Here is a 226,014-nt window from a genome sequence, read left to right as displayed (position 1 = left end):
AACAAAGACGTCTATGTGGTTATTTATTACTTTTTAAAGGGTGCAATAAAATATGCCGTGGGAAGAGAAATTTGCCTAGGTTGCGTCCTGGCTGCCAATTCTGCTTCTCCCTTTTAGTTGCTGGTGAACAAAATTCTCCCTCCTGGTCTCTCTCAATTTTTTTCTGTGGCTGCATGTATATGTATATACAAAACACACAAGAGCAGAATGAGGGGACTGACATATACAAAAACCACCTCTGGGGAGCTAACGTAGAACTAGAAACAGATGCCTACAAAAAAAAGTAACACAAAACTAAAGTTTTAGAGGCAACCCAGAAGAGCAGCTGCTGGAGTCAAGAAAAGGACAGCATATTCAGCCAGCCAGACCTGCATAGGGGATGGATGTGCTGTGTGTTTGTGGTGGGGGAGGGGCTTGGTTTCTTTGCATCTACATCTGCTAGTTGGATGATATAATATCCTCTTACTAGGCAGGGCTATCAGGAGGATTTTTCCGGCCAAGATATTTCTCTTATCTGGGGATGAGTATCAGTTAATGGTCTGGGAATCTGAAAGGGTCTAGTCCAAATTGGGGGGGGGGGGAGCGGGGAAGCACATTAACCTCTAAATGGCCCTAAATCCTGTCAAGGAAAATTTGATTTCCCATCCAGTGACAGATACTTTGTTAAGACTAGATTTTTTTTAAATCTTACCTGTTAATTGTGGCTCTATTTCTTCTCTCAACATCTCGTTGTGTCCTTCATTTGTGAAGGTTCTGGAACCTCTGCATTAGCTTCTGAGGAGGCTGATGCTACCTGACCTACAGGAAGAATTTGTTCCTTATCAAAAATTCCCACATTCACAGAAGTGCAAGTTCTTTTCCACTAAAATATTCAGGTTGGTCTATCGTTTTGTGCGTAGTGGAAGCAGTGCTTGACAGGTATTGAAAATCCTGGATAAACAACTAGAGGAGGTTTCTGCCAGTGGATCATCTTAAACTACCCAAAAATGTAAGGGAAGGGGAAAAATGAATCAATTAAAAAGCAATCTTCTGTCATGCTAATGGTGTGAGACATGGGTGGCCCACAGCTGCTGTGACACCAAAATAGCAGAGAGCATTTAGAGACTGTGAATGGCAAGACCACCACCAAAATACTTTCTGGATTTGTGGAGGCAGAAAGCCATGAGAAAATGGGGTTTGCGGGTACCAGGGTTCTCAGTGTATTTATAAAATATATTCCATACTGAAGTATGTTTGATACTGCTCTTGGGATCCCTGGCTGTATAACTCTTCCTCCTGGCACACCCTTTTGCAGTGATTTTCTCCAGCTAGTTTGGATGCACCCAAAGTTAGAGTGGCATGAGAAATTTGGAAAGCGGTGCCTTTTTCATGAACCTGCTGTTGCAGATCTCCACTTCAGAAGTTGTATATCCTGCTTTGAAAGCTATGAAATGTCAATTTCTAAGCTGTGTCATGTGACAGATTCTCTATGAGAAAGCTCTCAGGATTTTTTTACATTCTAAAATATTTTTTAAACCTGTGCTTTTTTCTGTCTCCATAAACTAAATGATCTAAAATAACATCAAGATCCAGATATACTGGTCTACCCGAGCTCATCTTTATTCAAGATTGGACCATGAACTGCAAATGTAGCTTTAAATCACATATATGTTCTCCTGATCCCAGGGCTGGCTGCCCATATCCCAAAGGGTCATTCTGGCAGCTAGGACATATTGGTTCCCCAGTCTCCTTTGCTTTATGCCAAGACTTGAGCAGAGTGAGGAGCACAGGAACCACTATTCCACCTATGGATTGCCCTACACATGTGGACTCCCCATGTAGACAATTATGCCAGCTTACCAGTTCCTTTACACTGCCAGAGCAGTGGAAAGTAGCTGAATTAGGAGCCAAGATCTAGCCCACAGACTCTACTCACTATCTTGTATTTAACATAGTGGGTCAAATTAAACTCTGATGTTAATTGAGTAAATCCAGGGGTTCGTTTTATTAAGCAGGACTAGGAATTTTAAAAATATTATTCAGCGATAAAGTCCCAGCTTTGTACCATTGAGAGTTGGTGCATGGATGTATTATCGTCAGAAAAAGCTCAACCAACCAATCAGAACATTGCTTTGCACAATCCAGAGCCTTGTTTAGAGAAAACAAGTGCATAATTGCGTGTCTAATTGGCATAATCAGTTACTGAGAGTGCATACACCTCTAGCCCAAGTGGGCTTGATTTTTTTAAAATTACTCCTCAATGTTCAGAGTTGTACTCTAATCAGATTGACATTTGGCCCTATTCTAAGGTAATGACAAGTAAAGTAGTCAATATATTCTTAATGCTAATGGGCCAGACTTTGCAAGATAGAGAATGACCAGGAAGGATTTCAGCCTTTTTCTCCTTTGCCTCCCACCCTGAATTTGTGACAATAGCCTGATGCAGATTTTGCATTTGACTCTGTAACTACCTCCCTCAAAGAATATGATGCATAAAGGAAGGACATTGTTCAATAGCCTCTTCAGCACAGAAACAGAGAACATGAGGATGGAACCAACTGAGGTTCACCCATTTACTCAAGTTAAACCTAGATTTAACCCTTAATTGATAGGCTGGAGAAGGAAAAGGCATGAAAAAAGAAAACTTTCCATGGCTGGCAACTGAAGGAGGAAAACCAAAAATATTTTCCCTCAGTTGATGCATTCTTATCCACTCTCTTTTCTTATTAAAAATTTACTTTATTAAAAAAAGAATTATCTTCTCCAAATGCCACCATCACAATATTAGTCACAACCACCACTTCCTTACATTCAGTTTCAATTATATCTGTGTATTCACTACTCTAAACTACATCTTACCTGAAATGTGTGCTGCTTTAAGATTTTATAACAATTAATTATTCCGTATCCTTCCCTGTACCATGTAAAGTCCACTGTTGATGAATTATTTTTGTTTTCCTTTCCAGTTTTCTTGGAAGTTTGCTGAGAGCAGGAAATCATGGCCTATATTACAGCTGACAGATTTTAATACGTCAGTACAGAAGAATACAACTTTGGGATCATTCCGGCATACGGATTACGAGAGAGACACTCCAAAAACTAACTTTCCAGACGGGGATGTACTTATAAAACCTTTTATGTCAAAGTCAGGATTTCACAACATGACACGCCAATGCAAAATCCAGTAGCACCTGAAGGATTAAGGTAACTGCTGCCATCACTTGCACACTTTTTAATACTTGAAAAAGTTTTAAGAAAAAAATAAAGAGAAAAAGTACATTCTCCAGAGAACAGCAAGTGTATTTCAAAATAAAAATTATATTTTTTTTTCTTTTTCTTGTTGGGGTTTTTTTTCCATCTTTTTTTTAAACAAGACTCCATAGTTGTCATATAACAAGTTATACACAATGTGATTGCTCTCCTCTCCTGTGTAGGTTCTTGTTCACATTTTCAGGCTACAGTACCCAACATTGTTTTCTGGCATACATATTCCCACAGTTTTATCTAAAGTTAGATACAATGTATAATACCTGTCTCTAGGGAAAAATTAATGTTTCAAATATCTTAATACAGAAGTGGAGAGGCTACAGTAGGTATCACCACCTAATTATGAACTTTAGATTACAATTTCTATACACTCACCTACTGAAAATGAACATTTAAAATATTCTTACAATAAGATTTTATTTATATGTGCACTTATGTCCACCTTATCCCATATCCATGTTTAACGACTATTTTGGGAATTCAAAGGTGCAGCCCTCAATAGATTGCATTATTTTAAAAAATGAAATCAAGCATCTCTACTTTATGAGAAAAGAAATTTTCAAATATTATTTTCCAATTTTAAATTTCATTTCACTAGGAAAATATTAAAAATGTGCACATCTAAATTTTTTCCATGTACTATATATACATATGTGTATGTATGCATACATAAAAATACTCATGTAACACACATATACAAAAAAGTAAGTGGAAATATTTTTGTAAGTTATTTTCCCACATGTAAAGGATGACATTTTAAAAAATTCTGATAATATAATTTAAAATAATATCACATTTATTATCCTATCAACTTGCTATTGTTTCACCTTTTACTTCCTCCTAATTAAGCCCATCCAGTTTTAATGGCCTTAATTCTCCTGGCACATAAACCAGTTTTAACCAGAGTAACTCCATTGACATCACTGAAGATTCTTCTGTTTAGACTGGTGTAAATCACAAGAGAATCAGGCCCAAATAGCTTAATATAAATTAAAACCTGGTGATTTCTGCTCACCTGATGAAGTTACCCATATCATCATCATTTAACATCCACCAAATAAAATATTTGTAACTCGCCACAGCAAGCTTTCAGCCATATGCACACTGAACTAAGTTTTTTTTCCCCTCTTAATAAATAAAATAGGTGAGAAAATACCCTAAAAATATGGAGGAAATGTAAATGGTGTGTACAGTACATACGATATAATATATGATGGTTTAGTATTTGAACTTAACTGTTCTCCTGACTTGTCAGGGGAACCTGATAAATCACTTGTAAAGAAAAAATGATGATATTTTATAAACAAACCATGTATTTTCTCTCTTTCTAATGTAAATTAGAATGCGTGTATTATACATACAGTACACACACACAAACTAGACCTACATTTTCTAGTTTTGAATAGCACTCTGTAAAAGTGGAGAAAATTGTCTGTTATACAAATTTAGTAATCATCTGGATTTTGTATTTAACATTCAAATTAATTTTGGGCACAAACAAAAACTCAGTGCATCTTGAGACTCTTGAGTCTGATACCCATTCATACATTTTTTTTAAAAAAACCCTCTCCAACATTGCAGGCAATTTATGGCAACAACATACTTTGATGCACTTTCCATTCAATAAGCAAACATATGACACTTGGCTTACCTTTCAATTACTTTTCTTAAAATCAATATATTATATAGAGAAATGCATGTTTGCCAAAAGTCTGTTAAAATTACATCAAAACAACTTTAAAACCCATTCACTGAGGATAAGTGAATTCAATTCCTCTTTTTAAACAACTATGTAACAGTTCAGTTGCCTGGTGTGGTTTCGATAAAATGTGGTGTGAAGAACTATACAGAGAAAACATGTCTCCATTTCAATTTGCTATGACTACACAGCTTCTAGAAACATTTCTCTTGGCTGGGCAGGTTCAATGCAAAGGTAATCCCCTTGTAATAGCTCTATATCCCTAACATGATCAATAAACAGTGTTCTCCACTAGGCATTATTCCACAAAACTGAAATGCACTGATCATTCAGAAAAGATTTCTTGCAAAATAGGCTAATAAAACATCTTCAAGTAACTGCACATTCTAATTATATTTGATGTTTAATAAGGCCAGACAATAAATGACTGGCTACCTATATTTATCTGTGCATGTCAAATTTTAAATTTAAAAGTATTTTTTTCTGAGGAACTCACCTGCCTTCATTGGTTGACTTTAAAATGTATAATAAAATGGGAGACAGGATCTCATTGTAAATACATGGAAATAATATGGAAAGTAAACCATACACTGGACAATATTATAGAACACCAGAGTGAACTTCATAAAGAAATACAGTATCTTCCAGTATAAAAAAAAGGAAGAACTCTATACAAGCAGTTCTATTAACTATGTTTCAATTAAAGATGCAATTCTCTCTCACTCCTGGCAAGAATTAATTGGTAATGGCACTGTTTCTCAACAGTGCAAAGTATCCTGAGAAATTATTAAGATTACAACAAAAGACAGGGCTGTCATCACTAAGTTTTTGCACAAAACACATCAATTAGATATCTTAAACAAAAAAAGCAGATAATCTACATTGTGTCTAACACAAAAAGGGGATGTGACCTGGGACACTGCTAATTCTTCCACTGGCTAATAATCAGAAAATCACTGCATTCAATTACTGTTAATATCTTTCTTCAAGTTATTTATGGCCAATAATATACATGGAGGTAATTTGTAATTCAAGTGTTTTCTTTTTCAACTAGCTACAAGATGATTTCTAAATTTTACATTGAAATATACTATTCAAATTTAAAATAGGCCCTCTTGGAGGAGCATTTTTCTAATTTTGTGCAACTTTGATGCAGAGCCCAACAAAGTCCTATGAAGAGAGACAGTGCATCTTTAAGATGATTGGCACTGAAATCCCATTTCTTTAGCTGCATTCTATTAGCTTGGCCAGGTTATCTCGTAATTCTGTTAGTTCAAAGATTTTTCCGTCAAGAATTTCTAAAAGTGTCTTCAAGTTATTGCGAAAAGCTTCTTGCTCATTCTGACTTTTCTCCAGACGTTGCTCTAGGTCAGACAGCTGCCCTTCCAGGTCCTTGTTTCGAATTTCTACTTCCTTCAGAGAAAACATGTAATATGTTAATGTACTGTTTATAAATAGAATGTAGTTTTCTCTTTCTGCTGTCATTCATGTATGTCTTAGTTAATATGTTTAAAAGACCACAATTAAATTATTTGCAATCTTTCAGTTACAGCTAACTAAAAAACCAGTTTTTTGTAAAAGGACAATGAGGAGTTTGAAAAAACACTATCTTTCTTTTATCTTCTCAGTAAAACATCCAAGGGACAGGACATTTGGAATGGAGTGATAAAATTATATAGCCACTGAGTGCCATATTGAATGCAAGACATTAACTGAAGTAAATTATTGTTTCGGATATATAAATATGCTACTTACTAAAAGTGGCTTCTCAAGGGATTATTTTAATCTTAGCCATTCTCCATTTTAGAATACATAGGACACACTCCCCACTAAATAAAAAGAATGATCTTATATCTTAGACATTACTTCATGTGTGATTGAATACTATCCCACTATAAACCCACTGTATATGCTATTTCACACTACACACTGACCTATATAGAGTAAGACTAATATCAAGGTCAAGGTAACTGTAAGAATGTATAAACAATAACAAAATACTAATTACGTCTTTTATTTTACTGAAATATACGTTTCAGAGCTTATCTCTGTTCCTGGGTGCTATGTGAGTACAGTTTCTGAGCTGCCATACATAGAAGCTGTTCCAATATAACAGTGGGTAGGAGGGGAGACAATGTACCTGCATGTCAAATGCAGCTCAAGGGGAATTACACCATGGCAAATGTCTTTTCTCATCTTTAAGGCAGAGGAGCAGCCCACAGTTGCTATAGGCCACAGAACATGATGCTGCTCAAATCCAGGCTATTGGATCAAGATGCAGAACTGTATGCTTGGACCTCTAATCTCTGTGGGTCACGTATTAAAGAGGAGGGCAGCTATAATAAGCTCCATTTTATGCAAATTGCATGCTGCCCTTGGGCTCCTGACAAGTTATCAACATGAGCCTCATTTGTGTCTGGTGTAGCTTATTGTTATTTGAGTATGTCTCAATTTTAAATTTCAATTATTTAAAAACTGCATGGGGAGGGTTTATATAATATACAGTCTACAATGAAAAACAGTTTTCAGGAAACAGACAAGAAACATTATTTATATATTTATTTATAAACATTTTTTCATCATTTTGTGGGCTACTTGGACTTTCCCGTTTCTCCCTTCTCCCAGAAACCCAGCTGCCCTTCCAGTAGAACTCTGTGACATAACAGTCACTTTCAACTCAGTCGCATTTTATCAAATTAAATTTGAAACATTTAATAGTTCCAATATTAGGTTTTATGATGACTGGTTTCAAGCTGCTGCTGAAAAGCACTTGGAGAATGGGTCAATTTACAGTGGTGACTTTTTCTCCTTCTGTGTGTCCTTCTCTCCCCTGCAGCTGCCTGCATTCACCACCTCCCCTCTGCACTGCCTGTTACCATTTCCCCCGCAACTACTTAACCTAATGACTGTAAATAAATTGGTTAGTCTCTAAGGTGCCACAAGTACTCCTTTTCTTTTTGCGAATACAGACTAACACGGCTGTTACTCTGAAACCTGACTGTACTAATGTTTTCCATTGACATGGGCCCAGCCATATCAGTGGGAGCTGGACAAGGACAATAAGAACCCATTTATGATGGGGCAGCTTTATGCTGACCGAGTGGCTCAAAGCTACCATAAAGTCAATGTAATCAGTTTCTCACTGCACAGGGAAATCCTTGTGTGGTACAGATAACTGTATTAGCTCCTACACCATCCCACCTCTTGATGACTGGTCACAGGCTGAAACTGGGGGAAAGGTGATGCGGCGAAAGCCCCTCAAGGCCCAAAGAACAGCCCTGGAGCATGTGGGCCAGAAAGCCACAGGATCAGGGAATCACAAAGGAGGCTTAAAACCACACTTACATGAATGCAATGCAACCCACCCTAGGTGAGCATGTGGTCATGGGTTACATTAAAGTTAAACTGGAACCCTGTGCTTGCTTTTCATTTGTAAACAGACGTGTGTTCAAAAATCTTAACAAATCACTGGGTTTTGATTACTGTGTCTTGTACAAAACCCTATGAGTAGGACTTTCCCCTTGCTCTCGGAGTCCACAGCAGAGTGCTTTAGGCCATTTATAACTGAATACAATAGTTCTGGAAGTACTTAGAAGGGAGAATTGACTGAAAAAGATTTATTTTTACTGAATGGCACTGGGTGGAACACTTCGCATTGCTTTATAGGCGCCTATTATTACTAGGTATGTAAGAATTGCCATAACGAAACAGACCAATTGTCCATCTTTGAATCCATACCTGTGCTAAATTCTATTGCCCTGCTCTTTCGTGTTTACAGCTGTACTGTGAAGTGTGTAAAATTGTACCAAATTACACGTAAATGATTACACAAATGCAATGCAGTAAAGAATCAGGCCCCCTTTGTCCAGATCATCAGTGACATATGCCTAAAAAGAAAGCGTAACTCTTTAAAATTTTCTTAGCTGCACAATGTCTATTTCTTCTTTCCAAAGCAGAACTGATTGCTGATCTTTCTCCTCTTCTTTTTCTGACCTCCTGGCAGAGCCCCTTCTCCATTTCCCAATGCTACATGCAGTGGGGTGTCTTCCTTAACCCCAAGATCTTAAAATGCTGTAAGCAGGGAGGGCAAGAGGATGTACTAGAACATTTTTAATTTCTAATGATATTCATATAGATGGATGTGTGAATATCATCTAAATATTAGTACCCCTGAATATGTACATCATCCAGGTCTAAATAATGGCTGATTTGCCTATATCTAATATTGAACACCTTCCTCAGTCTAGTCCACTGTCCAATTGCTCTTAAAAAGTTAGGAATTTTTATCTAATATCTAGCATAAACATTCCTTTCCTTACTGTGTCCTTGTTCCTTGTCCCAATATCTTCTTAGAATATGAATACTTTCTTTCTTTCATTTAAATTATCTTGTGGGTACTTACAGACTGTATTTATGTCCCTTTCTTGTCTTCTCTGTTCTAAACTATACACAATTAGCTCCCCAAATATTTCCTCATATATATTTTCCTCCAATTCTTGCATAATTTTTGTTTTCCTTCTTTGTATTTAGTATACTTACTAACCTGCAGGAAACAGAATTGCATGCAATATTCCAGCTCCTGTTGCAGAAGGGTTATGGAAAATGTTATCTCCCTAGCTTTACATACAACCTTCCTACATATACACCCCCAAGAATAGCACTAGCATTTTTGGCCCAGGTATTGCCCTGCAAGTTCATAGGTTTCAGAGTAGCAGCTATGTTAGTCTGTATCCACAAAAAGAAAAGGAGTACTTGTGGCACCTTAGAGACTAACCAATTTATTTGACCGTAAATAAGATACTGAAGTGAGCTGTAGCTTATGAAAGCTTATGCTCAAATAAATTTGTTAGTCTCTAAGGTGCCACAAGTACTCCTTTTCTTTTTGCAAGTTCATAGTTAGTTTAGTATCTACTATTACAACTAACTCACACTTGTTGCCTTCCAGATAGCTATGTCTCTCCGTTCCTATCTGTAGGTATGAGATTTAACTTTATTAGTAATGAATCTCATCTTGTTATAGTCAACTCACTCTTCTGATCTCTCCAGGTCCATTTGCAGCTATATTCTCTCCTGTGTTTTTGAGCTCCTCCTATAATGGTATTGTGCTTAATTTTTTTATAATATATTTTTCATTTCGAATAAAAATGTCACACAACAAATAGTGTTTGTTGTTTACATGATAATAAAGTCCTGTGGGTCTTGTGCAAGGTATGTAGTAAACAGATCAGAATTAAATATACATGTTTTGAGTAAAAGCTATATTTATGAATCTGCTATTCTAATAAAGGAATACTTACTTATTGTGAGCGTATGTGAGCATGGCTGATTGTGTATGCTTTCTCTACATTATTAATGAAAATATTAACTAACAAGGCTCCTAATACTTACCCCTCCACTGTGATAGCTTACTTGATACTGTTACCCATTGGAGTTCTTACCAGTAATGGATTACTCTCTGTTTCATTCCTGTTCATCAATAGATTTTTATCTAGTTGATATGCAGTACAACGTGATATACTTTATTTTGTATAACCTTTTTTATACAAGCTGTATTTCAAAACATTTTAGAGGTACACAATACATTAAATTGAAAATAATAAAACAGAGAGAGAGGAGAGAAATGAAATGAGAGTTATGCAGAAAGGAGAAAACATCTGTTTTTAGATGAGATCTGAAAACAGAAGATAGATCAGAGAATCACAGAAATGAAGGGCTGGAAGGGACCTTGAGAAGTCACCAAGTCTAAACCCCTTTGCTGAGGCAGGATCAAGTAAACCTAGACCATCCCTGGCAGATGTTTGTCCAACTTGTTCTCAAAAACTTCCAAAGATGGAGATTCCACAATCTCCCTTCGAAGTCTATTCCAGAACAGAGCTACATCGTTAAAGCTTTTCTCCCAGTGCTGTAAAAAACCACCCCCACAAGGGGCGTAAGTACCAGTGCTGGGAGCGCGGCTCCCAGCGCTGGTGCACTGTCTACACTGCCACTTTACAGTGATGAAACTTGCAGCGCTCAGGGGGCTGCCCGTGCCTGTGGACAGTCAATGAAAACAAAGTATCTCACGGCCCGCCACTGGATTACCCTGATGAGCCACATGCGGCAGGTTGCCCACCACTGCACTTGTTTGTTTTGAATTTCATCTTGTTGATTTCAGACTAATTCTCTAATGTGTCAAGGTCATTTTGAATTCTAATCCTGTCTTCAAAGTGCTTGCAACCCTTCCAGATTGGTGTCATCTCCAAATGTCATAAGCACATTCTCCACTCCATTATCTAAGTCATTAATAAAAATATTGAATAATACCAGACCCAGGACTGACTCCTCATAGAATCATACAAGATTAGGGTTGGAAGAGACTAGTCCAACCCGCTGATCAAAGCAGGACCAACCCCAACTAAATCATCCCGGCCAGGGCTTTGTCAAGTCGGGCCTTAAAAACCTTTAAGAATGGAGATTCCACCACCTCCCTAATTAACCCACTCCAGTGCTTCACCACCCTCCTAGTGAAATGTTTTTTCCTAATATCCAACCTAGACCTCCCCCCACTGCAACTTGAGACCATTGCTCCTTGTTCTGTCATCTGCCACCACTGAGAACAGCCGAGTTCCATCCTCTTTGGAACCCCCCTACAGGTAGCTGAAGGCTGCTATCAAATCCCTCCTCACTCTTCTCTTCTGCAGACTAAATAAGCCCAGTTCCCTCAGTCTCTTCTCATAAGTCATGTGCCCCAGCACCCAAATCATTTCCGTTGCCCTCTATTGGATTCTCTCCAATTTGTCCAAATCCTTTCTGTAGTGGGGGACCCAAAACTGGATGCAGTACTCCAGTTGTGGCCTCACCAGTGCCGAATAGAGGGGAATAATCACTTCCCTCGATCTGCTGGCAATGCTCCTACTAATGCAGCCCAGTATGCCGTTAGTCTTCTTGGCAACAAGGGCACACTGTTGACTCATATCCAGCTTCTTGTCCACTGTAATCCCCAGGTCCTTTTCTTCAGAACTGCCGCTTAGCCAGTCGGTCCCCAGCCTGTAGCGGTGCATGGGATTCTTCTGTCCTAAGTACAGGACTTTGCACTTGTCCTTGTTGAACCTCAGATTTCTTTTGGTCCAATCCTCCAATTTATTTAGGTCACTCTGGACCCTATCCCAACTCTCCAGCGTATCTACCTCTCACCCTAGTTTAGTGTCATCCACGAACTTGCTGAGGGTGCAATCCATCCCATCATCTAGATCATTAACGAAGATGTTGAACAAAACCGGCCCCAGGACTGACCCCTGGGGCACTCCTCTTGATACCGGCTGCCATCTAGACATCAAGCCATTGATCACTACCCGTTGAGCCCGACGACCTAGCCAGCTTTCTATCCATCTTATAGTTCATTCATCCAATCCATACCTGTTTAACTTGCTGGCAAGAATACCGTGGAAGATTGTATCAAAAGCTTTGCTAAAGTCACGATATATCACGTCCACCACTTTCCCCATATCCACAGAGCCACTTATCTTATCATAGAAGGCATTCAGGTTGGTAAGGCATGACTTGCCCATGGTGAATCCATGTTGACTGTTCCTGATCACCTTCCTCTCCTCGAAGTGCTTCAAAATGGATTCTTTGAGGACCTGCTCCATGATTTTTCCAGGGACTGAAGTCTGTAGTTCCCGATTCTCCTTCTTCCCTTTTTTAAAGATGGGCACTATACTTGCCTTTTTCCTATCATCTGGGACCTCCCCCGACTGCCACGAGTTTTCTGAGATAATGGTCAATGGCTCTACAATCACATCAGCCAACTCCCTCAGCACCTTTGGATGCATTAGATCCGGCCCCATGGACTTGTGCATGTCCAGCTTTTCTAAATAGTCCTTAACCTGTTCTTTCACCACTGAGGACTGTTCACCACCTCCTCATACTGTGCTGCCCAGTGCAGCAGCCTGGGAGCTGACCTTGGCTGTGAAGACGAAGGGAAAACAAGCATTGAATACTTCAGCTTTTTCCACATCCTCTGTCACTAGACTGCCTCCCCAAGTTAGTAAGGGTTCCACACTTTCCCTGACCTTCTTCTTGTTTCTAACATATCTGTAGAAACCCTTCTTGTTACCCTTCACATCCCTTGCTAGCTGCAACTCCAATTGTGCTTTGGCTGGCTGAGTTTTGGAGACAAGGGATCCTTGGTCAAAAATGGCTGGGTCCTAAATGTGGCAACATCCTAAATGTGGCAGGGGAGATATTTAATTAGTCAGAGATGGCTGTATTCAGGAATTATCAAGCCACATAGAGTCAGATTATGGACTTTACAGACACCATTGCAGAAAGAAAAAAATAATAAAAATAGCCAAACTCACAGATGACAGGAGAGGTCCCTGAAGACTGGAGAAGGGCTAATATAGTGCCCATCTTTAAAAAGGGGGGAAAGGAGGAGCTGATGAACTATAGACCAGTCAGCCTGACTTCGATACCTGAGAGCAATGTATAAATCATTTGATTTGAGAATATCTGGAGGATGAAGAACAGTGGTGGGCAACCTGCGACCCATGGGAATGATATAAGATTGGAGGGAGGTATTAAGTGGGGTTCCACAGGGATCTGTTCTGGATCTGGTGTTGTTTAACATCTTTATTAATGATCTGGATGTAGGTATAAAGAGCATGCTGATCAAGTTTGCAGATGACACAAAGCTGGGGAGGGGGTTGCCAACACTTTGGAGGCTAGAACTAAAATTCAAAGGGATCTTGATAAATTGGAGAACTGGGCTATAGACAACAAAATGAAATTCAACAAAGACAAATGTAAAGTGCTACAGGAAAGAAAAACCAAATGCACAAATACAAAAGGGGGCGGGGGGCTGGCTAACTGGCTTGCTAGCAGCACTGCTGAGAAGGATCTGGGAGTTGTGGTGGATCACAACATCAATGTGTGTCAGCAATGCTGTTGCAAAAAAAGCAAATGCAATTTTAGGTTGCATTAACAGATGCATAGCATGCAAGACACAGGAGGTGATAGTACTGCTCTGCTTGGCACTGGTTAGGCCTCAGCTAGAGTAGTGTCCCATTTTAGTCACCAATTTATAAAAAGGATGTAGAGAAACTGGAAAGGATCCAGAGGCAAGTGACAAAGATGATCAAAGGGATGAAATGCAAGCCATATGTGAGCAAGGGCTGAAGTATGTTTAGTTTGAAAAAAAGAAGATTAAGGGGGACATGATAGCAGTCTCCAAATACTTGAAAGGCTGCCATAAAAAAGATGGAAAAGTTGTTCTCTTGTGCCACAGAGGGCAGGACAATAGGAAATGGGTTCAAACTACAGCACAGCAGATTTAGATTAAATCTCAGGAAAAACGTTCTAATTGTAAGAACAGTAGGACAATGGAACAGACTATGTAGGGAAGCTCTTTCACTGCAGGTTTTAGAAAGGAGACTGGATAGCCATCTGTCTTGGATGGTTTAGACACAACAAATCCTGCACCTTTGCAGGGGGATAGATATTATCCTTGCAGTCCCTTCTAATCCTATGGTTCTATGATTCTAACAGACACAGAAAAAGGCAATGCAAGCCTCTTCCCTGCCCTGTCTACACATTTAAATCTAGATCTGTAGGGACCTGTTCTAGGAATTAGATGTGGGCCCAAGAGACACAATTCAGATATGAATTTCAAAGCTCCTAAATTTTGGAGGTGTTTGAACACAGGGTATTAGTTAATGCCCATCTCTCCTCAAAATAAAAGAATAGTTCAGTCACCAACTACATCTGGGCTTCTGCCAAGTCTGCCATATGGTTTTCAGTTAAAGGGACAGACTGAGGTCACCAATTCATTTTACACAGGACTACTGAATTGTCAGACTAACAATTTTCAAATTGGGGCTAAATTTAAACTGATTTTGAAAGATGAAAGGCTGCATGTTCCATTTCCAATTTGCAGAGGCATTCAGCTCTAAAAACAATTTTTACAAACAAAATAAACACACCCTAGTAAGACCCCCCAACCCAAATCCTGAGTTTAGAGACTCCTGAGAGAATGTTAAGAATTGTAAAGTTATTCAAACCAACAAGGAATAAAGAGATACTATATAAATGGACACTTTAAAATCAAATTTTATTACAGTACAGTTGCAATTTGATCTAGATTCATCCCCGTGTGTTCTAAATAACCTGATGAAGGCACTCAATGGCAGCAGGTCTGCCAGAAAGGCCTGAGAGAAGCCAAGTAGTGCTCAAAATGGGAACAGAGTGGCCAGTGAAGGAAAGTGGCCAGAGAATGCATTAATGTGGTGCATCTCCTAAGCAGCTTCCACTACAGTAGCTTCTATGTGGAGCTCCAGCTGCAACTTAAAACTGCTCCCCTATGGAGCAGTTAGGTCAAATGGCCCAAGGGAGGGCAAATGGCAATTTGGTGTGAATTCCCCCTGGAGGACATGGGGTCCAGACTGGTTCATGGAGGCATAAATTGCACCTCTCTCTGCCAGTTTGGGTGAATCTAGCCAGGAAAAGATAAGCTGTGCATATGATAAATATAAGCGTCTGCCTACTGCCCATCTTCCTATAAAATATATACACATATATACACACACTGTACTGATGCTTACCTGGAGCTTCTGGGTCAAAGCATCCCTCTGTGCCTGAAGCTCTCTGGCATTATCAATTTCTTGTTTCAATCTTTCTATTTCCTGAGGAAGGAAAAACAAATCCCTTTAACAACATTACCGGATCTTAACTCAGTGCAAATAAGCCACTTATTCTTTTCCAGGCCAAATCGTTCCAATTATACCAAAACTGACACTGAGCAGCTGCTTACCTTGACACTTCTTGTGGGTGGAGTTCAAAGCCCCTCCCCCCCAATAGTATGCAATCAGCAACTTCTGTAATTTATTGATCTGTATGTTAGATATTCATATGCCAACAATGAGCAATTCCATCTTGAAAAGTGTAACAACTCAAACAACATATTTGCCATCAACGTTTAAGCTTTGTGGAGTTTCTCTTAATCTCCCACCCCAGCAAGGCTGGAATATTTTTTCTGGAAAATTGAGGGTCATGGTAACTAAAAGTTCAATCCTGGTCTGTATTTATTTAAAAAAAAATATTTTAGTGCACACCAATGTACTCCTTTTCAAAAGAGAAGTCCAGACTTCAGTGGGGAGCTGCTTCCTATATCATTAGCAAGGGATGAAGCCAGCAGCAGCAAGAGAGAGGGAACAGAAATTGCCTGAACACAAAGTTCTGACCACTGACTGCCATATGAAGAGAGACTGATAAGAATGGTGTTTTTAGTTTAGAGAAAGTATGAGGGGATGAAGATGATAAAGGTATACAAAATGAATGGTATAGAGATTAGATCAGACATTTCTGTTCACTCATTCTCACGATACAAGAACAAGCAGTTGGTCAATGAAATTGAAAGGCAGCAGCTTTAAAACTGATAAATATTTCCCCCCACAATGCACAATTACGCTGTTGACCAATTTGCCACAAGATATCACTGAGGCCAAGAGCTTAGCAGGAATCAAAGGAGGACTGGATGTTTACGGCAACAACAAGAGCACACAGAATTACAACAGTAAGGATTAAAAAACAACAGGAAAAAAGAAACCAATACACAACCCCACATCTCAGGACACAAGCTGATCTCTAACAGGGGTTAGGAAGAAACTTGCCCTGTGGCGAAGTTATTCCATAACTGCCGATGTCAGGGTTTCTTGCACTTTCTCTTAAACATCTGGTGCTGGCCACTGTTGGAAACTACTGGTCTGACCCAGTATGGCAATGCCTATGTTCCTATATACTGGAGTGAGCCCAGTGAGGCTTACGTCTTGCAAACTGCTCTGAGGAAGCTCGTAGTAGGAAGGTGATATGGAAGGGGGGGGTTCAGCTGTTGTGACCTGCACTGGATGTGCCATGTTTGTCTTTCTTCCACAGGACAGAAGCGACTTTGTCTGTACAAAGTGCAAGCTGGTCTCCATATTGGAAGAGAAGATTGAAGGTCTGGAGCAACAGATAACAACCCTGCGTTGCATACGGAAAACTGAGGATTTCCTGGACAAAACTCAGGATAGGCTTCTAGGGGCACAAAGCTCTACAGATATAGAGCACGTTGCACAGAGGAGCCAAGAGGCCAGTGAAGAAGCTTGGCAACATGTGACCTCCAGAAGAGGTAAGCGGAATGTCCGGGTTCCAGTAACACAGACACAGGTAACTAACCGCTTTCATGTTCTCTCCACAGGTATCGTTGCGGAGAGTGGACCAGATGATATGTCTGGGGCGAGAAAGCAGAAGGAGACTCCGCTGGTTGGAAGGCATGAGATGCGCTGTCCTGAGGTTGGGGGTTCCACGACCACCACTCCCAAGAGGAGAAGGCGGGTGGTGGTGGTCGGGGACTCTCTCCTCTGGGGGACTGAGTCATCTATCTGCCGCCCTGACCGGGAAAACCGAGAAGTCTGCTGCTTGCCAGGGGCTAAGATTCGCGATGTGACGGAGAGACTGCCGAGACTCATCAAGCCCTCGGATCGCTACCCCTTCCTGCTTCTCCACGTGGGCACCAATGATACTGCCAAGAATGACCTTGAGCGGATCACTGCGGACTATGTGGCTCTAGGAAGAAGGATAAAGGAGTTTGAGGCGCAGGTGGTGTTCTCGTCCATCCTCCCCGTGGAAGGAAAAGGCCTAGGTAGGGAGCGTCGAATCGTGGAAGTCAACGAATGGCTACGCAGGTGGCGTCGGAGAGAAGGCTTTGGTTTCTTTGACCACGGGATGGTGTTCCATGAAGGAGGAGTGCTGGGCAGAGACGGGCTCCATCTTATGAAGAGAGGGAAGAGCATCTTTGCCAGCAGGCTGGCTAACCTAGTGAGGAGGGCTTTAAACTAGGTTCACCGGGGGAAGGAGACCAAAGCCCTGAAGTAAGTGGGAAAGCAGGATACCGGGAGGAAGCACAGGCAGGAATGTCTGTGAGGGGAGGGCTCCTGCCTCATACTGGGAATGAGGGGCGATCAACAGGTTATCTCAAGTGCTTATATACAAATGCACAAAGCCTTGGAAACAAGCAGGGAGAACTGGAGGTCCTGGTGATGTCAAGGAACTATGACGTGATCGGAATAACAGAGACTTGGTGGGATAACTCACATGACTGGAGTACTGTCATGGATGGTTATAAACTGTTCAGGAAGGACAGGCAGGGCAGAAAAGGTGGGGGAGTAGCACTGTATGTAAAGGAGCAGTATGACTGCTCAGAGCTCCAGTACGAAACTGCAGAAAAACCTGAGTGTCTCTGGATTAAGTTTAGAAGTGTGTGCAACAAGAGTGATGTAGTGGTGGGAGTCTGCTATAGACCACCGGACCAGGGGGATGAGGTAGATGAGGCTTTCTTCCGGCAGCTCACGGAAGCTACTAGATCGCATGCCCTGATTCTCATGGGTGACTTTAATTTTCCTGATATCTGCTGGGAGAGCAATACAGCGGTGCATAGACAATCCAGGAAGTTTTTGGAAAGCGTAGGGGACAATTTCCTGGTGCAAGTGCTAGAGGAGCCAACTAGGGGGGGCGCTTTTCTTGACCTGCTGCTCACAAACCGGGTAGAATTAGTGGGGGAAGCAAAAGTGGATGGGAATCTGGGAGGCAGTGACCATGAGTTGGTTGAGTTCAGGATCCTGATGCAGGGAAGAAAGGTAAGCAGCAGGATACGGACCCCTGGACTTCAGGAAAGCAGACTTCGACTCCCTCAGGGAACGGATAGCCAGGATCCCCTGGGGGACTAACTTGAAGGGGAAAGGAGTCCAGGAGAGCTGGCTGTATTTCAAGGAATCCCTGTTGAGGTTACAGGGACAAACCATTCTGATGAGTCGAAAGAATAGTAAATATGGCAGGCGACCAGCTTGGCTTAATGGTAAAATCCTAGCGGATCTTAAACATAAAAAAGAAGATTACAAGAAGTGGAAGGTTGGACATATGACCAGGGAAGAGTATAAAAATATTGCTCGGGCATGTAGGAATGTTATCAGGAGGGCCAAATCGCACCTGGAGCTGCAGCTAGCCAGAGATGTTAAGAGTAACAAGAAGGGTTTCTTCAGGTATGTTGGCAACAAGAAGAAAGCCAAGGAATGTGTGGGCCCCTTACTGAATGAGGGAGGCAACCTAGTGACAGAGGATGTGGAAAAAGCTAATGTATTCAATGCTTTTTTTGCCTCTGTTTTCACTAACAAGGTCAGCTCCCAGACTGCTGCGCTGGGCATCACAAAATGGGGAAGAGATGGCCAGCCCTCTGTGGAGATAGAGGTGGTTAGGGACTATTTAGAAAAGCTGGACGTGCACAAGTCCATGGGGCCGGACGAGTTGCATCCGAGAGTGCTGAAGGAATTGGCGGCTGTGATTGCAGAGCCATTGGCCATTATCTTTGAAAACTCGTGGCGAACCGGGGAAGTCCCGGATGACTGGAAAAAGGCTAATGTAGTGCCAATCTTTAAAAAAGGGAAGAAGGAGGATCCTGGGAACTACAGGCCAGTCAGCCTCACTTCAGTCCCTGGAAAAATCATGGAGCAGGTCCTCAAAGAATCAATCCTGAAGCACTTGCATGAGAGGAAAGTGATCAGGAACAGCCAGCATGGATTCACCAAGGGAAGGTCATGCCTGACTAATCTAATCGCCTTTTATGATGAGATTACTGGTTCTGTGGATGAAGGGAAAGCAGTGGATGTATTGTTTCTTGACTTTAGCAAAGCTTTTGACATGGTCTCCCACAGTATTCTTGTCAGCAAGTTAAGGAAGTATGGGCTGGATGAATGCACTACAAGGTGGGTAGAAAGCTGGCTAGATTGTCGGGCTCAACGGGTAGTGATCAATGGCTCCATATCTAGTTGGCAGCCAGTATCAAGTGGAGTACCCCAAGGGTCGGTCCTGGGGCCAGTTTTGTTCAATATCTTCATAAATGATCTGGAGGATGGTGTGGATGGCACTCTCAGCAAATTTGCGGATGATACTAAACTGGGAGGAGTGGTAGATACGCTGGAGGGGAGGGATAGGATACAGAAGGACCTAGACCAATTGGACGATTGGGCCAAAAGAAATCTGATGAGGTTCAATAAGGATAAGTGCAGGGTCCTGCACTTGGGACGGAAGAACCCAATGCACAGCTACAGACTAGGGACCGAATGGCTAGGCAGCAGTTCTGCGGAAAAGGACCTAGGGGTGACAGTGGACGAGAAGCTGGATATGAGTCAGCAGTGTGCCCTTGTTGCCAAGAAGGCCAATGGCATTTTGGGATGTATAAGTAGGGGCATAGCGAGCAGATCGAGGGACGTGATCGTTCCCCTCTATTCGACATTGGTGAGGCCTCATCTGGAGTACTGTGTCCAGTTTTGGGCCCCACACTTCAAGAAGGATGTGGATAAATTGGAGAGAGTCCAGCGAAGGGCAACAAAAATGATTAGGGGACTGGAACACATGAGTTATGAGGAGAGGCTGAGGGAGCTGGGATTGTTTAGCCTGCAGAAGAGAAGAATGAGGGGGGATTTGATAGCTGCTTTCAACTACCTGAAAGGGGGTTCCAAAGAGGATGGCTCTAGACTGTTCTCAATGGTAGCAGATGACAGAACGAGGAGTAATGGTCTCAAGTTGCAGTGGGGGAGGTTTAGATTGGATATTAGGAAAAACTTTTTCACTAAGAGGGTGGTGAAACACTGGAATGCGTTACCTAGGGAGGTGGTAGAATCTCCTTCCTTAGAGGTTTTTAAGGTCAGGCTTGACAAAGCCCTGGCTGGGATGATTTAACTGGGAATTGGTCCTGCTTTGAGCAGGGGGTTGGACTAGATGACCTTCTGGGGTCCCTTCCAACCCTGATATTCTATGATTCTATGATACTGCTTGTCTTGGAATTTTTGATAATGGGGGAGCCACAAAAGCCAATTCCCGCCACAGTCAGCTCCCTTCTCCCTCTTATCCTCCCACTTCAATATAGGTAGCTATCCCTTTTGGGGGTGGGTGTGTGCTTCACTTTGGGGCAGCACAGGTGGCTTCTCTAATTCCCCATACCCTCCTGCTGCTGGCCCAGACCCTGGCTGACGGCACAACAAGCAGCACTGAGTAGAGGGTGGAGCTTATTTAGAAGAAAGGGGCAGCTATATTAAAATAATCTTAACACATAAAGATTGGTTTGTTTCTCACCATGAACTCACTTCCCCAATAAAGGAAAGCAGTGCTTATAGCTGCTTTTTAAAATAAATACTTTTTAAAATAAAGACATTGCTTGTCTATAAATGGGATTCACAGCGCTTCAGAAATGCTGCATGCTTCAGTACATGCTTTCTTTTGCAAAGAAAGGTACTTGGGAAGCGTGAACAGAAAAATGCAGATTTTTGGCTCAGATACACTAAAATCCAAACAATAGTTGTGATTGACAATCTAAGAAAATTTATTATTAGCCTCAAAAAGGCTAAAAAATGGATTCTTCTTACTTTAGTCCAAACAGAAATTACCTCTGTGCTCACAAGCAGATTTAAGATTAACATTACAAACTGTCATAAATAACATGATTTTTAAAGCCACTTTAAAATGTTATGAACAACATTAGCAAATACCTCTTCTTTCTTCTTCAGTGTGGATTCTAATTCCTGTATTGTCTGGTTTAATTCTGTTTTATGTGTATGGACTGCATTTGCTTGACTGCTCACACACTCCAGCTCAGTCACCTGTAGAAATAAATGTCAGCAATAAATATAGAATTTAGTGACAACATGAAGAATTACAAGGTACTAGTGCCTCCTTGCATTAACACTTACATCTGAAATATACATCTGTTGAAATATACTTATTAACTCTAGAAAATATATATGGATTAAAATGCTGAAAATATTTTTGTAAAACATTAGTATAAAATTCTTTACTCAATGGTTTGTATAATATTTCTCTCCTCTGAAATTTTAAATTTTGTTGCAGTCTCTGATAGCTGAAAAATATTGGTTCTGTAGTCTGAAAAAAAGCCCCTTTTGCATGAAAATGTGCACTTACTAATTTTGAAAATGTTCAGGGAAGAAGAGGCATTATCTCTCTAGAGTCCACATGGTCTAGAGGATTGATCACAGGTCTGTCTAATCTGATCTATCTAACCTATCCACTGAAAGTTTTTAATATTTCATCATGTTAATCAATGCCCACCCTGTCCTCCAAAAAGCAGCTACAATTTCTCAGATTCAATTTTTGAATCTGCATTCAAGACATAATGCTGCATACTTACCTACCGAAACATGGCTGCAGACATTTTAACTCCTTTATATTTTCAGATCTCACCTTTAGGCCAGTAGCTAAATGGCACATTTTGGTACTATACAGTTCCCTTTATTAGCAGACAGAGTGCTCTGTCCATCTGTCTTTGGATGAAACGCATAGCAATGGCACGTACAATTTCGATTTGAAGAGATATTAATATGACTGTTGTTATACACAGACAAATGATCCTTGAGAGAACAATGGGTAACATTTTGTACATCCATGAATTATATTCTGTACTAACGTTGTTCATAAATCATTCAGAACACTGATGGAGCCATTATGTTTTCTATCAGTCCAGCTCTTGTATGTGTGAAGTAAGCTAAAAATATATTAATACTAAATAAAATGTTACTGAAAAATATTACTGCACAAAGCCCGACAACTCAGTTTTCTAAATAAATTATTTCCCTCTGAAGTTTAAGGCTCTAATTTTCTTTAAAGACCATAATTACGAAGAGTCTGCTTAATTACAGATACAATATGCTCCTGACTTGCATGAAGCATCTTTTAAAAGGGCCAGATTTTCAGCTGGTTTAAAATGAAGGTTACTTATTTGTAACCAGAGTTCTTCAAGATGGACTGTGCATATTCACACTCCTGGGTTGTGCTGGCTGGTGCAGCCTGAACAGTGGAGCTTTCTCCTAGTAGTGTCCGTTAAAGTGCTCATGCATCTCTCCACCACTTCCCTCAGTGTTCCTGAATATTCTGATGGAAAGGCTATAAAAAGTGGAAGGAACTGCTGCTGCCTCAGTTCATTCCACCACTGCCTCAGAGGTAGATTTTATTAGGACTGTGAGGAAGAGCGGGAGGGGGTAGAGATCCAGACCCCATCTCAAAGAACTCTGGTTACAGGTAAGAACATAAGAACAGCCATATTGGGTCAGATCAGTGATCCATCTAGCCCAGTATCATGTCTTCCGACAATGGCCAATGTCAGATGCTTCAAGGGGAATGAAAAGAACAGGGCAATTATCAAGTGATCCATCCTCTGTTGTCCAGTCCCAGAGGCTTAGGGACACCCAAAACATGGGGTTGCCTCCCTGACTATCTTGGCTAACAGCCATTGATGTACCTACCCTCCATGAACTTATCTAATTTTTTTTTTGAACCCAGTTATAATTTGGCCTTCACAACATCCGCTGGCAATGAGTTCCATAGGTTGATTGTACATAACCTTCATTTCTTCTTTGAATGTCCTCTGCATATTCCCACTCCTGGCATAGTTTGGAAAGCAGTACTCCATAAATGGGAGGTGGAACTCAGTGTCCTAATTAAATAAGGACTGAAGTACAACTCTATCAAATTGGGTGTCTACTCTAGGTGCCAGAACTAATGTATAATGTTAAGTAAAAGTATGTACAATGCTTCAAGTGGCAACCCTACATACCTTCCAAACTGGCACATGTCTAAGACATGCCAAGGATGTAGCCATTGCTCTAGCAGAATGTGATATAATCCAGCAGGGGGAGAATAGTTGCTAATCTATAGCTTTCCTGAATACACTGTCTAACCCATTTAGATATTGTTTGTGCCGAGACAGCCTGACTGCATAGGAAAAAAAGAGATTTAGGAGGCCTGTGAAATTCCTTAGTCCTACTCAGATAATAAGTTAGGGTTCTCTGAGTATCCAAAGTATGTAACCTTGATTCACTCTTGTGACCATGAGGAACAAAACTGGTAAATTTATTGTTTGATTAATGTGAAATTTCAATACTAAATAAAAATACTGGGTTAGGACAAAGCACCACCCTTATATTTGTGAAAAATAGTGAAAATTGGTCCAGCCACAAGGGTATGTAACTTGCTCACTTGCCCAGCTGAAATTATAGCTATTATAAAAGTAGTTTTAATAGACAAACGGAATAGAGAGCACTCTGCCTAAGGCTCAAAAGGCAACTTTACGAGTTGTGCTAAGACTTACTTGAGATCCCATGGTGGAATTGCATCTTTTACAGGTGGTTACAAATTAGAAAGTCCTTTCATATATGTCTTGACCGTACTGTGCGCAAAGTCAAATGTAATGTCTATGAAAACAGAATGCTGATATAGATGCTACCTGGAGCCATAAAGAGGAAACTGACAGATCTGAAACTAACTGAAATAAGTATTCCAGAATTGGTGTTAATACTGATGGTTCTGATTTGTTATGCATTCAGTTTACAAACCTCAGTCATTTAAGGTTAAAACATTTTCTGGTAGATTGTTTTAGAACTGAGTAGCACCTGTTGCACTTCTGAAGGAGAAGATTTTTTAAAGTCTGTTAAAATCCTTTAGCCCACGCAGTCAGAGGTCGAGATAAAGTATCCAGATGGTAAATCCTGCCCTGTTGTTGCAACAATAAATCCAGTAATGCCAGAATCAGTCTGTCAATTCCCTCAGTAGCAGCAGTAGGTTGGTGTACCATTTTTGCCCCCAGCCATGCTGGAGCAACTGGGATCATTTTGGTTCTATACTGTTTTATCTTTCTCAAGAATTTCTGCATTCAATGGCAAGTATACAGCAGGCCTTTTCCCCAACTCAGGAGAAACACATCCAATATGGATTAGGTGTCCTTTCTTGCTCTTGATCAGAATTAGTGACACTGTATTACGTCTGGTGGCAAATAGGTCTTTATCTGGAAATTCCCAGAGGTTGAAGATGTTGTGTATTAGTTTCTTCTGTACTGATCATTTGTGTAATTGCATCATGTCTCTACGTAGTTGATCCACCAGTCATTGCGCTTTCCCATCAGATGAGAGGGCTATGGGATAAATGTTGTGCTGGACACACCAATCCTGCAACTTGATTGCCTCACTGCACAACTGAGATTAATAAAACTCTGCCTTGCTTATTGATATAATACGTGACTAACTACCTTCCCTTTGATGTGAGGTAGAGAAGATTTGGCAGACAGACATATCTCTCTCAACTCTAATGTGTTTATGTATAGACTCTTTTCCTGAGAGTTTCAGTGTCCTCAAACTGACAGAGAGTTGAGATGATGAGTTATGAGGAGAGGCTGAGGGAGCTGGGATTGTTTAGCCTGCAGAAGAGAAGAATGAGGGGGGATTTGATAGCTGCTTTCAACTACCTGAAAGGGGGTTCCAAAGAGGATGGCTCTAGACTGTTCTCAATGGTAGCAGATGACAGAACGAGGAGTAATGGTCTCAAGTTGCAGTGGGGGAGGTTTAGATTGGATATTAGGAAAAACTTTTTCACTAAGAGGGTGGTGAAACACTGGAATGCGTTACCTAGGGAGGTGGTAGAATCTCCTTCCTTAGAGGTTTTTAAGGTCAGGCTTGACAAAGCCCTGGCTGGGATGATTTAACTGGGAATTGGTCCTGCTTTGAGCAGGGGGTTGGACTAGATGACCTTCTGGGGTCCCTTCCAACCCTGATATTCTATGATTCTATGATTCTATGATTCCCCTTCCCCCTGTTGGAAGCACCCAATGTCACAGTCATTGATGGAGCTAAAGATTGAATAATATCCCTCTTACAACATTTGTACTCTGAGTCCAGCACATTAAGGAGGTCAGCACATCTTCTCTTATGGTTAGAAATTTTCACATACTGTCTGTACTTGGTCTGTAATTTACTGCCAACAAGTACTGCAGAGTTCCCATTCTGAGAAGAGAGGATGATGTGACATAAATTGCTGCAGCCATTAGAGCCATACGTGTCAGAAAAAACCCTCTTATCTGGATAAGTTGGCAATGAAGCCTACATATGGTTGTCTGAAGTTTCAGAAATCTCATCTGTCAGAAAAAGCCTGCCTTCCCTATAATTGGGATTTTCTGTGGGAGACATAGGCATGACTTCCTCACATTAATTAAAATGTCCCAGGTCTTTGAAGAGGGAACATGTATAATGAGTATCATGGAAAAGATTTTCTTGCATTGTCTATTTTAGTAGCCAGTCATAGCGATGAGGGGTAAACAAAATGTCTTGTCTTCTTAAATGAACTGCTAGATCACAAAGGAACTGTATAAAACCTCTGGGGGCAGTAGACAGACCAAAAGGAAGAACCTTGCACTGAAAATGTCTTTGACCTACCAGTGATACTTGAGGTGACTTGGCCTTATGGAAATAGGCATCCTTTAGATCAAGAGCCAGAACCAATCTAAGGTGGAAAAGGGGGGTATGATGGACACTACTGCCAACATGGGAAGCAGGAATTTCCTGAAGAAGGCATTGAGCTTTCTTTAACAAGAATCAGATGAAGCCCTCCATCCTTCAGTTTGAGGAAATATCTTGATTAAAACCCTTGATGTGTAAATTCTCTTGGAACCTCCACTGTTACACCCACAAGGAGCAGGTGTTACAGACTGACAATATCATGCAACATCCTGGACAAACCTTATGGACCTAAGATAAACTTAACTGAACTAATTTAAACCTTACTGAATTAGGGTTAATACCTTTGTGATCCATTGTATTAAAAATTCAATTGTGTATGTGTTATTGTGGAATTGTATGCAACTCCTTTAGGAGAATGGGGATAATGGAATTGCCCTGATTATCAACCCCTTTGAAGCCACCCCTGACAAAGTTCACATATACTAGTTCAAGCTCGATTCTCAGGGACCAACAAAGAAAGGATTTTTGAATAAACAGCCTGGTTTTACACAGTCTTGGGGCCTTCTTCCTGATTCAGCAAATGGACAGGCCCCAATCCTTAAGGAAGGGTTGGAAAGACTGGGCCTACTCAGGCCTCATAAGACTAGGTGTTTGTTCTGAGCTGAAGCTGCGCTGAACTTGAAACCACATGGAAATCCTTTTGGGTGGGGTATTGAAGGACTGCTCCTCCCAGAGCCCATGTTCGGGTTGGGGAGATCTCTGGTAAGATTATTACCATGAGTGTATCTTCTTATATTGGTTTTAATATGTTTTCTCAGTAATGCTTTTATCTGAAAAATAAAATAGGCTGCTTAGAAAGACCTGTGCTGTAACTTACAACTGTGGGCAGTGAGCCTGTTAACCATGACTGCAGAGAAAGCAAGCAGATGTGCTTGGGCCACCTGTCTTGGCTCCCAATAATACAGTGAAAGGAGGGTACTGTGCATTCTGGAAATATCCCAATCAGACGGGAGTAAGACTGTCTTCACCCAAGAAAGGCAAACACCTGGGGAAATGGAAGCCTCAGAACAGGTGCTCTTGCTGGACCACTGAAAGTAAATACAGGTGGAGCTGCACTGAACTGGGACTGGACCCCTGATGTTATCAAGTTCTTCTGAGAGGGGTTCCTGAATAGGGAAGGGTTGGGAGACTGGGAGAAGGTATAGTTTTGAATTGAATTACATACCCTTTTTCCATTACTTCCAGGGTCAACTTGACTGACATTATGGACTTCTATTTGTTCACAAGCCAGATAGTCTGTCCCCAAATAAGGGATGGAGAGGACTGATGTAGAATTGATTCGGAGCTCTCTATCTTCATGTCAAATCTGTGACCTGGGAACTGAGCAGAAGTTGAGGTTGCACGCTACTTCCCTGTAATCTGTGGTTGAAAAGCCTTCCTTTTCTGCTGTGTTTGAAAAGAAACCAGCTGCTGCTGGTGAAATTGCCATCTTTGAGAGAGATACTATGAAGAGGACAATGATGGATAAAATTGTCTGTTGTATCAAAATGTAGGACAAGAGGCCCCCTGCTGTTGGAAAAACATCCAAAGAACAAGCAGCTGATCTTGTATCTTTCATGTTTCAGAGGAACAGCCGTGTTAGTCTGTATTCGCAAAAAGAAAAGGAGTACTTGTGGCACCTTAGAGACTAACCAATTTATTTGAGCATGAGCTTTCGTGAGCTACAGCTCACTTCATCAGATGTTTACCGTGGAAACTGCAGCAGACTTTATATACACACAGAAATCATGAAACAATACCTCCTCCCACCCCACTGTCCTGCTGGTAATAGCTTATCTAAAGTGATCAACAGGTGGGCCATTTCCAGCACAAATCCAGGTTTTCTCACCCTCCACCCCCCCACACAAATTCACTCTCCTGCTGGTGCTAGCCCATCCAAAGTGACAACTCTTTACATAATCAAGTCGGGCTATTTCCACTGTCTTGTCAGTATTAATACTGAATTATCCATCCCCTTCAAAAGGGAGCTTCTCCACCTTGCACTTTGTTTCAGGAGGGAGAGTAGAGGATCTCAGCCATGCATGACTTCTTAATGTGACTGGAGATGCTTCTGCCCTAGCCAAGGAATCCAAAGCATGAAAAGATGCTCTGAGGGCATGTTTTGATACATTTTGACAGTTATTATAGCATTAACCAGTTTGTGCTGGTCTTCATGAAGTATTTTACTGAAAGTAGAAATCTTTTTCCATAAATGGAATTAATATGCATGGTAATTTGCCATTGTGGTTCCAAGCGACATAGAACAAAACACCTTTCTTCCTATCGCATCCAAATTCTTGCCTTCTTTACTATATAGAGTAGAAAGTGCTTGTCCCGCTCTGGTACTATTTACTTGAGGCTGCTACAACCAGAGAATGCACATTGGGGTGTGAGTGAAAGGAAAACCCTTCATATGGTAAATGAGACAATTTGTCTGCCTTTTTAGAAATTGGTTGACAGGATGCCAGGGTAGACCAAAACATTTTGGTAGGTCTACTGCATCTAGGAAAGGGAGAGAGACTTTATTCTTCAATGGGGCACCAAGAATGTTGAAAAGGGGGTGAGATGTTTCCTCCAGTGCCACAGATAGAAGTTTTAAAGTTATGGCCATCCTTTTTACAAGTTCATGAAATTGTAGTGCATCCTCAGAAGGAGAGGAAGCAAATTTTATTCCAACATTCTCATCAGGGGATGAATCTCTGTTTCCAATTCTGTCTCTAATTGTTGGTATTCCACCTGAAGAACTAGTTCTTTCTTCTGCAAAACTGTAAGGTACAAAGGTGCTCTCTGAAAATAGAAGTCGTAATTGGATCTGTGAATCTCAAATCTGATGGACAAGTCTTTTATTGTTCTTTAGTCAAAGTGGGATTCTTGTGCCAATAATGCTAAGTATATAGCACTGGATGGCGGCCAATAGGACTAGACCACTGACAGTGGCCAATCTTGCCAGTATCTTGCCACATTCTAGTAGTGATTCATAACCCAGAGGCAATGAGGTCTGAAAACTCCACATCTAAGAGTACACCCTGTCCTGTAAGGCTGAAATCTAGCATGGACCACCAGTGGCTTAGTTCAATCCTGTTTCTGTTTTGACTGAGGATCCAACCTTGGAACCGATGCAGATACAACTGGCGAGACCAAATGAACTGGTCTCGTGCAGCATAACAAATGGTAGGATAATTTTATTTAGCGAGTCCAAAGGTGTTTTAGGAGAAGATAAAGACTGGAGAAAAATGAGGAAGTTCATCCACCCATCCACTTTGCTTTTCAGGTGTGGAGATCCGAATAGCAACAATCTGAGGGTGCTTTTCTCTTCCCTTCTTTAGATGGTCTGTCCCATGGATCCGGTACAGGATCTGGCTGTGGATTTGTGTATTCAGCTATCACAGTAACATTGGTAGCTATATGTGACTGTGATAAAAGAACCATCTATTCTGGAAGGATCTTGAGTACCATTTTGGATCTGATGAACTCACGGGATTTGGCAGTTGTGGTCTATGCCAAGTGTCAAGCTGTCCTATAGTGGCTCAAGATTGTGAATACCAGCCTCAGACAGTTAAGATGCAGGGTACAAACCCCAAACTGGCTGTGAATTCTATACTTAGATTTCACCAACAAATATCAAGTGTGAACTCCTCAGGCACTATAACAGCCTAACCATGGAGTCAAAGAGAGTCCCCTTAGCTACTTCTCTATCTTGTCACCCAGGTAAGCCTGCCTTTGTGATAGATGGTCCCTTACACCAAAAATCACAACATCCAGGTTGTTTCCAATCCCAAAGGACCAATCACTTATCCCAGGTCAATCGCACTTCAGATCTTACACCAAAGACAATGTTTATAGCTGATCCTATAACAAACTATCTAAAGATTTAACAACTAAGAAAAAGAAATGAGAGTTATTTATAAGGCTAAAGCAGATAAAAATACACACAAATGAGTTACAGTCTTAAGTTTCAAAAGGTAACAGAAGCTTCTATAATAAGCAAGCTCTATATGTCCTTCACTGCTAAACCAGGCCAAGCACTGCTGATCTTTTGGTTATACTTAGGAATCCTTGCTCCAAACAGCATAAAGATATAGTTTTTTCTTGTTAAGGATTTTTATTCCCCTGTCCCCCAAGTTCAAGCTGATGGGATGTGTTCATGCTCACATCTCATCTTCACTGGATGGGAGGAATGCAATTACCAAAGCCTTTGTTCTTTGATGTTTCACAATGATTCATTTGGTTTCAATGGACCTTCTTGGTGGGCCTTCTGTAGGAAGCCAGCATTTTACATTAATTAATGTTTCTTTCCTGTTTGATGATTTACACAATTACAGAGGATTACAATACAAACCCTGAATATAACTTTATAGTATGGGGTACAGATGTTATAAGTGAGATTAATACATGCAGCATCCTGCAAGAGTTTAATAAAGTCTATACACATTTTATAAACTTAACATCTATTTTAACAATGCTAACACATAGGAGAGGCAGACTAATTCAGGTATGTATTTGTCAGTGTTCAGCAGAGGAATAGGCATGAGCTGGTACCAGGTCTCCCAGCATCACACCAAGATTTTCCCTGATGGACAGCCTTACTTTTCAATTTTGGAATGGACATAGTCAGATCTGAGTGTGCTGGATCTGATTAACCTTTTGTGTGGGACTTGACCCTGCTCAAAGGGGCCCTTTTGTCTTTTGCCATTTTTTCAGAACCACCATGAAAGGATCCAACAACTTCTCTTGTGCCTCAGAGCTTACTGTTAAGCTCTTGACTGGCATCACAAGACATCTCCGAAACCTTTTTTCTAAGATCTGAAGGATACCAAATCCATACATTTGTTTTGTAAACTTTCATGTGTTTCAGAACAACCCAGTTATTGCCAAAATTTTGCCATGAAGTGTGTTTCTGATACTGAACATTTCAGAAAAAAGTAGTGATCTTTAGTCTTTTAGAACTTTATAGTTTCAATGAAGCTGTATGCAGTCTTTTTCCCTCTCAGCCCTAGGTCCATGGTTGGGAAGGAGGGCAACTGGAGCAGGAAGATAGGGGGACAATGGACAGCAAACTAATATAGATTAATGCACGTACCTAGTCCTGACTTGCCAATGTTAACAAGGGGTGAGACTTTCAGTTATTGGCACATCTTCAGGAGCTGCTGGTTCCTGTATTTGAGGATCCAGATCCTCTGGGAGGACCCTAGGACCTATTAATAAGTTTTCCCAAGCCCCACAGGGTTTTAACACATTTCATAGAATCATAAACTTTAAGGTCAGAAGGGACCATTATGATCATCTAGTCTGACCTCCTGCACAACACAGGCCAGAGAATCTCACCCAGCCACTCCTATAACAAACCCCTAACCTATGTCTGAGCTACTGAAGTCCTCAAATCGTGGTTTAAAGACTTCAAGGTGCAGAGAATCCTCCAGCAAGTGACCCGTGCCCCACGCTGCAGAGGAAGGCAAAAAAAACCCCAGGGCCTCTGCCAATCTGCCCAGGAGAAAAATTCCTTCCCGACCCCAAATATGGTGATCAGCTAAACCTGAGCATGTGGGCAGACTCATGAGCCAAACACCCAGGAAAGAATTCTCTGTAGTAACTCAGATCCCACCCCATCTAACATCCCATCACAAGCCATTGGGCATATATATCACTAATAGTTGAAGATCAGTTAATTGCCAAAATTAGGCTATCCCATCATATCATCCCTTCCATAAACTTATCAAGATTAGTCTTCAAGCCAGATATGTCTTTAGCCCCCCACTGCTTCCCTTGGAAGGCTGTTCCAGAACTTCACTCCTCTGATGGTTAGAAACCTTCATCTAATTTCAAGTCTAAACTTCCTGATGGCCAGTTTATATCCATTTGTTCTTGTGTCCACATTGGTACAGAGCTTAAATAATTCTTCTCCCTCTGTGGTATTTATCCCTCTGATATATTTATAGAGAGCAATCATATCTCCTCTCAGACTTCTTTTGGTTAGGCTAAACAAGCCAAGCTCTTTGAATCTCCTTTCATAAGACAAGTTTTCCATTCCTCGGATCATCCTAGTTGCCCTTCTCTGTACCTGTTCCAGTTTGAATTCATCTTTCTTAAACATGGGAGACCAGAACTGCACACAATATTACAGATGAGGTCTCACCACTGCCTTGTATAACGGTACTAACACCTCCTTATGTCTACTGGAAATACCTCACCTGAGGCATCCCAAGACGGCATTAGCTTTTGTCACGGCCATATTACGTTGGTGGCTTATAGTCATCCTGTGATCAACCAATACTCCGAGGTCCTTCTCCTCCTCTGTTACTTCCAACTGATGCGTCCCCAGTTTATAACAAAAATTCTTGTTATTAATCCCTAAATGCATGACCTTGCACTTTTCACTATTAAATTTCATCCTATTACTATTACTCCAGTTTACAAGGTCATCCAGATCTTTCTGTATGATATCCCGGTCCTTCTCTGTATTGGCAATACCTCCCAGCTTTGTGTCATCCGCAAACTTTATTCGCACATTCCAGCTTTTTGTGCCAAGGTCAGGAATAAAAAGATTAAATAAGATTGGTCCCAAAACCGATCCCTGAGAAACTCCACTAGTAACCTCCTTCCAGCCTCACAGGTCACCTTTCAGTGTGACCCATTGTAGTCTCCCCTTTAACCAGTTCCTTATCCACCTTTCAATTTTCACATTGATCCCCATCTTTTCCAATTTCGCTAATAATTCCCCATGTGGAAACATATCAAATGCCTTACTGAAATCGAGGTAAATTAAATCCACTGCATTTCCTTTGTCTAAAATATCTGTTACCTTCTCAAAGAAGGAGATCAGGTTGGTTTGACACGATCTACCTTTTGTAAAGCCATGCTGTATTTTGTCCCAATTACCATTGACTTCAATGTCCTTAAATACTTTCTCCTTCAAAATTTTTTTCCAAGACCTTGCATACTACAGAGGTCAAATTAACAGGCCTGTAGTTACCCGGATCACTTTTTTTCCCCCTTTCTTAAAAATAGGAACTATGTGAGCAATTCTCCAGTCATACAGTACAACCCCTGAGTTTACAGATTCATTAAAATTTTTTGCTAATGGGCTTGCAATTTCATGTGCCAGTTCCTTTAATATTCTTGGATGAAGATTATCTGCCCCCTCCCCCCCCCCGATTTAGTCCCATTAAGCTGTTCAAGTTTGGCTTCTACCTCGGATGTGGTAATATCTACCTCCATATCCTCCTTCCCATTTGTCACCCTACCATTATCCCTAAGCTCCTCATTAAAGACTGAGGCAAAGTATTTGTTTAGATATTGGGCCATGCCTAGATTATTCTTAACCTCCACTCCATCCTCAGTGTTTAGCAGTCCCACCTCTTCTTTCTTTGTTTTCTTCTTATTTATACAGCTATAGAACCTTTTACTATTGGTTTTAATACATGGAAGATCTCATGTTTCTTCTTTTTGTCCAGAGAATTTCATAATAGACCTCTCTGACTCATTGGACAATATAGGTTAATACACATAACTAGAGTGGAGCTAATTCATTTGTTTTTAAAAATTGAATGAAGAATAATCAGGGACAGGGGTATTTTGGCATAGTTTCTGTTTTAAAAAAGGATGACGAGATTTACAAATAACGTAAAATAAATAGAAGAGACTAAGGCCATTGTTTAAAGGCAAGATTTTGAAAATATTTATATAAAATAGAAAAAGCTTGAGTTTGAACGAAGTTCGAAATATTAAAAAAGACAAAGGTATCTGTGACAGGTGGGGCTGCTCCATAGTGCCCCCGGTGGAACCAAGTGTGGTTCTGCGGGTGCTCCCTGAGTCCACAAGTTTTGACTGTCTGCTTGGAGAAGGGCAGCTTGTGCCCTACGCTTAGCAACAGTCTCTAAACAGTTAAACACAAATAAACTCAAAATTTGGCTGTCTGTGCCTTTTAATAAACAAACAACAACAAAGCAAGCACTTATTTGCAGCACTTGAAGGCAAGGCCCTGACCTGGCATTGGGCTTGTGGGTTAGCACTGAGGAGCACAGTCTCTGCCCAGTCTCGCCCAGCTCTGCCCCTGAGAAGAATCTGGGAAGCATTCTTAATTGGCCTGCTGGCTCCTGATTGGTCAGTTCTCCTCCTTGCCCTTCTAGGACTCTGGACAACTAAGTCTTGTTGGTAGCCCAGCCTGACTGTATGTGCAGATGTGTGTGCGCGGATGTGTGTGGGGAGGGAGGTGTCAGGATGCCAACACCTCTAGTAGGGGTTAGGGAAGGCCTGATAGATCCCAAGGGCCCCAATCTCCTCCTTCTAGAATATCCACACCATCCCAGGAAAAGAAACCTGCATTCTAGCGCTGTGAACCTTGGTATCGCATGCAAAAGGCATATGGTTGCAGTGCCAAATAACATTGAGTAATGCGAGGACTAGTGTCCTTCAACACCTGCAACCATTTATGGGGTGGATTGTCCATTATTAGGTTAAAGGGAGACCCTAAAATATAATAATGTAATTCCCCAACAACCTATTTGATGGTCAGGCATTCTTGCTTGATGATGAAGAATCTAGTCTCTAGTGGATGCAGTTTCTGAATAGTATAAGATCCTCCACAACCTGAAAGTTTTGTGACACTGCTCCCAAACATACTGCAGAAGCATCAGTTTGCAGTAAGAACTGGAATGAGAAGTTGTCCAGACTCTGAAGTACAGGCTGCTGACACAGGGTACTCTTTATCTTGATAATGGCTTCATCACAGTCAGTTGTCCACTGCTCTGGGTGCAGTGGCCTTTGTGAGGTCTGTCAATGGTGCTGCAAGGTTTGCGAAGTGGGGCATGAACCTAATGTAGTAGTTGGCCCACTCCCAGGAAAGCACCCCCCGCCCCCCCTCTCCATAGCACTATGTCCATCCATACCCTACTTCAATGGTGTGCTTATGAGAGAAAGGAGATCAAGGGAGCCCCAAGGTGTCCTTTAGGTGCTACCTGTTGGCACTGAGGGAAAGCGTCACAAAAATTCACTACTTCTTTGTGGACCCCTGGCTGATAAAATCTCCAGGGTTTTGTCTCTGCCCAAGTGAGCAACGAAGGGACTCATGTGCCAGCTGTAGCATTTTTTTCTGAACGTTTCAAAGCACCAGGATCTAGTGGCATACCTCACCTGGGCTGGAGTTCATCTCCACTCAACAGAGTAAGTCATTTTGCCACTTGAAATAAGGACATTGGGCGGTTTAAACCTCCTGAGAGATAGTTCCATTAACCACCACAATCTAGGTGTATGCCTCTCCAAGGGTGGCATCTCCTTGTTCTTCTCAGACCAAATCAAAGGAACTGGTTAACAGCATTGGGTTGATGTTGGGAAGAGAGTTATTCCGAGGCTGTTCTGCTGAGCTGCCAGCCAGCTCATCAGCTGCCAAGGCTGTTTGCAATCAAGCAAGTTGTCGCTGTTTCTGAGTCTTCTTGAATTGCAAGAAGCCATTACAGAGGTTGGAGCCCACAATCAGGAAGATGTCAGACAGGTGGTCAGATCTGATGTCTGAGCTCTCGGAGTGGTGCAGTAATAGTGAAGAGAAACATTGCCAGTCCCTCCTGATTATTACTTCCCATGGCAAACTGGGTGTTATACCAACCTGAAGCATTCTGGTTGGTCCCGTATGTTCAAAGATCGCCAGGTTATTGGGTAGGTATGAGTATCCCCATGGACCCAGGTCATATACACTGGATCATCCTCCTGTTGCTCTCCAGAATCCAGTAAGGTCTCCCAGACTAGGGTTCAGAAGCACCTTGAGTTTATTAGCTCTGATACTGTTGAGCCCCATAGAACTATTGGATTTACAAATCCTTAGCAACAGTTCTCATCTGTTCTTCCTGAGAGGCCCTAGCACTCCATGAAACCACACTCTATGAAATTGCATGAGTGACTGATGTACCCCAGCTTTCCACTGTGGAAACAGATGATCATTTGTTTAGGGGAAGCTCCCTGACCGGCTCCCAGGTGTGACTCCATGTACTTCCTCTCTGATGCTCTTTTGGTGGTGTTGTGCGGTGCCTTCTGGGGTCCATGAGGAGGGTAACCCTCGTTCTGAGACTTTTCCAGGAAACGGCCGAGGGTGATTCCTTGGGAGGTTGGGGCCAGGCTTCTCCAGGCCCAGGTGGCTCACACTGGTCGGGTCAACCAAACAGCATAAAGTCCTCTGTGAATAGGATGGCACCTTCAGTGGTGCTGGAGTTATGTCTGCATATGGTAGGTTTGAATGGTGGCTTACAAAACCTCTAGATACTGTCTGCACACTACAGACTCTACAATTTCAATTGGAGAGCGGGAAACCAGCTGAAGCAAGTAGGTGGCCCAATCCTTTAGTTGCTGGGCATTGGAACAGGGTTGTATCCCAAAGGAGAAAGTTTCTATCTGGAACCAGTGCTGGTAAGTCTCCAGTGATACTCCTGGTCAGTCAAAGATGGTGGTTTTCAGGGTATCATAGTCCTTTGTGGCTTCATCATTTAAGGCCCAGTAACCTGTCTGAGCTTCCCCAGACAGAAAAGGAGCTAGTCATGCAGCTTAGGTAGTCTTTTCCCACTGAACAGCGTAACATGTATTTCAAGATCATCATCAGGTCCCAGTTTGGTAAGGTCTATTCCTGACCCCAAAGTGTCCCTCTGGAATGGGAGAGGCTGGTGATCCACCCATTTATTGCCTCCTGGAACTGTCATTGCCGCTATGGCTGCTGCCTCTACAGTAGCTTGAGGAGCACAGCTTGCTGCTTCTGGGTGGCCTCTTTGGCGGCCAGTTGCGCATCCAGGAAAAGCCTCTGCTGCAGAGCCGGGAGTTATACAGTCTCCTCCATGGTTCTCATTTACAGAAAGGAGGAGTCGATCCTATTGCTAATACCAAGTTGGGATAGGTGGGGCTGCTCCATAGTGCCTCTTGTGGGGCCAAGTGTGGTACTGCAGGTGTTCCCTGCTTTAGACCACAAGTACTGGCAGCCTGCTTGGAGCAGGGTGACCATGTCACAAGCTCAGCAACCGTCCCTAAAGAGTTAAATAAAAATAAACTCAGATGTCGGCTGTCAGCACCTTTAAATAAACAAACAACAACATACTTAGTTGCAGCACTTGAAGACAAGGCCCTGTGGTTCTGGGATAGCAATGAGGAGCTCCAATTCTGTCACAGTCCTTATCCGGCCTGCTGGCTCCCAATTGGTAAGTTTCTCCTTCTGGCCCTTTTAGGCCTCTGGAGGACTAAGTCTTGTTGGTAGCCTAACTGGGCAGGTGGGTTTTAGGGTGCCAACACCTCCAGCAGAGTGCAGAAAAGGCCTGATATTATGCTTATGATATTTAACAGCAAGATAGACAGACAGGCTAGAATTAATGAGAATAATAAAAAATGAAAAAAGGGTTATATAGAACTGTAAAGACGAATGCTAATAATAAACATACTACATCAAGGTTCTGGTTGAATATAAAATTATACAGGAAAAAGGCAAGCAGTAACATAATTTTAGCATCAAAAACAATAGTGAAGGACTAAATACAGAAAAATAAGATCAAGCCCATTGTTCAGTACATGTGATATGTTGCTTCTGTGTTTGATCCTCAGAGGATAAGAGTCTGCTACAGCTCCCAGCTTGAGGACTTAGGCCCCCATCCTGCAAACACTCACTAACTTAACTTTACTTAAATGAGTAATTCAATTAAAGTAAATGATCTTACACTTCTAAAATACAAATTATAAAGCAGTTTTACCAAATTGCATAGAAAATTTAATTTTCAAAACTACACTATGCATCATTAAACAGATGTAAAACAAGTCGTTATTTCTGGAAACTCCAATTCATTCTTGTTTCTTTCCTTTCTCTGGTAACAAATGTGATTATCCACTATGGTTCTCCCTCTCACTATGTCACTGGCTTTTTTGTGGTTTTCAAGGACAATCTGATTGGTGTGTGAGCTTCCCAAGAGAACAGACACACAGGCACAGATATAAACACCGCCCATCCAAGATGCTCTCACAGAAAAATCTTGTATACAGAGAACCCATTTAACTACGCTTTAACATGCAAACCAGTACTGGGGTTGTTGTCTCCCCTTGAAATCTATCTTAATATGAATATTTCTAAAAATCAGGGCTATTCATTACAGGAGTCTCTTTTCTTGACAGGGCTCTCAGGATCAAATGGCATGTTTCTTGGGAGCTTAATGGACAGATTTTTGGTCATGTTTCATCTACATGCGCTCTGAAGAAAGAGTTGGATTTAACAACTGAGCCTATTATAATGATAATCCATTTGTCAAAAAAGGCACAATCACTTAACCTCTGCTTGCCATCATATGGTGTAGCTAAAACATTGCCTCCTGGTCTGTTATTCCAATATTTCAGCAGAATTTTAAGCACCAGTTTCTATCTTTATTACAGAGGGAGCTAACTGAGATGCAGTAGCTTGTCAAAATTGTGCTTTAAAAAAATGTCACTGAATTAACTACCAAATCTAAAAGCTTCTCCAGTTCCAAACATGGGACCTCACCCTAAAGGGTACTGACTGATTCTTGTAAAGTGCTGAGGGAAGTTTTGAAAGTGCTCAGAACCTTACAGGATCAGGCCCAGTCTAGATTAACCACCTACATCCTGATTTGATCCACTTTTGCATCAATCATGCTGACGGCATATTGATGTTGATTTTTTTTTTAAATGCCGGAACTCCATATATTTGCTTAGAGAGCTGGATTTATTGGGTCAGGTCTATCTCGAAGATAGCTGGGAGTGCTGGTAGCGTAGGGCCTGAGGAGGGACTCTACATAGCCAGACAATCCTGCTGTCAGGGTGCCAATGCCTGAGATGATGGGGCATCCAGGATTTCCAGGTTTATGGATCTTGGGTAGCAGATATAGCAAGATAGAGATAGAGATAGCAGCACTCCCAGCTATCTTCGAGACACCACTGACTTCCTGAGGAAACTACAATCCATCGGTGATCTTCCTGAAAACACCATCCTGGCCACTATGGATGTAGAAGCCCTCTACACCAACATTCCACACAAAGATGGACTACAAGCCGTCAGGAACAGTATCCCCGATAATGTCACGGGAAACCTGGTGGCTGAACTTTGTGACTTTGTCCTCACCCATAACTATTTCACATTTGGGGACAATGTGTACCGTCAAATCAGCGGCACTGCTATGGGTACCCGCATGGCCCCACAGTATGCCAACATTTTTAGGGCTGACTTAGAACAGCGCTTCCTCAACTCCCGTCCCCTAATGCCCCTACTCTACTTGTGCTATATTGATGACATCTTCATCATCTGGACCCATGGAAAAGAAGCCCTTGAGGAATTCCACCATGATTTCAACAATTTCCATCCCACCATCAATCTCAGCCTGGACCACTCCACACAAGTGATCCACTTCCTGGACACTACGGTGCTAATAAGCGATGGTCACATAAACACCACCCTATACCGGAAACCTACTGACCGCTATACTTACCTACATGCCTCCAGCTTTCATCCAGACCACACCACACAATCCATTGTCTACAGCCAAGCTCTATGATACAAGCGCATTTGCTCCAACCTCTCAGACAGAGACAAACACCTACAAGATCTCTATCAAGCATTCTTACAACTACAATACCCACCTGTGGAAGTGAAGAAACAGACTGACAGAGCCAGAAGAGTACCCAGAAGTCACCTACTACAGGACAGACCCAACAAAGAAAATAACAGAACGCCACTAGCCATCACCTTCAGCCCCCAACTAAAACCTCTCCAACGCATCATCAAGGATCTACAACCTATCCTGAAGGATGACCCATCACTCTCACAGATCATGGGAGACAGGCCAGTCCTTGCTTACAGACAGCCCCCCAGCCTGCAGCAAATACTCACCAGCAACCACATACCACACAACAAAAACACAGACCCAGGAACCTATCCTTGCAATAAAGCCCATTGCCAACTGTGTCCACATATCTATTCAGGGGACACCATCACAGGGCCTAATCACATCAGCCACACTATCAGAGGCTCATTCACCTGCACATCCACCAATGTGATATATGCCATCATGTGCCAGCAATGCCCCTCTGCCATGTACATTGGTCAAACTGGACAGTCTCTACGTAAAAGAATAAATGCACAAATCAGATGTCAAGAATTATAACATTCATAAACCAGTTGGAGAACACTTCAATCTCTCTGGTCACTCGATTTTCAGACCTAAAAGTCGCAATATTACAACAAAAATACTTCAAAAACAGACTCCAACGAGAGACTGCTGAATTGGAATTAATTTGCAAACTGGATACAATTAACTTAGGCTTGAATAGAGACTGGGAGTGGATGGGTCATTACACAAAGTAAAACTATTTCCCCATGTTTATAACCCCCCTCCCCCCAAAAACTGTTCCTCAGACATTCTTGTCAACTGCTGGAAATGGCCCACCTTGATTATCACTACAAAAGGCTTTCTCCCCCAGCCCCCTGCTCTCCTGCTAGTATTAGCTCATCTTAAGTGATCACTCTCCTTACAGTGTGTATGATAACACCCATTGTTTCATGTTCTCTGTGTATATAAATCTCCCCACTGTATTTTCCACTGAATGCATCTAATGAAGTGAGCTGTAGCTCACGAAAGCTTATGCTCAAATAAATCTGCTAGTCTCTAAGGTTCCACAAGCACTCCTTTTCTTTTTGCGAATACAGACTAACATGATTGCTACTCTGAAACTGTTAAAAGAGGTATTCTTGACCTTTTCCGTTTATGGGGCTTATATTGCACTCTGTGTGCTCTGAAGCCGAGCAGCTGGTGTACCTCTTGCAGGGACAATCTGCATATCAGCTGTTCGGGGGTGTGAGCAAGAGGGGATTGAAGTGGAAACAAGGATGTGTGAAGGGGCAGGAGGCAGTTGAAGGGAGATGCAGGGGGCCGGATGGGATGGGGGGCAGGGGCAGTGGGTGCACGGCATGGTGGATAGGGCAATGCAGGGGAATCAGGAGGCAGGCGGAGAAATGAAGGGGGAAGGAGAGGAGGGATGGGGCAAGTGAGGAGGGGGCAGGGCAGGAGTTGAGTGTGGGTGGGACCATGAGCAGAAGAGGTGGACGGGAAGCTAGCCTCCCATAGGGGAATTGTCACTTACCGCCCATATCTATAAGGTGTCACACACCCCTACAGCATCGTCTAAGTGATATAAAAATATACACATTTCTTATGACAATTTACAAGAGAATACTTATTCTGTTGTAACAGATGTTACAGAATACTTTGCGCCACCCTGGAGTTTTGAGTAAATTCCTAAGAAAAATGTCAGTGCACACATATTCTCTCTCTCTCTCTCTCTCTCTCTCACAAAACCCTGTTTGGGTGCAGTTTGGCAACTGCAATATGAGAAGATAATCCCTTGAGAGATCACTATACTTCCAAATAATCAAATATATTCACTAGCTCCTCAGTCTTATGGATTTCAAGGACCTCAGCTGTTTGTCTGGACTCACCCTCTTATGTAGACGTTCTGCTTCCTCCTGATATGCAGCAAGCTGTTGTTTCCATTGTTTTACATTGGCAGTGGATTCCAGCAGAGCTGCTGTGAGCTTGGCATTGTTACCCTTAAGTGTGGCCAGTTCAGCCTCCCAGTGCTTGCTGATTGTCGAACTACAAACATAGAATAAGAACAATCATAATAATGCAAATCACCATAGCCTCATTTTTTTTTTCTTTTTGGCTCTTCATTGCCAAAGTGCTGTCTTTCAGGAAACATTCAAAATACAGAAAATCAAGGACTAATTAAAAAAATCTCACTCCATTGAAAGCTTAAATGAGAAAGGTACCCAGGCTGGTTTAGTTGCTCAAATAGTTCAAATTCTCAAAACACTTAAAATAGATTTCACCATGGAAAAGTATAATTACAAAAACCTTCAAAGTCCAATTTATCCTACCACAAATAGATGCTGAAGCCCAGGACTGCTTTCTAAAAGTAACTGCATGTGATTTAAAAAACATATTCAACATAATTCCTAATGATTTAAATATATATATATGCTTTCTATGTAACTGATCTTTTTTTAGCTTTAAATTTTTGAAATATATTTCAACATATTGATTTCAGAGAATGAGTACAGTGGTTTGGAGCTACAGTGTAGTCAGCCTAATTACAATATCTCTAGTACAGAAGTAAATCAAACCTGAAGAATACACTTCGGCATACATTCAAACATCCTGAATGTATTGGGAAGCTTCTCCTCCTAGGAAGTCCATCCTGGACCTCCTCGAGAATAACTTTACGGGGAATTAATATGTTTCCATAAATATGCATCCCTATTTCTAATGCTGCAATTCTGCTTTCCCGTCATCTGTAGATAATAAAAAATTAGGTACACTTCTCATGTACGTAACACTGTTCTCAACAGTATGAAAATCATGCATGTTTCTGTAACCTTTCCTTTAGGTGTTAAATAGGATAAAAGATGAGGCCTCAGTTCACATAGTAAAACGTCTCAGTGATTACTTCTCAGATTTCATTACAAGATAAAAAAATCTTGTGTGGAGTCTGATTACCAAATCTAAACAACCATAAAATTAATTACTATGACGTTAGCTACTTTTAAAGAATTATTTTTTTCCTGCACGAAGGAATTATGCAGATGGATACTACCTGGAATAAGGACAAGATAAAAATAAAGGTCCCTCTTAATCTTATTACCCTAGATGGAGATTAAGGCTATCCTTCACTAAGGGTAAATCTCTCCTGGGATGCAGCTGCCCTTCCTGCACCCACACAAGTGAATCAAGACCGAAAGGTTTATCCCACATTGGCTTCCCTGATCTACATTTATGGAGGTTAAATGTCCAAAGGTCTAAACAGGATTTTAAAACTTCAAATTCCACAGCTGTCTAAAACTAGAGGCCTTTTGACTTCCGTGCATCCATATAAAAATGATTGATTTTTACCCAAATTATAAAAAGACCATTTGACATACCAGTATTTTTTAGCTTTGCTTTTCACATATGCTCTTCTATTCTAACCAACTAGTTTTAACATGACAATATAAAATAATGTAATAGTGACATTAATGATCAAACAGAAAGGAATATTTTAGATATTTCTCTTTGTGCTTCACTGTTAATGCCTGTAGCAAAAAAACAGCCCAGTTAATGGCTTAAATGGAAAGAATCAATTGTCTCAGTCCATTCCAATGGACAAATTTTCACATCACAAACACTATCACCATAACAATTACACTTTTGTCAGCAGCATCAGCAAGAGAGACCAAGGACTGAATAGGCAGAGAGCTTTTATCACTCTATCTCAGCCCTGGTCTACATTACAGAGTTAAGTCGAGGTAAAACAGCTTATGTTGACCTAATTCTGTAAGTGTCTACACGAAAATGCTGCTCCCACCGATGTAACTCACCCACTACACTGACTTAGGCCTGGTCTATGATACAGCGTTCGATCGATGCAAGGCAGTTTATGTCGACCTAACTCGTAAGCGGCTACACTAAAACGTCGCTCCCGCTGATGTAACATGCCCACTACACCGACCTACTAACTCCACGTCTGTGAGAGGCGTAGCACTTAGGTTGACATAGTTAGGTCGATGCAGTGTCAGTGTAAACACTGCATTACTTACATTGACTTTAGTGGCCTCCAGGAGGTTTCCTACAATGCCTAAAATTCAGTCACCATTTTGAACTCCACAGCCCGGTGACCAGGTAGACAGCCCTCCCCTTTAAAGCCCTGCGAATTTTTGGAATTCCATTTCCTATTTGTTTGGCGTGGAGAGTTCACCTAGCAACTGCCCCGCTGACCATGCTGACTGCACACTGCTGACACACTTCTGCGTGGAGTACACAGGAGGTGGTGGATCTCCTGGGTCTGTGGGGAGAAGAGGGATCTGCAGCAGTGCCACATGAAAGCCAAGGAGCTGAGGCAGGTGTACCAGAAGGCAATGGAGCCTAACAGTTGCTGTGGTGCAGAGCTGCAGACATGCCACTTTTACAAAGAGCTGCATGCCATCTTTGGTGGAGCAGGAATCACAGGCAGCTGGAGTAAACAGTTAGGAGGAGGTGTTGGATGAGGAAGAGGAGGAGTATGGGGGACAGGCGACTGGGGGATCCAGTGGTGCAGCGATCCAGGACGTATTTTTTACTCCAGATCAGTCAAGCCAGTTCCTACAGTCCAGCATGGGCAAGCCTGATGCTGGGGAAGGAACCTCTGGTATGTGTACAGTTTGCTTTGATATTGCAGGGACACATCTGTTCATTTACTCTTTTTTGATCATGCTAGAAAAGGTAGTGAAATAACCAACAGAGGTAGATGCACTATCTGCTTCTTATTCCCCTGTAGAATTAGGCAGGGGGGTCCTGCAGAACAGTTTGTTTATGTGCACCAGGATGCACCTTGAATTCCTAGAGATCTTGAAGAAACTTTTCTGAAGGTACACTGCAATCCTCTGCTGAAGGTTTCTAGGGAGGGCTGCCTTATTTTTTCTGCTGTGGTAGGACACTTTCCCATTCCACTCAGCAATTACTTAAGCAAGCATCACTGAAACACACAAGCTAGCTGCAGATGGATCCAGTCTACAGCCAGACATGTGCAGGAGCTGTTCCCTTTCAGCCTCCATTACCCTCAGGAGTGAGATATCACCTAAAATCACCACTGCCTGTGGAAAATGGTGCCAGTATTCAGTTCAATTGCCCTATCTACATATACTCATACCCGTCCCCCTCATTGTCCCAACTCGCTCCCTCCCTCGCAGGCCATAGTCACCATGGCTGCTGGGACAGCCGCCATGCTCTATGAATCCCAAGGAGAAGTGAGAACATAGTGCTTGCAACTTGTGTGGATCAAGGGGAGTGAGTTCAATATACCATGTTTCCATTTATCTTGTGAATATATTCACTATAGTACCTCTGTGCATTGTATCTTTTGCAGCTGGAAATGTGGCCTTGAGGGTCTCTCCATCCACACCAGTGGAGCAGCTCAGTCAGATAAGGAGGAGAAGGTGCAGGATGACATGTTCTAAGAGATCATGCAAATCTCTGGTGCTGTGGACACCGAGCACAGGGCTTGGAGGATCACCCTTATGGACAGAATGGACAAGGATAGAGGGGAGAGAAGAAAAGCACAGGAAAAGGAGAGAGACATGCAGCAGGAGATTCTAGTGATTTTCAAGTGGCAAACAGACATGCTGGAGACTCTTGTTCACCTTCAGGTTCAAGAGAACCCGTGCTCACCTCTCCCTGCAGCCCATAGAGAATTGCATTCTGGGACCTCCCTTTACCCCCACCCACATTCCACATGGTGTCTATTATGGAAACATAATTCATTTGTATTAGTTCACAACATATGCTGGCTGGGGCTGACATAATTCACAGATAATAGCAATAGGCGCATTTACAATGTTATATTACTACACACACAACACTCATTATAAGGGTCATACTGGGGGGTGAAAAAACAATGCCAGGCACAGCACACTACAGCAACACACATTACTGGGACTTACTATTAAAATGGTCTTTCAAAGCTTCCCTGAGCTGTATAGCTCCCCAACAAGCTCTTCTTATAGCCCTGGTATTTGGCTGCTCAAAATCAGCAGACAGCTGCTCCACCTTTGCCCTCCACCCTGGCAGAAACTTTCTCCCTTTTGATTCACAGATATTAAGAAGCACACAGCAGTTACCTATAACCATTGAGATACTTTTTTCAGTGAGGTCTAATCTCATGAGTAGACAGTCCCAGCAGCCTTTCAAATGGCCAAAGGAACATTCAACTGTCCTGCTGAGCCTGTAGTTGAAGTGCTCCTTGCAGCTGTTGAGGTGGCCAGCATACAGCTTCCTGAACCACGGGAGTAAGGGGTAGGCTGGGGGGGGTATCCCAGGATCACTATTGGCATTTCAATACTCCCAATGGTAATCTTCTGGTCTGAAAAGGAAGTCCCTGCATGCCACTTTCTGAACAGGCCTGTGGTCTTAAAGATACATGCATCATGCACCTTCCCTCACCATCCCGCACTGATGTCAGTAAAACATCCCCGTGATCCACCAGCACTTGCAATAGCATAGAAAAGTAGTCCTTTCTGTTGATGTACTCCGTGGCAAGGTGGCCTGTGCCAAAAATCGGGATAGGCATGCCATCTATCACCCCACCACAGTTCGGGAACCTCATTGCTGCAAAATTATCCATTATGTCCTGCTTGTTTCCCAGAGTCACAGTTCTTTGTAGCAGGATGTCATTAATGGGCCTGCACCCTTGCAACACAGCAATCCCCTGAGTGGATTTCCCAATTGATTCCCGACTGATGGTAGCAATCTAGCGTTGCCAGCTTCCACACTGCGATCGCCACTTGCTTCTCCATTGTCAGTGCAGCTCTCATTCTGGTGTCACTGTGGTGAAGGACTGTGGCAAGCTCCACAGACACATCCAGAAATGTAGTCTTGTGCATCCAAAAGTTCTGCAGCCACTGCTCGTCATCCCATACCTGCATAATGATGTGATCTCACCAGTCAGTGCTTGTTTCTGGGGCCCAGAATGGCACTCCACCGTCTGCAGCTGCTCCGTGAATGCCAACAACAACCTTGAATGGTTTCTCATAACACAAGAACTATGCAGCAGGTTTAAAACAAACAAAAGGAAGTATTTCTTCACACAACACACAGTCAACTTGTGGAACTCCTTACCAGAGGATTTTGTGAAGGCCAAGACTATAACAGGGTTCAAAAAAGAATTAGATACATTCATGGAGGATAGGTCCATCAATGGCTATTAGCCAGGGTGAGCAGGGATGGTGTCCCTAGTCTCCGTTTGCCAGAGTGGGGAATGAGTGACAGGGAATGGATCACTTGATGATTACCTGTTCTGTTCATTCCCTCTGGGGCACCTGGCATTGGCCACTGTCAGAAGACAGGATACTGGGCTAGATGGACCTTTGGTCTGACCCGGTATGGCCATTCTTATGTTCTATGTCCCACAGTAAACTACGCTCCAAGAAATTATCATGTTCCCTGTGGCTCCTCTGGCAGCTCCGCAAATACTGTAAGATCAGGTTTGCCATGCTCACAACACTCATCACAATAGTACAGAGCTGTGCAGGATCCATGCTTCTCACAGAGATGGCGGACACACAGGCTTGCAGGGCTTTTGAAAAGAGGCACAAAAATTATGGGATGCAGACAAAATGGGATGGCAAAAACTGCATCCTGGGATATTGAAACCATGTACCCAGTCACCCGAACGTGAATCATTTGCCCCCATGAAGCACTGCAAACCCTTCCCAAAACACCCTGCACAAGATGGTGGCAAGTTGCACTGTGGGATAACTACCCATGGTGCACTACTCTCTGCATCAATGCAAGCGCTGCTAGTAAGAATGCACACCACTGACATTGGGAGCATAGCGTTGATATGCAAAAGTGACTTAGTTGATGTAACTTAGGTCAACTTAATTCTGTACTGTAGACTTGCCTTCACATAGAGTAAGTTCATCCAGGTTGGGGTTGAGATATATTGCCAGAGCACTATAGGGAAACTGCCGCTGCCTATTCTGTAGTTGCTTTTTGGATAAATAGAGAGCTTCAGCCTCCGGGAGCAATCAATATGGTATCATCCACAAGCCCTACATTAATATACAATACATGCAAAGGAAGGAAAACAACATCTAAGGTAGATACACATAGGTGACTGTATTAAAGTACACAGGCCAGTATGTACAATACCATAAACATACAGACTTGCACAATGTTGGAATTATACAAATAACTAAATAAATATGAAAGCATGGACTGAAAATCATTTATCTTGCTCTGTGAATATTATTATGTATTTTGCCTGTTTTGTTTTTACAAGAGCAACAGCAACATTTAAAACCAAGTGCTCTCTGACCCTGAAGAAAAGTGGGTTTGCCTGCAGGTTTACATGTGGTTTGAACATTGCCTATAATAAGCAGTAACTCATTCTGTGTCACTATTTCACCCATCGGGTTTCCTTTTCTTATCCTATGCAGCCTACACTGCTGCAAACCTTACATATGAACTGGCTGACAGATTTTTAAAAGATGTTTATGCCATTCTAAACCAGCAGGTGAGGGGTGCTTGTGGGCAATTCAGTACATTCTATGCAATACTTCTTAGCTTTAAACCTGCATTTCACTAATTACATATGGGTTCCCCCCTACAAAAAGTGAATAGTGTTGTTGTTTTAAATAAATCACCCACCTCCCTTCCAATCAGAATGTAGAAAAAAAATCCACTAGCATGGCATTTCAGGATCTAATCAACTAATTAGAAGCTTACAATTTAGAAATATCAACCCTCCCCCAACTGTTAGAGTAAAATGACTAAATTTTAAAACAATGAAAATCCTACTTTCAAAAGTATGAAGATTACAAGGGAAGGTTGTGACTCATTTCTTCCAGGGAAGGCAAGAGAACTAACTGTTGAAAAAGAACTTCTCATTCTTTGCTTCTGTGGGTGATTGTTAGATTTACTTAACAGTGGTGACAGCAAAATCTATTAAGAACATGCTTAAGGAAGCCAGATCATTCATTTTAATAGGTATTACTTAATTATACATCATACACATATTTCCTTCCTTATGTCCTGATCCTGCAAACACTTATTCAGCTAAGTAACTTAATGCATACAAGCAGTCCCACTGAATTTAGCAGGACTAATCACATGAGTAAAATTGCTCAAATGTGTGTTTACGCTTGAGGCTTTGAGGCCCCTACCTCCTTATGAAAGAATTATATGTACAAGATTTTATACTAATGTATTATAGCACATGAAAGCTCTTTTTCCAAATAAATATACAGGCTAATCGAAGACTGGATTGATTATTTTATATTTTAACTTAATGCAGCATAGGTAAATAGATATATTTGTTTAACTTTGATATATCCATCTTAATACTAGGTAAATTTATGAATTATTAAGATTTCAGAAGGTTTCCACCTACTATAAATAATGATGCAAGTGTGATCTTTACTGAATGCATTTCACCTGTACTTTTGTATCACCCCCTCACCACCATGCCAAGTAAACAGCCTTGGCCTGTTTTATTACTGCTTGAACACTAGGATGTTGGCATTAAATATTCCTGAAGCATTCATTTTCTAGAAGATTAGATTCAGCAACAATTCTATTACTACCCTAGCTATTCAGATCTAAAACTTAGACATTGTCCCGAGAACTTTTTCTGTATTTAGAATGGGAATTTTCAATAGGGCTTCACCAATATGATTTCCCAAGCATATTCCCAGGCAATAGATTTATACAGTGGACTTGAACATTGTTATTTTAATGCAGACTTTCATAATACACTGTTCACAACACGCACTGGTATTTCTATATAGGATTTTACTGTGCCTTCTGTAGATCTTTTAGATCTTTAGATCTTTTACAAAAAACAACAGGCCATATTCTTCCTTAATTTGTCTAGTTTTATTTTTGATGATGCAGAATAACTTCAGAACTGTTTTGGTATTAGTACCTCCCCCTAATAAAATTTCACATCCTCTAACAAAACTATGACAATATGGTTATTATTTCAAATTTCTTTTCCTTTAGACATTACAAGATTTGAACATATTAGAAGTTATATACCTAATAGAATCAGGACCTGATTTAAATAACCAGCATCAAATTACTTTGTTCATTTTCTTAACAACCAGTGACATTTTGTGTAAAACTCTCCAGAATAACTCAATTATAGCCCCAAAATGCCCCCCAATAACAGTGCTGAAAATACAGGAATAACATCCACAAAAGAGAGTAAAATGTCAAACAAGACTCCAATGGAAGCCATTCAGACTGAGGTTTCCCAACTACCAAAAGCAGGCAGATCATATCTACACGTAAAGCAAGCTGGCATTAACTACGTGCTGACTGAACTGAGGACATACCCGGAGAAAACGAAAATTCCAGATTTCCCATGAAATAAAGTGGTTGACTAAACACAAAGGGTCAGAACCTCACATGCCACAGCTCCACTGAAGTCAAGCTTCCGGTTTAAAGTAAATGAAGCAATGACAATTTATGTAGCCTGAAGATCAGCCCTGATATTGCACCAGTTTAACTAAAGGTATTATTTTAAATTGATTTAATCTAGAGCAAAACGCTGTTTGGATACCTATTTTGGGTAAACCAGGTTTATTTTGGATTAGTTTAAATCTGTTCGGAATCAGATGGCATTTACACCACAATGGCATTTACACCAGTTTAACTAAATTAGTCCACATTTGTAGACAACACCATAGTTAACTAATACCATGTCATTAGTCCCACAGGAAACATACATTCTTTGCATGCTCTGTGTGCACTCTCTAGAAGGATGTAGGGCGTAAGCCAAGGCAGGGGCTACATGGATCCAACAGTTAGAAGTAACTACATAGGAAATGCAGAGATTGTTGCAGGCCAATAGGGTGGAATATTGATAATGGAGGAGATGCATGGCAGTCCTCCAGTTGATAATTGATGATACAGCAGGAAAATTTTCGGCCTAACGGATGGATTTCAGAAAACAGTGGAAGTCTGAAATTAGAAGATTATAATGGAAGAGACTTTTCAACCGTAACTATAGTAGTGCTACTTAGGGTTGCCACCTTTCTAATTGCTGGTAACCGGACCCCTAAAACCCCGCCCCCACCCCACCTCTCCCCCAAGGTCCCACCCCCTCTCTGCCTCTTCCCCCTGACCCCAGTCCTGCTCTGCCTCTTCTCTTGAGGCCCTATCCTCCTCCTCCCCCTCTTCCCCTAAAGTCCCACCTCCATCGCTCACTCATCTCCTCCCCTCTCCACATTGCTTGCTGGATGGTCCTCACTTCCCTCCCCCATCCCTCCCCTCAGCTAGGCTCCCTCTGCTTTGGGGCTGGGTTGGGAGCTGCTGCAGCCTGACAAAGAGCCTGCCTGCAGGTAGGAGGCAGCTCCAGCTGAGTAGGGGCTGGCAAGGTTAATGACCTGGCGCCTTCCCCCACCCCATGTTAACTGGGCTTTCCAGTTGAAAACTGGGCACCTGCAACCCTAAATGGAACCCGGACACAGAAACCAAAAAACAGACTGTCCAGCTAAAACCCGGACAGGTGACAACCCTAGTGCTATAGCAATATGGTCTCCAGGCCTGTGGATAAAGAGGAAAACAGACCATAGAATTATGCAATAATAAATGAGTGCTACTAGGATCAATTACAACTATATATACAATTATATATATACTGTAGATGTGTACAATATACAGAGGAATGCTTATGTACTGAATATAAAACCATGTTTATGCTATCATTTGCCTTCATGATCATAAACATCCGGAAGAGAAAGGATTTGAGTGTCCATTAGAAATCTATATGACACTTTCCTGGCTTTCTGGTGTAGATGTAGTGTAGTCAGTTTAATATCAGACACATCTGCTATCTGAGAATCTTGCATTTCTCAAGGGGAGGGATTCTGAGTAATGGATTTTCTTCAATCTCTAACTTCTATGATTTATAATAATTTGATTGCAGTGGTGTTGTAGCTATGGTGGTCCCAGGATATTAGAGAGACAAGGTAGATGGGGTAATATATTTCATGGGACCAACTCCTGTTGGTGAGAGGATTTTAGTTGGGTTGTTAACCTTCCAGGATTGTCCTGGAGTCTCCAGGAATTAAAGATGAATCTTTAAGTAAAGATTATGGCATGTGATGAAACCTCCAGGAACATGTCCAACCAAAATTGGCAACCCTAATTTTAGTGTCTAGCAAAGTTCACTAATTTAAGTACTTTTCACAACGCAATCACTTTATGTCTGACCTCTCAGTCCTCATCCTCAGAGGAAACCAGCATAACACCATCAAAAGATGAGCCTGAAAGCTTAAATTCATAACTTTGCTAGACACTAAGGCTATGTTTACACTAGCACTTATGTTGGCAAAACTTATGTCACTTATGTCACAACTTATGTCATGTGAAAAAACACCGCCGCGCCCCCCCCCCCCCCCAGCAACATAAATTTCACCGTCTTAAGCGGTAGAGTGCACAACGCTATGTCGGCACCCGGCATTGGCCACTGTTGGAAAACATGACACTGGGCTAGATGGACCTTTCATCTGATCGAGTGTGGCCATTCTTATGGCAGCTTCTCCAACGGTGAGGTGGTTTTATGATGTTGACAGGAGAGCGCTCCCCCATCGGTATAGAGCAGCTACACGGGGGATCTTGCAGTGGCACAGCTGCATCAGTACAGCTATGCCGCTGTAAGCTCGCCAGTGTAGACATGGTCTAAGAATCATGGACTGACTAGAGACACTTGATTTATGTCTTATTACAACAACCTATAACCCACTAAATCCCTTCCCATCCTGGCCTTTTTTCCCCTTCTTTCCCCCCTATGACTGGAGCAGTATTACTGTTCACTTCACCTTCAACGGTCCCTTGAAATATGCTGACTACTTATGCTAAACAGTCTGTTACACCTTGTATTGAGCTATGACACTCTGAGTACATTTCTCAGACCTGAAGAAGAGCTCTGTGTAAACTCGAAATCTTGTTTCACAACTTTGCTAGAGACTAAAAATCAGACACTGAGTAGACACACTGGATTTATGGCTTATTACAACAATATATAGCCCACCAAATCCCCACCACAGCCATTTTTTTCCCTCATTTCCCCCCATGACTGGAGAGGCCATTTCACCTTCAGTGGTCCCTTGAAATGTGTTAACTACTTATGCTAAACAGTCTGTTCCACCTTGTATTTAGTTGTGACACTCTAAGGACTTGTCCACACTTGAAACACTACAGCTGCGTCGCTGTAGTGCTTCAGTGCAGACACTACTTACGCCGATGGGAGCAATTCTCCCGTTGGTGTAAGTAATCCACCTCCCTGAGAGGCATTAGCTAGATCGATGGAAAAATTCTTCTGTCGACCTAGTGTTGTCTACACCAGGAGTTAGGTCAGCGTAACTACATGTCTCAGGGTGTGGATTTTTCACACCCCTAAGACATGTAGCTATACGGATGTAAGTTCCTAGTGTAGACCAGGCCTGGGAAATGTACTCAGGGATGGTTTATACTGGGAATTTACATTGTTATAGCTATCTCTCTCAAGGGTGTGAAAAATCCACTCCCGGAGGGAAGTAGCTATACCGACCTAACCCTCAGTGTAGACCAGGCCCGCCGAGGGTGGGGACAACTGCCCCGGGGACAACTGTAATATATAGTTATATATTATATGTTTTATATATATATATAACAACTGTAAATATAGGGGACAACTGCCCAGGAGCCTGGGTGATTTTAAAGGGCCTAGGGACCCCCAGCCCTTTTAAATCACTCAGGCAGTCTGCAAGGCTCCTAGGCACGCGTGGGGTGGTACTGGTGACGACGAAGGCAGCTGGGCGGGCATGTGGAAGCCCTGGCCATGCTGGAAGAGCGCCCATTAACTGTTCTGCCCTAGGGTCCAGAATTGCTGTCGGCGGGCCCGGTGTAGATAGAACTGGGTCAACGGAAGAATTCTTCCATTGACCTATGCCTGCTCTACACTACAGAGTTAGGTAGACATAAGCTGTCTTACATTGACCTAACTCTGAGTGTCAACACTAAAATTTTGCTCCCAGCAATGTAACTCGCCCACTACACCAACTTAATAACTCTACCTCTGCGAGAGGTGTAGCACTTAAATAGGTGTAGTTAGGTTGACACAGGGTCACTATAGACACTGCATTGCTTACATTGACTGTTGCTGACTTTCAGAAATTGTCCCACAATGTTCCATGAGGGGGAAGGGGGTCCCAAAGCTCAGGCTTCTGCCTGAACTCAAACATCTACATTGCAATTAAACAGCCTCTTAGTACAAGCCTGAGTCAGCTGGCACCAGCCAGCCGTGGGTTTTTAATTTAGACATACCCTGTGTAAGCTCAAAAGCTTTCCTCTCTTACAAACAGAAGTTGGTCCAATAAAATATATTACCTCACCCACTTTGTCTTTCTCATAATTTGACAGTCAGTACAAAGCATGTAAAAACAACTGCTTATTTTCACTGTTTGGAAATAACCTTGATTCTCTTGCTTAATATCAAAGTAGATTCCACTGATCTTCTTTTTAGGCAACATGAACAATTAACATTGAGCCTGTCCTCATTCTTGTTGGGTATTAGTATTATAATTTAAGCAAATCACTAAGCAATAGCTTTGCTATCTGTCCATCTGTGACCCGAATACAGCGCCAGAGGCTATAAATGCATGATTATTTTTTTCTGCAAACTAGGTCACTTAAGGAATATTAATCCTGAATGCTCAAATCACCATATTTAGTTGTTTTTGGCAAAATAAATAAATAAATAAATAAAAATTGCTGCATTTAAAGTGATATTCCAATAGATGCCTTCAACATATTAGAATACAAAAGATGGCCTAAGTAACAGATATTTTCTATATTTCAAGTCCGTAGAGATGAATCATTTGGTTTGCTGAACTATGTATATAGCAGGGGTGGCCAGACTGGCTTGTTAGCATGTGGCTCTTTTACAATTTAAGTGCAGCTTGTGGAGCCCTACCCCCAAAACAGCTTGAGTCATGCCTTCCCAGGCACATCCTCCCTCTTACTCTCAGCGGCCTCTCCCTGCAGCTCCCAGGTGTTAGCTCTGTGTGTCTTTTTGTTAGTTGCTCCTCAAATTCCTTTTTGGCCTGCTTGATTATACTTTATGATAGACCCAGGCCACTTGTGTACAGCAGAGTAGTCCTGTTGGTATCCAGGAAGTGGGCGGGCAGAGCCTCCCCAGGCCTAAGGGGAGGATCCACAGGTCCGGGAGGGAGCCTGGTGGAATCATGTGACCGAGTGGGGCCAGTAAACCCTTGCAAAATCTGGGGGGGCATGTGACAACCCCCATATCACCACTAGCTTCCACTCAGTGGGCAGGGGGTCTTGGAGCTTCAGCCCGCAGGGCGTGCCTGCCAGGGCTTCAGCAGGAGTATGGCTGAAGCCCTGCGCCCGGGCAGGTGCCTCCCATGGGGCTGAAGCCCCGAGCGGTGCACCCCAGCTCTTGAACTTTTGAAGACAATTATATGCGGCTCAGAGGGTCAGTAAGTTTTGTGACCCCTGGTATATACCAAGATAATATCAAAGTTTTGCTTTAAGTTTTGCTTCAAAATGGCCACTATGATTTTAATATCATTTTTATAGAACCACACTTGTTTGTGTCAATTTACAGAGTAATTACGTATTTCCCTGCCCAATAAGTTTATAATCTAAACCAAATAATATAAAGCAACGGACAAGTACGATGGGAGAAAGAATATAAGAATGACGGTTTCATTACATTTTTTTTCTTTTTTAAACCATGAGATAAGCTTTGGTTATATACTCATCTTGCTGGCTACTGGTTACTTCCTTCCTGTCTATTGTTGTGATTAAGTAGACACTGTACACAAAGGAGATCATATTGGATATTGACTGAAGTTATTGACTAATTGAAAAATTTAACAAAATATGCCCTCTTTAAAGATATGACCAAGAGATAAACAGAGAACTTGCTTCAGGTTTAACACTTTAAACAAGGCCAGTCAAAGACTAATTAACTTTCAAAAGGATCCTTATTCTTAATTAGAGCATTCAAAGGAATCTTTAGCACAGGAAGATAGTTCCTGGTGGATTGGGGGAGGGGGCAGAGGAGAAGGGAACCTTAACTCTGAAAGATTTGTTCTTCCCTCTGGACTAAGGAGTATTTATATTAAGTCAATGGAGCTATGCCAGTGTGAAATGGAGAAATACATTTGTGAATCAGGCCCCAAATTTCAGATTTGATCAGAGGAAAAAAGATAAAGGAAGTGTTTTAAGAATGTCTTGATTACACACAGGTTAAGGACAGAGAGATTTATCTATTGTACCGTTTAAAGAAAAGCAGCAATGGCAGCTAAATGGACTAAAGTCATTGGGCATGACCTTATCGGAGGTTCTTTTCTTTTTGACAAAATATAGAAGATTGGTCTCATTTCAGGAAGTATGTCTTCACGTGGAAGTTTTCTAGACAGTAACAAACTTTTGTACACTGGACAATAAATGGGGAGTATCAAAAACTTGTGACTCAGGATGCTAGACAATACATGAAAGGACACTGAAATAGGGTGAAAACACATTCTCTCTGAAGGAGAGTATCTAGGGCAACTTGATGATTCAGAGTAGGTTCCCTGGCCAACGGGATATTGAGAATCAAAAGCAGGCAAGCTCCTGGGGCCACTAAGGTAATCTGAGCACTTTAGACTCACCCTCAGACATGCTTCTTGAATCAAGTGGAATGGAAGAGAAGGCATGAAAGAATCGGTTACTGTGGTTATGTTTTTTCCCATGTTTGGTGCAGTATATGATATTTACTGTTAAGCTCAGGGAACAGCTGAGTTGCACAATCTCCTCCCCATTCAATGGCAGAGATAAAACACAAAGTCTTTTGGGCAAGCAGATCAGGGTGGGTATTTGTGGGACTATTTCAGGCTTCTCTTGCAAGGGCTTTTGATATTCAGACTTACTATTTTCATTTGCATTTAGCATTTGACACATTAAATGCATAATTAGTGCACAAGATCTACTGTCATTTCACATGCTGACAATAACATAACTTTATTCCATTAAGGAAGCAAAAGCTACATGAGATCATGGTAAATTTAATTAAGCCTAGTTATATCTCCCCTGATAACTATGCAATTTAAAGTCAGTAGCTTAAGTAGATAGCCCAAACCTATTCTTTCTACTGAGCTGTTAAAAGACACTAACAAGTAAATGTTAAGGGATGTGAAACAAACAGGATTAGCAATGACCTGACTCACAGTGTTCAACCCTCACAAAGCCAACATAACTCAATACAGGCTTTCAACATCCCGTGAGTTCAGATACTGACAATTGTGCCATTTTACATCAGGATTTTACACTAGACTAAAACTATCAAATTAGTTTCACTTAAACCAAATCTGAGTCTAGGAAAAAGGCTCCTAGGGGTCAAACTTTCACTTTTGCATGCAAAGATACAAGCTTCCTTGGTAGAGAACAGTGGTTCTGAAATTATAGTCTATGGACAATTTCTGATCAGCAGAGACTTTCTTGCGTTCCCCACAATAACATGCTTTAAAAGAGAGAGAGTGTGTGTGAGAGAGAGAAATGGAGTGGTAATGGGAAGGTGGTCCATGAGAGGATTTATGAAAGCCTGGTTTGTGCCCTTTGTTTCCTCCCTGACTTGGTCTTCCATACACAGTTGGGTACTACTTTTTTAAACCTATTTACAGTAATATTGTGGACAATATGAAATAAGCAAGGTAACTGATACTTTACATAACCAGTGCTGGATCTTCATTCATTGGACTCCGATAGTGTCTAGTTTAATTTGATCCCTAGGCAAATGAAGGACCTTTAAGTGAAGTTGCAGGTCCTGAAGTATCTTAGATTTCTGTTAGCACCTTTTTGGAATGAATGAACTTGGCAGAGGCCTAGGCATCTTTATCTGTAAACTACAGAATGAAATAGCTGAGCAAGAGGAGTATGTTCAACAGTCTACTGAAATAATAGTTTCAAAGAAACATTTAAACTTTTGCCAGTTTATGTCATTCATCTCTTGAAGTAAGTCATGGGAAACAGACTGGGTGGGGCAAATAGCCATCTGTACTTTTTGGATGGTTTGTAAGTTTTGGGCAAGGTGAAATGATACTTTTAATCGAGAAGAGGATCTTCAGACTCCTCCAGCCATAGCCTCCAAAGCCTTGCCCACACTAACCTTTTTTTCCTAAAAGAATTTTCCACAATTGCTACTACTGTCTTAGCTTCACTGGTGAGATCACTAGTGTAGGGGGGAAAAATAAGCTCTGGCCGGTGGCAGCATTTTAACCCCCAGTAACCAACATTGTAGTTAAAAATGCCAGAAAAAAATCCCCAAGTAACAGAACTCAGGGAACTTAAAACCATCTTTCTCCAAGTGTACTCAACATGAGCTCACTAAGGACTTGGCCCACATGTCAATACGCAAGCCTCTGGCAAGCATGACTTGACAATTCTACAGGATATATACTGTCACTCATTTTATTTTTAAAATTTGAAACTTGAGGCTGAATAAAGTGAAACAGCTCTCTGGCCTGATCAATTAGACTTAAGTTTATACTGACATGATGAGTCTACTTACATTTCACTCACCATTTTTAACTATGGAAAAGGAGAATAAGATCTCATTTCTGTTATGGGAAGATTTTATTTGATAAACTATCCAATTGCATAGTTTATTTTGAGCTTTAGAAACATTTCAGGGTTAGCTTCCTTTGACTGACCCACACTGGCTTAATCAAATCACACGGTTTTCACTTGATTTGAATTTCATAAGATTCTTTCCAATTCTTACACCACAGTCACATCCTCTACAAAAACACCTTGCAGGATATCACAATCCTTTGAATTTAAATAATTTAAAAAATTGGGTGTGTCATGACAGAATGATGGAACACCATTATCACACATCAAGTGATCATCTTGTTTCTTCCTTAAACTGGACAAGATTTGCAATGATAGCAACTCTAGTAACAAAGTTCATTATAATGAATGGCCTGATAACAGAACCTTGTATATGTGTATTGGAAAGAGGTCAAAAGTATCCTGGACATTTTATTTTGTCCTCTTCATTCATTTGAAGTGTGCTGGCTTTTCTCATTTGGACACATGTTTAAGAGAAACAAAGCCTCAAGGTTTTATTGACTAAATGGCTCAGGTGGTTGATAAGAAGTTGTACAGCCTTTCACCTCTAGATTATCAGTTTGAATCCAATGCGCATTGCTACAAACCAAAAGTTGCTGGCATCTGATGGCTCTATGGTGATCACTGTAAAATTAGTTTGGTGGTCCAATGGTACTATTTGGCAACCTAGATTACAGTCTCAGCAAACAGAGGCAGAAATAGAGCTACCTTTTAACCTCTAGACTCTAAGGATTTTTCAGGTTATATGATTCAGAAGGAGTATGAAATCTTATTTGGCAATATTACCCATTGCCACTAGCATTTATGGTGATGTTGACAGAACCCAAAGAGACAAATTTTCTGAGGTCAAGGTTTACTGGCATCTTTAGCACTGTTAAGATCCTGAAAGCCTCTCAAAATCTTGAAATTTATGTCCAAAGAAGGGAGCTATTCATAGGTACTGGAATTAGGGGTGCTGCTGCTAATCCCATGGTTTGAAGTGGTTTTCATCATATACAGGATTTACAGTTTTGTTAAATGGCTCTCAGCACCCTCACTAACAAATTGTTCCAGCACCCCTGGAGCTGTTGCCCTTAACTGTAAACCCTCCCCCCCCACCACCGAAGCTAAATCTTCTCTCAAGATGATCAGAGAGGATGGGATAGAGAAGTGACTCTCATCTAACACCAGCTAATAAAAAGTCCATCTCCATGCTCATTTCCATCTGTATACCTGCTCCTAAACCCAAACTACAACACAGTTTTAGGAAAAGAGATAACATCACTGAACTTCCATTTCAAGGGGCTTCTGTTTGCCATGCTGTGACAAAAAATAATTATCCTGAGCAATAATGTTGCCCATAAGCTACACCCCATCATTAAAACTTACATTCAAATTCACATTTAAACTAGACCATTATGGGACATAACCAGAAAGACAGACAACGGACTCCTCTGGTCTGTTTGTTGTAATCCCCTCTTCTCATTTTATATTTCAAATTGTAACCTCTATGGTCTCGTTACACTGACCTCACACTTGGTAAGGCAACTCTCATCTTTTCATGTATTTATACCTGCTTCTGTGTTTTCCACTCCATGCAGCTGATGAAGTGGGTTCTAGCCTACGAAAGCTTATGCCCAAATAAATTTGTTCATCTCTAAGGTGCCACAAGGACTCCTCATGGTTTTTGCTTCTTGGAGCAGGGACTGTCTTTTTGTTAGGTGTGTGAATAATGGTGCCCTGATCCTTGACTGGGACCTCTAGACACTATACTCTAATTCTTGCTCTGCATGTGAGTAAAATGAGTTTAAAACGTATGCTGGACACATCATATGGATTAATACTGGATGGTTATGGTCAATTACAATTTTTAATGTCACTATTACATGCAGGCTTTGGAAGCCTCTTTATACTGAACTCTGATATTTTGGAACTGGAATTATTCTGGGGAAGTTCTCTCACCTGTGTTATACAGAAGATCAGACTAGCACTAGATGATCACAGTAGTCCCTTGAGCTTTGGAATCTATGAATTTGTGTTTATAGTGAAGTGGAAATTCAAAGTTGTTTTAACCCATTTCAGTGAACTTTCACTCTTTGCTTTTTAGGGGCAAATCCAGCCTCCTCCTCCAGGTAGAGCCCCCTTTTAGAGCAAAACCAAATAGGTAGCGGGAGAGAGCATACAAGGTATAGGTGAGCCAGAGGATGGCAAAAGTGGGTTTGGAGGATCTGTCGCTACACAGATTCCTCCTATCCAATAAGGCTCAGTGGTGACTACTTCTGCTTGGGTTGGGAGTACCCTTCATGGAGTGGCTCCATATGCTAGAGGTGGGAAGGAGCCAAGTTCCTACACAAACATGTAGGATGTCAATTATAAAAGTTTGTCATTCATCTTTAATACAGCTGTACTATCTGCATACACAGCACAGTTCTATTTCACTCCAATGAATAGATTATCATCTTTAGAAGCTACAATATTGCATATTGATAAACATACAGATCCCAGTAAAAAATAAATCTGATTAGCGTACTTGTAACAGTGATGATAAAAGTTGTAAATGACAATAGCTAAAAGAAAATTAATATTTTCTTACAGGAGGAAAAATAATTCTGCCTTAACGCTGTTTCATAAAGTTTAAGTAAATTCGAATGAAGTAACGCTGTGACAATCCCAGTTAGTAAGAACTTTGCAACAACAAAACACAGTATTCAACTGAGGAGGCTACCCAGGCACAAATAAATGCCTGATCCTCTAAAGAGAGCTATGTGGATGGATGAAAGCCCCATTCAGTGGGGCTCTGTGTAAGTACAGGGGTCTGACTGAGCAGTTCTCTTTGCAGTTCCCCAAAGAATTTATTATATCAGTTAGACTCTTCTGCAATAGCACATCTTCAAATTTGGGGGTGGGGAAGATCTTTAGGAATCCTTTAATTAATCTGACAAAAATAACAGATTCCATAGAGTACCATGAAATAAACGCTGTGTGGGCCTTTTGAATGAGGTTGTTAAAAGCAAGCCGTCTGCTTTGTGTGAACGTTTAAGATCTCATGGGCTTTCATGTTATAACAGGAGTTTTTCCTAACGCACTAGGATATACGTTCTCCTCCTTTACTGTGATGCAAAGTGATCTCCTGGTATTAAAAAGTGCTATAGAGATGCCAGATATTATATCCTGAATTTCAGATGCATTTTAAAGGCAAAGTAACATCTTGATGAAGTTGAGTGTTTATTTGACTCATCAAACCACCAAACAACTCAAAAATTATTTCAGTAGTTCCAATAATTTAATGTTCTTTTTAAAAGCTTTGCGCTTTTTTTCCCTCCAAAAACTTGGAGGACTCTTAAATGCGGGCATCAGCACCATCATGAAATTAAAGTGTCTCTTTAAGTCTAGTTTTTAATGTAAGATCGATCAAAGATAAGTCATTCTGCCAAACTGCCCAGGCCAACACACATGTAGAGACTTGGACTGGATTCTCCAGCCCAGTACAGCTGCTTTACAGCTTCAGGGAACCAGAGGCACTGACTTTGTCAATTCCCGGGGGTTGCTCGCCCCCTCCATCCTTTCCCCCAAGGCCCTGCCCCCACCCCACCCTGCTTCTTCCTGCCCCTGCTCCACCCATGCCCTGCCTCTTCCCACCCACCTCCTCCCATGCATGCACCCTGCCCTTGCTCCACACCACTGAACAGCTGATAGTGGTGGGTGGGAGATGCTGATTCGTGGGCGGGAGGTGCTGGGGGGGAAGGAGAAGGAGCTGATCTGGGGGGTGCTCCAGCCCCGGAACACTCATGGAGTTGGCGCCTGTGCAGGCAGTCCAAAGTTGCACAGGGGAACTCTACTGCTACAAAGTTGGCCGAGGCAATAGAATCAGCTCCTGTGCTTGTCTCCCCCTCACCTCAGGTGTAGAAGGAGATAAAGTGGTGTTCCAGGGCAGAAGAACATTCAGCAATACCATGTCTGATCTCCCACTGGCTTATAGTCACTGAAAGACTTCACAGCAGAGGTATAAGATAGAGTTTCTCAACAGACCTAACTTATACCAGGCTGGGGCGGGGGCGCGTGCAGGATTGGGAGCTGCAATCAACTGCTGACAGCCCCTCTGCAGAGTTCAGAATTCAGCTCACCCTATTTAATTTAAAAGAAAAGAATTCTTAGTTTAAGGTAAATAATTTAGAAGTTATAGGTGAAGGATTCTACAGACACTGCCAAAGAGGAAACTTCCAACTAAGAAACTTGTTCTGACACAAATACAGTTGTTTAGAAATAATGTGGTAGGCTGTGGGGTGGGGGGCGCACAGAGCTTCTGAAAATAACAGCATTTTATTACTGAACAAAACACTTCATGAATTTCCTAAACACAATTTGGGTGAATCCATGATTGATAATTCACCATGAGAATTGAGAGACTCATCAATAGCTATTAAGATCTGAAGTTCACTGTGGTATAAGCTTTGGTGTGAGATGTATTGGGTAATGATAACTTCACTTGCTCCATACATAATAGGGCCCTTATAAACTCCAATTGTGGTAAAAAACAAACAAACAAACAAACTTTTCAACCCTAATTATTGCAGCAGGTGGTGATGATTAATGCTGATCTCTAGACTAGTCTATCGAAGTGCAGAGCATGTCCCTCCTCTGGGGTACATTAGTGTACAAAGAATTAGTTGAAGGGGGTGGGAAAATGTCTAATTGAAAATGGTTAAGCTTTTAACAGCTTATTTAAGAAGTGAGGAGTGGGAGCACAATTGCTTTCATTTCTCTGAAGTGGCTCAGCTTTCAGAAGTCCGGAAAAACTGCTCTAGATTCAAAAAGCAGTTCCAGTAGGTCAGCCACCCTTTAAGTTTCAGAAACACAATACAGTATGACAATAGTCACCAACCACTCCAGGAACGCAAGTGAAATAAAGAGACACACAAAAATTCCAAACTGACAATATTGTCGGAGATATCTGCTCAGAAATTTTGACCGTGTTTGTAGGAGACTCTGAGATTTATAGTACATAACTAAACCTCCTTGATTCCAGCAAAATCATCATAATCTTTGCGATTCTAAGGTTCAACAGAGGACTCCTGAACAGTAAAAGATACCTACTATCCTCAAATAAAGTCAGTGTTAGTTGCCTAAAAAGAGCAATCCGTACAGTGGTTGGCATTTCAAAAGTCATTATTTGCCATTAGTTACCTACCATATGAAATATCACAACCCCCCTTTCTTTACTATAAGAAATAACTATGACATCTGCTGGCAAATACCGACTATTAAAAAAAATGGCATTCGTTGAAGTTTACATGATGTGTGCTAGACTGGCATGAAAGAAGCTTATATGGAGAACAAAGTCCTCCACTCGCCTTTTGAAAAAAGGTAAAACAAAAACAAAGAAAAAACAAGATACAAAGTATATGGGGGAAGATACAAGCTTCTAAGACTCAGTTTTGGTCAGCTGACCCAGGCCCAAGCTGGAAGCACTGTGGGTAATATTAAAGGAGCTAAGGTGGGCGTATCCAACATTAGAATGCAAGGCCATGTTATTTACTGTACTGAGCCTTAACCTCATTAAACCATACTTGGGAAACAGTTATTTGTAGGGTTGCTAGATCTCCCTCTGTACCAGCAGCTTACGGGAAATTTTAAAGGGAACGTTTTCAAATATAGCAATTTCCAGTACACTTAATTCACTGTCTGAAGACATGTATTCTGACCTCCAGGCCAGGCTGAACATTTCGCTGCTAGAATACTGTACATTGAAGGAACTACTTGTGCTCCTAGACACAAAATTTAAAGGGTTGAAATGCTTTCCCAGAATACACATTGAAACTTTGAGAACTCATCTTTCCACGTAAAATTGTTCTGTGACCTGAAAGGAGAACCTCATTAATACACCAAAGCACAAATTAAAAAGTGGTCTATGTTCAGGTAGCTTCCCTGTCAATCTTCAGGAAGGAATAATTGACAGAAGAATTCTAATTAAAATAAACTACTCTCTGCTTGTAGTCGCTTTTCTTGATACATTCCTTTTGAGTTACACCAACGTAGGTTTCCTTAGACATACTTACACTCACATTTGAATTTGGGCCCTGATCTCTGAAATACTTCATGTTGTTTCTTTAAAAACAGCAGGATTCTAGCCAAACATAGCAAAGACGAGCAGCAAAGTAGAATTATGTATTGTAGGAACTTGAGAGGAATAGGAGAATGGACAAACTGCAGTGGGTATACTTGAGGCAAAGGGATAAAACAACAAGGGAAAATGAAGAGCCTGCAGGGGGAGGGGAAAACCACTTATTTTAAGAAATGTGCATACACCAAACCTCCCCCCAACTTTATTTTGCATGACAGCCTCAGTTTTATATAAAGCCCAATGAGGCTTGAACCTGGTTCCTGGATGACTGATCAGTACTCTAGCAACCAGAGAGGATTCTTCAGTCAAATATGAATTTTTAAAAATATTAAAAAGGTGCAGTGCGAATCCATTAGCCCAGCTGTGATGAACATGCAAGTCTGCATTTAGTACTATATGAAGCTAGTGCTGACCATAACAAGAATAAAGCTGTTTGTTTTTTTTTCAAAAAAGTTTATTGTGCATGTGCAGTAACAGATTTTCAAGTGTGAAACCTGACAGTCTTGTCTTTGCAAAACTTGACGCGCACTAAATGCACACCACTTTAAAATCAGTTTTCAGCATAAATTACTTGAAAGCTGGTTTGGAGCCCATGGACTCTGGGGAGCTGAAGAGTTTGTTAGGTACTGTTGCACTGTCCTTTACTGCTGATTATACTAATCTCCTTTGTGAAGCACTTTGAGATGTGCTGATGAAAAAGCACTATATAAAACAGCTAGGTATTATTATTAAAGAACATTAGATGGAGGTTTTAGAGGCATCAGACCTTGGCTAAATCAGACAACCGGAAATTAGGAGAAGAATTTATCTTCTATGTATTCATAAAAAGTCAAAACCAACACCAAATTAACCTTGAGATTATCCTGGATAAATAAAAGATAGTGAAGCAGTTATTTTGTAGCAGAAGTGAAAGGCTCTTAAGCCTGCAAGCCATATCTTAAGCCTTTTGCTCTTTAAATTTATATGCCCTTCTGTTGGACTTCTTTCTAGTAGCCATGAGGAATACAGACATCTGAAACGTAAGTTCAAGCCTTTCTTCTGCTCCATAGGAACCAGATGATGATACAGAATCTAGTTAGGTACTTAGTTTATTGAGGTGGAGTTATGTAAGGGAAGATTTGTCTGGAAGCAGAGGTAACTATAATTATATAAATCTTTTCTCTTTTGTATTTCATTAAAACTTTTGCCCTTAGAGGTACCAGGTAATAGCTTACCTAAGTGATCACTCTCCTTACAATGTGTATGATAACCTGGATTTGTGCTGGAAATGGCCCACCTTGATTATCATACACATTGTAAGGAGAGTGATCACTTTAAATAAGCTATTACCAGCAGGAGAGTGGGGTAGGGGGAGAGAAGACCTTTTCTAGTGGTAAACACCCATTTTTTCATGGTTTGTATGTATATAAACATCTTCTGTATTTTCCACAGCATGCATCCAATGAAGTGAGCTGTAGCTCACGAAAGCTTATGCTCAAATAAATTGGTGAGTCTCTAAGGTGCCACAAGTACTCCTTTTTCTTTTTGAGAATGTTTATATTGTTCCTTCATTTCATCAGTGCGTTTCTTTTCTCCTAGCATATTAAATTTGTTATTTAAATTTAACAATTTAAGGCTGCTCAGGTATATTTTGGACAGCTCTAACTTGGAGAGGCAGAGGAAAGCAGGTAGCACGTGAATGAGAGTAAAATATTCTTACCTGCAAGAAAGATTGCAATAATCTTGCTACAAACAGTCAAATTTCAAACCTTTTAGAGTTTCCCCACCAAAGTGAAGGGTGAACATGACCCCTCACAGATTGACAAAAGTCACCAATTCATGGTCATCTTTTTGATGAGTACAAATGTTGGGTACCTCATTTCTGAAGACAATTTAAAGCATTTTTGTAAGTATTATCATATTCAGCTAGGACTCCGAAGAGGCAGAGTATTCTGGTTATGAAATACTTTCACATATGAACTTCTCTCGCCAATTGAGACACAAGTATAGTTACTGCAATTTGATGAGTTAGGTTTGGTTAGAGATCTGGTTAAATAGGCGATGTGTGACCTGAGAGAGCAGAACCCTTATTTTTCATAAAAGGCACGTTTCTTACAGAAGAGTCGTGACTATCTTAAGTATTGTTGTGGCTATCTGGATCAACATCTTTATCATAATTATTCCTAATAGCTGCAAATTTTTTTTTATCAGTTTAACCTTTTTGGTGGAAGAAAAGCTTTCAATAGGCCTTTCAGGAGTTACCTTTGACCAAATACACATTTGTGGTTTCAGATCCAAGTAAGATGACATTTGTTGTTTCAGAAAATACATAGAAGTAAATTCTTCATCCCTCTTACCACTGGTGACTCAAGAACTGTCATTTCCACAAAAACTGTGTATTTCTTGTTTAAAATGCTTCATGATAGTCTGCTTGATCATTTTGGAATACACTTTGCTTGAATTCACAACATTTATTTGGTGTCCATTTTCTGTGACAAGATTTAAATATTTTAAGGTGTTTAGAGAGATGTTTGACAGGAAAGATCTTTGTGACAAAAGTTGGAATTCCAACTTTTGTATTTGTATCTATCATAAATACAAGATAGATATTTGCTGAATGAAACATGGCAGTGTGGAATCCCTAATCCTACAATGAAGAAGGTCTTATCATGCAGTTTAAATCTACTCTTTGCAGTGCTCTAGTGTTCAAGCAATGACAAAAAACGCTGAAAGATGGAAGTGTGTGTAAGAACACCACAAGATGACATAACTATCTTTCATAGAAGGCTTTCCCTACAACTCATCCCCTAAAGATTTCTTCATTGGAAGGAAGATAAGGGTCACAGTCTTAAAACCCATGATACTGTAAACTGTGTACGTATTCTCACAGCATTTCAGACCAAACTATCTCATAGAAGAACATCAGAGGCATCACACATGGACAAACACAAAACAATCATATAATGTTACAACTAAAATAAAAACATACTTCTCTCAATGACATTTACAAGAAAAAACTATGATAAATATTAATCAAACAGCAGGAATCTTATCACTAACCTACAATCTCAGCAAAATTTGAATGGGATAGAGCTCTTTCACCAGGGCCTCAAAAGGACAAGGAACTCATCACTCTATATGCGAGAGTGGCATTTGAATAGGAATAATGAGTGTCAAATATTTGTATTCTTGAGACATGCCAGGGCAATCCTAACGGCTATGCTTAAAAACAACTCTCTTAACCAGCAGAGAATTTGATTCCTTATTTTTAAGTACCAAAGGACACAAACCAGGTTTATGGAACCATAAATAGTATTTATCATCAAATAAATATATATATTAAATACAGGGTTTGAGAGATCTGGCTTTTGAATGGTTGAAGACTGTGGCTGTTCCCGATATTAGAAATAAAGTTCTTCCGCTAAGCAAGCTATCTCCAACTTTTAATTTTTATATAGAATTCTTATGGCTGTGATAAGCTGGAGAAGAAAATAGCATGTCAATGTAGATTGTATGAACATTCTTTTATGTAAACTACATAATGATTGTCTTGGTCTTCTAAGAATGTGCTTGATAGACTGTTTTATATTAGTCAAACTAATAGTGACAAATGAGTATTCTAAGGGTTTATGGCTTTTAGTTACAGTTATCACCAGTTCCTATGTTTGCTAAAATTAGCTCCAACCAATGCAGATTTCAGTTTTGTACATGAGTTTTCAAGGTACCTAGCAATGTATGCTTTATGTCTATACTTATAACAGTATGATTAAGCCTTCTTTCCCCCCACTTTTGGAGACTGATACTTACCTTTAGTTACATTAGCAAAGAAATCTGATATTCAGTGTAACACTTTCCAGTTTGAATGTCTTCATAGGCCTTAATATATAATCTAGAAATTCCTTATTACTTACTGGGATGGTCACAACTAGGAAAGTCTTTAGAAGAAATTCAAAGATTTGAATTAAATGAATTCAGTTAAGGTTGGCTAACATTTTTCTTTCAAATTAAGAACATACCATTGACAAACAATATGAATTTAATTTTTTTATTGATAGTAAATTCCTTAGCCTAAATTCTGGAAGCCAATGGAGGAGTGCCAGGGAGAAGGGGGAAAACAGGAAACTCTTCCCTCCCCCTATGCACCTGTTCAGTGGGCAACCAGCATACTGGTCTTGAACTTCTTCTTGAGCACAAAGGATAGGAGGACAGCACACAGACAGGTGCTCCTTAGTAGTGAAGGACATGGTGGTTGAAGTGAAAGCCACATGTGGCCGGTCCGTCCTCGCACTTCACCCTCCCCCCTCCACTAGTGGCTACATGACAGTGCTGGCAGGGAGAACACATTACATTGTTTAATGGGTAAAGTACACCACTTTGAGCACACCTCAATGGATTCGTTTCTCTTCACAACAAAATAATTGAATCCATTAGCGTTCTTCCAATACACACAGAACTTATCTTTAATGAAAAAGTTACTGGTCACTTATGGACCGATTAATTTTATAAAAAGGCAATAAGTGTCCTCAAAACTTTTAAAAGAACCTAGCTCTCTTTAGGTTACTACTTAGAGAAACTATAACAATAATATTGTTTTATAAAAGGTTAAATTTAATCATTTCACTCAAAACTGGTTTTTTTAAGACCATGCAAAAGAAGCTAAATATGACAATATAAAGGGAAAATATACATCTGGATTCCAGTACAAATTATCTCCATATGCGCTAAGTCAGGAAATGCAATTATTTCAACTCTCAACTTTTCTTTTGTAACTCAGACAAACTTAGTAAGAATTCAGCATAATCCACGAAATATAGTTTCACTATAATGCAGATGTAAACCCACAAATATTAAATCTTTTACCAAAAGTGCAATTGTAACATATAAAATAAAGAAGCAAATTGATCTACTAATAAGATTTCTGCATACAACCTTTAATGAAAACCCATAGAAAAACATGGATTAGCAGCATGGTTTTTTTTGGGTACAGCACTGGATTTACATGCAACATTTTCAAATGGTATTCAGTCTAGACAATAAAAGATCTAAGATATAACCAACATTTGAAACAAAATTATATTTTTCACTAAGGCAATGAATCAAATTTTCTTATTAAAAAAACTTATTTGAATACAAAAATAGGAATTATTTGAATGAACAGGCAATATATATCTATTAATAAATCTGTTTACTGTCAAAACATTATGTAGCACACTCACTTCTTTTTCCAAAATATAACACCATATATTTAAAGGTTCATTAATTTAACTGGCATACCACAAATTTTTTGCACTGCAATATATATATAAAATTTTGTATTACATGAAATGTGAGGTAACAGCTTCAAGTCATGGTTGCTCAGAAAAACAATCTTTTAAGATGGTCAAAAACAAAAGTCCTCACCTATTTAGTAAAGCCTTTGAAAGCTGAAGTTTATCACATAGTTTTACAAGGTATTGAGAACTGAAATATACTCTGCTAGGAAAACACTTTATAAAGTATCAAACAGTTACTAGGCAAACTCAAAGTAATAAGACAGGAGTTCACTGACCTATTTATTAAACTTATAATTTTAGATCTGCTTTCTAAGACTCAACAAACGAAGTGCTCTTTCTTAACTGTCTTTCTTCTCTCTGAAAGCCATTTTACGGTTAACATTTAAAAATAAAACTCAGACTAAGGATGTGGAAAAGAATTACACACACCCCCGACCCCCCAAAAAAGACATCTGATGGTATTAAAAATCTTAGCCCTTTCTTGACCCTTTCAAGTTAAGGGAGAAGATAATTTGTGCATTTTACAAGGTCTCATTTTACTTTACACATGACCTCTAGTTCATTAGTATCTTCCTGAAAACTAGTTTGCATATACAGGATATACAGTGCCTAGACAGGGCTGAGAAGAAAAAAAGACTGTAAAAAAGTGTATGATGCCAATGATTACTTGTGACATCATAGGCTACAAATCATTTTATTTTTTATCCTAGGTTTCAGTTAATATATAGTATAGCATTAACCTTGCTCTGTTAACTATTGCAAAAGGGAGAGATTGAACTGCAAAACAGTATTACTGGATCATTCAATGCTAACTGCAGTTTTCACTTTGAACAGAGACAATAGGCAGAGATTTAGTTGTATGTGTTTATCTTTCTTTGTAAGGGTCATATTGAATATTTGTGCAAATTAGCATATGCTGAAAAAAAATCTGATCTCCTTAAGATATTCTGACTACTTAGTATGCTTAGTAGCAGTTTTATTAAAACTTTTCAAATAAGGTTGAATTGAAATGACTGAACCTAAACTCTGCTCCGTTACAGTCATGGAATATGAATGGAGTTACAGCAATTTAGTGACAAGCAGAATTTGTCTCAATATTTATAAAATAAAATAATTAAAAGTTAAAGTTTGCATAATAGCCAGAACTCTGTGGTGTGGTGATTTACATGGTGCTGTAAGTTAGTATTTGGGTGCAAAACGCTACTTGTTTCTGAGCAAAATAGTCTAAACTTATGAGCAGGGCCAGCTCTAGGCACCAGCAAAGCAAGCACGTGCTTGGGGCGGCACATTTCCAGGGGCGGCACAATTCCAGCCATCCTTTTTTCCCCCGGCCCCGTTCAGTCAACCAATGAGCCCCTGTGTGGGGTGGCGGGCTCAGTGCAGGGGTCCCGGCCCGGGGGCAGTCCCTGCTCTGGCCCCCTGCCGCACTTTTCACAAGCGGTGGAGGAGCCAGAGTGGAGTGGAGCCTGGGATCAGGGCAGGACCCTCGGCCAGTAAGGGACCTGCTGCCCCGGGCGGCTCGGTGCTGGGCGGGTGCCCCTGGTCCGCCCCCCTCCCCACGGCTGACCCACCCCGCAGCCACTCAGTCCGTTACTGTCCCGTCTGTGGAGGGTGGAGCCGGGTCTGAGATTGGGCTGGGGGCCCACGGGCGAGATGTACAGTCCTGAGCACCTCACTCCAAACACTGCTATAGAATTATGCATTCTTTTAACATTACTAGTATCAGTGGCCTCTGGTGAGCACAATTTCTCAAAACTGAATTACTAAAAAATTATTTGAAGTCCACCATGTCTCAAAATCGTTTGTCAGGACTCGCATTAATTTCAATTGAAAGTACCACTGCAAAAAATTTAGATTTCACTGAGTTATTAAAAGACTACACAAGTATAGAAACCAGAAAAATTCAGTTCATATAATTTTTTAATTTATGAGAAACTGGGAGCGCCAGAAGACACTAACGTTTTTCATTACAGTGTATAGTGAACCCAAATCCCAAATTGTTTGTAATTGTGATTTTGTTAAAATTAAAGAGTACAGTAGTAGGAAATTGTTTTATTTCACTAACTACAAGTTCTCGGTTTTCACTTTTTAAAATTTTAAACAGACAAACAAACCAACCATTGCAAAGTTCAAACATGTGTAAAAGCCAAAAAAAAGGGGGGGGGGAGAGGAGGCCAAAAATGTTTTTCCTTGGGGCAGCAAAAAACCCTAGAGCCAGCCCTGCTTATGATACTGACATATTGTGCAAATTAAAAGCAACTCCACTAACAGGAAAAGAGAGGAGAGTATGTTGTCAAAGGGAGTATAGCTGGCCAAAGAGAGGGTGCATCATGAGAAAACTATAAATCAAACCTGTTCTGTAGATGTGCTAGCGGACTAGAAGGGACCAATAGGAAAGGTGCAAACTAAAATACCACCCCCTATACCTCTGATCATCTGTTCTCATCAACACCCACATCCTCTACGTCAAGTCCACACAACACTGCCACTAAAATCCCCTTCTTTGACTGTTATTCTTACATCACCCTCTTTGAATCGTTCTACTGTCTCTCCTTCTGCTACTGGATCAAGTTCAGGCTTCCTGTAACCACCTGTAAAGTCTTTCATTCCCTCTCCTTATGTACCCGTCCTTGTCTCATCTGCATGGCCTTCCTGCCTCCTCAGCTCTGTCCATTAAGTTAGCTCTGTCTGCCAATTTGTCAGCTTCTTCCACATTGCTCCCATGCCTTCTTCCATGAGCTGCATTTTCTGAGCTCAAGGCAACCACACTCCCTGCATTCAGCTCTCTCCCGAAGACCCACTTCTACTGTGCCATCAGTGGGAAAACTAGTTGACTTATACTGTCAAGTCTGAGGAGTAATTGGGACTAATATATATACCCTATTGGTTGGAAAAAATAAATTTGTTAAGCTAACCTTATTTTACCAAAATATGGCCCATCACTACTTTTATTCTGCTATTAATTTGTTGTATCCTTTCTCCCTACCCTCTGTTTGTGAACTCCTTGGAGAAAAGACCATGGCTGCTTTTCTGTTTGGAAAGTACCTAGTAAACTGTGGACACTATCAGTAATAAAATAATAAACACTAAACATTTTAAAAATCCAGCACTACACATAAGAGCCTTTACACGCTCTCCAATGGTCTTCACAACCAAAAACATTGCCACTACGCATTCACCAGGGAGACACCTGACAACTGCTGAGTAGTAATTTCAGAAATGCACTACTGTGACAATGAAAGGGGATATTCACTTTGTTCTTTACAGCAGTGCTGTTGTCAATAACCATCACTGGTTATCTGTACATCTGGAGGGGCGGGGTGGAAGTATCAGAATGATATATCAAGGTAGATCAAATCTGCCAAGTACTGCGAAATGCTGTCAAGATATAGCAGGCACTACAGAGTGTAATTCCTGTCTATAGTTCAGTTCTTGTGAAAATCCCAGATAATCTACAATGTTTAGTGTGTATTTTACACAAACAGTTTTCCTATAGGCATCTGCAAGTTGAATTGTACAGCAAAACTGAACTGTCAAATCAACACTGCGTACCCTACCAACCAATGCAAACTGCATCTAACTCGTCCATTCAGCGTTGTAGAATCCCATCTCAGATTTGCACTTTTGACCACGACCACTTGCCTATGTAAGCTCATTTTACGTCTGTTTTGTACATGCACTATAGAATTTGGCCCATTGAGACATCATTAAACCGAGCACCAAACCATTATACAAAAATCAAGGCAACTGACTTTCAAAACTTAGTTCTGTCATAGGCTGAAAAAAAAAACAAAACAAAACAGATTTTACTTAATTGAGCTATTCCTGAAAAGAGGCAACTTTTTATCTATCAGAAAACATACAGGATTCCAGTACAGCAAAGACTGAGCTCTCATAATCCTCAATAAAAAGTAACTTTCATATGAAACATTTTCCACAAATAAAACTCTTTGAAGAATAATATTTCTCTTAATGTTAAATACCGCTATATAAATATCTGCAATCGAACTTATCAGTGAAGTTAGAAAAATGGCTTGTTGTAATCTGTATTGAACTACAGTATAAACTAGTTAACCCAGAATAATTTAACTTCACAAGGTTACCTTCTTTGGCTTTTCTTCTGAAAAAACATGAATGGCTCACTGGCTAACTTATAAGTACCCATTAGCAAAAGAAACACTGGCCTTGTGAAAATTAACTTCATGAATAAATGACACTCTAAAATACAGATTTCAGAGTAGCAGCCATGTTAGTCTGTATTCGCAAAAAGAAAAGGAGGACTTGTGGCACCTTAGAGACTAACCAATTTATTTGAGCATAAGCTTTTGTGAGCTACAGCTCACTTCACAAAAGCTTATGCTCAAATAAATTGGTTAGTTTCTAAAATACAGAGTAAATACTGGAAGACAAATCCTAGCTACTAAAGTTAAACATAGTATAATAGAATATTAAATAGAAAACTCAAAATACATATATGAAATAGACAGAAAAGAGAAATGCAGAAAAAGTTTTGTAACATTGTAGTTTCCAAAAAATAATGGCACATATGGTTCATTTTAAAAACATCCAAAGTAATTTTTTCCATGCATACTCAGTGAAGGTGGAAGTCCATTTACTATACTGGTGTAGGAGAAATGCCTATTAACTATGTAAGGGGCAGTTCTTGCAATGATCATAATTTTTTTTTTTTTTTAAAAAAAACACTGTTGACTTAGCCCTTTCCCTTTTCATACAAAATATTTATAGAAAATTTAAACATGCAAATGTAACAAGTTTAAATAAACCCATTCACCAGAACCCTGTCTTCAGGATTTCAGAGAAATGCAATAGAGTAGATGCTCATTAGTCGCAACTAGGGCTGTCAAGCAATTTAAAAAATTAATCACGATTAATACGGGATTTAAAAAATTAATCATCGTGATTAATCGTGCTGTTAAATAGACTACCATTTATAAAAATATTTTGGATATTTTCCACATTTTCAAATATATTGATTTCAATTACAACACAGAATACACAGTGTACAGTGCTCACTTTATATTTAATTTTTATTACAAATATTTGCACTGTAAAAATAAAAACAGTATTTTTCAATTCACTTAATACAAGTACTGTAGTGCAATCTCTTTTTCATGAAAGTTGAGTTACAAATGTAGAATTATGTACAAAAGTCCACTCAGTTCTACTTCTTGTCCAGCCAATCAAATGACCAGGGATGAGTATAAAAATATTGCTCGGGCATGCAGGAGTGAAATCAGGAAGGCCAAATCACACCTGGAGTTGCAGCTAGCAAGATATGTTAAGAGTAACAAGAAGGGTTTCTTCAGGTATGTTAGCAACAAGAAGAAAGTCAGGGAAAGTGTGGGCCCCTTACTGAATGAGGGAGGCAACCTAGTGACAGAGGATGTGGAAAAAGCTAATGTACTCAATGCTTTTTTTTTGCCTCTGTCTTCACGGACAAGGTCAGCTCCCAGATTACTGCACTGGGCAGCACAGCACGAGGAGGAGGTGACCAGCCCTCTGTGGAGAAAGAAGTGGTTCAGGACTATTTAGAAAAGCTGGACGTGCACAAGTCCATGGGGCCGGATGCGTTGCATCCGAGTGTGCCAAAGGAGTTGCCGGATGTGATTGCAGAGCCATTGGCCATTATCTTTGAAAACTCATGGTGATCGGGGGAAGTCCCGGATGACTGAAAAAAGGCTAATGTAGTGCCCATCTTTAAAAAAGGGAAGGACAAAGGATCCTGGGAACTACAGGCCAGTCAGCCTCACCTCAGTCCCTGGAAAAATCATGGAGCGGGTCCTCAAGGAATCAATTCTGAAGCACTTAGAGGAGAGGAAAGTGATCAGGAACAGTCAGCATGGATTCACCAAGGGCAAGTCATGCTTGACTAATCTAATTGCCTTCTATGAAAGCAGTGGACGTGTTGTTCCTCGACTTTAGGAAAGCATGGTCTCCCACAGTATTCTTGCCAGCAAGTTAAAGAAGTATGGGCTGGATGAATGGACTATAAGGTGGATAGAAAGTTGGCTAGATTGTCAGGCTCAATGGGTAGTGATCAATGGCTCCATGTCTAGTTGGCAGCCGGTATCAAGTGGAGTGCCCCAAGGGTCCGTCCTGGGACCGGTTTTGTTCAATATCTTCATAAAGGATCAGGAGGATGGTGTGGATTGCACCCTCAGCAAGTTTGCAGATGACACTAAACTGGGAGGAGAGGTAGATACGCTGGAGGGTAGGGATAGGATACAGAGGGACCTAGACAAATTAGAGGATTGGGCCAAAAGAAATCTGATGAGGTTCAACAAGGACAAGTGCAGAGTCCTGCACTTAGGATGGAAGAATCCAATGCACTGCTACAGACTAGGGACCGAATGGCTCGGCAGCAGTTCTGCAGAAAAGGACCTAGGGCTTACAGTGGACGAGAAGCTGGATATGAGTCAACAGTGTGCCCTTGTTGCCAAGAAGGCCAATGGCATTTTGAGATGTATAAGTAGGGGCATTGACAGCAGATTGAGGGACGTGATCATTCCCCTCTATTCGACATTGGTGAGGCCTCATCTGGAGTACTGTGTCCAGTTTTGGGCCCCACACTACAAGAAGGATGTGGAAAAATTGGAAAGAGTCCAGTGGAGGGCAACAAAAATGATTAGGGGACTGCAACACATGAGTTATGAGGAGAGGCTGAGGGAACTGGGGATGTTTAGTCTGCGGAAGAGAAGAATGAGGGGGGATTTGATAGCTGCTTTCAACTACCTGAAAGGGGGTTCCAAAGAGGATGGCTCTAGACTGTTCTCAGTGGTAGCAGATGACAGAACAAGGAGTAATGGTCTGAAGTTGCAGTGGGGGAGGTTTAGGTTGGATATTAGGAAAAACTTTTTCACTAGGAGGGTGGTAAAACACTGGAATGCGTTACCGAGGGAGGTGGTGGAATCTCCTTCCTTAAAAGTTTTTAAGGTCAGGCTTGACAAAGCCCTGGCTGGGATGATTTAGTTGGGGATTGGTCCTGCTTTGAGCAGGGGGTTGGACTAGATGACCTCCTGAGGTCCCTTCCAACCCTGATATTCTATGAATCGCTCAGACAAACAAGTTTGTTTACATTTACAGGAGATAATGCTTCTGGCTTCTTGTTTACAATGTCATCTGAAAGTGAGAACAGGCATTCACATGGCACTATTGTAGCTGGCCTTGCAAGATATTTACGTCCCAGATGCGCTAAAGATTCATATGTCCCTTCATGCTTCAACCACCATTCCAGAGGATGTGTGTCCATGCTGATGATGGGTTCTACTCAATAACGATCCAAAGCAGCGCAGACCGATGCATGTTCATTTTCACCATCTGAGTGTCTCTCTCTAAAACGAGAGCACATGATGCCACCAGCAGAAGGTTGATTTTCTTTTTCGGTGGTTCGGGTTCTGTAGTTTCTGCATCGGAGTGTTGCTTTTTTAAGACTTCTGAAAGCACGCTCCACACCTCATCCCTCTCAGATTTTGGAAGGCATTTCAGATTCTTAAATCTTGGGTCGAGTGCTGTAGCTAGCTTTAGAAATCTCACATTGATACCTTCTTTACTTTCATTGCATATCTGACAAAACGCATTCTTAAAACGAACAACATGCTGAGTCATTATGCAAGACGACTATAACAGGAAATATATGGCAGAATACAGGGAAAACACAGAGGAGACATACAATTCTGCCTCAAGGAGCTCAGTCACAAATTTAATTAACTCCTTGTTTTTGGAACAAGCATCATTATCAGTGTGGAAGCATGTCCTCTGGAACGGTGGCCAAAGCTTGAAGGGGCATACAAATGTTTGGCATATCTGGCATGTAAAAACCTTGCAATGTCAGCTATAAAAGTGCCATTTGAATGTCTGTTCTCACTTTCAGGTGACATTGTAAATAAAAAGCAGGCAGCACGATCTCCCATAAAAGTAAACAAACTTGTTTCTCTTAACAATTGTCTGAACAAGGACTGAGTGAACTTGTAGGCTCTAAAATTTTACATTGTTTTGTTTTTGAGTGCAGCTATGTAACAAACAAACAAAATCTACATTTGTAAGTTGCGCTTTCCAGGATAAAGAGATTGCACTACTGTACATGCATGAGGTGAATTGAAAAATACTATTTCTTTTGTTTAGCATTTTTACAGTGCAAATATTTGTAATAAAATATAAAGTGAGTACTGTACACTTTGTATTCTGTGTTGTAATTTAAATCAATATATTTGAAAAAGTAGAAAAACATCCAAAATATTTAATACATTTCAATTGGTATTCTTTTGTTTAACAGTATGACTAAAACTGCAATTAATCGTGATTGATTTTTTTAATCGCGATTAATTTTTTGGGGTTAATCACGTGAGTTAACTGCGATTAATCGACAGCCCTAGTAGCAACATATCACTGTCCTTTTGCTATGTTGCTCCTAAGTGGCTGTTGCTATGGGGAATGTTGACAATTCACAGTAGAAAAAGTGGTCCCAGGGGAAATGTTGCTCATAAGCAATGGCTGCTTTTAACAAGCTGTTGCTGCAAACAAGCATCTACTGTATTTTGAATATTCCTCCCTCAAAAACACTCTCTCTCTCTCTCTCTCTCTCAAAAAAAAAGTCCATTTCCTCTATGAACATACTGGGACTACATTGGTGACAGTTCAAATATAAAAACGACAACACACGCAATCACTCGTCAAAGAATTTAAGTGCAAAATGATGAGTATTTCAGAGTTCTAAAATTTGTGAGCTTTTCCAAGTGATGTTATTTCCAAGTGATGTTAACACATTCTTCATAAGGAAGACTGAATTCTTGAACAATTTCAAGTCCATGTCTCTGCTCATCCTAAATTCCCCGCACAAAATTTCAAAAGATTCTGTTATCAACCAGTCTCTCAAAAAAAAATCTTAGCAGTTTAAGATTTTTAAACTCTTCTTAAACTGAATCAAATTCATAATTTAAGAGAAATTTAACATTTCAATCTTTGCTTGACTTATATATTTATCTAACTTTTCCCTGCTCTACTTATTCTGCTTGTAAAGAAAGAACGTCCCATTTATGATAATTTCTAATTAGATACATTTTAGCTCAGAACTTTCAACTTTAAATCAAAACATTGTTTAAATTTTCCTAAGGGGCACTGGAGCAAAACTTGCTCAGTTCAATGAATTATAATTCATGCTGAAGCGCAAATGTAACTTTCTTCTATATTTTGAAAAAAACATTAAGGAATATTTTAAATGGTCAGAGAGATGTTTAATTAGAAGGCTGCTTTAAATTTATAGCACTTCAGGATTACACAGACACATTCATCTTCCAACAACTTATCACCACAAGGCTGAGCCTAATGTTATCAGTCTTTTAAAATAATATGAAAGTGAACAAAAAAAGTAAGTTAATTGGAACAAGTTCTTTGAAGCAGTTAATTCTGCTGAGGTCTCAGGCATGTAAGTATTGCTTCTTGTTAAAGGGACACCTTGTATTCAGGAATAAAGTGCTTGTACTAAAATATTCACATTGTAAGAGAAATTCCAAAAAACCTCCTCAGTAGATTTTCTTATATAATTTTTCTGTGAAAGCAGACTGAATTGCAAACATGAAGCTGAGTCCTGTACTTTGCTTTTTAAAAAAGAATATTAGGCCTGGTCTACACTGGTGGGGGGAAATCAATCTAAGATACGGAACTTCAGCTGTGAGAATAGTGTAGCTGAAGTCGACATATCTTAGATCGACTTAGAATCACTTACTTTGCGTCCTTGCAGCGCGGGATCAACACCCACCACTCCCCCGTCGACTCCGCTTCCGTCTCTCACCATGGTGGAGTTCCAGAGTCAACAGCAGAGCAATCGGGGATCGATCTATAGCGTCTACACCAGACACGATATATCAATCCCCGATAGATTGATCACTACCCGCCGATCCGGCAGGTAGCGTAGACGTGGCGTATGATTCTTTAATTCATGACACGGTCATTTTGGAGCAGTCTGAAGAAAAAAGGTCCCTTTAACAATGAAGTAAACATGTATTACTTAATTAGTATGTGTGAACTGAATCTGTACCTATGTGTAAATGGCAATGCATTCTGGGTTGGTTCAGCCCTTGGTTCCGAGTTTTGTGTCACTTCTGGAGTTGTTCTTTCATCATCTGTTCCATTAATGCTTTCTGGTGTTAAAGGAGATTGAATGTCCCCTCCTGCTGATTCCTTAAGTAAAAAAAAAAAAAAAAAAAAAAAAATTACAATTATACACTAAACTTATGCCACAATGTGCATATAAACAAAGACAAAAATTAACATTTTTAAGTACATGGTTATTAATTTAAAAATGACATTAAGCTGAGGCACCCAAAATCATCGGTATACAAATTTGAAAAAAAAAAAAACCCATACCCAAACTATCATGTGATATGATTTAGAAACTTAATAGTACTTTATAGTACTTTAGTAGTACTTAATAGTACTTAATAAACTTTATATGAAAAGACTGTACACATCAATATGTACAATATATCAACAAGTATGCAGTCTCCTGCTTATAGGGTGCCTGGACCTCTTTTCCTTCCCTTATCTTCTATCTACACATTGGTACAGACTTAGTGGTTGAAAATTCTTCACAACCATGACGACAACTCTTACCTTTCACTTTGTATTTTACCATAGTGTAACCACCTTGAAGTAGTATTAAAAGCAGTTTCTCATTTTACTTTAATAAAAAATGAAAGTGGGAAGTGGAAGAGTTACTACTGGTACAATCACAGCTTCAGCTGCACACCAATTATAGTAAAATCTGTACAAGGGTCTATCTGAAAACCTTGTTCAGCCAGGGTGACTTGGACCTAGCTAGTGCTGGCTGAGGCAGCTAGTTTATGGATTGACTCAGCCCATCAGTGGCAAGTATAAGAGGCCAGGGGAGACTAAGCCTCTCCAAGCAGCCTGCCTGCCGAGACCTTGGTCCCACTCACCCACTTCCCTCAAGGCTCTGCCTCTTCCTGTCCCCACTTCACTTGCAAAGGAGCCTTTCTGAGGGTGTAGAGGTGCGCGCAAATTGTGAGTGGCCAGCCAGTGAGGAGGTTGGGGGGGACACGAAGAGGTGCGAGCAGCAGGCAGGAGGGCTGGGGGAGAAAAGGCGTGTGAGCGGCTGGCCAGTGGGTGGGAGAGCCTGCGGGAGGAGACGAAGAGGCACAAGCAGTGAGGGGGGGAGGCCGAGCAGGGCCAGGGGTGGAGCATGGGCGGGCCTTCCAGGGAGGAGGCCAAGCATGGGCGGGCCTTCCAGGGAGGAGGCCAAGCATGGGCAGGGCCACGGTCCAGGTGCATGCAGCCTCCCCAAATGGAGAAGTCACACCGGCCATGACTCAGCCCATCCCTTGAGCAGTCTCAATTAGTGTGGGTCTCTGGATCCCTGACTATACTTAAAGATGTCCACTACTGTACAGAACTGGTACAATCTCCATCACCCTACAAGACAACACAGGAACATTTGTGTTCTGCGGTCTCTGTCAAGCAACCAATATTTATTAAATCCTGGTCATTAGATGTATTTCACTGTAATTTTAATTTTAAAAGGAACATTGCTTAGCCTGAATCCTAAATCTGGAATTAGAGTTTTTCCCTGTGTATCATTTCCCTGACATGAATAGGTTACAGGAAGCACCATGTTTTCCCATAACTAAACACATCCTGTGTCTCTAGCATTTCTTATACCTCTTAATTGAGGGTGTGGGTGGAAGGTGGTGTTGTATTGACCAAGCAAGGTACTAACAAGCTTCAACAGGACTTTATTTTCAAAGTGGAAACCTCTTTACCAAGATGCTGCTGCACCCTCTGTAGCTCTCTCCCAGCCTCTCAACTCCTCCCCCCTCCTTCCCATTTCCTGTCCTTTCAGACTCCCAACAGCCAGTGCTCCAAATTCTAATAATTACAAGCAACATCTAAACACCACAGGTGGGGGACAAAAGCTATTGTTATGTAACCCCATGGGCTGGAGCTATGAAAAGACTGCACTTGTAAGTATGTGGGAACCTCAGTGGGAACTGAAGGCCACAGCACCTTGTCAAAGGTGCTCCTAACTTTAAAGGATGAGGCCCTTATTGTGCACATTCTTCCCCACTTGTTTTTAAGGGAGTAAAACTATCTAAATTTACAAATATTAGCCCTTTTGAGCTGCCACTTCTGAATCTGACCCAGTTACTCCAAATCACTAAATCTGCAGAAAAAGTTGACGAGGGTATCAAGACAGAACCAGACCACAGAGTTCCAATTTCAGATGACAAATAAACCTTTGCTTTCTTTAACAGGACTGAAAGCGGAGGTTTCCTTTACCTCCCCAGAGAACAGATATTGTGTAACCAGAAATATTCAAGTCAAAATTGTACATTACTTTCAACTTGGCCTTTACAAGAGAGTCAAAACATGATTGACAAATGTTTAATAACTGTTCATATTTTGCTTTTGATTCATATATGCAGTGTTTACATCTTAAAGAGTTGCACAAATGGCATGACACAAACTTACCTTTTAACAAAGTTTTCTGTAATTCTTGACTTATAGTTGTATTATGTTAAATGTGTTTGTTGTTTTTTTTTTAAAATCACATAATACACAAGTAATCCCCTCCCTCCTTCCCACTCCAATCCAGAATGAAGAATCTATTAGCTCAAATTATAGGGAGTACACGCTTCTTTCTTTCAATCTTGTTACCATTTCTGTGCCCAAAACTACTTCTGTTTATTTGCACTCTAGTGAAATTCAGAATTTAGTTTTAACTACAGTGAATGTTAAAGACAGAACAGTCCCAAGTGAGAAAAAACTAGTGTAAGAAAACAGCTGCCAGAAGGTTTGGGAGAAATACATACAGGCATATATTATGCTAGTCTATGTAAAATAGACTGCCCAAATGTTGTCCTCTGATATATAAAGTAAATTCTGCTGAAATTAGATAAAAAGGCACAACTGAGGTCAGAACTTGTCCTAAACATGAGTTATTTTACTTCCGTTTAAATAACTTAAAGAAATGCATAAATTACATTTAGGACCATTTTGGGGGTAAAGCAAGTTAATCTATTTTAAGTACAATGGACTTCTGTTGACAAATCAGTATACCTCATTTTAATTATTACATTAGGGTGACCAGACAGTAAGTGTGAAAAATAGGGATGGGGTGAAGGGTGATAAGAGTCTATATAAGAAAAAGACCAAAAAAAACTGGACTGTCCTTATAAAATTGGGACATCTGGTCACCCTATATTACATCCAAATCCATATCGATCTATGAGATGAAATCCGTATCTTGAAAGGCTAGATCAGTTTCTAGTAGCCATTTTTCTGACAAGGTAGGTCAATCAAATTATAAATTAGTGCTCCCATATAATTAGAGCTTCCAGTAGATATTAAATTCTTTATTGCAGCCAACCGGTATTCCAAAGGTGAGAAATTCTTTCCTGCCTTTGAAAACATCAAAGACTGTTTCTAATCTGGTCCTTTTAAACAAATTCTTACCATCTTAATCAGTATAAAAGTCAAATTGCCACATATGGGACTAACTTTTAAGAAGTACCATCAATATGTTTGATTCGTAAAAACAAATTCTACTGAACATAAAAGCAATAATTCTCTCTCAGCTGCCTAGGTAGTGGAGTATGCCCACTAGGGGTTGGGAAGGAATTTTCCCCCAGATCAGATTGTCAAAGATCATGGGGAGTTTTAAACTTCCTCTGCATCATGGGGCCTGAGTCACTTGCTGGTTTGAACAACAGTAATTGGTAGATTCTTTTTAACTTGAAGTCTTTAAAATCAAGATTTGAAGACTTGTGGAAATGGCAGAAGTGCTAAATGACTTTTTTGTTTCAATTTTCACCAAAAAGGTTAGTACTGATTGGACAGCTAACATAGTAAATGCCAGTGAAAATGAGGTAGGATCAGAGGCTAAAATAGGGAAAGAACAAATTAAACATTACTTAGAAAAGTTAGATGTCTTCAAGTCACCAGGGCCTGATGAAATACATCCTTGAATACTCAAGGAGCTGACTGAGGAGATATCTGAGCCATTAGTGATTATCTTTGAAAAGTCCTGGAAGACAGGAGAGATTCCAGTGGACTGGAAAACGTCAAATAGGGTGCCAATCTATAAAAAGGGAAATAAGGACAACCCAGGGAATTACAGACCAGTCAGCTGCACGTCAGTACCCAGAAATATAATGGAACAAATAATTAAGCAATCTATTTGCAAACACCTAGAAGATAATAAGGTGATAAGTAACTATCAGCACGGATTTATCAAGAACAAATCATATTGCACTAACTTAATAGCTTTCTTTGACAAAGTAACAAGCCTTATGGATAGGAGTGGAAGTGGTAGATGTGGCATATCTTGACTTTAGTAAGACTTTTGATACTGTCTTGCAGGACCTTCACATAAACAAACAAGGGAAATACAACCTAGATGGAGCTATTATAAGGTAGGTGCATAACTGGCTGGAAAAACTATTCCCAGAAAGTAGTTATCAGTGGTTCACAGTCAAGTTGGAAGGGTATATCAAGTGGGGTCCTACAGGGATCAGTTCTGGGTCCGGTTCTGTTTAATATCTTCATCAATGATTTAATTAATGGCATAGAGAGTACACTTACAAAGTTTGTGGATGATACCAAACTCGGAGGGGTTGCAAGTGCTTTGGAGGACAGGATTAGAATTCAAAGTGATCTGAACAAACCGGAGAAATGGTCTGAAGTAAATAGGATGAAATTCAATAAGGACAAATGCAAAGTACTCCACTTAGGAAGCAATAATCAGTTGCACACATACAAAATGGGAAATGACTTTCTTGGAAAGAGTACTGCACAAAGCAATCTGGGGTCATAGTGGACCACAAGCTAAATATGAGTCAACAGTATAACATGTTGCAAAAAAAGCAGACATAATTCTGGGATGTATTAGCACGAGTGTTGTAATCAAGACACAAAAGGTAAGTCTTCAGCTCTACTCCACGCTGATTAGGCCTCAACTGGAGTACTGTGTTCAGTTCTGGGCACCATATCTTTCAGGAAAGATGTGGACAAATTAGAGAAAGTCCAGAGAAGAGCAACAAAAACTATTAAAGGTCTAGAAAACATGACCTATGAGGGGGAGATTGAGAAAATTGGGTTTGATTAGTCTGGAGAAGAGAAGACTGAGAGGAGACAGGATAACAATTTTCAAGTACATAAAAGGTTGTTACAAGGAAGAGGGAGAAAAATTGTCCTCCTTAATCTCTGAGGGTAGGATAAGAAGCAGTGGGCTTAAATTGCAACAAGGGCAGTTAGGAATAAGCACCCTCATAGTTAGGAAGTTTAACACTGGAATAACTTGCCTAGGGAGGTTGTGGAATCTCCATCATTGGAGGCTTTTAACAGCAGACTAGACAACCACTTCTCAGGGATAGTCTAGAGAATACTTAGTCCTGCCTTGAGTGCAGAGGACTGGACTAGATGTCCTCTTGAGGTCCATTCCAGTCCTATGATTCTATGACATTAATGCTACAGTAACTGAGAATCAGACCCTAAATGTCTACTTTGAACATCAACATAGCAGCAGACTATAAAGCATTTTAAAAAACAACAACATTAAAACTGGAGAAAAAAGTCATTTTTAAAACACTAAGCAACACTCAGTATATTACTGAAACCTGGTGGGAAGATTCCCATTACTGGAACATGAACATCAATGGTTACGACCTTTTTAAGTAGGACTGTGTGGGCAAAAGGGGAGGGGAAGTGGCATTCTGTCAAAAAACAGCATTACAGTAGAACCTCAGAGTTACGAACAGCTCGGGAATGGAGGTTGTTCATAACTCTGAAATGTTCATAATTCTGAACAAAACATGGCTGTTCTTTCAAAAGTTTTACAACTGAACATTGACTTACTACAGCTTTAAAACTTTACTATGCAGAAGAAAAATGGTGCTTTCCCTTTTTTGTAGTTTAACACAGTACTGTACTTGCTTTTTTTCCCCTCTCTGCTGCTGCCCGATTGTGTACTTCTGGTTCCAAATGAGATTTGTGGTTGACTGGTGAGTTCATAACTCTGCTGTTGGTAACTCTGCGGTTCTACTGTACTTGTTTCCAGGTTACTGGCAACTCCAAATCAAATTACCTTTAATGCTTATGGATTAGTGTTTTAACAGGTAAAGCACAAGATGCAGTAACTAGCTGGTATCTGCTACAGATCACCAAATCACACTAGAGAACAGAATGACTGGCTCCTTAGACACTTATCTATAATGCATAGAAAAAAAGTTGGATTGAAGTCTCCTGTGACAATGCAAGTGACCTATGCCGGAGGTCTCACACTGCCAATACTAAAACATCTTTGAAATTTCTAAAAAATATAGATGACAATTTCTTTACTCAAAAAGTGTTGCATCCACCACAGGGAAATTCTATACAGGACTTTGTCTTGACAGAGACAGGCGAACTGATCTCAGAACTCAAAATGAGTGGTTGCTTAGGTACAAGTAATCATGACTTAATTCTGTTTGTACAATCCAATTAAGTCCAAACCAGTAACATATGTGCTTGCTGCTTTAAAAGGGCCAATTTCACACAGTGGAAAATAATTGTGAGCCAAGGCAGCTAGAAGAAAAAAATTTAAAACAGAAAAATATGAATGATAATTGGGAATTGTTTAAGCACATTTTACTAGATGCCCAAAAAGCCACAATGGAGAAAGAAGGCTACACTGATTTAAAATGCTCTAGTTCAAGCACAGCTATTGGACTTGAAGCAGGAATTATGGCCTGTGTTAGTAGTCTAGTGCGACCACTTGCATTATACAATGGTCGCTGTCTGCCAAATAAAATCTAATAAGCTATAAAGATATGGTTTGATCGGAGTTCATAAAACCCACCTGTGAAGGTGTACTGGTTAGCTCCATCTTTTCTTGGGATTTCTCCTTTGCTAATCGTGCAGCTTCTTTGAATTCCTGAAATTTTTCTGCAAACTGAAGGTACATATGTTTAAAAAGATTATAATACAAATACAAAATAATTGCTACAGAACATCTTACAAAATAAGACCACTATAGATTCAGTCAGTTAAAAGTTTTTTTTCCCCTTAGTAAATGATCATTTAACCAAACTGCACTGTATTATTTATGGTACATGAGTTTACATACACTTAAAAATCCATTTGTATGTGGGCAATACAGACACACCCAGCAGCAAACTACCACATTAAAATTGTGATATACCAACAAAATATAATGCCACACACAAATGGTAGCGTGAAAAAGCCACCTTAAGCATAGGTGTTAAGTGTGTTAGGTACCCTTAAAAAGCTTCCTTGAAGTCTGAAATTCATTTTCCTCCTTACAGATGTTGGGATGGATGTAAAACCCACTGAATTCAATAGGAGTCTCTTGATCTTCAGTGGCCTTAATCCTTTCTCATATGGAAAATATACTCATTTCTCCCCATATCTTGGCTAAAACAAACTCAAATGGATGAAAAAATCAACCAGAGGAATACTAAACCAAATTAAATCTCTGATGTAGCTCCACTGAAGTCAATGGACTTACATGAAGGATCAATGTGTTTCATTATGTCTAAGTAAATGTTTAGTTCAGATTAATTTCAAGGATTACTATTCACACACACACTTTGTTTCATGAATTTTCATAAAAAGATCAATGTTTCTGGCACAGAGTCTTCTTCCTGAAAACTGTTCAACTAGTTCTAATAGTGACTGAGAAATTATTTTGAATTAAATGTTAAATTTAACGTGATGGATTAAATTGATCTTTTGAGCAATTTTATTAAAGTGATGGAATTACAGAGATGAATTTGGCTTGCTGTGCCTAAACCTGATGAGCACTGCACTCAACGCAGTATCCAAGCAACTGTTTTTATTTGAATTACGATTTTCTTATTAACACCTCGAGAACAGCCAGTTTTGAAGAAGCATCTAACTTAAGAGTTTGCAGAAATATTTTAATTTCTCTGATACTGGTGTACTCAGGGGTTTTTTGGTTTTGTTTTTTACACTGCATATGATCACATGGATTTGGAGGGAATGGAAGATGTTATGTATTACACAATTTTCTCACCCATTTTCAAGCAAAACCTGACCTGTAGACAAAGATCTAGAAATGGAGACAAAGAGGGCACCAGTTTCTCAGAATGAAAGCAATTCTGAATAACTTAATCCAGGGGTCAACTGCTCAGCTACTGTAAATAAATGTGTTCTCTATATGGTCCCCCAAAGTCTGGAGGAATGTGGTATCCTCCTCACTGGAATTGTATCAATCTTCAATAAAACTCAGATTTATTTGCCTGGAGACGTGAGAAAGCATACAGAATTACATCTCTTTCCTCTCAAGTCTCAGAGGGAGGTGATTTAGAGAGAAAATGAGTCAGAAGAGTTTTTCCAGAAGTTTAGACCTCTTTCCTGAAACACTCTGCAGACTCCTAACAGGAATCTGACTGTAACAAGGATTTCTCCTTTCCTAGAGAAAGGTAAATTCAAGAAAGCTGTGCTAGATCATTCTGCCCTTCATATCCTAGTAGAAGAGAGCTGGTTCTCTCCTTCAGACATTAAAATATTTTGCGCTGAGTTCTTAAAAACCAAATATAAAAACTTAAACAAAGAGCAAACTGGTGTCATCCAAAATAGACAGTCATTATTTCTTACATGAAAAAGGCAGAAAATGCCAATCTTGGAGCTTCCAAAAAACTCCCCCCAAGCACTGACCTTGAATGAAAACAGTGATGTACTCTAAATTGAGTGAGAGTGGAGATGGAAAAGACTGGTGACAATATGACCAAGCAGAAGCTGAGGAATGACCCCAGATGCAAACGTGGAAAGCCTCCACAATCACTTGAATGCTGTCTGAAGCAGTACCCCTTGTCGATATCCTGTCCTCCAGAGGAACTATTTGAAATATGTGAGACCACCAGATTTTGGCTACAATTTTGGAGAGACGAGCTATGACTAAGACTTCTCACACTAAGGTTTCTTTTTCCTCTTTCCTTTGGATTCCGTCATCTCCACCAGATTAACACTGGACAAGAAAACTAAAGTTCCCCACCCACTTCACAACTAAAACATAATTTGTAGATTAAACATATTTCAAGAAATTATTATGATTGACAGCTTTGTGGCTGATGGGGCAATGTGCACAACGTTCCCCAAAGAGCATCACTATCCCATTTAGGTGCCTCACTGCCTTTAATATTACAATATATTTCCAATATTCTCTGAAGCTAGCAACCAACAAAACAAGCACCTCAATGTGTGCTAAATGAATAATTTGGCTGCATCCTTAGGAATACGATTTTCCATACATAACAAAAACGAATAGTCCTCTCATTCAGCAGAGTTCTGTATTCTGCAAATCGGCTACATTCCACTCTTAAGGAAGCAAAAGAACGTCATCTCTGTGTAAGTGACTCAAGCTTGAAAGATCAACTTTTTTATTTAGATATTCTCACCATATTCCTAATCTGAAGATTATTGGCTACATTCAGAAGAACAGATTCTCCATTGCTGCACACATTGTGTAGTTATTCACACTTGTGCAAACTGAGTACAAAAGGGAGGATGTTCTAATAGGGTAGCATTTTACACATTTTGCATTAGTATATGAATACACAAGGTGCAAAGCAGTGAGAAATCAGGCCAGAAAGTCTAGACTAGGAGTACTTGTGGCACCTTAGAGACTAACCAATTTATTTGAGCATAAGCTTTCATGAGCTACAGCTCACTTCATCATCGAAGTGAGCTGTAGCTCACGAAAGCTTATGCTCAAATAAATTGGTTAGTCTCTAAGGTGCCACAAGTACTCCTTTTCTTTTTGCGAATACAGACTAACACTGCTGCTACTCTGAAACCTGTCAAAGTCTAGACTGAAATTCCAACTATTACTTTTAGAAGTTTTCTTAGACCTTCCAAACAGCTAACAAGCCTGAGAAAAATGTCTTCTAACCATGATAGTAGTTTAGTTCCAGGAAGCATAATCTCATGTCCTGGATAAGAAACTAGTTTTCTTTATGGCCTTTTGGAGCTATTGTATACAGTTCCAGTCCTCCTATTCAAACACCAATAGGAATTCTGACAGCAAATTCTTTGGTTCAAGAAAATAAAGGGAGCTTTCCTTCAAGGGCGTTTTTCACCTTAACCATCAGTAACAGACGCCTTTTCCCAATGAAAAGCTCAATTAACAGATATATTCAAATGGAGATTCTTCATTCCATCCTCATATCTTCAGACTGATTTATAGCTTTTATCTCTTCAAGGTTACATATTTGCACATCCGCCATCAGAGATTCCAGAGTCTGTTTCTTTCCCTTTTGTTATTTTTCAGCATTAGTATTTTCAGTCTGGTGATTTTCACCAAAATAATGATTATAATAGCTGCTGTGTTGAGGAAAGAGGCTATCCTGCATGGATGATTGGTTTGGGAGGGCAGCAATACCCACAGAAGAGGAAGCAGTCCACAAAATGAAAATACTAGTCTAATTTTTAGGATTTATTGTTAACTAGAGAAAATATACCACTTGCTAAGGGAACAGGCAATGATCAGGCAAGTAGCAAGCTGAGAATACTACTTATTACGAAAAAGATATTTGTTTTACAGCTACCTTGTCCTCCACAGCTCTGCTTGTCTGTTTCATCCATCTAAAGTGTCTACTCATAAACCTAGAAAGTAAGCTCCCTGGGGCAAGAACTGTCTTTTTGCTATGTTTTTACAGTGGCTAGCTCAATGGGACTCTGATTAGGGCCCCTGTATACTGATGTAATTCAAATTATATATAATGAAACAGCTCATCTAGGGGCACTGATAGTCACAAACATAGAAAAGGAATTTTAAAAGTGGAGTTACAGGTAACAAAGGAATAAATTGTTTCTGAAATTTCAGAAACAAATGTTAATATACCGTATATTCTCGTTCATTAGCCCGTTCATTTATAAGCCGACTCCCCAAGATGGAGAGGTAAAAATAGCAAAAACTGTATAATCCTTTCATAAGCCGACCCTATATTTCAGGGGTTGGCAAACTTTGGCTCCTGGCCCATTAGGGTAAACATTTTGTTTACCTGGAGCATCTGCAGGCATGGAGCCCCTCAGCTCTCTGTGGCCGTAGTTCGCCGTTCCCAGCCAATGGGAGCTGCGAGAAAAGGTGCGCCACGCCTGCAGACTTCCCGCAGCTCCCATTGGCTAGGAACAGCAAACCGCGGCCACTGGGAGCTGAGAGGCTCTGTGCCTGCAGACGCTCCAAGTAAACAAAACATCCCGACCTGCCAGCGGCTTACCCTGACGGGCCGGGAGCCAAAGTCTTCCAACACCTGCTATATTTTAAAAGCTGGCATCACAAAAAACACTGAAAAGTTTTGCTAGAATTACTTTAATATAATCTAATGAAAAACCTGTTATAATAACAGAACAAATACGTATTCACCTTCAAAATTACAGTCAATATTTAAAACCAGTAAATGGATATTTAAAACCAGTAACTTAGAACAATATGAGACTTTAAAAAGTCTTAAAATTCTTCGAAGTCTGATTCAGTCTCTGATTCACCAAACAGTTCATTAAACTCTGCTTCAGTCACAGCTGCACCTGCATTGTCATCGTAGATGTCGGCTGAGTCTTCAGACTCAGATTCCTTCTCATCATCAGCCTCTTTTGTGTCATCATCAAATATGGCATCATCTTCTGACCCGTCGAGTGCATTGCTGATACAGTATTTCCTAGAAAAATCATTTATCATTTCCAAGGGAATGGACACCCACATGTCCTTGATCCACTGGGAGATCAGATTGATTCCCGGCTTCAAAAGATTCCCATCTTTGTCAACTTCGCCATACCTGAGCACATCCATTTAGACCACATTTTGCGTAGCCTGTCTTTAAAGGGTTTGCTCAGGCAGACATCAAGCGGTTGTAGAACTGAAGTTAAGCCTCCAGGTATTACAGCCAAAGTAGTTTTCATATTTTTGGCCACATTTTTCACCTCATCCGTCTTGTGTGCCCTGAACATGTCCCAAATGAGCATAGCAGGTTTCTTGAAAAGTGCTCCTGGTCTCTTATTCCACACTTTTTCCAGCTATTCAACAGTCCCACTTTCATCCATCCATCCCTTTTCGTGTGCACATACGATGACACCAGCAAGAAATTTCATGTTTTTAAGCAAGGTTTTTGTTTTATAAACAACAACAGGAGGGAGCTTTGATCTATTTGCCAAACACGATAAAACCACCGTAAAATGGATTTTTTCATGGCCAGTGGTTTTAATTATAACTTTTTTCACCAACACTGGTTACCGTTCTGTTGCTCGGGAGATTAAATGTCATCGGTGTTTCATCCATATTTCCTATTTGTGATAGCTCGAATGCATATTCCTTTCAATATTTTATAATAAACTTTTGGAAAGATTTGATTTTTTCTTCCAGAGCTCTTGGCACCTTTTGCGCAATCTTTGTTTGCTGATGAAGACAGAGACCATGATGGTTCATGAAACGAGTACACCAGCCTGCTGATGCGACAAACACTGACAGCTTTACTGACTTGTATGTCATCTTCCGACATTTGCAGAGCATGCAGACGAATTTCAGTTCTAGTGACAATGTACCCATTTTGTCGACATTCAGCACCCCAATTATTGAGATCTTTCTCCAGCTCAGGAAATGAAGCGCACTTCGTTGGACATTTTTTCTTGCTTCTTGGCATGTCTTTTAGTGTTGTTTTATTTTTTCACCATTCTCTTGCTTCTCATGGATACAGAATTCACGAGTAGCTGCGCAATTACTGTTTGCTTCTGCATATTCAACAACTTTAAGTTTGAACACTGTGTGATAAGCGGACCTTTTTCTTTTATTTCACTGTTCATTTTAAATACTAGTATGAAAATAGATTATTATTGTAGTTATAGATTTTGTAGGACTTTATATAGGAATGTCACCTGCTCTTTCACTGTCAAATTATTGTTCTTCGTTTATTTCAAAGCAGCCCTGTAGATTAGCATGTCTGTGGGGATAACAGGCTATTTCAATTTTATTAGCGATTCCATCGATTCTGCACGTTATATTTTTATATTGGCTGAAGACTTATGAGGTCCATTGGTAGAAATGCATGAAGAGATCAAATTACACAGTAGTGGGCTGACACCAGTGCTATAATACTATTGTTCATTGTATTTTTCTGATTGGCTTGTAAGGCATAGCATTTTGTGAAATGCATAGGTCAAATGTCATGAAGATCTGCAGCACTGCTCTTTTAGTATTCCTTTCAAGTCAATCTAGTCCATTAAACAAAGTCTGTGCAACTTTAAAAGGCTGCAGTATGGACATCAATAAATGGGTCTACAAACTTTGGCTCCCAGCCTGTCACGGAAAGCCACTGGCGGGTCGGGACAGTTTGTTTACCTGGAGCGTCTGCAGGCATGGAGCACCTCAGCTCCCTGTGGCCGTAGTTCACCGTTCCCAGCCAATGGGAGCTGCGGGAAGAGGCGCACCATGCCTGCAGACGCTCCAGGTAAACAAAATGACATTGAATTGACTGTCTAATACACTGTCATTTTGTTTACCTGGAGCGTCTGCAGGCATGGTGCGCCTCTTCCCGCAGCTCCCATTGGCTGGGAACAGTGAACTACGGCCACAGAGAGCTGAGGTGCTCCATGCCTGCAGACGCTCCAGGTAAACAAAATGACAATGTATTAGACAGTCAATTCAATGATTCCATAGAGTTTAAAATCATCAAATTTTGGTGTAGACCCGTTTATAAGCTGACCCCCGCTCTTTGATGCGTCACTTTTTTACCAAAAATATTCGGCTTATGAATGAGTATATACATTAAATTAATATTTCTCTGGCACCCTGAGGTCCCAGTCAGAACTGAAGTCCCTTTCCACTAGGCACTGTACAAATACCTAGTGAAAGGCAGTCACTGTGGACAGGACGCTGTGGAAGGGGACACAGTGACGGAGGAAGTGAATTGCCCGAAGTCACACAGGAATTTAATAGAGCTTGATTATAACCCAGGTCTTCTATGTCTCAGTCCAGTGTCCACTAAATAAACTTATTTCCCAATTCAAAAGTGACTGAATAGATTACGATAAAAAAGTGAAGATTTCTTTTCCCCTGCTAAGAAGTTTTCATAACCTTTTCTTGCATTTTGCTATTTAAAAAAACCACTAACAAAACAACTTAATTTTAAAACTTCAGTCTTGTTTTGAGGGGGGGGGGGGGAGTAAGGGAGTCCTGAATAAGGATTGGTGACTGACATATCTAAAAGCTGTAGGTTTAATCATTAAGATAAGGAAGGCACCATGAAAATAGCATACTGAACATGTACTGAATGTTCATCATCACAAATTTCAGAAAAAAGACAGTTTGATTTTTATACAAGAAGTTTACATATCTGCCAAAGACCATGGAATTCAGGATGTGCACTGCTTGACAACAGCTTCCTACAATAATTCTCAATTTTTTGGATTAATCATCAGCGCATTGGCTATATCATTATTTGCATGTGTGATACCAATGTATAAGCATATCCCAAGAGGATTAAGATACCACGAAACACAGAAAGAGGCAAATGAAGAGGCAGTATCAAGACACTTGAAAAAACAAAACAAAACAGTCTCCTGCTGTCAAATGTTGGAAGAAGGCTGAATATAAGGCACTCTTATTAAGCTCATATGAGATTCTGTTTTGAGAAATGGAGAGAGTGATCTGCAACAAGCTAGTACATTAGAAAGGAAAATCAAATCAGCACTTGTCAAATAACCCTTGTAAGTATTAGCAATGCAAGATATACACCATGTTAATGAGTAATTGTCTCTTGGGTAGATGTGGACGCCAGTTTAAAACAATCTACATTGACTTATTTTTTATGCTTATTGATGCAGTGACATGTGAGAATGCACATATATATTATATCATCAACAATGTCATTCAGAATTTTTTCCTTGGTTTTGTGTAACTTAGTAGAGATTGATGCTATTTGATTATGAAAAGTAGATATAATTTTTATAAGTAAATCACAATAATATCCAACTGGACAGATATTCCATCAGGAAATATTTTGAAGGGGAGTGGGCACAAGGGAACTACTGTAACTCCTTGATCTGGACTGAAGCCGGCTCTACACTTTCCTAGGTGTAGAGTGGATGCAGTAATGCAGACAATCTGGTTTAAGGGAGCTCCATTGAAAGCAAAGGTAGGGTCTTCTGAAAGGCCCAAGGTTCTCTGGAAAACCAGGTAATTCAGTGAGAAAACCTTTCAGGAGTTTCTCTATTTCAGTATGCCCTATGAACTACTGCATACACTACTAACAACTCGCAGTCTGTTGTTCAAACTGCGGCACTAAAGACATCAGGAATACTCACTGGGATTTCTCTGGGAAATGTGAGCAACTTACCTCCCACTATGAAAGTGGACTTTTATTTTCAAGAAGGCCAGCATAAAATTTCACATAGTCCACAAGGTGTTTCTCAATATTGCTGGTAATCTACTTGAATTTTCTATACATTAGAAAAATACAGTGGGGGTAAAATAAAACTAACATTCCCTTAAGTTTTCAATTTTTAAAATGTTTGTAATAAAATATTAGTTATATGGCAGAGAATGGAGGAAAAGGTGAAAGAAGAATGTGGGTGAAAATTACAGTTGAAAAGAGTGTGTCATTGACTGAGCAACAATTTTCCTGATGGGATCTAAATATAGCAAGAAAGAAACCATTTGAATTTAAGGCCTGAATCTTCTTCCTTAAAAGAAAAAAAGTAAACTGATCTTCCATGTAAACGTTCTGGTTTCCTACAGGGAAAAAATTCGCTCTTACATGACAAAAAAGAGAAAAGAAAATCTGACATTTTACATCCTGCAGTAAGGTTAAAAAAAAAATCTAAAATTTCTCTCAAAAAAAATTCATTGGTATCACCAAAGCGGTTTAAAAACTTGCTTCCATGGTTGCCCTTCTCACTTTTCTATGTTATAAAGGCTAGATTCAGAGAATATGTAAATATTACCTTAACACTACTGAGTGTCAGGGTAATACAAGATATCAATTTGGTTCCAGCTCTTCATCAATCACCCTGACTGTTCAGGAAAAAACTTTTTTCCCATATTTTTCAGGTATTTTTTAAAAAAACAGGTTTACTTACTTTTGAAAGATGATGTTCAGAGGAAAATCCCAAGCCATAGACCGTATTTGCCCTGCTGTCTGCCCACTGGCCAAACTTCTGGGATGTTTTAGTAAATGTCATGTTGGGGGTGATAGTGCTATTAATTATTGCCTGCAAAGAAAATGTAATAGCAGTTGTAAGAAGTTCTCACCACATTTTAAATAATGTAAGATCCACCAAAAAGCATGAAGATATACCCAAATATTTGGGTATAGTTACATGGCCTCAAGACAACTCTTTAGCAAAGCCATATAACCTGGTAGCCATGATTTAGAGGTGATACAAACTGTTCCAATCACATCTACTGTTATTAATATTCAGAGTGGCATTTTTGCTAGGAGAGATGCCAATGAGGTCAGAAGAAAAAAAACCCAGATTTTGTGATGGGTACGTTGATGTGTCATTCTAAAGACATACTGCTAAGACAGCTGTTGTCTTACACAAAAATAAAAGTTTCAAAATGTGTGTTCAGAAACACAATTTTGTAGTTTTCCGTACTCTTCTTATTTTTCCTTTATGTGAACATGGCTAGCATTAATGAGATAACATCTAACTGTAGGGAAAAAAACCATGCACATCTTTTATAAATACTGCAATATAGCATAGGATGGATCAGTTACATACGCACAGCAAGCAGTAAATGTGTATGTATTCCTCCGTTACACACAGCACTGTATATTGGACACCAAAAAAAAAAAAAAAAAAAAAAAAGCAGCTACTAAGTGAAATTTTGGCCCCGCTGAAGTCAACTGGACTACATTCGAATCCCTGTGAAGTGGAACTACCCAGCTGACTCAAAATTCATGTGAAAATAAATACTTAATGTATTATTAATACCCAAATACTCTGTTAGATCAACAACAAAATCAGCCAAGACCTATTGATTATTGAAATTCAGTACTAGCCAAACTGAGCAAGGAACAACATTGGCTACACAGTATTCAGCAGAACTTATTCTGTACTACAGATAATGTGAACGTGGCAGTGTCCCTCTGCCTGGGTCTTTCTGGCATTATAAACTACTTCCAACTTACTATTTAGGCAACCTACAACAATTATTACACATACATAATAACAGAGTGAAAAGAACGGCCTAGTCTCATCTGCCTTTGGCAATTATCCTGGAGTAGAGGAGTTGCATGAAAAGGCATATATGAGGTTTCAGTTCCACTGTACAAAGAAAGGCTTCCGACAGTGATCCTGAACTCATACCCCCTCTGGGGCAGAAGTTCTGGCACTTGACATCCTGCTTGGTAGTAGAACAATCCTATCAATGGATGAAATATCAAGTTGGTGATTGATTTTTGCAGCGACCGCTCATGGCCTGTGACAGACAGACAGTCTGTTTAGGATGGATGGCCGGTCACTGATGACTCCCAGGACATGGAGCACCACCGATGTCATTCTATGTAGACACCATTTCCAAACTGATTGCTTTTCTACAGAGGGGGAGATGAGTGGGCACCCCTTTGCTTATTTACATAGTACACTGCAGCCTGTCAATAGCTGCAGTGAGTGTTGTAGAACACACTTGCTTGATGGCTCTGAGCTCTAAGGCTATGTCCACACAGCAACTAGACACCCAAGCCCGTTCCAGCAAACTTGAGCTCATGGAGCTCAAGCTGTGGGGCTGTTTCATTGCTGTGTAGACTTCCAGGCTTGGGCTAGAGCCTGGGCTCTAGGACCCTGAGAGGCAGAAGGATCCCAGAATTAATCAGGAACAAAGGCATCCATACTGGAAAAGCTACTACACTTTAAATTCACACTCTATTTTGCATTCACTTTCAAGTGAAGACAAGCCCCTAATCATTTTGCACATGGTACCCACTCTAAAAGAATTTGACCTTTTTCCTGGAGACATCAATTGACTTTAAAAAAAAAAAAAAAGAACAAACCACTGTTACCAAATAAGTGCTAGCATCCTCAATGCTAATTCATAATAAAGCCAATCCTATTGGATTCAGTCATTAAAAACACAGGGGAGGAGCAACTCTAGGAAAGCATTAATTTAGTAAGTGAAAGGCACAGTAAAGTTTTTAATAACCTCCACCACAAAGCCCACATGTGCATATACCACAAACGCTCAAGATAGTTTCTCAGGAACCTTCCTACAAACAGAGGCACCACAGAAAAAAGGGATGAACTGGTAGGATGAGCAAAAAGGGAAGACTACAACAAAAGAAGTTACTGGCAATTTCAATTTCTTCTCATCCCCATCCTAAGAACAGATTAGTGATGTGCTACAAATATTTTAACAAATGTCCCTCACAAAAAATAAAATAAAATAAAATAAAATCTCTCCTTCAGCTTGTGATAAAACCTGTGCATCGGGGCATGTGTTTGCAGAGTGTGTGGGGGGAGAGGGAGAGTTGGTGAGGAAAGAGGGGCAAGTGGTAGAGAATCTATTACTTTATGAGTTCTCATTTAAACAAAAACATTTTGTAACTATTGTCAAATGAGGAGACAATGCCACAAGGCAAAACAAACTTGTATTAAGTGCACTTAACTATAAGTATCTGGACGCACATTAAGAGTTTAGCACTGTGCTCAGTGTGAGTCATTTGAAATGGGGCGGAGAGTAGGGAGAAAATATTCCAATCTCCTGTACTGGGAGATTTGAGAATATCCAATACCTTGTGTGATCTGGTATATTGCAAAAGGATGAGACTGCTTGCCCAAATGATCACTTTTGGCTAGTGTTGGATCCACAGTCTCCTTGTTATTGGGGCAGGCCACTTCCCCATGGCTCCTGCACATTCTTCAGCCTTACCTCAGGGCCTTGTCCTCATGGAGTCCCAGCAGCCAGCCTGGAGCACTATCCACTCTCCTCCAGCTTTAACAAGGAACTGACGTCGCTCTGGCCCTGCAGCTCTTCTTATATTGACCTGCTGGGCCCTGATTTGCTGCTTCCCACACAGCCACTCTAGACAGCTTGGAGGACCTCTCTACTGCCTTTTCTGGGGTGGGGTGTGGTAGGGCCACAAGACCTCCAACAGGGGGCTTCAGAGTCTAGTCCACCCCCATCACAGGGCTTTAGACACTATTTGACCCTTCCTCTCTCCACTGTGTAATAAAAGAGCTAATTTAGACTCAATTGAGTATCTTGTTACACACTGCGGAGCGGAAATCACCGATACCTAGGTCTAAGTGTTAGACCTGCTTTGGGATAGTGTGTCTGATGCAAGAGGCTACCCAGTGTGCATCAGCAGCAAGGTTCCCCCACTAACAGCTGGGGTCACTGAGAGCTATGTTAAGTGGTGGGGCCTGAAGACATCCTGGCGGATAGGCGATCGGCCGGCAAGGTGGCCGGCGAGTGGAGTGGTGAGGAAGTGCTGGGCAGCGTGCAAGTAAGGTGCCTTCTTATCACCCGCCCCAGGGTGGAAGGTGAACTCTGCAGATGAGCTCTGGGTTTCGACTCTTGGTATCGATATCTCCTGATCAATTATTGGGAGTGGACAACATCCACCCTGACTAAATTGGCCTTCAACATTGGTTCTCCACTTGTAAGATAACTCCCTTCTCTTCATGTGCCAATATATATTTATGCCTGTATCTGTAATTTTCACTCCATGCATCTGAAGTGGGGTTTTTACCCACGAAAGCTTATGCTCAAATAAATCTGTTAGTCTTTAAGGTGCCACCGGACTCCTTGTTGTTTTTATAACTATCCCAGGTTACTGGGTGGGGGCTTGAGCCGGTTCTGTGTTGTATTGTTGAAGAGGAACCCCAAGATATTGAACCCAGCCTTCGTTGCTGCCAATTCCAACAGGCAGAAGGGTTACATATAAACATACAACCTTCCTGATACGCAGGACAAGTAGTATGTGTATGCTGATAACATCGCTATTGCTGATGCTGGAAACTATTTCCAGAAGACTGAAGGGAATCTCAGCCAAGGCATGGACATTTTGACCACTTACTTCCAGCAATGGAGATAAATTCTTAGTGAAACCAAGACAGCAGCAATTACTTTCCCTCTAAACAATGGTCTTATCTTGATCCACATACAAGAATGGCAACTGCCACTCCAAGCAGTTGTCACATACTTGGGAGTACAACTCTGCCATAGCTGGACATTCTGGCCTCACACAGAATAACCTGAAAACGAAGATCTCTTCCCACACCTCCTTCATACAAAAGCTAACTGGAACCTCCTGGGGAACAGTCCCTTCGGTCCTTCACACATCTGTATTATCCCTGAGGTTTGGTCCGGCTGAACGTTACTCTGCAGTCTAGTAGCACAGCTGCCACACTCAGCTTCTTGACACAGAATGGAACTCAGCCACTCTTATTATTAGTGGGTTTCTGAATGACGCACCAACCACCAGTTTGTAGTAGCACACACACACAGACCTTCAGTGAGACGCTTTTACTGTTCAGACTTCCTGGAGAGCCAATACTGATTAAACCCCAATCTACTACAGCTCCAACTGAACGATGCCCCATTTTCAGACACAAAACAACGTGTGTGCGCGCGTGTGTATAAACTGCTGAAGGTGAATCTACTTTTTAAAATGTTCTTGTACTTCTTACAGTAACATTTTTCTCAATTCTGAATAGAATATCAACTGGACGATCAATTTCATTTTAAAGAAAACTGCATTTTTTATCTCCTCTAAATTGGGTTGGAATAATAAAACAGCTTTCATGTTTTCCTTTCGATTGAGTTTATCTGGGTTTGAGGAAACAGGGCACATATCTGAGCTGTTCTTTTCACTGACTACACAGACAACAGCTGCAGTCAAATATTTTATCTTGTGCTAGAAGTGATGGCAATATTAATTTTCAGTTTCTTCGAAAAGCATAGCAGTGAAGACCCACTTTAAAAGTCTTATTTTAATCTATATTTACCATTTAACAGATCACATTATAATACTTAAGCAGTTTCTTTCACAACAGTTGTTAAATATAAAGATTCTCTCCAGCAGTGATATACTCGTGGCTGGCTTATGAGTCACACTCATGTGCAGGGCCAGATCTACCGTTTTTGCCACCCCAAGCAGTGAAAAAACCTGTCACCGCTGAATTGCCGCTGCAGACGGCAGGAAGGAGAGAAGCTGCCACCGAATTGCCGCCGCCATGGAAACTCTGCCTCCCCTTTCTGACCACCGCCCCAAGCACCTGCTTGGAACGCTGGTGCCTGAAGCCGGCTCTGCTCATGGTGTCTTCAAACCGGAGCAGCAGTCTTCTTGTTCTACATTAGCTTTAGCAAGCCCGAACATCAGGCAGAGCAAGCACAAATAACTGGAATTCTCCCCACATTGCCCAGTACTTGTGAAGGAGTGAGGAGCAAGTGAATTAGAAGGGTGGAGGCAGAGCAAGGTATTGCCAGCAAGGAGTAGGATCCTCTCAGAAGCTGCCAGGTGGTTGGATGGACATGACGGAGAAAGCAAAAGAAACAATCCTACAGTCCCACTCAGCAGCAGTGTGTTGAGGGTAAGAAATAATGAAGAGTCCCTTCCCTTGCAACAGGCAGGAGGCCAAAGAAAGAGGCATTAAGCTAAAGTCTGGAGGAAGATATGAATTTACTGTAAGGTAAATGAAAACTGAAAGACTTAGCAACAACTGCTCTATATCGTCTTCTCACGTCACATGGTGAGTTCAGAGTTAGACTTTCAGGCCTGGTCTTATTCCCTAAAAATATGGGGAAGGGTACCAGACAACATTTTCTGTTAAAACGATATTAACATGAGTTTATTTATGGACAAAGAGGTATATTACTATATGTAACCCTTCTGCCCATCAGAGTTGGCAGCAAAAAGGGCCGGGTTCAGTATCCAGGGGTTCCATTCCAATAACACAATGCAAAACCAGCTCAAGCCCACACCCACTGACCTGGGACAAATATATATCACCCCCGCTGGGCGCCTCTAAGAGGCAATACTTCCCCTCTCGCAAGCACAGAGTCTGAGTGTAGCAGAAGCCTTTTATTAACAGAGAGAAACAATGTGGCATTATGTTGGGGAAACACCACCAATAGGATTCATAACACAACCCATGAGCAAAAAAACCCACCCCAAGCAAATTGGGTTGTGTCCTTTCCCTTTGGTTCTTGAGTTCAGTAACCCAAAAGTCACCCAAAGTCCCACAAGTCCAACAACCCAAAAGTCTCTGTCCCTGGTCAGTGCAGCGCCAGAGTTCCAAAGTTTATCTGCAGAGTTTTACCTCCTAACCTGGGTGGAGATGGGGGGGTTAAGGGGCAGCTATGGGCTCATGCTAGGTGGGGTGGGTGTGCCTATGCAAATGAGATCAGCCCCTGAAGTTCTTTTCCACAACTTGCCACAACTCACCATCAGATGTCACTGTGGAGCTCATCCTGACTCTGCTTACATCTACAAGCTGTTCAGGGCAGGGACCATATTTTCTTTGTACAGTGCCCAGCACAAACACATTCTGTGATCCCTGGATGCTACTAGGCACTGTACAAGGACGATATAGTCCCTGTCCTGAAGAGTTTATAATCTAAGATGACAAGCATCATTCAGAAGTTAGGAAGAGGGATATAATCAAACATGTTCAAGTTTTATTTAATATATTAAAGTGTAAACCCACCTAACCTTCCTTTCTGGTAGGCATCATGGAAGAAATGGGCCTTGATGAGATGTGAAAGAGGAGAAGATGGTAGCCTAATGGATCAGTTTGGGAAAGAAACTCCATACTGACAGAATAGCATAAAGACCCTACATGTACTGGACAGTATGCTTTGGAATTCTTGGAGAAACTACAGGGGAACAGACAATCTAAACAAACACTGGATCTGCAAGAATCATGATCATCATGGCAGCCTTGTCCAATTTTGCTTTTTATTACATGTTCAATTACTTACCGGATTCACTTTAACCCTTTGTTAAAGTAAATTTCACCAGCTAGCACAATTTCCATGGTCAGTATCACCCACTTTGAACTCCAACAGACTATTGGCTCAGCAGTGAAACTGCTTAAATATGCTAATCAATCCTGCAAGAAGTATCAGACATTCTGGAGAATGCTTGAGTATCCCAGGTAACTTTCAAAGCATTCTCTGCCTTTGGTACACAGAAGAGTGCCAGTTTGGAATGGATGAAAATGGCTTCTTTTTGTAAAAAAGCTGCCAAAATATCCAAAAATAGGCTTCATGGAACAGTTCAAGTACAATTATAATATATTGTGGAATATCTGGAAAAGCAGAATCTCTGGAAGGAAAGAAACTGGGATGTATTTTTTTTTAATGGTCTTTAGTAAAGGTGGGGGGGGGAACTGTACACCATCCTAAACATCTTGAACAAGAGAGGCACAAGGTGGGGGAGGTAACATATGTTGTTAGATCAACTTCTATTGGCGAGCTTTTGAGGTTACAAGCTTTTGAGGTTACACAGAGCTCTTTGAAAAAGGGAAGGAGGAGGATCCTGGGAACTACAGGCCAGTCAGCCTCACCTCAGTCCCCGGAAAAATCATGGAGCAGGTCCTCAAAGAATCAATCCTGAAGCACTTACATGAGAGGAAAGTGATCAGGAACAGTCAGCATGGATTCACCAAGGGAAGGTCATGCCTGACTAATCTAATCACCTTCTATGATGAGATTACTGGTTCTGTGGATGAAGGGAAAGCAGTGGATGTACTGTTTCTTGACTTCAGCAAAGCTTTTGACACAGTCTCCCACAGTATTCTTGTCAGCAAGTTAAAGAAGTACGGGCTGGATGAATGCACTATAAGGTGGGTAGAAAGTTGGCTAGATTGTCGGGCTCAACGGGTAGTGATCAATGGCTCCATATCTAGATGGCAGCCGCTATCAAGTGGAGTGCCCCAAGGGTTGGTCCTGGGGCCGGTTTTGTTCAATATCTTCATAAATGATCTGGAGGATGGTGTGGATTGCACTCTCAGCAAATTTGCGGATGATACTAAAGTAGGGGGAGTGGTAGATACGGTGGCAGGTAGGGATAGGATACAGAGAGACCTAGACAAATTGGAGGATTGGGCCAAAAGAAATCTGATGAGGTTCAATAAGGATAAGTGCAGGGTCCTGCACTTAGGACGGAAGAACCCAATGCACAGCTACAGACTAGGGACCGAATGGCTAGGCAGCAGTTCTGCGGAAAAGGACCTAGGGGTGACAGTGGACGAGAAGCTGGATATGAGTCAGCAGTGTGCCCTGGTTGCCAAGAAGGCCAATGGCATTTGGGATGTATAAGTAGGGGCATAGTGAGCAGATCGAGGGACGTGATCATCCCCCTCTATTCGGCATTGGTGAGGCCTCATCTGGAGTACTGTGTCCAGTTTTGGGCCCCACACTACAAGAAGGATGTGGATAAATTGGAGAGAGTCCAGCGAAGGGCAACAAAACTGATTAGGGGTCTGGAACACATGAGTTATGAGGAGAGGCTGAGGGAACTGGGATTGTTTAGTCTGCGGAAGAGAAGAATGAGGGGGGATTTGATAGCTGCTTTCAACTACCTGAGAGGTGGTTCCAGAGAGGATGGTTCTAGACTATTCTCAGTGGTAGAAGAGGACAGGACAAGGAGTAATGGTCTCAAGTTGCAGTGGGGGAGGTTTAGGTTGGATATTTTTCACTAGGAGGGTGGTGAAACACTGGAATGCGTTACCTAGGGAGGTGGTAGATTCTCCTTCCTTAGAAGTTTTTAAGGTCAGGCTTGACAAAGCCCTGGCTGGGATGATTTAATTGGGGATTGGTCCTGCTTTGAGCAGGGGGTTGGACTAGATGACCTCCTGAGGTCCCTTCCAACCCTGATATTCTATGATTCTATGATTCTTCTGGTCTGTGAAACTTAGGGAAAGATGTACACTTAAATGCTCTCCCATCAGTGTAGTTAAATTGCTTCCCAAAAGGCAATAGCTATGTTGGTGGAGGAAGCTCTCCTGCCAACATAGTGCAGTCTACACAGGAGTTACGTCGGTATAACTATGTCCCACAGGGGTGTTGATTTGTCAACCCCCTGAGCAACACAGTTATACTGATAGAGGTCTGTAGTTTAGACCAGACTGTGTGTCACAGATAATTACAAGATGGAACAGATTGTTTAGCATAAATAGTTAACACATATTTTAAGGGACCATTCATGATGGCCTGTTAACAGGACATTTCACCTCAAATGGTTCCTTGAAATACGAGTTAACTACTTATGCTAAACTATCTGTATTTTGTATTTAGCTGTGACACTAAATAAATTTGCAGACCTGAAGACCAGCTCTGTGTGGCTCGAAAGCTTGTCTCTCTTTCCAACAGAAGTTGATCCAATAACAGATGCTACCTCACCCACATTGTGTCTCTAACGTCCTGGGACTGACATGGCTACAACTACACTGCATACAAAGAAACTTTTTGTCAAGGTCCCCAACTCAGAGCTCTATGGTGGCCACAGTCTTCCAGCATAACTATGTGAATCTTTCCTTTTTACAGGAGTGGGAAGAAAAATAACATCTCCCCAAACTAGTATCTTTCTGCTGAGACGTTCTTGTTGGCTTAAAGACATACTTAGTGATTTCAAAACAGAAAAAACCCACACAACATGCCTTGGGGGGGGTGTGAACTAATGGCCCCACTGAAGTTGATGGGAGTTTTGCCATTGACTTCAGCGGGGTCAGGAGTTCACCCTGGTTTCTTACCTCTGTCTCTATAATCTTGCCTCTCTGAAGTTAGATCAATTAACGTGCTCCTCTGAAGGGAAGGGAGGCTAAATTCTTTTCTAGGACCTCCAAAACATACAACCTACATTGTCCTTCTATACCAAAAGAAGGACAGGAGATACTTGATATGGTTTTAATCAGTCCACAACTTGATTATTAGATGTCTGGGACTACCCTGGAGAAAAAATGTGTGTGCAGTACTGGTAACTCCATGATTGTACAATATCTACCTGCGGGCTTCTACCAGCCCCCACCTTTTTCCATCCAGGTCCTCCAGCCAACCCACTGCTGGGACCCTACAGACCCCCTCCCCCCAAATGAGGGTTTAGGTGGGCTATAAAGAAGGGGGGGGTTGGTTTCTGCCATGCCAGTCATAGAAGCCCTAAGCACTCACCCCCCTCCGGTTCCACTCTTTAACCAACATCTTCTAAGTCCTTGGTCAAGCCATTTATCTGATCACTGTATCCCTTCCCTATGGAATATCTGCACTGAACATCCACCCCACACTTACACAATGAGTTGCGACATCATAACTTAACTCCCATCTCTACTCACCATGACAAAGCCCTTCCCGAACCTGCTGCGGGGAAGGTGAAAAAACCACACTCCACCTAAGCCAATCTGGTGGTGAGGGAAAAATTCCTTCCCAGCACCCCTAGAAAGGAGCGGCTAGTGCAATGCCCACACCAGGTCCTGACCAAACCTGGTATTTTGCCACCTCAAGGGGAGGGAGGGTAGGTGCTGCTCCACCTGGTCTGGGGAAAAGGGGCTTTTCCCACCAGGCTTGCCACTTTTCACCTCCCCAGCCCTTCCACTCTCTCTTTTGTAGCAGCTTCTGAGCCCTCTCTCACCTCCCAACTGTAAAGCGCTTTCCCCCTTCCCCCAGCAACTTGGACAATGCCCCTTACTATCCCCACCCAGCTTAAGATGTGGCATGGTCATTTGCACTCCTGAACTTCAAAAAATATGGGGTCTTCAGTGCACCATTGTAATAGAAAATAAATTGTGTAGTCCCCAGAAACAATTCCTTCTCAGAACAGTAGTTTTTGCTAAGACTACCATAATGGCAACATCAATTTCGGGTGCAACAAATCTGAACTAATTTGGAGTTTACCTGTATTCATTAAGAATTATTTCATATAATCAACTAAAAAAAAAAGATATGTAGCACTTACATAGCACTTTGCATATTTAAAGCACTATAGGACACCTGTTTTTAGACTTTTGCCAGAGACTAAATGAAGAACTGATCATCATTTTGCACTGAAGTTTATCATCCTCCACATGATTCAGAGTAAGCAAAACCTGATTAAATTGGGAAGTCATGTCCACTGGTTTAAAGTAACAATGCTACATAAACCATCTACTCTTTCCTCTCTTCAACTGAAGAAGGGTGTGCTTTGGATGATGGGGTGTGTCTTAGGCCTTATTTTGTGCATTTTATAAAAGCATCTTATTAATATACAGTCCAGATACCATTGTGTGTGGAAGTTACAGCTTGGAAATTAGAGAAGGCTGAATTAAAAAATATAATTGGCTCTGGATGTAGAGCTGCTTCTTAAGAAAGAGTATGACCTGCAGCCTGATCAGTTCCTGAACATGAAGGTTAACTTCTTCAGGATTAGAAATAAAGACTGCTACAGAAGCCAGCTATTGCTACCCACCTCAATATAAGGAAGTGAATGTTTACTCAATAGTAGCCTAAATTGTATCTAACCTCACATATTACTTAATAGGAAGGCCTTATTTTTAAAAAAATACCCTTTACTTTCTTACCTCTCTAACTAAATTCCTTTTTTAAATATGAGAATGTGGACTGCTAGACAGAAGGTTCATACTTTCCCAGCATTCACCATCTCTTCCTATTCTGGTCTTTCCTTGTTCCTGTCTTCTTTCAAGGAAACTTATTTGCTCATGGCCCTTATTACTGTAGCAGCCCAACAACAAAATTTTTTAACTAGGGTGAAAGATCTTAACATCTTTAGAGATTATGCTGGTAGTGAAATAGCAGGGGTTTAAAGTTTTGAAAATGGTACGCCTCTGTCAGACAGGGTAAAGTAGCAGTAAGTATGAAACATTTACCTCTTGAGCAAATTTTGGAAGGAAGATACACAATTTATTTTTGAGTGACATACTCCAAGATTATTACTTGGTGAGGTGGAGAAAAACTAGAAGGAACTAGACTAGAAACACCTTAACAGAACATAAAATAATGCAAACCAATGCATATTGGAAGACATATTCCCAACTATACATACAAATGATGAGGTCTAAATTAGCTGCTACCACTCAAGAAAGATCTTGGAGCCATCGTGGCTAGTTTTCTGAAAACATCTGCTCAATGTGCAAGAGTTAGAAAAAGCTAACAATGACAGGAACCATTACGAAAGGAATAGACGAGACAGAAATTATCATAAGGCCACTATATAAATCCATTGTACGCCCACATCTGGAATACTACATGCTGTTCTGGTTACCCCATCTCAAAAAAGATATATTAGAATTGGAAAAAGTACACAGGATGGCAAGAAAAATGACTAGTGATTTGTAACAGCTTCCATACAAGGAGAGATTAAAAAGGTGGCTTGTTCAGTTTAGGAGAGATATAACCGAGATCTGTAAAATGATGAATGGTGTGGTGAAAGTATAATTTACACTTTCACATAACACAAGAACTAGAGGTCACAATGAAATTAATAGGCAGCAGTTTTAAAACAAACTTAAGGAAAGTACTTCATACCATGCACAATCAACATGTGGAACTTGTTGCCAGAGGATGTTGTGAAGGCCAAAAATATTACTAAGTTAAAAAAAGAATTAGAAAATTTCACAGAGGATATGTTCTTGAATGGCTATTAACCAAGATGGTCAGGGACGCAACCCCATGCTCTGGGTGTCCCTAAACCTCTAACTACTAGAAGCTGGGACTGGACAACAGGGGGTGGATCATTCGATAAATTGCCCTGACTTGTTCACTCCCTCTGAACCATCTGGCACCAGTCACTGTCAGAAGACAGAATACCGGGCTAAATGGATCATTTGTCTGACCCAGTACAGCCATTCTTATATTCTTAGTACACTAAAAACCTGATTCTTATGTAACAAAATCCAAATAGATAACTGGAATGAATGGTAGTGACAAACTAAGAAGAGGCTCAAGTGAAAATTGGGATTGAATATCCTCAGACAGACAATCAGTACAAAAATTCATTTTTATTCCATACCTCATATGGATGATCCAATATAAGGCATTGTACAGGCCACTCAAAGGACCACACATGGTCTTAGTAGGGATTGCCCGTGTGTTTTGCATGCAACAAAAGCACACACTACTTTCTATATTCCCTGAGATTTATTCCAATCGATAGCCATGCCTTTTGGTCTACACACAGAACCACTCAATGCTCTGCCCACTTCCAGCATCCAGAGGAAGAATAGCAGCCTCACAGAGGCTTTTCTCCATGTCCCCACAATGTGAATAGTTTATAGGAGAGTAAAGGAACACCTTATTCCTCCTTACTCTTCTATGCAGGTGCCTAGGATAACCCAAGATACTTCCTCCCTTCGGCTTTTTCACACATCCTGAAGAAACAAAGAACTGAAAGGCAAACAGGGAAGGGAAATAAGGGAATGCTGCAGAAGTAAACTAAATAAATTTTCTATAAAAACACCCTTAGAGATTCTAAGATTTGTATAGGAATGATTCAATAATTAGACTTGTAACAAATTTTTCCTGTGTCCTTCAAGTAGCCAAGGTACATGGAGAGCTTTCAGAGATGCAGCAAAAAATGAAGGTACAAAAGGAAGTTTTTGGTATGTTTCCTTAAAGAAAGAAGTTTTAATGCAGGGTATTACCTCAAGCATCTCCAAGAACTAAGCTTTATAGACTTTTTCCCTCCTCTAATTTAACATTTGTCTGACCAATAGAGAAAAGCACTACAACCTCAGATGACAACAATGTTATTGACAGGCCCTCAGAGGTCCAGAGGGATCCGGGCCACTTCCAACTTTTGAGGCCCTTAGCCATAATAAAAATAAAAAATGACACATGAAAACAAAATAAGGCACCAAAAAGAGAAAGACATAATTTGATTTTTTTATTTATTTAACAAATGCTTTTCTAGCCTTTTTCTATGCAAATGCATTAATTATTGAGGGGGGAAAAAATCTACCTTTTGTGCAATGTCACAGTTGATATTAAGCATGGCGAGCCCATTCAAATGCTCCTGTCCCATAGTTGAACAGTGATAGTTCTTTACCTGCTTCAATACATTGAAGGTGCATTCACCTGAAGTCAGTGATGCAGGCAAACTGACAAAAATACGTAATTCAATTATGATATTAGGAAATGCACCAGAGAGTCCAAGTTTGAGTATTACTTGAAGCAATGCCTTTGGCTTGCAATCCAATTTAAAGTTCATGGAATATATTTGTTTGAGGAAGATGAACTTGTCACTGAGATCTTTTGAGATTTCTTTGTTGTACTGTTGCTGAAATTGTTCAGCTGCAGAAATTAGATTTTCATTACCCATCTGTTGGATTGCCAAAGAAACTCAAAAAGGGTACAAATTGGTTGCAGAGACTCAAATCGACATGTAAGACCTAATTGAATAGAGTCAGTCAATGACGACAAGGAAGACACTGACCCTATAATGCTGCTTGGCATCAGACTCAGTAGGTAAGTTGCGACTGGTGGAGAACTCAGATGAAATGCCAATATTCTGTGCTCCTCATTTGGACTTGACCAATGCAGACTTGAAAATCTAACTTTAAACCTTCTAGAATTGCTAGTACTTGAGCAGCAATTTCTTTTCCAGTTTTTCAGGTGAAATCATCAAACAAAATAAACCTTTCTTCAATTGAAAATTTTGAGCCGTCTACAATCTTAACATATCAAATAACCATAGCAGTCTGTTCCTTGTGAGAACAATCTGGAGTGGCATCAACAACAATTGAAAAATACTTGGCATTTCAAATCTCATTGAGAATAGTTGTTTGTATGAATGACCCACATAGCTCAAACTCGTTTTTTATGTGCATGGAAAGATAATGGACTTGCATGCGCTTTTGACTCTCTTGCGATTCTTGAACATGTTTACAGGCTCTGATAAAAGTGGGTCATATTTGCTGAGGAGCTCAACAATGCCGAAAAAGTTTCCATTTGCACAATCGCCAATACGTTGACTGGAACCAAAGAAAGCCAATCCCCACTCAAAGAAAAAGGATGACGTTCAGGATGCGCTCAAGAAGTTTTTTCCAGTTATTAGTTTCTGTAGAGAGTTCAGTCAAGAGTAAATTCTCAGCTGAACTTTCAGCTGATGCTGCCCTACTGGCTGATTTCTATGCAACATAGTTTTCTTTGTGACACGTTGAACTCTCCGTCTTTCAACTTCCTCCAACCTCTGTTGATGCTCCATCCTGACTGATCAGAGAGAACTGAAGCATTTGCAGCACTTTTGTTCAAAGGAAGCAGGGTGCACAGTACAGAGATTGATTATGCTGGAGTACGGAAAAACCGTCTTTTGTGCAGGTCTCACCATTTGGAAGAGTTTTTGTCACCAGATGAGTACGGAAAGCATGATTATCAGCATCTCATGGAATGCTACTTGGAATTTCAAAACAACTAATTTGAAGAAAAGATTGCATCTGGCAGCATTGCTCTTGTCAATAATTCCAATGTCTGTCACAGTCATACCTATAGTCCTCATGAATTGCTCTTGCTGCGTAAGATCTACATCTTCCTGTTGCTGTTGAGCTACTGGATCGTACACAGGATCTTTTGCTGCATTTGTTATTGTTGGCACATCACCTTCTTGACTACTGTCCTCATGATCAGGTATTGGCAGTGTAATATCACCTGTTGCAGCTGCGGAGTTTTCATTATCTGTAGCATTGTTTGTTGGGTAAGGTGTGTTTTCCAGTGGTTTGAAAAATGAAGTTATTGGCTTTGAGCTCTTAGCTGTTTCACTCAGTTGTTTTCGCCCTCTCTTATTTGCAACACTTTCAAATCTCCTCTTCATAGTAATCTATCTGGTCAATATGTAGCCTATGAACACTTGAAATATTCTACTGTAAATAAGTATCTTATCTACACTTGAAGTCTTCTACTGTAAACATGTACACAAATGCTGAATGGTACACATGCTGAAAAGACTTACAACGAAGGAATACTAATTAAGAACACAAAATGAAACAGGTTATTTTCCTTATCACTGAATCAAAACTCAAGCATGCAAGGTATTGTTGGGAACACTGGGGCATGGCCACTAGGTAACTCGAGGGGATGGAAGACCACGAGTGTCGATGAAGCCCCCTCGCACTAGGCCCTGGTGTCCTTGGCCCCCCCTCCTGCCTGGAGGCACTCGCAGCAGCTCTGCGTACTAGGCCCAAGTGTCCTTGGCCCCTCCCCGCCTGGAGGCACACACAGCAGTTATGCTGAGAATCTGCAACAGTATGTTGCAGAGTCAGACTGCCTGAAACTAAGCAAGGCCAAACAGGGGAGATATGAAAGAACAATGCTGAATAAAGCAGCTTTATGTAAAGTTTAACAAATGATACAGAGAATCAGGGAACTAGCTGGGAACTGGATTGGCTGGCTATATGGATACTTGGGGCAGCTTGCTATTGGATAAGTATGCTGGGAAAAAGGATGTATAAAAGCCTGTGTAACTTCCTGCTCTGTGGTGCAGGATTTGAGATTTTATTCTCCCTGTACCTTTTTGCAGCTGCAAATAAACTTTTCTGCTTCTCCACCCCGTTGTGATTATTGGGTGTAGCACACCGGGTAACGAACCACTCAAGCTGTTGTTCAGCCTCTTGGCACTGGGTGCCGGCAACAGTATAATATAACAAGCTGAGCTGAAGACAAAAGGGATGACTACAGATAGATAGACAGACAGATAGTAAACGCAGAAAGATACACACAGAGGGATAATGTCCAAAAATTTCAAATGTGTCTCCTCACGAAACTCATTGTACAAGATTGTCCTCACAAATTTTCACCTTGAATCTGGGTCTATAGCCTACGATGATAGCCAAGCTACCAAGCTAGGGTTCAACCAACCAACCACCTCTTTTAGCCACCATATGAAGATAATAATGAAAAATTCTCATACACAAATAATTCCTTAGTAAACTAGATGTAAAACTTTAAAGACATTAAAATGTAACAATTCACTACCTTTCAACAAGCACTGGATCCAGCACCAGCCACTAGTAGTGGTTTGTTTATAGAATCAGCTGATCTGAGAGGACACATTCATCACGGTCTAATCTTGTGCCATCAGAACTGATATATTTTTATTAATATTTATGAACAGTTTTAACTCTTCAATATGACAAAATCTATAACAGTTAAAAAAATTGTGTCTTTTACCAAATCACAACTCTTATTTGCTTAAATTTGCAGCTCTAAGTGGTCACATTTTTGTCTGATAGGGATGCACATAAAAACAAGCAAAAACCTTATCAAATGCCAAAAAATTAACCAGTGTCTAAATTTGAGGCCCAGGCCATATGGCCCTCTTGGCGCCTTCCCCCCTACTCTGATTGGCCCTGGTTATTGACACCCAGCTCTATCCCAAGTAGCAGAGATATAAGCTGGATATGATTTGAACTTAATGTTTTGTGACATCTGAACTGTGTGCTTCGCAATATATTATACACCCCCCCACACACACACACTTACACTTAATGGGGGGGATGGACAAGGTAAAATATAGCTTAATTTGTAGAGATATATCTGGAAAATATCCTGAATTTAAGATTCAATCTTCCACTAGTGACTTATTTACACAGGTAAAATGTGTGAATTTCAGTTTTTGCAGCAGTACCAAGCTCAATGGGACCTTGATCCTGATTGAGGTTCTGGGCAACAAGATAAAGTAAAGTAAAAAATAAATAGCAACAGCAGCCCATGTATTTTCTACCTCGATCTCAATGAGTACCATATTATTGATGGAATGCTTGAAGAGGAAATGATAATTATTAGTGTGAGCTGCCCCCATATGTAAATACACAAAAGAAATGACCCAGATAAATGTAGATATTACACTCTTCGAATGCTAGCAGTTGGACAATACAATTCAACAATTATTTTGAGACTGTTGATGCTTTTACACAATGAAGCCTCTATACATAAAGGAAAAAAATGGTGGACATATGAATAAGGATTAGGGCTGCAAACAGATGAAACAAATCTAGGTATAAACAGATTTAAATTACTACCTTTGCTTTTACATAGCACATTCCATCTGAGATCTTCAAATACTTTACAAACATTAGCGAATTATAGCTTAACAGTTTTGTGAGGTAGAGAAGCATTATCCCTATTTTACAGCTAGCGAAATGGAGAGAGATACCAAATGACTTAAGATCACACAATAAGTCTGTAGAAGAGTCAGGAATAAAGCCATGCATCATTCTCCCTTCTGTGTGAACAATGGCTAAGTAGAGTACTGTAGCTGCAATTAAAATAAATACTAGAGAAGTCTGCTAGAATTCTTTTGCTACTCCCTTCTAAACTTGCCTAAAGTGGTGTCAAACAAAACATCCATTTAAAAACCTTACAGGTGTCTACAAAAATAAGCTTTTCATTTTTTATTTTAAAAGATCAAGAATGTTATTTAAGAAATGCAGAGGTTCACATTTTAGGTTTTATTAAAATAAGAAAATACTCTAGAAACTGCACTCTGTGCAAATCACACTACTCAATTCATAAGAATTTTGCACTACTTTAGTGTCTCCCTCTACCTCCCAAGGTGGTGGCTTTTTTAATTATGCAAATCAGAACCAAATAAAATCCAAAGCAGAAAAAGCTGTCAATAGAGATGTGAGCATTATGTTGATTTGGGTATTTAAGCAAACTGATCTTAATACCACGTAAATGGAGCTTTGAAGCAAATATGGTCATATTACTATTCATACTTAATTTATTATTTTGTCAGTGTAAATATAAAAACATTTGTAAGCTATACTTGCATCTACTGTACTTTTCAGAATTCTCTTGTGTATAGGCTTTTGTTCACCTTACATGTCTGATATGAAACCACGTCAATTTTGGTCAGAACTTATTTAGACTTATTCAAAATTAATCTGTATGCAAATTTATTTTACTAGGGTTGCCCTCTGATCTCTGTGACTATGCAACACCCTGTTGACTTCAGTGGGAACTCATGTGGGCATGAAAGCTCATCCAAATAGAGTTTTTGACTCCTACTACGGTTTTCTATCCATTGGACCACACTGACAAACCCGGCAAAGTTTTACAAAACACAGTAAACCCCAAGTAATACAGAACATTCATTAAGGAATTAAAACAAACTCTACTGCATCATGCAATTAGCATTGGAATAGACCTTAAAACTTTGGTTAAGATACAAGTCATCTGTGCCACTAAATTCTTGGGGTTTTTTTTGGCTATACCCCTATTTTTCAATTCAGTGAAGCCGGCAGAAGTTGCAACCTTTTTGTAAATTAAGACTTTTGGGAAAAATTCCAGCTTTTAATTTTTGAATTATACTTTGCACTTACACAGTACCCTTAGCCCACAGATTTCAAAGCACTTTACAAACATTTAAAATCTCACAGCTCCATGTCAGTATTCTAATATGTATTTTACAGATGGATATTGTTCACATCACACAATAGAACAAGATTCCTGACTCTTAGTCCTCTAAATCCAGGTACTAGACAATTTACAATGCCTAATCAAAATATGTATTGAATTTTGATAAAAGAGGTTACTTCTGAAAGCATTATAGGAGAAAAGTCACCATTTTTCCTATGCAGAAAATGGAGGATTATATGCCAAACAAGGATTTACTGAGAGATTATGATAACTGAACAGATGTCTTTCATAATGCCAAGGAACTAGTTACATTAATACTCCATAGAAAACAAAGCTGAAAACAGATATGATCATTACCTACACGTAACTTCCAGTATCTTTTACAGTAAATGCACTTTTTGAGATTGCTCAGTGACGAAAAGGCAATTCCTGAACTTTGGTAATAGGTTTATATATTAATGTATTGACAGCAGCATTTTCTCATGAACAATTAAACACTGTAAATAAAAGTGTTCCCATTTTAAAACTCCAAAAATAAATTTCCTTTTGGGAAAGATTGTGACGTAGGTAGGACACATTTCTAAGAAGGTGTGTGAGATATGCCAGACTGAAACAGAGTTAAAAAGTTGATCAAGCAAGTCAAAGTAAACAATCTTAAAATAAACAGAACTTACCTTTGAGCCATCCAAGCTGATTATCCTATAGACATTTCTTGTGCTGTCATAGAAGTAGGACACAGTAACAGCATGCTTGCTGGTGGGAACCCAGTTCTTCTTAGTGTTTGGGTCAATCTGGAAGACATGAGCTCGGGTGCTGAAGATGGGTTGTTCCCTGCAGGACAGAAAGTAAAAGTGATGAATCTGGTTTGGACACAGCATGGTTTTTACATTAGTGATCTGGCAATTCTGACTATCGGGATGTACATATTTTACTTTGCATGTGTATTTTTCCTCCACAAAAATTGTTATGTGAAGTGGGATACAGCAGTTTTAAGTGCATTAACACAGAGAAGGGCAAGATTTTTAAAACAAAATCAGTGGCCAGCTGTAGAGTCAGATAAAAAAGGATATACAGTAGATATCTAAATATAGATTCATCACTGATCCACCACCACCTCAGCTCCCACCCTCCATCTGTCTACCCCTTTAAACACTGGCAGTCATTAATACAAGTGTAATTACATCTCAGTATACTGAACATTGTAGAGTGCATTGACTTCAAATCCTTTTTTTCCCTTAAACTTTTTAATACTCTGATTATTCAGTAATGGTCTATCATCTGAAACTGAACTGGCCTGCTCGATTTAATTAGCTACAGATGACATTCATTAGTGATAGGAACATGTTTGTGAAACCCTCATCCTTTGGAGTTTATTACTTGAATGTTCTAACAGAACCATGTAATTAGCCAGTGGCAGCACAGTTCCAAGTGAAGTCTGGGAAGAACATGAGACAGATCAGTACAGGATGCCAGTCCTCCACACAGACACCACTGCATCCACAGTATTAGGTCATGCCTTCCCCAGGATTCATGGGGTTGAAAGACTGTTTTCCCTGACCAAAACACAGCGGCTGAACTCAGAAGCTAAAATTCATTTTCCTCATCATCAGTCCTCATATCATCCCTTCCTTCTGAATCATTTCACTTACTCCACTTGTCTAGCATATCATGTTTAAATTTATGGCCCTCATTCAACACCTGACACAAAATTTGCTGCATCTACGCCTGAATTTAATGCAATAGAATTTTGCAATGGCACAAATACAGTTCTCTCCAGTGTTCAGAAATTTAAAAGCCATAAAAAACAAAAATTTTACAAATCTTTATAAACAGCTATTTTGAAAAGATCCATTTTGGGATTCGGAAAAATAATTTTGCATCATAAATCCAACTTTTAGATATACTGATAACTACTATAAGAACAGGAGGCCAGATACCACACAGGAGCTATGTTCCTATTCAGTTCTATCAAAATGGAGGATTTTTTTCCAATATATCATGAGTCAGTACCCAAGTATGTAAACTGTAGGTATTTACTGTTAAGTACAGAACAGTGCCTATCAAGTTTCCTTGCACTGACTGTTTTTAATGCTTTCTGTAAATTAAAGAAAGACTGCTCTTCCTATCTTTTTTGTTGTAAAGCTGTCTGTTCACCAGAAGAGAAAAGAGAGGAAGCTTTAAAAAAAAAAAAAAAAACCACCCAATTTATACAGTACATTAATCCATGCAAGAAAGAAATAGTAGCTAAACAGAGTAGTAAAGAGCACAGCCCTATTTGGTTAAACTAGTTGTGACAAACAATTTTGCCCAGATATCCTGCTGATTAGAATCTCTTGCAGCGTCTAAAATGAAAAACTAGCCTTCTCAGAAAGATCAAAAACCCGAACCATGCCCCTGTTTTCTGCTGGCACGCTTAATTTTTAGCTAGACCAAAAGTTATTCTAAATAGAATGTGCAAGGGGCATTTGTCAATAAATCAATTACATTAGTATAAATCTTTGCTTCCAAAAACAAATGAAAACTATTGAAAACATATTCTTCTGTCTACCTACCTACCACCTCAAGTTATTTCTAAGGGGAAATGGTATAGAATCTCAATTAGTCATTCAACATTAAAGACTTTCAAAAGTTCCAGTAAAATAAAGTCTTTTGTATTCATCGATAGTAGCATTAAAGCATAAAGTACATAACATAGGAGCTACTTACATTTATATTTACTAAGACATTCAGATACAACCAGCAGCTAACTGTGTTAGTACTTGCCTCTAAAAACTGTATACAAGAGTCATGGCTTCAGCTGGTTAAACCTCTCTTCTGAGAGCTTTCTTCCAGTAACAGCGTAGGCCACGGGTGATGAAGAATATATGCTTTAGCTACCTAAACACACACATGCAGTTTTGGCACCAGTATTCAGTGTATTAAGCAGCGGATTTCGGGGCTTTTCTGCACATCAGTTATATTGTATGTATGCTCACAGAATTCACTGATTGTTTACTGGATCCATCGATGGTTAACATTTCAGAAAGACTGAAAAACATCCTATCTTCTACCTAAAAGCAGGCCCACACATACAAACTATATGAAACCTGAACAAAGTTAGTTCTGGTATTTATGTATATAGTATATCAAACTGATGTACTATCATTAATCAGAACCTCTTAGAGAGCATTTTTGTAGTCATATAGCTGAAAAACAACATATGTGCAATATAGATGAAATATTTTCTACAAGTTCACAGCTAAATAACTTTTTCCCCCAAAGTTATTGCATTGTTACATATGACAGCAGAAGTGAGTAACCACCACTGTTATATATAGATCGGCATGGGTTTCAATTTAGTGAGTTCTGAGACCTCGAAAATTTTGAAACAAAAAGTTAAAAAGCTACATGCCTGTCTGCATGGATTTCTTTGAGGGAGAAAGGAAGAAAAAGGTCTATAAGAACAGTTAGTCCCATCCTCCCCTAGCTATCGTTTTCCTACTTTCCGTTTGCAACTGCCTCTTTTACTACTCCTCCACTATTATGAAGATGCTTTCAGTACTCATTAAAATGCACAAACCAGGAGTAAAGCAAGAGCCAGTTACTAATTACTAAGAACATGAACTCTTTTCCAGAAATATCTTGACAATGAGCAATGGCGAGTGGAATTTTAAAGAAGTGACACAGTATCCGAGTTTAAAATAAGTTTAAATTCATCTGCATGTGGCAGACACACCTAGGCTAATCTGCTAAGCTCCAGAGCAGACACTTGTGGGGCAACAGACGTATTCTTCTGTCTACCTAGCTACCACCTCATGAGGAGGTGGATTTACTACAGTGAACGGACCAAACCTGTGAGGGAGCCCTAAATTCATACTGAAGTCAATGTTAAACCACTTGCAGGATCAGACCCTATGGATAAAACCGTAGGTAGAACTAGGAATTTAAGGGGATCCAAAAATACCAGAAGCTGCAATAACAACAATATTGTCCTTCTATCTGTCATCATTTTAAAATATTTTTAATGACCCTTTATCACCTTAGTCAGAGGTATGCGCCAGGAAGATGCTCCCATGAACAACATTTTGAATGGACTGGAAGGGGCAACATGGCTGGCATTAAAGCCAGACAGCAGGAGATTTGTTGACTGTCATCATCTCATGTCAAGTCTACTAGAGTGTCTTGGCACTCTGAGCAGAGAGGATTAAATCTTGGCATTATGGCGGTAGAAGTGGCAGGCCTCGGACAGTGCCAGGATGCGTCCATTGGGAGGCAGAGTAAAAAAAAGGACACAGATTATGACATGAGTGACCGTGGGTGGGTGGGTGGGGGGGGGGGAGGCGTGTTTCCATCATCTTATCTACAATGAAGACAGACAATCAAAAGCTTGTCTTTGGTAATGTTGAGTTTAAAATTGCCAGATGAATCAATGTCAGAAGCACAGGAGAGATACAGGACTGGAGGTAGGGAAACTGTCATGACAAAGTTTTTGAAGTCTCCTTATGGATGCTGAACTATTCAGATTGATAGAGATGCAGGGTGAAAGAGCAAGTGCTATTTCAATGAGACACTGAGCTCTTACTTTCTTACCAATCTTTCCAGAGAGTGCAGGACACTAAATAGCCCAGAGTGGAGAAGTACTGGCTTGCTCTTCTCTTGCAGACTTTTTTTTCCCCCAGAGAGAAGAAGAGTATTGTTGGAGTTGTAACCAGTGGTTTATAGTTTTAATAATGCCAACTATATCAAGTTTCTTAATGAGAATTTCCCATTCCACTTGCTTATAAACAAATGCTATGAGTCTGGGTAACAAGCAACTGAAAACTCTTCTCTTCATGTTCTTTATGACATGCTGAGTGATTTTTTACTAAACTTGTCTCCTTAACACCCTCCCTTTGAATTGCTAATTTAAAGGCTCTCCATGCTGCTTCAGCCAGGCTCCAGAGAAGACTCACCTATGACATTTAGACCATCCCATTCATACAGCCCTCTCTCCTGGTGGATTGTGGCCTAATGTTCCACATAATAAAAACATTTGGCTTCACACCATTCACGCAACCCACATGCAGTATTTTCTACCTTCTCTCACTCACAGAACTGGAACGATCTTCAAGATTACTTGAACTTTCTTCTTCTTCAGCTTCCTTCCAAGATCCCTGAAGTCTTCCATAATCAATGTTGTTCCATGTGATGCCATGCCATTGGTTTCAATGTATATGACCAATGTCAACTTGCCAGACAACTGCATAATCCCATCTAATCTTGCAGTTAGGATCTTGTATTTTTGCTGTCTTATTGTCCTTGTGTCCCTTCCTTGAATTCTCTGTTCACTTTTCTTAATATGGAGTCACCAATAATATTGCTTGCCTTCTTCGGATGGATGAAGAACCTCCTGTTAGCTGCTCACTTCATACCACAAGGTTATTTACCAGGTATGACCTCGGTAGCTCTCTGTTCAGAGGTGAAAGTAAGCTGGTACGCCCCAGTATGGTGTACCGGCAAGAGCCGGTGCGCCGTACCGGGGGTGGATCGGCTTCCCCAGGCACAATTTAAAGGGCCTGCGGCTCCCAGCAGTGGCTGGAGTCCCCGGCCCTTTAAATTTGCTGCCAGAGCCCCGCTGCCAGGGCCCTGGGGTAGCGGCAGCAGGGCTCGGGCGGAGATTTAAAGGGCCTGGGGCAGTATCAGCGGCCAAGCCCTGGGCCCTTTAAATCGTCCCCAGAGCCCAGCTGCCGCTTCCCCAGGCTCTAGCAGGCTCCAGGGATGATTTAAAGGGCCCAGGGTGGTAGTGGCGGTGGGAGCCCCATCCCTGGAGCCCTGCTGCCGGAGCCCTGGGGAAGCGGTGGCGGGGCTCTGGGGACGATTTAAAGGGCCCAGGGCCCTTTAAACCGCTGCCAGAGCCCCTGACTGCCGCTGTTACCCTGGGGAGGGGGAAGGACGCACTTACCGGTGCAGGGTGGGCCGGGGCTGGCTCTGACCCCCTCAGCCCCACCCCTTCTGCCTGAGGCCCAGCCCCTTCCAGGGGCCAGAGCCGGCCCCAGCCCAGTCCCGTACCGGTAAGTCCTTAGACTTACTTTCACCCCAGTTCTGTTCCTCCAGAGACAGACCCCTTAGTAATTTACTCATTGAGTAACTGACAGTGATTCATTACTTCTAATCAGGTCAAAACCCTTTTGGTTCTACTTCCACTCTTGGTCAAAAGTTGTCACGCTCTCCAGTTCCTTTATAGCCAGTCCTTTCCCTTATATAGACAGTTGTGGAAACAATTTCTGAATCTAGTTGTCCAAGAAGTCTTGTTTTCTCAGATGCTGCAGTGTTGAAACTTGCACTTCCAGACAATACATTTTGTATACTAGTATGGCCGTCAACTTGCAGTTCATGTACCAAAGGTCTTGTCTGTCTTCTAGCAGAATGGAAATAACACATCCAAGGCAGGTCACAACAGTTGTTTCCTTGTTCTCCATATCAACTACTTAGTGTGGAGCCATCCCTAAACAGAAGGAACCACACTCCCTCTCCAAACCTCTCCTGTTACAGCTCCCGTTTACTTGGCAACCAGTTTGTATAGTAGAGTTAACCACACCTCACCTAAAGTGGGCAGAATATTGTCTAGGTTTGCTGAGGGAAGGCAGCTGTGCTTTATGGCTGGGGGTGGGAACAAGGTCAGAAACTGCTGCAAACGGTGAACAGTGGTCAGCTTTGCAACGCTGACTCACCCCACAGGAATGTGAGGTTTGAAGGCTATAAAGGTGCAAGCCCTGGGCATTGGAAGCCCCTTTTTCCATGCAGCAGGCAAGGCAGCACCCATCCTCCCTCCCCTAGAGGTGGTGAATATCAGGTTGAGCCTGCTGTGAGCATTATGCTAGTCGCTCCTTTTTAAGGGGGTCTGGGAAGGAATTTTTCCCACACCACCAGATTGGCTTCAGTGCAGTGAGGTTTTTTCACGATCCCCACAGCGGGTGTCAGGGAGGACCTTTCTTGGTAAGAAGAAAAGGTGGTAGGCTATATGTTGCAACTTATTTTGTAAGCGTGCGGCAGATGTCCAGTGAAGGTACTCCATAGGGAAGGCATCCAGTGACCAGATAAATGGCCAGATAAAGGACTTAAAAGGATGTGCTAGATAAAGGAACAGAATGAGGGAGGGGCTTGGGGACACCTATGATGGGTATGGCATGGAACCAACCTTCCCACCCCACCCCCCCGCCTCCAATTATTATAGCCCACCTTAACCCTCCTATGGGGGGTGGTAAGGTCCAAGCCATAGTTTGGCTGGGGGGACCTGGACGGAAAATGAAGGGAGGCTGGTGGAAGCCATGGGTAATGATTTTAATAAGCATGGATTTGCCTGCATTGTACACTTTATCTGCCCGGTAGTCCCAGATATCTATATAATAAAGTTGTGGCCTGACTAAAATCCACATCAAGTGTCTCCTGACCTTCTTTCGGTATACCCAGACAATGGAGGATGTAAATTCCAGCTTGAAGAGATTTACCCACGCTAGCGCTGATTGAGCTAGAGTGCTAAAAACAGCAGTCTAGTTGCGGCAGCTCGAGCAATGGGAAGTACTGCCCCAAGTACATACGAAGGAGAGGAAGCCCCTCCTGCTGCTCATGTTGCTGCAGCTGTACTTCTGTTTTTACGCAATCAGAGCTAGGGTAGGTATGTCTCCTCAAATTGGAATTTACACATTCCAGTCTAGTGAAGACAAACCCCAAGTCTTACTGTTCAGCTCCACACCTTTACTAAACAGATGGACTAACCACTCAAACCCCAGGCTGAACACAGACTCAAGGCTCCCAGCTATGCAGCCCTTCCCAAGGCAAACAAACCTGTCTCACCTGGCTAAAAACTCGCTACTGGATCTGTGGACCTGCCTGCAATTAAGTATATAAGTCTCTACATGTTTAAAATACAAGCGAAACAACTAAACTTTTATGGGGTAGGACAATCTATAACATCTCAAAAGGTATGCATTTCTTTTTTATTGTTTTTTATACATATGATGACTTAGAAATCTTACCACCTAGTAGCTTCAGCTCTTCAGCAGAAGAATAGCGTGTACATACATAAATATTAGAAGGGGTCAGTTTGTGAAGATAAAAAGTGTACAGCTGGCAAAAGGCATTTTAGGTTTCTATATTTGATAACACCACACCCACTCAGAGAGTCTGGGATTTTAAAAAGTGCTCAGCATTGCCTAATCATTGTCTTTAAAATTGACTCATTTCACTGAGCATTTTTAAAAATCCTATCCATAAAGAGTCATCCCCGCTTCTCCACCATGCTCATAAAAATAAATTTTTAAAAAATCATAGCATTTTACCAAGAGGCTAAATATATTTAACTTAAGATTCACATGTATACCACTCGAAACAGAGGTAATATACAGTTACATTAATATGTACACACAGGGCCAAGTTTAACACTGCTGTAAGCAGGTGTGATGCCACTGAAATCTGTTGTAGGTGGCCACTTACGTTTTTATACACTAAAGGCACAAATTGTGTATGTGTATTGCATGGGTGATACATCAGGAAACCAAATAGTTATGCAGAAAATAAAATAAGAAAACTTTCTTAAAGTAGATCCTTTTGATAATGTTTTGGCATTTCCACTAGTTACTGACAGAATCTTTACAAGTATTTAATCCTATAAAATAGTGCATTTGGGAGAAAAAATTGGCTTGTGTACTATGACGTCAGCTGAATGCTCTGGAAGCCCATAAGGTATAATTTCAAAAAGAGGAAAGGAATAACTAGAAAAGAAACTGCAAGCAGGTGTTGCTAAAACAGCAGACAGCATTAGCATTCTAATCTTTACTTACATAAGACAAAAAAAATTGCAAGAGTTATGATTGCTCAGCCTGGGAAAAACAGAGTTTCATTAAAGGGATTCAGTATTTTGAAGAACATAGTACAAGTTTTACTTCTTCTACCCTGTTCTATCGTACAAGAGGACAGAGGTCACTGAATGAAGTCAATAGCTGCTAAAATTTAGAATAAATAGAAGGAAGTACCTTTTCAACAGTGTATATTCCAATTTAAAATTCACTGCCAATGCAAAAGTTCTCACAAATGTAACATTGGCAGGTTACGTTTTGGCAAATTTACAAAACACTAAACAAACTTATGTCCAGGTTCCAAACCTTATAAAAGACAGGCATGAGCCAGTATAAGGAGTCTCTTCTAGCAATTTTAGGGTAGATTATGAAGGTAGCAGACCATGGTGGTGGGAGAGAGGAGATTGTCTTATAAACCCAATATGTCAGGCACAGGAAAGCCCATCTAGTGAAGAGGGCACTAGGGTGGGGCTCAAGAGAACTGTGTTCAATTCCTGCTTCTGCCACACTTCTTGCGTGAGCCGCGACACGTGCTTGATTTATCTGGTGTCTCAGTTCCTCAGTAAAATCAGGGATAATACATCCATATTTCACAGAGGTATTGTGAGGATAAAGTCCATTAATGACTGTGAGGTGCTCAAACTGCAATGAGAACCATATAAATTCCTAGATAGAATAGTCTAATACTCTACTTTTTATTGGCCTCTGTAGCTTTGATTTCACATATCTATTTTAATAAAATTATGGGTGGTGTTTATGTACTTAGCATAGATACTACCCAAAACATGCTAAATGCATGATACATGGGCAAGGAAGAAGAAGCAGTGACTACCCTGGGTTCATTTAAGTAGCACCAAATAAGGATTTATAATATCAAAGCCTCTCAAGAAATAGTCTGGTGGGCTTAGCATTCATTAGATAATTATTTAAATGCTAAAACAACGAGGAGTACTTGTGGCACCTTAGAGACTAACAAATTTATTCGGGCATATGCTTTTGTGGGCTAAAATCCACTTCATCAGATGCATGGAGGGGAAAAAAAACAATAGGCATCTGATGAAGTGGGTTTTATCCCATGAAAGCTTATGCCCAAATAAACTTGTTAGTCTCTAAGGTGCCACAAGTACTCCTTGTTGTTTTTGCTGATACAGACTAACATGCTGAAACTTATTTAAATGCTCTTATTCTATTTGGAACTGTGCAAAATAAATAAAAATAGACCCTGCCCTGAAGAGCTTACAGTATAAAAACAGAAACAGAATACAAGGAGCTCCTGGAAGCTAGAGGTGATTAGTTTATATTCATTCTCATCCCCTCTTCACATACACAATGCGAGTGGAGAGGGCATTGACTGACATAGGTTAACATCTGTGGAATAAGCGAGTCTTGATGAGATATTTCGGTGGATCAATGTACATTCTACTGTTTGTGACAACATTTTTAGACCTATTTCTCTATAGTGTATTAGCCTGCTTAAATGACTAAGTTTCCACATTTCCCCCTCAATCTATCTATAAACACTGTGCTACTTTTATTCAGATACTTTTAATGCTACGAATGGAAGGACAATTTTTCTTTCACATCCCCACACAAATAAGCAATGGACCAAATTCACCCCAGTGTAACTTTAACAAAACTAGACCAAGGATGATCATCACTCTGTGTCTGTCAGATTTCATAACACCCCAGATTGGCTTCTCTGTTCTGAAAGCCTGTGCAAGGACAGAAAATCATCTGATTTCCAAAATTATGCACAGGCTTCTGCAGTGGAAGAGTGGGATGGAGTCCTTCTTAAATCTGGCTCTGATTAGTAATAATCATAATCTTCTACAATCTTGAGCAGTAAAAATTATAAGAGCACCTATAAGAAGTGTGTTGAATTTATGAATTGTATCTTATCAAGAATTTCATTCTCTATCAAAATTCTGGTAACATAACCATTTCCTCCTGAAAGACTTGTCCTCCCACTAGTGAGTCTCAGCCAGCCAGTCTCCTAACTCCACACAACAGCTCTGACTATGGAGCTGTTGTTCACTGTTGCTCATGAGGCTGCGGAGGTGCCACTTGCAGATGCTGCTGTTGAGCTCTAAGTAGTGCAGTAAGGTTATTGGGGCCATCTGCCCCCAAATTCCTGGCCCCACGGAGAGGCTCAGTGTTCAGAGAGATATTTACCTGTTAAAATGCAAGCTGCTATTTTTTTTTTTAGTAAGATGCATTCTAAATACAATTTGAGTACCCGCTCCTGAAAACAGAGAATTGCAACATCATCATCGTCATCATGGAGACAAAAACATTTACCAATGCTTCCACATTCTTGTGGAACATGTATATAATGTGGTTTGTCTTTCTGCATTTTGTAAAACCTTATCTGTCTATTTAGGCAGCATCTCTTACTTAGGTACAATAAGGGAGGGGAAAGGGGTTTAACCACATACACAATGGAAGGTGTACGACAATCTAAATATCAGAGTGGCTGCCGCTCCCCCATAATAAAAACAGAAATTCTAATTCTTTTTGAATGGTCCAACAAACTAAAAAAATTTCACTCCCTCCATTAACCCAAAATATCCTGTGCCATTTCAGCTCAGTGTAATCACTTCTCCCAGAGTGCTATTAAAAGAAAAGCAAGACCAACATTAATTGCCGAATATGGCAGTTTCACTGACTGCTGCTTTGAAGTTCCATCTCACTGAACACTTTCCCCTTACTCTGTCTTTCCAGCCAACCATCAAACATTCATCTTCCTTGTGCCATGTACCAAATGAGACCTCTGGGAGTAAGATGTGAACAACCAGGAGAAGGATATGAACAAGGACAAGCATTTGGCTTCATACAGTTCCATTTTGGAATACCTTCATGAATTACCATTAATAAATGTATAAAGAACATCTTAACTGCTGATTTTTTAAAGATTTGTAAAGTGCTTATTGATCTGGAGATCTTCCATTTATTTGCATTTTATTACTTCTGAATTACCTCTTATTTTAATTTATTCTTTTGATTAAAATATAAAAATGGCTATGATCTTAGAGTGATACTATAGCAATTAAATTTACAATCAGTAAAAGTATCATCCAGCAGTCTAATCAAGTAAAAAGCAAATATTCCAGTCACCAAACAGCAGCAAAACTCCATCCCAAACAAAGCCTCATACCCTTTGTTCTCACCAAAAGCCCTAAAAAATTTAAAAAGGGAAAGAGGTTGTTTGTTGTTTTTTTTTTTTTTTTTAATACTGTGTGACCAGCCAACCCCCCAAGATTTAAAAAATGATAGCTAGCTTTCTTATCTGCTAACCAAAAAATTAATCCCTAAACAAAACAGAATAAAAAAAATTCAACAAATCAGTTAATATATCCTATGAATTTATGACACTGAAAAAAATTTAAAAATCCAATAAATATTTCCTAAAATAAATTATATTAATTGTTGCAGCACTTGGGTTCAGGTACAATGGAGAAGTTTGCAGATGAGATGAATTGGAGCATACATAGCATATCCCTCTTCCTACAGAGCACTCCCATGGCAAGCCAGCAAATATTCAAAATGATATCTGCATAGAACTACAAGGAGTAACATTAGTTTCCCCTTTGTTAGGACGAAGAGAAATTAAGTACACAGCTAGGGTTCCAGAATGAGCCAAGTAGAGATGCCCCAGGAGCTACAGAGATAAACAATATTTCCTCACAATCTCACAGCACCCGTATGGTTGGAAGACCTCATTTCCAGCCAACACTCAAAGCTCCCTCCTATCAAGATGGATAAAAATATAGGGGTTTTTTTTTTTAAACAAAAAAGAAAGAACATTTTTAAATTTAAAGAAGTTTTTTTTATTTTATTATAAGAAGTTTTTCTTTTAAAAAATAAACCTGTTTAAAATGAAATCTGAATTTAATACAAAATATGTTAAGGCCTAAACTACTTATAATCTCTCAAAACATTTAAACAAAAAATAAAATATGCTGTACCCATAAGTCTCTATCAAAGACTGAATTAAAGGCTGCTTTTCTATATAAATAAAGAATCTGGGGAAAAACATCTAACTTTTCAGGTCAAGCTTTATAAATATGGCACAAGATGTCAAGTGCTGTATTAAGGGCTTGATCCTGTGGGGGATCCCAGGTCTGTGCTACTGGGTGCAAGAGACTGGCAAAGTTATGACAAGCCTTGGATCCCAACCTCTAACTCTCATGTGATCCCCTCAGGTTCATCCAGAGAGCTCACCTGGGTGATTTCAGACTCCTATTTTATAACTTCTCCCTACCTGAGCTCCGATTGGCTCAGTTCTCAAAAAAACTATAAATATTTATGACTCCATTCACGATGGAAACTTATTCTTCAGCTCAGGGAAAAACAATGATCTGCCCAGTAATTAACTGCCAGAACTTGCTTCTTCATGGTTCTGGGCACTTCAGGTAAAATGGCCTTGCTCTGTCTCCTTGCATGTGTACGCACGTGTGCACACACACACACACACAAATCCAATAATTTCTCAACTGTCTCCCTCTGTCCATAAACAAATAAAATACTGCAGCGTAAAAGGCATGTGGGTTACATGAACAAAAGGCTTGGATTGTTAGTTCTTTTGTTTTTCTGGGAGAGGAGGAGTTGTGTAACCAGAAAGGCGCAACACTGGTGTCAAAGCAGGTCACTGTGGAAAGAAGGGACAGAGTGTAGCCTCTAGTGCTGATTTCAACACCTGAGATTTGGAGGAAATAATATTGCCATGGCTGCAGGTCATAAAAAAACACCATATTTGGGAATACTTTCATGAAATTCCTGTATCCCTGGCTACAAGAGGAACATGTGCCAAATGTAAACAGTGCAACAGAGATACAAGGCCTGGATGTCAGAATGAAACAGCATTAAGAAAAATGCTTTTCAGAAGGCAACAACTTTGAAGATGATAATGCAGACATGTCTGAACAATCTGGATCAACTGGATAGTCACGTTATTTTTGAACCATTCTTCTGGGCTGCCTATCCTTTCTAACAATGCTAGTAAATGGTAATTTAGATCATCATCAAATTTGTGTTTTCCACAGATGCTTATAAACTTCAAAATGTTTGCATCCAAAATATAAATTGGTATGTTAGTTTCTTGAGGGAGTATTTATCTATTACTACTGGATTTATTAAATGATTTTTAATAGCTCAATACAATCAAAACATTCTACATGAAGGTTTCCTGTTTAAAAGTGAAGTTTTAGTAGGCATTTTTGAATTTTAACACATGAGGTTTTTTCCCAAGTTGTTTGGTATGTTGCTAGAGATAAGGTTTAAATAGATTTAGATAATCCTTATAATTTGTTATTTTCCCTATAAAACTGGGTTTAGAATAATCATATCATTTAAACAGTGGTACAAACAGCTGCACTAGGAAGGATCTGTCAGTTACTCAGAGCACTGATTTAAAGAGAAATTGTAATACTCAGTGAGTGAGAGACCTTTTTACCATTTTTGTTTCAGGGATGTTCAGATGTACATTCATCATCTGCAAGGTCTAGAACTTTAGTCATCTGCTGCTGTGACCAGAAGTTCTGCAACTAAATAAATATATATCAGACAGTAAACTACCTGCACCCTCCCCCACTTTCTTCATCATCCAGTAAAACCATGAATGAGTTGGTAATTAGGACCAGCAAACTCCAACAAGACTGAATAGCTGAAAAGATTGCTTAGCATATTTATGCAATCAATTCTCCCTTCACCTTGCTCAGAACAAACATTTCATTGATATGGTTCAGTCATTACAAACAGGCTATATTCCACCTGATAGAACAGACATTGCTGGAAGGTTGCCAGATACAGCATATGAGAAGGAAGTTGAACAGGGTGCAAAAAACACGGATGGGAAATTTGTTAATCTGAGTCTTGATGTGTGGTGCAATGTAGATACTGACCCAGTAATACGTGCTTGAGTGACAACAACGAGGGTGGGAGGGAGGGGGGCTTACAGAAACAATCGATACATCAGGAAATGCTCATAATGCAGAATACTTAAAAGTAGCAGCAGTAAACGTTGTAACAACTGTGAACAAAAATTAACTCACATATGTAGCATTGTCCCAAACAATGCTACAAATGTCGCAAAGTTGAGAAGAAATCTTAGAACAAGATAATGAAGGGAACCTGAAACTTTTAACATATGGGCACAGTGCTCATTTGATGCACATTTTAGCCAAAGGTTTAGGCACAATTCAAGGAATAAAGGAAAGTGTTAGAACTGCATAATACTTCTGTATCAACCACTTTGTTTCAGCTACACCGAAGAGAGCAGGAGGATTTCAAACTAATTCTCCCCCAAGATGTACAATGAAAAATTCAGTGGTTGGCTGTTCTGAGCTATTTATTAAGAAGCATTCTGATGACAATTTGTGAAGAAAATTGTAACAAAATAGATGGAACTATCACAGCCAAAGCAGTCAATATTGGATTAAAGATATGCTGAATATACTGAAATCTATTTCCATAGCCTTGGACAAACTGCTGTGCTGCTGATGCTGGTGAAATTTGGAAGGAACTTCAAGAGACACTGAAGAAATACCCAACAACAAAGTTAAATTGCAGGCAGTAAAGAAGCATATGGATCAAGCACTTACTCAACCTCATTTTTCTTGCCACTACTCTCAACCTAAAATTCCAGCGTAGATGCCTAAATGCTGAGAATGCTACTGCTGTAACACAGGCATCCAATAATCACGAAAGCATGCCAACTATAAGTTTCAGGACTCACGGTGAACCATTCAAGCAGTACATGTTTGCGGATGATGTTTTAAAGAAAGTCATACCACTGAACTGGAGGAAGTCACTACCCAAGACCTGAAACCAGAGTTGTTGAAGTGCTAAACCAGCTTTTGAAAGCAGTAGTACACTTTCTGTGCCTACTGAAGAGATTTTCTTCATTTGGACTAAGTCAAAGTTGAGAAATCAATTGGGAGTTTTTTGTTTGTTTTTTAAAAAAGGAAAACTTGTTTCTCTTCCAGTCTATGCATAAAATCTAGGAGGGGGGTGATATTTACTAGTTTTAAAAGTCTGAAGGATAGCCTAAAGTAACTTAGCAAATTGTCTCATTTTCAAGAGACTTATACAAGTAGAAACTTAAGCTCCAGTCACTTTCACCTTAGCATATCTGAAAATTTTCCTAGACTGAACTGAAATAATCAGTTTAATTCATTGACTACAGTTAATCCTTTTGTTCCTTTTATAAATCTTTTAATTGTAAATGTGAAACATGTTTTGAGAAAAGTTTATGCATCCAAAACATGTAAGGTTTTGTTTAATAAAACCAAATTCTATACGCTGTTGTGTGTTTAATTCCAGTTTCTATCTTATTGCAGCTTGACACAAATCATGAGCAAAAAGTTAATTATCTTTTTTTACAGCAATCAGGTTACACAACCTGCAATTGCCAAAAACAGGCAGAAAGCAGCACTTTATGCATGCCCTAATGCCTAAATCTCTCCTATTCTCCAGTTTAACAGATGGGTTGTGCTGGTAAGGTAGAGTACCTGTGATTTACTAGACAAAAGCTACAGTTAGCAGTGTAGACATTTATTTTTCCATACACCTAAGTGGACATTTCCCCCCCCCCCCAGTATCTTTAATTTTAAAAATCAGAAGATTTAACCACCATATCAGAGACACTTTATACTGATGCAAAAACTACAGGAAATATTGTCTGGAACCAACTTATTTTGTGACCAGAAGTTTGATCTGATAAAACAACCTCCCCACCATAATTATTTCCTTCAGACATCAGAAAAGAGTCCCTGCATACAGTAAGAGCACAGAGAAAGAGCTGATTAAAGCCCTCTGTACTCTATTGAAAGCTTCACCTAAATCCTGCAGCTCCTGTACTATCAGACTGGAAATTCTACAGTAAAAGGAAGGATTTTAATAAACTAAATACAAAAATGAATATAGTACAGTAGCCCTTCTCTTGTTTGATATTACTCAATTCTACGTTGTCTCCATATTTGCAGTTTTTGATATGCTGTGGATGTTTATACTGACAACTCCTAACTACATCATAGAAGTTAACAAGATACAAGCTTGAGGTTTTGGCAATGGGGTAGAGGACAATTCAAGTGTTTGGTACCTGAGGACAAGGAGAAGGCAGTTAAGATCATGGAACAGGCACATTTTAGCAGAAATATTCGCTTAATCAGCAGTGAAGTAGTAAAGGTTGATGTTTCAAAAATCATTAACTTTGGAGAAGATCACATTTAAGAGTCATTTTTCAGGCTAAGACTCAGGAAGTAACACTGAATCAATTTACACCCTGTTCAGGGTTTTCTTCGCATGCACAAAGGTTATTTTGTTTTGAGGAAAGTTGAGATTCTGGAGCAAGGGATGGATTCTACAATGAATTCTTCCACAAAGGAATGAAGCAATCCGAGTCTCTGGTCATAACACAGTAGCAACAGAAGATTCACCTGGCTATGATGTAGCTGTGGTGACACGTACAATAGACTTCCATCTTGAACAGTCCCTTGAAAGTCATCTCTTTTTTTTGGAAAGAATAAGCATGGGAGGATTTTGGTTTTTTAAATCCCCCCAAAATTACATCTTCCAACCTCAATTTGTGGTTGGCCTTGTGCTCTACTTCCTTCAACCTCACCTCTATAACCCTTCGGTAAATGTATACCTTCTTCTACACGTTGAACTTAATCCTACAGACAAGACTAATCCGACATGTGACTTTGGATACAGAACATCCTGCTGTCAGCTGACTACCCAGATAAAAACTGTTCACCCATTCAATGGCACTGCCATCTACAGACAGCATCTGCAGGTCATTCATTTCCATTTTATAGGAGGCACAAAAGCTTTCGTTTTACCACTAGTTTCAGAGTAACAGCCGTGTTAGTCTTTATTCACAAAAAGAAAAGGAGTACTTGTGGCACCTTAGAGACTAACCAATTTATTTGAGCATAAGCTTTCGTGAGCTACAGCTCACTTCATCGGATGCATACTGTGGAAAGTGTAGAAGATCTTTTTATATACACACACAAGGCATGAAAAAATACCTCCTCCCACCCCACTCTCCTGCTGGTAATAGCTTATCTAAAGTGATCACTCTCCTTACAATGTGTATGATAATCAAGGTGGGCCATTTCCAGCAAAAATCCAGGGTTTAACAAGAACGTCTGAGGAGGCGGGGGGTAGGAAAAAACAAGGGGAAATAGGCTTGAATAGAGACTGGGAGTGGCTAAGTCATTATGCAAGGTAACCTAAGTTAATTGTATCCAATTTGCAAATGAATTCCAATTCAACAGTTTCTCGCTGGAGTCTGGATTTGAAGTTTTTTTGTTGTAATATCGCAACTTTCATGTCTGTAATCGCGTGACCAGAGAGATTGAAGTGTTCTCCAACTGGTTTATGAATGTTATAATTCTTGACATCTGATTTGTGTCCATTTATTCTTTTACGTAGAGACTGTCCAGTTTGACCAATGTACATGGCAGAGGGGCATTGCTGGCACATGATGGCATATATCACATTGGTGGATGTGCAGGTGAATGAGCCTCTGCTAGTGTGGCTGATGTTATTAGGCCCTGTGATGGTGTCCCCTGAATAGATATGTGGGCACAGTTGGCAACGGGCTTTGTTGCACGTCTAGGTTCCTGTGTCAGTGGTTCTGTTGTGTGGTATGTGGTTGCTGGTGAGTATTTGCTTCAGGTTGGGGGGCTGTCTGTAAGCAAGGACTGGCCTGTCTCCCAAGATTTGTGAGAGTGTTGGCTCATCCTTCAGGATAGGTTGTAGATCCTTAATAATGCGTTGGAGGGGTTTTAGTTGGGGGCTGAAGGTGACAGCTAGTGGCGTTCTGTTATTTTCTTGGTTAGGCCTGTCCTGTAGTAGGTGACTTCTGGGAACTCTTCTGGCTCTATCAATCTGTTTCTTCACTTCCGCAGGTGGGTATTGTAGTTGTAAGAATGCTTGATAGAGATCTTGTAGGTGTTTCGTCTCTGTCGGAGGGGTTGGAGCAAATGTGGTTGTATCGTAGAGCTTGGCTGTAGACGATGGATCGTGTGGTGTGGTCAGGGTGAAAGCTGGAGGCATGTAGGTAGGAATAGCGGTCAGTAGGTTTCCGGTATAGGGTGGTGTTTATGTGACCATTGTTTATTAGCACTGTAGCCTCCAGGAAGTGGATCTCTTGTGTGGACGGGACCAGGCTGAGGTTGATGGTGGGATGGAAATTGTTGAAATCATGGTGGAATTCCTCAAGGGCTTCTTTTCCATGGGTCCAGATGATGAAGATGTCATCAATATAGCGCAAGTAGAGTAGGGGCATTAGAACAACACTTCCTCAGCTCTCATCCCCTAAGTCAGCCCTAAAAATGTTGGCATACTGTGGGGCCATGCGGGTACCCATAGCAGTGCCGCTGATCTGAAGTATACATTCTCCACAAATGTAAAATAGTTATGGTTAAGGACAAAGTCACAAAGTTCAGCCACCAGGTTAGCCGTGACATTATCGAGGATAGTGTTCTTGACGGCTTGTAGTCCATCTTTGTGTGGAATGTTGGTGTAGAGGGCTTCTACATCCATAGTGGCCAGGATGGCGTTATCAGGAAGATCACCGATGGATTGTAGTTTCCTCAGGAAGTCAGTGGTGTCTCGAAGGTAGCTGGGAGTGCTGGTAGCGTAGGGCCTGAGGAGGGAGTCTACATAGCCAGACAATCCTGCTGTCAGAGTGCCAATGCCTGAGATGATGGGGCACCCAGGGTTTCCAGGTTTATGGATCTTGGGTAGTAGATAGAATATCCCAGGTCAGGGTTCCAGGGGTGTGTCTGTGCGGATTTGATCTTGTGCTTTTTCAGGGAGTTTCTTGAGCAAATGCTGTAGTTTCTTTTGGTAACTCTCAGTGGGATCAGAGGGTAATGGCTTGTAGAAAGTGGTGTTGGAGAGCTGCCGAGCAGCCTCTTGTTCATATTCCGACCTATTCGTGATGACAACAGCACCTCCTTTGTCAGCCTTTTTGATTATGATGTCAGAGTTGTTTCTGAGGCTGTGGATGGCATTGTGTTCCGCACGGCTGAGGTTATGGGGCAAGTGATGCTGCTTTTCCACAATTTCAGCCCGTGCACGTCGGCGGAAGCACTCTATGTAGAAGTCCAGTCTGCTGTTTCGACCTTCAGGAGGAGTCCACCTAGAATCCTTCTTTTTGTAGTGTTGGTAGGGAGGTCTCTGTGGATTAGTATGTTGTTCAGAGGTATGTTGGAAATATTCCTTGAGTCGGAGACGTCGAAAATAGGATTCTAGGTCACCACAGAACTGTATCATGTTCGTGGGGGTGGAGGTACAGAAGGAGAGGCCCCGAGATAGGACAGCTGCTTCTGCTGGGCTGAGAGTATAGTTGGATAGGTTAACAATATTGCTGGGTGGGTTGAGAGAACCATTGCTGTGGCCCCTTGTGGCATGTAGCAGTTTAGAAAGTTTAGTGTCCTTTTTCTTTTGTAGGGAAGCAAAGTGCGTGTTGTAAATGGCTTGTCTAGTTTTAGTAAAGTCCAGCCATGAGGAAGTTTGTGTGGAAGGTTGGCAGCAATGCCCCTCTGCCATGTACATTGGTCAAACTGGACAGTCTCTACGTAAAAGAATAAATGGACACGAATCAGATGTCAAGAATTATAACATTCATAAACCAGTCGGAGAACACTTCAATCTCTCTGGTCACGCGATTACAGACATGAAAGTTGCGATATTACAACAAAAAAACTTCAAATCCCGACTCCAGCGAGAAACTGTTGAATTGGAATTCATTTGCAAATTGGATACAATTAACTTAGGCTTGAATAGAGACTGGGAGTGGCTAAGTCATTATGCAAGGTAACCTATTTCCCCTTGTTTTTTCCTACCCCCCGCCAGACGTTCTTGTTAAACCCTGGATTTGTGCTGGAAATGGCCCACCTTGATTATCATACACATTGTAAGGAGAGTGATCACTTTAGATAAGCTATTACCAGCAGGAGAGTGGGGTGGGGGGAGGTATTTTTTCATGCTTTGTGTGTATATAAAAAGATCTTCTACACTTTTCCACAGTATGCGTCCGATGAAGTGAGCTGTAGCTCACGAAAGCTCATGCTCGAATAAATTGGTTCGTCTCTAAGGTGCCACAAGGCCTCCTTTTCGTTTTACCACCACTGATCTTAAGTCCCATAGATTCTATAGGTTTTCACAGCTGTTCCACCACTATCTGTAATTGGTCAATAGTCTCTCCCAGTAAGGCAATATCAGCTGCACACCCAAGATCCTCTAAAAATGAATCTTTAGATTTCACACCTCTTACTACTTTGGCCTCAGTCAGCTTTGTCATCAGGTAGTCTATTATAACATTAAATAGCATAGGTGAGAGAAAGCATCCCTGCTGTATTCCTGAGTCTATTGAAAACCAGTCTAATACAACTGTTGACCCTCACACAGCTAAGTGTTCCGCAGTACAGTTCCTCTACTAAGCACACTAAGCCCTCAGGCACACCATACTGGTGCAGCAGTATCCACAGTGCTGATCAATACAATGAGTCAAAAGCAGCTGCAAACATCTATAAAAACACAAAGTAAGCTTCTTATTGTCACTCTGGTGTGGTCAGAATGAGTCACCTGGAATTTATCTGCTATATTTCAGTAGCAAAAGTAAGTTTTCATAAATTGGCACTAAGTCTATGGTCATTCTCCTTCGACATATTTTCCACATCAACTTTAAACTCCTTGTCCTTGCCTTCAAGGCTCAGCCCCTGCCTCATCTCCACCTTAATTTATTACCACTCTTCTCTTCACCCAATGAATAAATTCTGCCTTATCTTTCCTCTTCACCTCTACTCACTCTTATTTGTGTGCATTCTTTCAGTGCTATGTATCAAACTCCCTTCTTATCCCAGTCTATTAAGCACCCACCAGTCTTCTTTCAATTCCATCCCTAACACTCATTTAGCATAGAAGCACTAACCTACATTAATAAAAATGCTTTTATCAATTGCAAAGTTAAAAGTTTAAAGATAACTGTCCTTTATGATGATGTTCTCATGATGTATTCTAGGTCTACCTATTTAGACTGTAAGCTCATTGGGATGGGGAAGTATCTTCATCAGCACTGAGTACAGTGTTGGTGGTTAGAGTGACAAATAGTAAGAGGGGCTAAAATGGATAAATACCCATTGTCTCCATCATCAATTTCCAAACAGTTCATATTTTTTCCAGGCTGCTTTAGAAGCATGCTAAATTTTCAAAGGAATTGCTGATCCAGATCATAAGATCAGCCAATAACTATTTCATGCTACATGGGGAATTGGATGAGCGTTTTTAAAAAAGGTAAATTAATTCATCTTACAGTAATAAGTATCGAATCAATTACACTCATTTTTAATAAGCACTACATATAGTACTTCAGGGCTATCTGCCATCACTGATCTGGAAAGTTAATCCTTTTCCTTATGTCTGACAACATACTGCACGATAAAGACTGTTACATTATGAGACACTACGGCCCTTGATCTATATAAAAACATTGAAGCAGTATTTGTCCATTACAGCTGTTGCTCTGGATACACTATTCATTCACAGAGAGTAATATCTGCTGTTGGTGGGGCAGATTCAGTGTACACCTATGGAACTATTCTGTGACCAGATTCTCAACGATATAATGGACTTGGCTGAAGTGAATGACACAGAAGATTCAGATTTGAATCAAATGTTATACTTCTATTTTTGCAGGTTATGAACATGTCATCATGGAACTGCAGTTCCAACACTCCACATTATCAGGATAACACACTGTTAGATGGTTCAACCTAGATAGAAGTTATTTAACTTACATATGGTATAATTAGAGAATAGATGTAATACAGAACTCTGGCCACTACCTAGGATTTTACCCAATTTTGGAACAAGAGAACATCATGTTATCCAGAAACATGTGGTGCATATAGAAGTACTAATTCAAGTACTGTAGATTGCTTGATCATATGAACATCAAATTTATATACTCCAAAGTATCCAAAACCTGAATGTATGAAAAACATACTATTTCAATAGAATTTATTAAGGTTCCAATTGATATGAATAGATCAGCAAGACCACACAAGTGTCAGCTACAAGGGTTACCTAGTATTTATTAAGTATATGCTCCTGGCACTATGTCCATCTCACCTGACAAATTCAAAGACAATGGTTAGGGCCCTACAAAATTCATGGTTCATTTTGGTCAATTTCATGGCAATAGGATTTTTTTAAAATCGTAAATTTCATGATTTCAGGTATTTAAATCTGAAATTTCATGGTATTGTAATTGTAAGGATCCTGACCCAAAAAGGTGGGGTGTGCGCGTTTGGGGAGGGGCAATTGCAAGATTATTGTAGGGGGGCTTGCAGTACTGCTACCCTTCTGCACTGCTTCTGGTGGCGACGCTGCCTTCAGAACTGGGCAGCTGGAGAGTGGTGGCTGCAGGCCAGGAGCCCAGCTCTGAAAAAAGCCAGAACCACCGCCAGCAGCAGCGCAGAAGTAAAGGATGGCATGGTCTGGTATTACCATGCTTATTTTTGTCCTGCTGCCTTCAGAGCTGGGCCCTCAGTCAGCAGATGCCACTCTCCAGCCACCAAGCTCTGAAGGCAGCAGTGCAGAAGTAAAGGTGGCATGGTATGGTATTGCCATCCTTACTTCTGTGTTGCTGCTGGCTGGGCACTGCCTTCAGAGCTGGGTACCTAGCCAACAGCAGCTGCTCTCTGACCGCCCAGCTCTGAAGGCAGCAGAGAATGGTGGCAATACCGCGATCCCCATAAAATAACCTTGCAACACCACTTTCCCTGCAATCCCCTCTTAGGTCAGGACCCCCCGTTTGAGAAACACTGGTCTCCCCCACGAAATATGTATAGTATATGGTAAAAGCACACAAAAGACCAGATTTCATGGTCTGTGACACGTTTTTCATGGCTGCGAATTTGGTTGGGCCCTAACAATGGTGTATCAACCTTGTGATGCCCAAGATTCTCTGAGAACTGTAAAGATCTGCTATAAGAGTTAGTCACTGATATATCCTCAGAACTGAAAAATAAAAAATAGTTTAAATTATTTGAAGCAACAGCCAAGCAGTAATACTAACCTTAAGAAGCTGGATGGGAGTGTGAAAATAATTTAATGGAATGCAGCCAGCCTCTTTGCACTAGAATAAAGTTTTATAGTAGCATATAATCACCACCTGGTCTCCAAAAGCAGCTAACCAATCTCCAGGCTGCCTGCATTCATCATCCCTTATCTTCCAATGTGAATCCTTAACAGGTGATGAAACTAACATTAAATGTGTGTATCTGTAGCACCAGGAGTGCTTCCTCTGGGTCTGTCATCACCCACCCTCCCTCTGTAAAAAAAATCTGGGTAAATGCTGATCAGGCATCTGCTCTCAATTCCACAGGAGACAGAGAGATGTAGCCTAGTGATGAGTGCAGAGGTTATGAAACAGGAATTCTCAAGTTCTATTCCTAGCTCCTACACAGATTCAAACCATTTTTAAAGATATTGGCAGATAAAATAGAGAAATTAAGTTGTATAATAAGTGAGAAGAGAAGCTTTCAGGTAATATTTGAAGTGAGTGCATCAATGACTGGGAGAGAATGAGGGATTCTACCTCATGGCAGCAGCTGCAGCAGTGCAGGTTGTAGCACAGACAGTAGCCAGTGGGAAGTCTGGAGGAGGGGAGGGGGAACCAGGAAATAGACAAGTGAGAAGGAGAATAGTCAGATGAGATTCATAACATTTAGAACTGAATCCTAAAAAAGAAAAGAGCCAGGAGAGTTGCTGGAAAATAGCGATGTAGTCATGTGTCTTCCAGCGCGTGACAGCAGTAGCATTGTGTAGAGCTAGGATTTAGGGAGGCCACAGAAAAGAATGGTAACAATCAAAGGAGAAGATTATATGAAAGAAAGTTTCATCACAGGCTGAGTCAAGGTAGTGGTATACATGGGAATTGTTGAGGAAGTACCAACAGGCATATTTTCAGGTCTAGGAGATGCCGCAGATAGAGTTTGAGGTCTAAGAGGACACCAAGACTACTGACAATAGAAGCAAATGGAAGGTGGTTTGAGGTCTTAATGGGAGAGCCATCAAGAGGAAAGAGCCTAGTTAGACCATCCAGTCCATCTCAATTTCAATCCAGGAGAGTTCTGCAGAGTACACTTTTAAATATTTATTCCAGCCTAGTTTTAAAACTTGCAAGCAATGGAGTTATATTTGAGGATATACTTTGTCTGTCCCAGAACCCATATTATTTCTGTCTCCTTTTTCAGACACCATGCCCAGAAGTGAACAAAATATCCCCAAGCGAGGGCATACCATTGACTTGGCATTATAACACTTATTTTCTATCAATCATTATGCATCTTCACATTTGATTTACTTTTTTGACTACCACTTCATGCTGATGAGAAATTTTTATTGATAAGTCAACAACTATACCCATGTCTTTTTTCAGCTAATTTTGACACCAGTAGAGTTAATCCTTTCAAATAGCAATTTATCAACTCTGAATTTCATCTGCCACCATACTGCCCAGTCACCTATTTCTGTTCGGGTCTTCTGAAATCCTCTCTAATATTAATCACCCTAGATATTTATGTGTCTTTTGCAAATGCGTACAATTAATGCATAACTGCCCTACTTTGACTTTAAAGAAAATTACTTTATTTAAAAAAAAACAAAACTCTTCAGAGTTAGTCCTCCGATAGTCTAGAAAACCAACTAGCACATATGCTGTATGTATGATTTGTTACTGTGAATTCCCTAACATTCACAAAGTTCAAAAGCATGACGACATTTCATTTTCAAAAATAGATGTCTTTTTGAACAGAACAACATTTACTAGCAACAAAATAAATGGCATAAAGAAAATAATGTATTTTGCAAATAAGTTTAAAGGTGATGTACAAGCAGAAGTTTGCAAATGTTGTTAAGTTTAGAATATGTTGAATGCCCCAAGACAAAGGTAAACCTGAAGAAGAGCTCTGTGTATCTTGAAAACTTCTTTTGGTGAAAGACAGCCAATAAAAAACATTACCTCACCCATCTTGTCTCTCTAGAAGTAAACGTTCACCATTAGAAGTAAATTGCAGCCAGAAGTGATAGGAGTTGTAGGGGACAACAAGTGGAGACATGCTGTCAGAATAACTTCACTTCAGAATAAGTGATGATCACTACTAGTGATTTGGAGCATAGGTGTTATCCAGACCCCTGACTGCTCTTCTAAATAAATTTTCTGGACAGTATTTGGTGCTTTCCCACCACACTTTTTCAAGCCTTTGACCAGATCAACCTATGCTATGCAACATACTCATCACTTCCATCCACCAGCTTCACTCTTCTTTTAAAGACAAACAAATCAGCTAGTTAGTACATATTTTATTTCAAATTGCTATCACACCAGCCTGCCTATCTAGATTTAACAACTTCCCCCACTAGCCAGTGAAAATTAACCTATTATGGCCACAAGCAGCAGAAGTGGAGTACAAATTGACCTATAAGACATATCTTCTAAGCCACAAAAGAAAGAATAAGAGCTCAATCATGTTCTCCTTAGTATCTGCATCTACCTTGTCTGACAGACCCCTGCTACCCATTCCTCAAATTTTGGAAGTGCTACTTCATTTGCTTGTTTTCCTTCCATAAGCTTAGACAAAAAGGTGCCTCCTTGCAGCTGAATCAAATGCTCAAGCTCTACACTAAACCCTTAAGAAATCCATTGATGTTTTGGTTAAAATGTTTGTAATAAATTAAAAGGTGAGGGTTAAGCTAACAAGTTAAATAACTTGAGTGTTTTGAACTGGATGAGTGCTTACAAAGCTAAATGGCTGCAAATGGGGGTCTTAACATTGTGGATAATGTTTCAAAAGATCCCTCTCAGAGCTATGTTCATGTTTATTTTTCAAATTCCTGCAACAAAACCAACACATTGGGTGGAAGGTTTGGCTTCCTACGTCCAACTGGCTACTTAGCTACTCTTCATTCCCCTCTCCATGCCAAAACAAACAACTATGCCACAGGAAAACTCATACTTGGGCTTTTGTTTGTATCTTCCTCCTCTCTGGTCTCCTTGCTCAATCTCCTCCAGTCCCTCCAAGATACCATGCCTAAAATAGATTCTCCTAACCCCTGCCCAGTTACTCTCTCCACTGAAAACATCCATGAGCTGTCTCACCTTCATCAAGTTCTGATTTCTCCTACTGTCCTTCAAGATTCTACATGTGCTACCCATGCTTATTTCTTTCTACTCCCATTTTTTCTCCACCCAGATCTCCTTCCTCACCTCTTCCTTTGCATTTCCCATTCACCTCTGGACAGTACTTGATACATGTTGCTATCACATGTAAAGTCCTTTCTGGCCCTGCTGAACACGGCAATCACCTTCTTCATTCAAATCCCTTTCTTAAATTCAATATTTCCATGAAGCATCAAGTGTTAATCCACTTAAAAACAGACAGTACTGATATACACCCGTATATAACATTTACTACTCTAAGACCCATTCTCCCAGTCATTCAATGCATTTTGTATCCGGATTTTGTAGGTTGCAAATTCTTTGGGGCAGGGACAGGATCATCAGGCACGTTTTGTACAGTGATAAGGATACTGTCAGTAGTCCAGTTAAATATTTGAGAAAAGAAATATTCAAAAGAGAAGAATGGAAAACAAAAAAAAGTTGAACCAACGTAGGTTAGTTTTGTAAACAATTCAGAGTATGCATCAGTGGGTATTGGAAATTAGAAGTCCATAACTCATATGAAAGTATAGATGGTACAATGCCTTGTTTGAAAGTAAGTAGGCTAAATAACTGCTAAGGCCCCAAATTACTTATGTAACTAGAATGCTGGTGAAAAAGCCACCTTCAACTACCATCCATTTCTTCTTAGTTTCCTTCACTGATTACATTTGTGTATACACAAACCAATGGCTATTCTTTTACTCAGCAAGTTTCTAGTAAGAGACACAAATTCATTTTACATTGTCTTACTATTTTCAGTTTTCAATATGCTAATAATTTTTGTTTTGATAATTCCTGGCTGCATCTCAAGACTTGGGTAACACTGGAGATTTTCACAGCTGGGTGAGGGAGAGCAAAGCCTTTTGGCACCTGAGAGGTATGGGCCACATGGTTGGCAGCTAGGAATGGTGGGAGAGACATTTCAGCTGAATACTTCATTGCTAAAAATAAATCAAATATTTACCTTTCAGACTTAAGAACTCACTGAGTTTACACTTCTCCGAGCTATATTTAGGCTAACGTAGATTTGAGACTTTTCACCCTAACTTACACTAGTCACATCCACAGTGTCTTTGCAACCATATGGATGAGAAGCATTTTTTAAAACCAAAAACAAATTCAAGAACTTAACTTGTGGGAATGGGTCGTTTCCATAACCAAGGAACATAAGAGGACCTACTTATACTTAGGTTTATGTTGTCAACAAGATATTTTTAGAGAATCATGAAAGGGTACTTGTCCCAATACAGAGACCAACCCAGCCCTCCAGATGGTCACAGAAAACTCTCCTAGATTAAATCCTATGACTCATGCCCAGAGAAGATGGGGAGAACAGGGCCAATGTCTGTGAGGACACAGCCTTGGCTCCTGCACCCAGAGCTGGCCAGGCACCATGATGGGGACTTACTCTATGAGGTAGTAAATTAAAGTGTGTGTATTTGGGAGGTGAAGGGGGTTGAAGGGTAGAAAAGAAGCCGGAGAGGAACTGTGAATTTGAATCACAATTTCTCTCAGAGCTGCTTAGCTACCAGCCATCCTTTCAAGCCAGCCAAGCCCAAAGGTGCAAACTAGGTGACTTCATACTTGTTGGTGACAACCAGTATAAGATATTAGAAATATAGGTTTACCCTGTTTTTTCAAGTGAAAGCATCAGTCAGTTGCACTTGGAATGAGAGCAGCTGGATGCTTGAACAGTGTCTTTCTGGATTGGTGTTATTGTTTTTGTAGTAGTAATGACTGCTGTCACCAGCATTATATTTGCCAGCAGAACAAAGATATCAATCACAGTACACTTCGGTGTCATGCCAGCAGCGTGTATTTGATTTCTAACCCTGCTGTTTAATTCCTTGGAACTGCAATGTATTCCATGCTCCTCCTTCCCAGAAACTAGTAACCTGCACTATTACCACTCCCACTGTTAATTTTGTCTGACCCCAAAACTGTGCAAAGTTAAATGCGTTAGGCTGCTTTCTAATAGTGCCTTACATGGTTCTTTCATGATCATTGCACTTAGTCATCCTTTTTCATTGAATCCTAAAAGAGACTGTATTACAGACATTTGTAAGAAATCAACATTTGAGAGATGTTAAATCTTGTTAAAAAGTCAGGAAATTCAGATTAAAGGTTCCAATAGCAGCCTTAATTCTACCCCCTTAAAGGCATATTTACCTAGAAGTAAAGATCCTACTAATGGTGGCACATTATTTGAAACCCCTCAAAATTAAAGACTTTTACAGGACCATGCTTTCAAATTAAAAATCTGTCCACACAGAGATAAATTCCTACCTACCATTATAGCCTTAACTCAAAGCTTCCCAATTTGTATAGTTTTTTTGGTGCTTGGCAGCTCTGTCATCACACCCTTCTGTTTGTGCCCTTCGTGGAGGTAAAGATTGCGTCAGTATCATATCACAGAGTTAAAGAAAAAAAATATATATACCTTCACCCTACCACCAACACAATGAACCCCCACACATAACAGACTGGAAACTAGAGCTAGGAGCCTGAAACCCAAGCTGCAAGCTGAAGAACAACAACTCCAGTTTGTTGGTTTTGCCAGTTTATTCATTCCTTCAACATCATCTGAACCACATATTCCTGATCTTTGAGGGAAGGAGAGAGAAAGGAAAAAAAAATTTTTTTGAAAGAGAGGAAGAAATATATAGTGAAGCACAAACACCTGCTTTTGCAGTTCACTTCAAGTCTCATCCTAATTCTCCACTAGTTGCTGCTAATTCAATCACATCTTTCATTATATGAAACATGAAGTCTGTAAACAAAACATGTCCTTTAGATTAAAATAATAATAATAGCTGATCAACAGAAACTGTCCTATCTACTTACATATTTCAAAACTTCTTTACATATACACAATTTGAGATATACTGGAAGTTATAGCTAGAAGATTAATATTTCATCAAGGTGATCTGGACAGTTATTTTATACAGATATCTGTAATCCAGTTTTACAAACACTAGAACAAATACTTTTTTCTCCCTATGCATTAGTGTACCGTGGAGGTAGATAAGCAACATTTCTGACTTAAAAAAAAAAAAATTAGCCATACAGTTCAACCTTAAGTTGCAGTGCTGAACAGAGGTGACAAATAAGAGTGAAACAGATAAATTTTGATGGACCAATTATTATAAGAAGGAATTTTTATTTTTAAGTGTGTAACTTGCTGTGCTTGCCTGTATATTACTTCTTGTCCTGGCCCCTGTGCACGTGCATAGACTGCAGACACCCACAGATGGCATAAGAAAAGCCATTCTGGGTCAGACTAAAGGTCCATCTAACCCAGTATCCTGTCTTCTGACAGTGGCTAATGCCAGGTACTTCAGAGGGAATGAACAGAACAGATAATCATAAAGTGATCCATCCCCTGTCACCCATTCCCGGCATCTGGCAAATAGAGGCTAGGGACACCCAACTTGGGCTGCTGGGCCACTTAACTGCTATGTAGATGTTCCAGGTCAGGCTGGAGCCCAGGATCTAGGACCCTGCAAGGTGGGAGGGTCCCAGAGCTTGGGCTACAGCCGGAGCCAGAACATCTCCACAGCAATTTAACAGCCTTGCAAGCCTGAGTAAGCTGGCACTGGCCAGCCGTAGGTTTTTAATTGCAGTGTAGACATACCCTATGACTCTTGAGTTTTTATTTATTAAAAAGAACATTTAGCCAGTAGTGATGCACTCTGCTTCTAATACAAGTGACCAACATTACACTAAGCAGTCATGCTGTTATGTTTTCATCCTTTAAGTGGATTGTATATTAAAGCTATTCATAAGAACCTGTGGTAATTCCATTATCATTTGCAAGCCATAAAAAGACACACTCAGCAGCCCGCTAATCTATTTTGAAATGACACATTAACCAAGAGATATGCAATGCAGCAGTGTCTGTAGCTTTAGCCACATCCATTTATTATGTATTTGAAAGACATCCCAAGAATAAAACCACTCGCAAAATAATCCTCTGGTATCCGCCATGTTTGTCTTGAGACATTAAGGGTGAGATCCTGGGCACACTGAAGTGACAGGGAGTTTTGCTACTGACTTTAGCAGAGCTAGGATTTCACCCTTAGGTACAGTTTTCGTCCTGATCTAGCTATACTGGTTTACCAAAAAAAGGTAATTAATTGGTGCAACCCTTAGTGGATAGAGTTATACCAATATGAAACCACATACATACTGTGGGGGCAGGTCATACCAATTTCACTATATTTGTCTCTAAACTAACAAACAGTTGATGAGTACAAAAGTTTTAGGGGGGGGGGGGTGGTCTAACATGTCTGACAAATCTATAAACATGCTCAAGTTTGATTAGGGAGCAGAATTGGGATAGAAAGGTGTTTTCAGCCCAATCTACTCCATGCCTATGTGCTGAAAGGCTGCAAGAGCAGTTTTAATCTTCTGATGCCTGTTTCAAGGCCATAAAAAACACATGCTTTAAGTGTGTGGAGTTCCTGCCAATGTTACTTCCTCAGGTAGTAGTCTATGATCTATGTAATATTAAGAACAAACACAAACTGGATTCTTTCTAGACGTTTATACCTCACTCATCTAGTACATACACTTTGTTGAGCGACCTGGGTACATCTGTAACAAAAGTTCTTCTTATTTGTTACTACTCTCCACCCCTGCCAGAGGAACGGGTGTAATTTTTTAAGCGTTAAAGTGTTTAAGTGGAAAAGCAGTAGCAGTGAAAAATCTCTTTTTGTCCTGAAAGTGCCACCGTCTGTGGCTTTTGTGGAAGGGAGTTTCAAGATCACGAATGCATTACCAAAAAGCTCTTCCCTCATACTTATAAGCAATATTTCCAACTTCTGTAGGAGACCACTACTGTTGAGAAAAAGCTGGTTCCTGGGTGGTTTGAAAAAACATCAGGATAAGAATCTTTAAATTTGATGTGGTATTCAACAGTGGACATCACATCCTAGCTGGCTGTTTAGTATAAGGTCCAGTTTGTGGTGTATGAAGGCTTCTGGTATTGTCAAATATTGTTCAATACTCAGTTAATGTAGTCTGCAAGAAGAAATAGTCTGCTATTTAGATCTCTGAAATGCTTTTTTTTAAAAAAAAGAAAAAAGGTGAAAGTGACAACATTTCTCCTCTCTGTTTTATAAATCCCTCAGATGAATATTTAAGTTGTATAGCATGTATGTCTATGCTGTAAGCCCAAACAAAATGGTTCATCACAATTCAATGTAGCTTTTACAACACCAATTGTAAGTTTCCCTTTAAGTCTAGGGTTTGTTTGGGGGCAGGGGTTGGGAGGGGTCAGAGGGATTGATTGAGGCTACGTCACACTGGCAATGGAATGACAAAACTTTTGTCTTTCAGAGGTGTTAAACCCACTCCCCACCCCGAAAAACAAAAAAGTTTTGCTGCAACAAGCACCACTGTGAACAGCACGTTGCTGGCAGGAGCGTTCTCCTGCCGACAACGCAAACACTGCTTGTTGGTGGAAGTTTTTTTGTCAGCAGGAGAGCTGACAAACAGCGGCTACACTGCACAACTTTTAGCGGCACAGCTGTAGCGACACAGCCGTGTCGCTAAAAGCTGTGTAGTATAGACATAGCCTAAGTGTAACAACTTGCCTCTAAGAGTTTTTCCCAAAGTGCATTAAGCTACTATGCACTACGACATTCTTAGTGAGCAGCAAGAGTGTCCACATGGGGAATTATTGCACAACAGCTACTCCACACTAACTGCTGCAGGTTCTCCCTCCTTCCCTCTCCCTGTAGCTAAGCCCTTGGTAAACTCTCTCTGAGACATAGTCCCACACAATTGAAGAAAAATCCACTTTTTAAGAAGATTTAAAGAGTGTGTGTGTGTGTATTTGCTAAAAATTAGAGTGTTAGCTAGATGCCTGAGACTCAGAGAACAAGTGTAGGAGGAGTCAAAATTAGGGTACTCAATCAACTAGAAATATGCATTCTGCCAGGTGTCTTAAAAAGAGCCCAGGCATGCACTATTTCAAATACTCATGCGGAACTTCTGTGTAAGTTAAATGAATAGTATCTGTGGAATAACTACATACATACTACTTTCTACAACATTTCCCAGCTGATGAGAAAGGCTTGCTATCCTGACTGTGCAACATCCCAGGAATTTTTTACAAGTGTAGGTGCATGCAAAAACCTTTACACCTGAGGACTAGAGGCTGACAAATGTCATAACTATTATTAGAGAAAAAAAGAAAGCAAAGATAGGAATTACTGTAATTTTTTGATCATTCAGCAAAGGTAAAAAAAGGCAAACCGGTTGACAATTTCTTTGTATTTTCAAGAAATATTTGACAAAGTCCTGCAAAAAGGCTATTAAGGGAATTAATAATTTGCCGGGGGCCTGAAGGACGTTCACTAGCTCACCGCTGCGGCAACGTGCTGGCTATCTCACTCAAGTATAAATTTGTTGTCATTGCTACCTACTCAAGCCATATGAAAGAAAACGTTGCCAAACCTCCAGGATTGTCCTGGAGTCTCTCGGAATTAAAGATTCCTTCAGTCCAGGAATACGTCCAGCCAAAATTGGTAACCCTAACGAAAGAAGAAGATTATAGGGCAAAAGGTAGTGTAGTAAACCACAAGTGTAGCTGTGATCATTTTTCACTTTGCAAGGTTAACAGCTGTGCCCAAGTTTTTCATAGTAGAACTGATATTTAAATATATTTTTCAAATATCTTTAAAAAAGAGAGGTGAACAACAAATTGGCAGAACTTCTAGATGACAAAGTTGTCTTCACTAAGTTAAAATAAAGAAGGTGAACAGACAGCAAAATTGCAGGTGAAATTCTGTGTTAAACAATAAAAGGTAATACTCATGAGTAGTGCAAACTATTTCTTCTAATAGGACTTGGATTGAAATTACCTGTAGACACTCAGGAAACAGAGTATGACTGGAGATAGAGAAATTTGTATACAAGGAGAGACCAAGAAGATTGGAACTGTTCAGTGAGGAGATGAATAAGAGTGCGCATGATGAAAAGGTACAAAATAATGAATGTTACGGACAAAAGTAGTTCTCTTATATTACAAAAGCAAAGGGACATTCAATGACAGTGAAATGCAACCAATTTAAGACTGAAAAAAAGGAATACTTTACACAGTGCATAGTTAATCTATTAGCCTCAGTATCTTGTAGCAATGAGTTCAAGAGTTTAGAAGGATAACACTTATAATGTCAGTAAGAACATCCAGTTACATTAGAGATGACTAAAACAGCAAACTTCTCTTGTGGACAGGTTACTCCATAATTGTCTATATGGGGTTTCTTGTGCTTCCCTCTGAAGCATCTGGTACTAAGCACTGAAATTGTTACACCATTGGTGTGCTCTGGCACCAATTTGTATGTTCATAGGCTGAGTGAGAGATGTGTAGAAAAACAGCACCTCTTAAGTATTAGATATGTTTTTAAAATAGATGCACCCCTCCTGCCTAAATGTCTCACTGCTTCTATCAGAGTAGCCATGCACTCTTGTAACTTGACTGTAAAGGATTAAACTTCAAGAGTTTACAGTCATTCACTTTGCATGCCACTTTAATTTATTTTGAATAGAAGCTTGATGAAAAAGCCATGATCAAGATAACTTTAGAAACTGCAGTGTTACAGTTGCTATATCTTACATTCGAAAAAGTGTCTACACAAATGCCACAGGGTACCCTCTAACACAAAAAAGGACTTCAGTCCCATGAAGGGGACGGATACTTCATGCTATGTGGCTTTCACCATGAGCAAAATTACCCATTCTTTACAGTGGATTCAGCTGAATCTGCGCTAAACATGGTTCCCATGCACTCATTGTGAAACCTGTCAGGAACAGATAAGTGTAGACAAGGCTATACAGCAATAGTCTTAGCAATGGTTAATATCATCATTCCTGATCCGATTGTGCCCATTCCTTTACAAAGAAATCTGCAGAGAGAATAGTACATCTTCTGAGTTAATAAATTTCTCTACATTATCCAGCATGCACTTTCGCTGAAGAGTCATTCTTCAGATGAAGATCTGCTAGTGATTTTCTGCTGAAATTACTCAGTTAAGGGACCTATTCTCTGGGAAGCCATTTTTGTAGTCTCTCTCCTCTCTCTCTATACCCCAAAAGCCCCTCGTTTTATATATCTGCAAGAAGAGGTAATTTGCACTGGCTAATTAATCACAAATAACCAACACACTTTAATTTCTCTGCAATGGTGAAATATTCAGTTTATGCTGGCTAGCTTTTATTTTCAGAAATGATAAAGTTGTGAAGGGGTGAGGAACTCATTACTTCTTACTACAGAATAGTGAAAACTTAGATATTGGGCAGAACTTGTATACCCAGGTAGTATTAAGTATGTTCATATTTTTCACCGCTCTGTGAAGGACAAAATAGATTTTCCATTCTTATGTGGCATAAGATCAACTAACCAAGTTCTTCGAAAAACTATTAAGAGCAGACTTTAGTAGTATTTTGAAAGTCTTCCAAAAGCAATAATTCCTACATCTGAATTAGTTCAGTTTTAAGGTCTGTACAACATTTATATTCTATGAAGACCCCACAATCATTTAGCCATTTGTATCACAAGGAGTACCTACATTACTGCTTGCTTGAATACATCTTCTATGTATGTAGCTTGCTGCAAATGAAAAGTGAGTTGGGTTGTTGTCTGCTGGGTGAGTGGAAAAGAAGAGAGAAAGTAAGAAGATAATAGCTAGCCTAAGAACAAGAGAGGTACACCACTGGGATCTAAAAGATTATCAGTCTATTCATCCCATGCCTTATATAAGGTCTACTCCAGAATGTAGTCAAAACTACGTAAAGCCCCCACAAGAAGCTGCTGAAAAAATTGGAGATTTAAAATGCCCATTTAAACTGTCCTTGAAGAGAAATGCACTTTTCACTTCCCACCTGGTGTACCAATTTCATGAGAACAAATCCTTATATGAATTAGGCACCGAAGGACCATAACTTGTCTTGAGTCACATTTCTGTCTGAAATATTGGCCTTACTATTGTATAAAGTTGGTATAATTAAAATATCAGGAAAAAAAAGAATTTTGGGGGTTTACTCGGTGCATTTTATAGCATTTTCTTTATAATCCACACTACTGTTTCCCATGTATAGTGAATTAGTCAAATTTCCTCAACTGATGTTCCGTGCAAAGAAAAAAGGAGAAAGTCATTTAAAAAAAAAAAAAGAGAGAGAGAGAGAGATCATATGTTTTTTCCATTATACTTGGTAGGGGCTGTCCAACCAAGTGTGCTGCTTGGGATGATTTCAAGACATTTTATAAAAATTCCAGTTGGCCATGGGAAAAGATTTCCAAAATGGCTAAGTCACTTCAGAGTCTAAATGACTTAAAATTTACCCCATCTCTCTACTTTACAAGTTCTGATTAACACTGAATAACTAGTGTACAGTCGGAGAACACTTCAATCTCTCTGGTCACGCGATCACAGACATGAAGGTCGCTATCTTAAAACAAAAAAACTTCAAATCCAGACTCCAGCGAGAAACTGCTGAATTGGAATTCATTTGCAAATTGGATACTATTAATTTAGGCTTAAATAGAGACTTGGAGTGGCTAAGTCATTATGCAAGGTAGCCTGTTTCCTCTTGTTTTTTCCTACCCCCCTCCCCCAGATGTTCTGGTTTAACTTGGATTTTAACTTGAAGAGTGGTCAGTTTGGATGAGCTATTACCAGCAGGAGAGTGAGTTTGTGTGTGTATGGGGGTGGGGGGGGATGTGAGAACCTGGATTTATGCAGGAAATAGCCCAGCTTGATTGTCATGCACATTGTGTAAAGAGTTGTCACTTTGGATGGGCTATCACCAGCAGGAGAGTGAATTTGTGTGGGGGGGTGGAGGGTGAGAAAACCTGGATTTGTGCTGGAAATCACTTTAGATAAGCTATTACCAGCAGGACAGTGGGGTGGGAATAGGTATTGTTTCATATTCTCTGTGTATATATAAAGCCTGCTGCAGTTTCCACGATATGCATCTGAGGAAGTGAGCTGTAGCTCACGAAAGCTCATGCTCTAATAAATTGGTTAGTCTCTAAGGTGCCACAAGTCCTCCTTTTCTTTTAGTGTACAGTAGTTTTCCAATACAGAGAACATTCTATAAAAGTTGGGAAGACTACACATTAGATCTAATTTCTGTTCTGTAGGGAACCTGGAAGAGGAGCTAGAATAAATCTTTCCTTCCCTGGTACCTACTGTTAAGTTAATGTAACAAGCTATACTTTAAACTATGGTTCAACTCTGAAAGTGACTAAAAATGTCACTGAAAGTTTTCATGTTTCTCCCATTCTCGGATCTGAAAGTCAAGCTGGGTTCTTTTCTTCTTGTGTGTCAGCACCAGAAAGAGTTCTGCAAACCAAGTTATGATCAATGAAACCTGCACAACTCTGCTGTCTTTGGTGGATTTGCCCAGGTTACTAAATGTAATTAAATAATTCTGAGGATGCCAAATAATAGAATTATTATTGTTTCATGATTTCTGTGTGTATATAAAGTCTGCTGCAGTTTCCACGGTAAACATCTGATGAAGTGAGCTGTAGCTCACGAAAGCTCATGCTCAAATAAATTGGTTAGTCTCTAAGGTGCCACAAGTACTCCTTTTCTTTTTGCGAATACAGACTAACACGGCTGTTCCTCTGAAATAATAGAATACAAATTGCTTTCTTAGCTGATCTGGCCCTGCAGAGCCAATAGGAGTAAAATGGTTTGTCACAATGCAAGTACGTATGACTAGAGTCACACAAAGAAATGATCAGTTCAGTAGTGAGATGCCATTTTCATTCACTTTTCAGAGTAGAAATTAAAAATGTAAACATGAAATAGATGTTATCCCAGTCTGGAAAGGGCAGAAACACCAATTTGCTGTTTTTCTAGCTATTGTTTCATGTCTTGTTGCTGAAATACTCCCTAGTTCCATACTCGTTAGCAAAAACCTGTTATAGAAATAACAGTGTCCTTTAATACAACTCCTGGTGCCCTATCCAAGTCCATAGTGCTGAGAGACCAAAGACTAGATCACATGGCCATGAAAGCATTCATTCTACTAAAGTTAAAATGACAAATTTCTACATACCAGACTTCCTGTACCAGAAAAACTTATTGACAATAGAAATTAAAAGCTCATTTGCTCTGCATTTCATGTCGGACCTATGTATTTTGCTTATAACTTGTGAACCACCTGGAAACCCAGTTCCTTCTATGGAGCTCCCTCTTGACAAGTCCATTTCTTAGTATGAAATCCTTACCCCATGATGCCCAACGGAAGCTTGAACTGAAGGTGCTCTATAGACGATTCCCAGAGGATTTTCCTCGCCTCTCCACCACCTGGTTCTCTACCCCTCTGGTCCGACGTTCCCTTAGCGATGGTGACACGAGTCTGGGTCACCACGTTTCCCGGCTTGATTATATCCCAGGCTTTTCAGAGAAATCCAAGTGGCCTCGCGCTCCTATTAGCAGGGCTTAAGCGCTGCCCTAGCGGGTCAGCGCCTCCCACAACGGGAGTCCGTAGGCATGTGGAGTTGTAGCCAAAGAAATCACAATCCCCTCTGGAAGAAGGAGCCGAGGCGTCCTAAGGAAGAAGCCCGAGGGGGGTTTCTCCCATATCCTCTCGGAGCACGGTCTTCTCCAGCCCTAGAGTAACTCCAGCCCACTGCCAGAGGAGATGGCCTCGGAGGTAGTAGCAAACAGCGAATCCCCTCCCCACAGCCAGCCAGCCTCTCCTTGCGCGGGGAGAAGGGGAGACGCTCGCCTCTCACGGGGGCGAGGGACCCTGCAGCAGCGTTTATCCCCCGGGTAAGCAAAGCCCCAGGGCAGCGCGAGCTCGGGGTATGTCAGGTGCAGCGCGGGATGGGGCCGGCGTTATGCGCAGCGCTCCCCGCCGCTTCTCCCTCTAACACCCCCGCCGGCGGCAGCAGCAGCAGGATGGGGGGTATCGATTCATTTTCCCGAGCAGCAGGCGGAGGCGGAGGGAGCCGTTTCACCGGCGCTGGCATGAGGCTCCCCGAGAGCGGCAGCAGCAGCAGCTATGCGGGAGCACCGGTGGCACATCCCCCGCAGACAGAGGCCCCGCTACCCGGCCGCCGAGACGCGGGGCGCCGCTCCCTCTTCCAGCAGGGACAGGTCCTTTCAGTCACGCCTCATGCTGCAGCGACCGACCGGGCGAGCATCTTCCTCCGGGCTCGGAGAGGCGGATCAATCACCGAGAGCGGCAGCGGGGGATGGGAGCGGCAGCGCCCCCCGCTCCCCTATGCCGCAGGGGAACGGTACGGACCGAGGGACTGAGCCGCGCGGCCCCCCAGCTCCCTGGCCCCGCACAAGGCGGCGGGATCCCAGTGTCGCGCGGCGACTGGCGTAGCGCAGCTGGGAGCTCAATGTCGGGCTGCACCCGGCTGCTCCAGCGCCCCCGAGACGCCGGCTCCCCGCGCACCTCCCCCCTCCCTCACACCCGCCCCCGCTCCGCTCCTTCTCCGCCTCCCTTGCTCCCGGGAACAGCAGCTCGTCGGCGCCGGGGAACAGGCGCTGCTTGCCCCGGCCCCCTCGCCTCTTTCTCCCTCACCCCTCGGGTGCCGGACCAGGCGCTTGTTCTGTCAGCGAGACCGCGGCGACTTAGCGGTCCCGGCTGGGCACTTGCCCCGCCTCCTCCCCGTGGCCGGGCACCCTACGGTCCCCAGCAAGCTGCGCCGCACGCTCCCTCCCTGTGCTCTGCAGCCCCGGCGCTTCCCACAGCGGCACCCGCTTGCTCTGTCTCCATCCTCCGCTTGGGGACCTTTAAATAGGACACGTCAGCGCGTTCCCCTACGCACCAACGTCACACACTGCTCCCGGCGCTGACGTCATCGGGGTGCGGGGGATGATGTCAAAGTGTTCCACGCCGCCGGAAGCGTTTCTATATTAGGGAATGGAACGGAAAAGCAGAGGGAAACCTCGGCTGCCGCCCACTTCCATGCGTGATCTTCCCCAGAGTACTAGCTGTGCCTTGTCCCAGCGCATTCATCTCCCACCTCCTCTGCCCACCTCACGGATTCTCCACAGAACACCTTGTGTTCAGCAAATGGGAAGAAATCTGGAGTGTGCTCATTCTTGGCTGTCAAGTCCCAAACTGTACCATCAAAATAGTTAACAAGTCCAGCTGCCTCCTATTCTACCAGAAAATAAAAATGCATACCAGATGCATCTCAGAGAATAAACACTACAAAAACTTGGAGAATAAAGACTATAAAAACTTGGAGCCCCTGAGACCTAGCCAATTTTTGGTTTCCCTCTATACCTCCTGAATTGCATAGCCTGGATAGAGAACAGTTATAGCTGGATCTTTGCAATTTTTGGCCCAAAGCCCCAAAATATATAATCTAAATATAAAACAAAGTATGCCTCTACTACATCACTCTAAAAATCCAGAACCTGATGCATTGCAGCCCAATCCAGTGCCTGCTTTCTGCCAATTTTTAATTCCAATTTGGGTTTTTTGGTGTTCATTATATCAAAATTTAACAGCTCCTAGTGCACCAAAAAAAATCCTGATCCTGTTGTAAACTGGCACACTAGCACCATAAAGATATATATCCAATCCTTAGATCCAGCTACTTTTACAAATCCAAAGTCTCCACATTCTACCAGGTAAATACAGAAGTGCAGCACCTTCTCCAGTTTTACTGCAAAAAAATTTAAATCTCATGCACTCCTGCTAAGTAACACTGCAAAGACACACCAGCACCTAGAGTTTTCCAGATCCTACTATTTTTGGCCCACTCCTCCAACTGTATTGTCAAAATAGATAACACATGTTGCTGCTGCTACTAGACCGGAAATTGCCAGACTCTGTTAGAGCCTGGTGCTAGTTTAATGTAAAATCCTTTATCTGGCACCTGAATCTTTGTAGATTCAGCAGATTTTTGTACCTAAATTTCTAAATACTAATGCATAAATAGAAATCAAGGGCAGCTGATCCTTGGCAAAGTTAGTACAGTGAGGCAGTTATATCAAAGAGTCTCACTCTGTGGTCTGTGGTGTGCTTTCCATCAAATTAGGCAACCAAGAATTCTTTAAATATTTTCCTCATAAGCAATCTAGTTAGCACAGGGACACTATGCAATCATGAATGAGAGGGGAGGTATCCATGAGACACTCAAATTGTCTACCTGTACGTAAAAGTCTGATTAGCCCCGAGTTATACCGTTGGGGTACATAGGACACTGCCTCACTCAGAAAAATGACAAAACAAAAACAAATAAAACAAGAATAAAATAAAATTATGTTCAGAGCTTTTCCTTTATCAGACAAGCTCTTCCTCATATAGGATAGCTGCATGACAACAACTACAGTACATCCAACTGAGCATATTTCAGCAGGGAACTCTAAAGCTGCAGCATGATTTTATTGAACGACTTGGTATTGAATGACTGACATTTTCAAAAAGTGATCTTAATTGATAAGTGTGAGTAGATATGATGAGTTAGAATGCCTTACCTAGCATTTTGACCTACAGCAGTAACTGGACACAGGTAAAGAGGACTTCTTACAAAGCAAGAGGAGGCTGACACATTACACAGCAAGGGAAATCTTCTCCAAAGGAAAATAAGTACAAAAAAAAAAAGTGTGAATCATTCAGATCAGCAGCATGGAGGTGTCAGGTGGATTTCATCACAAGGGAGGAAACAGCAGTTTCCTTAGTTTCACATTTCCCACTCCCTCCCTCGCAATTAAGAGTACAGGGTAGGCATTCATCTATGAAAAGTTTAGAATCAGTGGTGTAATTTGCTATTAGCAATGTTCAAAGTATGCATAATTGAAGTTAGCATATAAGACTCTCAAACTGTGGCTGTCTTTTTCATATCTCATTTGTTTTTGTGCTTTTTATGTGACTTTAGAAATGTAGATTTGCTTTTTATGTGACTTTAGAAATAAAACTATTTGTAATGGACCCCACTGGCAATGGGTGTTCTGGGAGGAATAAAGCTGTATATCACTCCTTTCTTCCACACAGTAATAGTTTAGGATTAAACAGACCAGGACTAAAAAATAGGCCAATTATTACAAATATAATCCTTGTTGTTGAGGGGATAAAAACATGTTTGTATTATTAACCCATAATGTGACACATTTTGCTTGTGGCAACATAATTCAAGGGTAAAGAAATTAACAAAAGCTCCAAGTTCTTATGAGAAATGCCATGCATCCACCAGTTCTGTTCTCTCAACCAGGAGTTCTGAAACTGGTGAAAATGCTATAGAATTTACTGATGCCCAAAGTGAGATGTTTAAAGATTCCAGAGATGGCTCAGTCTGTCTCTACCATTCAACTTGTTCACATTTTTGGCCATCATGAAATACAACATTGTTTTCCCAGCACACAGGACCAAAAACAGAAGTTCCCAAGTCTGGACAAAATAAATAATAAAACCCACCAACCAAATCCTGAGGGAAACAACTGCATATTGTCTTGAGAACCAGAGCTGTGAGCAGATTCAGAGCAGAGAGACTGAGCCATCTGGGCACCCAACATTAGTGGGTACTTTTGACCTTAATCTCCCTCTGCCTCATTTCCCCACCTGTAAAATGGGGACAATACTGACATATCAGAAGACTGTTATGATACAAATTGATGTTTGTGAAGCACTCAGATACTGTAGTGGTAAGAGCCAGAGAAAAGCCCATGAGGAAATCAGTTGGTGTATTCTGAACAAGGTTTGAATAGTGTGCAGTAAGTAAACCATGGGGCACAACATTGAACAATGAGGAGAAAACAAAATATTGAATAACTGCTCATTAAATGAACACTGTCTATGCTGTGCATTGAATAAGGCAGGGGTCCTGTGGGAAAAATATTATATAATTAAGAACTGTATCATAATGCATATGCACAAGGCATCTGAATTAGGATTGCACAGGTAACCTTAATTCTAGTTCTTGAGTGCTTGATTTTTGCAACCTTAGTAATGTTATTTTAACTTGTTTTTGTGCAAGCCAGGATCTGAATGAGCTCTCCCCTTCAGGTCCAATTGAAGAAATGTTTAGTTATGAAAAACAGGGGGAAGTGGCCTTTAATTTGAAACATAAATCTTCAGAAGTAATCTGTACACAAGGTTTCAGTTAATTTAATGTAGGAAGTTTGAAGCACACCTCCCAACAGTCCCAGGTTTTGCAGGACTGTCCTGTTTTAACCCCCAAACCCTTCTGTTCTGGGTGAAGCAGCTCCTGTCCCATAGAGCTGGCTGGGCTTGGCTCTCAGTTCTGGGCATTGAGTCCTGGCCCCTAGGAAATAGGGTTGCACCACGACTCAAGTTGGGCCCGTCCACCCCTCCATAAATGGAGATGGAGGGGTAGAGAGGCTATATGTGAGAGTGGCACAGGCAGCACGTGACAACCCCTCAGGCCTCCTGCTCCTTGGGGCAGCACCTGGCCTGCTTTAGCCACTTCAGATATTGTGAAGTATGTCATCGTGTCTGCATTATTCGGTTAAGAAAATTCAGGACCAGAAAAGGAACACCTCATGTGACCAGATTCTCAACACAATATTAATAAGTAGGAAGGAACACAAGCCAAAATAGGGAAAAACAACAGGTTAAAGAATATTTAGATGAGTTAGATCAGTGGTTCTCAGCCAGGGGTATGTGTACACCTGGGGGTACATAGAGGTCTTCCATGGGGTACTCAATTCATCTAGATCAGTGTTTCTCAACCTGGGCGTTGCGACCCCCATGGGGGGGGGGGGTCACAGGATACGTTTAGGGTGGGTCACAAGTGCAGGGCCAGCATTACAGGGTGGCTCACAGGGGGCCCTGTGGAGTTAAGTTATATGCTTCAGAACTGGGTGGTGGGACTCAGGCTTCAGATAAAGGCTCACATGTGAAAAACAGGCTCAGGTATCACACTGAAATTAAGTACAATATTTATACTGCAATCGATTTATTTTATAATTATATGGTAAAAATGAGAACTTAAGTAGTTCTTCAGTAATAGGGTGCTGTGACACTTTTGTATTTTTATGTCTGATTTTGTAAGCAAGTACTTTTTAAATGAGGTGAAACTTTGGGTACACAAGACAAATCAGATCAGTGAAAGGTAATCTGTAAAGGTTGAGAACCACTGAGCTATATGTATTCAAGTTGGCAGAGCCTGATGAAATTCATCCTAGGGTACTTAAGGAAGTAACTGAAGCAATCCCATAACCATTACTGATTATTTTTGAGAACACATAGAGGAATGGTGAGGTCCCAGAGGAGAGAAAGGTAAACATAGTATTTATCTTTAAATACAGGAACAAAGACGACCCAGGGAATTATAGACCAATCAGCTTAACTTCAACATCTGGAAAGATACTGGAACTAATTATTAAACAATCAATTTGTGATCACCTAGAGAATAATAGCGTTATAAAGGAATGGCCAACAAGGATGTCAAGAACAAATCATACCAAACCAGCCTAATTTCCTTCTTTGACAGGGTTACTAGCCTAGTGGATAGGGGAGAAGCAGTACACATGATATATCTTGATTTTAGTAAGACTTTTGACACAGTCCTTCATACAGGGGCCACTGATGGATCCACAGAATACCAGAGGTCTTGGTACTTCTGGAACAGCATGGGCCTGCCCCACCTGTGTGACCTCACATGCAAGACACCAGTGGGAACAAGATGGCACGCTTTTCAAAATGGTGTCCTCCATGCGGCATGACCTTGCGTGCACCATGTATGTGAGGTCACACCAGTGGGAGCAAAGTAGCATGCTCTGATATCAAACAAAACCAAGTCCAGGACAGGACAGGGACAAACATTACCAAAAACAGATTGTCCAGCTTCAGTTTGGATAAATGTTTTGCCTATTCCCCAGGGCCAGCTCTAGGTTTTTTGCCACCCAAAGCAAAAAAAATTTTTGGGTGCCCCCACTTTCACAAGTTTGCACTTTGCAATTTTTTTTGGACTGTTTAAAATAAAGAAATGAAAACAGAGTTTGTAGTTAGTGAAATAAAACAATTTCCTACTGGTGTACTCATTTAATTTTAACAAAAATCACAATTACAAACAATTTGGGTTCACTATACACTGTAATGAAAAACGTTAGTGTCTTCTGGTGCGCCCAGTTTCTCATAAATTAAAAGAATTTATCTGAACTGAATTTTTCTGGTTTTTATACTTGCATAGTCTTTTAATAATTCAGTGAAATCTAAATTTTTTGCAATGGTACTTTCAATTGAAATTAATGCAAGTCCTGACAAACGATTTTGAGACATGGTGGACCTCAAATAACTTTTTAGTAATTTCAGTTTTGGGAAACCGCACTCACCAGAAGACACTGATACTGGTAATGTTAAAAGAATGCATAATACTATAGCAGTGTTTGGAGTGAGGTGCTCAGGGCTGTACATCCTGCCTGTGGCCCCACAGCCCGATCTCAGACCTGGCCCCACAACTGCAGAGGGGACAGTAACCGACAGAGTGGCTGCAGGGCGGGTCAGCCGTGGGCAGTGGGGTGCCCGCCCAGCACCGGGCCGCCCGGGGCAGTGGGTCCCTTACTGGCCCTGGGTCCTGCTCTGACCCCGGGGTCCGCTCCCCTCGGCTCCAGCTCCTGCGCCACGTGTGACACGTGTGGCTGGGGCGGGCGGGCGGGGGGAGGGGAGGAGCCACATCACGCTGCTCCCCCAGCAGCAGGGGGCTAGGATAGGGACTTTCCCCGGGCTGGGACCCCCATGGTGAACCCGCTGCCCCGTCCCATGCAGAGGCTTATTGGCTGACTGAGAAGGGCTGGGGGGGGGGAATAAAAAGAATGGCCGGAATGCTGCCCCTGGAAATGTGCCGCCCCAAGCATATGCTTGCTTTGCTGGTGCCTAGAGCTGGTCCTGCTATTCCCACATGACATTCTCATAAGTGAACTAGGGAAATGTGGTCTAGATAAAATTACTATAAAGTGGGTGCACAACTATTGAAAGATTGTCCTCAAAGACTAATTTACCAACAGTTCACTGTCAAACTATGAGGGTGCATCTAGTGAGGTCACACAGGGGTCAGTCTTGGGTCCAGTACTATTCAATATTTTCATTAATGACTTAGATAATAGAAAAGGAGTACTTGTGGCACCTTAGAGACTAACCAATTTATTTGAGCATGAGCTTTCGTGAGCTACAGCTCACTTCATCAGATGTTTACCGTGGAAACTGCAGCAGACTTTATATACACACAGAAATTTCTGTGTGTATATAAAGTCTGCTGCAGTTTCCACGGTAAACATCTGATGAAGTGAGCTGTAGCTCACGAAAGCTCATGCTCAAATAAATTGGTTAGTCTCTAAGGTGCCACAAGTACTCCTTTTCTTTTTGCGAATACAGACTAACACAGCTGTTCCTCTGAAACCTTAGATAATAGAGTGAAGAGTATGCTTATAAAATTTTCAGATGACAGCTAGGTGGGACGGACTGCAAGCACTTTGGAGGACAGGATTAGAATTCAAAACAACCGTGCCAAATTAGATAATTGGCCTGAATTCAAAAAGATTAAATTCAATAGAGACAAGTGCAAAGAACTTCATTTAGGAAGGAAAAAAATATCAACAAAGTTGGGAATAACTGGCTAGGTGGTAGTACTACTGAGAAGGATCTGGGGGCTATAGTGGATCACAAATTGAATGAGTCAATGTGATGCAGTTAGCAAACTGGCTACTATTCTGAGGTGTATTAACCGGACTATTGTAAGTAAGACAGTAGGTAATTCTGCCACTCTACTTCGCACTGGTTAGGCCTCAGCTGGAGTACTATGTCCAATTCTGGAACACACACTTCAGGAACGATGTGGACAAACTGGAGAGAGTCCAGAGGAGAGCAACAAAAATGATAAAAGGTTTAGAAGACCTGAGCTGTGAGGAAAAGTTAAAAAACACTGGACACATTTAGTTTTGAGAAAAGAAGCCTGAGGGGGTGGGGGGTCTTGATAGTAGTCTACTAATATGTTAAAGGCAGTTATAAAGAGGATGGTGATCAACTGTTCTCCATGTCCAGTGAACGTAGGACAAGAAGTAAGGGGCTTAATCTGCAGCAAGGGAGATTTAGGTTAACTATTAGGAAACACTTTATAAGCATAGTCAAGCACTAGAACAGGCTTCCGAGAGATGTTGTGGAATTGGAATTAATAATATTTGAAATTATTAATATGGGAAACTACCAAACACCAATTGGATTTAATAAAGGAATTGATGATTAAAAGGCCAAATGGTATTTATACAATTGTTCTAAACATTCCTAAAGAACCTAAAAAATAAGCAATTTACTACAGCTAAACAGTAACAAAACTTTTATAAGCATTCGATCAAGATACTTACAAATGGGCTAAACCCACAGGTGCTTAGATCCATATTGGTTGGCTCCAACATGGTCAGGCAGGTATTAGCAGTGAGCCCTTTCAGAGTTTACTTTTTATTCTCTTTAACAAACAAGTGATGTCATTGCCATTTACTGATTTCAGCTAAAAAACAATTGGAGACTATTCACCCTTATTTCCCATCTTAATCCATATAAGATTTACAATCTCCTTTCTTCCCAAGGCCTTTCCTCCCCTTCTTCTTGCTGTCCAACAGTTCTCCCATTGCACCTACGTTCACATAGGCTTTAGCACTGGTATGTGGTTTGGGGAAGGTCCATGTTGGCTCATTTTAGGATAGATTCTCTTTCTTTTATTTAAAATCATCTGCAGTCATCCCTATTGGTCAGAGGCCTTATTTTTAGGATTAAATTATTATTATCATCATCATCATTTTTTAAATCTATGATCAAATCTCTAGAGGAAAAGTGATGGTGTTTCCTCCAAACCAGATAGTATAATACAAGTTTTACCTCAACTAATTCTTTTTTGCCCTCAACCAGTAATAATGAGAGGTAGACAGATTGCATGGTCACTTATATCCTCTCCAACTGCTGGTTAGGCCCTGATCCTGCAAACAGTTACACACATATTTAACTTTACTAACGTGAATAGTAGACTACTCATGGCTGTAAAGTTAAGCATGTGCATAAGTGTTCGTAGAGTTGTGGGGGGACTTAGTTATTTTGTGCAAGAATAGTATACCATTTTATTACCTCATCTCCAAAAGCAGGCAAATAAAGTTCTCATTCCCTCTTCTAATTTTTCTAAATCATTGACTCTTTGCTGTCCTAAACAGAAGGATAATAATTGAACAACTAGCCAATCCAAGGGTGGTGGTTCAAGAAAATGACCTATGATGATAGTTGTCAAGATTTTTTCAAAACATGCATAGAACAAACAAACAAACACCCCATATTCTTCCCCACCTGCATCTCACAAGATGGTTATTTAATTGTATGCTAGGATACTATTATTTTCCATATTCGCATTTTTAATTCAAATACTTGATAACTGATTACATTCTATACAAGGAAGAGATAAAATGCATATTTTCATTATTGTATTGTATACATTTGTAAGGCACCTCTCACTAAAGTTTTGGAACTCCCTTTATATAAACAAAGGATCTAATAAAACATTTTCCATAAAATAAAGGAACATATACCCAGTGTCTTCCACAGCAATCAGTTCCCTGCAAGGACAATAAGGTCATAGCTTATAGAAGTAGCATCTACATTTGTGGAAGGGCAGGAACAACAGAGTAAAAAGGTTAGTTTTGCCACAAGAAGTGACCCAGTATGGGGAAATTGACACTGAGTGAACAGGATTTATTATTTAATAAATACTGGGCACAGTGTTCTTGCCAGCTCAACAGCCAGCAGCGCCCACTCCCCTCTGTTTACTTAACCTTATTGTGTCCCGAATAACAAAGTATCATGCTGAGCAGTCCCATCCACAGCTCAGAAGTGCACTTTCACAATCCTTATCTACATTCCTGCAGGATTGAGACCTTAATAGGTTGGAAGTGAAGGAGAGAGTACAGAGATCTTACTAGGTTTTGCTCAATAATGAGCAAATTAAAAAGTACTTGAAAATACTTGCACTGAAATGTTAAAAAATAATTAAAAGCCACATAAGAAAAATATATCTGTGAACTTAAAAATTACAAATAAATACATTGTGAAGGTAACCTGAAAGGCTCTTTATCTGCCCTGATAAATGCAAGCCTCTCAGGTCTCTCCTTCAATAATTGATGGCATCGTTGATAAGGACAACATATTCCTTACACTTTTAGGTCTTAGTGTATAAGGGAAGACAAAACTAGAGGACCAGATCCCTGTTTTGCTGTGCAAGTGAATAACTGCACTTAAACTATAATGGCAATGCAATTGGGGTATGCCATGTAAGAGGTTCATTGGCGCTCTCATACGTGCTGCTGATTTGCTTGTAGAATGGCAACACAAGTTGACACATCCAGGGAGCACTGAGGGAGTCAGACCAAGATGTTCTAGCACAGTTGAGAAATGGCAATCCAGGACAGGATGTATGCCTAGGGAGAGCTGGCTCCTTAGCTACTGGTGTAAGAAGTCCAGGATGGGGTTTCTTTTCCCCTGGAATACAAAAGGAAAGAAAGGGAAGTGGGTTCAAACATCTCTAGCAGACAAAGAAACAAAAAAAAAAATAGTTTAAACTTGAAAACAGAGGGAAGACAAGGTAACAACACCTTGCAAATAATAGTCATCTTATGAGAGAATATTGTTACAAACTGTAACTGGAGAGAGTTGATTTAGAGAAAGGCATCAGCTGCAGAGAATGGGGCCAGTTAAGGAAAGAAGAAGAGATGCAACTATCCCAGCTGGTCCATATAAGAGAGTAGTAGGATGTGTGGTGAACTGGTTAGGAATACAGACACTTCTCCCTTCTGTTTGCCAGCATACATCTGCTTTTCTCTTTGAAATTTCATTAAACTGGCCAGTTTACAGTGTAGGTGTAATTAGGGGAATGGTCTCGCTATTGTGGGAACTTTCCTAGGTTCTGTACCACTCTGGTGGAATTGGATAGTGAAAGAACTTGAGTTCTCACTCCAAACTCAGATGCCTGCCTGCCTTTGAGGACTCCTCTTCCATTCTCCAATGCAGTAGTCCTCGTAACCCCAATAAGGCTGGGTCCAGGATTACTGGGAGGCTTAATCCCCAATCTTGTCATGGTCACTTAGACCAGGGCATCACCACTGTGGGGTACTCTCCCCACACCAGCCACTTCCCTGACCCACTGATCACTACATTAAGTTTAAACCAAATACAATTTATTCAACAGAAACTGTAAGAAAAATATGGGAAAAAAGGAAAAGATCAAAAGAACAAGGGACCCTTCCCTATGGCCATGGAGAACACCATAAACAGTCGTCTCTGCAATTTAAGAAAAGTTCACAGACCTCACATGTCCCAGGCCTCCCTCCCAGGACCTAGATGCACTGCAGTGATACCGTGGGTCAGACACCTGCTCTGATGGCAGCTACATGCCCTCAGGCTCTAGGTGACAGGACCCTCCTCCCCAGCATCAGCCCTCTCATCAGGTTCACCCTCCCCTCCCCCAGTCCAACCTCCAAGGTCCTCTTGCATGGCAACAACTCCCTCTTCTGGGCCCTCGCTGCCCACCTCACTCTCCTCAATGGCTCACCGTTCTCAGCTTCGGTGTACTCATGGCGCGGCAGGTGTCCACTATCCCCGCAACTCCCCACTGTAGCTCAGTTCTAGCTTACTGTCAGCGTGGCAGATCTTTGCTGCTCCTGGCTCCAGCCCAGCCCAGCCTCCTCTGGCTCAGTGTTACTGTTGCTGCTTTGCCTCCAGCCTGACTACCTTCTCGGCTGTTTCTTTAGCCCCTCTGGTTCTAGCTACTGCTCTGCCTTCAGCTCAGCTCTGCCTTCTCTGTTCCTGGGCTGCAGTTCTCTCTCCCACCCAGCTCTGGCTGCTGCTCTCTCCTTAGCTCTGCCCACTCTGGCTCAGGCAGCCCCATCTCACAGGGAGAATGGGCCCCTGGGCTTTTGACTCCCTTCTTGGCCTACCTTCCCTGTCAATCTGGCTGACTTAGAGCCTTGTCCTCTCAGTATTGCCAACCCCTAATATTCAAAAATTATGAGTCAGGCTCACCACAAATCATGAGATTCTGTAGTAATAATAGATTTGATGTTCTTTTTATTTGCTTTCTGCTTTTTTAACCTTTGGGGTGTACTGGGGTCAGATTTTGAAGCCTTCTTCACAGCCATAAGGACTAGAAACTTACTTTTTCCTTTAAGAATGAAGGCTGAAATCATCACATATCCACTTGACTCAAGGAGCTGGGACTTTAAGAAAAATAACCATCATGAGACTCATGACAAAAATCACAAGTTGGTAACATTGCCCTCTCCCCTTGGCCCTGGGAAGCACCAGTTTCAGGATCCTGACTTCTCTTTGGCCCTTTCCATTTTTTCCTAATAGTGGAAGAGGGACAACCAATAAATAAATATCACCAAGTTTCAGTAAGGGGCAAACAGCCCCCTTACATAGGTGCAGGCCTCTCCCCTTTCTCTGCTTCCAAAATACCAATATCTGGCTCACTCACTAAGCACTGCCTCATGTGACTACCACAGCATACTGTAAACAAGGGAGGATGGTGGGATAAGACAATAAGCAGGTGTAACTGCTGAGATAATATTATGTATAACTATCATACTCCCCTTTTTCTTGTATCTCAGTTTGCCTCTATCACAAGGCAGTATTCCCTCACTATGGATTCCTTACCGCAAACTGTCCTCATAAACTCCTGCAGAAGTTCAACACCACATGCTTTATTGACAATATGCTATACAGATACTTGTTCCCTACAACATAAGGCTCTTACCTTCTCCCAACACACAAGGAGAAAGAGAAAAGATTACAATAAGATCCTGGACTTCTCCAGCCCCTCTTTCCAGATTTCTTCTTCCTATCACTCTTTTAACTGTCCCCAGCTGACAAGCTGAATCACCTTGTTAGTTGTTTACTCATCCAATCGTTAACCAATTATCTCTTCAATTTGGCCCACATGGGGAAGCTTGCAAAGTGTGGAGAGTCAGCCTGAGGTTACTCACACTCTGTCACAGCCTCTGTGCTGAAGCACAAGCCAGGGTTTGGTGTTTTCAAGACTTCAGAACATATAAAATGGAGTTAAAACTCAGAGCTATAGTGTGCAAACCCCTGAACATAGGTGTTAATAACAGCTGTCAATCAGCTTCAAAGAGAGCATACTATGCAATTTCTTAGTGAACAAACATTTAACACATACACAAATATTTCCAAACAGTATTTGGAATACTTCTGAATAACCTCTTAAACAAGACTATTTGGCAGTAAACTTATTAGTGTTCTTTGTACAGACTTCCCCACTTGTTGCAGTTGCGTATACTTCTGGGCAAGGTTTCAAAAGACCATATATAATTTTATATTTTGGTACACTCATAGAGAGACATTCTCACAGAGAGGATTTCTCAGTCCCTATAGCATGGCCTCAAAATGTGTGTGTGTGTCACCTAGATTCTTCAGAGCCTAAGGAGAACAGAAGCCTCTAAGGTCTCACCCAAATACTTCAGAATATCCTCAGCAAAACAGCAGTCCTAAGAGCCTAGCAGCCAGCAGCAAATTTCAATGCCTGAACTAATAGTTGACTGTCTCCATCTTCTAGCAAAACAGAGAATCTATACCCAAAATGGTACAGGTATTGGGACGCAGCCTTCATAGCAGACAGATCCCTTAGCTATGCATTGATCAGCCATTGATTCTCTAGGGCTCTCTCCAACTCCCATATTTATAACCTTTCCCACCTGACCTCTGACTCAGTTCTCCGAGGGTGAATGTGTGGACCTGACAGACTGCTTGCCTTTAATGGAAAATTTCTGTACAGCTTTAAAAAGAGCTATTGAGCATGTCTAGTAACTATCACATACCTTCCTCCTCGAGATGTTTCTGGGCCTTTCTAAGTTGCCATGACCTGATCTCTGCATGTATGCACAGACACAGATGATTCAACTAAAACCCATGTCTCCTCCCCACTGCTTCTCTCCATTTCTTTGGACTTATAAATTAATATAATAAAATAATAATAATAATTCTGCAGTATAAGTATGTGAGTTACACAAGCATGGGGGATGACATCTTTGCTTTCAAGAATTGTGAGGAGGCAGAGATCTCAGGTGGAAAATATGAGCTTTATTAGGGAGACTGGTTGACTAGGGAGACTGGGGTACAGAGACAATGGAACTTTCAGATAATAGGACAGGCTAATAAGCAGGCAAAAGAAGACAGAACTTTTACGTGATGAACTGGACCAGTTGCTGTTAGGTGGGAAAGAAGATGTGCCTGTGAGAATGGGTGTGGTGGGGCCAGCGGACAAACAGGGATCGCTGGGCCAGCGAGGGAAGGGATATCACAGGCTTCCTAGTTCTTCTGTTAGCTCTATGATAGCCATGAGGTTTGAAGTTATTAAATAATCTTCTTTCAATTTCTGCATGTGGGATGCAGTCTCAGGATGGTCATTCCAGCCATCCCCAGGCAACTGAATGAAGTCCTGTAATGGTCCCTGCAGTACAGCCTGGAAAAAAATCACCAAAGGAAAGGTAATCATTATTAGCAGAATAAAATCAAAGTGAATAGAGATCTCTTTTTGATGGTATGCTCTTAATGTAGTAGCATAAACAGGGATATTCCGTATTAATGTGCACATCTGTAGAACATTGTGTAATGCTCCTTTAAAGGGTGAAGGGATGGAATACTAAAATCAGAAGGTTCTGTGGCAGTTGGGAGTGACAGTAGGTCTTTGGCAGATGGATTTATACTGTCAGTTCTTAGTACTGTTACTATATGGGGTTCCTGAGACCTTGCCCTTGAGACAAGGGATTAATTGGGAAAATATCAGGCTATCCCCCTGAGGCAATTTGCCTTGAGGAGGAGAAAGGTTTTGAGTGGAGAAAAATATGAGAGGGCTCTTGTTTCCTGACAGGAAACAGTGGGGCTCCCTGGTGGTTCTTCATAGGAAAGAAAACAGCAGAAAAGAGAGTCAGAATAAAGAGTATATAGCTACAGATTTTTCAAGCAATGGAAAAGTGGCTGCTAACGGTCAAGCACTAGGTCAGGGTTCACAGGAAACTCTGCCCATTAAAACAAACAAACTTGTAAATATATAGGGGCAGATTCACCTTCCCCAGATCCCAATAGAAGGGCTAGGAAATATTACAGTCCCTGAACTTGTGGGAAACCTGGTAAGGGGGGCAGCGCAAGCTAGTGGCCATTTATGTTTGAACTTTATTATTGCAATGCTCGTGAAAACAGGCTTTCTTTTTCTCACGTATCACTTTCAGAAGATGTTGGTGATAGTTTCAAGGGTGTTTTGCAGATCAGTGGTTGATGGGTCTGCATTCATTCTTCCTTTTGCTAGGAGTCATGCGGATATTCTTTACGGCCTGAAGAGATGTAGCACAGAAGAGAGAGGTCCACTAGAGCAAACCTTAGTAAAAAGACATTAAGCCTTTGGTTATCATGCTTGATTCTTTTGGGTCTATCCAGAGTGGACAAACGGGCCTGAAAGGGAGTACTTTTGGACAACAGTGTGCAAGTTTTGGAAGGTAATGAAAAATATTAATCTGTTTAGCTTTTATGAAGTCATGTTCTGGGTACAATCCAAAGCAGTCAGGGATTGTGTCACTGTCTACCCTCTAACCCTGAGTGCCTCACAATGCTTTGCTGTTATAGCTCCCAACCTATGCCACCCACAACCAGCCTACCTACATACAAGTTGCATCCTATCTGTGTGCTAGACAGCCCTGGTTCACCAGCTCTAACCCCAGTGGCCTGTCTACAGCCTTGTGGCCCCACTCTGGCTTCCACGAGCCTTAGTTACTACTTGCAGTGACTCCAATGCATGCCCAAATTTTCTCAAAACCATGTGCCCTGAAATGTCCAGCCCTCTCCTGGTCAGTTCAAAGAAATAATATGGTGTGTGTGTGTTATATGTCCTTTCTGGGTATGTCTGCACTGCATGTTGGAGCATGCCTCCTAGCCTACGTCCACAGATTTGTGTTTGTGCGGCTTGCGCTAGCATGCTAAAAATAGCTGTATAGACAGTGCTTTGACATTGCAACACAAGCTGGTGCTCAGGCTCTGACACACACCCACCCAGGCCTCAGAGCCTTGCTGCAACATCTCCAAAGCTATTTTTAGTATGTTAGTGTGAGTCTGTGACCTGGGCTGAGAGGTTCACTCCCAGATGCAGTGCATACATATGTGCTGTGTCCAAGCCACACGGGCTATAAGTCTGTGATACCACATGCACCAACTTTCCAAAGTGCTGGTGGGTGCTCAACCCCCGGCTCTGCCCCATGCCCTGCCTGCACTCCAACCCATCCCCCAAGGCCCTGCCCCACCTCTTCCCTCCCAGTTCTGCTCCCTCCCCCAAGCGTGCCGCATCCTCGCTCCTCCCCTGTCTCCCCTGAGCCTCCTGAATGCCGCAAAACAGCTGATCACAGTGGGCAAGAGGCATGGGGGGGAGGGAGAGGCGCTGATTCATGAGGCCCTGCCGGGGGCAGGAGGAGCTGGGAGTGAGGTGGTGGGGAGCTCAGCACCCACCATTTTTTCCCCATGAGTGCTCCAGCCCCAGAGCACCCACGGAGTTGGTGCCTATGTGTGTTACCTGTCACCTGAGAGCCGTGCTCAAGCAGTTAAGGGGCAAACTTTTTTTTTTAACCTCTGGAGGTCACCAGTTCAATTCCCAGCATTGGCCAATAATTGGTGTGACAGTCTGTATCTCTATGTTCACCCCTTTTATAAGACCATGTTAAATTTTGTACAAAGCAGACTGTGTAACGTAGCATTTGAAAACTCATGATTAGCTGATCATTATTGTCCTGGTAAATTTGAGTGGCAACATTGTATGTAAAGATATAAGATTCCACTGTGATATTACTGGGACATGTTTCAACATGTTCTGGAGGGCAGTCACAAACAAGTTTCCCAGAGATGAAAGGCTAGCCAACACCTCAGTGAGGTGTCAATGGGATCAAAGGGACCATCACCTGATCAAGGGGCCACTCTTTAGCAGGAGAGAGGCTGTGAGCAAAAGATTTACATTTTGACAAAGAAGCAGCTTAAGGTTCCTGGCCACACCGACTTTCTGTCTCCTGAACATCAGCTGGAGATGATTCTTGCAAAGAGAAAGGGCTATAAGAGGAGAGGGCACATGCCCCAAGTCATCTCTCCCTTGCTCTCTACCCATGGCAGCATCAACCCCTGAAGAACAAAGGAAGCAGCACTAGATGGTGGGCAGGAGAAGAGATCCTGACTAAAAGAGGTTCAGCCAGTAAGATTGCTGGAACACTGGTGAGAGAGACCTTTGCTTTGTATTCACTTAGCTTAAGTTGCACTTTACCTTTTATTTCTTTGTAACCAATTCTGACATAGGCCTCATTACTTGTAGTCAATTAAAATCTATCTTTGTGTAGTTAATACATTAGTTGTGTTGTTTTATCTAAATGAGTGTGTTTGTACTGAAGTGTTTGGGAAACTCCATTTGGGATAAGAGGGCTTACGGATATAATTTTCTACAAATATATGGTGGACTTTATATGGGCTTGTATTGTCCAGGAGGGTGCTGGGCAGTACAAAATGCACATTGCTGGGGGGAAGCCTGGGACTGGGAGTTTGCTGGTGTTTGCCTGCAATATAATTCATGAGTGGTGGGCACTCATACCGTATAGCTGGAAGTGTGTGAGAGCAGGCTAGGAGTGGTTGCTCTCACAACAAAGCAGGGTAAAGAGCACCCCAGGTTGGAAAATTGAGAGGACACAGTTGTCCATCAGTCCAGATTGTACCCTGGGTGATGTCACAATTGGCTGTCATACTTGGAGTTATCCAGCATAGGCATTTTTGAAGGCTGAGAACGTATGCTTAACACAGGAAGGGACTGGGTCCCAAAAGGAGAGTGCAAAAGGCAGAACTGCTAGCATAGCCACATTTTTGCTGCTGCAGCCAGTCCTGGCTGTATCCATTTCCAGAAGCCAATGAGAGGCTATGTTTTGGGGAGTGATGACATAGACTCCTTTGTTCATGGAAGTTTCCTCCTGCTGAAAGGCTATGCCATCACCAGTTCATCATGGAGAACTGCTCTTTGTGTACTTACTTCTGTTAACTTTTAAATGGGGAGAAAATGTTAGACCAAAAAGTTATTGAGGTACATCACATCCTCTGAGATCCTGAAGGAGGTCTGGCATAGTCAGGAGCAGCTTCAACAGTACAGTTTTTCTGTGATTCCCAGCCAAGTGCTGCTCCCCTTTTCCTTGTCTCTGAATAACTATCTACTGAGGTAAAGCAAAGCTCCATAAAAGATCAGGATATCAAAAGTGTTAAAACAAAACAATATCCTACATGCACTGAATGTGCAACAATCAGCTATGCTGATCACTTGATATAAAAGCATGAGATCACTTAAGGTTTTGCAGCAGGATGCTAGTTTGATGAAGTTGGGGTACCTGTTCCTTTTGGGTGTCTACAACTGATGAAAGTAAAAGGCGAATGGGAGTAATTATGGAGTGAATTATTGTTGGGGGCAATATGAATGTGGAAATGAATGCAGGAATCTTTGCCCTTAATTTCTTGTTTCTGTGCTTTTAAGGGTTTGCACAGATGAGGGTTTGTCCTGCCACCACCTTAACTGTCACTAAACATAGTTTTTGTTTTCTAATTAACTATATATTCAGTAATCTTAAGAGTTCTAACCCTAATGGAAAAGGAGTACTTGTGGCACCTTAGAGATTAAAAAATTGTTTAGTCTCTAAGGTGCCGTAAGTCCTCCTGTTCTTTTTGCAGATACAGACTAACACGGCTGCTCCTCTGAAACCTAATAGAAGAGGTATCTTTTTTCCTTCTTCCACCAATACTAGTAAATGTTGATTTGCTCAGGAATACCAGAATTCTACAATTTTTGACTCGGAGTTAATTCTTCAACATACTTTATTCTCAGTCAACCCAGTAGCCTCTTTTTAAAATGCAGATTTTTTTTTTAAACCTTGAGAGATTTTAGTTGCAATTTGCATGTTATTAAGACTCCATGTTCTTTATTCTCATACCTAAGGATACCAGCATACTATCAAGGGCCCCAGGTTGCAGGATGGGGGTGAATCACAGTTATATGGAGCCTCTTTAAGTTCAGAAGGCCTCTGAATGAGCTCAGGATTTCATCCACACAGAGTCCCTTGGAAGATCAGGGCCAAAGTTAGGAATTGTACCTTATTGCCTGGTACCTGGATTTTTCACCATTGAAACTGACTGTATTTTGTCTTGTTAGAAAGATTCTACATTGTTGTCTCTACAACCCCAGCAGCTTGAAGAGGACTGGCCCCTGGGGAGTCTTCAACTTGCAGATAGGCTAATTATCACTTTCAATCCTGTTTCTTTGTCCATTCTTGAGCTACAAGAAATTATCAAATTCCTATGAGGGGTTAGTTTAACACTTTTATAGTGGAAAGTAAGACTTGAGAGATTTAAGCTGTTTAAGCAGCAGAACTTGTTGCCCTTTTTTATAAATTGGTTGGAAGGCTGAAATTCCTAGAGTCAAATTTCAGATGACAGTACCTTATAAGATATTGGGCCAAATTCCCTGATTGCATAAATGATTGAAACACTACAGAAGTCAATGGAAAATATCTACTTATGTCAGCAGAGATTTTGACGCCTTGAATCTTTGCTAAAAGAGCCAGTGGATGGGATAGAGAGTCTCTTCCTAGCTAGATAATGTAGCTAAAGTCAAGCAACTATTTGAATTTGATCTCCTCTTCCCTTTTACTTTGAGGAGTAGTCATGTTCCAATCTTGCATTAAATTGTATGCTAACATAGTAATGACAATTTCTCATTTATGACAATGTAGGATATTTATGTGTATTGATATATTGCAGCAAGTGGTATGTAATAGAGTTAAGTACAAGGCTTTATTACTGACCAACGTATATGGATTTCAAGATTTATAACTTTTCCCTTTGCTCTTTTCCTTCAAACTGTTGTTCATTGAGGATGTTCACTGGATTTTTATCCCTTTGTAATTGGTGACTTTAGTCGAGGTTCAAATTATTTATTCAGTGTTAAATAACTGATGATTACTTTAATATATTTGCTAGTTTGTCAATAAATTAAAAAACTTATTTGTGGATTTCTAAACAGGTTAATGCCAATGACAACTGCAAACGTAAAAACAGGTTTTTTTCCAGGCCTTCATTCCTATCTTTTAATTTTTGTACATCTAATATTATCCCTACAAATTTGCCAGAGGTACTACTAGTAGTTTGAGAACTGAAAATCACTAGATGATGTTCAAATCTGCTTTTTTACAAACATATTCTTTTCTTTTTTACTTATATGCTTTTGGTGACAGTCTTCCAAACTTTTACTGAGTACTTACAGAATTTAAGGCATGCAGGTTCCCTGCCCTAAAATAGATTCTCATTGCCAGAAACTATGAACTTCCTAGAGGTACCTATAAATATCCCCTACAAAATTCACCAAAGGGTGCATCACTTCCTGCTTGCACTGAGATAGGTCCTCTTTTGCTAAATAATCTGCCCTGCAGTCTCCTATATACTTCAGGATCTCATCCAGAAGTGGTCAAAAAGTCTAAGTACTAGACCAGAGGTGGACAAACTACGGCCTGCAGGCCACATCCAGTCCGCGGGACCCTCCTGCCCGGCTCTTGAGCTCCCGGCCAGGGAGGCTAGCCTCTAGCCCCTCCCCTGATGTCCCCCCTCCCCCACAGCCTCACCTTGCCACGCTGCCAGTGCTCTGGGTGGCAGGGCTGCAAGCTCCTGCAAGGCAGCACAGCTGCAAGAGCCGCTGGCATGCCCTGGTGCTCTAGACTGTGCAGTGCTGTGGCTAGCTCCAGCTGGGTGGCGCGGCTGCCAGTCCTGGTGCTTTGAGCGGCATGGTAAGGGGGCAGGGAGCGGAGGGATTGGATAAGGGGCAGTGGGTCCTGAGGGGCAGTCAGGGGACAGGGAGTGGTTGGATGGGGTGGAGGTTCATGGGGGGGGAAAATATGTTCAGGGGATGGGGGGTGGTTGGATAGGCGTGGGAGTCCCGGGGGGCTTGTCAGAGGGTGGGGGTGTGGATAGGGAGCGGGGGGGTTGGATATGGGATGGTTTGCTGGGGTGGTTAGGGAACAAGGAGCAGGGCAGGTTGGTCAGGGGTTCTGAGGGGAGCAGGAAGTGGGAGAGGCACAGCCTTCCCTATCTGGCCCACTATACAGTTTCAGAACCCTGATGTGGCCATCAGGCCAAAAATTTGGCCACCCCTGTACTAGACTCTAGTAACCCCAACTTTCAAGTTTGTGCACTCCTTAAAGGATTAGCAGTGTCAATGATCAAGTTAATAGACCAAAACTGCAGCTAAACTTGCCCCTTTCTAGGGCTCAGTAACTCACAAAAAGTAACTCTGAATTGGGTAGGGGTATGTAGTGATCCTAGCAGCCTAATAAGAGCTTTGCAAGGATTTCACACTGGCAGTCAAGCTGTCCGTGAAGGAAGCAGGAGGAAAGTAAGCAATAGCTCTGCCCTTGTAAAGGACATGCTAGTGTTGGGGAACAACGTAAATGTGTAGGATATAAAAACTATAATTTCATGCTGAGCTGAATCAAGTGACCCTTATTCTGGTTCAACTTGCCCTTAGGTACTAGTTTCAGTTTACCTCATCCTTTAGATTGCCTTGACTTCCAGGAGCTCTCTATAATGCATTATCTGTGTTCTGCTACTGTAACTCTGAGAAACAGGACTAGCCAATACATTACACTAGGGCAGGCAAGTAAGCTACAATTAACTTATCTGCAGACAACAGAATGTTACTATGAAAGATATTTCTATACATCAGTTTACTACAGTTAACTCAGATATGAGATTTGCTAAGTGGTGCAAGTGTAATTAAGATGTACTATAAATAGTGCTCAGTGTTCTTAAAATCCATAAAATGAAAATAGGGTGCTTATAGAGTTATAGATAAAGCAGGTAATTAAAACCATAGTACTGCATATATAAAGGTTGTCATGGGAACCTTAACTCTGGATTTCCTACCTTTAGCGGGTTTAAAGACAGCGTCAGTATTGCATTAATGAAGTATTTTGCATTGTATGTGTTTATCAATAGAACACTTTTTGAAATCTGACATTTCTAGGACTCCTAATACTGTAACTAGTTTGCACAGCAACATTATAAATTATTCAAAGAAAATGTATTAATATATTGCTCAGTGAATTATGGAGATGTGGTAGCCTCTTCCTAAATAAGGCTGCAGTCAGCTTCCATTACAGAGCCCTATTTTATCCCTTCTATAATGAAGGCTTAGAAAACTGTTTGTCCCTTAAAAAACAAACAAACAAACAAAATGAAGGCAAAGTCTGAAGACAAATCAAATGATATGAGCTACATGTTATTAAAAACCAATGTGTCCCGTATTTGGAAAAAAGAAAAGATAGTTGGAAAAAAGTAAAATTATACACAATTTTTGGCAGGGATAGATGGGGTCCCAGTTTTGCTCTGTTAATTTGGAATGGGTGTTGTTGCAGCACCCAAAGTGGGAACAGGTAGGCACATTGTGAGCATGTTACTCTTTAGTAGCTGGCTGCAGCTTAGGAAAAACAAAGTTATTTGTTTAGCTGACTTCTAGCAGATTTTCCTTTAATGCAGGAGATAGAACCTCTGTCTTTTTAGAGCCTTCAGGACTTACGTTACAGTTGCTGCAGGGTGCTTTATTTTGCCTGCAAGAGCCTGGATGAGGAGGCAGCGATGGCCCACCCCCTCTGCTCCCTGCCCAGGCCCAGCTGCCAGGGAGTGGGGCTGAGCAAGTCAGAAACATGCCAGGGGGGAGGCAGATCCAGAGGCCCCCCCCCTCTGCCCTGGGCCCACCCAGGCCCAGCTGCTGGGAGGGCAGGCTGCCATCACCACCCCAACTGGGCTCTTGCAGGCAGCTGCTGCGCTGCATAGAGGCAGGGACCAGGAGTGGCCACCCTCACCTGGCAGGAGAAGTGGCTCTGTCCCACCCCCTCCACTTCATGCTCAGGCCCAGCTGTTGGAGAGAGGGGCTGAGAGACCTAGAAATGTGGTGGGGGAGGAGGGACAGCAGGAGAAGGAGAGCGCCCTCCCAGTACCCTGGCAGGCAGAGCTGAACAAGCTCTGCAAGGACAGCTCAGTGGACTCCCAGCATTCTGCCAGTCAGATTCCAGGACTGGAGTCTTCTGTCGGGGTTCAGCTTCTATTGTGGCAACTGTTGGCAGGTTGGAAATTAATAACTCCTAAGAGCCCTGAGAATTAGGGTTCAAGACAGGTGGTCTGTGACATAGCTGCAGCATACCCTAAAATTCTTACAATCCTTCATCTACATCAGTTTAGATGGATAATGGAGGACCCATTGTGAATGAGACAGACAATACTTTATTCACCCATCTCTCTATTGGGATTGAAATTAACATCCCTTGTAGAAAACTTGTTTGTCAACTCTGCCTTCATACAAACTTTAAAACATTTTTAGTATATATTAGGGCTGTCAAGCAATTAAAAAAATTGTGATTAATCACACTTTTAATGGCACTGTTAAATAGATTTATTATTTTTACAGTGCAAGTATTTGTAATCAAATATAAACTAAGCAAAGAAATAGTATTTCAATTCACCTAATACAACTACTGTAGTGCAATCTTTTTGTCATGAAAGTTGACCTTACAAATGTAGAATTATTACTATTTTTACATAACTCCCTTCAGCTGAGTGAGCCCTTTTTTTTTTGCAAGGGAGGGAAGGATTTACCTCAGGGGCTTGTCATGAAGCAGGGGAGTTGAAGCTGGTGCAGGGAGGCTAAGATTCCCAGACCCCAGCTCTCTATGGCAGTTTCTCAAACTTTTTGCACTGGTGACTCCATTCGGACTTTTAAAAAGTGGTCTTCCCTGCCCCGCCCCCCCCCCACCCCCGCAAAAAAAACTGACCCCTTACCTTAAGCCCCATACTGCCACCTGTGAAGCGCTGAGCTTCAGCCCCACTGATGCTTCTCTCTTCTTCCAAAGGAATACAATTAACGCATTCATTTTGTTTTCAGTTAATGCCTACGACTGGCAGTCCGAGAGAGAGAGAGTATGTACACATTTCATAATATTAATTACCAGCATGACCCTAGCTTTCCTTTAAGACCTCACATGACATCCTTTGGTGAACCAGAATGTACATACTAGAATCAGGATATTCTTGACAGTTGGCACGGAGGATTTCTTGGGTCACAGTTTAGCCTTTAGTTCTTGGCTTTATTTCCTTTTTGACGTTACCCAAGAGAGAGGGAGACCAGTGTACAGGGGCACCAGCAGGCCACCTGCATCAGCGCTTAGGCTGGAGGGGTTTGAAGCAGAGGCCTTTAACCCAGCAGCAGCCATGCCCCAAACAGAGGTACTGGGTGTGGTAAGAAGTTGTCCAAGGGATGGTAAACAGGGTCCTGGCCATCCCACACTATTACACTTTAAGGGTCCTGGACCAGGACTTGAGTCTCTCTACCCACTCAGATTCCCTTCCTCCTTGGGATAGAAAGGATGAGGGGTTATCAGCAAGGAAGCCAACCCAGCTGAGATCCCATCCAGGTGATCCAGGCCACATTGGGCTGCTAGAGAGACCAGAGTCAGAGACCCAGACCACCAAGCCACCACACTACAGGATCCTTATATTTTGGCATCCCTGTAGTAGATCTAGTCTTTTCTTGGACCACCAAAAAACAAGTGATCCTAGTGTGGGATACAAAAAGAACTGTTCAATTCCTTTGGACTAGACTTCAAGCAAATGAAGGCTGCTATCAAGATTGGAGGAAGCAAGGCTGGGGTGTGCCAAAGGCCTTTCGCAGGACCCAATATGTGTTCATTAATTGATAGGGAAATATTTGTGGTCACTGAGGACCTGAAGATATTGAACAATTAATGCACTCTTTGAGTACTGTCATCTCAATTTGCAAGGTGTCTGATGTGCTAGAGAGCAGTTTCTGAAGGGTCAAAAGTCATCCGTGGCCAGTATTGGGGAAAAGGCAACCACCTTGTCAGGGAAAGAGGCTGATTCTTTAGACAGAGAGGGAAAATGGAGCTTCTATTGGGCTTGCTTTGTCCTCTCATGTGGAGGAAGGGGCTCTGAGACAGGGCTCCACTCCAGGACCTGTGAGAAGGACCACCTCAGTAGGGCTAGTACAGCTATGGCAGCATGTTGTTTTGTTATTGGCAGCCCAACCACTGCCAGTACTGTGCTGAGACCCAATACTGGGAACTTCTACAGTACACTTTAAGGTACCACTCCCCCTCTTGCTGGAGAGTGCTCCTTGTTCTAAATAGGGAAGAAGGAATTTCCTAGAGGAGAGGCATATTCCTCAGGAAATGGCACACTGCACAGTGTAATTCTGGTGGTGCTGCAGGAGCAGGCATCAGTAGTGGTGCTGGGAGGAAGGGGGAGGGTAGATCTTTGAATACGCACACCTCAGCACCTGAATGGTTTGCTTAGTTGGTGCTGAGACAGTTTTCAGCATCAGCACTAGCATGATCTCCTACACCTTCTTCCCCCTCCCCCCCCTGCAGTGGCCTGCCTGTCTCTTGAAGTCAGGTAAGGTATTGAGGGCTTGTTCCTAGACTTCGAGTACTCTTTTTGAGAGGGACAGGAAAGCCCATACTGAGCTGCATTTACACTCAGGGTAGCTGTGACGCTCTATACTCAAAGTGGACAGTGTAGGGTTTCTCTAGCCTGAGGTCAGTGATGATGCTGATTGGGCCAGAGTTCCCAATACTGAAGACTCCACAGAGCTCCCTGTGCCAATATTTAGGTGTTCACTTGACTTTCTTCTTGCTGCTGGAGGCAGAGATGGGCCCAGCTGCCAGATGATAGAGCAATCCAGGAAGGAGATGTCCAACCCTGGGGAAGAGACTAACAGGTACAGTTTGAGCCTACGTCTCTTGATTTCCAGGTGCAGGATGAGAAGGAATGATAAATGGAGTGTTAGTCTGGGATGTGCCCTTCACCAAGGCAGGGGTAAGAGGCATTTGCTGTGACATCAGGCCATTGTAGGAAGGGTATGACAAACCCAGAGAGAGTGTTTAGGTCTGCCATTTAGTTTTGAATGTCCAATTGAAAATTTGGACAAGAACAAGAATTTAATTTAAAAAATGAAGCTATATCTTCACAAAAAGTTAGGTTGTGAAACTCAGAAAGCTAACGTGGTTCAGACACAATCCAGGCTCAGTCTTGCTGCTATGGGCGATAACAGAATTGAGGGAGGATTGGGGCTGGTCTGCCATTTATGCCCTCATACCAGAGCACAAGGAAGTACATGGGTGGCCCCACTGTACGCTGGTATTCAAAAAGCTTCTGAGCTCACACACCAGGCACGTATGTACCCATGGTGGGATACACACTGTCACATTAGAGCCATCTTATAGCTGCTAAAAGCAGAACTGATTGCTAGGTTACAGCTAAGGTTGTGTTGTAATAAAATATGTAGTCTTACTATACACATGGTAAGAATGTGTTTATTATTATAAAAACACACATTCATCAAGCTCTCTACTATTCATTTCCTGGCTCTTATGCATCTGGGTTTTGTAAATAATGGGTCAGTATTTAAACTGTCATTTAACTGATTTTTTTTTAATTATTTGTTTTTTGGAATATTAATGTATTGTTTCTTAATGTACATCTGATTTAAATTTATTGCTTTCCACAAGGAAAGCAGCTTTTTCATGGACACAGAAATTCTGTTAGAGCTAAGTCTATGTTTTGGCTTGCATCCCAGAACATGCTGATTTCTGAACAAACTTCAAAAAACAGTACATGGGTATCATTTTTAAAAAGCTAGAGTCTTCACTGTGGATTTTGGCCTAAATTAATCCCTGTTATTGCTTCATTTACTTCAATAGAGCTACATTTCAGATTCGAACATACTTGGATTTATTAGGCCAAAATTTGGCTCTGATATGTAATATAAGCATAGCTATATTTAAATATAAACTAGTGTGCTGGTACAAGCTTATCTACTTCAGGATACTTGCAAACCCGTGACATAAATAATGTACCACAGCTACAACACAAAAACCATATTAAGAAAGCTAAGGTTTCACAGCGAGATACTCAGTCAGGATATGCCACAGTTAAGGTTACCCAGGCAACTAACTGAGCATATATAATAAAAGGTGATTGCAAAGCAAACCATTTCTCAAAAATTGTAGTATTCTATACTTTATGCCTATGGCTAACTTAGCTACAGTGAAGAGTGCGGGTGGACACAAGGGCTCTGCAGGAGCTTCTGGCTCAGGTCCTGCAGGCACTGTAAGGGGCAAGGGCGATAAGGAAAGAAGCTGCACATTTTTCAGGTGCAAAGGAGTTCAGCCAAAGGCTCCTGTAGAAAACTAGATTTTTCTTCTGTAAGTAGAACCCCTTTGGGTGCTCCTTTGTAGATATATTTGCATCCCTGTGCTTCAGACTGGAAATTTTAGGTAGCAGCATCCATTTTGCCTGCACATGCATTCTCCCTGTCTCATGCCTTATGTCTAGACTACCTAACGCTGCATGGGTGAACTGTCTTCAGTTGCTTCTCAGCCATCCTTGGCCTGAGACAGAGCATTAGCAGAGTCTGAGAGATGGCTCATTTCTTAACTTAAAATAAAGTTTATAGAGTAGCTAGTAGAGTTTACGTTATCTAGATTAACACTATTCCCTTTGTTTTTTTTGGTGACTTTTGAAAACTAAATCAATAAAGACAGGGAGATAATGGTTCTCCCCTTGTGGGAAAATGAACCCAAGAAAGGGCATGCCTGTCTTCCCCAGATTTAAGCACTGTCTCTCCTGCAGAGAAGCAATTCCAGTCAGCAATGGCCATTCACACTGCATTTGCCACTTAAGAGAATCCAATATACCAAAAAAAAAGTGTACTTTCCATCTGACATTGAAGACAAGAGCCATGAACTGAAGCTCAGACTCCTTATGATGGAAAGTTCACTTAGACCAGCCTCCGACCCCAGATGGTGCAACAATCTCTGACACAACCATCAATATCCACAGGACATCCAACTTCAGTGGATTCAAAGAGGCAAAAACCTTAAAAAAAAGGGGGGGCTACAAACCCCCAGACTGACGAATTGACCAGGAAAAAAGTCCCCAGCAAAATCATCAACCTCGCTATCAACTGAGCTGCGACATGGTACCCATGAGGCTTTGGGCTCCTCAAGTACTGGTACCGCAATAAGCCTAAAGACTGAAGGAGCACAGGTTCAGAGGCACCAGTACCATCAGACAAAAGAAGTGGTAGAGACCAGACTACCTCTTCTAAAATGGCATCGCTGGAGATAAGGTAAGACTCTGTTCTGAGCACTTCCACCAGAGTGCCAACTTCTGGCCAATCATCAGACCACAGGTACCGCTGACTCCCTTGACACTGATGGGCCACTCTAGACAGACTCTGTTGATACCGATTACCACCATGGTACCACAGGAATTCAGTTTCTCCAAGGACTTCTTGGTCTCAGAAATGCTGGAATCCCTGCTACTCAGTACCAGCGTTAGAGGTACTAATCACATCTTGATCTCCTGAATTCCCCATAGTACAGAGACACTCACCATCAGCCTCCTTATCTGCTCCACCTCTCTTGAGCCAAGAAGAAGAGGATGATTATCTCTTTGGTCTTCATGCAAAGCTCCTGAGGGAAACATCAGGGGACCAGTCACCTAGAAACACTTGCAGAGCCATGATATTGACAAGACAGGCAAGGCCCATCCACTTGGTATTGACACCCTTGGGTACCACCACCCTTACCCTTTGCACCTCCCCAGTGGCCGTCTTGGAACCCAGGGGCCGCCTACGGACACCAGTTCTGTAGGACCTTGAGTGTCTCACATATGGATAGAGGACAATAATCTCCCTCAGCTTCCCTTTCTAGGCCCCATGGTCCTCAGGAGAAGACCTTTGAGAAGAAAGAGGAAAAACTGGATAAAGAAATTACTCCAGCAACAAACATTTCATCATCCTTTCCAGATGAAGCTGTGATGCCTCCTCCATCATCTATGGCAGACGACGTCAACAATTTCAAGACCTCATCAAGAAAGTGGTGAACTCACTTCAGATTCCTTTCAAAGTAGTAAAGGAGTCATAGCACAAGCTGCTGGACATCCTCCATATGTCCTTTTCTGTTTGTATTGCACTCCAGATTAATGAGGCCCTACTAGATCTAGCAGAAATCATTTGGCAAATGCTGGCCAGGATAACGTAAAAGGCAGACAAAAATTACGTCGCCTCTAAATACCTGGACTTCCCCCCCCCACCCATCACCAAATTCCCTTGTGGTAGATGCTGTAAATAAATGTGATAGACAACTCCACACTAAATCAACACTGTACAACAATGATTGGAAGAGACTGGACTTATTCAGCAGGAAATCATACTCATCAGCAATCCTGCTGTTTAGGATTGCAAATTATCAGGCCCTTATGGCAAAAATATAATCACATCAATTATGCAACACTCCGTGCCTTTATTGAGCATCTCCCAAACAATCAAAGAGCAATGTTTGAATGTTCCAGTTAGTGCTACCACAAGGAGCATGGAAGTAATAACTGCAAATCTGCTTAAGCAAGGGGTGACAGTGTAATCAAGAGTGGAAATAGCAGTTAACCTATAGAATAATCTATTGATACGTGTAAGTACAGCTCAGTATTATGTTGGTGAAAAGGCTAAACATGAGCATGGAGGACTGAGAATGAGTGGATGATGCTCTTATAATAGGGCAGTCACCATGTGGTCCAAGGCTGTGGTTTCCTGGGCCTCTTCCATTACTGTCTTCTTCTGTTCTACTTGACCCCTCAACTTGTTGGGGGTACGTGGACCATTGGATGCTGGCATGCCAAAGATAAGACTAGTGCTTTGTCTCTTACCACCTGGTCCTCAACCAAGGGTGAGAGTATGCAATTCTAAGAGTTTATGCATAGAATGATACCACAGATTACCCCCAATACTGTATTATCTCAATCATGTTATGTGGCATGGATCTTTTCTAGCTTTATCTATTGTTTTAATAAAAATACCAAAGGTTTTACTCATGCTGGACGCAAAGTATCCTTGTCATCCACTCCAAGACTCCCCAGAAGATACTGAACTCCATAGTGTGAATTCTGCACAGCCTGACTCTGCGGGAAGAACCTTATTACAGTCAGATCAATTGGCAATTAATTCAAACATTTTCTGAAGGTTGATAGGGTCAGGCAATACTAGTATGTCAGTGTCACAAGGTGTTATTACATAGGTAGAAAAACAACAACTGGTTGCACGTATATGCAGTAATGGAAAAGATTCCAAATCTGGTGTGACTCGAAACATTACCCGCCACATGCTCTCTCCTTCCACTAACACTAGACTACACCCTAGATCTAAGAGTCAGGATCATCTCTAAATTCTGTAAAGGTACATCTTGCAGCCATAACTGCCTTTCATCATAAGACAGATGGCCACTCTGTATTCACTCATTCTACAACAACGAAGAGATTCCTCAAGGGTATGGGTAACTTCTCACAAATCAGACATCCTAGACCAACATGGGACCTTAATCTGGTCCTCAAGCGCCTTACAAAGCCTCCTTCTGAGCCCATGGCCACATGTTTGCTTTCGCATCTGTCTATGAAAACATTCCTAGTAGCTATCACCTCGGCTTGGTGAATCAGGCAAATAGGGACTCTAATGGCACACTCACCCTTAGCATTTTTTTTTTTTAAGGGATAAGGTCACACACAACTACAGCCAAAGTTCTTCCCAAAAGTATCCTCTGCCACTGCCTTCTACATAAACCAACTTATTCACCTCCCAATTTCTTCCCAAAGTCACCCTGTGACAAGAGAAGCAAGATTACATACACTTGATGTCAGGAGAGCTTTGGCATTCTATTTGGATAGAACAAAAATTCAGAAGAATCTCCTAAACTATTCTTTTTGATTGTAGAGAGGTCTAAAGGATCCTCAGCCTTGAAACAAAGACTCTAGATGGATATCAAACCGTATTCCCTATTGCTATTGTATCTGCAATCTTCAACCTCCATCTGGAGTTTGAACTCATTCGACAAGATCTCTTTCCACTTCTGTAGCCTTCATCAAAAAACATTCCCGTCACAGAAATATGCAGAGCAGCAACTTGGACATCTGCTCATATTTTTGTGGAACATTACACAAGCATCTGACGGTGAGTCAGAGGTGATACATTTTGATTTATGGTATTATCAGTACTAGACTGGACTCAAGCCCAGTGGCGCATGCATAGGGACACTACTTAAAGAAGAAGGGGTTACACACCTTGTGCAGTAACTGTGGTGCTTTGAGATGTGTCCCTATGCATGCTCCACAACCCACCCTCCTCCCATACTTCGGAGCTGTTAATAAGGGCTCTGCGATAGAGAAGGAACTAGGGACCGTTTGCCTGCACAGTGCTAGATAACCTCAAAGCAAGACACGAGACTGGGAAAGCACATGTGCAGGCTGAATTGACACTGCTACCTAAAATCTCTTATCTTAGGCACAGGGGGACACACAGGGCTGGCCTTACCATGAGGCGAACTGAGGTGGCTGCCTCAGGTGCCAGACTGTGGGGGGTGGGGGGGCGCCACTAGAACCCAGAGTGTAGAAAATTGTGTCTGCTGCTGGTGCATAGGTATTCTCTCTGCTCTAGATGCAGAGAGATAGTGGAGTGCTATGCTGGAGAAAGGAGGGCAGGAGAAAAGGAGAGAGGGAATAACAGAAAGCAGCAGAAGAGGCTCCTCTCCCTGCAGCTTGTGTACCTCTCTAGCACCCCCAGGAGCCTGGACTGATTAACACCAGCTTCTCAGGGAGCTTCTTGTTTCCTGCTGCTTCCCTGTCCCCACTTGAGAAGAACAGGCAGTCAAGTGAAGCAGTAGGAGACAGTTAGGCCCTTAAGACGCTGATATCTTCCCTCACTCAGGCCCTGCTACCAGCCTGCTTATTGTCCCCTTCAACTGAATGCTGAGAGCCACTATAGCTGGCACAGAACAGCGGTCATCAGTGAAAGAAGAAAACGCCGCTCTGGGGCATCATTCAGAAAAAGAAAGCAAAGGAAGCTTTTCTATCTAAAGCAGGAAGGAGCTCTCCTGAGATACGTAGACACAAACGTTCATAGTGAGCCTTCCAGCCCCAGTGAGGATGTGAGTGGTGAGGAGATGCTTGATCTTCCAGTTAGTCAGAGTGCAGGTGACCTGGCAGCTACTGCAGCATCCATATTTTCATCTCAAATGGATGTAACCATGTGCATTCCTGAAGAAAAAAAAGTGTAGATCAGAGAAGAGCGTGGTGGAGGTGCAAGAAAGAGCTGCTGCTGAGTTTAGTTCCTTAAGTCAGGATGATCCAGGATCAAGTGGACCCACTTGAGCAGTAGCCTGAGGGAACTTCCTTGTACTGCATGGGCCACAGCAAGTGAAAAACTTTATGTCCCCCAAAGACAATGAAAATAGAAGTTTCCATCCAACACATTACTGACGTGAAATCCCCAATGGTGACGAAGTGGAGAGGCCATGGCTTATGCACTCAAAAACCCAGAATGCTGCACACTGTTTTTGTCGCAAACTCTTCGTCTAATGTTCCAGCCACATTGGGTTCTACAAGAACAAAGGACTAGAAAAATCTGGCATGCCATGAGAAGGCAGCAAATCACCAAAGAGCATTCCATAGAGGGAAAGAGCTTGAGATGAGACTAAGGTTAAAGGCCACCATAGATGATCAGCATCAAGAGAAGATTGCATCAGAGTCTCTTTACTAGCAAAATGTTCTGAAAAGGCTGATTGCCACTGTGAGAATGCTTGCTATCCAAAACCTAGCACTGTGCGGCACTTCAGATAAGTTGTATGTGCCAAACAATGGAAACTTCCTTAAAATTGTGGAACTGATGGCTGAGTTTGATGCTATACTCCAGGAGCATCTAAGAAGGGTCACCACCCAAGAAATGTACATACACCACTACCTTGGAAAAACAATTCAAAATGAGATCATACAGTTACTGGCAACAAAAGTCAAACAGGAGATTGTGGCAGATCTGAAGTCAGCAAGATATTACTTTTATTCTTGACTGCACACCGGACATCAGCCATACGGAACAATGACATTAATGGTATGTTTTGTAACAACAACAGAACCTAGTGAAAAATGTCCCTGCAATGGTCACTGTCAGAGAGCATTTTCTAGAATTTATTGACATTGGTGATACTACAGGAGCTGGTATGACAAATATGCTTCTTAAAAAGCTGGAAGATACAGGAGTTGCAATAGCTGACATAAGAAGTCAGGGCTACAATAATGGTGCCAACATGAGAGGAAAGAACAGAGGAGTGCAGACACGGATCCAAGTTAAACCCTTGAGCTTTTTTGTCCCATGCAGTTCTCATTCATTGAACTTGCTGGTCAGTGATGCAGCATCAGCTTCTAGTGAGGCTGCTGAATTATTTTTAAATTCAAAAGCGTCTATGTATTTTTCTCTGCATCAACTCATCGATGGCAAATTTTGAAGCAATATCGGGGAACATCCTCTCTGACACTGAAATCACTTAGTGCCACATGATGGGAAAGTTGAGTGGAGGCAAAGCCTAACAAACACCAAATTGGGAAGATAGATGATGCCATAGTTGCCATTATGGAGGATAATGCTAGGACAGGAACTGTTTGAGGGAGAACAGTGGCAGAGGAAAATGGAATCATCAGAAACATACATAACTTCAAATTTCTGTGTGGCTTAATGTTGTGGCAGGACCTACTGTTTGAAATAAATGCTGTAAGCAAGAGACTCCAAGGTGTTGACCTTGATATATCTGGATCAATGAAACAACTGGACAAAGCAAAGTCATACCTACAGTCTTACTGGTCAGATGAGGGACTTCAAAACGTTTTGAACAGTGCACAGAAGTTGGCAGAGAAACTTCACACTGAAGCTATTTTCCCACCCATTCAAGAATACAAGAGTCATCGAAGATGACGACATTTTGATTATGAGGCACGGGATAATCCCATAAGAGACCCCAAACAATAATTCAAAGTTGAATTCTTCACCCAGGTGCTAGATTGTGCAATACAGTCAGTTGAATGTTTCATGCAGTTCAAGGAACACAGTATATTTGGGATGTTGTATAAACTCCTCACTCTACTTGAAGACGACCTACACCAGCAATGGAGGGCACTAGAGACAGTGTTGACACATGATGACAGTTGAGCCATTTTTGATCAAACTTACCAAAACAATTTACCTTCAGGCACAAACTTAACAGAAAGAATTTCAGCTCAAGAGGAGAGTTTAAGAAAATGCATTTTCCACTGTCAAAATTCACATGATGCGAGTGAACTGAAAACAGGGACTTATATAAATAATGTTGCATCTATAGAGATTCCTATTGTTATAATCTCCAAAAAAGGCCAGAATTACATAGGTGTGTCATGGAGTGCTCTACTCACCTTTGAGTGCTTCCTCCTTCTAGCGATTAGCTACACCCAGTTCAGGGCACCCTTTCTGCTCAGACACTTTCAGCTGTCCCACTGCTGGCAGAGTCGCAGTATGGCTACCTCGTGACTCAGCCCTCTGGCCAGATTATACTCTGATTTCCCCTTCCCAGGGAGTCTTTCTAAATGTCTCTGCCCAAGCAGCATCAGGCACTCCTCCTGCCCACTGCTCTCACTCCCACAGTGACTCAGGCAATCTTCCCATTCACAGCCCCTAGCAATACTATACTACAGTGGACTGACGGGGAACCCAGGCCTGACCTCTACATTGGTTTATAGTCCAAGGTCCTACAGTGAACAGTTAAGGTCTGCAGTTACATCTACCTTACTTCCTCCTGTGCTTCTCCAAGCTTTTCATTCTCCAGCCACCCTAGTCAGACCCCTCTCTTAGGGCTACTACATAAACTCTTCTTCCTAGGTTTTTATCTCCCCCTTTCCTAAGGGGGAGAGGGACTGCAGACTTCCTCCCTGTCTCCTCCCAGACTGTTACCTGCCTTCTGGCTTTATAGAAGCCCTGCCTATTTCCTCACAAATGAGCTTCTCATGATTAGCACCACCCACTCATTCTATATCTTCCCTGTTTGCACCTATTGAAGTCCTGGGAAGGTGGGCAGACCACTCCTGTTTGCATCTGATTTGAATTAGGCCAGGCAGACCACTTTGAGGAGTACACCCCATCACACAGTTACTCTATAGTTGTTAAAGACAGGTCAGAAAGTCCTTCTAGTACCTTACTCATCAATACACTTACAGGTGGTAAATAGCAAATTGTTTTTACTGACATTTATACAGCAATTTTTCCTAAGACATTTGCAAGCTCTAGTAAATCATATGATGCAAAAAAGTGATGTTCGCAATGAAGTTCATTGTTGCCAGAGCTGGCAGTGTATGGCACATACAGTTCTGATTACAGGGTAAGAAACAGCCAAATTAGCCTCCTACATCTGTATTTAGATACCTGAATAAGTAGCCTAATTTTCGAGAGCATGGAAAATCCATCAGCTCACAGTTGAATTTAGGCAATTTTTTTAGTTGCCTAAGTAAGTATTAGGAATGAAGCTTTGGGCACCCAGTTTTGAAAGTCCTAGCAATTTTTTTTTTTTTTTTTTAAGAAGGGGCCTGATCAGAAACATTGTACTAGTAAAATACTTCCAAAGGGACCTGTGATTATCATCTTTAAATAGGCATAACAGTAGTAAGTGGGCTGCTTGAAAGGCAAGATTTGGGCTGATAAAGTGTCCAGAAGAAACAAATGTGACTTTCCTTCTTTCAGCATCTGAAATATCATACTGGTTTCTCTCTCCACAGGGGAAATAGAATTAGTATAGCAAATACTAGTGTACTCCCTTTTCAGACATCTGGGACAGGCTTCCCTTAACATCACACCTGAGAGGGCTTTTGTTGTGCAGGTGACTTTTCCACTTGTTCCAATAAACAGTCTATACACTCCCTGTGGTGTCAAAACTCACCCCCTTCCTGGGTTTCAATTTAAGCCTTTTCCCTAGACATTGATACTTTTAGGGGTTTTTTTTTAGTTAAGTCTGTTTAGCCCACCCCTAAGTCTCCTCTGCCTTAAATCCAAGAAACTCATTGTCAGAACAACTTACCTCTGAAACATATTTTCTCCTTTTTATTCCCTCCAGGCTAAATATTGCTGTCAGTTTTTGTGGCTTCAGCTGCTGCCTCTAGCACAGATCAGTAACTCCTTTCTGTGTTGGTCCAGCGTGGGGTCTGTCCATGGCATCACAATCTGTTAGACCCTTCTTTATTTCAGAGTAATATACTCTTTGGAAAAAGGAACATGGAGAACTTGGAAGAGGGCCATAATAAAATACAAACTACTACAATGCTACAGAAATACCTGGAGTAAGAATCCCGTCCCCCCCTTTTGGTAGGTGAGGGGGATTTGTTTTGACCAACAACCTACTTCTTTTGTGTGGCATGACTGAAAAATATCACTAAGACTTTGCACCCTGTGTTAGATAAAGGATCTGCGCTGTGTTTCCTAACTGAAGACATCTACATCATTATTATTACTGTAACACCCACAGGCCCCATTCAGGATTATATAGTAAGAAACCATCCCTGACCAAAAGAACAAAATCTAGATTAAATTGAGATGCAATCAGAGCAGACAGCAACATGGACAGAGAAGTGAAGAAAACAATAATGAGTGTAACCCTTCTGCCCGTCAGAATTGGCAGCAACAAGGGCCGGGTTCAATATCTAGGGGATCCATTCCAATAACACAATGCAAACCGGCTCGAGCCCCCCACCCAGTGACCTGGGACAAATATATACCACCCCCGCTAGGCGCCTACAAGAGGCGATACTTCCCCTCTCGCAAGCACATAGTCTGAGTGTAGCAAAAAGCCTTTTAATAACAGAGAGAAACAATGTGGCATTATGTTGGGGAAACACCACCAACAGGATTCATAACACAACCCATGAGCAAAAAACCCACCCCAAGCAAATTGGGGCATGCCCCTTTCCCTTTGGTTCTTGAGTCCAGCAACCCCAAATCACCCGAAGTCCCAAAAGTCCAATGACCCAAAAGTTTCTGTCCCTGGTCAGGGCAGCCCCAGCGTTCGAAAGTTTATCTGTGGAGCTTTACCTCCCAACCTGGGTGGAGATGGGACGGGGGTAAGAGGCACCTTACATGATCTGAAGCTGACTGCCCCACAGCTCCATAGGCCTTCGCTCCGCTCCACCAGCCGCCCCACGAACTCCTTCGCTCAGCTCCGCTCCGCAGCCCACAAGCAGCTCCCGCCATCCCACAAACTGCGCCACCAGCCGGTCCACAAACTGCTCCGCGTCCCACCAGCAGCTCCCGCCATCCTACGAACTGCTCTACCAGCCTGTCCACAAGGCACTCCAGCCGTCCCGCAAACTGCTCCACAATATATCTTCAGGCTCCCCCACTACTTAACACAACGCTCAGTGATTTCAGCTCTTAGTCAGTTCAACTCTTTGGTGAATTCAGCTTGTAGTAGGGGAGCCTCAGTGCTGGTGCACTATTAGCCCAAAGTGAGCTCAGCAGCCTGTAACTAGACTCCTAATGGAATCAAAATTAGCTCTGATATTCCACAGTGGAGAGAGAAGGAAGTGCAATTAGCATGTAAGGCCCTCACCAAGGGGCCCAGGCCACCAAGTATTAATACTTGTCCCCAGCCTCTCTCCCTTCACAGAGTTTTAAAACCCATGACTCTTGCCTAGCGAGTGCTACTTAGTTGATGGTGAGTCCCTCCATCATAACAAAAGGCCAAGTACAGTTCCAAGCACAGTTCCCATAATCAGCATAACAACAATTTATTCTTCCTGCTCCAATAACAGAGACACTGGGGATCCCACAGCAGCCAAAGTGACCATTTGGGCAGCTATGGCCTCATTCTAGGCGGGGTGGGTGTGCCTATGCAAATGAGATTGGCCCCTGAAGTTCTTTTCCACAACTTGCTACACCTCACCACCAGATCATAGAATCATAGAATATCAGGGTTGGAAGGGACCCCAGAAGGTCCTCTAGTCCAACCCCCTGCTCAAAGCAGGACCAATTCCCAGTTAAATCATCCCAGCCAGGGCTTTGTCAAGCCTGACCTTAAAAACCTCTAAGGAAGGAGATTCTACCACCTCCCTAGGTAACGCATCCCAGTGTTTCACCACCCTCTTAGTGAAAAAGTTTTTCCTAATATCCAATCTAAACCTTCCCCACTGCAACTTGAGACCATTACTCCTCGTTCTGTCATCTGCTACCATTGAGAACAGTCTAGAGCCATCCTCTTTGGAACCCCCTTTCAGGTAGTTGAAAGCAGCTATCAAATCCCCCCTCATTCTTCTCTTCTGCAGGCTAAACAATCCCAGCTCCCTCAGCCTCTCCTCATAACTCATGTGTTCCAGTCCCCTAATCATTTTTGTTGCCCTTCACTGGACTCTCTCCAATTTATCCACATCCTTCTTGAAGTGTGGGGCCCAAAACTGGACACAGTACTCCAGATGAGGCCTCACCAATGTCGAATAGAGGGGAACGATCACGTCCCTCGATCTGCTCGCTATGCCCCTACTTATACATCCCAAAATGCCATTGGCCTTCTTGGCAACAAGGGCACACTGCTGACTCATATCCAGCTTCTCGTCCACTGTCACCCCTAGGTCCTTTTCTGCAGAACTGCTGCCTAGCCATTCGGTCCCTAGTCTGTAGCTGTGCATTGGGTTCTTCCGTCCTAAGTGCAGGACCCTGCACTTATCCTTATTGAACCTCATCAGATTTCTTTTGGCCCAATCCTCCAATTTGTCTAGGTCTTTCTGTATCCTATCCCTCCCCTCCAGTGTATCTACCACTCCTCCCAGTTTAGTATCATCCGCAAATTTGCTGAGAGTGCAATCCACACCATCCTCCAGATCATTTATGAAGATATTGAACAAAACCGGCCCCAGGACCGACCCTTGGGGTACTCTACTTGATACCGGCTGCCAACTAGATATGGAGTCATTGATCACTACCCGTGGAGCTCATCCTGACACTGCTTACATCAGAACAAGTTTTTGTTTTTTTTTATTATTGATTCATAGATATTTAGGTCAGAAGGGACCATTATGATCATCTAGTCTGACCTCCTGCACAACACAGGCCACAGAATCTCACCCACCCACTCCTGCAAAAAAACCTCTCACCTATGTCTGTGCTATCGAAGTCCTCAAATCGTGGTTTAAAGACTTCAAGGAGCAGAGAATCCTCCAGCAAGTGACCCGTGCGCTATGCTACAGAGGAAGGCGAAAAACCTCCAGGGCCTCTTCCAATCTGCCCTGGAGGAAAATTCCTTCCCAACCTCAAATATGGTGATCAGCTAAACCCTGAGCATATGGGCAAGATTCACCAGCCAGATACTACAGACAATTCTTCCCTGGGTAACTCAGATCCCCCACCCCATCTAATATTCCATCACAGGCCATTGAGCCTATTTACCATGAATATTTAATTACCAAAACCATGTTATCCCATCATACCATCTCCTCCATAAACTTATCGAGTTTAATCTTAAAGCCAGATAGATCTTTTGCCCCCACTGCTTCCCTTGGAAGGCTGTTCCAAAACTTCACTCCTCTGATGGTTAGAAACCTTCATCTAATTTCTAGTCTAAATTTCCTGGTGGCCAGTTTATAACCATTTGTTCTTGTGTCCACATTGGTACTGAGCTTAAATAATTCCTCTCCCTCTCTGGTATTTATCCCTCTGATATATTTATAGAGAACAATCATATCTCCCCTCAACCTTCTTTTAGTTAGGCTAAATGTTGTAGGGTGAGCTCCACTCTTGCCTCTTTGCACTACAGAAACCACCTCAGACTCTACTAGTAACGTATCTACTGTGCCATTGCTTTGAGTTCCCTCCACCAACACTTATAGTCCCATACAACAGCACTATTTACAATATCCCCCTATACATTAGACTCTCTTCTCACAGTCTGAGAGAAGTCACTGAGACTTCTGTAAAACTGAGCTCAGTTAACTCCTCCCTCCTGTGCCTCTTTATCAGTCTTAGCTCACCCAGCCCACCAACTGATCAGCTAATTACCTTTAATTGTCTTAATTAGCTTTCTCTGGGGGATCTTATGGGTGCTGGAATGATCAGATACAGGCTCATCTGTTAACTCTTAACCCCATACATCTCCCTGCTTGCTTACTGGCCAGGTTTCTTCCCCCGCTGCTTCATGCCCTTCCTTCTTTAGAGGCAGTGTTGGACTCTTGCTGCTCAGGCTTGCTCCCAGGGTGGTTTTCCATTCTCCACCTACAGAAATCACATTTCTTGGGTGGGGTTGCCTACATAACTTAGTTTCTGCCTATAAGTCCTCACACCAAGGCAGCCCACTTCCCTACTCTTTGCCCTCTCCCCCTTTGGTTTGGGGGTACAGCCTCTTACTGTCCCTCCTTTTTCTCCTCTAGTAGGAACTCTGGCTCTCCCAGCCCCACTGTTCCTGAGATTCCTCCTCCTACACTCTTCATAGAATCATAGAATATCAGGGTTGGAAGGGACCTCAGGAGGTCATCTAGTCCAACCCGCTGCTCAAAGCAGGACCGATCCCCGACTAAATCATCCCAGCCAGGGCTTGGTCAAGCCTGACCTTAAAAACTTCTAGGGAAGGAGATTCCACCACTTCCCTAGGTAACGCATTCCAGTGTTTCACCACCCTCATAGTGAAAAAGTTTTTCCTAATATCCAAACTAAATCTCCCCCACTGCAACTTGAGACCTTTACTCCTTGTTCTGTCATCTGCTACCACTGAGAACAGTCTAGAACCATCCTCTTTGGAACTCCTTTCAGGTAGGGGAAAGCAGCTATCAAATCCCCCCTCATTCTTCTCTTCCGCAGACTAAACATCCCCAGTTCCCTCAGCCTCTCCTCATAAGTCATGTGTTCCAGTCCCCTAATCATTTTTGTTGCCCTTCGCTGGACTCTCTCCATTTTTTCCACATCCTTCTTGTAGCGTGGGGCCCAAAACTGGACACAGTACTCCAGATGAGGCCTCACCAATGTCGAATAGAGGGGAACGATCACGTCCCTCGATCTGCTGGCAATGCCCCTACTTATACATCCCAAAATGCCATTGGCCTACTTGGCAACAAGGGCATACTGTTGACTTGCTGATGAGGTTCCCTGGGACTGTCTGACTGACTGTCTTCCCCTACATCTTGTTATGGGCTCTCTTTTTCCTCCTTCCTTTTCCCTAAGGAGATTGTATTTTCACCTGTTTTGTGTCCTCAGGTCTAGGGTTTTCAGATTTTTCTATATAAAGCCCTTTTGCCCTATTTTTTGTTAGCTCTTCTTTCCACTGCAGGGGACTCCAGACCCCCCTTTTTCTCTTAGAAGGGAAGGGGCTCCCATTTGTCCCTTTATCTCTAGGGGTGTCTCCCATTGGGCATAGTCTTCTCTCGCCGTGGATGCATTCTAGTTTTAAGCTCCTGCCTGGCAACATCCAATGGGGCTACACCAAATCCCTTTGGACCAGTGAACATCCTGAAGCAGTGTCCACTACTCCCCTCTTATGCCGCCGCCTCCTCCTCTCCTACGGGGATGGTAGGCATTCTTCTTTTCCACTCATCTCTGCTAGTCACAGTCCATCCACAACGTTCTGTGAACCCACATTTCATAACTGGGCAGTCCCCCTTCATATGCCCCAGTTGCCCATATTGGTAGAAAACCACACCCTAGCTCCCTGAAGGAGTTTCTTTGGTCTCCTCCTTTTTCTTTTTGGTTGTCCTTAGTATGGCAAGAACTCACCCACCTCACCTCTTCAAGTCCAGTCCCTGAAATAGCTGGACTTCTTTCTTAAATCTGTCTCCACAAACTTTTCTTTACCACTTCCTCTACGGTTGTTGGCTGGCTGGTGCCTCCGAACCCAAATGCATGTGCTTTCAGGGAGGCTCAGGAAAAATTGTTCCAATATGATCCTATCTATGATTTTCCCCACACTTCAGGTGTCTGGCCATAGTCAGTAAGTTGCCCAGCCTGTTAATTTTTACATGAATGCCGTGGGCTGCATGCCTCCGCTCCATTGTAGACCTTAGTCCATCCCATGCTTTGGTGCACATTGGGCTACCCACATTTGCCATCCTTGCCTGTCAACTACCCTTCACTCCATCTAGCTGCCAGAAATTTCTCTGTGTTTTAAAACTGAGAGGCCTACCAGGGGTGTCATTTACGGTCCCCCCTCTCCCTCTGAGTTTTGTACATGAGCTCTGCTCCCAGTGCATGTAGTCCCAGCCCCAGGCAGAGCTCTTACCTGCTGTGCAGCTTGAGTGTGGAATGTGAGTTTATCAGAGGAGAGGAGCTAGTCTCAGCTTATGTCCCTGGGGCAGGGAGTCAGCATTTTGTTTACTAACAGAGACAGGGTGATTAAGATAAGAAAGGGCTGGTAATTGAATTAAGGATCTGGAAGTGAAGACAGAACTCAGGGGAATTGAAAGGAGCACAGCCAAACCCTCTGAGCCAAGGTTACATTCAGAAAAGAAGGAGATGTGAGGGGGATAGGTGAAAAGAAGGGGCCAAAACCAGAGGGAGATATAGCAGGGGTACAGAGAAGTTCGCACTCTACCTGTGGTCCTTATGTGGCCCCATCACCATAGGATCTGAACACCTCACCTATTTCTCCTTACTGTGAGGTAGAGCGATGCTGTTATCCCCATTGTATAGATGGGCATGGAGGCACACACAAACTAAAGACCAAATTTTCAAAGATATTTAGGCACATAGTGGGATTTTCAAAAGCGCCTAGAAGGTTAGGTTCTTTGTAAACCCCACTAGATGCATCTTTGGGTGCCTAAAAACCTTTGAAACTCTGTCCTTAAGTAGGGTTGCCAGGTGTCCAGTTTTCAACGGGAATGGTCAAAAAATGGCCATTAAAAGTCCGGCTGGTGGCACAGCGGGGCTAAGGCAAGCTCCCTGCCTGCCCTGGCTCCGCGAGGCTCCCGGAAGCGGATGGCTTTTCCCTACAGCTCCTACACAGAAGCATGGCCATGGGGGCTCTGTGTGCTGCCCCCATCCCAAGCACCAGCTCCGCAGCTCCCATTGGCCAGGAACAGCAGCCAATGAGAGCTGCTGGGGTGGCACCTGCAAATGGAGGCAGCATTCAGAGCCGCCTGGCTGCGCCTCTGCCTAGGAGCTGGAGGGAAATGTTGGCCACTTCCGGGAGCCGCCTGGGGTAAGCGCTGCCCAGAGCCTGCATCCCAACCCCCTATCCCAGATTGGATCCCCCTCCTGCACCCTAACTCCCTCCCAGAGCCCGCACCCCTCACCCCCTCCTGCACTCCACCCCTGTACCAGCTCTGAGTCCCATCCTGTATCCGAACTCCCTCCCAGAGCCCACACCCCCTCCTCATCCCACCCTGTCCCAGCCTTGAGCCCCTCCTGCACTCCAAACGCCACACCCCCAGCTGTAGCCCTCATTCCCCGCCACATCACAATTCCCCGCCTCAACCCAGAGCCCCCCAGCACCCTGGACCCCTTATTTCTGGCCCCATCGCAGAGCCCATACCCCCTCCACACCCTATCCCCCTGCCCCAGCCCAGAGCCCCCTCCCACAGTCTGAATCCCTCATTTCTGGCCCCATCCTGGAGCCCTCCTGAACTCCCTCCCACACCCCAACCTCCTGCCCAGACCGGTGAAAATGACTGAGGGTGGGGAGAACAAGCAATTGGGGTGGGTGGAGTGAGCAGGGGCAGGGCAGGGCGTTTGATTTTCTGCAATTGGAAATTTGGCAACCCTGTCCCTAAGGCACTTGCCTGAGATTCATACAGGCAGTCTATGCAGGGGAGTAGAACCCAGGTCTCTGAGGGCTTGCTCCCTTATCCACTGGGCCAGCCTCTCTCTCTGCTGCATGCTGCAAAAACAGAGGACTCTGATAGATGGGAGCAAAACCAAGAAGGCCAGTTCTCAGAGACTCCAGCAAACGGTCCCAGGCGATTGGGAAAGATGTCATGGTTGACACCATGAAAAGCAGCACAGAGGTCAGGAAGGATGAAGAAAGAGGGAGAATAAGAATCAGATGAGAGGAGATCACTTAACCCACAAGGAGTGGCATGTTCTGCCCCATGATGGGCTGTACTGCAATGGCTGCTGTGAAATTTTATATTTTAACTGAACTATTTTGTTTTTGTCATTTTTTGTTCTGAGTTTGAGAAAAGGAAGGAATGAGAAAGTGTCATATGAGTATCAGATGTGTTTCAGCTGTATTCAGGCTAGTTCCAGAACAAAGAACAGAAATTGCATCCACAGAGTCCATAAAATCAACAATTATTGTCATGATTTGTATTATTCATGATATTGAATTATTGTGTTCCTAGCCTCTGTTTGCAAGAAGCTAGGAATGGGTGACGGGGATAGATCACTCAAGGATTGCCTGTTCTGTTCATTCCCTCTGAAGCACTCGGCATTGGCCAATTTCAGAAGACAGGACACGGGGCTAGATGGACCATTTGACTGTTCTTATTCACGGACACCATCTGTGCGCTCAGCACTGTTTAGAATATGACAGAAAATGTAGTCCCTGAGCCACAGCGTATAAAATGCATAGCCCTGGATAAGATGGTTAAATATCTTGAAGTGTATAATTAGTGAACACATGGTAATATCCATGAGTGGAGGCACTGATGGCAACAGAAGTTTTACCTGATTAAGAACTGGAAGATTTGACCCTGCAACTTTTTTTTCAAGAGGAAGAGCTGCACAGAGCTCCTGGCCTGTTTATTTTCCTTTCTTGCTTGCAGTGCCCTGATATACCTTAGAAGACTCAATTTTTTCTCAACTTTAAAATTTGGAATGTTCTTGGTATTTGGTTTTAAAATATTCTCCTGGGAGAACTGCAACTCAATCACTGAGTGTTTTTCTTAAGAGCCTTCCTGAAAGTAATTGGTCTTTAAACAGAAGTGAAAGAAGTGTTGCCAACTCTCATGATTTTGTCATGGGTCTCATGATAATTGCTTTCTTTAAAGCCCCAGCTCCTGGAGTCAAGTGGATATGTGATGATTTCAGCCTTCATTCTTAAAGAAACAGTAAGTTTCTAGCCCTCATGGCTGTGACAAAAGCTTCAAAATGTGATCCCAGTGCACCCTAAAAGCTCAAAAAGCAGAAGGCAAATAAAAAGAACACCAAATCTATTATTTTTAGATAATCTCATGATTTTTGGTGAACCCGACTCATGATTTTTGAATAGTTGGGGTTGGCAATACTGTGAAAGTAACTTGAAAGTGTTAGTTTCACCCTGTTTAAAGTCAGTTTCTAGTCTATTATTTGTAGTATGGTATAACACCCCTAGAGCCCCAGTCAGGTGCAGTATAAACTCATGGGGCCTTTCCCTAAGTAGGATATTTCCAAAAATTAAATGATCTTTCCCAAGCTTGGTGAACTGCAAAAAGTAAGTAGCCTAAATGATAGAAAGTAATCTAGATTTTTCTAGAATTATTTCAGTTGTATTCAAGAGTAAGAATATACTTTAAATTTTTAAAGCTAACCAGTGTCCCTTAAGTGACATGACACAAGATGTCAGAACATGTTAGTATTAGAGCTGAGTATTGGAGATTTATTTATATATTGTGATACAGCATGGCCAGAGCCAATTAAAGCACCTGAAGCCAGTCACATGATAAACCCCCCCTGCTTCAATCAGACAAGAGGAGGAGTTGAAGCAGAGAGCAGTTTGGAGGGAAGCAGAGGAGAGTTTGGAGGAGTGCTGCAGCGGGCTAAGACGACCAAGACCCTAGGGAAAGGGACACCTGGTTTGTGCAGAGGGAGGGCAGGAAGCCCCACAAGCTGAAGGGCATGAGAGGGAAGTAGCCCAGGGGAAGGAACCGCTAGTTCTAGTGGTTTACCACTATCCCTAGGGCCCCTGGGCTGGGACCTGGAGTAGAGGGTGGGCCTGGGTCCCTCCCTCTCCACTCCCCTCCTCTAGGACACTAGTGGGGCAATTAATACCCCAGTTCCGGGGCAAGAAATGGTGCCCTGAATCCCCACCCAAGAAGAGAAAGTGAGAGACCCATCATAGTAGTGCTGGCAATTTGCCACAATATCTATATATAGTCAGCTAATTTCTAAGTTATTGTCTGTTAAAAAAAAAACCTAGAATTTTCTGTTGCCTAAATAGAATCATAGAACATCAGGGTTGGAAGGGACCTCAGGAGGTCATCTTGTCCAACTGCCTACTCAAAGCAGGACCAACCCCAACTAAATCATCCCAGCCAGGGCTTCGTCAAGCCAGCCTTTAAACCTTTAAGGAAGGAGATTCACTAGGTAACCCATTCCAGGGCTTCACCACCCTCCTAGTGAAAGTTTTTCCTAATATCCAATCTAAACCTCCTCCACTGCAACTTGAGACCTTTACTCCTTGTTCTGTCATCTGTTACCACTGAGAACAGTCTAGATCCATCCTCTTTGGAACCCCCTTTCAGGTTGTTGAAAGCAGCTATCAAATCCCCCCTCATTCTTCTCTTTTGCAGACTAAATAATCCCAGTTCCCTCAGCCTCTCCTCATAAATCATGTGCTGCAGCCCCCTAATTATTTTTGTTGCCCTCTGCTGGACTCTTTCCAATTTTTCCACATCTTCCTTGTAGTGTGGGGCTCAAAACTGGACACAGTACTCCAGATGTAGCCTCACCAATATCAAACAGAGGGGAACGATCATGTCCCTTGATCTGCTGGCAATGCTCCTACTGATACAGCCCAAAATGCTGTTAGCCTTCTTGGCAACAAGGACACACTGTTGACTCATATCCAAGGTCCTTTTCTGCAGAACTACTGCCTAGTCACTCGGTCCCTAGTCTGTAGCAGCGCATGGGATTCTTCCGTCCTAAGTGCAGGACTCTGCACTTGTCCTTGTTGAAATGCATCAGATTTCTTTTGGCCCAATCCTCTAATTTGTCTAGGGCCCTCTGTATCCTATCCCTACCCTCCAGCTTATCTATAACTCCTCCCAGTTTAATGTCATCTGCTCCTGGAATCAAAGTAAAAGTTGCCCCCACACCTCCAAAATCTGAAATGGTGCCCCTAAGGCCTACCTTGTCCAGGATGGCCACTTTTACCCCACCATAGTCCCAGGTCTGCTCTTCACTCAAGGCCATATAGGCTGCCTGTGCTTCCCCTTACAAGCAGGGCATCACCTGGAAGGTCCATGATTTCTTATCTCATCCGGCTCCCATCGCTACCCTCTTGAAAGTTAGTAAAAACTCATCAGGGTCATCTGCTGGACCCATCCCTGTGTCTTACTGCTGTTCCCAGCCATAAGATTCACAGACCCTTTATCAGTTGCTGCTTGTCATGGAGCACAGACTCACCCGGCAGCGCCTCCTGCTGGTTGTCTTGAGGAATTAGCATTCTAGCCTCTGGAGTGCCCTCTTCAGGCCAGTGTCTTGCTGCCTCTGGCCCCCGTGTCCCTCCCAGACCCCAGCGCCCTTGTCTTGGGTGCCGCCTCCAGTTCTGGGTCTCCCCCTCCCAGGGGAACCCCCACCCACTATCCCCAACTCGCCTCAGTCTTAGGCTACTGCCAGTCACCAACTAGCCCCCGCTCCCTGGGGCAGACTGCAGTATAAGCCACTCATTACAGGCAAGGGGGTTTGGACCTGCTGCCTCTGCCTACCCATGGCTACCCCTGCAAACCCCATACCTAATAGGCCTTCCCAGCCTGCAATCTCAGGCTTTCCTAGGCCTAAGCTCCCTTGCTTCCAATCTAGATACTTTCTCAGCCCTTACAGCCAGGTCCCTCCCCCTTCAAACTAGAGAGAGTCTCTTCTGGAACTTCTGGCTCAAAGCCTTTATAGAGCCAGCTGGGCCCTGATTGGGGCATGCCCCCAGCTGCTGCCAGTTCCCCCAATCAGCCGGGGTTTTACTCCCTTCCCCTGCACCAGCAGGGCTTTTCTAACCCCTTCAGGGCTGGAGCGGGTGCTCACCCTGCTACACATCTGCCTGCTCCTTTATGAACTTTTGCAGGGTCTTCTGCTGATCGGCCTGCCACACAAGGAGGAACTGCCTTTTCATCTGATAGGATTCTTGGAGAAAAAATGCATGGTCTTCTACATCTCTTTTGTTCCTCCACTACCCATTGTAGAGTCTGTTCCACTGCCCAAACGGCAAATCCTTGCGCTTGCTCCCCCCATCTGGTTGTCAGCTACCACAGACAGGAATCATGATCTGGGATGAGACCCCACATGTAGTAGGGTGGGCTCCACTCCTGCCTCTTCACATCACTGAAAACAGGTCAGATGAAACTGGTAAGTGTATCCACCATACCATAAAGAGCAGACTAGAAGAAAGTATGAAAGCATTTGCGGGAGAAGCAGACAAACAGGTGATGGAGGTTAGCATTATTAGTAGGATGAATGGAATGCCATGGTAAGATATAAGAGACAGCAGCAAGGCTCTAAGTTATGGAATGAATGGAGAGACTTGAGATGAGGGGTGTGATTTGGTGTGAACCCATGTATGACTTATGAATTCTGGTTATTATCAAGTTGTTGATATGAAAACTGCTGTATCGTGGAATGCCCCTCTGTTTATGTGTATCCACCATAGACTGAGAGGACCTCACTGGCACATACCCACCGGGGTAGGGATAATGATGGAGATTCCACAACCTCCTTATGCAATTTATTCCAGTGTTTAACTACCCTGACAGGAAGTTTTTCCTAATGTCCAACCTAATCTGCTCTTGCTACAATTTAAGCCCATTGCTTCTTGTCCTACCCTCAGAAGTTAAGGAGAACAATTTTTCTCCCTCCACTTTGTAACAACCTTTTATGTACTTGAAAACTGGTGGTATGTGCCCCCTTAGCCTTTTCTTCTCCAGACTAAACAAACCAAATTTTTTCAAGCTTTCCTCATAAGATTCATGGTAGAATCTCCTTCCTTAGAGGTTTTTAAGGTCAGGCTTGACAAAGCCCTGGCTGGGATGATTTAACTGGGAATTGGTCCTGCTTCGAGCAGGGGGTTGGACTAGATGACCTTCTGGGGTCCCTTCCAACCCTGATATTCTATTATTCTAAGTCATGTTTTCTAGACCTTTAATAATTTTTGTTGCTCTTCTCTGGACTTTCTCCAATTTGTTCACATATTTTCTGAAATGTGGTGCACCGAACTGGACACAATACTCCAGCTGAGGCCTTATCAGCAGAAGAATTACTACTTGTGTCCTGCTTACAGCACTCCTACTAATACATCTCAGAATTATCTTTGCTTTTTTTTTTCAACAGTGTTACGCTGTTCATTCATTTAGCTTGTGATCCACTATGACCCCCAGATCCCTTTCTGCAGTACTCCTTCCTAGGCAGTCATTCCCTATTTTGTATGTGTACAACTGATTGTTCCTTGCTACGTGGAGTATTTTGCATTTGTCCTTATTGAATTTCATCCTGTTCACTCTTAGTCCAATAGCTTCACCTCCTGGCTCCGAGCTCAAAAATACTCACACACACTCACACTCTGTTTTGCTGACCAGATTCCAGCCCATACCCATTTCTCTTCCCCCTACCCCCATTGCTGCTATTTGGCTCAACTGGGGGCAGGGAGGACCACTTGGGGGGTGGAGGTGGTGAGCAGCAACACCAGATAGCTAAGGACACATGGGGCTGGCCTGTTTTCAGTGTAAGAAAATAAGGTCACCTTACTCTCCAGGTGGGGAGCTGGTGGGCAATTGAGGAGCTTGCGGGGGGGCAGCAATCGAGGGGTGAGGGGAGCTGAGTGGGGGGTCTGGAAATTTGGACACTGACAAAAAATAATTGACTATCCTGCTCTATATGATGGAAACCACATCAGGCCAGGGGGTGCAGGAGCACCCCCAGTTCCAGCAACTGTGTGTGACAGTATCAAAAACCTTACTAAATGAAGATATACCAAATCTACTGCTTTCCCCCCTATCCGCAAGGCTTGTTACCCGTCACAGGAAACTATTATGTTGGTTTGACATGATTTGTTCTTGACAAATCCATGCTGTTACTTATCACCTTACTATCTTCTAGGTGTTTGCAAATTTGATTATTTCCTCCATTATCTTTCTTAATACTGAAATTGAACTGACTGGTCTGTAATTCCCCAGATTGTCATTATTCACTTTTTTATAGATTGGCACTATATTTGCCCTTTTCCAGTCCTCTGGAATCTCTCATCTTCCAGGACTTTTTGAAGATAACCACTAATGGTTCAGAATCTCCTTAGTCAGCTTCTTGAGTATTCTAGAATGTATTTCATCAGGCCCTGGTTACTTAACGACATCTAACTTGTCTAAGAATTATTAACTTGTTCTTTCCCTATTTTAGCATCTGATCCTACCTCATTTTCACTGGCATTAATTATGTTAGACGTACAATAGGTATTAACTTTTTTGGTGAAAACAAAGTGATTAAGCACTTCTTATTTCACTTGTTTTGACTATGCCTGATTTGCATCCTGAGGAAGTGGTGTACGGGAAAACTTATGTTGTGTATTCTAACTGTATATTGTGTTACGGTATCATTTTAAACATTTGTTCACAATCGCCATTTTGAATTCTGTAAAGTTGTTGTTTGGGAGCCATGTTGGTCTCCCTTCTTGTTGGGCTTTTGGTGCCCTTTTCCTGTACGGTGGGAAAAGATTGGTCATGTGATCCAGCAATTCTGCCTGGAAACAAATGACTATATAAGCTCCTCTCACAGGCTATAGGGTGCTATCCATCATGGTGGCAGCCTGTGTCCGTGTCAGTCATCGGTAGTCATGAGCAGTCTCCGAGAGGCAACACATCAACTTACCCCTACTTACCTGAGATTGAGGGATTCTGGTTCAGCAGCTGATTTGATCCGTGTTCCTCCTGTGCACATCACCGGCACAGTAGGAGGCACTGTAGGAGGTCTGGGTAGTCCATCGCACCCGAGCTGTGGCAATCGGTTGGACATGACCCTCCCTCCATGACTGATGTCTCGTCTGTAAAGTATAGATTTCTTGACTGTGAGTCCTTAACATCTGTAAGGGCTTGAGGGCCTGTGCTTCACACCCTTGATTCCAAACCACTGAGTGTTCTTTACGTGCCTGTACCTAATAAACTGTCTTTTCATTCACCTTTAATCGTGTCCTTCTTCTGTTTCACTGAGACCATAGGTGACAGACCCTAAATCAGGGATAATCTGAACTTTCATCCTTAGCAGGGGTCCTTTAATACCTCCTTTGATTCCCTTTTTCCCCTAACATTTATGGCAACTGCAGTAGGACCCCAGAAGGTCACAGTGTTTACTTTTATTTTCTCTTCGTTGATTATAATCTACTTGGTTCAAGGTTTGTCAAAAAGTCCACTGACCTTGTGGGAAGGGAAGTTGTTCCCTCAACAGCGGAATGCGAATGGCACCAGCTCTGGCCAAGGTGTCCCAGTGAGCTGTGCTCCCCTGCTCTGGCCCAGTGGCCCTGGAGAGCAACCTGTTCCTTTTTGGCAGCTTTGGCCAGTGTTTCCCGCCCAAACTGAAAGGCTGTGGAGAGTGCAATTTACTGGCTCTGACCCCACGGTTTGGTGGCTCTGATCCATGTTCCGACACTGAGGTCCAGTGAGCTCAGTCTTGACTGCAGCCTTAGTAGGCCCTAGGTGAGCCCCCAGTAAGCCTAACTAAGTCCAGTGGGTGCAGCAAGCAGCACTTATTTTTCTGCCTCTGTTGTACTCCGTACTGCATTTTGCAACACAGGCATTGTGGTACCTGTCCCAGTCACTAGGACCCAGGGGATGTATGGATATTGTTCCAGACTGGAAGAAGCCTGTGGAGAATACAGTTGAACTAGTTTGGACCCAGAGGTCTGGTGAACTGGATTTTTGCTCTGGCCTTAGTAGGCTCTAAGTGAGCATATCACCTCCACCACCATTCCTTCAGATCTACCTTGGGTGGTACAGTAAGCTGTGCTTCTGCCTTGATCCAAGCGGTTCAGTGAACACCTTAACCCCCCACTTAACCCTCTGAGCTTTCAGCAGCTCAGTGTCAGACAGGCTATGCCATCTTGTTAAGCCCTATCAGAACCGAGTAATACATCAACAGCAATAATGAACGATAAGTATGGAGCCAATAGCTGGAAAGAGCAGAAAAATAAAATTTCACTCTAGTACAGTCTCCACTTATTCGTGAAGGGTAAAAATCCATGGGATGAGGAATGGTTTGCAGGAGAAAGTGCTTTAAAGAAACTCAGTGTTAATGGGGAGGGATTTGTCACATCAAAACCTAGTAAAACGCTATGGGGAAAGGGCTTTGATATATGGCTTTGCAATGGCAGCTAAAGAATTGGACAAGCACATTAAGTCCCAGCAAGGTGCTGTCACAAATATTGAAGAACAAATGTCATCTAAAAGTATTGAAATGTAAAGACTGACAGTGCACTCAAACACTTTGTCAGCACAGGTCTTAAATCAGACCATGCAAATAAACCAATTGGAGCAACGGGTGAAATCTGCCTCACCAAAAAGGATAAGGGAAAATTTTATATTAGCAAAAAAATTAGACTCCCAGGCAGTTGTAAGGGAGATGATGAAGGAAACAAAAAATTTCAAAGAAGGGTCTAATAATCATTCAGCATGTAATTTTTAAAGTTAACATGTTAAAGAGAAGTTTAGGAAAACACAGGGAAAGATCAGTGCTATTCATATGGACCCTCTCAGGGGCCGAGTCCCAAGGCACATATTCAGATGGGGAAACTTCTGATGATAGCATGAATGTGTGTGTGTGTGTGGGGGGAAACACAGCCTTCAGCCCCCAAGGAATTAACATGTTTTACTGGAAGGGAGGAGGGGACATCATATCTTCCAGTGGCTCCAGAGACCACTACTGTGGTACGCTATGGACCACACAAACCACCTGAAACCAGGTATGAGACACAACCATTTGGGCCAGAGCAGGTACGTGCGATGGGGAAGAACTTGGGTTCTCTCAATAGAGAGTCAGGTCTGGACTGGCTCACTAGGACTAGCAGCAGGGTCATCCTTACCCATACACAAAGCACGCAGCTGCATACTGCTCCAGCCGCTGCCCCGCCTCTTCCCCAGGCCTCCCCCTTCCCTGCCCCAGCCCCCCTAGCACTCACCGGTGGCACGGCTGAGGCCAGATTGCTGCACTCCCACTGCCGGTGAGTGTCGGCCCAGCCCCCCCCTCCCCCTCCGAGCTCTGCAGCCGGGCTGGATATATGAATAGCACCTCCCACGGAGGCCTGAGGCCAGCCCCCTTGCTTTCCCCCCAGCAGAGGCCTGTCCCCCCGCCACGGGGAGGGGGGGCTGTATAGGGTCCCAGAATTGCTAGGGACGGCTCTGACTAGCAGCATGCTTGCTTTAAGTAAAGAGGATACAATCTCTCTGTTAAGGGAATGTATGAGTGGGAAAGAGTTTGAAGCCCTGCCTGGAAATGTTCAGATAGCCACCATAACAGACATTGCAGAAGTGTACGATGCTGTGTTTAAGGTCTATTATCCACATGAAAATGTTACGGGTAAATACTATTCAGAAAGACAGAGACTGAGGAAAGGCCAGAGAGGTTTCTGGCACAAAAACGGTTGCTATACTGGCTGTCCAGCATGTGTCCTGTGGTTAATGGGTTGGCCACTTGTGATACACCTGATTTTAAGGAAACTCTGATTCAGGGATTGCTGCTTGCTATAAGGATTTCTTTGGGACCACCACTCCCTGAGAACTGGAGAATAAAATGACGGAGGCATTTGAACTCCAGCGAGAAGCCTTCCCAAGTCATTGGAATAAGAAAAAAGTAGCAGCAGTGAAGTGTGATCAAGAGAAGCCAATCAACAAAAATCAAAGGAGAAAAAGGGCAGCTCACACTATAAAAATCAAGCAGCAACAGACTGCCAGAACTCCTCCAGCTAAGACCCAGCTAAGTATAACAAGGAATACAGCAAAGACAACAGGGAATACAACAAAGACATTGCTGCTGATCTGAGAGGTTTTACATCTACTTTCTGGAGAAAGCTTCTAAAATATGAGACCAAGGACCAGGTTCATCACCTTACTATGGAGGAGCTGTTCAGAAAGCTAGCACAATATGAAGGAGGATGCAGTGACATTCCATCAGCACCAAGTCATCAACAATGAGGATGCCAAGCTCTCCCGTCTCCCTCTTTTGTGGCACCTATATACAGCAATGTATGGGGGAGATCTGTGGCTACGGTCACACTGAGAGGAGAGTTTGGTAAAATGACACAAGTTATGCTCCTGGATACAGGTGCCACCACAACTAACATCTGCACTCGAGCTGTATCTAAAGTTAGAGAACTGCCAGTGCAAGAAATTACGGTATTACAAGGTTACAATGGGAAGGAAATCACTGTTCCTTTCTTAAGACCTATTTCTTCCATTATAGGCACTTAATGACTAAGGCTGCATTTGGCATTCAATGTCTGGATGGATATGGTATTCTGGGCATAGATGTGCCCAAAAGACTAAATGTAATAGTAGGTTTACCAAATAATAAGCTCAGTAAAACAGACATTGAGTTGGGAGGAATCGTTGCGCCATCTTCACATCACGTGGCAGCAGTTAAAGCCCCACAGGCAATCATCATTCCTGAATGGGAAGAAGCAGTGAAGCAAGTTACCAGCTAGCATCCATGAGTCTTTGCAAAAGATAAATTGCAGTGTGGAAGAATCCAGGCCGAAGTCATGGTTGAGGGACCTAACTCCAGGCCTCAAAAACAATATAAATTCTCCAAGGAGACTGAAGAAGGAATATGTAATACCACTGACTCCCTCAAAAATCAGAAGGTGCTGATTGAAATGGATAGTGTCGGCAACTCGCCAATCTGGCCCGCATTAAAATCTGATAAAACCACGTGGAGGTTGACTGTAGATTACCGCAAATTAAATCGGGTTACCCCTAGACTAACATCTGTCATGGCAAAATTTCAAGAAATAATGTCAACTATTGCTGTGAGGGCACAGTGATTCATGGTGTTGGATCTTACAAATGCTTTCTTTTCTATCCCACTGCACCCGAGTGCTTGGCACAAATTTGCATTTATATATCGCAAATTTATATATAGACTTCCCTGTGTCACAAGTACGTATCCAGGATGTGGAGAATCTTAATAGCAGAGACAAAATCATTTGCTATATTGGTGACATCTTAATAGCTACTGTGTCCAGGGAGGAGAACTTGGAGGTTCTAAAAGAGGTGCAACAGGCCACTGAAAGAACTGGCTTCATCATCAGTCCCAGCAAAGCCCAAATGCTACAACAAAGGCTTACTTATCTGGGTATGGGGCTCAGTATTCAAGGGAGATGACCTGATGCAGCCAGAGTGGAACTAATCAGCAAGATGCCTGCACCGCAAGATATTTCAGCACTTTGGTTGTTCCTGGGCCTGACTGGCTTCTTGAGGGACTTTGTGGAGGATACTCTGAGCTAGCGCAGCCCCTCTACCTGCTGTTAAGAAAAGGACAGGAATGGATATGGGGTAAGGAGGAGAAAACTGCCTTCTGAAACTCAAACAGACTCTCCTTCAAGCTCTAGCCCTTGCCTACCCCCAACCAGACAAGCTATACCATCTCCAACTGGCTACCACAGACCATGGATGAAGTGCGGTATTGTTACAACAAAGTGGGACAGGCCTGAAACCTGTGGCCTTCGGGTCCAAGGTTCTGACGGAAATTGAGAAGAGGGAGGTGTTAGTGCTCACCTGGGCACTGAAGCATTGAGATTACCTTACAGGGATGTTCCCTGTTGTATTGAGGACTGTTCACACACTTATCAGGTATGTCCTATCTGAGAAGATTAATGAAGGTTGGGTCTCCAATCCCCGCCTTGCAGGGTAAATACCCATCTGAGTAATTCCCACCTGTCTCAGGAGAGAGCTGATTGCTTTGGCCCACCATCAAGGTCGTTTTGGAGTGGGAAAAAAACAATAAAAGAATACTAACAGTGGGATGGTGGCCAAACCCAGCAAAAGAAGTAGAAAACTACATATGGAACTGTCTGGCATATGCTGCCAACAACCCTGACCACAAGATTGTTAAGGGACCCTGCAGCACCAACCAACTGATGGCACAGACTGCAAATAGACTATATCAGTCCCCTACCATGTTCAGGACAGGGTAACTGATACTGCTTGGTCATAATAGATCCATTTTCGAAATGAGTGGAAGCATATCCAACATGCAATAATACTGCAACCACCACCGTGCGGATGCTGTTTGAATAGACCTTTTCGAGATTTGGGATTCCATCTGTCATTGTATTAGACCAAGGGCCTCATTTCGTGGGGGAAATAGTTAAAACCCTTTGCCAAACCTTCAATATCTGCCAGAGACTCCACATTACAGGCCATCCACTGAGCTCAGGGCTGTGGAAAGGACCAACAGAACTCTCAAGACAGCTCCGAGGAAAATCATCAAAACTTCTGGAAAAAATTGAGACAGAAACCTACTATTTGTGTTTGATGGCCATACGATCATCCATGGGGGTTCATGGATACACTCTGCATGAGATCACAACCGGGCATCAAATGAAAACACTAGAACAATGGTGGCTAGGAGGGGTGTGTCCCAACCACTACCAGCCACAAGTGCAAATGGTCAAATACATGAACATCTGACTGAATGCCATCAGCAATGCCCAGAAGCAAGTGGCCCTGCAACTAAAATGTAGTATAAGGCAGATGGATAAGAGACTGGGGGGAAATTAAAATTTATAGAGTGGCAAATAGGGGACAAAGTTCTCTCTACATTTTTCTCAAACAAAAACCATTCATTGGGTCCCAAATGGGTGGACCCAGTGGTCATTGTTAACAAAGCTAGCCCTATAATGTATCAGGTGGAGTTAAAGACAGGGAGAAAAAGAATTTTAAAATGGTTCTACTCAACCCAGTTAAAAGCATGGAAGGGGAAATAACTGCATGTCGTCTTCGGATTCTCTCTCTTTCAGGGCTAACTTCTACATCTAAAAATGAAATTCATGTATAATATTTATAGGTATAAAATGTTTTATAGTTGTTAAAGAAAATGAACATGTGTATTGCAAGGTAAACAAAACCTTCCATCAAAATGAAAGTAATTGGGTTTATATCTATGGCCATGACTCTGAATTGTCTAGTTTGAAACTTCATGGAATAATATCCATGTATGTCTTTAGTCACAACGATATTGCTACGTAGTCTGGAAACAAGAGACCAATAATAAGTCTCCGACGGCTTTCACGGAAAATGATGAAGGGAATCATGAAGCTATCACTGAAGATGGAAAACAGCTTTCATGGGTTCATAAGTTACTATATGAATTTGCGTGACGGTACAATAATGATTTCTTGGAGGAGTGTTCAAAAAAAATGAGCAATGCAGGAGCCGCGTAAATGCGCCTATATTCAGTCCAACATTCCCTCCACCAGGCCAGATGGAAATTTTAATTTCAATGGGTCTCCAGTACACAGTAAATAATGTAAGTGCATATCTGAATACTCCATCATTCAGATATCACATTCAATTAACATGTTTTAACTGTACTCAGTTATGTTATGTTAACCATCCTGGCACTAATATGGTTTGTGCTAAAGGAAATGCGTTGTTTCATATCAAATTTGGAAGTGTAAATATACAAGTGCATCCCAATGAAAAGGGAAATTGACATGTAACAAGTTTGTTTGGACTTCAATGTTGTGGTCATCCCTGAACCGAATGTCAGTAACATTGGTCCAGTTGTAAAAAGAGGTGTTAAGCGGTTGTTAATGGTTAACCCAATTTATGCTCTAAAAAAAATAATTATGCCTGTCCAGATTTCATTATCTCAAGCGCATGTAGAATGTATACTCTATGTCATTCCTTTAATATCTGGGTGGCACACATGGCTCAAGGGTGCAGTACCCAAAGCATCCCCTTTACAGGTTCAAAAAAGGGACACAGTAACAACCATATTAGGACGGGTAGGAATGGGGGCTAAGTGTCCTCAATATGATAGATCAGCAAGTTTTAGCCAATAAGATTGGGGAACTAGGTTAGCCTCATTAACAAATCCCTTCACAACATCATTAAACCAGTTAAGTGTCATAGAGTACAAGGTTGCCAGCATTCTACCAGGCTGGATGAAGTTGCAGGAGGCAGACCACCTTAATCTGGTAGGAGCCATTCACATCCTGTAATCAAATAGCTCCATGGCATTGATGTGTATCCGGCTCAGGAGTGGGTCCAAAGTGTGGCTAAAGATATTATTAGAAGCAGACTGAGTGGTTTAATCCCTATCGAATTACGAAATGCTCTCTGGGTGAATGCCACTAATGCCTGTGAACAATGTCACCAGGCACGGTGAAGACTAGTCAATTTCTCATATTTACCCGTAATGACACTATTATAGCATATGTCCTCACCCTATTAGATGCCCAAGAGGAATGGATACGTCTTTTGGTGCCCTTAGGTTTAAACCTCAGTAGTTCAGTCCTGCTCCCAATAGAGCTGAACGAAGCATGCACAATAGGAATGGAGCCTATCAGGGTGTTAATTTACAATCTGTTTAAAGGAGAAAGGATTGGGTTATATATGTGACTCTGGAGTTTTGGAGATCTCTCAGATCTGTCTAAATCCCAACGAGGGCAAATGTAACTATAAACTCCAGCCATCCAGCTCTAACAGCTCAGTGTTAATATTGGTCGATCCTACATGCATATTCTTGCTGGTGCAGGGAGTTCTTAATAAATTCCTATTATAAGATCTCTCATAACCCTTATATTAATTTGTGCCTATGTTCAGTTTTCTCCATCATGGGTTGTGATGTTAATTTTATAAGGTTCCAAATCTCTGTTCAAACTGTTAACATACATTATGTTTTAATCAAATCAAGAGGATATTAAAAAGAATACAATTTGACTCTTTTCATTGGTGGGAAGGTTTATTCAATGGCTCAGTAGATTTAATCAATTCTGGAACATTCTGTTGCATCCGGTAATCATTGTGTTGGTCATCCAATTAATGATTATTATTTACTTAATTGCCCTCACATTTTGGCTAAAAAGAAAGATTAAATATAGTCATAATTATGTATCAGTTCCCTCTTTTAAATTTAGTCTAAATTTGTTGTGACGGCATTGAAGACAGAGTCCTTCAATCCGTCAAGGAGGGGAAACTGTACGGGAAAACTATTATGTTATGTATTCTAACTGTATATTGTGTTACGGTATTGTTTTAAGCATTTGTTCACAATTGCCATTTTGAATTCTGTAAAGTTGTTGTTTGGGAGCCACATTGGACTCCCTTCTTGTTGGGCTTTTAGCACCCTTTTCCTGTAAGGTGGGAAAAGATCCAGCAATTCTGCCCGGAAGACAAGAGAGTATATAAGCTCGTTTCACAGGCTATAGGATACGGGCCATCATGGTGGCAGTCTGTGTCTGTGTCAGTCATCAGTCGTCGTGAGCAGTCTCCAAGAGGCAACACATCAACTCACCCCGACTTACCTGAGATTGAGGGATTCTGGTTCAGCAGCTGATTTGATCCGTGTTCCTCCTGTGCACATCACCGGCACAGTAGGAGGCACTGTAGGAGGTCTGGGTAGTCCATCGCACCGGAGCTGTGGCAGTCAGTCAGACATGACCCTGCCTCCGTGACTGATGTCTCGTCTGTAAAGTATAGATTTCTTGACTGTGAGTCCTTAACATCTGTAAGGGCTAGAGGGCTTCACACCCTTGATTCCAAACCACCGAGTGTTCTTTACTTGCCTGTACCTAATAAACTGTCTTTTCGTTCACTTTTAATCTTGTCCTTCTTCTGTTTCACTGAGACCATAAGTGACAGACCCTAAATCAGGGATAATCCGAACTTCCATCATTAGCAGGGATCCTTTAATACCCCCTTTGATTCCTTTTCCCCTAACAGTAGTACTTTTAATCAAATTCAGTTCAAGTAGAGGAAACAGCACTCTGAGGCTAAAATGGCCAAGGGAAAAATTCTGTCTTGGTTTCTATCCCTGTAGCCCAATTGAGAATAAATAAGACTTCAGGGGTATATTGGCTCTAAATTTGGTCTGAAGTCTTTGTTTATATGCTTGGAAGGAATAACGATGCAAGTATAGTCCTGAAAAATATTACACAAATGGAAGTGACGGTTCTATGCTTATTGGCACTCACATTACTATTTCTGTGTGAACATACTGCCTGCACTACAAGCCCCACCTGGATACTGAAATATAAACTGTGTTTTTTCTGGTTAATGCATCATCCTCAGTAATAGAGACTGTCGTTAGGTATCCTGTTAGTAATGTGCATCCATGAACAAAATCCAGTTTGCCTTCACAACACTGTATCTGTTGTACAGTGCTAACAGGAGTGAGCAGTAATTAAATCTTATCTGCTTACTTGAGTAGTTAAAATCTTATTCTGAATTTTCACAGGCACTGATCTGTTTAATAATGTGACTTTTTCCAGTTTTCTTCTAACCATAAATATATTTTAAAGCTGTTGATTTAAAGGTTGTATTGATATGTATAGCCTTGTAGATTTGTCTCTCTGGTATCCCTGGCAGGTCATTTGATCAGGGGTATTGCAAGTTTGAGGGTTAAGACATTGCCAAATAAAACGTGTAAACTAAAAACTTGGTCTAGCCCAATAAGCTTATAAACTGGACTCTTTCCTTTCTTCAGAGGCTTTTTCGGGGGTGGGGGCATGAAGTCCACATGAGAAGTCCATCATGAGATTAGGGTTACCATATGTCCGGATTTTCCTGAACATGACTTCTTTTTTGGTCCTCCAATCTCCGTCTGGGCAGACAAATGTCTGGGATTTGCTATTGCTACCCTTACTTCTGAGCTGCCTTCAGAGCTGGGCAGCCAGAGAGGGGTGGCTGCTGGCTGACCGCCCAGCTCTGAAGGCAGTGCCACCGCCAACAGCAGCGCAGAAAGAGAGGTGACATGGTATGGTAATCGAGGTCCCTTACAGTTCTACAATTCTATACCATTGTATGGTACCATGCTGTACTACATAGTATCATATCATACCAAGAACTTTTTTGGGGGTCATGACAGCCTGAAATATTTTCAAAGGGGGACCCAGCAAAAATGTTGAGAATTATGCACTGGAAAACCTGGGCCCTATTCCCAGCTCTGCCACTGTATGAGACCTTAGGCAAATCATATCACCTTGTGGTGCCTCTGTTTTCCCACTGTCAAAAGGGAATAATTATTGAGAGGAAGGATGATCCAATGGTTAGGGTAGCATCTTCGGTCTTTAGAAACCTAGAAGTGCCTGCTCTGCCACAGACTTCCTATGTGACCTAGGACAAGTCATTTAGTTTCTCTGCTTCAGTTCCCCATTTGTAAAATGAGATAATAGTACCTCCTTGCCTCACATGGAGGCTATGACGATAAATGCATAAAGGACTGTGAGGCATTGGAGTGACTGGGGCTGTATAAATACCTTAGATAGATGAGTAGATGAATGCTGTTTGTTATTTTGCGGCATAGTTTTCTCCAGAAACTTCTGTCTTGAGGTAGAAGTGATTGGGCTGGTTTCTTTATAATGGCCATGACAGATGGTCCTCTTGCCTCTTACTTCCTGGTAAGTGGATTCATAAGAGTAAATCAGCTACTGGCAAGTAGTTCTGTATTAGAGCAGTGCAAATAACTGATTTTTTCAGTTTGCTAGCAGGTCTGAAAAAATTTCTGTTTAGGTTAAACCAAAAATTTTCAGAATTTTCAGCGAATTGAAAGTGGGAAAAATAATTTGTGATTGCACAAAATGTTTTGATTAACCCAAAACAAAACATTTACGGCATTGTTAATAAAAGAAAAGTAAATGAAGGGCTAGATTCACACAAACCAAGAAGGGGAAGGTCTTATACGCAAGAGTCCAGTGGAATGCAGGAGACCCAGGTTTGAATCCCTGCACAGGAGCAGGGAATGGAGCCCAGGTGCCCTCACCTTCTAAGTGAGTGTCCAAACCACCATGCTATAGAGTCATTCTCATGCACTTTCTCTAACCCAATGACTATTCAAGTATTTCATATAAAATGGAAAAGCTTCAGTAGGGGAGACTGAGAAAGCCCCACTTTAGAATAGCCAACAGCCTCGTAGTTAGGGTGTTCATGTGGGAGGGAGGAGAGATGTGGGCTCAAGTCTGAGTTTCCCAGATCCCAGGTGCATACCCTAACCAGTGGGCTATTGAGTATAAGGGGGCAACCATAACTGCTTTTATGAAGGGTTCCAAAATCCCCTTGTGAATCTAGCAGGAACATTGTTTTTATAATGTTGAATTGGTTCACTTTGACATTTCAGAAATGTTTTCTTTTTCCTTTTCATCCAAAACAGTTTGCCAAAATTGATACACATTCTGGTGGACTTGAATCTGCAGTTATGGGCAAAAAAACAAAAAACCAACAACCCAGAGATACCAAAGAATTAAAAAAATTAATGGTGAAACTAAAAAAAAAAAAAAACCCACAATTAATCACAGTTTTAATCACAGTATTAAACAATAATAGAATACCACTTATTTAAATATTTTTGGATGTTTCTACATTTTCAAATATATTGATTTCAATTACAACACAGAATACAAAGTATACAGTGCTCACTTTATATTATTTTTGACTACAAATATTTGCACTGTAAAAATGATAAACAAAAGAAATAGTATTTTTCAATTCATCTCATACAAGAACTGTAGTGCAATCTCGTTATCATGAAAGTGCAACTTACAAATGTAGAATTTTTTTAAGATAACTGCATGCATAAATAAAACAATGTACAACTTTAGAGCCTACAAGTCCACTCAGTCCTACTTCTTGTGCAGCAAATCACTAAGACAAACAAGTTTGTTTACATTTATGGGGGATAATGCTGTCTGCTTTTTATTTACAATGTCACCTGAAAGTGAGAAACATTCACATGGCACTGTTGTAGCTGGCGGTGCAAGGTATTTACATGCCAGAGGTATTTACAATGTCACCTGAAAGTGAAAAATGGCATTTGCATGGCATTGTTGTAGCCAGCAATGCAAGGTATTTACATGCCAGATATGCTAAACATTTGTATGCCCCTTTCATGCTTTGACCACCAATCCAGAGGACATGCTTCTATGCTGATGATGGAAGCATGGAAGAATGTTCTCTGGAATGGTGGCCGAAGCACGAAGGGGCATACAAAGTTTAGCATATCTGGCATGTAAATACCTTGCATTGCTGGCTACAACAATGCCATGCAAATGCCATTTTTCACTTTCAGGTGACATTGTAAATAAGAAGCAGACAGAGATTGGTCTTGTAGGCTCTAAAGTTTTATATTGTTTTGTTTTTGAGTGCAGTTATGTCACAAAAAAAATCTACATTTGTAAGTTGCACTTTCATTAAAGAGATTGCACTAGGGTTGTATGAGGTGAACTGAAAAATGCTATTTCTTTTGTTTATCTTTTTTACAAGTGCAAATATTTCTAATTAAATATAATAATGAACACTGTACAGTTTGTATTGTGTGTTGCAACTGAAATCAATAGATTTGAAAATGCAGAAAAACATCCAAAAATATTCATAATTTCAATTGGTATTCTGTTATTGTTTAACAGTGCGATTAAAACTGTGATTCATTTTTTAAAATGAGTTAATTTGTTTTGTGTTAATCACTTGAGTTAACTGAGATTAATTGACAGCCCTAAAAATGAAATTAATCCAGCTCTATTAACTATCCTTGCCTGTCCAAGAATGACTCCAGTTGCTTTGTCTCTTCTCCCTGCCACCAGGAAATTTTCTTTGAAGCCCCTTCCTTTGGTACACACTATTGCTTTCTCCATCGTCTGTTTGACACTTTCCTCTTGGCCACAATCCTCAAACTCTCATATTTGTTGAAATTAAACTACATGCCAGCTGCAGATTGCAGCAACGGATGCTTTAAACATTCACTTGCCTCTTTTTTTTTTTTTTTTTAAAGAATCTAATCTGAAATGGCAGAGTTGATTATGCTTTTTTTTTATATATAAAAAAAGCATAGTTTGCCACAGCCTGGAATAAGCACATAGTGAAATACATATGCTGCATGCAACAGAGCCTTAAAACGCTTCTTAAAGAAACAATCAATTTGATTTTTTTTAAATTGACTAAAAAACATTTTTCTTGATAGACAATTCTTTAAAGTAGCATGTCCTGAAACTTAATTTTTTAATTGATTTTTAAGAGGATTTTTCTGTTCCCTTTTGACTTTCAGAAGAGTCTTTTGAGTAAGTCTGGGAGCAACACCAAATATGTTTTGGACGACTACCACTACTACCTCTCTCTCTCTCTCTGTGCAAAAATTTGCTAGCTACCTGTTTAATGTCAGTTTTAGTGCTCTTACTAGTAAATACCTGCATGTCCTGAGGAAGGCATTCAGCATCAAAGAAAACAATTAAACTGACTATTTATAGAATGATGCCAAAGGCAAAAAGTAAACAATCAAAAAAATATTCTTCCTTATGTTTCAGTTATGGTAATCTGAGGGGTTGCTCCTAAAAGTAAGTATGAAAGATTTAGATGAAAATGTGACTTCAAATTGTTAGTGTCTCTTTAAGATAAACCTTGCAAATATATTATTGTGACAGTCACACTTGAAAAGTATGTCCCTTGTACTTAACAGATGTTGTAAAGACCCCAAGACATCTATTTTTAAAAACTACTTAAACTGCTAAGAAAAAAAAGCATTGCAGTCCTCCTTAAGGTAAAATCTTCTGCTGACTTCTTCAGTGAAAGATTTGGCTGAATACGCATGGGGTTTTGTTTGTTAGAACAAGGTGTGCAAAAAAAAGGAATGTTACAAGTAAAGTTGTATTTGTTTGGCCAAGATTCAATACAACTTCAAAGACCATTATCGGGCTGCAAGAACTTAATCCCACCCCCTGACCACATAACTGTGATTCAGACTTCTTAAATTCTGCATTGTAATTATTTGCTTCTAACCTGGTTTCTCAGCTTCCAGGTTTTTGAAAACACAGCTGGCAGATGTAAAAAATCAGAACAAATACCTTCCTCTCCTGAAAAAGTCTTGAAAAAATTAACAATGCAGCTCTCCTCCACAGAGCAACGAGGATTCATTACTACACTGCTGTGTAGTACTTTATAAGCACAGTACAACCTCAGAGTTACAAACACCTCAGGAATGGAGGTTGTTTGTAACTCTGAACAAAATTATCATCCTCTAACCTTATTTACCCGCCTTCAGAAAAGTTAGAGTATAAAATGTATACAAAAATCTGTTATAGGTGTTAGAATTTGATCCCTGAAGTTAAGGACTTTCAGTGAGTGGAAGGTAAAACAACATAATTCATGGCTTCGTTCTTCAGGGGAGAGCCCAAAAGCCCTTGGCAATGAGACCAACCACAGTCTGCAGTAAGCGTACAATAACTTCAATACTGCTAGCAGGATAGTGGCCATAAGTTGCTATGCCTTGATCCTCCTGGCTGAGGAACCCTGGTCTGCCATGCAAGTTTCTGACCAGCATAGAGGACCTTCCATTTCAGGAATTTTAACCACTACAGTGGGGAGACTGACATCCATTCTTGTCAAGAGGAAGTTCCCTTCCAGCTACAGAGGCAAAGCCCTTTCCAACATCAAGTGAGCCAATCTTCCCAGAAGCACCTTTCCTTCCAATAAAAATCTAATTATTCACACGAACTGTTTGCCTCTGTCTCTCAGGTAATTTTGTCACATTAGGCTACAAGCAGCAAGTTTGACAGGACAATCTTGAAAGACAGCTCCACATTTTGATTCATAAGTCACATCTAAAATCTCCAGTTTTGTGTAGGAAAAGATTCCGATCGGTCTTTCTACAATATTGAGTTTTCACAAAATGCCCGGTTGTCATGGTTCCTTTCATTTGACATTAGGGTATCCTGGATCTAGATTAATAGTTACTAAATACGTACAACATAAGGGGTGTCTTCAATTTAGAAAAAAATAGGCACACTATTCCACTCCTTGCGCCTTCATGTAAATAAACAAAAGTTTATTTGCATGCAGCCTTGGTAGATTCCACAGCTGTGAAAATTTGCTTGCCAGTGAACCAGCTCTACACCACATCCTCTGCAAAATCCCAGCCTCCAAGAAATATGCAGCTTCTCCTCTAGCTGTTAGGCTTCACACACCACATGGCACCATTCCCCAGACTATTTCAGAAGAGTCTACAGGGCTGTTTACTGGTAATGTATTATCCCTATCTTGACAGCAGGGTCATGTTAGGTCATTCAAGAAAATTTACGGTAGTAGATAAAGGAGGAACATACCAGTCAAGGAGTCCCCATCTCACCTTGCTGTCTCCAGTAACAATCACAGGCTGCAGGTGCTTTAGTAGAAGGCATGGGGGCTCCTCCAAAACCTCACACTAGTCAAGGCTGTGGGCTTCCCCAGAGATGAAGTTTAATTTCACATTGCTGGAGCTGACAGCTATTAATCTCACCTGCAGGGTTTTCCTCCTTCTTATAAAATCCAAAGTTATCCAAGGCTTAATCAACAATGCCATGAAAGTATACATTAATTGCTAACAAGGAGCCTGATCTCATTTTGTTCTCAGTGTACAGAATTACCCCAATATCTCTTCATCTGCTGGGTAAGGACAATATTTTAGTAAACTTCTTACACCACAGTTTCCTGTTCAGAAGACAACTTCTTTATTGCACATGAGGAAACAGTAGCCTGATGTTCATAAATAACAGTAGCCTTGAACAGTAGCCTGATGTTCATAAATAACTTCATTATTTCAGTCTCTACTGAACTTCAAGCGAGCTTAAATCTATATATTACACACTATAAACTGCATTAGAAGAACATTAAGATTATGAAGTCTAGCACAGAAAAGTTAGGAAACACCAGAATTAAGGTTATTTGAGCAACCTTGTGCATATCCATTATGATACAATCTTCAATGATATGATTATACTACTTTTTCCACAGGACCAGTGTACATGGTGCGCACTGAATGAACAGCTATTCAGCATTTTGATTTTACACTCTTCAAACCCTGCTTTGAAGACAGAATTATTTTCCTCAGAGACTTTTCTATGGCACTTTGCTCTATATTGTCTGAGTAGCTCACAGACATTAAGGTATATTCTCAAAACCTCTGTGAGGTGAGGGGTTGGTATTATTCCTATTTTACAGATGGAGAACTGAAGCAGAGAGAGATTAAGATCAAAAGTATCCTTTAATTTAGGGTGCCCAATTTGACATTCCTAGGACCTGATTTTTCAGAATACTTAGCATTGTATAGCATGTTAAATGTACAAAACACAGCTCTCTTTGACTTCAGTTGCAGCTGTGAATGTTGAGCACTTCTGCAAATCAGACCTCAGGGTCTCAAGATGGGCACCCAGAAAATGAGGAACAAATTTAGTGGCAACCTGTGAAAAGTCTGGTTTAAATAACTAGCCCCGCATCACCCAGGAACTCTGCGTTAGAAGGGTGGAATACAATCCATTTCTCCGAAGCAGCATTCAACTGCCTTAACCATGAGACTGACAAGGTGAATGAGGTAATATCTTTTATTGGACCAACTTCTGTTGGTGAACAGCCTTGTTCACTACTCAACTCTGATTTATCCCCAGGGCACGGTCCACCCTGTGCACTGAATGATGCAGGTGTCCTGTGGTGCATCCCAGTCTCTTTTCCCCTCCTATCATCTTATTCCAATCAAGCCATGGGTCAGAGCTGGAATCAGAGTTGGGAGTCAAAAACCAGGGGCAAGCATCACTATATATAAATCCATGAGTGCAAATGTGGTTGTCCCATCTCAAAAAAAGATATATTGGAATTGGAAAAGGTATGGAAAAGGGCAAAAAAATGATTATGGGTGTGGAACAGCTTCCTTATGAGAAGAGATTAATAAGACTGGGACTTTTCAGATAGGAAAAGAGATGACTAAGGGGGGATATGATTGAGGTCTTTAAAATCATGAGTGGTGTGGAGAAAATAGATAAGGAAGCGTTATTTACTCCTTCTCATAACATAAGAACTAGGGGTCACCAAATGAAATTAATAGGCAGCAGGTTTAAAACAAGGTGAATTAATTTGAATGAAGAAGACAGGAGTTGTGGTTTTAGCCATGTTGGTCCTAGGATATTAGAGAGACAAGGCAGGTGAGGTCAGGGTGGATAAAAATCAATGATTTTTTTTAATGGATTTTTTTTTATAAAATGCTTTTTGACGAAAAAACCTCAATAATAAAATAAATAAATAAATAAATATCTAAAGATAGTTTTAATTAAGATGCATTGTAGCTCAAAGATATCTCATCATGGAATAGGGATTATAAATTCTAATTCTATAGTGTGGGACAATATATTCATGTAATGTTTAAGAAAAGTTTTTGTAAATGAGTTTCAATAGTTCATGGATTAGGGACCCAACCTTATGAGGTTCCAGGGGCTTCTGTATAGATTATTTCGGTCAGGGGTCGGCAACCTTTCAGAAGTGGTGTGCCAAGTCTTCATTTATTCACTTTAATTTAAGGTTTCGCGTGCCAATAATACATTTTAACATTTTTTACGTCTCTCACTATAAGTCTATATATTATATAACTAAACTATTGTTGTATGTAAACAAGGTTTTCAAAATGTTTAAGAAACTTCATTTAAAATTAAATTAAAATGCTGATCTTACACCACTGGCCCGCTTAGCCCGTTGCTGTCCTGGGATTCCGTTCACCTAGGCCAGCAGCAGGCTGAGCGGGGCCTGCGGCCGGGACCCCGGCTGGCAAGGGCCCAGCAGCCAGAACTCCGGATCGACAGTGGGCTGTGCGGGGCCAGCGGCTGGGACCCCAGTCCAGCAGTGGGCTGAGCGGCTCAGCCCGCTGCCGGTCTGGGGGCTGTCCGCCAGCTCCTGCCAGCCAGAGTCCCAGCTACCGGCCCCGCTGCCGGTCTGGGGTCCCGGCCCTGTCCACATAGAGTAGGTACCTACCTTCTCCCTGGTTCTAGCCATTCTCTTCCTCCCTTTGCACTGAGATGAGGGTGGGAGTGCGCTGAGTACGGGGCTGGGAGTGAAGCAGCAGGCTGGGGAGTGGGGTGCAGGGTCTGGCCAGGAGCTAGAATGAGGGAGGGGGCTCATCATAGAATCAGGGCTGGGGCAGGAGGTTTGGGTGTGGAGCGCTTACCTGGGCAGCTCCCATTTGGTGCGAGGGGTGCAAGTGGGAATGTGGGGGTGTGTGTGTGCAGGAGCTCACGTTTGGTGCTCAGGGTGGGAGGTGGGGATGTGGGGGGTACAGGAGTCAGGGCAGGGGGCTGGGGGCGTGTGAGTAGGGTGGAGGAGTCAGGGTTGGGGGGGCTGGGTATTTGTAGGGGGTGCCGGAGTCAGGGCTGGGGTTTTGGGGGGTGTATGGGTCAGGGTATGGGGCTAGGGTGTGTGGGGGGTTCAGGGGTCAGGGCACAGGGCTGGGTGTGTGTGACGGGGGTGCAGGGGTGAGGGCGGAGGGCTAGGAGTGTGTGAGGGAGTTGCAAGGGTCAGGGCAGAGGGTTGGGGGTGTGGGCTGGGGTCGTGGGGGTGCTCCCAGACCCCTGGCCTGAGCAGCTCACGGCAGGGGGCTGGAGGGAATATGCTGATTCCACCCCCTTCCCCAAGGTCCCCGGAGCACAGAGCGCGAGTGCGCTGTGGCTTCGCTTTTCCATCTCCCGCTCCGTAGTAAGGGCCGCCAGCTGATCGGCCGCAGGGAGGGAGAGAAGGAGGGGCAGGAACCCAGCATGCTGGGGGAAGAGGCGCGGCAAGGGGGAAGCTTGCCTGCCCTGAAAGGAGAGAACGGGGGGTGGAGAAGAGTGGGCCAGGCCAGGAAGGATTTTTAATGGCACGCTGCTGTCTGCCAGGGTCCCCGGCAGACAGCAACGTGCCATTAAAAATTGGCTCGCGTGCCGTCTTTGGCATGCGTGCCGTAGGTTGCCGACCCCTGATTTAGGTTAATCTTTCTATCTACCCACTGGGATTCAGTGCTCAGTCTAGAAGATACCATCAGAGATGCTTAGTTTTGCAGTTCTCAAACTGTGGATTTGTTTATCCAGAGATAACATGCTTGTTAACAGCAAAAATGTTTCAAATAAATAAATAATATATAGAGGTGAGAAATAACAGACCTCAACCCTATTGTCCCTTTGCAAATTTGTGTACACAGAGTCAATCCCTTACCTCTCTCTAAAAGTGCAAAGTTTCAAAAAGTTCCAATGAATTGTTGGGAGAGGAATAGATCTGGACAAGGAGAAGAAATCTGGAGATAAATGTGAGAAGGGACGGACAGGCAGTAGAAACAAAAGTATAACTTTTGTTTATGTTTGAGCAGCATATTTCAGAAGTCTTGAGGTCTTTCTGAGTGTTGCCTTCATTGATTTGTGATCTACCGTACCATTCTCTCACTAGAAGGGAAAATCTATAATGGCAGCAGGCCGTAAAAGAGACCCAGTTTGGGAATATTTGAATGGAGTTCCTCTACTTGTGGGTCGGGCAGGCAAGTGTGCAAGATGCAAACAGTGCAACAAAGAAATGCAAGACCTGGTTGCCCAAATAAAACAACATCATGAGAAGTGTTCCTTCTCAGGAAGAAACTGCGTTGAAGATGACGAAAAGAACATGTCTGAACATGCAGGATCTTCAGGTTGGTAAACTTTATTATTTCATAATTCTTTCTTAAGAACTGCCTTTCTTCCTTCTTGAATTCTCATGTTTGAGCAAAAAATATAGTTGTTACTCTATGGTACTATCATTTTAGATGAAGTTGTAATAAAAAAGAGCTGAAATAGGCAGATCTTTCTTTTACAATTTCACCTTTAAAGTAGTACCGAATATCAGTGAACGCAATGAGTAATATTAAATGAGCGAAATGGTAATAATAATTAAATAACTGCATTGACTTATTTTGTTTAGGAGAATCCATTCTCAACATACAGGATTCTGAAGAGTATCCACCTTCAAGATCACCATCATTTTCTATAGTTTTAGGGTTATCTGCCAACGATAGTGTTTCAGTCACATCATGTATGTCACATAGCCACAGTATATCACCTGCAGCAAAAAGAAAAAAATCTCCATCATCCAGAAACAACCATAAAAAGTTTGTGATAAGAACCAGCAGGTTACAAAAAGAGGTAATTGATGAAAAAATTGCCCGGTTTGTTTATGCAAAAACTCTCCTTTCCGTATGATTAAGAACCCACACTTCATTAACATGGTTCAGTCATTAAGACCAGGATACAGTCCACCCAACAGAGCAGATGTCGCAGGCAAATTGCTGGATAAAGTGTATGAAAGAGAAATTGAGCAGTGTGCAAAAGGTCTAGCGGGTGAAATTGTTAACCTGAGTCTTGATGGGTGGAGCGATATCCACAATGATCCTGTTGTGTGTGCTTATGCGACAACAGAAGAAGGGAATGTCTTCCTTGCAGAAACAATTGATACATCAGGAAATGCACACACAGCCGAATACTTACAAGTAGCAGTAAAAACCTATAACAAACTGTGAAAAAAAATTCAAATGTCTAGTACGCAGCTTGGTCACAGACAATACTGCAAATATATCCAAGATGGGAAGAAATTTAGAAGAGAGTCCCAGGCTAACAACATACGGTTGCAGTGCTCATTTGATGCACCTCCTGGTCAAAGACTTCAGTGTTTCAGAAATAAAGGCTAATGTTGTTGAAATTGCAAAACACTTCCGTAACAACCACTTTACAGCAGCTGCTCTGAAAAAAGTGGGAGGAACCAAGCTAACTCTCCCACAAGACATGCAATGGAACTCAGTAGTGGACTGTTTTGGGCACTATATTAAGAACTGGCCTAATCTGATGACAGTTTGTGAACAAAATCGTGAAAAAATAAATGGCACTGTCACAGCCAAAGTTCTCAACATTGGGCTTAAGAGAAATGTTTAACCCATGCTGAGTACCCTGAAGCCTATTTCTGTAGCCTTGAACAAAATGCAGGTTTTGTTTTATTGCTGATGCTGTTGAAATTTGGAAGGAACTGATTGAGATCTTAAAAAGAGAA

General features: G+C 41.6%; 1 protein-coding gene across 5 annotated transcripts; it reads right to left on the bottom strand.

Annotated features, from left to right (window-relative positions):
* Positions 1–3,097: 3,097 nt before the first annotated feature.
* HOMER1 (homer scaffold protein 1) lies at positions 3,098–154,581 on the bottom strand. 5 transcript variants are annotated; one of them, XM_073344146.1, is made up of 9 exons: positions 153,428–154,581; positions 115,800–115,956; positions 95,916–96,047; positions 86,665–86,757; positions 79,849–79,991; positions 41,744–41,900; positions 21,499–21,609; positions 15,523–15,603; positions 3,098–6,358 (listed from the first exon to the last, which is right to left on the bottom strand). In XM_073344146.1, exons 1-9 carry the CDS (start codon positions 153,430–153,432, stop codon positions 6,170–6,172), a joined length of 1,068 nt encoding a protein of 355 aa, XP_073200247.1. In that variant the 5' UTR covers positions 153,433–154,581; the 3' UTR covers positions 3,098–6,169. The 5 variants fall into 5 exon arrangements, with proteins under 5 accessions (XP_073200247.1, XP_073200249.1, XP_073200250.1 ...); XM_073344148.1 differs by lacking the exon at positions 3,098–6,358 and adding an exon at positions 6,677–6,774; XM_073344149.1 differs by lacking the exon at positions 3,098–6,358 and adding an exon at positions 10,272–10,411.
* Between the last annotated feature and the right edge of the window lie 71,433 nt (positions 154,582–226,014).

Source organism: Lepidochelys kempii, chromosome 5 (genome assembly GCF_965140265.1).
Source record: "Lepidochelys kempii isolate rLepKem1 chromosome 5, rLepKem1.hap2, whole genome shotgun sequence".
Taxonomy (NCBI): domain Eukaryota; kingdom Metazoa; phylum Chordata; order Testudines; family Cheloniidae; genus Lepidochelys; species Lepidochelys kempii.
The sequence above is the reverse complement of the archived record's forward strand: the minus strand, read 5'-3'. Positions and strand labels throughout refer to the sequence as shown.

Bases quoted from the DNA above. Each gene is read 5' to 3' on its own strand.
- HOMER1 (XM_073344146.1), bottom strand. The intron at 96,048-115,799 runs GTAAGTTCTGTT...TTTTCTTTGCAG, and splicing joins TCAGCTTGGATGGCTCAAAG to GCAATAATTAATAGCACTAT. The intron at 15,604-21,498 runs GTATTTGCTAAT...TTCCTTCCTCAG, and splicing joins CACTGAAGAAGAAAGAAGAG to GAAATAGAAAGATTGAAACA.